A 288,358-nucleotide genomic window follows, 5' to 3' on the forward strand; every position below is an offset into this window, starting at 1 on the left:
CTTGGCAATACTTGAAAAGGGAGAGAACTACCAAAAAATCAAGTTAGGAGATTACACCTACTACTTGATACTAATTTCAATTCTGATTAAATGGCAAGCCCAAAAATCAAGAAGGGACAAGCATCTAAAAATAATCAACATAAACTAGTAATCACTCAAAAATACAAAGGACTAATCAGAAAAATCCTTAAATTTAATAACTGAGCTGTAAGAGCGTTTCATGCACTGGGCATGTGCTGATTCTGATTCAGGGTTTTTTGGGGGGGCTTTTTTGGTGGTTTTTTGTTTGTTTGTTTTTAAATGGGAAGGCCCCCTTTACTTTTACTGGGGACATTTATATATTATATAAATCCAATAATAAAGAAATCTGTCTGCATTCCCAAGGATGGACAGTGAGCAAGAAATAATACAGATGAGTATACAGGTCTGAACAGGAGGATCAAAAATCAGAGCCATTTTTATTTATCCAGGGAAGCCAGGTTTGTAGTATCTATTACACATCATTAAAACTGTTCATAGGACAAGACATGAGATGCCCTGCTGTTTCTGATTATTAGGACAAGGCTGAGAGCAATCTTCCTCTTCTGTTGCTCACCTGGATGCTACAATTATCCTGGCCAACAGGACTTGAAAAAAGATACCCATTCTTTCAGAAATCTGAAGCATAGTCTAGTAGTCTGGGTAAGTACACTGCTTAAAAATTGACAGATCCAACCATAATTGTTCAATTTGCTGAGCAACAAAAAGATCTGAAGCTGAAAATAAACATTTGACTCCTGTGTCGCTATCTTTTGTACACTCTAGCAAGGAACACAATAACGGATTGTGTGCCCTCAACCTAAGCTTATGTGTTTTCCCGTAGTTACTCTCTAATTTTAATCCTTCACTTTTACCTGTTTTTCCACTGAGATCTCAAGACATTTGTCAGTTGGGCTTTAAAATGAGATTGCTCAGATTTCTAATGAACAAATAAGAGAAATAAAGGTTAAGAGATAAAAAATAAATTTCAGACTGCTTCCCAATGTTGATGCGTTAAAAATCAACCTACCTATAAAATCCAAAACATCTTTTTCCTAAAGATATCATCCAGATACTGGATAAATGACCCACCCTGGTCACCTCGTAAGAGGTAGCAAAACCTCTTATGATTTTCAACTAAGTAAAATTTTTAGCACTAAATATTTGATGATAGCTAACTAAATTAAGTGTGACACTGTTTTCTCGAATATAAACTGATAGTTGAGAGAAATATTGAAAAAAGCACCAAAAAGTGGCTTTAACGATGCTATTTTTAACTCAGCGTTTTCTAAATACAGTCTGTTCTATACAGTTGATTTGACTGCAATTTGTATTAATGAAACATTTCAACAACATACTGCTTTTTGATTAAAAAGCTTGCAGTTAAGAGCATAAAAGTGATTAAAATGAAGTTTCTGATGGTGGCCTGAAGAAAGCTTTGCTGGGCTGCGCCCAGGAACAACACTAAGTGGTTTTGTGCTTCTTTCCCCCCTTACACTGCAATAGAAGTAACCTGTCATAGTCAAAAATGGTCTTAGATTCTAAGTATTGCAATTTTTTTTCCCCCTGCTAAAGAAAGATAATTCTCATCCATAGCAGTAAAAAAAAATCCCTCCATAAATTATGGGCAGCCTCAAGCTAACTTGAAAATACCAAAGGAGAATACTAACTGTCAAGTACTAGATGTCTCCATGTCTTAATCTGTGGTCATTTGCCTTCCGGTTTTATGGTCCAATAAGTGATTTAAAATCAATTTTATAAGGCTGCAATAGCGGTTTTGTACACTACAGGCCTTCAGTTCTTGATGGTAAGTTGAATTTAGAAGCAATTGCTATTCTCTTGTCATGCAAATCCAAGTAATATTGAAAGCCAGGGTTTATGGGTATCATCATTCTGACTGTGTATTTAGGCAGCTGAATTAAATAATATTTTTATTTTTGAGGATTTGGTGTTTAATTAGCACATTCCTTTTACTCAATTTAATTATAGGGCCATGCCATGTCTGTCTGCCTTTCAGAAATTGAGACTTGAAATGCCACTCCAGTAAATAAGTTAAGCTAAAGGTGCAGCAAAAAATTAAGCAAACTTGCTTTCTGGGGACCTTGCCAGTAAACTATTTTTCTTTATTGATAAAATACTATTAATGAAAAAATGACCCAACTTTATTCTCTTGATCAACTTTTACCTCCTAATAGCTTCAGATATAGTTTAGTCATTATGAGACCCCTTACCCTTCCTTGCTGACAGCAGGACAGTTAGTATAATCAATTCTTGTTTCTTTACACAAAAGACAGCTACCTTATGATGAACAAGGCATAGGTTTTTCTCTCTTATAAAAAAAGAAAAACAAACCACATTCCTGACTCAAGCTTTTCACTCTTCATATAGGCTCCACAGCAATGGTATCAGAAGCAACGGCATAAAGTTAGACTGGAAACATTAATTTCCCACAGTGGGTACTAATAAATGAAAGTATACGATTAAATCATATTATAACTAAAAAAAAATAGCAGTGACAGAACAGAACTTGCAGGCAATAATTCCAATACCTAACCCATTATTTTAGTCTTCACTATATGTCGCTTTCTTCGCTTCTTTCATCCTGTACTTTAATTCCCTTACCTGACTGCTTTCCAACAATACAGTGCAATTAGAGATATTGCATCGTGCTCTGTTTCATTTCTACTAACACGACAGCTGCAGTCACCTTCTGTGAAGTCAACTTGATCATCTTCTTGGATTCCCCAAATCACTGAACATTACCAGAAAAGGTTGGACTGTAATTAAGGCATTTTAGCGTTATTGTCTTACATTTCCCTTTTCACAACTCTGAAATCTTGCACATCTACAACTATTTCATGCTTTCTTGCTCCTGGTTTGTTAACCAATATTCTAAACCCAACTGCTTTCTCAGGTAAGCCTATTTTTTCTGTGTATATGATACACTTGAACAGTTATAAACAAACCATTACAACTACGTGCATAGAGTGCTATGCCGCAGTATCTCTTACTGATAAAACATTTAACTTCAAATGGCAGAATCGTGAAAGAGTTATGCAGGACATCTCAAATCAGTTTTCAGTACTTTCTATGTGAACTGAAAGGTCTAAAAATAATTTCAAAAACATAGTTAGGTAGTGACTACTTAAGGGTAGTCACTAAAAAGTATTTTTTTAAAAGTCTGTTGCATTTTTGAGTAATTACCTCAAATTTATTCTTTTATATATCATTTTAAGTATATGAGGCTCTTACTGTATATGGCTATGGTTGTGCCATTTATTTTAGCTACACCATTTGGCACAATCTCTGTTTTTCTGTTCTGTTATCAACTACACAGAAATTCTTCTTCCTCTATTTTAATTCGTGATTTTATTTCTTTGCAAGACAAAGACAGCGTTGACCCTGTATGATTATAATTTACCCAGAATGAGAAAAATGGAGGTAGTGATGATGAATCATGACATCTGCTGTTCTTTCACTTATTAAGAGAAAACCTTTAGAAGCATAATTGGGCAATCCTTAGACAGAAGGATCAGTGATCCATCAGTATGTCTAATTAAATGTTTACTAAGCCCATCAATAAGAATTTGGATGCACAACAAACTGAAAAGAAGCAACACATTGAGGTATCTGTAGAAAATAACATTAGTAATCTTTTCTTGCTATCCTTCATAAAATAGGTGAGCTGCTGAGATAAACACAGGAATTTCATTGAAAGTGGGAAGAAATTTAATCTTCTATCTGGGTTTCATTGAATCTGTTTTATGTATGCAGGAAAATGGGAGTCACTGTCTGCAGGGTAAGCAGACTGGTTGCTGCTGACAACAGCACACTACAGCTGCTGTTAGCAGAAGCCAGGGTCCATGAATCCAGTTATTCAGCTGTACTTGAACAGCTGACAACTGTCTGTGTAAGACCTTAAAGAACTTTTCATATTTGATAAAGATATTCCACCTTTACTTCTGTCTGGAACCATGTGTAACTGTTACAAACTTAACCTAGGCAGACCTAACTTCAGTTTCAAAGGTAGTTCTCAGGAATTTCTATGTGAATTTGGAAGCAAAGTGATGTTTGTTCTTCTATTTTGGTGCCCAAAAAGTTATAGTTCAGAACTGGGGATAGGAAAGAGAAGAGGAGAGTAGGAAAGATAGGAGGTCTGAGGTTTGGATTAACTAAATTACCTGCAACTTGTATAAAGCTGCTTTTAGTCACCAAGTCCTTTAATTTAAAGATAATCTGAACTGTGTTACTGTTTGAATTAACATATTTAGATTACTCACAACTATTTTGAAATTATTTTGGATGCATCTCTATTTCAATTTTTCTGCTTTGCAAAGCAGAAAATTATAATTGCTTTAGTAGGACCCTTTCAGCTAACAGAAGGACAAACTTGGCTTCATTAAGATTAATGGGGTGGGGAAACAAAGAGCAATGACCAGGGAGTTGTAGTAGCCCTCCTCCACATTAGCACCAAAAGAGTTGCTTATCTGTGGTCTTGTAATTGGGGAGTGCCCTACAGCTGCATATATTACTCAAGGTTTTCCTCAACTATACTGTTTATCAGTGCAAGTTTCCCACTGTCTCAGATACAGTATATGCCTCCTGGAGAGGGAGCTCGAAGCCCCAGCTTTGAGAAGGTACATTCTAATGTTATTTGAATGTGAAGGAAATGACAAAAGGAAGAAATTGTTTTTCATTATTTGCTCTCTACTATAGCAAGAACTCATTTTTAGTAATCTCAAGAGTCGTTATTCAAAGTGAAGCATTTGCCTTATACTTCCATAAATACTTTTAACACCTATAATTTGCTTTAGTCAAATAAAAGTTGTAATAAATACTGTTTAAAATTTATCTACTCTACTTTCCTACAACTGTATAATGTTGAAAAGTTCAGGTAAGGAACTGAGAATACATAATTCTGATCTAAGTGAGTCTTGTGAAAACACTGGGGAAGGTACTTCAGGAAGTACTTTAATAGTCATCATGTAGCAAAGATTAGAATAATTATCAAACAGCAGTATGCATTCCACAGACTTTATTTACACTGTGATCAAGTTCGTACGCTGGTGGCATATAATGTAGTATCAGACCAGGCGTCCATTACAACACAAATGTGATAGTACTTTAAATCCAAAAATCACTGTGCAACATGTAATATCAGAGTCACCGTCAACTTCTTACCTTTTTAGAACAGCTGCAGAAGTGAACTTGCTCAGTAGGGTGTGGCTGTGTGATCCAGTTGCTATCAAGGAAACCTGTTACATTTAAGAACTATCCAAGAAAGCACCTGAAAGGGGATGAGAAATCATTATAGTATCTACCCATGGCGGGGGGGGAAGGGGAAGCAGTAACAACTTCTGCATCACCAGTTTAGATTAAACCACACAGGGATGAAAACAACCCAAAGGAAGGTTTGGCTAACATAGTGTAAATAAAACATACTGCTTAGTTGAATTTGGTTATCCTAGTTTTCTGTCATATTCTTGCTAGCTTGCAGTACAGTTGCTAAAAACTTTCTCCTAGATAAGGGCAACGGTTGGACATCAGGGTTTCGAAGCAGCAATAGCAGGGGCATGCATGCAACCCTAACATACAGGATTCTATGTGCAAGTTTCCAGCACCTTTCAGTACCCCATAATTCAGGGTGAGAGATAAGCTAGTGCTCAAATTTCTAAATTAACTCATTAACCTTAACTGCCTTTTTAAATAACACTTGAAAGATTCATCTATTGTGGTCATTACCAAAAGTGTAAAATAACTTATAATTAAAACTACACAGAATAATTACTTTTTCTTTTGATAAGCAAGTAAATACAAAATCTGTTTGGAAATACTCTATCAGTTCATTTTTAAGTTAACTAATAACACACCCTGCTTCATAAAATGCTTCAGATTATCTGAAGAGCTCTGTTATAAACATTGGTATTAGAAATGCCTTTCTGAAAGCCAGCTGCAATTGGGTTATAGTATTTTTTGCTATATTTTGTTTCTTGGCAATGCTTTGTTTAGCTGCTTACGTGCACCTTCTAAATCTTGGTGGAAAGGAGGGAGGGAGCACAGCTTTCGGGACTTTCTCAAAGACCGTAAGAACTATACTACCTTTTTTTTTTCCTCCTCCCCTAGAAAAGCCCCTAATACAGCAGAACTGTAGCTTCCTAGACTTGTTTAAAAAAAAAAAAAGTAAAGGAACAAAGATGAACACAGTCAAAGACTTCGAAAATCCTCCACAAAAAGCGCAGCTACCCACTGACAACGTACCAGCGAGGGGCAGCCGCGGAGCGCCAGGCGGGAGGAGCTCTGCCGCTCTGAGGGAGCGGAAAACCGGCGGTTCGGCCGCGCGCCCCGCCCTGAGGCGGCAGGCGCGAGCGCCTCCCTCCCGCGCGCACGGGCCCACACCGAGGGAGGTCCGGAGGGCTGCAAGGCTGCCGGCTCCCAAGCAGGCCGGCAGTCAGTCCCCCTCACGGCGCCCGGCAGGAAGCACCACCCAACCGAGCCCCTGACGCCGGTACTTTCGGTGCTCCACAAGCGACGAGACTACAGCTCCCGGCTGCCCCGGGAGTAAAGCCATCTCCTCCCGCCGCGGGGGCGGCTGGGAAGTGTGGTCATTCCCGCCCTTTCTGCTCGGCCACCGCCCGCGGGCCGGGTCCCCGCCTGCGGCGCGAGCGGGGCGGAGCGGCCGCAGCGCCGCGCAGCGAGGAGGGAGGCGGCGCGGCCCTCCCGCGCCCAGGGGCGGGGAGCGCGGCGGCGGCCCCGCCTGTGGCGCTCCGTGGAGCTGTTCAGCACCCAGGTGCTGAGTCTCCCCCCGGCTTACGGAGACTCCGGCGGCGCTCCCTTCCCACCGCTCCCCGGCGCGGCGATGGCTCCGGCGCTCAGCCGCCTCTGCCAAGCACTCTGAGCGTCCGCCCGCCGCGCCCCGGCGTGGATGCAGCAGCTCCAGGCGCCCCCAGCTCCGCGAGGGAACGCGGCAGGTAAAGCCTCTCCCTTCCCGCCCATCCGCATTGCATCCCCGCCCGCCCCTCTGCTCCGAGCTGCCTGCGGGGCCCGGCTCGAGGGGCTTTTGCCGACTCAAGAGCCGGAGGCTGATGGAGACGCGAGTTGTCTGGCAGGGAGCGAGCGAGCACCGCGAGGTGGACCACGGGGAACAAAGCGGTGCAGTGCATATGCTTTTTAAGTAGTTTCATTATTTTAATTTCCAGGGGGGGTGGGGAAGAGAAGAGAGGGATGGCTGGTTAACTGCGAATATCTGTGCTTAGTTATACGTAGGAAAAAAACCCACCTAAATATGTTAATTTGCTCTTGGAATCATGTTCCTATTCTCATGGTTCTGCAGTGGAAAAAATAAAGGCAGTGTTTGTCATACAGGTAAGGTAGTACTATAGTCAAGACTGCAAAATGGTTTCCTTGAGTAGCCTCCTTAGCTGTAGTGCTTGTATAGATTTTGCACAGTGATAATTTCTTACTTCTTTCTGTGTGGATTACTAGCCCCACCAAATAGCTAGGACAAGCAGCAGAAGGTTAGGGACAGCCTAGCGTACACAGTGTTTCTATGAATAGGTGTCAGAAAAGGGAGGAAAAAAGAGATTTAAGGCCAAATGACAAGTTACATCCTACATGAAGTCATTTACAGCCAAGCATTGTGCTGCTATGCCTGATGCTTCAGGCTTCCTCTCAGTGCTGGGTGATGAATAGCAAATTGAGCAAGCATATTAAACATGCATAATCAAGCAGCAAGTGTTCTTAACTGCTTGTATCTGTAGTAGCTTCTGTTAAAGGATTGGTGGGTATTCCTTAGCTATTAAAAGACCGTATGTTTTACCCTAGAGCAGGCTGCAGCTATACTTTTTTTATTATTGGTAATACAGGTTGACTTAGAATTTCTCAGAGTGGCATGGGAAGGGGGAGGCTGGCAACATGGAAACTCAGCACTTTTCTTGGGTATAGATAGTGACAAAAGTTTAATCTAGGAGACTGCATGCAGCCAGACCAGGAACTTGCACAGTATCTAAGCTAATTTTGACAAGAAACTGAAGAACCAAACTAAGATTAAAAAAATTGCTTCCTTTAGAAAACCAAATGCAGTTTAATTAGCTTACTCTTAACACTTTACTTATGCCCTGTACCAAGAAAGAATTTCTTTGTGTAGAAGGCATCCCCCACTCCCCATGTTACTATATCATGTATTAAACCTGAAAGAGAGCCTGAAAGGCAATTCCTGGGAGCAGTAAGGCAGGTGTTTAAAAGCAAGTTGATGGGAACTCACATCATGTTCCCATGTTATTAAGGATTCTCCAGTCTGGACAGAAACTTAGTACTTCTCATCTTTCATTGACTTTTTTTTGTACTAATGATTTTAAGGTTCATTTATGTAACTCATTTCCAGGATAGCATACATTCAATTTGTCTTGTATAGGCTGCAGTTTAACAGTTTTTGTGCTTCACTGCAATAAAAAGAAGTTGAACAGATTGGGTACCATCTCAGTCATCGCACATCCAAAAACTCTCCTTCCGATGGGCACCTTGGACATGCAGGAGCATAACATCAGGCCCTTAAAAGTAGCCTTTTAGGAATCGAGTTAACAATTATAATAGCACATTACTGTAAAATTAAAAATCAATTTGTGCATATGGCTGTATGCAATGCAAGCTTCACCCCTGTCAGTAGAATTAAAAGATTTCCTGACACAGCTCCTCCCTACCTCTGCCTTTTAGTCTCAGCACCATAGAAGCCTCAGAGCATGTGATCGGCTATGTGTGATTTAAGCTATGCTATTGAATTTTTTTTTCCACAGGGAACAATTATTATAGAGTGACAAGTCAACCATTTTGATCTTAACAGATCTAGCTCTGTTTAGTGATGGTAACCATAGCATACACTGCCTAACCCAGTCTGAATATCTCACTGTGGCAGTTTGCTTCTAATTTAAAAGGACATTGTTAAACCTTAAAATAGGTTCTCATTTTTGAGTAGGAATGAAAGAGGCTTAATACCAGAAGGGCACTGTAGACATTTCAGTTGTATATTTTCAGCCGCTGCTGCCTGCAACAGCCCTTGAGAAGCCACTAAAATATCAGAGGAGCTAAGCAGCATGCTCTGACCACACCCCTACATTGCCATAATTCATAAACCGAGACTCTGTGCTTGCTGCCACATTCATATTTTTACCTGGTCAGTTAGGACAAAGACAAAGCTGTTTTGTGCTAATGAAGCTAGTACAGAATGCTTTTAACAGAGGCAACGATCTGGTCTTCCCAAAATATTTTAAAAAGGACACTTCTGTTACCCTGACACTGTTTACGCTAAAGGCTATTGCAAATAGAACATTTATGCTAATTACTTACATGTCAGTTTGGGCAATACACAATCAATATTTTTCTGATGTAGGATCCACTGCAACTTTCCCTGTCCAGTTATTATTCATTCAGCACAGTACAATAAATCTCAAGTTGCAATCTCTTTGCGGAAATGTTTATTTTAACTTCTATAGTAGACTGCTGAAGTAATGGAAATGTTTTCATTACACTTAAATAAAAGTCTATTTTTCAAAAAGACTTGCACAAAAACCTGACCTGGAAATATTTTTAACATTAGAGCCACTGTTATGATCACACTATATAGCAACGCAGAAATGTTTGGGGCTTTTTTTTTAAAGATTAAAAAAATCTGTATAAGCACGATCTGTACAAAAATGCTATCGTTAAAAATCAACATGTGCTATTGAAAAGCAAAGACTAGTACTTTGTAACTGCTAGCTGTATTAGGGAGAGTGTCAAGACATACATTTATGTAAAAGAACTGAAGTACCCTGTATTTAAAAATAATAATCTTTTAATATGCTGTTCTGTTCCCTGGATTGTGGCTGGGATGGCCTATGTATTTTGTACAATTCTAAAAAGAAAACAATAATTTATGTATTATACAGTACCATTTTTCTGCTTGAATTTTAGCAATGCTTGGCATTAAACATAACTAGATTTTACTCTTCCCCATAAATGTCTTTAAATTGTTAGTATGGTACTCCCAAGTCTACCCCTCAAATAAGATTTTTTTTAAATGCACAATGCAATAAGCAGCTACTGAACTGTTTCCTCTTACAAGAGAGGGCATGCTAACTTAAAAGGAGTAATCCCAGTGACTTGCTTCAAGTAGCTAGTAATATTCTCAGTAATTTTTGAAGGTATAGCTCCTAACTTGCAAATATTTAACTGTAGATTTTAAGCATTTGTAGTAAGTTCTCCAGAACACTCAGGAGTAAACAGACATGTAGCCAATCTGCAAGCATGATTGCTATAATCATGTACTTTTATGTATCGCAGGTCAAACTCACTGTAAAACCTCGAAAACTGTTAGACTACAGTTGAATTGTGCCATTGTTGTAAAAAGGAACAGTCTATAATTTGAGCTGACAATACAACGCTGACAAAGACTTGTGCAGAAATACTCACTTCCATTTTGTCTTGAACAACTAGTTTCTGAGAAATGTGTAGTCTGGGGACAATATCTATGTAGAATTGCAACGAATACAAGATTTTCCTTCTTGACTAAGTTCTACTCGACTTTGTTTCTAGTACTTGGGATGGGGGTAGGAAGAGGAAGATAAGACAGAGGGCAAGCCCTGCCATAAGGTTGTATTTACCCACTGGGAAGTCATCAGATTTTGGTGATTCCTGACTCAGTCATGTAAATACTGCCCTTTGACGGCTACACTGTCAATGTCATTCAGCTTTTGCTCTAAAAGCAGGCAGAATGCTGCCGTACCTTAATGAAGCAACCAGCAAACATCCTCTTAAGTCAAAGCAGGAGCAAGCAACTTCATGGTTATAGAAAATCTCAGTGAAGGTGGGGGAGACTGAGAAATCTCTCAGTCTTGAATCTTGTGCTACAAGTCTGTGGTTTAACAAGTATATTTAAAGAACATAGAGAAAGCACTCTGTGTGTGAGCTGACCCTAGTCTCCTCAATGGGAGAAGATGCCTGGGCAGCATGCCTGCTGTTCTGTCTGTGTGATGATTATTCCCTCTGGCTGCTGGCCTACTAGGCTTCAGGTTAAATGCTACTTTTGTAATTCTTTACTCACCTGCTATTCCACAGATAGCATAGACAATGTGCATGGACTAGCACCTGTTCATGAGAACTGCACAAAACAGCTTATTCTGTCATTCTTCAGGTTTCTTTTTTGCTTTTTTTTTTTGAGACTCCTCTGAGGCTGCTATCAAAAAGTTACACGGTTTGTTTTTTTTTTTTAAACCTCTTGCTACTTGTCCTCAATAAATGCAACTTGACAAAATTTGCAAATACAGCCATCTTAGGTATTCCATATGAAACAGACAGGACCAAATTCTTTAAAACTTCTGAAACAGCCAGAATTTCCATTAGCTTCATTTTATGATAGTTATACAGTCTTTGGATTTGGACCCAAGACATCTCAGATATTATAACAGAAGAGTCATCTACGCACAACCAATATTCCACTCATAAGAAGTTTAGCCTCTGCCTGTCCACTCAGCTTTATGCCTGCAGATAGGGACTATTTTTGCTTACATGTGCAAGTAGAAAGCAGCTCTGGTGACATTGTTTGGTATCTTTGCTTTGGAAGTGCGTTGAAATTGCAGCATCACAAAAACAGAGCAGATAAACATTAAATTGGCATCCTAAAAATATGGGAAATGATTCTTAAAGGTGCCCTTTGTTAACATTGCCACAGCATCTGTTGAAACTTGCACTTTGGAAACTAGCATGTGACCTATGATACAGCTCAACTACAGAATTAGGACAAGATTTAACAACTCTGTTCAGTTTTGAGATCATTCAAAATGTATGTTCTTCAGATAATCAAGAGGATGCCTACTCCAGAAATATGTTACCAGAGAATGGGTTACAATTAGACAACATAAGCTGAGAAGTTCTGATTTAAACATGAAGTACATCAAGGCTTAGACTTTTACCACTGTCTCAGGGGAAAATTACCACAAGATGCACTATGAGTTCAGCGCAAACTGCAGAGAGCACGTCCCAGGCACTGTTCTGGGTAGCTGAATGCTGTCTTAAACAATACACTCGAAGAAAAAGTCTACCATGTGTTTACTGTACAATCACACCACCCCCTACTCCCTTCCTTGCTAAAAGGCAGCTAAAAGGCACTTGAACAGGATTCTATTACTGTTACATTATTTCAAAGTTTAACAACATACAGCTCCTTAAATCTGAAAGCTGAGATAATAAATGCAAGACTTTTTTTTTTCTTTGGTACTTAAGATTTCTGTCAACTACTGTAACTCAAGCACAATCTATTTCAGTATTAACAATAGCAAAAATAACCTCTAAAGTGACAAGCCATAATTGCCACTCAAAAGTACACAAGCTTTTAATATATTTTAAAAACTGACTCAAGGAGAAGAGAGAGAATCACAGGATTCCATCTGTCCCTCTTGACTATTTCTAAACAAGTTAACATTTGATTAACAGTTTTGCTTCAACACAGGTTTTGGGTTGGGTTTTTTTTGTTCTTTCCCACCTACGCTGTGCTTCAAGTACAATAGAAGCTATTCACTTTTAAGCAGGATGTCTTGGTTCAATCTCCTCTGTGCCAAAAGAGGAGTTAAATAGTCTCTTTACTCCCTTCACTTACTCAAACATTGACAAAGCCATGTTGGGGAAAGGGGTAAAAATCCATAGACTCCTCTGGGGTAACTGCAAAGAGGCTAGCACAAAGATTCATGATCACTCGCTTCAGGAAGCTGTGCAACTTTGTTTTCTTTCTTTTCTAAAAAGTTACTGGATGGAGAAAAAGCAGAGTTTAACTCTGCCTGGGAAGAGATAGTATTATTTCAAAAAAATTAGCAGCTATCAGTTGAGGGGCTGTAGCTTTCTATACAGGCTACTCCACCCTTCCCATGTTGCTAAGCAGAACTGTGTCACCAATATTGAAAACAATGAGAAATGCCGTCTCAGTGAGAAATGACAAGTGAAGTGAAGATACGTTAAAATAGAGTGTGCCTTGAAACACTTCTAATATCACAGACTGGAAGAAAAACTTACCAGTTCCTGACTCCTCAGCACAGTTACTTCTCTGAAATCAATACTGCTGTACAAATGAGAGATCAGAGTTTCATAGCTTTTTCTATAGAAGTGCTTCATCCAGCTCAAAGCTGAACTCCACTGGTGACCCTACAAGCAGAAGGAAAAGACAGGGAGAGTCTAGAACACAACATAGACAGGAGTCTCTTATCCACGCTAAAGAACCGGCAGACAGCAATGAAGACAGATAAGAATCTTGTTAATTTTATTATTTCTGTGGGGGCTGGGATATGGTAGTAAATCTATTCAGAGGGTAGAGAGAAGTCTGTGTTCTCTTATCCCCATGAGCGAGAGGAAAGAAGGATAAAATCCATGTTGGAATCTCATAGTGCCTCTTACAGCGAAAGAGAGGGAGGAAGACACCATGACAATTAGTGCCCATAATTAATTCCTGAGCATAAGGATGCACATTTTGCTGACACACACAGGGGATGAGGATTCTTGCTAGTCATAGAGGATGCACATACCATCACTTTTTCATGATGAAAGTTAAAGCTCTATAGGGCTTTAACTTCAAGCTGCATGTATCCTTCAAAGATGGCAAGACAATGCAAAAGTAAAGATGACTGTATAGTCTAAAAATAGCATTGTATTGTTTCTAGTCCTGGGGAAACTTTCCTTACTCCCACACCAAAGGTGAAAAAATTACTGAAAAAAGCCTGTTCTGATAAGGTGCAATTATGTAGATTAATCTAGTTGCTGCCAGGATATCAGCCATATGATAAGCATTCCTTTGAAAGAACAATGTACAATGGAAATGAAGCACAAAAAGTTGGCTACCACAGACTGGCAGACCTAATTCTAGTTGTATACTGCTGTAAATGGAAGGGCATATCTTGGATATAAAATTATATTTATTCACTGAGAGAAGGTCCTGAATTTGTCATTTCAGCTTCCTTGTTAAACTATTAATTTTCAAATAACATGAGTGACAGAAATAGAAAACTGCAACTTTTTAAAAGCCAGCTTTCTGATCACTTCTCAGAACCTGCAGCTTTAGCCCAATATTCTCCTCTTTATGTCTTTCAAACCAAAAAAGTAAAACATATCCAAGGTACATAAGGTGAAAAAGGTACAGGCACAGCTAAATCTTTATTGAACATAGAAACCTTTACTGAAAGTTTCTCTGACACACAGCACATAGGCTGCTAACGCACACATGTAATTGCACTAGTCTGCATGTTGGTCCTGGAAAAAAAAGCTATGGAACACAAGTGTCAACCTATAAATGCAGAACACTACCTTACCAGATCACTAGGTCAGGAGAAAACAAGTATTCCTTCATACGTTCACTGTTTTGACTTTCCAAGACAGTCTGCGAAAGTAACTTGCAACAAATATGAAGAGTTCATCTTTGCCAGCTGATATGATGCTCGATTTCATAATTTCACAATGGTAGGGGCCTTCAAGTTTAGTTGCAGATTTTGCACACTAAACTTTCTCAGAAAGAAAAAGCTAAGACCAGTCCTAAAATAAGCAAACAAACACAAACCACGTAGGCTTCCATTCAGGTCAATCATTCTCCTCAGGTCTTAATGCTTTTGATTATTATTTTTCCCCACTATTTTCTCTCACACAAGTTTCAAGTATCACACCAAAGAGGGGAAAAGGATTTTTAATTTGTTTAGTCATTGTAAATAACTACTTCCATTACACCCATTCACTCTTCACCTGGTGGTCTGCCAGCAGCTACCTACAGTTCTTAGAAAGGGTTCCATAACATATACACAAAGAAACCTTTCCTGTAAGCAATTCCAGTTTCAAATGTATGTATTTCTTTCCCATAGAAGCTAGGAAAATCATGACAGATGGAAGAACCAGTAAACAGCTTCAGCCCTGGAAATGCTGCATATTAACCCTATGTCAAGCAGAGATTACAGCTCCAATTTCATAATCTGCCTCTGAAGAGCTACTTCTGACAATGCTGCAGGGCCTTGCTCCAGATTTCTCTGTTCAGAACTTACCTATACGCAGACTTCGTGTCTGCGCCATGATACAAGTTGTATCATATCATTTTTACAGAATATGGAAAGTTACTTAATATAACTTCTTATTGAACCCATTATAAGTGAATGGACCAGCCCGCCTTGTTTTAGAAAATATGAAAAAAATTATTAAGCTCTACACAGTGATGTTTCTATTACTTTAGGATGTTACAGATGAGCATGTGTTGGCAACCGGAAGTGTGACTTATTCAGATAGTTTTAATAAAATGTAAATCCATTTAATTAGAATACAATGTTAAAACTATTATAAAGTTACAGCCTCTGTATTGCCCGTGACAAAAAGATTTTATTAATCTAATGCAAAAGTTAAGTTTTTATTTGCTTCACACTTTCTTAACTATATTTGTACAAATTTTGATTAGTTTGCTAACAGGAATTCTCTTTGGTAACTGAGATTACTTAAAGCTCAAAATTTTGAAATCTTGTGATGCCTGATGATTTTTTTCTTTTTGCAAGGGGAATTAATTGAGAGATTCCTTTTAGTTAATAGGATGCTAAATAGCAGCTAGCTCCTTCTAGCCTAGCATGTAAGTGGATTTTGTCTGCTCTTAACCAATCACATTCTGGTGAATAGTTTTATTCTTCTGTAGTGAGTTTACTTGTTTTTTCCAGCACAGTAAATTAACATAGGCAGTGTGTTTACCTAACAATGATGACATTCCTTAATGTCATCTTAGTAACAAGGAAGGAAGACAAGTTGTAGCTCACCAGCTTCCGTTTGCAAATTTCTTGGGTTTGACTACTTGTTCTTTTTTGCATAAAATATCTGCAGCTTCACTTAATGAGAAGAAAAGTTTATTAGTTACCAGTTCACAGTTGTAGACTTCTAGACATATTTAAATTAATCTGCCTCTCATGATCATACATAATCTTAAGGCTTGTCATGGCCACACTTGAGAACCTCACTTAATAGGGTTTTGGAGACAACTTCTGCAGCCTCAAACACTAGGCACTATGCCACCTTCCTATTGGGAATCACATCCTGGGAGCAGGATGTTGAGTTGCCTGAGAGAAAGACAGAAAATAAATTAATTTACACTCTCACACTTTTCCAAGTTGCTGTCTTACTTGACTGTTTTCACTTTATGTGCACAAAGACTGCACAAAAAATGCCTGAGTAATACCAGAAAGACACTGTGTAACTTTTAGTAAGACTACAAGCATTGCTGTACCACTAGAATTATTATATTAGCATAAATTCTGTTACGAATATAGTAATACAGCTTTAACTTCCTAGCCCAGAACAGACCAATCTACTATGAACACCACCTTTACCAATGTAACAGCATCACAATGGGAGAAGTCCTGTTTCAGGCGCAATGGTTTAGTTTGGAAATGAACCTTCCTTGCATAGACAGGCCCTCACTAGAGGTATTAAATGACATGTCGAAATTTACCCTGGCGGTCATAAATACAGTGGGGAAATAAAATCCAGCTTACTAATTATTAGTTACCACTGTAAGCATGCACAGTTTTCTTTATCATTAAGAAACAACACATATGAAAGACCCTTAGAAGATGACAAACAGTAACATCTAACGTGCAAATCAGTGTTCCAGGAATTTTAATCTTTTGGGGCCTTCTTCATGAGGACGGCTGCCAGCTACAGATGCCGGGCTGACTAATTGGCACTAGCAATAAACAGTATTTGAATTTGTCCAGAAAAGGAGCAGAGGGTCTGAGAAAGGCTTATCAATGCACATTAAAAAAAAAAAAATCTGGTACGCCTCTATCTTTATTCATACTATCTGTGTGACTAATTTCTACCTCTGAAAATTACACTAACACCTAACAGTGGTTTATAAAGCTCTAGACGCTATCTAAATGAACCTTAGCTATTGGCAGATTATAAAGCAGGTATAGTGTACAAAAATAAAACAAACTGCTACTATAATAAGGGATACTATACACTTGGGGCTTCATAAAGCAATTTTGCATCCAGGCCTGACCAGCTTACAAGTAAATAGAACTTTTCATCAGAAAGATTGCTAGATTGTTTAGCAATATGCCAGCCCCTGAACTACAAGACAATCTATCCTATCTGTAACACTGACACTGCTACAAAGAAGTTGTTCTCTCACTTCTTGACAAAAGATATCAATCTTACATTTCTCAGGAGCTATTACCTGACTTATCTGAAAGTATCGATATGCCTCTTTCAGAGATTTTAAAGAACAGAGTTACTGGGAAACAACAAACAAAACTGGCTTAGACGTTCCTTGCATTTAGCCATGCACTTTCGAGAAGGATTCAGGGGCAAGCTAGGTTGTCAAATTGAAGAAAATTACTCTAAAAATTTCAGGAAAAGAAATGAAGTGATAGACAAACAAGTTGCAAAAGAACCTGGAAAAAGGAGGAGGCTGAAGAAAGCAACAAGAAGTGCCAAGGATTGAATACAGAGGATTGAAATATAGGATATGCGTGTGCAACAGCAATTGTTTTAAAAGCTTCTGAATAAAAAATTAACAGCTGATAGTGCACTCACTAGGACTCGCAACTAGACTAAAAAGGAGAGCTGTTAAGATAGTGAGTGAGCCAGTAAGACAGATGGCTGGTGAAGGAACTGACACTGCAAGAGCTAGAACATTCAGTAGAGAGGAAAAACAACAGCTATACCCATGAAGGAACTGCTGCCAAGCACCTAAGTGAAGTGAGAGGAATCATGCAATTTCAACAGTTCCTATAAAAATGTGGATGATGTGCTGAACTGCAGGCAAGGTATAAGGAAGGCCTCAAGCCTGACAGTTCAGCATCAGTGCAGAAGCAGAGAGACAATGGAATGATTAAAAGGTCAAGTATGACCTAAAAAACCAACAGCAAATAGTTCAGACATGTATAAGTGATTTCACAAGCGAATACAGAAAATGCTCAATAGACATAAGCACTGAAAAGATAAATCTATTATCTAGAATTCATTTGCAAAAAGCTAAATCTTAGTATTCAATATGAAAAACAGTGTCAGAAGCTAAGAATTGTGAAACACCGCCACCCTCCCCCAGATTTAAAGTCTGTCTACTAAGAAGAAAATAGTTTCTGCAAAGCTTGCATTTCTCACAGCTACGGATTTACTATCAGTAAGATTCCAGACATTCGTAACAGTCAAGTGCAATACCTGTATCTTGAGACCCTTACTTAATATTTGCAATCAAGTTTCCACATGCTTTCCAATAGTTTTAGTACAATCCACTTCACATTTACAGAAACACCCTGGAAAATTTGGCCATAACATATTCTTGGAAATAGAGTGACTTAAATGTACAGGGGGTGGGGGTTGCAGGAAGAACAAGTTTGAGAATAGAACAGTTTTGCATGCACAGAGGGAGGTGTCCTGAGGTTTCATGAAAATTGATCTCAAATTTTATTAGCACTTAATACCATCATAAGAAGTAATAGTTCTGACAAAAAAGGAGATGCGTAATAATATCCAAAATGGGAACCTAAATAAAAAAATAGTTTCTACATTGACAACCGATTAGCCAATTTGCTTTTTCTTACTACTTTTCCAGCCCATTACTGCTGCCAATCATTGAGAACAAGAGGAAAACTGCATCCTTCTTTTGATTTCTGTGCCGGTGTTTATGTATTTAGGGTTGCATTACTACACAGATATAAACTTCAGTACAGGCTGTTTTCATGAGACATGTATTGTGTAATATTAAGAGTGTTTAAGCTGTACAGCTCAAGTAGAAGAGCTCATTGTTGAAGACAGCTCTTCCAAAATTCTAAGCTGTCCTGATACTTTTACCACTACTACAGAAGAAAAATGGCTGTAGCATGGACAAGTAAAGTATTAAAAATCCTGTCAAATTTCTTACAGAATAAGATTATCTTTCTGGTATTCAGAAAATCAAATTACTTTCCAAGATGCAGAAAGATTTTTAATACACAGGCCAGGCAACCTAATTAAATAAACAGTATGGGATGGCTCCAAAACATTATAGATCACACGTTAATGCAAAAAGCCAACATAATTATGAAGTACCCATTCCAGACTTTTGGGTACATAAAATAGATTTAAACAAACCACTAATGTAATAATCAGTATAAAAATGATCATCAGAATGACAAAAATAAGTCAGCGCAACTGACAAAAACTAATTAATATACTTGCGGTTCAGAGAAAAAAAAACAGTTTTAGAGTCATCATCGGCAAGACTACCTAAATCTACTATTAATCAAGCTACTTTAAAGAGGCAGGTAGTACACGTCTTAGATGAAACCATTCTCTCTGAAAACTATAGGGAACTCGTATATCAATTGGAAGCCTCTCCCATGAAGTGGAAGCAGGCTCACAGAGAGACAACAGAGCTCAAACAACCCCACTCCCACCCACCAACCTCACTTTCTACAGATAGATCAGAAATTAAAACACACTTTAACGGTATTTCCCTTCTTCAGGCCAGCTCAAGTTTCCCTTTCCTAGCTTTTTGTTGTATTCCAGCTCTGCTAGAAGGCAGCAGCAACGTGAAGCAACAGTGAGAGAGCAGGAAAGCCATTGCTGCTGCAAGGAGTTGCCAGGAGGGACTAAGTAACAAGAATGCCGGAAGGCCAAACAGGTCACACGAGCAGCTCTTCTACATCCCAGAGAGGATTACTATCTCTCCCACGTAGCGCTCATTTAATGCAGTCAACTTCTGCCAGGCTTACATTCAATCCTCTGATTCCATACATTAGCCACTTCCCAGTTTAGGAACTGGTAGAAGTGGACTAATAGTCAGCAAGCCAGCCAGGCAGTTTGGCACCAAGATAACAGGACTTATTCATCATAATCAGTTAAGACATCAGTTAGGGCACCTTTTTCCTGGTTTAAAAATTGACTATGGTACTAAAAGTTTGTGACGTAGTATTGGAAAGACATAAGTAAGGTAAAGCAAAGCTGTTCCTCAAGAGGGCACTGACACTTTACTTCAGAAGCTAACATTAGATACCTCCAAACAAATATAACATTGAGAAGAATAACATACAGATTACACTTCATCTGGAGAACACCAGCTGATGTTTCACGCTTCACTAAAACTAGACACCTGGCTCCCAAGGACAGGAGTCCTTCTTTTATCAAACCGCCCCACGGTACCAACCGCTGCCATCTTGTACTCTCCTCAGCCTCACAGCTGCCACGCAGCGCTGCCCTCGTCTCTGGTTGGTGCTTTCCCGCCGTGTCTCCGCCTCTGCTGTCGAACAGCCAATCAGAGCGAGGGTGGCGGGAAAGCGGGTTCTCCGCTACCGCGTTTGTTGGAGGGTGAGAGCGTCATTACAGCTTCCTCACAGCAGGCGACGACCCGTTCGGTTTCTGAACATCCAATCTCCTCAGGGGAGGTAAGCCTTCCGTTCTTCATCTTTTTCTTCGCCTTATCACGCTAGCCTTGCAGAAGAAGAAAGAAAAAAAGGCTTGGACGAGTGCAGGAATAGTGGCAGCTGAGGGAGAGACTGAGGAGGAGTGGGAGGTGTGAGGAGGGTCAGTGAGTGGGAAGGCGTGGCCTACCGTTGCCGGGTTTCCTGGGTCACTCTGCTCCTCAGTGTGGCTTTCTGTTCGTAAAGTTCTGTTAGTTCTGTTTCTCCAGTGGTGTTGGAAGTTAACCCTGCTAGACAGAGTAGAGCAAAGGTGTTTCAATGGCAGTAGCTTTTTTAAAATAATTAAATGTTTTACTAAATAAGCAATGTTTTTAATAGGGAGATTGTGTAAAACACAAAGGCTTTGGTTTTTTGTTGGTGTGCAGATCCTTACCCATACTGTATCAAACTGAGATCAAAGCAACCTGGTTACTGGTGGGTTTTTTTTTTTGAAAGGAGAGGCCTGAGGCAAGAATCGGGGCAGATGTGCCCATTTGCAGTGCACCTCATGAATGACCAGCCAATCTCACAAAACATGGAGTTAGTCAAAAGGAGCAACAGATGATAAGTAAGCCATACAGGGCATTTTCTTCCTGCTGAATTTACTGAAAAATAAAGGAAGCACAGTCTGTCTGCCATCCTCCCCCCTTAAGTGGGTAAACCTGTAAGTTGGGTAACCACTCTTGAGCCTTGAGGGTAGGCTGGTGTAGAGCTCTTTCATGAGTCTCTGTATCAAATTTTATTGAGACAGTGGGTTTTAGGAACTTGGGATCGAATTGATTAAGTATTCTGTGTTGTGTTTGCTCAAGGGGCAGGAAGGAAACATTAAATTACACCCACTTGAAGTTACTTGCTAATGAATAATGTAATTATACGCTAGGGTATTAGAAGGTTTTTACATTAAGTCCCTGATGTTTTTGTTGTCTCATAAGAATCATCTATGTTTAGATAAGCTAGAATTAACATTGCCTCTTTAAAAAGTCTATATTTGTAACTGGTGTAAAGCGAGTTTGTGTTAAGAAAATAACATGTTTAAATTATCAGGGCAGGTGGTAGCAGTAAAAAGCCAAACACTTCTACATTAGATGTCAAGCACATCTTTTAAAGGCAAGAGTTCCTTAACAGATGCTTGGAGACTTCTCCATATAGTTCTGATCACAGCATGCAAAAAAGTCTGATGATTCTACTTTTTCTGTATGGCAGTTCAGGGAACTAATGGAAACTGACTTTCTGGTGTAATAACTGTATGAATTGGCCAAAGCTGTCATTTTGGTTTTATGTTTGAACACAAAAGTGTAAGCAACTACTGTACTGCTAAATTCAAATATCCTCAAAGAAACTCTAATAACAAAACAACTTTTATTCACGTCTTTGGGACAAAGAATTGTGCTGAAGGGAGAATTTTGGCCTCGGTATTCCGTATTTTATATTAAAGTTCAAAGTTGCGAGCACTTCAAAATGTATAATTCAATTTCATTTGGCACAGCAGTTTCTTTTAGGAAGTGATTCCTGCAGCTTATGTTAAAGCAAAGTGATACCATGCTAGTCCACTTAAATAACAAATGGCTATGTTCTCTTTTGCAGTTGTACAAATTATCAGTTGGATGCATGTTCTATTGTTGTCTTTTTTGCCCATGTCGCGTTAGCTCAATTCATTTACATAGATTCAACCTGATTTGGTTACAGGAAAAGAAAGGTGTGAGGGATTGCTGCATTTTCTTTCAGGCCAGCTCATTGTTCTGGCTCTCATCTACTGTCACTAGCAACACCCTAGGCTGACATCAGTAAGGAACTACCAAGGAACTGCTCAGTTCTGGCTCGGAAAGACTAATATAGAAATAAAAGAGGGGCTAAAGCCCAAACTGGCCCATGGACAGTGCCAGTAAATGTAGTAGAGGTAAGCTTTGTCATTTAAAGTAGATTTCTTCCGTAGATTTCTTCATTCTAAGTTACCTCTTGCCTTGCTCCTCCCCTGGTAGAAATACATAGTGTGAAGAGTCCCAAAACCTTTAGCGGCTGTAGTGTTGGTTCTGAGCATATGAAAACAGATTTTTAATAGTTTGGAGCCAGGTTTTCAAGTGCTTGGCAGCTATAATTGGGGACAGATTTTCAAAAGAGGTTAGCACTGACTGTTCTGAGCTCTTGTGAAGATTTGTCCATTTTGATTTTGTGCCTAACTGAACTGATCTGTTGAAAATAATGTCCCTATAGCTATACATGATATTCTTAGAATGCCATAAGGGCAATAATAACATGTACCAAAACAAAAAAAAAAGCAAGCTACACAGCAGCCCCCCAAAGCTGCAACCTAGCACAGAGTGAGATAGAGTTGAGCTCTCTGGTGTGTGCAGGCAAATAAATGTCGAAGTTGAGACCAAACTTAATAGTGAAAGTAACTGTTGTTTTGCTATCTCTATTCTGGCTGTGTGTTTATCTAAAGTATAAGCTTTTGTGAAAGGGGGGCTGCTAGTTATCAGTGCAAAATGTCATGTGTGTTTGGGAAAGTACAGGAGTGAAAGACTTTAATTAAAATTTATGTTTAATAATATTGTGAGTTCTGAGATACCACCGCTGCTTCTAGAGTTGTCCTGCCTTCTGGCCTAGAGTCTGGGATAAACGTTGTGATTCCCTTTCACTGTAATCAATGGTGCAATTCTCATTGAGTTTGATTTAGCAGTGGTGAGTCCTGTATTAAAATAGTTGCAGTACAAACAAAATGGATGTTTTGTGTTGAAATAAGTTTTTTCCAATTGGCCATCTTTTTTACTGGCAGAGCTATTATTGATTCATGTGGTCTTTCTGGCTAGTTACGTAACTTATTATTGCAGATTCAGGCACTGTAGAAGAGTTTTAGTTATGTTTTTGAATAATTCCTTTAATTTGAAATTAATTTAGTTGTCCATTCTTGCAATGTTTTGGCCTTGTCTTTGGTCTCTTAAAAATAACTATGATTAGCTATTGAATAGTTAAATAAATTTTACATGGTTGGAGATTAGTTTGCATTTATGAAAAGTACTTACTGTAGTTATGTGGATTCTGTATAAGTATTTAATATTTTACTTGTATTATCAGGACACAAATGATAATTAAGAATTTGCAAAGTTCTTGTAAATGGATTTGGAAGTAACTTCTGTGCCAAGTCAAGCCAAACAAAGATAGTTTCCGTATATATTTTTTTCTTATTTAGTTTGTAATCCCACAAACTTTGCAATGCTCCATTAGTGAATAGAACCTGTGCATTATGTGCCTGTTTTGCCAAGTGGGAATGTAGTGTGAGATTCCTTGCAAAATTTTCTAGTCCTTCTTCTGTAGAAGCAGAAAAACAAATATAGATCAACTTTATTTGATAGAAAATTATTTGTTAGGGAAAACGTAAATCCTCTGTTTTAAATGCAGGAGATATTAACACGATGGTTTTATAATAGTATGCCTTTGGACAAAACTTCTTTTATAGTCAGTCTCCATCACTTGATGCCAGCATAAACCCTGGCAAAATGAGTTATTAATTGTTGCAACTGAAGAAACAAACCAATAATTTTCTGTAGACTTTTGAGGGGAAAAGACAAAACAAATCAGGGCTGTATTTTTGCATGCATTATGCTTCTTTTGTGCTGTGCTTGCACAGTTTAAATACGGGCTTTAAATAATCCAGATTAAGCAGACTATAATACTGTAATTCTTATGTAGGAAGCATGAGACACCTGTCTATATGTTAGTGTTGCACTTACAGAATAGCTGAGTGAACCTCAGGTAAACAAATGAAAATAAGCTCAAAATGGCTAAATTTAAGTCAATAACTCTCAGAGCAGTAAGATTCAGAAACATTCAAATAAAGGTGATAAGGGAAAAGAGATGAATTGTTACGATAACTGCTTTACAGACCTTTCATAAAATTGAACTGGAGACTTAAGGAATCAGGCTGTTTCTAGGCTGCCAGTGTTAGCTGGAACAAATTCTAGGCTTTAAAAAAGCTAAGTAAGTTAGAATAGTAAGGTGATTGTACAGATTGAAAAAACTTGCATGAAGAGAACCGCACGTAAACAGTGTGACCACTGTGTGAGCTCCAGGTACAGGTCCTTCCATTTTGCTTCAGAGCCTATGTGGTTGAATGGAGACTGTGTTTTACGTGCAACAGCTGTGATGATATGACATTCTGTTTTGTTCGTGTCAAGTGCAAGCAAGTTTAATTTAAAAGATTTTGATTGGACTTTGAGAAATGTTCATTGTTAGTATGGACACGAAGTTCTGGAGTTTCACTTATCCTTCTAGTGATGCCTACATGTATGCTAATAAACACATGTAATATGTGGTCTGAAATCAGAGTGCCATATAGATTCTAAAATTTATCAATATCAATTTCATGTAGCAGTTGCTAATGTTTCATCTTGTGGGGTTTTTTTTGTTGTTGGGTTTTTTTTTTAAATGTAGAACTGGAACACTACAATTGCAACACATAGCCTGTATGTACTCTGTAGATCAGTGAAAGCTGTTTTCCCAGACAAATCACTGGGTGACTGTGCTTTCTCTCTGTCTTTTATCGTATGTACTCAGTTGTCATAGTGGTAAATACTTAAGGTTGAGAAGGGGTATGTTTTATAAATCTTTCCTCTTTCATCACAAAGACTGAAGATATTCAAAATGTGTAAAAAAATCTGTCATAGAAGGCTAGAGAGATCTCAGCAGTCACAAGCCTCGTTTTGGACAAAAAATATTTGATATGCTTATGATGAGACTCAGCTTCCTTTGTCATGCTTTCAGGAGGGATAACTTAGCTCTGGCTTACTTCTGTATCCCTTGAATGTCCTTCTGCAAATGAAGATTTAATTTGGTGAGGTTAGTATAGTGAATCTGATTCAGCTTGCACCTCACTGACATTGCGAGCCTATTATGGCATTATTACTCTCCAATTACAATTACAGGCATGAAGGTAAGAAGTGGCCTAGTAATGAAGGGTACACACCCAGAGCAGTGTGGCAAGAATTTTAAATGAGGTAAAATGGCAAAAAAAAAATACTACACTGATATCTATCAAAAGGCCATTTTTCATAAGTGGCTACTTTGAAAGAGTCCCCAAGAAGCGTTAGTGTTAAACGTTACTGTGGCATCACCTATTTATCCAGGCTACAGACTGGAATTTGTCTCATATGCAGATATCTCCAATTTCTATAGTTCTGTGTACTGCATAGCACTTGTACTGAAACAAGGTCAAGCAGTTTGGTATCACAATGTTTATTTAATTTGTGAGAATAATGTGTAAGCTACACTTCAAAAAAAATCTTATATGGAAACATATCCTCTGTTTTAGTGTTTAATGTGCTTTCAGTTTTGAAAATCAAATATTTAGTGTCAAATGATTTATTTGTGCTCTAGAAAACACAAATATTTACTAGCATTGGTATAAAAATCAACGTAACTCTCTTCTGTGGTTTAAGGTATTAGAAACTAACTTTGAGTGCCTTTCCAAAATGTCCTTCCTCTTGTGTGAGTAAAATTCTGTAAGACTGACTGTTATGGGATCCTACAGGATACGTTTTTAGAGAAATTCCTGCCTGCTTTAGGATCACTTCACGGAGACTATTCTTAATGTGCCACAGTAAACTAAAAGGATTAGACGAAGTAGAGAGATAGTAACCGTCAACAGGGGGCAGAGTCCATATAGATTACATATGCAGTCTCCAGTGATTTAATACTGCTTCAAAAGTATGAGTATTTCCATTCTGAAGAAAAACCAGACCCACAGAGGACTGGTGGCCAGAGAAAATGGAATAAACGTGAGCAGCAAGGAAATATGTACAGTAAAGAGTGAAATCTAAGAAAAATGGCAGAAGCAGAGGCAAAAGCTGCACACTCTTTTCAGAGAAGGTATATCAAACCTGAGGTACTTCTAACAAAGGAAGGCATCCAATGGAATATAAATAGTAAGACTGCCAACTGGCAGAATAGCAAGTAATAGCAAGTTTCATTTAGATGATTCAAGATGATGCAAATCAGTGCTGCTACATACAGGTTTTAGCTGCATCAGTTCCTTGCTTTAGCTGACTCTGCAGGGCTGCTTGAGGTGCTAGTACCAGTGGAAAGGATATGGTGAAAATGCATATAGCAGGAGGGAAGAAGTGCGAAACAGTCCTGTACAGGTTCACACTGGCCGAGTCAGAATTTCTGTGAACACATGAAAAATGTGGACTTGCACATAGTTTAGTTATTCTTGCCATTTGGTGTAGTTTATTAAATTATTAAATGTCATCTTGCATTTAAATCTGCCCAGTTTTCTGCTCTGGTTTGCTTTAAAACCAGAAAAATTCACTTAAGTGTTCTAGGTGCTATGGAGACAGTGCTGATGTCAGAAATGTTTCCAGTGGAGGCCTGGAAAAGGGAAACAGATGGCTGCAGTTACTGTTGAACATGGTTGGTTGTTGGTGCATAACATGGAGCAATGGAGTGCAGTACAGAATTGCTGAGCTAGCAGAGGATGTGGTAGACTGTTGGGAAGGCAGTATAGCTTGTGGAGAGGCAGAGGCTGTTTACCCCCAGCACTGTGTTAATGAAACTCAGTTTCTTTGTGTGCCATTGTGTCCACATGGGGCTGAGCCACGCCATATGGCTGCATTAGCTTGAAGAGATGCCAGCTCGGGTGTCTGTATTATTTGCAAATTTGGTCCAGATTACACTGCCTGTTCAACTCTGGCTTTTCTTCTGTCCCGAGTATATGATGAAGCATCCTTCTGGTACTTGGGTTGTCTTGATCTTTATAGACCTTTATTTTCTAGGTGGCTTCTCAACTCATGGGGCTTTTATAAGAACTGAGGAGACAGGGGTGAAGATATGATGTAGGTGTGGCTTGAAGTGCCACTGTTAAATAAATAAATGCTTGGTTTTTCTTAAGCATTTAACTCTTGGGTGATGTTAAATGCTGTTGCCATTAATAACTTGCCACAGTATCTTGCACTGAACTGGAGCAAAACCAGAAACAGAACCCCCAAAAAAGCTTTCCAAATTCCAGACTTCTCCCTCACTGTGAGGAAAAATCCCCTCATCTATGCACCTTGAATCCAATTTTGTGCAGTTAACATCAATGCAGAACTCTGCTGCTAAGGTCATTTGTTTGATTCTTGAGTTGGCCACCCTCTGTGGTTTCCCTACCTGCCGCTTAACTATACTTGTGACAGGACCTTTCTAGCTACTTCCAAATGAAGCTGCTTAGTTATGGTCTGCTCTGCCTTATCTATTGCCTCACTTGCTGTTAGTTTTTATTCTGAACTACAAATGAGCGATCAAAGTGTCTTGATCGTTTATTTATCAAGCTTTCTAACAAGCCCCTTTTGTTTTACCATCCCTTGTGTTTAGAAGAAGCTGCCTCTAAATATCCCTTAAGGTCAACTTCCTTCAAGTCCATCCTTTTGAAACTTTCATTTGCTGTGATATCTATAAAGCCTTTACAGTGATTAAACAGTGCTTATCATGATGTTCAAAATCATCATGTTATTTGTACTTTCCAGTCACTCTGTGCTGTTTAAAAATAAAAAGAAAGATTCTGTGAACTCTTCAGTGCAGATATTGTCTTTTTATACAAGTGTTTAACACAGCAGGACCCAGGAATCCAGGCAGGGGCCTATAATACCAGCTTGAGAGAGAAGAAAAAAATGTTTCCAGGTATAAATTGGTTTTTTGATAGGAAAGTAAGTGTAAGGTGCCATCAGGGATCATTTCTTCATAATGAAATGTGCATTAATGCTAACAATATGCAATCATTTTTAATCAGACTGACATGTCTACAATGCAGAGAACAGGGGGTTTTTTTATTAATGATATTTAGGGCACCAGTAGCGTTTACCCAAGCTAGAATGGGCTATGTGACACAATGATTCTGTGCTCAAAAGCTACAATTATTCTGTAAACTTCAAAATCCAGAATTCAAAATTAGAAGAGGCCGAGAATTTCTGCATTTGATTGGCTCAGGCTGAAAGCTGGAGAAGAACCAGTTTGCCTTTTATGCGTTCTGTCAGCTACAACAATGCTAACCAAGGAAAGTGTCATCTCCCTAGAGTCTCTTTTCAGACAAAAGTACTATAGGGCAATAATGAATCTCAAAAGAAATTCACGATTGGAAAAAGGAGTGTTTTGCATATAAATGTTTCTCATGGAGCTATGAGCTTCAGTCTTGTACTTTATTTGAAAAATACCATGTGAATCCCTGTAGCTTTTAGTGATTCAAGACATGAAAGGTGTTGTTTATTTTAATTTGTATTACGTTCCTTATAAAATATTAAATAATCCTTTGACAACAAAAAGTACTATTAGGTCTTTAAGACTGTACAGAAATATTGTTCATAACTTCAAAAGCTTAAGTTGCTAATGGATGACATATAAACCATGATCAGCAGAGAACAATTCCTACTGGTCTTCTAGATAGAAGTATCTACAGGTATGTAGAATAAAATTTGTATGAAGTACATACTTCTACCAGTATTGTTCACCTGATTAAATTTTTAAAAACAAAGTCATACTTCACAGGCCCAAATAAGTGGCTTAGTTTTTTAAAAATTTTCTCTTAATTTTTCTCTCTGTATCATCTGTCACTATCATTTGGGCCTATACAGCACAGATTTCCAGCTCACCTCTTCGGGCATGGGGAGTAGACTCCCTGACTGTTTTTTTTTTTTTTTTATTTTAAGAGAATTAAGATTCATATAATTTGCTGGAACCTTAGAAGAAAAAAGTATGTTAGGGGTTGTTAATCTTAAGTCTGTTAGATCAGTGTTATATTAAAAAGAGTATTAGACCGTTTTTCTCCTGTATTGCAGAATTGTATTTGATTGTATATCTTGATGCCATAGCCATCCCCAAACTCTGCCCACCAAGTTTACCCTCACAAAAATGAAGCAGTGCTGAGATTACACTGCCACGTGCGCTTGACACAAAATGTTGACGTTCTTGGAAATCTCCTAAGTGTGTATACAAGCTGAGATTTGTGCATAGATTTTTCAAACCGAGGAAATATTTGAATGTTTGTATTAGCTTTTTCAAATTCTGCTGTTACAAAAAAGCACTCTAATACTTTGTTTAGTAAAGCAGGAATAAATGATAACCTGCACTTGGGTGTTTTTGTTTATTGTAACCACCCCCACCCCCCCCCCCCCCAAAAAAAAAGTAGCCTGTGTAATACATGTTAAGGATTGCTATATGCTAGAGGGAAGGACCCCTGAGACTAAAACAAGAACTGACGCTGGAAGAATCTGTTGTGTTCCATTAGCACTTTGGTAGAAGTAGCAAGCCAGCCTATTTTGCAAACAGAAACTTCATCCCAGTGTCTTGTCTTTGTGTTCCAGTAGTGTTGCCTGAATAACTTATGACAAAATACAGTGGGTTTTGGGTCCTAATAAATGGGCATACTGTCTATAGGTTGTTTTCTGTGGTTCTGGAAAATATTGACAACAAGTAGTTTCATTTCTTCTTGGGCATAACTGAACTGGTTGCATTGTGCATAATAGGTTTTTTTTTTCTCAGTTAGTTTTTCATTGGAAATAAGCCTATAACATTTAACACTCAGGAGTCCATGGCACTTCTTAGAACAGCAAGGGGTTGAGGAACTCAAATGAAAAGCATTAATTCCTTTCTGCAGTATATTTTTGTTTGCTATTAGAAATTACTGTAGTGATGTCTGCATTTTTCTAAGGATTGTACTCCGCTATTCTCTTTTCCTGAGATAACTGGGCTCTTCCAATGGAGACTGCAGATTTGTTTGCCTGAAGATAGAGCAGATTTTGACATGGTTTACATTAGTTAGCGCTTATTTTCCTAGTGTTTGGCAGCAAACAGTACGTAGTTACTAGTTAAAAAATAGTGTACAATCCTTTGGGATGATAGTACTGCTTTAAAAGTAGGAAGATTCTGATTTCAAGGTTTAATGCAAGTCTGAAACTGGAGAAAGTGCATCTGACGGATAAGATGAGCAGGTAGTTCTGAATTACTTCAGTGTGAAGGTATCGTGTGCTTTGCCACATGCAACTTGTTTATCAGAGATCTGGATTCCTAAATAGAGTTTGTTTTGACTGGGTTTCTTTCCTGCACTGTTTTGATGATTTCTTTATATGAAGTTTTAAATAAAGGAAATAATAAATTAGCATCTGACCTAAATCTGCCTTTTGCTTTCAAAGTCGAGTAGTCAGCCAATGAAAACCTGCATATAACCTGGCATTGCACTCCACCTTTCAGAACCACAATTTACTTGTAAAAGTGTTTGTTGCTAGACTATATTTGTGGCCTCTAAGACTTAAGTGTTCTTTGAGATGACTGTGGTTCTCCTGTATAATTGGGAGCTACCCTTTGTATGATGAATCTCTTTCATGTTTTTATCAGAAAAATTGAGAGACAATACCAAACACTCTTAGAGAGGGGGAAGAGAATGCATGGGGAAATAAGACACGTTTAGTTTGTAGTAGAGACTTTTTTTCTTTTTTTCTTCTGGAGTATTAGGAGTTTAATTATGGCTTTGTCTGAAACATTACCAATATTTCACATTCCTCAATTTTTTTGCCACTGATAATCACTATTGTATCCTTCATTCTTTACTGCTGAACATTGAAAGAGATACAAATGAGATAGTATTAAAACTGTTCTTACTGGTTCTAATGTCTTCAGTGTACTGGTTTAGAATCAGAAGTTCAAGTATTTTCAAGTGTTAAATCACCAGAGGAGTACTTTTCCCTAAGACATATTATACCTTTTCTCACTAATGGTGACATCTCATGGAACTGGCAGATTTCTAGTTATTGTTTGATCTGTCTCTATAGAAAAGTAGAATTTTCATGAGAGCTTCCTATTTCTAATCCCTATTCTGTGTAGCATGCTTTCTTTTCCTTAGTAAATCCTGTTTGAAGGATTTTCTGGTTTCAGAAGTTAGTTCTGCTCTACTGTTCACTTAAGAATTCTCATTTTCCTTTGCTATAAATCTGACTTCTGAAATAATCTGTTGTTTTTCAGATGGAAAATAACTAATAATTTCAGCTTTTTTTCTCTGATTTCTGTATGGCACGTTCATTCTTACTCTTAGTCCTTGGTGTAAGAAATGGTGAAATTTAATTTTAATTAGGTTTTGGGGGGTGAAATTCACGTAACTTAGACTTTGTATTTAACTGTGCTTCCTGAAAAAAAACTGAAGAGGTTTAATGGACTGAACTTAAGATTTAGGAACTGGGAGATCTGGATTCTTTCCCTGATGTTACTGCATGTTTTCTGTGTGTGACATTTTGAAATCTTATTCTCTCCTGCCTTTAGAAGTGCTGAAGAATTATCTGTGGAAAATGTACCAATTTATAGATGATAGTTAGAAAGTATATGCATTGTTCAGCTTTATTTTTAAGTGTTTGAGTTGTATAAGCCATTGTGCTGTCCCATTACATGAAAATTGTTAACTTTGAATATTCTTAGCTACCAGTACTTTCTGTAAATCTAAAGTCATTCTTTAAATACTCAGGTGTTTGTTCATGATAGTGGTTTTTTACAGTTTAATTACAGTTAAAATTTTAAAACTGGCATGGATTTATTAGTACAAGTGACCTTTTCTGCTAGTTATCTTCAAAAGAACAAGGACAAAGAAACAGGTATTCTGGCAAAAAAGTTCAGAATAAAACAGTTCAAACTAGTTTCAAAGGCTAAGGAAAACATACAGGTTACACTTCTGTGAGGGGTATTCAACTTGTCTAACTTTGTGCAACTATAGTATAAACACATTGTCTACACAATGTCTGAGCTAGTCATCTGCACAGCCTTTATGGTCAGTGGAAAGACATAAGCATTTCAGTATACAGTTCATTTCAGCTTTGTAAATCTGTGTAAAAATAGCTGCTTTACAGAGATCAGAGCAGTCTGCCCTGTTACGCCCATAAAACTTCTTGGATGTATTTGTAGGGGAAGAAAAGCACAACACATTTGGCTGTGGCTTATATCATTTCAGATGATGTTTAAACTATGTATTTCTGTCCCGAGTATGCTTAAACATAGAACAGAATTGCTTCGAATAGGTTTTGTCCAGAAACTAATCACTTGTAACAGACTGTAAGACTGCAGTTACTAACGTATAGCACAGCTAAACGACTGTTACCTCTTCACAAAGAGTTGTGGCGCCAGCAAGACATGCTTGCTCTATAAAGTGTGTAACATAATTCTTTCATTTTTAAAGGGAAGCATTTGGTTATTAACCATCTGTATTTACTTCTTGTTGATGTCAGGTGGATGTTGATGCATTGTTAATTCTAATGCTTGTACTAAAGGTAACAAATCAGATGTAAAAGAAAATAAGAATAAACAACGTGTCTAGGGAAAGAGAGCATTGGAGTGTTACTTAAAAGCTAAAGCAGACATATATCTGGTATAAATAATAAGAAAAGTTGCTGTTCCCAAACAGTTAGTTACTCTCATTTGCACAGGTGAACTGTGATAGGAAATATAAAATACTACAGAAAGCAGTGGTTTTTGAATCCATAAAGACTGATACCTGTTCAGTTAGGAATACTGAAATTTTGTGGATCACTAGTAAGAAATAATCAGTTTGCCATTCCTGCATCCTGCTTATGTGTCTACAGTAGATGTCTTACCATGGGTTTCTTTAGCCTTGATCCAAAAACACTGCATAGGTCTCTCAGATGGCTGTTGGCCCCCAACAAAGCACGTTTGCTTTTGCTGTAAATGACCATGGGCACCCTTTATTTGTTACAGTCACTCCTCCACAAGCAGTTGTTAAGCCTGTTATGTGAATAATGTCCAGTGATAGTGAAACCTGAAGACGTGAATCTCATACCTTTATTTTTCAGTTAACGTGATGTTAAGATCTTTCTCTAAAAATAAATACTTACTGCTCTATATTTTCTGCTTGATAATTATTGAGAAAGTAAAATGACTTAATAAATAATGCAGGTTGGGTAAGTACTGAAAATGTTAAATGCTTAGTTAGAACTTAAACCTTTTTTTTTAAATGTAATTAACATTACTGTGGCCCTACAAAAGAGGACACACTGAAGGGTAAGTGAAACTCAAAATTTTGTGTTGGATAGGATGAAGGGAAAATATTCTCTAAAGGGTATACATGTAATTTGAGTTACAGAGAAGTACATAGATAGGCAAAGAACACCATCCCATTAATTGTAATACGATGCTGATTTTGACTGTTTGGATCCAAAGACTGGGATTTCCCGCTGTAAACCTTCCTTTTTGTAAGAATCAACAAGTACGATGGTATGTTGTTGCAATTTGTTTTCTCTTTTCAGAGGTGTGGGAGATGTGGGAGATTTGCACATTCTGTGTAAGTAGTGTGTGTGAGACTGATTTATGCATACTTATATGGATTATGCATATGCAGTTAGATACATAACATAGATTAAAATTTCGATGTGGTTGGGTTTTTTTTCCAGAAGATCTGTTCATGTAAGTTGCATAGAACTTGCTGAGAATATATATCTCTGTGTGTGTGTGTGTGTATATATATATGCCAGTGCATTGGTTATATTGTACGATTCTTATTTGGACACTTATGTGTATTCATCTTATAAATATTGTTGTCAGTAGCAATAGAGTTAGGTCCCAGTTTTCCTTCAGATATAAGGACCAAGGAGCCAGTATTTCTTTTGTCTTTCTCCAAAAATTAAAATGAGTTGTTATTTTAAGACTTTTAAGTTGGCTGACCTGCACACTGTAATTTCCATGACCAGGGATGATGAGCTTTCAGAGGTAGGATATTTGAAAGAAGTGTACTTAACTTTCTGTGTGAAGATTGTTCTTAATTAAAGATTTAGGAATCTTAGGTTGAGAGAATATAGTCATTTTGTGCTTAGACTTTTCTACAGCTTCCAGTCTAGGCTTCTGAGAACTTGCGAATCAAGTGTTTGCTGGGACGTTTCAGGCCAGAAATACTTTTCAGTGCGGGTATCTTTTGTGTGGGAGCATTCACTGGATGTTTTCAATTTTGAAGCTAGACTCTAGCAGATGATAGGACTAGAAGCTGCTTTAGCAAGTCCATTTAAAACAAACAAAAAGGTGTAGTCTAGCTAAGATTGTGGACTTGTGCTTTCACGTTCAAAATGATGACTCTGTGATACTACAGTGTACTCTGGAAATGTGCTCTGACACATGGTCATCCATCACTATGAGTCTGTGATGCCATAATAAGAAGTACAGAAATTAATGTTTTATTATAGCAAGGTAGCTTTTACAATTACATATGTAATGAGAGAGCAAGCAGGGGAATTGTAAAGCCTCCATCTTTCTATAATTAATATGGAACTCAAATGACCTAAAAATGAAGAACATTATCATCCTGGAAAAATTAGCTGTCTTAAGTTTCATTCTTCCCCCCATCACGGTTCATTAATGAGGAGAATCCTTTCCATGGCTATTTTGTACAAAATGATATTCAGTAAGAACAGAGAGTGCTCATTATCTCCTAGATGATACTTAACCCTACCAACAACCATACAGAACAATTTCATCTCTGCAGTGAAATGTATGAGGTTATACTATGGTTCTTTCACTATGGTTCATAATAGTGAGATAGCTCCTTTAAATAGCTGTTTGGCTGGGTCTTTGTATTATGCTACTGAGAAATGACTTGCAAGGTAGGAAGAATAGCTCTAGGTCTGCTCGATTCTGCTTTCTATCCTGCTCTTGCCCTTTCCAAAATTCATTTTGAGAAAGGTACAAATTTACAAGCATGGTCTGGTATAGAAGATGATTACTCCACAGGTCCATACTGTTTTCCTTAGTAATTTGCAGTCAAGAATGGTGGAAAGTTGTATTGTCATCTGTTCATTCCCTCAAATTGATTACAGTAAAAGCAGGTTTGGCCTGAAAATTGGGGAAGAGTAAGGTAAGAAAATCTACCCATAGTGACCAGAGACATTCTGTTGTCTTGTCCGCTTCTAATCCAACACCGTTTCTTGATGTGATTTGGAAACCGAGCCACTAATTTAACTGTGTAGCCTTTACAATGTGGTAATGGTTACTTAAAGCTACAAGATGAAATTATATATCTGATTGTGTTTGATTTAGACAGTGACAGAATCATCAATTTCTTAAGATGCAATAAGACAACTAGTAGCCTGCTACACATTCTACAGCTGTCTCCTGAAATGTTAAAAGATCAATAGGTCTGTAAGGTCAGGGAGTGGGGCAGTTGAAAAAAGACAAGAACAACTTGTATTGAAGATGGGTGATGGAAAGGAGGGAGAAGTTGATTAGCTACCTAGCATCACAGCTTATCAGGGACACAACACTAATGTAGCTAATCCATATAAACCTATTATAGCTAGCAACTAACAATAGGGGAAAAGCCATGCTCATGAAATCTGGGAGTAAGGAGATATCCACCTAGTTGTGGATTCATTATGAATGGTACTTGTGGATGTGGATTGAAGGCAAATCTTACGTTTTTGATGACTTGAGGAAGCTGTTTAAAGCCCTTTAAAAGGTTGGGACAGAATAAGAAACAGAAAATAAAGTAAATCCTAAAAATGCTTTACTGGCTAAAAATACTTCATACATAGGTCACTATGAGTAAAGAAAATATGGCATGATTGAACCACAAATAAAATGTTAAATACCGTTGTGAAAGACCTTTAATATTTATAGCCAATATTTACCAATCCAAAGAGAAAACAATGATTAACTTCTGGCAGGAAAAAACAAACAAAACCTTTTTGTTTTTCTAAGAGTCTTTTTTTATTACATTCTTTCCTTTTGCCTTGCTTTGCAGCTTTACTAGAAGAATGCCTTCTGTAGACTTTTTCATGCTACAAAACAGAATCTATGTCTGTTGGATAACTCAGTGGGTACCTCGCTGATTTTATAGTTAACCTTTAGGAGGCAGGCATAGTGGCAGTAACGCTCCTAATGTCTGTCATGTGTAATTTGTTCAGTAAAGGTGCTGACCTCTTCCCATAAAGTATTGTCATTGTGCAGTGTAATAGGAGTATGATTTAGGGAACAGTCCTAAACTTACCAAAATTGGTAGGTATTTTGTCCGTGTGCTACTTCGCACTCAAAAAGCTACATGTGTAGCGTCCCATTTTGTAAAGCAATTAAACGTTCTTGAGCTGTCTTCAAGTTTCTTGCCTTCCCCCATTGAAGTGTTGTCAGGAAAAAAAACATAGCATCTGTTTCTCATTGACAGAATTAATAAAATAGAATGCTGACAGGATACAGAACAAGCATAATTTCAGAACTGCTGTTATGCATCATTCTTCACCGGCAATATCCTGCAACAACCCTCAAGGTGAATTCCTTTGAGTAAAGCTGTCAATTTGTTAATTATATCTCAAGTTTATATTGGAAGTTCTAACAGACATAGATGTAGCTTTTGTTAACTATTCTCTTACTTGAAGGAAAAAAAAAAGTTTTACGTCAGAGTTGCTAGATTGATGTCAAAGTTACCTGTTTCAGTTCAGAGACTTGCTTACTTGGTCGCCCACCTGCTGGTAAACTTAACTGAGAACTGCAAAGGTGTGTTAAATTCTGTGGATGTACTTGCAGGATCTATAGCATCATTTTCTTCATTTCACTGCTTTGCTCTGTGATGATGGGTAAAACACTTAGGAGCCTTGTTTGAACCATCTGTTAAATAGGCTTAATGTTAAATTATAGAACTGAGTAGATGCTCAAACCAGCAGATGATCTTTTGAATGGACATGGAAGCATGTTCAGGCCAAGAAGAAAGAAGTGCAGTGTAGAGGGGTTAGAGACTGCTGAGAGTCTCTTTTAATTAAACAAACCCAAAAAAATACAAAATGCAGAGTTGAAAATTAAACCAGCTCAGATTAGTGTCTTACCATTAAATCAGTTTTCTGGAGTCAGAACTAAACACTGTGGGAGCTAGATATGAAGCAATTTCCACTAGGAATTTTATTTGGGTAGAGACTTAGAGGTAATTATTATAAAATGACTGGAGATGTTTAGGGGAATATGTCCATAAAAGTGTAACTTTGGATTTACTGCTTTCTTATTAATAAAAAAGTATTCGCTGTCTTGCTATAATAAAATATATTAAAATATTACTTAAAATATATCTTGGTAACCTCTCAGCAATCCTAAATATTTTTTAGCAGAGAAATTAAGATTTGTTGAGAGCAAATATAATTTTCAAGTTAGAAAGAGCTTATACAGAGTTAAAGCTGTGCAGGATCATTTTTCATCCATTTTTGTTTTTTACCACAGCAATTAGGCACATTGCCAGGCAGCACAATGGAAAAGAAATTTTCTTTAATAGAATACTTTTTTACAAGCACTGCTGGTCACATATGGACATCTTCTGTATTTTTCTTCCTTGTGAAGCTCTCTTCACGGTCATATCTTCTTAATTAATTTTTTTCTGAGGTATCTACATGCTGTTTGAGGTTTGAGGCATTTCAGTTAGAAAGGCGATTGCTCACACTGGCCATCATGTTTTTGGGGGTTTTTGTACTCAAAATACCTTGAGGGTATTTGATATGGACCAGTGTTGACTAATATCATGCACAAAGAACATTTTGGAAGTAACGTCAGTCTGTCCTGCATGTTTTTAGTAGAGTAGAAAACAGGAAAAAATGTTTTCAATCCCTTACATCACTAAAAGAGTGCTTCTGCTGCTCAGATACTTAGCTGTAGGTTCTTCTCATTTCCAGCATGATTCTGTGTAAAGAAAAATGTGCTCTACTGCAGTAGTTCCTTAAGTTTGTGTTTTACAGTGCTTTTTGTATCTTTGTAGGACTGGCTGTGTTTGCAAGAATATTTTACTTGGCTGCAATCTCAAGAACTATTTGCAGACAACCAAGCTGTGTAGAGAAGGGGGTTTTTTTGTGTTCTGTCTGGTTTAAAAGACTGTAACATTATTTCATTCCTGTTACTGGCTTGTGGTACACAAGATTTCTAAAACCTTCAGTTTGATTTTTATGGTATTTCTGATTTTACTGAAATCTAGTCTATATGTTGTGTGGATCTGGTGTCCATTTTTCATTTTGCTGCTGTAGTTCAATTATTAGAATACAAATAATCAAGTTTGGAGTTGATTTTTTTTTAAAAAAGCCACTGACTCTCAGCCTTAGAAATTCACTCAAGAATTTGAGATGTCTTTATTTTCCTTTAAATACTATTTAAGGCCTAAGTTAAAGCTTTCCGATGTTAGATTTGAGTTGTTTGGAACTAAGATGGTAGTAAACAGATAATTGAGTTTAACCAGATTGCTTTTCATGCATGACCTTGAAAAGATTTTATACTATGGTGTAGGCTTTAATCAATCCTAGTAAGCTGTACAACAAGAAGTGACCTCTTCTCTTTCAAAGTCTGTTGTGAAGTTAGAAGTCCTCTTTTCAGAGCTGTAAAATTTTTTACTATAGTTCAGTGAGTTACTTAGCAAAAATATACCTTTTTTTATTGCCAAGGCAGCTATCTTTTAAAGTTTATTGTGTTTGTGAATTTAGACTCCAGTCTGTTTGTGTTAATTTAGCCTTTTTTAGGAGACTAAAATACTGAATGTAAAAATTAGTGTGTTAGGTTTTAAGACTTTACAGCCTTATTTTGGATTGAGCGAATTTTGTAGCTGCCTTGAGATACTAATTGCATCCATAGAAATTGTGAGAGTGCTAGTTACCTAGAGAGCTCCTTCTTTACTTCCTGTTTCTACCAGTAAAAAAGCAAAATTTTGCATGATTACTGCCATCTTCCAGAGAATCTGTGCTCCTTTTTGTTTGTGGGATGAGTTGAGTGGTTTTGAACATTTTATATAAGCTCTAAAGCACTTCAAATCTTTTAGGCATAGCACAGTAATAACTGCGTGTTGTAGACTTGATTTCCGTAGTCTTTCTGAATCAACTTGCATAATTGGAGCCTGAACAATGTAGGGAGTGCATATATAATGTTATGCAATAATACAATAAGTAATAATAATAAATGTTATGCAACTTGGTGCATAACTTGGTCTCTCTAAACTAAAGGGAACTAACTTGAGTATAGGGGGGACCGCTTTCTCATGCCTTTTAATTGTATATTAAGTTGATACCTTAACTAATATGCTTTCATTGCTTTACTGTGGGAGGGGCATAGCCTGATAAAAGATCCACAAAATTACAATAACAAAATGTAATGGTAGGGACACGAATGCCTCCAATACAGAGATGGTGCTGCTTCTGCCCAGTGCTTCCAAGAGAGTCTCAACCCTTTTGCGAGTTGCATCAGTAAATGCTTCTGGGAGAGGATGGAATCTGTAATCCCAGACTGCTTTCAGTCTGTTCCTTTCTAGTTATTTGCCAATTTCAGCTGGTAGACTTAGACCTGGGAGAGTGCAGTTAAATACAGTTTTTTCACAATTATCTAATTCCATAATTTGTATTCTAGATTTGTTTTTCTGTGCATGAATTTTTGATACATATTAGAATTCAAAGAGACTGAGTGGAGAAATTTAGGACATTTTTGTATGCTAAGGGAAGTGACTTTAGTATTGTTTCTAAGAGGAGGGAAAAAGATCAACAGTCCAAAATGAATTGCATATAGAAAACTACATTTGAAGTTGCAAGTAAAGAAGATAGTTAAGGTTTTGTTCATGGAAAATATAGTATATCTTCCACTACTTAGCTTCATGTGTATAATATACAGTCTTACTTGAAGGTCTCTGTTGGGTGGAACAATTTCTCCTAGAGTATACAAAGCTTAATATTATTGTCTGGCACACATCCTGCTGAAGGATCTGGGAAGTGTCAGAAGTTTGGTTTCTCAGGCTGAAATTTCTTCTGTTTCTTGCTTTGTGTGTATGAGGGATCATGTAACACATGCTATACAGGCATTTTTGGTGTATGTTATATACCTGCAGACATCATTCTTTATTGCAGTGTTTCTGCACTTTCTTTAATCTAAAGTGATCTTACTGATTTCAGAAAAGTAAAAAAAAAAAAGAAAAAAGAAAAAAAAGCCATGAGTCATGTTACTTGATTGAAAGAAAAATCCCGAAGTGCTATTCTGCAATCTAATCACAAAGGCTTTTCTTTACTAATACTTGAATACTTCTTACAGCTTTGTTCCTCCCTCCCATTTTATCATGATTATGAATGTGTGTGTTGCAGGGAAAGTGTTTTTTAATCAAGTTTTGGGATCCTTTCATGGACCCCATTCTGTTCTCATAGATTGCAGCTAGCAAATGGGTGACAGCAGGGGAAAGCTGTTCATAGGCCTCAGATATCTAAGTTGTATTTGTCTGGTTTGTAATTGATTAGAAGCCAGTGCGGTAGTAAACTTGAGCAGAAAATACATACTTTTTTCTTCAATGATTTCTTCTAAGGAGCAGGCCAAGAACTGAGCACTGAAGAGATATAACAACAATAGCAGCAGCTGTTGTTCTTGCATCCGTTAACACTGATGGAAGTTGTTTGCTGCTCCCTTCAATGAGAAAAAGATTGTGGCTAGTAACTTGTGGTAATAACTTTTTAGCTTGTAGTGACAGGATGTGTGTAGATGGTTAGTCTAAAAATTAATCAGAAATTGAAATTAAAGAGAGTGGAGAGTGCTTAGTCCCTGTCATGCAGCCAATGCTCTATTTCTTTGCTGATTCTTTTCTCCTCTGCCACTGGTTTTAAAATGCTGCAGGGAAGGTTCAGAGTCTTGGTAGTTTTCCAGCCAGTAGGCTGAAGTAGTAGCTGCACTGATGCAATTCCTTAGCTGTTGTTTCTGAGTTCAGGATTGGTGGATTCTCTTATTTTATTATGTTAGGTGGAAGTTTGTTGTTCAGCCTTAGTACAAGCGGGAAGACTTTACCTATGTAGTGAAGGTGTTTTCATTATGTAACTTCTTTTATAACTCTCCTCTATCTATATGAAATGTAATCACTTTTCAAAATTGGCAGTCACCTAAAAAAATTCTATACAAAGGAACTTTGTTATTCTAGCTATGTAATATACAGTTGGATTATTTCTGACACATACGAACCAATTTAAAGTAGAAAACTAATAAATGCTTTCCCTTAAATCTATTGATATTTATTGACTGATAGCTATGTGTGAATTCTTACATTTTTAAGGAGAAAAAAAATCTTTCATGCTTTCAGTTATTAAAAAAAATGTTTAATAATCTTCATTTGTTTGACTCAAAGTTGGCTCTTTTTATCAGAGATTTGCTGTCTTATTTTTCAAAAGCCCATTGTTTGCCTCTGAAAGGTTCTTAATAGAGCTTTAACAGGAGACTAAATTTGAACAGCCAGAAATATTTGAATATAAAGTTTGCTCATTCTCACTCTGGATTGCTGAAACTTTAATCTTGTGAGCTGCAGCAAGAAACACGAAGATTTATCCCCTCTCCCTCTTCTGCAGCTTTAGCCCTTCAATTTATTCCCTACTAGCAAAATCCTGTATGTGCTACTGATTCTCTATCAGCATCGTTATTTGGGTACTATACACATCAAAATTTACCTCTGCATCTATTTTAGGAATTCTAATTTCTTTTGACCTGTAGGGAGAAAAAGTTATATACTTAGATGTTTTGCACACAGACTGTTCTAAAAATGTTTCAAATATTAGATTGTTACAATTCTTGTATTAACTTCTATTTGATAAAAATTATGTTTACTTATTCCTCAGTAATTTTGAGTTATATAAATCTAATTTCTGGTTAAGAAACAGTAGTCTTATGCAGAAACAAGAGAAGATTGAAAGAAAGTTTGAAACATCAAGCACTAACCTTACATCTTGTTTAGGCATGAGTGTTTTTGCTCTGTTTCATGGTCTTTTTGTGTGACTGTGCATGAAGAACCAGGCCTTGGAAGCAGGCTGAGTTAACTGGGTATTTTTTCCTGAAGAAATTGTACTTTTGTTTTATGCATAAATTTGAAAAATTACTTTTCTTGATGGCCCTAGCTAATAGTTTAAAGGAAGAGGACCAAATGCCCAAGTTCTATGCATGCTTCCTAGTTTGGGGACCAGAAATACTGTAGACATTTCATTGTGAACTGTGCTGAAACTGATCAGCTCAACCTACAGAGGGTTTTCTGAATCAACCTGGGTCATGTGGATCCAGCTCAGATTTCTCTGCACTATGTTCCTGGTACTGAGATTTGCTTCTACTGTGCTAGCTCAAAGAGTGTTTGTATGGATGGGCTAAATACACTTACATGTATCCTTGCTCTCACTAATGAAAGGACTCGAGACTGGATAAACCCCTGAATAACCTGGTCTGACCTCATAGCTGACCCTACATTGAGCCAGAGGTTGGACTACAGGTCTCCTGAGGTCCCTCCTGAGCTGAATTTCCCATGATCCTAAGAGTATGGAGAGTCCAGTAAGGACTTTGACATTCTAATGTGTGGTGAAACCTGTCTAGGAGACAATTCCTTCTTTAATCTGAAAATGAAGTAAGTGGTTTTTTTGACTGAATAATTCTTAGGCGAGTTATGCAAAGTAAAAAGGTTACTCAATTCAGGCAGGTACAGTGTCTTCTGAACAGAGTTGGAGCTGAACAATCCTGATGCTCAACCTAAATGAAAGTGATTGTGAATAATCAAATTCTGAGAACAGCCAGTTGTAATGTGGCTCATTACTATGCCACGATCGTCATTTTATGGTAGTAGTTTGACACATGTACAGTAAAACCTGAGTTCCCATTCATTAAAATGATGATGTGTCAACTGTTTACTACTAGTCCAAGTGGTTGGCAGCTGTAATAACACCAACTAATAAGACGACTGCGTAGGGTATAGGTCATTGAATAAACAAAATTTATTCTTGCTTAGTAAGGCAAATTTAATATGTAGGGAACTTGTATGTAGTAAAGCAAACTGTATGACTACAATTGTAATGATGTTATTAATATCCATGTAGTATAAAAATGGAATTGTACGGCTAATTGTATATGTGAAATGGAAATCCAAACTAGGTCTGTCGGTCCAAATATTTGACTATTCACCTGCTGCTGCTGATCAGCTACTTGATAACTGTGTCTTCCCAGCCTTTGCCCAGTTGAGAGAAGTAGCAGTTACCATTTTTCCCTAAATCCAGCTCTTTGCCTTGGCCCCAAGCGTTGAAATCAAATTAACAGAGAGGGAGTGGGGAAAGTGCAGTTGAATGACTTTGAGAGTAAGCCAGATATCAATATAGCATGCTTAGCTAGGAGCACTGTTTGGTTATCCCTGAGAGTGGTTTCATGATACACTCTAGCCAGTCTAGTATCACACTGCTGCCGTCTGTTGCAGGCTTGCCTTCCCTCTGCACTGATCCAACTTACTGTTAGCACCGGCACAAAGTAGATAGCAGGGATGCAATGCATGGAGAGGAGATTGCCTTTTCAGCTGCAGCACTGAGTTGTACCTTCACAGAAGTTAGGTTCAGCTGAATGTGGTAATAAAAACTCTGTAGTTTCCTTCTGATGTGCTTCCTACTCAGGACTCTCTGCTTTGAAAGAGGACAGGATGTTCTCTCCTTAATACCTCACAAAAACGCAAACCTCCACAATCTGCCATGCCATACTTCTGTATTTGGAAATGTTGCAAATGATCATATAACTCTGTTGGTTTGAGGGAAGGTGGAACCTCGGCTGGTGGCCCATTTGTACCCAAAAGCCAGGCATTAGGCCTGGTGCCATGGTAGGCTGCTAAATAATACCAGAGAATGGGTTTAGTCCATTGACCTCTGGCTTATTGGCCCTGCATGTGTCTTCTGCACCAAATTCTATTGTGCATTTAAAAATCCAGTGGGATTTTTTTCCAGTGACCTTCCTCTTCTACCATTTTGAGGCAAGTACCACAGGATAAGCAGCACTGGGGCCTTTGTATCCCTTTTGTATTCCAGGCAAATAATCTTTATTTCCCCGCGCCCCCCCCCCCCAGAGGCTGAAACCTCTGTGTAAATTTAAAATCTGATTATGCAAACTCTGAATCATCAGCAGTTCCTACTGAAGAATATTGTAGACAAAGGAAATAGACTTTCCTGATGGTTTTTTCTGCATGACCCACGTATGTCAAAATAGGGATTGAGAATAAAATAATTTACCAAATAGGATTGTTTTCCATTAATCTCTCACCTTAAGAAAAAACAATTTTGAACCAAAATTAATGTAACTTTACATTTTTATATTTTTAAAATGAAATATTTAGGGTTTTCATTAAAATCCATTTTTTCAGTTATTTTCTGGAGAAGTGCTAAAAATCAAAATAAAATTATTTAAAATTAAGCTAATGACTTTGAACCAAAATGAAGATGGAGGTGGCAGACATTCAGTTTTCCACTTTTGAGGAAATATTTCAGTATTTTAGACCTTTACCTGACCTGAGAAAAAAATATTATACAGAGCTTTTCACAGGAGTTCACGGAAGACAGAATCTTGCATGTTTTAGACTTCTTTTAAAACCTAACCCCAAACGTATTTTCAGATGACTGCGTAGCCATTATAAACGTGAATCAATCTCTACTGCAATACTGAATCATGCCAAAATCTTGGTTCTGGACACTTGATTAGTAGTTAGATCTTTTAGAGACTAGTAATTTTGACCAGCATTGTACAAAAACACAAGAAGGCAGTGTCTGCTCCAAAAAAAGTCTGTCTTGTCCGCTTAGGTTGCCAAGAACACGTGACAAGGCAGTGGGATGGAGAGGGGAAAAATGACATGTCAAAATCTCAGAGAGGGCTGTGAGCAAGAGCCACAGACAGAACCAGAATCTAAACATTAGTCTAGGGATGTAACCAAGCAGTTCTGTCTGAGTAATTGCAAGACTTGCAGTGGGGAGGGGGGAACAGATCTGCTCTTTCCCACAGGCTCTACACTGCATGTTTTAGCTCTTCTGTCACTTACGTGGAGAATTGTCTCATCTTCCTTGCATCACTTTCTTTGTGCTTTTTTTTTTAGTGCAGACTGTCTTTCAAATTCTGTAGCGTGGTGGGGTTTTTGGGGGGGAAGGATATGTGTGTTTGCTTTCTTTGGGAAATGCAGTCTTTTTACAAATTTCTAATTACTTTTTTACATTTAATTTCTCTTATAGTTTGCTTCATTCTGTATTGGGTACTTTCTTTTGTTGTTCTTTTTTCTATTTTTTTTCTTGTTTTTTTTTCTATTTTTCTTTATTTCTCATTTTTCCTCTTTCCTTTTTTCTTTTTTTCCCCTTGTCTTTTTTTTCAATAATTTCTAGCTGCTACTGGGCCAGAATAATTCCTGATAACTTTTATAAGGATGTATGAAAGACAAGGTGTGTCCCAAAGACTTCAGAGTTTGAATAGGGGCATTCCAAGGGAAAGAGATCAGAATGATGCAAATACTGAACTTTGAAGCCAAAAATTGATCTTACATCAGTGTGGAGGCCCAGCAGCTGTACCAAGCAGGCAGAGGAAAAGCAAGAAAAGGACTAGAGGCACACCTTGCACTGAATAGAGTGCTTAGAGGTTAGGTTGCCTAGAGGCTATTTGGCCAGAGAGAAGAGGTTGCATAATGAGGATCAGGCTCTAGACAAGTCTGATCCCTTCTGAAATAAAACCTGGAAAGGAAATTTGTCCTTCATAACGTGAAGGGCTTTGATAATGCTTTTAGGACTACAATAACATATTGTTACTACTGCTTGCTTTACTAACATGAAAGGGACAGAAATTTGAAGCCTGTTTCCTGAACATACAGAGAAAGATGAAAAACATTTCTATATATATTTTTGTAAACAACATAATCCACTTAGCTTGTTTATTTCTTTTATATTGTTTGGGGAGGTTACTACTAGGTTGCTTGCTTTTCTGTTGAAGTTTTCCAGAGATCTTCATAATAGGCTCACAATTTTTAAAGAATTGTGTTTGGAAACCATAACATTTGTGTATATAGGGTTTTTTTAATCTCACAAGAATTCACAGACATTGTGAGTTCAAGTTAAAATAATCAGCTCAGCCATACTCACAGTCAAACTGTAAAATTGTACATGTAGGTGTTGCTTGTATAAAGCCAAATAAAATTGCTAGAGAAGTCAGCAAGAAATTGGATTCACTTGTATGTGACCCAAGTTCACCAATGGCTGCAGTGATTAGCAGCATGACTTTCGTATGTCCAACTGTTGGCATGCAGAAAGTCTTAGAATGGTTCTAGAACCTGTCATCAAAAATTTGTCCTATTATTGCAAAGGTTGAACTTGTCCCATGTAGAATAGTACTTAAGTCACAGTCAGTAGTCCCAAGCTTCTTATTTTCTTTAAAGTCAGATTTGACCAAAATATTAGCAACCAGCATGGCTTTTTCCTTTGCTTAACCACAGGGTACAGATCTCAGGTTTTTAACTGCTGCTAATCTGTTGTTGAATCCACTGAGGAGAAAAGGCTGCTGCAGAATGATTTCCAAATAGATCTTTAAAATTAGAAAGCAATATGTTTATGAGGAAATATACAAAGTTCTTGTCTGGTATTAAATTTGAAAGTTTTGCATTAGAAATAGTTTGTGGAGCATTAGGTTGTCTATGCTGCAGTACTCTTTAGAATTGGAAATTACTATTTTCAGGAACTGACAGCATAGTCATGGTTTTGTGAGGAAACACCAAACTACCAGCGTTAGGAATGTAATTTGATTTTTTGTTTTTCAAATCTTCTCAAGAATTTGATAACGGAATGTGTTCTGGAATGGTTACACATACAAGTAGCTGTGAAATCTTTATAAAAGTAGGCTGCTGGGAGGGCTGCTTTTTTTTGTTTTCAAGAAAGCTGCTTATAGCTCTTGAATTTACAGATTTGTGTGTGTAAATTGACATGCTGAAGCAGAGATGGATATTTATAAAATAAAAATCTGTATTAGTAGCATTGCAGAAACTTTTTCTTCCTTAAAGCCTTATTTGGATAGCCAAATTATTTTTACGTATTCGTAATCATTTATATATGATTTTTCTCCCTCTATTTTCTCCCAGACTAGAGAACTATTCTTAACCTTTGGTATGCTGACATTAGCTGTTAAAATCAGAAATGTATGTATGCAGGACCTGATGTGAATATTCACCTGTGTGATTCCTATTGATGTTAACAGAATAATGTAGCAAACTTCTTTAGGAGCCAGATCTTAGTCCAGGGAAGCCAATAGATACGTTCCCTGATACATCTTGGAAGATTCTTGTCTTCTGATGCAGTCAGCATTCATAGAGAGTTGCATGTACTCTCTCTCCATCAGTACAGCGGAACTGGTTGCAGTCAAGATCTCTCTAAAACTACAGTAATTATCTGCAATGTCAGTAAGATAATGCAATGTGCTGAACACTGCTGCCAAGAGAAGAGGGTGCTGAGCACATTGCTGCAAATATTTATAGCTGGCTGCTAAAACTTCTGATCAGTTGTAGAAGTTTAACATTGTTTAGGGATATTCAAATTGAATAAACTTTGGAAACATAGCTGAGGTATTAATATTGCAAATAAATGAATTTTTGGAAGCCTTTGGGAAGTTATTGCATTCTACTGATACCTGCAGATGGAAGATGCATCTGCACAGTTAACTTTTTTCTGTGTTCTTACACAAACCGTTGAATCAGTGCCTCTGAAAACTAACAAGGAGAAGAGTATGTCTGTCTTTCTGGCTGGCTGCTTCAGAACAAAGTAGTTCGGAGGCACAGTGAAAAGCAGTCATTGTTTCGTCTTATCACCTTTGTGCCATATGTTCATTTACACAATTCAAATGGTGACTGTATAAGACTATCCAGTCTTCTGTAGAGGATGGTGTGGAACTGTGTAAAGGGTTTCTGACAGGTGTTTGTGGTAACTGTTGAACTTAGAGAGTTGTACATTCCATTCTGCTTATGCCACTTTTTTTTTTTTTACAAGAAGTTTCTAAAGTAATTAGAGCACATTTTGTTTCGGAAATATGAATTGTAAAGCCCTGATTACTACGGACTGTGCATGAGGTACTCAGTAATTCCATCTAGGATTTGTGGAACTTGATGGTAGAACAAAACCACACAGCTAAATGTCAAGAATGATGCATTAGTATAAAGTAAAACCTTTGATTACCTGATTACTGAAACCTGCTTTAATGACAGTGCTTTGCCACATGCCTTTCTCATGCTTTGCTTAGCAAAGGTAAATACCTACGACTCTGAAAATGTCATTGTTTGCTGCATAGTTCTTTTCCAGCAGAAATGTGCTGTTTCTTTCGCAGCTTTCCTCTTCAACAGGCGTTGCTGAAATTTATGTAATAATAGTAAATGTCTCATATGAATGATAGCAAGGCAAACATATTGGTGGTAAAAATGTATTTTTTGGTTGTGTTTTGATTTTTTTATTATTATTATTTTGTGCATTTGTTTGTTGTAAGAATATTATAACTGGAAAATGTTGAAGTGTGGAATGTCTCAGTCGTGGCAGAAACAAATGGCAGGGTTGAGTGATGCAGCTGGAAGTACAAAACAAATGTAGTGCAATTTATTTGGCTTGTGTGACTTAACGCTCATCAGGAAAATCTAAGGCGTCTATTATGTATGACAAAAGTGCTGGTGAATCCAGGCTTGGAAACATAACTTTTGATTACTATTGGGAATACTGTGCTTGATTTGATGGAAAAGATTTGCCAAGAGTATAATGAGAATTGCTATGTCATTTAATAGATGCTTAAAAGATGCAGTGGGATAGGATGAGATATGGGGGAACTCTATTAGGGAAGTGGTTACTCTGAGCCCCAGTGATGCTGGACTGCTAATACCATCTGTCTCTCTATCTTCTGATTGTCTTACTTGCAAGATTTCTGTTTACATAGTTTTAGAAGCTGCAATGCTTGAATGTGCAGGACCATGTAGCAATAATAGATTTTTACAATATGGATGGGAAAATTATCCATGTACCATTAGCCAGCTGACTTTAAAGCATCATAAAAAGTGATTATTTTCTAGTGCAGATGGTAGTAGAACTCTATTATGGTACATTTGATGTATATTTACCAACTGGTATGCCTAAATCAATGACAGCATTTTCGGATTATATGCATCCCTTCTGAGGGTTGTATGATTACAAGGCTTAGGGTGTTTGAGCACCTGGTGAGACGTATATGCAGGGGATATTTATTAACTTTTGTATGTAAAATTCTGACTGGATTTCTTTTAAATATCATTGCTTATTCTTATTTACAGTACACTCTGTGTATGGCAGTTACCTGTGTTTTTTCTATAGCATCTGATATACTGTCGTGAAGACACAGCCTCTGGTCATGAGTTCAAATCAGGAGTGCAAAACCAACATTTTGGATCCCTAAGAAATCACCTCTGTTTCTTTACCTGAATCTCTGTAATATTTAGTGGCTTTGTAGAAGGGAATTGTCTCTCTCATTGCAATGTCAAAATAAAGTAAAATTTGAATATTGGTTTCAGTTTAAAAGGGAAGAGTAACATTAGAAGGAAGGAGGGCATTTTCTGAAGTGGAAGTAACTGTCAATGAAGACAACTGGCAAATTACCGAAAGAATGGCATGCAGACACGTCAAAAATAATAAATAAAAAGACTTAATAAAAGATATAATTAAGCAAGATTAAAGGGATAAAATATCTAATGTGAAGGACTGGTGGTTTCTTTTAGCCATGTTGGCAATAATAACAACGAATTTCTCATGGGAAGTCGCAGTCAAATTTAGACATTGACAAGTAGTGCTGTTCTTTAAGTAGAATTTGCTAGGTACAGAGAACAAATTATTATTGTAAACCTAGAGGTCTACTAATATGTAAATCAGGTGATTTACGTATTCTGAGTGATTTGTACATCTAAGATGCTGTAGGTCTCAGAATTCTCCAGTGTGAAGAATGAACAAATAAAGTCAACATTTGTTCATGAGTGAAAAGCATTCTCTTTGTTCTCAAAGTCGTTCATGGGCTGACTAAAACTGATACAGCCTGTCAACTTTCACAACTCTTTGGAGCAGAAAGATGAGGGTGCCAGCTGCAAGAGAAAATCGGTTTTCTTTTCTTGCTGTGGCCATTTAGTAATGAATGATGACAGACATATACAAAACTGACATCATGCCTGTTGCTCCGCTGCTACGGTATTTTGACAGTAGAAATGCCATCTCCTTAAGGTATTTGAGAATAATTTTGGAACCATATATTTAGCTTGCTATCTCAGTATCCCACTCTTTTTACTGTGACACTTTGTTACCCACTTATGAGGATGGACTTCCTGGTAATTTTGTTTGAGGCAAAGAAATAAGTTCTGGAAAAGTGCAGCCCTTTCCAGCTTGTTGCATCTGACCTTTCAGAAGTTGAGGTTCCAATTTCCTGATCCAGATGGTTGAGGAAATCTTTCTAATAGAGTAAATCTCTACAGATGCAAACAGTTCATTAATAATTCAAATTGCCTGAATTAAGACAGTCATTCCATTCTTTATTCAGTGTTTGAATTAGTGTAATCTTATTTCCTTTATTTCCTGTACTGCGTTTACCAAATCTTATTTTGATATAGCATATGATTAGGCCATGCTATGAAATAACATGTTGTAAGAGGTTCTATTGAATGACTTTGGTCATAATAATTTAGACAGTGAAGACTAGCATGTATATTAAAAGAAATCTTTACATATAAAACCCAGAAATGCTTATAAATAGCTTGTGGTATTTGCAGTCAAATCTCAGTGTGATAATCAATGTGGTCTAACAGTAATTTGGGTAAGAAACTTCCAGACATAAGTAGGTTTTCTATTCAGTATTTTCTGTATATCTAGTTTTATATAATTTGAGCACTCCTTAAATGTGAGCTGTTCTAGCATTGAATTTTAAAACTGAACATAGTGATTCACCTTAAAAATGAAGTTGTTGTTACAGTTGGGTTTTTCTTAATTGTATAAAGAAATGATTTTGTGTGAGAAAGATAAGAACACGCTGCTCAGTTCACTACTAAGATATAGATGTGTAACTCCCATGTGACAAATACATCTAGATTTCCTAATGATTTAGGAAAACAACACCCCAAAAAAAGCACGAAACAAAAAGCAATGCAGGTAACAGAACCAGTGATAAGCTGAACAGGAATCTTTGTTCTCAGTTTTAAAAGGATGTGGTTATATAATACAATCTTCATTACTTGAGTGGTCCCAGCCTTCCTAGATAACAAGACAATGTCTTAGCTTTTAGTCTGAGTCTTAGCATGGAAAATAACTGATGAATGTGCCTGAGCAAGGTTTGAGCTTTTTTGTAACAGTTTCTAGAGGCTTACAGATCATCTTGCATTCAAATGTGGATACTGGACTTACTTGGCCTTCTGTCATTCAAATGTTTCATAGACTGTTTCAAAATGATTTTGAAGAAATTGTGTCTTATTTATGATTCATTTTCACTTGCCACTGTATCCTTTTTATTAACTCTGAAATACATTGATTTTTAAACTTACACTATGTAGAACTAGAGTAGCTATGGAAGCAAGTGAACACTGTTGCCTACAGTTCTAACCTTTATTAAAAAGAAGTTGGTAATAGAAAAAGGCATAAATTTGCACCCAGTATTGCTTCAAGTTCTAAACTTGATATTTGCAAATGAACAACTCTTTCACCACTAGGTTTTTTGATGTTAATCTTGCACTTCCATTTTGTGTACCAAAGATGTCTTCTCCCTCACCGAAATTGGAATGGCCCCATCTGGTAGAGAGTTATTAAAAATGCTAAATTACAAAAAGAAGTAGATGATCATATTAATTTCTGTAATAATATTTAAGGAAAGTGTTTCTAGCCAATGGAAACAATATGGAATTGAGTGGTATCACTTAAACTTTATGGGAAAGTAATTCTGATTTTTTTTTAATCTCAATGTCCATGTAAGAAATTAGATGTTTAGAAGGCAAATTCATTTCAAAGCTATACAATACAGCTACTGTACAAAAACCGGTGTCAGTGAGTCAGAAATACTGGCTAACCCACTCTGAACAAGCCTGGGCTCTTACACTACAAGAAACAGCAGAGCCCTGCAGAGTGCGGATTATGAAGCTGAACTGAGCTGAAGTGGAGGTGAAGTACCCTATTGTTCAATCAAGAAGAGAAGCTTGTAAATACTTATCGGGTTCCTGATTGGCTTTTGGCCATACCTGCTTGATCAGTATGTTGCCAATAACCTTTACTAGTAAGAGTTGGGCTTTCCAGAAAAGGGGATTGTAGGTACCACTCAGAAAAATTTTGGGGTTTGTTTTTTGTTTGGGTTTTTTTTTTCTTTCTGGTAGTAAAAGTGTAAACGCACCAGGCCACTTCATTTCTTCTTCTCACAGCCATTTATTTGAAATACAGATAATATCGTCCTCTTTTTTTAGTTTCTTGTTTTTGATAAAAGGATTTTCTTTGGAAGGCATGGAATTGTTTGTTTTAAAGTATTTGTCTTTCTAACAGACAGAAAGTGTAATTCTCTGCTCTAGCATTGTCTTACAATTGGTTGCACTTACTTTGAGTTCTACAAAATTGAACGGTAAAGTAACAGTATAGCATGAAACCCACAGATCACCCCCCTCTGGCACACCTGCAGTCATCATAAATGCTATTTCTGCAAGCATTAGGCCCATAGCACTATGAATGGCCAGGCATTATGGCTTCTCTTTGTCAAATAGCAATTGTTAGATTATGTGAACATGAACACGGAAGTATTTCCACATCCACTTGTCCACACTGACGTGGCAAAAGCACTTTGAATGTTTCTGACGGTCAGCTTTATTGGTGGGTAGCAAGGAAGAACAGTGGTTTTAGTGATCTAATGTTTTAGAGAATGGAGGAGGTGAAGTTGAAGAACTGAGACATGGGAGAGATCTTACAAGCAGCCAAGACACTTCTGTTGATTATATTGCGCTTTTTTTTTTTTTAAAGCTGTAAGGAACTGGGAAAGAATGAAGTTGAGATTTGATTAATGGTTGCCTAGACTGCAGTATGAAAGACATGGATAAAATGCTTTTGAAATAATTTGACTTTTAAAGAAAGAGAATGTGGTGTTGCGTTCTCTTTTTTTTTTTTTTTTACATCATCATCCGGCAAATGAGATAGACTTTGGAAGAACAAAATGTAGTTGAGATACCAGTGTGAAAGCATGTCTAATTCACAGTCACAGAAATTTCCAGAAGGTATCAGAATCATGTTGTCTATTTGTTTCTGCGAGAAGAGATGGCAATATTACTACATGGTGGTGTAAAGAGGCATCACACATTATAGGTGCCTGGAACATCTAGAGTATAATTTTATTCAGTGCATTTTGTAACTACCGAGTAATAACCCTTGCATGTATAAAAGAGAAAGCTACATAAAACTTTAGAATTGCAAGATTACTTAATTCACTCAGCACTTGTCATGGGGATATATTATAGCCCCTTACCATCTCCACTGCATGTCCAGTACAAGCATTGTCTAATGAATTGTTATATCATTCGTTATGTACCACGTGACTGACTGGGTCAAATTAGCGTGTATTGTGCAAATGGAGTATAGAAAAGGGCAACACTAATAGAAAAGCATTCACTTGGTCATTGAGGGAATCCGTGAGGCACTGTTACGGATAAGGTTAAACTGTATGCACTGTGACTTCCAGACCTTTTTTCTGATAGTCTTCTAATATGTAGTGTTTCATTAGTCTGCAAGTTAATCTTTGGTGATAAAAATAATGGAAGCATGGTATGAGGCACTCTTGTCTTTGTTTTAAAAATGTTTAAACTGACTTGTATACATTTTTCCTGTATATAAAATTGGATCTACAAATATGATAGCTATTTAGGTAACTTAGGGTCGAACCTATTTGAAAAACATCCTCTTTTACAAAAATAATTTTAAAATGAACTGAACTATCTTTTATAGGCTTTATCTAATTCTGACCACCCTTCTGCTTTTCTACTGAAATTGATTATAAAGTTGCCAGAGTAAAACTGAGGTTTAGCCCATTCTGTCCTTAATGTGACTTTGGTCAGATTGACAAAGTTTTTGATACATATTCTTTCTTGATGCTGTTTTGAGGAGTACAGTCACATGTAACTTTTCCTTATGGTTTTGGGGTGTGTGTGGTTTTTGGTTTGTGGGTTTTGGTTTTTTTTTTTTTTTAAATCTAAGCTGTGCTCCTGCTTCTCCCTTTTGCAGTATTGGTTGTGTTTTCAGACAAACCCCCTCTTCTCCTTTTTGCCCCAAATAAACAGTGCTATCAGTCTAAATTTACTTGATCCTGAAGCTAACAAAAAACTCATATGACTGCTAATAGGAAAAAAAAGAAAGGCATAGAGCCTGCAGTTACCATGCCAACACTGTTCTCTGGGGTGTAGCCACACAGAGATAGATGCTGTGAAATTAAGCTCTGTGTGATAGGTAGGGAGGTACCTTTCCATACAGCTATGCACTGTTTGAAGCATTCATGTACATTATATTTTACTATTTGTATGTTTAATGTTACGCGTTAATCTGGTCTTTCTGTTCTTACCTTCTCCTTCCGCGTGGACGCTTCCATTTCCTATTGTTGTGGAGCGTGAAAGAACTTGGCATTTCAAAACATACAGCGTATACAGTAAGCTTAATAAAAAATGAATTATAAAATGGATGCAATATGATGAAGAAAGAGTGGCTTCTGACTCCAATTCTGCCTGCCATCTAGTTGTCTCTGTAAAGTTGTTGGGGTTGTGCTCTGCTCTCATTTAGTTTGGACATGCACAGACTATTTGTGGTGGCAGTAAGGGGATAAGCAAAATGTTTCACAATAGGACCACTAGCAAAACTAACACATGAGAGTGTGGTGCAGGACAAAGTTTACTTCAAGTGTGCTTCTGTGCTTACGTGTGATTTTTCTACATTTGCCTACAGGTGATCTTTAGGTGTTTGTCAAATATCAGATACAAACCTCCTTTTTATTAATATTCTAGCCATATTTACCTAATGCTGCATCCTCCTTTGGAGTCATAGCTTACTCATCGCTACACAAGTAGTCCGTCCTTAGATTCAAGAAAAGAGCAGTGATCCGTGTTCTCCGTGCTTTCTTTTGTGCTTTCGGGGTTGGGGGAGATCACAGGAGATTAGGGAGTATCATTCTCAGTAAGGTTTTAAGCAGGTCATAACAATGCTGGCCTATTTGAATGTTTTGATTTAGTGACTGCGTTGGAAAGTACCTGTTAATACCTTCACAAACTTACCTTTTGAAGCCTTTCTATGAGTTAAACAGCTCGGGTTTTGGTTTGTTGGGTTTTGGTTTTTTCTTTTTTTTTTTTTCCCCTGCTGTTTTATTTGTTTCTCAATCCTCCACTCACAAATACATGCAAAGTACAGACAGAGCTGTTTATAACATGGTGAGCTTGCCAGGTTGACTTAAACTTTCTTGGAAGACCATGGATTGGTTATATAAGTGGAAATTCTGTGGGATATTTTACTAACACTTTTTCAAGTCTCTGAGAGGTTACTTTGTGCAGTAGAAATGCCAGTCTCAGAGATTTAGACTGAAAGCATCATAAAGCCATGCAGCTCCAAAATTTAGTAGTCTGTTTAGATTTTATTTGGGTCATACTAAAGAAAACAGTCTTTAACTCAATAGTCGTTAATTAAAAATATCTAAATTGCAATGGTTTTGTGTACTCATTTTTGCTGAAGGCATAAAGCAACAGAGTGAAATAAATGGTAACTGTACTTGTATAGTGTCCCAATGAGGTTTCCTTCCTTCCGTCCTTCCAGACGACAGTTACACTGAGAAATGTTCAAGCAGCAAGTGTGCTTGGCCAGTGTTTATTATTAAACATTGAAAATGCAACTAAAGCATAACATCCAGAAAAGTAACTAAATCTATTACTGTTAGTTATGTGGAATTAGAAAAGGGATTAATATATATTGCAACCAAGTTTAAAAAGCTGGTCTGCTAGTAGATAGAAGCTTATCAAACAAAACGTGGATTGTGGTTTAGATCTACTGGCTGCAGCTGTGTATACTGGAGAATTACGAGTTAAAGTTTAAAGATAACTAAGATACTAATGCATCTGACTCTTTCCTGTCAACCAGTGATTTCTTCTGGGAGAGTTTTTCTGAGATGGCAGCCAGAGGTTCGTGTATTGAAGTCTTGCACTATGCTCAATGAAGTTATTCTTGACATCTGCAAGCATCTATAGAAAGGGGGATGAGTGCAGAAGATCTGATTAGGAGCTGCTGTATAACAGCTATTACATTGACACATAGTACAGACATAGAAACAATACACAGATGATGGACTCATATTTTGTATGATATATGTATATTTTATGTTATGTACATAATTGCCTGTCTTGGATAGATACAGTCTGTCTTGGACTGCCTCATTTGCACAGTGAACTACCTTCTTGTGACTCCATAGGATGTATGAATTCCGTGAGCAGTTGAGGCCGGCTCCTTACTGTCTGCAAAATTTGACTGTGAAAGCACAGGAGTTGTAATTCTGACTTAACAAAGATAGCCCCAATCCTTTCCTATAAAAAGTATGTATTAATTAAGCTGAGGAGAAGGATCTGGAGCTGTAAGTTACTAAAACTTACCTGTTTTGTATTTTTATAGAATTCCCTTGAACAGATTATATTTTTAAGGTTGTAGCCTGTAGGGATTGCGTATTGATCAACTGTATAAATGTAATAAACTTTTCACTTGACGAAAACATCCATAAGCACATATCAACTTTGCAGAATTTTTCTCATAAGCAAAGAAGCCTTTGGCTCTGATTTTATATAATGAACTTTAGATTTCTGTTGGTTTTTTAACAACTGGATCGTGTAAGGCCAAATTCTGCAGCTGAAACTGCTGTTACGCAGTGGAATGACTGCATGACATTATTCTTGAATGCCCGCTGCTTGTATATTAAAAAGAACTCTGCTATTACATTTGTGACCCAGCTTAGAGGAAAACTGTTTTTGAAAAACTTTAATTTGGTCATATTAGGTAATGAACTGAGCAGGCCTCAAATGTAATAACTTTGTAAAACAATATGTATAAATTTACTTTCTGTAGAGAGTAAGGCACCTTTTGCGGCTATTTTAATGGGAAGAAGCCAAGCAACAGCAGGACATGACAGCTAGATGAGTCGTGTGTACCTGAAATTAATCTGAAATTTTTAGCCCCAACTAGTGGCTCCTGCAAAGCTTTTAACTGTGAGTCACAGGAAGTCAGCTCACAGAGGATACTTTAATCTTTATATCATCCATTGTCAGGCAGAACACCTGGAAACATGATTTAAGTGGTAACTCTATGCACTACATCTATCTACCTTCCACTAAACAGGAAATGAGTTTGGTATTCTGATGCATAAGTGAAGTCATGGCTCTGAATTAAAACACATCAGATTGTCTGAATGCGGAAATTAACCACCTGATTGAAAGTGTGCCTCATAAATATTAACTCTAACTACACTGTAAAAATAGAAAGCATATGACAACATCTAGTTAATAAACAGATGCTGTCTCTTCAGCATGTGTTTATTACTCTTTATCCACTCCCATTTTCTTCAGGAATGTTTTCAGAAGATTGTCACTTGACTTTTCCTGTAGTGAAATTGTATTTTTCAAATAAAGACCAGAGCCTTGGAGTTTGCAGCTTGATCCTAGCGTGTGTGTTCATGTGCTAATCTTTATGTGCTGAGCTGCTTTCAGGCTTAAATCCTGAAAGATGTACTTAAAATGGAGATTGTATGTTACTAAATAAGCCTTGATTTGCAAAGGAAGAGTGAAGGAGAAAATCACAGTCAAAGAATGGGCTAAAAAGGAGCTGGACACAGTTGATCATAATCCAGTGCTGGCAGTAGGGATTATAGTAAAAATGTTACCAGTCATATTAAACTGGTAATGGGTTGCTCTCATAGGAATCTCTTTGAATATTTAAAGCCAGTGGAGCAGAGTTATGTGATTACGACTTCCCAAGATGATAGTAAAGTCTGTAGAGTATCCCTGTGCAATTCTAAAATCTACGAATAAAACTTACCTCACTTAATTACTGCCCAAGCAAAAAAGCTGGAGTTGACCTACATGTCTGAGAAAATAATTAAGAACTCTATAATGTGCTTGTAATTTCTGGTATCAGAGGAAGGTATTTCTGAGTTTTCCTATGATGCTGCCTGACAGGTGTCAGTGCCGCTTGATTCTTTGCTTTTGCTGTTAGGAAAGCAGGTTGAGCCTTGCTAGCAGATCTTGCTAGCTGTTAACAAAACAAAAAACCCTAAACTGTCTGAATGTCTTATGTTGATGCTGGTACTGGTAATGAGGTAGCTGTATTTAATGAAGCATTCTTCAAATTAATTATTTATTGCTTCTTTTTGAGAGGTCTTGTCTTAATGCCAGTACTTAAAATTTCGTTTTAGTAATGCTAGTTGTCAGAGTACTTGGAAATTGTATGTAATTGTCACTCTTCAATGTTGTTTTACAATAATGCTGTTGAACTTGTTTAGCTATGAAGAGTGTATTCACAGTATTCAAGAATTAAAATAACGTTAATGCAGCTTATCTTGAAAAAATTGTTATACAACAATATCAACATAATTCATTGACACATTGGGTAGGGTTGGCCCTAACATACAAGTAATTTCAGTGTGTTTCTTATTCACAATACGTTTATATAATAAACTTATTAAACTGGAGCTTTATGTAACAGTCCATCAAAATATACAGCAATAGCTAAATTAAATATGAGTGATAGTAATAGGGAAAAAGAGAAGGAAATAAATAATGGAAAAAATAGTGGTAGTAAAAGTAATATTAAATTTGGATGGGAGAGCTGATGAGATAAAAGTATGCAGAGTAGAAGGTGGTCAGTGTAAGGAAATGAGCAGTTCAAGTGCGATCACATATGGTGTCTTCATCTTAAAAAGACTAACAGATACATAAGAGATCTTATTAGACATTCTCTGTTTTTTTTAGGGATTCTCTACTCTAAAATACTTGAACATGAATGTGTAGAAAGTGAATGTCTATGCTGGTGACCTTTTAAAGAAGAGACAACATTTGACCTGAAAACTCTATGCCGGGGTTCATTGTCTATTATATTGTAAAATGCCAACCAGAGCTTATGCTGTGGGATTTTTGTTATTTATTTATTTGTTTATGCCTTCATACTACAGTTTTTTGCTTATGCTTATACTCTTTTAGTTTTATTTTCCTTACAGCTTATGCTGTGCAAGTGTTTGCATGCACAAATGGGCATCCAGGCATGCAGGGTTTAGTAATAACCAATAATAATAGCATTGCACCTCTTTTGTCTGTACTGTAATGGCAGTGTGTGTTCCATTAGCGCTCTGATTGCAGTGCTCTTCTCAAGATTCCTGTTTTTTGCTGCTGGATTCTGAAAGCACTTGATCAATTGATCTTGGAAATGGGCTGAGGTTTTTCCCAAAGCCTTTCGTACTCACTATCAGCAGGTGACATTTTTAACGCTTATCCTATCTGTAAATCACTGAAATAGAGGTGGAGGAATCAACAAGTGTTTGATGATTTTTATTGAACCACAGAATCAGGAGTCTATATGTAAACAGAAATTTCCTCTTTCTGCAGTATTTGTTTATAAAGCTAGGTGAATAATACAAGGATCTCAGTAGGACACTGAGTGCTTTTCCTTGCAGTCAGTAAATAAAAGTATCTTTTTCTGCTTTCTGGAAAACTCCCTGTAACATATGCCTTCAACCTACCTAATTTTTTAAACTATTTTGTGTGGTATATTTTACCAGTATTGCTTCTCCATTCTGTGATGACTATAGCCATATAAATTGATTCTGATGGGCATTATTATTATCAGAGGATTCTAGACAGTTTGTGGCTTGTCTTGAATGATGTGTATAAGCAGGACACTGTGTCATACAAAGACATTTTTTGTCAACCCCTAAGTTTAAGAATGCAAATCCAGGTTCTTTTGTTAAGGAAAGCAGCAAATTGTAAACTCAAGATGTGCTTGCGACTGATGTCTGAGAGCGTTGATAAAGTGAGAAACCAAAGAAGTTTGTAAGGGAGTAAGAAGCTCTAGAATTGTTAGCCTCTGGTAAGTCAGCTTCTGGCAAGACAGGAAAGATTATGATAACTAGAAAAGAAGAATGATCTTTTCCCCTCTTGTCTCTCCGCTCCTCAAGAAAATAAATGCTACTTCAAAGGTAAAAGATAAAAGATAAATCTTGAAAATTTCTAAATGAGGATTTTAAAATGAAAATATATTGGGTTAAGATGAGAGTAACTCAGAAAAATAACAGGACTATTGCTGTTTGAGTTAGGATTATGTGTATGTGTCTGGAAATACGTGCTCCCGTGTAAGAGAACTGATTACAATATTGCAGCATTATAGGACTGAGATTTGGGGATCTTTTTGTGACATGAGAAGACACAAGTCTCAGAGTCATTATTTGGTATTATACTTGGCATGACTGTATGTCAAGGCACTCTGAGTCTAATTGCACAAAATACCAGACAAGGTTTGATCACTTATCGTGGTTTAACCCCAGCCAGCAACTAAGCCCCACACAGCCATTCGCTCACTCCCCCCCGGCAGGATGGAGGAGAGAATCGAAAGGGTTAAAGTGAGAGAACTTGTGGGTTAAGATAAAGACAGTTTAATAGGTAAAGCAAAAGCTGTGCATGCAAGCAAAGCAAAACAAGGAATTCATTCCCTGCTTCCTGTTGGCAGGCAGGTGTTCAGCCATCTCCAGGAAAGCAGGGCTTCATCACACATAATGGTTATTTGGGAAGACAAACACCATCACCCCCAACGTCCTCCCCTTCAGTCTTCTCCCTGCAATTTTATATGCTGAGCATGATGTCATATGGTATGGAATATCCCTTTGGTCAGTTGGGGTCAGCTGTCCCGGCTGTGTTCCCTCCCAACTCCTTGTGTACCCCTAGCCTACTTGCTGGTGGGGTGGGGTGAGAAGCAGAAAAGGCCTTGACACTGTATAAGCACTGCTCAGCAATAACAAAAACATCCCTGTGCTATCAACACTGTTTTCAGCACAAATCCAAAACATCGCCTCATACTAGCTTCTATCACGAAAATTAACTCTATCCTAGCCAAAATCAACACATCACTAAGTAAGACAATATTAAGACTGGTGGATAGAACCCACATAAGAAGGGAGAGAGGTACTTACAGCCTATTTCTGTAGATTCACAGATTATGGAATATAACTAGAAGATATTTACAAATGTCTTCTGTGAAAGACTTTTATATAAAGATCTGTGATCATATAACATCCCCAGTTGGGGCATATTTTTATTTGGGAATGGTAAAGGGAAAAAGCATAAAGAGTTACTTAGTATATAAAAAGAAAGGATGATGTGGTAAGTAGGTGACCATATGAAGAATATCTGTTAGGAGAAAAATTCTTGAAGTTGATATTTTTCCTACTGCTTTTTCCTCAACCCTTCACAAATACATCCATTTTCTTTCTAAGTATGTGTATGGATAAGAGGCTTGTACTAAGTGAATCACCTTTTTGGTTGGTGGGGGTTTTTTTTATATTTTAATAGTTCATATTTTAAAGATGTTTGCAAAAGCACAGTTTTCTTTCGATATAACCTAATTCTATTTATAACACCAGCTTGATATAAAAATATTTAAAAAGGACAACAAATACGATAAGAAAAGATAGTGAATTTTTGAAAGTTTCAACTAAGAATGCAAAAGGCTAGTAGTAAGGAGTGTTAGACCCAAGTTCAAATCTGGAGTTGCAATGTGACAGTTCCAAACTTAGCAGCTGGTGCTTATCTGTATGTCTGACAGAGCAAAGCTTTCACTTCAATAACACATACCCTAATCATTCAAATGTTATTTACTTTATATATGCATTAGGAAAGACCCTTTGCAGTTGAAGTCATTATTTTGTAATCCTTTTAAGGCGAACTGTGTGCTTGCTGGTCCTCTGACCTTTATCCTAGCCTGTTAGGGTAAGCGCAGTTGGGTAAATGACAGCAAAGACTTGCTGGCAGCCTTAAATAAGAATCCCTCCATAATACAAACAGATGAAAGGTGATGCAGGTGTATTTTGGAGAACCCTACTGTTATACTTTTGTTCCTGTTGTTTAGTGATATTCAAGCGTATTTGAGTGCTGCTGCTTTCAAAAACTGCTACTCTTTCAAAAATTGGAGATTTTGCTTCCTCCTTGCATATTTCTCTGAGTGATTTTACTGTCTTCTGCTGTATTTTGGAGGTGTTTAGACTAATATTTGCTATGGGCAGTGCTGTATGCTGGAGCAGTTTGTGCTAATATTTCTTAGACAGTGGGGAGAAAACCCACCTTCTAACTGGCATGTTGGTCATTGATCCTATCAAGGACAAAAAGCTAACTGACCAGGTTGATAAATCAATGGAGAAAGTGGGGAAAGTGAACAGATCATTAGTTAAATGACTGTTGTGGGCTGATACTGGAGAATTTAAACAAGAGATGCTTTGAAGAGATTGTTTGAAAAGATAATGGTGAAAACTAGCTGAGGTTGCTTGAAGAAACTAAATGTTGTACATCAACAGCTTACTGGTATTGTAGCCCCGACCATTGCTATGAGAACTTTTTGGGTGGTGTTTCCACCCTGTCATTTTCTCCCTGTGATTCTTCAGAGAGTGTTTAAGGAATGAACAACACAGTGTCTTAAGGACAAAGAGAAGGACTTCAGTCTGTGTTCTACTGTCTACTTCAAGGACCGTTTCATGTAGTTACCTTGTCCAGAAACTGTATGGTTGAGAATATCCCCACTAGGTGAGCGCTCTTGATAAGCCTTTAACTGAGCTCTGCCAGTTCCTTTGAAAGTGTACCAATGCCTGTCTACAATGGATGAACAAGCCTGTGGGGTCAACAAGGTGGCACAATTTTCTGCAGCCTTGTGAAGTGATTGTCAGAGTATCTTTAAACATCCAAGTCCAGCTAGTTTCTTGCTCATGTTATCAGTTGTTTTGAATTCTAAACTCTAAAGTTAGGTTTTGGTATGAACTGTCTGGCAAAGGTAGGTGTCTAGTTCAGAGGTTTCCTCTCTGAAGTCTAGGTGCCTAAAGGCTAAGGAATGAAATGGCTTTCAGGTATCTGTAAGAATAGAAGTTTTCTGTTAGATCACAGCCAGCTTCTTCACCTGTCCAGGACATCCTTAGAAATGATTCCTTCATCTGTCTGTTTTTCCCCATACTCCCTTCCAATGCAATGCTTTAGGTGATAGGATAATATAGCTTTAAAGCACCTGAGATTAGATACCCTTCTGTGACCACATGTAGGAGACTAAGATATGAAAATGAATTGCAACTCATTGCACTCCTATAACTAGGTAAAAGAGAGCACAATATGTCTCAGAACACAGAAAGAAGGGTGAAATAAGATTGATTATTTTTTTTTTAAGGAAAGATGTGGCAGCAGTATGATAATGATCTTGTACTCAGATTCTTCATCACTCAGATATGCTGCAAGAACTGCCATTGTGAAGCAGATTAATGTCACAAAAAGGTAGTGTCAAACACATTACCTCTTTCTTTTCATACAGTTTTAAAAACACTATTTCACCCAAGCTTGTGTACTTTTTGTGTAATTATTATTATTCTGTACAAACTTTATTTTAGTGAAACATAAATTTGAGGAATAGTTCACACTTTCATTTAGTGAAAGCTGATCTTTAAGGCAGCTGGAATACCCATTTTAAAAGCAGTGCCTATATTTGGAATATGTATTCTTTGGTTGTTGGGAATTAAATACTCCTTTGAAAGATACGATTCTCTGCAGAGTCCTCATTAGGCTTTACCTGAACAGTTGAGCAAGGTTTATTTATTTTTTTAGAGTCCTACTTGAAAAATCATCTGCCTGAGAATAAATTTAAGCTATACAAAAGGGTTGAGTTAAAAGGCTTAGATCAAAAGAAAATAAAAAAGGGAAAAGCATCTTTCTGGATCAGTCTTCTAAATTGTTTTTGGGGGTCTACAAATGAAAAGATAGGGAAAGTATGTGTATATAGATAAATATACGTGTGTGTGTGTAAGTATATGTATTATATAAATGTATTGCATAAATATAGATACATATGTATTTTTACATATTCCATGTAAAAAGTAAAAGCATACATGTACAACTTTGTACATTTTTAGGGAATGATGGACTGACCTAGTGTTTTCTTTAGATTTTTTTTTTCAGTACAGATGTTGCAAGTGCTGCTCCTGACTCTTAAAGCCTTCTGAGATTCAAAATAACCTGTTAGCTATGCTTGCATTTGTATCACATGGTAGTTAACTGTGTTAGCAGCAACTGTATTCCAAGCACCCTGTGAGGATCCACTTCTGCCTCTAGAAACTGATTTAAGCAAATAATTTTGAAAATGGTCTCACTTAACATAGCTCTGCTGGCAAGTGATGCCTGGTAAGAATGGAACAGATTTTTTCATTTTTAATAGAAGTGATTACTGTAAAATATTTCAGTAGTGACCTTGAAGAGTGAAGTGGATCAGTTTTCAAAGGCTGACATTGGCAATGGATTTTGGGATACAGTCCATATCTATTGCAAATTACATTTGGTCTCAGTCCAAAAGTGATACTAAACCTTGAAAATAAATTCCCCTCTAGTAACTCAGTTCATACAAAATTTGTATTTCCTTTTTATATACATTTTCTCCCAAAGATAGAACCTACATCCAGTAACATAAACTTTGATGTCTACATGTACACACTTCTCTAGTAGGAAGTCCGTAGCTGAGTTAAGATCCTTAAGGCTTGCATGTCATTGCCTGTCACCCTAGTTAGATACACTTACCTTAAAATTGAATATTTTGCAAATTAATGATTCTACTGAAAATCTCTTGAAAGTGGTGAAATGCTTGGGAATTTCGTAGAATTATTTTTCACAAGAGATTTCTTTCAGAAAGGTTAGGGGTTTTTTTAATGACAGCTTTCATTTTAAAATGTCAAGCTAACTGGACAGTAATACTAATTTGCAAAAATCAAACCAGTATGTTTCTACAAAACTCTGCTAGTTTGATTCTTCATTGTTATACTGTTTACTCATTCAGTCATAGCCAGTGGATTCAAGACCATGAAAAAGGACTTATATTCCTAAATACTTTTTTCAGGCACATGTCTTTTTGTCACATCTTGGATTATTTGGCTTTTAATCATAATTCTCCAGGACTTGTGCTTTTGTTCTGATGATATCATAATTCTCCAGAACTTGCGCTTTTGTTCTGATGATGACAGAAATCTTACTGCACCCTGTAAAATGATTCAGTGGATTGTTTTACACATTTGTTGCATGCATATGATGCACGCTTCTTCCAGATCTTCCTTTAGTTAGCAGAAGCTGTACAAATGCTTTTTTTGTCAATGTTATCAGGGGCTTGCATAGTGGTAACATTTCAATTTGTAAAGTGTTGATTGATTGTTTTACCATATGTTGCTGGGTTATAGGAAGGCAACCTAATTATTCTTTTGCAAATCCCATCATCGACCAGTCACTGAACTTCACATCAATCAGCATTGTAGTGAGCAAACTTGGGGGGGAAAAGTGAACCAACAGTGTGTAAGTATTCTTTAGCAGCTGCTCACAGTGGGTATGATAGCTTGGTACTTTCTTGCCCATGTAAGCTTGTGAAGAGTTTTTTTACTGGTGCAAAGTTTGCTTTTCTTCTTTGTTGTTGTGGTTTCTCCTTCCACTACCATTTGTTTTCAAGAAGTTGTCATGTTCCGTTTGATTTTTTTTTTACTTTATTTTTAATTTTTAAAAAATGTATTTCTGTTGGCCTTGCTGGAATAGGTCAGCCTGCATCTGGAAGGCATGGATAGGGTTGTTACCACCGCTACAAACTGGCATAGAGTTGTCAGAGCCCTGTAAGGTAAGATGGAGTCTTATTTGTGCTACTGACTTCTAAGGAGACCAGAAAATCCCAGCTTGGATGCTTGGTGTGTGAGGAGGGGTACATTTCATTCTTACTTCCAAGAAACTGTACATCTATGTTGCTGTTTTTGTAGAGGAGGAAGGAAGCACTGATTTGTAATGTTGGAAAAAGTCAGAGCTGTAACACAGAATGACTGCCCTGGTGGCTTTCTGTCAGACATTTTTAGAGGCATTTGAGCACCAAACTGTTCTTTGTGCCTTTTAAAAATCCCTCCTGTGAAAACAAAGGTGGTTCAGAAAAGCTTTTCAGTTGGAAAGCCTTTGATAATACTTCATACTGTTTTCACAATTTCAGGACAAACATTCTTAATCTAATAGCTGCTTGCTTACAAATAAACTCATGCTTTCCCAAATACATTCTTAATAATGAGGAGGCCATAATGACCGTTTGGATACCTGATCAGGATCTCTGAAAAGGATGACTTGTACCCTGAAAGAGATGCCTGACAGAGACTAGTGCTTTAGTTCCTTGTTGGCTGCTACATAAATGTGTATTAAATTTTCTAGCGTGCATCTCCATATTTATTGCAAACTGGATTTGGTGCTTTTCTTCAAATGCTTCCTTACTAGCTTATTCCTAGCTTCTAAACCATTTGGCTTGATCTATGTTTTGTTGGCATCATGTCTTAATGGTGTTTTTATGTAGTCATGGTTATCTATCTGAAAGTTCTTATCAGTCTTGAACTACACATTACCAGCATAACTTCCATGAATGATTATAATATGTACAGGAACAAATGCTACTCTTGGGCTATGAACTCAGTTTCTTAATACAAAATCTGTTCTGTTGTTTGCTTATATTGCATGTCATGTAAGGGGGTCCTATGAGGTCAGGACCTCACTATGCTTGCTGGCCTATTGACGTGTCATTAAAAGACAGTTGTTCCTGCAAAAAGGCATAAAACCTTTGAGGACAAGATATAGATCATAATAATAGTGATGAAGGGTTGTTCTTCCTGTATTTGTCAAATACTCCTCTCCACACAAAAATACATCTTGGTGGCCACTTTTAAGATCATCATGTCCAAATAATGTTGCTTTTTTGTATTGTCAGGATTGCACGTAGTTTCAATAATCATTTTACTTCTGGGAGAGAGATATGTTGCATTTATGCCTTTGTTGTTTAATAGTTAGAGCTAGCTTAATTTTCTGATTTTAGAGCTTGTTAGCAAAAACTGCATTTGAAAATGGTATTTTTCATTTAGTGAAATTGTATTAATGGGGCTAAAACTTGCTCAATAACTGCATGACATTTTGCAGAATTTTATAATTTTTATATGCCATGTGGCATCAGTTTACAGTACTTGGTGTCCTTTTTAAGGAGTGTAAGATTAGAAGGGACCATCTGGGTTATCAAATACAAAGCCCTCACAATTGCAGGCAACAGGGAGAGAAACGGAGCTGGTGCAGAAAGGCCCACAGAGTATTTTTCTTCATGTACCCTCATGTATTGTCTTGCCAAAGACAATAAAGATAAAGCACTTCCCAAAACGTTAAAACAAAGTAAAAAAAATATTTTTAATTAAGAAGAAAGTGAACTACTGTTTCAGGTTTTATTATGGCCAAGAAGAAAAGCTAAAGTGTAATGAATTGCATATAAATTGTGGGAAAAAAGAAAGCACTTACAATTAACTGAGAACAGGATTCAGAAGACTTGAGAATTTTTGCACTTATTGCCAACTACATTTCTGAAAGCAAAAATGAGCCACTACTTGGCACACAGGCTGCGTATAAACCTCTTACCAGTTTGGAAGGGACATCAAGGCTATTGAAGAATGGCTAGCCAAAGCACAACTCTATCATTCATACCTACAAGGAACATGTCATTTCATAGTATAAATTATCTTCAAGATGAATATAAGCTAACAGTTATGAAAACATGGTCTAGTAATGCAGCTATTCATTGTAAGCAATTTTTAGTGGGTTGATTTCAAGTTAATTTGGAAAAACAGCATCTTTTGTTCAGAGAAAGAAACTGCATGTGTTACCATAACATTATGCAGATCAGCACCCATTACATTAGCATTTAAGTTGATTTTAATAGGAGGAGGTTTTCAGAGCCATAAAGGGGGCAGTCAGTTGTTTAGTTCCTTAATGAGTTCAAAAGAGTGAGATTCTTGTTTCTGTCTTAGCGTCTTTTGAAAGACATGCCTTTTTTCCATATTGGGAGAAAATGAACAGGTGAGTGTATACTCCATGTCTTTGGAGTTTCTTAATCCACAGGGACACATATTATATTGAATTCATCTCCACAAGAGATTTACATATGAGGGAATTTTCTCTTCCCCAGCCTTTTCTCCCTTGGGATCTCTATACACTGTAGAGAGAGATATTCCTGCTGAATTTTAGGTATTTTCTATTCTTATTATCCGTGATTATTTTTAATTCTTTTCTGTTGTTTTTAGGAAGATTTTATATCATAAACTAAAAATACATTGCCCTTGTCTGAATGAAAGAAATAATTTAAAACTATGGAGAAGGATGGACTGGCAGTATTAAACATGCATATACGCACTACAATAAATCTACCAGCTCATTCCTACAGCTCTTACATGAGCGATTATAAAACAGCTTAACAGTTCTGCTAGTCAGTGTTAGTATATGCAAATACATACATGAAAGTTCATGCACACCTACACACTAATCATTTCATACAGATGAAGTCTTAGGTGAGGAAAGTCATGAGCATGGTTAGCATGGTACAGAATAAATAACTTGACGAAAAGTTTTATAACACTACTACTTATTTTTTGACATGCCTCCCAGCTCCTGCCTTTTGGCTTCGTTACTGTCGTGCTTAAGTGTCATGATCTGCTCCTATGGGACATGTAACACAGTTAGGACTGGTGGACAAATTCTGTCTTTGGATCTGTACAGCTCCTACTTGCTCAGAATTGAGCTGCTCGGAGAAATGCAAGGATAAAAGCTGTCCTACAAGAGTAAAATATGCAAGGAAAGACTGAAAATGTGGCTGTTGGTCTGCTGTTGCCTGCAACTGTGTATTACCATTGAGGGTGCCTGATCTATTGAGGTGTTAGAAGCAAATTGTGCTTGAGTAATAGAAATTCTAAAAGTCAGGATAGGTTATCATAACTATATTCTTAAACTGCACATGCTTATAGATTTTAAGTTATTACATTTCTGGCTGTCTGTACAGATGATTCAGGTCACTTTGGTGTATCTTGAAAGGATTTTCAGTGTTACCTTCAGATGATTTTCAGTGATACCTAGAAAAGAAGTTAGTTGATCTTGGAAAAAATAAGTATATGCATTAAAATGATTTTTTTTGTTGTTGTTTTTTAATTATTGTTTATTATTAAGAGTCAGTAACTAAGATCATCTCCTCTAGCTCTTATTTACGTATAGCTCAGGTAAAGCTTTATTAATTTGATTAGGGATTTTGCCTAGCAGAGATAGTAAGATTTGTTTCCAAGTGTCATGATTAATTTATATAGTACCCATACTTATTTAATTTAGGTAATAACAGAAATTATCTAAAGACATTTAAAATGCTTTTTAAAATTATAGTAATATACAGTTAGAACAGTAGGATAGAAAGTTATTTAATAACTTCGTAGATGCAAACAGAAATTTTAATTAAAATAATTTAGGTTACCTCATGCTTCCATAAAGTCAGCACACAAAACAGGAAGTACAGAACACTAGATAATAAATTCCAGAATGTTAAAACAGGTGGCAATTAAAAAATAAAGCAGAATAAATAACAAAAATGCCAAAAAAAAATTAAAAAAATCGCTGTGTATTTCTTCAGTGATTGTAGAGCTCTGTCTTTTCCTTCTTTATGCAGAACATTTCCGTCAAGGCCAGTTCTTTCCTAACCCTTGCAAAGAAATATACCACTACGGAAATAGAAGCAGATAGTTTCATCTCTCATACACTGCGTAACCTCAATATTGGTAGAGGGGTTTTGCCTGTTACTATCTACATCTGTTGTAAAAACTGTACTGTTGGAGAAAAAATTCTGCTTAGCATTTCCAGTGCAAGCACGTACAACAACAAATCTGACAAACAATGCACACTACTGAACAATTTAAAAAATGCGAAATAGCATTTAGTACAGAATTTTCAAGTGATATTTTAACAGCATTGCTCTTGTGAAAGATAGGCATCAATCATGCTGGTTAAGCAAGCAGTGTTTTTTCCTTTGTTGGGAGTTTCTTGCATTATTTTTATGAATATAATATTGGTTGTCTCTTTATTGTTGTTTATTGTTTCATGTTGCTTTGCTATTTGCATTCAAAGTGTTATCTCTTGCTAAGTTCACATCTTATGTCTTCAGGAGACAAGGAGTAGCTTTAAATAATCCTTTTGACAATATTTAGTAGACTGTGCTGAGTGCTAACAGTGCTTTGAATTTTATCTCCAGTATCTCAGGGTGTGATACCAGATATGAGTTGAGGAGTTTCAGCAGACTTAGAGTGAACAAACCTTCTTTGGTTAAAAATAAAATACCCAGAAATTATTGAGAGGGACACTGCAGCAGACAGAACCCTTTTCCTTAGAAGATAATGAGACTAGGATAAGTTGGCCCTAACATTTATGTTTTCCCTCAGTAATATATAGGAAAAATTTGGAAAAATTCCTTTCTTTTAATTCTTTCTTCTGTTTGCTATATTCCCACGTGCAATTAGACAGTATTAATTTCAAAAGAGTCGTTCTGAGTCTCTGCACTACACAATGGTCTTAGTTCTTGTTGTAGCTGAAATGCTAGCTGGTTGCCTTTGCTGAGAAACTGTTGAATGAGGGTTCAGTTACCTGGGGCATTATGACTCAGGGAATGATGCAATTCTACCTCAAGGGTCTGATCATTCTGGAGATGCATTTCTAAGAGCCCTCTAAAGATTTTTAGACTGCAAAGGTGAAGATTACCTTACAAGAGACATAAAGCCTAGCTGAAGAAATATGAAAGATAATTGTAGCTTTTGTGTAGCAGCAGATAGGCTGCCTGGATGAACCTGTTCTTTCCCTTAGTCTTTAGGTCTTTGGAACTGATGCTTTTTGATCCGTTTGTAATGACAATTCATTGGAGGACTCCAATGTGGGTCTTTACAGTAAATAATATATTAATATGCTGAATGCTTCCAAATGGATGTTTGGGGTGTGTGTATGTATTTATTTTGTCAGAAAATTCTTTTGGTGGGTGGCCAAATTGATGTAAAATTAAGTAGATAACAGTACAACTTTAAATAGTTATGACTGCTATGAGCTACTCTTGGTATGAGCTTTCTCTGTGAACCAAGTATAGCATCTATCTTTCGTGTATTTTGCATTTGTACTGACGTAATGATTCTGAACTTAGAATCAATAAGCTGAGAGTGAATTAGTCATTATACATGAGTATTGTGTTCTTTCCCAGGGAATTTAATCGGTAACACCATACGCAATTAATTTGAACAAATCTAAGCATGTTACAACAGGAACAGGAGCAGGCATATATTCGTAACAATCAGGCAACACCTATATTAACTGTTCAGATTATAATTTGAATTAAAATTCAAGTGAGGCCCATTTGCCTTTAACCAGTTTCTTGGAAATAATCACTGCTGAAGTACATATTGAGCCATTTCATTAACCTTTAAAAGAATGCCTCTAAGTGTTGCTCCTTGGCTGAGATGTTAATATGCTAGTCATGCTGATGACCTGCTCACAAAAGCTGAATTACCAGCTGCATTTGCATTGATCTACAGATGAAGAGTGCTATTTTAGGGCTGAGTGTTGTTCTCGAACCACAACTGTATATACTTATTGGAGTGATAATACAACAAACATTAATTATGTTGATGAAAATGTGTCCATTTTTAATTTGGTGAGTATGAAATATATCTTTTTATATATATGATGGCAAATCTTATACAATGAATAATAATTTGTCCATCAAAGACACCAAGACAGACAGTTACTGCACTCCTAAAGCTTGTGGTGTGAAGGTGTAAGACACAGGGCAAGAAATTAAGTGATGTCAGTGGGGAAAGTTGCTTGACTAGCATTACACAGTTGATTGTTGCCTCAAAGAATAAAATTCTTGTCTATTTTCAGAGGCCAGCTTGTCTTCTGATATGCTGACTGGCTGCAGGCTCACTAGCTCATTGGTCTCCTGATTAGTGAGGTGCCTCCCTAACAAGCTGTGCCTAAATTCAAGGTCTAACACAGCACGGAGCTCAGGCAGGTAAGTCAGCTTGGACTGGGAAATTGAACAGTGAATGAGGAGGTGCACACAGAGGTCCAAGAGCTCGCCTAGGGGCAGGTGACAGGAGCATGAACGTGCTTTGCTTTGTGTCGCTGTCCCAGCTCCTGCTGCTCTGCTGCTTATGTTGTGCATGGGCAAGGAGACGGTCAGGGCACATTTGAATTGGGATCACGGATGATTCAGAGATGTCAGAAAGGGTGAAGCATATCTAGAAGTTTGTGAATCAGCACTTTGTCCTATATTGGCTGCCATAACCTGGTCTTTACTCTAGTCATCAAGTTTTTCCTACCAGTGCAATAAAGAAAGTAATACAAGTTATTTTGAATTACAGTGTTAGGCTGTTCTGTAGGTCACCCTTTAGTCCTGGCATGACAGTTCAGTTAGTGGTAATGACAGAATTAAAAACTGTCTCTTTGAGATGAAAGCTAGTGACACGAGACACATCTATGGTTCATTCTTGTAATATTTCTCTTTAATTTAGCATGTATTGAAGGTAGGGTTTTAAATCTAAAAGTAGGTAAAAGTGCTACCTTGAAAGCAGTCATATGCTGTATAACTACGAATGAGTAGAAACAAGATGTATTAGCAGTACTTACATATCTGTGTGCATTAAAAGAAAACTGTGAAATAGAAAATGTTAGGCAGAGGGAAAAACAAGGCACATTGTAAGATTCAGGTTTCTTACTGTGTGAATGGCAAAGTCTTTTGTTGATGATGATCTGTTTTTTGTGTAGGAGTACCTAACCTGTTCCTGTTTTGGGAATTTCCATAAAGAAGTAGTAGTAGTAATAATAATAATAATACAGTTATACTCCCATCAAATAAGAAGACATAGAAGTGATTCGAAGGATTTTTTCAAGGGAAAGAAAGATGTGGTCACAGACCATAGGGAAAAAGAAATGGGGACATATATGTCCAATAGCTAGTAAATCACTAAAAAGTAGGGCTAACAGATTTGTATCGTAAAGCAAAACAGAAAGTTGTCACGTATCCTGCATTATGATTACTTTGAGTATTTGATAGGAACATTGCTTAGATTATCCTTTTATAAATAAGAGATTTTTTTTTCATTGAATTAAAGCATAAAGTCTGTCCTAGCCTCACCGTGTGAATCTGAAATTACAGTAGTTAAACCTCATCAGCTTGCAGCCTCCTCATGTGAGGCACAATATCAAATACTCCTCCTCAACTGTTTTCCCTGTGGTTGCTAGAGTTACAGCTGATGACTGCTACTGTATGTTGTACTTTCTGGGAAGTCTCAAGTGTGTTGCTTCAGACAGAGACCAGCTCTTTTATAGGTAACTGGAGAGTTCAGGCTGAGGGTATTCAGAATATAAATGTAATTTGTTTTTAAGAATCAGTGTGTATGCTGATGACAGGGATAGTTTGATGTGTGAGGGTTTGACTGCTCAGTACCTGTCTGGGAAACATGCTGCAGTCTGTAGTTTATGAGATTGCTTGTAAGGGGATACGATTTTTACATATCATAAAAATTACTTAATGGTGATAGCATTCTGTTTTGATTCTTCTGCTGACAGTATTTTAAAATGAAGCATTGTGTATTTTGTAGAAGCAAGCAAAGATATAGTTAGAGGAAAACTAACCGAAGCTTTCTTTACGTTGCAATTTGGAGAGATGACTGAATTAAAAAAAGCTAGTCCACTGAAGTACCAAACTACCAATATATAAGTACAGTTGGTAACCAAAGTATGCATGCTTTGTTGATTATTCTGATTATCCCAGAGATTATTCTTTTTCAAAAAAATGCAGTTTCTCTGATAATTACTTAAAGCATTTGGACACTGAAATCTTAGACTTACACAGCAAGCTGACACAATGTGATCAGTGGCATTCTAAGCTTTCACAATTTAAAAAGTGCCGTCACGCTGCTCTCCAAATAAAGCCAGAGGTTTATACGTTTGTAGTGATCAAAAGTGGTTCTTTGAGCCAAATGTATGCATGCAGAAGTCATTTGTTTTCAAATGTCCCATTCCCAGTCAGGAGTACGTCCAGAATGGTAAACATGATGTCCAGTCTTTGGATCAGTATACTTTAAAATCTAACACTGAGATCTGGTAGTGTCAGCAAGGGTCCATGTGGATGATTGCTGCAGAGATGGGATTTAAGAAAGGGTCATTTCATACAGTGGAATATAATCACTAAATTAATTTATAAAGCCTACCATATGCTTTGTTGAGGGCAACTTTTTATTTCTATTTGTAGTACTGCAAATTAAAACCTAGGTTTTTTATAGGTGAATTCTTTTTTTCAGATTCATGAGTCATCCATATCCATTTAAACTTCAAAACCCCAGTGGAGTAAGGATTGAGTTGTTCACCTCAGTGCTTCCTTTGGTTTGGGCTTGCAGGTGATATGTACACGCTGTCTTAATTCTATCTGAATTCTCTGCTCTGTTAGCATTTCTAATGTTGTTTTTAACACGCCATTTTTTGAATTGCAATCAAATTAAGGGAAAAAAGGTAACAGCAGATCTCCCTTGGAGGATTTTGTGGCATCTGACACCCACATCCAAGTCGCTTATGTCCTGGTGACAGAAGCTGGTATTCAACTGCTGTGGTATTAATTTAGTTTGCAGGTGGCATCACCTTTTGTGTATAGTAATAAAAGGGAAAGTGAGCATTTTTCATTCAATATTATTCAAGTCCTTTACTCTGGCATTTATTTTAAAATATAACACTGGTACTGTTGAGTATTAATCTGCATTTTCAAGCATATTGCTCGAAGCATATCCCAAGATTACAAAAGAAGGTTTTGTTCTGAGCGCCAACAGGAGGTTGCTTAGGAGGTCAGAAAAAAATTTTTTTATTTCTAGAGGCTTCCCCTCAGAAAGCCCATAAACCTTTCTGTTATTTCAACTTTTCTACTGAGAGCAACACAGTAGAGAAATATTTTGGCTTGAACTCTGTCCTATAGGGTAATCAGGATCTATGCTGTTAGAATAATACAAAGTTTGAGGTTCCTGATCTTTTTTCCTCTACCAAGTCAAGTTTTGCTTCAAAGTACTTTTTTCACATCGATGTTGCCACAAGTAGATGATGTGAGTTTCTTCAGAGACTGACACTGATTGTAGCTGACTGGAGAGTTAGTGTTTAGAACAGCATGGTTGAAAAGCCACAGCTAGTCTGAAAAAGGTTAAGACCTAGCTAAGTTACTTGTTGCAGATCAGTTGTGTAGATTTGTGGGTATGAGCTATTGTAGATGGACTTGGTGAAGAACTTTCAAAAGTGGGTCCTAACTTAAAAGAAATATTCAGTTTCCAGTGCATACTTGTTATATAAATATGTGTTATGTAACTATAGCAAGTAGCTGTAGTGTAGCTCGGTGAATGTAAATAGCTTACTAGAGGCCTAAGACAGTGAACAGCCAATACATGTTTTCCTGCACAGATCAATGTTGATTCCAGAAGCAGCTGTTTCCTTAAAACTTAATTGTCTGAGTTCTTTGCAATTGAAGAGAGGGATGAATGTGGTAAAACAAGGCAGCTGTTTGGCTTCCGAGAAATATTCACAAACATAGAATTGGGGCTTTTATTTGTTATTGTTCTGCTTTGTTTGTTTTTAGATAATGTTGCAGTACAGAAAATCCTGGGATGTAGAAGACGACTAATCAGTAAACCTGCATTTAAATAACAGTTGACTTCAAAGAGTGTCTTTTATACTGGAGAACTGTTTTTGGAACTTAAATGAATTTGCTTTGAATTTACTTAGCTTGTATTCATACCTTCCTTCTGTCAGTTCCTTGTAATTTCATTGATATATATATATATCAACTGTGTATTTAAAAACATAGTATAATGATGACATAATTAATATGCCAAGCAGCATGTGATGGAACCTTGACAGGTTTGTGGTTTACCAACAATAGCTTTACTAGATTAGGCTGGAGTTCTCAAACTGACCTACGTGAGTTGTTTACTTAATTTCTCATAATGCTGAAAATCAAGTTGCGTTATCAGCTGAGTGAGCAGCAAAGTCTTACTGTCTTCACTGCTTACCAGTTGGGCTTCTTTGCCTTAGTGGAGCCAGTCATAATTCTCAATTAGTTTCAGGATAATAACTTCAGAGAGTAATTTTGATCTCAGCTGCAAAGTTACTTCTTTAAATGCATAAGACAGTCTGAGATACAAAGGAAAAATTCTTCATTAGGAAAAATGGAACACAGAACAAAAAACCAGTACACAATCTTTTTTTTATTTTAGTACAAGAAGTTTTGTCTTTGGAAGGATGAAATGACTTAGTCTTGCATGTTCCAGTCTTAAGGCTTTTGCCCTGTGGTATTTCCCATCAAAACATATCAATAATCCTGTTAACCAGAACAAATAGTGTAACCAGCTGGTAGTACCTGCTTTCAGTGTCCTTTGCGAGTTCGGTGATCTCAGCCTGGACCCTGACCAGCTTGACACCACTTACTATGAAATACATCAGAAGTACTTAGGAACTTTGTGGTCGTTTTGGCTGTAGGGCTCAAGAGTGAATGAACATGGCTTGTAGATAAATGCCTTCTCTTCCCTCAGAAAAGGTCATTCATTTTAGGTTAACCGTATAGCTACCTTGTGGATTATTGCTGGTCCATGGATATCTCTGTGATAGCAGTCTGCAACTCATAGCTAAGGAAGTTATTTCTTTCGATTGTATTACAATGAGCTGTCCTTTTGGTTTGGAAAGTTTGGCATTTAATTGCATAGGTGCAAGTGGTTTCTTGTTACCTGTAGCCAAGAAGCACTGGAATTTGAAGTTCTACTTTGTGTGCTGTACTGTATAGCTCTATATCCATCCATGAGACTTCTGGTCTCTTGATTTGTCGTTTTAGCACATGTCAGAGTTATATAACAAATTAAGAATAAAAATTAAAGTTCTCTTTGGTGAGTTCCCTTCGCTAGAGGTAATCCAAAGGCTTTATTTCTTCAGTTTTGCTGGTACGTTTACTGCACATAGCAATAATTATCTGAGACAAAAATCTACTGTACTTTGACTCCCGTTGATAGTGAAGCTCATTACACCCCCATTATAATTATTACCCTCTTTATGTATACCTCGTTAACCACTTCAAAAGCAGGCATCCAGGGGATGCTGTTTTAAGAAACTATTTAAGTGATCAGGATGAATTATGTAAGATACTAACAGTATGTTCCCTCTACATCACTTCAAATCTTACAAAATTTGGGATGCATAATAATCAGAATTATATAAATAATGTTATTCTGTCTAACAGTGCTCTGATACTTTCCCAGTATGCATTTGCTCCACTAATGTGAATTTACCTCTGGGAATAGTCCTATTAAAAGCAATATGGGAGTACAAGCCATGGCCAACAAGCAAATGTCATCTCTACCTGCAATACTCAAGCAAAGTATGTCCTGCAAAGTGTAGCATAGGCAAGGGGCAGTTAGCAGAGGTAGAAATGCAACTAAGAGCTAATAAAGATCGCTTTTAAAAAAAAAAAAAAAAAAGACAAGACAGTTGCTGTTTCATCACTGAAGCTGTACCATTCACAACACAGACTCTTAGATATTGGAATGTGACAACTTCAGGTTTGTAGTGGGGATGAGATAACCCAAAGCCAAGGAGATGAAAAGTACCAGAAATTTTCTTTGACAACTGTCCTGTTAAATGCAGGAGATTAATGCAAACTTATACCAGAATATGAATTTCATTTCAGTGCTGATGAGCTTTACTTCCAAGATCATAACATTCAACATACAAAGCCCTGCTTTTCTAGTAAAGACAATTGGATTTTTCAGGAATGTATTTCTGCTCTACAAAATTACTCTTAAAAATTGAATTCTGAAGTGAATCACAGTGCAAAGTGAGTTTATGTAATGCCAGGACAAGACTATGTTGGTTTGGAAGATGTAACAAAAGTCTTTCCAGCTTTAGGCATTGCTATTAACAGTTCTGCTGTGTGAATGCTGTACTTCTTAGCGCTTTTATAACCCTAATAATTGATACAAGTATTGTACATGTCTGAGGATGCTCTTTGAAAATAATGGACTGCACAGTTATTCCAGGGAATGGAACAAACTTGACAAATGGATGAAGGCCTTGTAAAACCAAAACCCCATTTAACTTGCCAGGTAGAACTGGCTGTGTAGAGGCTAGTTATATGTAAATAAACAACCTTTTTGAAGGTAAAATGAGTTGCTTGCACTGTGAATATGCATCAGAGATCTGGTAAAATAATGCCACTTTTAAATTTTTCTGATCGTGTTTTGACCAAGTTTTAATGTACTCGGGGTGATTTTTTTTCTTTTTTTTTTTTTTCCTCTTTTTTTCCTCCTGGAATAACAGTATTTATGTGTAGTATCTTGTCTTCTTGCTAAACAGTTGCAACAGTGAAGCTTATCTGACAGAGTAAAAGCAGCAGTGAGGATCTAGGATGCTTGCTTTGCATCCTAAATGTAATACTGAAATCATGTTTATATTGGAGATAGGCCCAGGTCTATTTTGGAGTCAACGCTTCTGGTTCTCTAAAGTTTTGTTCTTTGGATTGAGATCTTATTTTGACTTGCCTTATATTCTAGTGATGGAAAATACCATGCATGAAATATCGTGCATGAAAATCTAATCTGGAAATACCATGCATTCGTGCGCTCAGCTTCTGGTTATTTGTTAAGGAACAGCTGTTTCAATTAAACATTTTACTTTCAGTCACAATGAAAAAACTGGTAATAGTTTGACTCAGTAGAAATATTTAAAAGCGTATTAAATATTTAAACTATTTTTTTCTGCTGATGGCTGAGAGGCATCTAGTGTGCATCATCTGTTGGTGATCACACAAGAACACTGCAGGGATTCCTTTTAAATATGTAAATAAACTACCCTGTCCCTCCTGCTTGTTCTGGGTGTAGAAAACTTGCTGATTTCATTGTTGTTGCAAGAGTAATTAAAAAAGGGGGGTCAGGGGTGTAAAATGAAATATCTGTAGATTGTCCTTATCTTTACAAGTGCATATAATAACAGAATAAACAAACAATTACTGTATTTTTAAGGAAAATAAAAGTCCACAGAATAGTAAGGTGAACTTTGTATGCAGATAGCATGCTCAAAGTAGCTGCTCACTTTCAGTTGTTCATTGTTTTTTTCCTTTTAAATTCTTGTCAGGTTCTTCTACTGGCTTATGCTGCTCTCTGCTTTAGTGGTAAAAGTGTTAGAATGTTCTGTATTTAGCATAGCTTCTCTTTTTTTCTTTTCTAAATATGGACTAATTTGAGTAACAACAAAATTTTCATATTTTAGGGTATGTTATGGATTAAGTATCATTTTGTCCATACTACAAAAGTGAGATTTCTCTTTATTCTTGTTTTTCAAAGCAATATAACATCTTTTGGCTTATAAATAACATTCCCCTCTCCCTACCCCCTCAAATTTTGCATTCACTTTGTTCTATGCAAATCCCCCCCCCCCCAATTCAAGCACAAAATCACAGTGATATATGTGGAGCAGGAGTCTCTGAAACATGGAACCTGAAAGGTTGGAAGCATCCAGACGTGAGCCAGAATCTATTCTGCTAGCAGAAAATATGGAGACTCTTAGGCAGTGTAGTGGCGAGTGCCAGAAACCTGGTTCTTACCAGGCAGTGTTAGTAGACTTCAAAGGATGCTTTGTGACTGAACATTGCTTCCTGTGCTGTAACAGTAAGGCGTCCAGAACATACTGAGCATATTTCCAAGTTTGTCAGGAAGGGAAAGAGGAAGGATCAGCATTTTCTGTATAACCTAATGCTTAATGAAAAGTGAAATAAGTTTTAGGATGAATGGGAAACATATTGCAGCCCTTCTGTTTTGCATTCTTGTGAGAGTCTAGAAGATTTTTTTCAAGAACGCTATTTTAGTAGAAAACACAGTTAAAAAAATGGTGCAGGGTGTCTCTACAAACATGTAGAAGTGGAGTTGTGTAGTTAGATAGTAAGTGGATTCTTGGCATGGGTCTTATTAGGTATAACTTACCGTTCTTCCAGAGGTACCCAGTGTAACTGAGAGTGGCATATTACTCCACTGTAGACAATGAAGAGTTCAAATAGGTCTGTACCACTGTTCCGTGATGTGTTTTGTAGCTGTAACATGGCACGAGGCTTCCTAGAATAAATCTGCACAAAATCTTCTCTCTGCTTTCTTAGGAGTGGTTTTAAGGCAAATCACCAGACAGATTTTGTGGTTTTAAATACTTCATTCACGAATATTTGAGATGAATAGCTTTGTAAGATAGGAGCAAAATTCAGCCATGCTTTATGTGAAGATGGCAACAAATGTTCTCTTAGACAAAGCACAAACTGATTGGATGGGATGTTTTAAAAAAATCATATATTGCTACCTGTCTTTTTATGTCTTACTCTTTAAGAAGAAATAAAAGTATGAGAGGATTGGTGTACTTTAGTCTACCAGTGTATTACAGTGAAATGGATTTACAAATAAGTAAACAAAATATTTTTGCTTAAATTTATTACCACATTCAAAAAGTCAAAAGTGTAGAGTGCTCTGGGGTTTTGGTTTGTGGTTTGTTGTTTTTTTTTTTTTTTTTTTTAACCAGAATTTTAATAGACTTACTTTATTTAACTGTTTGAAAAAGGTTGAGTATTTTTGTCACATATATCTCAGAACAATTTAATCTTAAAAAAAAAAAAAAATTGAGCTTGAATTCTTGCATTTTTGTCAGAGAGGCTGATATGATAACAAGTTTTGGGGGTAAGATTCAGTATTTATGTGCTGAGTTTTGAGGAATGCTGATTCTTTTATGATTATCCATCACATGATTAGATATCTGTGAATCCTGGGGAAATATGGCTTTATCAGTAGAGCAGGAAATTGTGAGTTAAGGGGTCTAATCTCGGGGTTTCCATGAAAACTTACTTAAGTTACAAATGCTCCATTTTTCCAGTTTTCCATATGTAGAACATGAATAAATGTACTTTAATTTCCTTTGTAGAGGTAACTGTGTCTTTAATTCAGTTGTGCTGTATTTTAATTTCCTTTATAAAGTATTTTGAGGATTGTAGGTGAGCTTTTTTATAGAAGAACAGATATTTATTGGCAGGGATTTGTGTTGGATTTACTGTAGGCTAAGATAACTTTTCTTTGCCAGCTGTTAAGAACAACTTAAACAGTACAAAAATACCCACTCTGGGGAAAATTGATTACTTTATAATTCTATCTCATGAGCCGTATTGGACTAACCAGAAGCCTGAAGGCCTAAAGTGCTGCTTGAGAAAGTACAGCTTTTCATTTTACAGGGAGCTTATGCCCCCTGACAATTTATGGACTAGGCATGGCTGTAGTCAGGCCTCTGTAGATTTTAGATGGTGAAAAATGAGTAGCAAAAATTTATCTCCAATTCTGTCTTGGGCACCCAAAGCTAATATTGTTCCATCTCTAAGATTTGTTAAACAAAACATCTACAAAGATCAGATTTATTTAGCCATTATTGAATTACTTCAGCTCCTGTAAAATACGAGGCTAAAGCACACTAAAAGGTGATTTTGTAAATAGACCCCATTCCATTTCTATTGTATAAACAGAGCTTAGTGTCACAGATTCATGCATTTGTATGCTGCAGTTGTCTCACTACTGAAGTACACCAAATAAGGTCTCAAAATAGAGAGTGTTTAGCTTTCCAGGTACTGAGTGAGATCACCAAGTGGTCAGATGAATTTTTTTTGTCTAAATCTTGCCTGATAGCAAAACTTTTCTGAAAACTTAAAGCTGTATGAAGTATTTGCTGTTATTTTCAGCCATTAAAGGATATGCTGTTGATTCTACTTCTTACCAGTTCCTAAGGCCATAAATAAGAATTGAGAATTTGGAAATACGTGATTGTGTCTCCTGTACAAGAAGAGACAGTTTTTTTGTTTAGGATTTTTTTTTGTCTGAATTCTTGAAGAAGTTACTAAAATGATGCACTTTAAATTTATGTTTTAAAGTAACGTCCTTGCTGATCATAACTGCTGTGGGTTGTTGTGTTACTTAGTTTGCTTAACCGTGATATTTTTAGAGGCATTTGTGGTATTGGCCCCTTTAAAATACAACAGAAACTGTCAGTCTGCTTCTATTTGCACTGAAATAAAAATAATTGATGAAAGTTTCTGGAGTCCAGATTTTCAGATGAGTCTTTGTGCCCTATGGTGAAGAAGAACTAAATGCCCTATTAAAAAGTTCCCACATGGGATGCATCTGACTAGTCAGCTTGTGTTTACAGGCTGGTATTGGTGCACTCACATTCAAATAACAGAATGCACAAAGCATTGGAGGTGTATTTTAGAATTTGGAATTGGATTGGTGATGTTTTCTGGGTTTGGGTCAGGCCTGCTGAGAGCTATTAGTACAGTTGGTGTGTAGCTTGGGGTACACACACCAATTGTCTGTTCATTGTTGGGATTGCAGTTTATATGTGTAAAGTAAAGAATAAATATCATCTAGGCTTGAAAGATCAGATGTGTCCCTTCTGCATTTATTATTCCAGCTATAAGTTTTGAGCAAGTAATATCTATTGTGTCAGGGTGGAATCGAGGTTGCTTGCAAGAATATAAAAGCTGGTTGTTTTCTGCAATAATGAATTCAGCTTCAATTTTTCATCCATTTTAAAAGACTAAAAGGAACAAAACTGACATGTTTTTCAATTGGTTGTAATTGTTTAGATAGATTTTTAATGTGTGTTTCAATACATTAACATAATTGAATTTATATTTTAATATTAAGTTTAAAATGTAATCCAATTTAATTTAGGTAGCAGAAGGTGTGTGGGTATGGTTTTTGGCCTAGGAATATGATCTGGGACTACCAAACTGAGATGATTTGCTTTTGGAAATGAGAATCTGTTGCCATGCCACGCTTAACTGTAAAGCACAGAGCAGGTTTTATAGTCTGTTCATAAGCAAATTTTCAGCTTTGTGATAGAAAAACTCCCATTTGGGGTGAGGAGGTATACAGGATACCATGACAGCATGGAGCTTAGTTTCTCTGCTAAGGTGACTAAGTAGGAGATCAGCTACAGCCAATCTTTTGTCAAATGAACAGGATTGCTACCTCCCATTCATTGTGGGCAATGTCATATAGGTGGCATGAGCTACTTTTGTCACTACTGATCCCGCTCCAGTAGGGTGGGTGCTGACACAGAAGGGCTGATTTGCTCTGAGTACTTGATGGACCTGACAGCCCTGTTTCGGGTCCCTTAAGCTACCAAGGCTGTGGTTAATAACAGCACTGTATCTGCTTAAATGTACAACTTCTACAGAAATTTAGTGAGGCATCACTGAGGTTCTGAAGACTCTTTTTGAAAATTTAGCCCAAGTGCTTGATACCTCTATTTTTAATAGAGATTGCATCATCATAACTCTACTCCTTACTAAATATGCCAGAGCTTGAGCAGGCTCTGTGAACTTTTGGGGATGGTGCTTTTTTTTTTTCCTGCAGACACGTTCTTAACTGCTGACATCACTGGTATGCAGTGAGACTTGTAAATTCACACTTCTTAATATTTTATTTTTTATAGGTTAGTTAATTAAGCTAGACATCTTGTTTATAATGGCTTCTTGCCTGATGACAGCCTATGGACATAAAAGAGACAAGCTGCAGAGTAGCTAGGCAGTGTCTGATTACCTTCTTTAGAAAGAAGGAAGAAAGTTTAGTGAGAAACTGGTAAATGCACATCTCAATGGCAAGTCTGCAAAAACGCTTTCCTCCTTCCCTTCTCCTTCTGACAAATCCTTAGTTGGAATGGGTACTGCTTTATTCATCACTAATACATCTAATTCAGCTTCTCATATCATAGTGTATCCGCATTTTTACTTAGTTTTTACAAGATTTTCATAAGCTGTAAATTGTTACTGACATAGGTGGAAATTAAGCTGAGCCATAAGTGCTGCTTATATTCCCTTACTTTACATCTTGAATGGCTTCATGGAATGAGTCCTATACAGGATGACAGGATTTGAGTTAAAACATCAGGCTGCGAAGTGATCACAAGGGAACAAGAAAGCATCTCTGTTAGAGCCGCTGACACCTTGAGATGGCTGTGTCTCTGTAATTAAAGTCATGTAATCAAGCATGGAAAACAATTCACGTGTATTTTGCCTTTTGGAGTAAGTTTTTTTCCAGAAGGGTAGTTAGTTGTTGAACTAGACTCTAATTAAAAGCATGTATAGGAATAATCAGGGGAATGAGACTGAATGAAGGAAGGGAGAATTTATGAAGTATATGTGGGAGCAAAACCAGAGGAGACTGTGGAGGAAAGCAGAGATTTAAGTTGTGGTTTGTCTAATAAGCCAGGATGAGAGCCTGAGTGGGAATTCACTCGGTTCTCTCAGATCTTCATTTCACCTTTTCTCAAACATTAATTTTTGCTGATTTGCATGGTGTAGTGGTAACGTTGTTGTAAGCTGTATTCCTGTGCTTCAAATTACAATGACAATAATGAAATAAAGCTAACAAAAAGTCAACACAGTGTAGATAAACTGCTTTTCTAGGTACATATTACTACGACTTTCACTGAAGACCAAGCAATTGTCAGGATTCAAGAAAAACTGGTTTTAATGAATGTATGTGAATTATTATGTGAAGTTACCCATAGAGTAACTTTCCAAATCAGTTAATCACTTCAGCAGTTTTATTCTGGTTTAAAAAATAACTCTTCTTGCAGAGATTTACATGTATTTTAAAAATATAATTGAGATGTTAATAGCAAATTTGAAGAAATTTGAGTTACCTAAATTTGAAAGTGTATTTTGGTTTTCTAAGAAAAAGGAAGTTAAAATTTTTCTGACCATTTTTAGATTATATGCGTAACCTTATTATTGCAACATTTGTTGTTTTTCTTCTGTTTCTCTATTATTTGTTGACTTGTATTATCCTTTATTTAGTTTGCAAGCTATGTTGGAACTAGGAACATCTCTTTTGATCTATGATGTCTCTAGCATACTTCTGGGCATAATTATAATCATAAAAATCTTTGAAACCTTTCCACCTGATGTCTTGTTATCACTAAAGTTGAGATGTTCTATACTGGCACCATAAAAAAAAACTAAAGTCTTTTTTTAGCCTTCAAACACTTAGAAAATAATAAACAACTGAACAAGACTGCAGTTTACATCTTTGTAGAATACAAAAATATCTGTTTCATTGCAATATCTTAAATTCTCCCTTAATCTCTCAAGTCCCTATGAATAAAGCATTGGATTACCAAGTAATACCCTTCATCACAAGGAATTAGGAACTTTAGCTTTAGGCTCTATCTAAACCCTTGCATTAGGAGTGATGCTACTGATGTCATGTTTTCCAAGTTGCAGTTCGCTCATGTGGTGCCTTCCCTCACCCTTTAAGATCTTGCTGAGATAAAATGTGTGTCTCATGAGTCTCTTAATTCTCTTTTTTTTGGATGGCTTTGAGGCACTAGCATGCATATGGTTTTGTAGTGAAGAGAGAAGAGTAGGAAACTTAGTTCCTGTTTGTGTGTGCGCGCAAGTGAGTCTGTAACAGAGCTTTGGCAAATTGTGTTATTTCCTTGATCTGTAAGATTAATAACTTAGAATAATATTTTACTTGCAAGAAGAGTGGTTTTAATTAGGGCCTTGATGTGCCAATGTCTTCTACCTGCAATATGCAAAAATTTAAAGGACATCCAGCTCATGATTCCCTCCTCCCTTTTCTGCAGCTGTCATATTTTAAAACTTGCTGTGGTACCAGCGTTGGTTTTGTACTTCTGTATCATTAGTTTTGAGAATTCTATTACAATTCATAGAATAAAATGGATGGAATGCATCTCTGTACTCAAACCCCTGTTGCCTCCCCACTTCAGCTGGCTAGCAGTGAGGAATGCAGCTGGCACCTGGTCAAAAACTGTCCAGCAAATCCCTGATTTTCAAAGGTACTATCCCTCTTTTTAAGGCAGAGGAAGTGTAGGAGTCACCAATGCGGCCTTGAACCATCATTCAGTCCTTAGTGTTTACAAAGCATTACATTCTTGCTAAATGCTGTTGAAACAGACCTCAGTCTGACCCAATTTGCTTTATGACACTTGGTGTGTAGTCTTATCCCATGAAAGGATTTCTGATTGCATTAATTTTTCTTCCTTTTTTACTAATACACATGATAGTATGTTGTATCTACAGGAAGCATGAATTCCTTAGATTTAATATGTCTCCATAGTCTGGATAATTGCTTTTGTGAAGCCATTTTAGTTGAGCATTTTATGGTTTGCTGGACAGCTGTTTATCTTGTAGCTTATTGATGCTGCAGTCCATAACACAACTGGCATGAGTTATGTTGAATTGATTTTTTTTTTTTTACTTCATCACATCATTGAGCAGGCATTGACTACTCTATTTACAAAATTGTCACTTGATGTCATGTTTCCCTATGAATCGTTAACACCTTGTCATCATATACTTAAGAAAATATCTATAGAAGACCTAGCTAGACAAATTATGGTTCCCTTGTGGTTCTGCATTTTTTTCTGCTCTATTATTTTAAAATAGTAAAAGTCAAACTGACCTTATAGTCTGCAACACAACTGCAGCTTTCACTAGAAAGGTCATTAGCCTGAAAGTTGCAATATAAGGTTTGCAGTCCATCCTCACTTCACATACCCCAAACAACAGTGTTCTGTTTTTCCATGGTGCTGTTGTAAACAAGAACCTTTCTGGTCTGCTGACTGATCATGTAAATAGGCAGGGCTTTTATAAAGCATTTTAAGCATCTAATAGAACAGAATAACTTCTTTACAGTTTTTTCTTGTATAATGGTAATTACATAATTGGACAGGTTTTAAGTTATTTTTTTCTATCTGATATGTAGATGCCAGAGTCTCTTTTGAGCATTCTTACTAAAGAGTCCTAAAAATCATTCAGGAAAACAAATCTGCTAGGCTTCCCCCTATTATCAACATCCCAAAATGCCTTTGGCAATGAGTAAATGCCAAGCGTTTGTTATTTGGCACTTGACTAGTCACTCATTTATTTAAACTCAAACATGTTGCATAAGATTGTGAAAGTTATGCTAAGCTAATAGTTGAAAACAAAAAAACCAACCTCCCTTGATCTAACCTTTCCAATTTCCATCTAAACAGTACCATCAGGGCAAAAATACACAGAACCATATACCCTATTAAAAGTAATTGACTGCCTGGTGTTGCCAAAACGTGCAATGGGCTGTGAGCAATTGCAGGGGTGTTATTCTTACACTGGGAAGGCTAGGTGTGTGTTGCCGCAGTAACACAGCTCCTTTCTCTTCTGTCCTTCCCCCCCCCCCGCCCTTTTTATTTTTAGTCAGGTTTTGGCAATCTTTTGCTGATATCAGTACATGCATGTTTATTAAGCATCATTTGCTATCTTGAAGATTCTACATAAGACCTGTAAGTTACAGCCTTCCTTGCACGCCCAGGACACAGTAGTTAAAAGCAGTTTTCTATTGTAATACTGCCATCCTTTTTAATGCATGCGCTTCCTGACTATTCCTTCTCTATAGTATTTGGGTACCAACTACTTGGTTTTGCTTTTGAAGGTCTTTATAATCTTGTCCCCACCCAACCTGATTTTTCTCATTCTATTTTAGAATTTGGTTCCTATCTCCAGTCAGTTTTTGTTACTAGCCTCTGTCACCATCTTACGAGATTTTTCAGTGTGACACTTGCTCACCCCAGGGAAGAAATATCTGCAAAACTCTCTCGTCTTCATCTGGTCCTTTATTAAAATTCTTCTTTGCCATGGTGCCTACCAAAAATGTATGGCTGCAAATCTGACGTACTATGACTACTCTTAGTCCTGCCAATTTGGAATTTGGACTGAGGGAAGAATTTTCTTATCATTAATAAACAAAAAGTACGTGTAGTAAAATGAGAGCTAGTTAAGCCATGTATTTTAATGCCTTACTTATCACTTCTGACCTGTACAGTATACTCTGTGTTGGCAGTCTGATACTGCATGTGTACCACAATTAAAAATATGTTGACAGTAGGAACATAAATCAGTTGTAAGTGCTTGGTTTGAAGAAGGAAGATATCTAAAAGGTGAGAGAAAATTGAAGAATTGCATTTTTATTCTGACTCTAAGACAGCGTTGCTTTATAAAACTGTATTTCTCACTTCTGTGTCCCATATCATTGTTTTATTGGCTAGTAAATAGAAATACTCTTCTGTCTCTGGGTGCCCTGCAGAATGTTTAAAATACACATCAAAGTACCGTTTCCTTAATTTTGGCTTCCTGAGAGCCCCAAACTTTAATTGAACTTATACCAATAAATATTCATATGTAATTTTCATCTCTCCAAGATGTTAAAAATAAAGATGAGTTTTGAAGCGTGGTCCAGTGTACATCCTTTCTTTTGCTTATATGGTGAATGGTTTTTATCCAGTGCTGCTTAATATTATTTACATTCTAGGTTTGAAACTTGAAACATTATAAATGGGAATTCTGCCTTCATCAGTCATCTAGCTTTGTTCCTCTTACTGAGTAATGTCACAGTTTAAGTTTATGGAGAGTGGCATTACATTTATTGGTGATACCATTCTCAAGGCTGATAAAGTTTGATTAATATGTGTACTTGCCTTTTTTTAAAAATAATTTACATTTTATATTATCAAAACCTGTGTTAAAACCTCAAATTACTACAAGTTGTTAAGATGATTTAAATTACTTTTTAAAAGTAAGCAAGCTGTATGTATACTACCAAGCTTTTTTTACAAGATCAGGCCTCTAATTTAATGTCTTTGGTTAATCATGACATTTGCTAAATACCTCGGGTCAGAATTTCCCAACTGGTAAGACAACTTTTGAAAGACATCATCTGTCTTCAGAGGAAAGATGTGAAACTGTTTTTCTTATTTGATATATTCAATTAGTATTGTTTCCTTCAAAGCTGAAAATTGGAATTTAAAAAGGATGTTAATTATGATTAATTCATATTTTGCTTAAGTATTCCCTATATATAAGAAACCTTTAATAGGAAGTCATATCAAGAGTTTTTGTGGGCTGTAGCTGAATGAAGTTGAACCACGGCTTGAAATAAATAATGAGTATTAAATACCTAAATATTAAAGCAAAGTAGTTTGACTTACTATTTTTAATAAACTGAAAATTAAAAATTTGCAACCATATGAAAAGTATTTTAATTGCTTTAAATTAACCCATCTTGTTTTAAATTGCAGCAAAGTAAATAATATTTTATAGCAAACAAATGTTTTCTGCTCTTAAATACAAGGTGCCTTTGTCATTGTATCTCTATCACAACATCACTTTTTTTTTTTTTAAGGACTTTGGCAATTCAAGCAAATTTAACTTCAGTGTTAAAATACTCAATGTAATAGTCTTTTAGAGCAGCCTAGAGATAACTGCTAAACACCATTTGCAAGTTTCTGAAAACGGTAATATAAATAAATATAAGTGTGAATGGATTTAAAATAAAGGAAACTCCAAACTATATTTCTCAATTTAAGGCCTAAAATTCATAACAGAAATATGTTTCATGATAACATTAGTCATGTGCATGAAACGGTCACTGGTCAAATGTTTTCATTTGCATAAATACCAGTCCCTTGTTCCTGAGAGTTGCCTTAGATCCATAGTTTTAACAGACTATGAAAAATGCTAAATTAAACAAAACAAAACAAAAAAAGGAAATAATTTAGACTGTAAGGCAAAATTGGTATGAGAAAAATCTGCTTTAAACTTTTAATAACTGTTACATATGTTTTGCATCTTTTGTTTTTACAGATTTCCTTTTTGCCTCCAGAGTGTTTCGTTATGGCAGCCTCCAGTGAACAATGACATCCTTTGACAAATATAGATGCCAAAAAGCCAGACGAAAACAGTGGCCTTGTTTCATTTTTACTCCAAGACAGTGAAATGGTGCTCTTCAAGTTTTGTTACTGACTCTCACTGGAAAAAACCCAAACCCCTGACTGGAACTTTTTTCCCCAGCCCTCTGCCAGTGTTCTTATGGATGCGTGACACAGTGACATCATGTAGTAGGCCCTGAAGTGTTGTCATAATTGAGTTGCAATGGTTTTATACACTTCCCCATTTCCCAACAGCTTTCTGTCAGTTCTGCATTCTTTTTCCTGGGGCCTGATTTTCCCATGTTACTGGTTAGCAGATAGGCTTGTGGCCTCTTTTGTTCCGACCACCTATGAAAAACGTCAAAGAGCAGATGATCCATGCTATTTCCATGCACTCTGTATCATTATTACCACTCCCATCTACTTGGCACTGTTGGTAGCCTCTCTTCCTTTTGCTCTGATTGGCTTCTTGTTATGGTCCCCACTCCAGTCAGCTAGAAGGCCATATATCTACTCCAGACTAGAAGACAAGAACCATGCCAATGGAGCCACGCTGCTCACTGAATGGAAGGCTGCAGGGAATGGGAAAAGCTTCTGCTTTGGCAGTGCCAATGTTTGCCTGCTGCCAGATTCTCTGGCAAGATTTAATAATGTTTTCAATACACAGGCTAGGGCTAAAGAGATTGGCCGGAGGATCCGAAATGGGGCAAGCAGACCACAGATCAAAATATATATAGATTCTCCTACCAACACGTCCATCAGTGCAGCAAGTTTTAGTAGCTTGGTTTCCCCCCAGGGTGGAGATAACAGTAATCGTACTGTTAACGCTGGCATCAAAAGGACAACATCAATGGAGTATAAAGGAGACAATTCTGGCTCAAACAACAGTGAGGATATTAGAGAAGATAAAGGTGGACCTGGAGAGCCAAATGAGGGAGAAGAAAACACTTGCATCGTCCGCATAAATGGAGAGGATAATGGCCACATGTCAGACACAGAAACAGACACCGTCAATGGCCAGGCTCATGCCAGTGGCCCAGCAGAGCCCTCACTGGAAGGTGACACAGAGATCTCAAAAACGCCTAACCATAAACAGAAGGAAGGAGATTCTGGGAGTTTAGACAGCTACTCTGCCTCACGAGAGTCCTTAGTTAAAGTTCGTGTTGGAGATGGTACAGTGGACCAAAGCACTGTCAACAACAAGCTCCTCTACAAAGCTTCAATCATGAAGAAGACTTCGGTGCGGAAAAAGAAACATACAGATGAGACCTTTGACCATGAGATCTCTGCTTTCTTCCCTGCCAACTTGGACTTTCTGTGTTTGCAGGAAGTGTTTGACAAAAGAGCTGCAGAGAAATTGAAAGAGCAGCTTCATCACTATTTTGAATACATTGTCTATGATGTTGGGGTCTACAGTTGCCATGGCTGCTGTAGCTTTAAGTTTGTGAACAGTGGTCTACTTTTTGCCAGCCGCTATCCTGTTATGGATGCTGCCTATCACTGTTACCCCAATGGAAGAGGAACGGACTCCTTGGCTTCCAAGGGAGCCTTGTTTCTCAAGGTAAGAGTCTTTTTGAAACCATAAATATTGACTCTATATATGTGACAAGTTATAAAGTTGCACTATTTTCTCTCAGTCGTTTCTGTTAAGAGTTCAAAGAGGCAACATTCAGATCTAGATTACCCGATACAACCTATATATAGGTTTTGTGGCCTGGATACTGGGTTAAAGTGATGGATGTGCATGAAATAATGAGGGATTTTTGGAGGAAGAACTTGAGTATAATTTCAAGTGTCAAAATTTGAAGTAGTTTTCATGTAATTTTGGTTTCTATTTTACAGAAATCTCTTTAATAAAACGCACAAATTCTAAGCTTCATAACATGAGTATAGTATGATGGGCATTACTGTTGGACACCAGCTTCTAAGTGTTGTGTGTTTATGTAGGAAGGAAAACTCTAAATGCCAGTAGAATAAAACTGAAAGAATTGCAATGAAATGCATGGCTGTCCCTATCTCTTGGTTGCAAAAGAATTGTTAAGGAGACATATGAGGAAGAGTAAACAAAAAATAATGCCTGGGACACTGGGGAGCACAGAGGTTTTTCATTTTATTAACACAGTTTACTTAACTAATGGTAGTGACAACAGGAAGCCTGGGGTTATACTTCTGTAAATCATGAAAAGCAGAAGTAAAAGTCTGTGTGCAGTGATTTGCGTTTCCAAGACTAGTGGCTGTTCATGCTTAATTCTTGGGAGAATCTGGCTGTGCTCTTCATAAACTGGAAAGCGAGCTCTTCTAATTTGTGATTAATCAAGAACCAAAACTGTATGCAGAGATCCAAATCTGTAGACCCAAACCTAGACAGATCTGAAAATCTCCTAGGATACTAGATTTCAGATTTTGTCAGTTTGGAATGGGTTTCACTAATTAAAACCTGAACTTTTTTCCTAATGCTAGCAAAATACATTAGGTGCTCAAATTTATATGTACTTTCCAGTGCATGTGCTCATGAGTCCTCAACAAAAGCCATTAATAGCCATTAAGAATATGGATTGTTAATAAGGATCAGTGAGGTTTTTTTGTACCCACTGTTTGTAATTTGTAAACAAAGCAAAAACTTTTGGTATTGTGGCTTGCATAAAAAAAGCAAATATTAGAATTTGCAGTCTGATAATAGTCCAGTATTTCATATACATTTGATGTAAAAGCCTATCTATATCTTAATACAGGTTTCCAAAACTTTAGTCTAAGCTTTCTGTACTGTACTCTGACATGTTTATAAACAGTTAAAGTTTTTTTTTTTCACCATAAAATACTACATGCAAAAAATGAACATACATGTTTTGCAGTATAAATATTACCAGGGCCACAAAGACTACCCTTCAACATATGCATATATTAGGGATTAAAAGATTAAAAACAATCTGCTTTCAACTGCCCATTGCTGAGTCACTGATTTGCTACCCAGCTAGGCAGGCCGCAATGGCTCCATTTCTCTTGCAGAAAATTAAGCCTCTTTTCAAAATTCTACTGGGATGATGAACTTAATTATGGATTCAAGTTGTTAAATAATGTTACAGTTGAGCAGGGAATAGGGACCAATTATTATGAAGATTCAAAGACAACTACATTCTTTTAAAATGTACAGAATTCTGTCCCAGCTAAAAGACCATTTTTCCTCATGTCTGTGGCATTCTGACATACTGTACTTTATACCTAAAATACTTTTCATTCTGAGTTAAGTCTATCCTGATATGAAATTACTTTCTGTCTGAATCGTACATTAAGTGATCATTGGTCACTTCTTTCTTTGACAAAAAAAAGTAGGAATGATCTATTTAATTTTAGTTTCAAAACAAAGTAGGTTTGAAGGAGTTTTTTCTTGATGTAGTGCTTAATCAGCAACTGAGTGTGTGTGGACTCCGGAGACAAAAAGCTACAGTAAGTAAAAATCCTGGTTTATTTTTGAAGTCAGTGAGAGTCAATCTATTACCTTCAGAAGTCTTGCGGTCTTACACTGGGATAGCAGCAAGCTAACAACAGCGTATAGTAACTATGGTTGGAAGGTGTCCCTTTCGCCAGTACTCTGCCGTTCAGAACGAACAGCTTATACCACTGCTTTTAGATAATTCTTCTGCTGGCTCTTACAATATTTGGTATGTACACAATGCAATCTAGGTGTACATTAGACTTTATCTCAGTGGGGTTTCAAAGATGGTAAGCTAGCCTTAGGGTCTCCTAATTGCTTTCCATTCAGTAGCGGCATGGAGTTAAGAGTCTCTGTCCTGTGCAAACTCTGTTTTTAAGCTCCTGACTCCTGTTGAAAGCACAGTGCTCCCATTTCTGAAGTAGGAAAGACATGAACTGAGTTTTGTTTTGGAAGTATACTTCCAAAGACTGTTCCCCTTGCATAGCTTCCAGCTCTGAGTAAAGGAGTAATTGCTCCCTGTGTTGTTGTAAAAAAAAAAAAAAAAAAAAAAAAAAAAAAAAAAAGTTAGTTGTGAAAAGCAAGTGAGGGGAGAAGAATTGCGAATTTCGAAAATACTGGATAAAATCACTTAATGTTTCCACTCACTGGGAGGATGACGCCTTTATTCAAATCTTTCTGAACCTCAGGAAAGACCCAACATCCACTTTTACAAGAGTGTTCAGAGAAAGAAACTGGTTCTCATTTAATCAGTATGGTTTGTCTCCTTACTACAAATACAACTGTTAAGGACATAAACTAAAGGTCTCAGAACTAAACATGTAATGAAAGCTGAATTATTTTGAACAAAAAGGCAAAACTGTTTTGGGGGAGTTGTGTTACGAAACAGATCTCTACTGCTAAGGTACACGTGTTTCATGCATTTTTTCCTTTCGGAATAGGTTCTTTTTCCAGTGAAGAGGAAATGATTTTCCATTGCCCCCCTCTTCCCTGCCCTGCCTTCACCATCTAGACTGTAAAGTTCAGGTGGAGATTTGGAAGGATTTGAGAGATTTGCTTAGTCATACAGAATTATTTTACCTGAGAGACTTACACAGCTCAAGGGTTATTATTAGTAGCTATAATAACAATCAGCTTTTACATACTGCTTTTCATTCATATGTCTCAGAGTGCATAATAGAGAAAGGTCAATACCTGCTTAATAGAAGGAGAAACTAAAGCACAGGAAAGTTAAGTGATTTGATTGTGTCTTAACACCTGGGGTGTCACAACCAAGGAAAGAATTTGGAAGTAAATCACTGAGGCTTTTAACACTGTTTTATGCTACTGACTTCACGCTACCTAACAGCTATCTGGAGACCTGTGCGAAGGAATTTTGCTAGCTTTGGTCCCAAAGATGCCTGCCACAGTGGTGCTGCTGCTGGCATTTTCCTGACATCACAGACTGGTTTTTCCATCTGTGTAGGCATCTGATGCTTTCCAGGTCAGGATGAAGGCATGAGGATCACATAGTTGTGAGTAGCTATTGTGTAAAGCCCATTTTCTGCGTAACTGGAGGACTAATTTACATTCAGCTCTTTGAACTCTTCAGACTCTAGCAGTGTTTCTGTCTCCGATCTGAGGGTCTCATTGGGACATAAGAGGGACACAATCACAGAAAAAATAGCATATAAGAAGGGGGGAAATGTCACTTGCATCTAAGTGACAGCTTCATGTCTGAAGTGTTAAACCACTGTTCCTAGTTGCCGCTAAAGACTCGGAGGAGAAGTTAGCAAATATATAAATCAGCCAATCCATTTTCATACTTTGACAGTCTGGGCCCTTGGGAGACTCTGCCGTGACTCTCTGTTCTAGCTTTGCATTTCACATTAATTTAAAATGCCTAAGACAAGAACCCTTGAGTCTGCTTTGTAGGTTTTATAATTCCAATTGTCTCTTACTGCTGCTCTGCTACAGATAGAGGAGGGAAGTGGGACTGACACAGATGCTGTCCTGTGCTGGTGATTCCAACTAAATGCTAGCTTTTTACGTAACTGCATATAACATGATGCAGATTGCAGTGTTCTTGGTTACTCTGCAGCTGTTGGTTTGACACACACATAATTTTAATTCACAGTGGTTTTGATGAACTTAAAGGGAGTTTTAAAATACATGTCCCTTTTAGAAACTGGACGATGATTTTGCAGTCAAATCAAGTTTAAAAGGTATCAATGACTGCTGAGCAGACATTGTATAATGCACACCAGTTTGTAATTTACTAGAAGATTTCAAAATATCAACATTCATCTTTAGCTAGAGGGATTAGTATGTAGCCTTAGGTATAGTGTTTCAGGGATGCTGCGTAAGTTTTGGACAGTTGCGTAATAAAACCAGAAAACATCCTTAACTTACCTGATGAGTTACTGAACTGGAGAGCTTGTCTGTATTTTTCCAGACAAATCAATCTAATAAAAAACCTGTCCTTTTTGCTGACAAATTTTGCCTCTATCTTATCCTTAAATTGCAATAGCTAAACTGCAACGTAAATCTAAGCCATATGAGACCTGTAAATACATGTTTGGGGTAGGGAGGTGAATGACAGAGGTACCATGCTGAAAATGGCCATTAACTGAGGAGAGGTTTTGGAGTGGTTTTCCTCCCACTGAGACTGGGAGATATGGAAGTACGCTGCATAGAAGGCTGTTCTTCCTACCATTCTTAGTAGGAAATTATTCTGGTTTTGGCATCTGCCAAGAGAGAATTTTAGCAAAAATAAGAGTTCCTGCTTCAAACAGTATGTGAACACAGAGCAAAAGCAAAACCGCAGTTGTCTGGGGGTAATTTGAACAGCTAATAGTATTCCAACAAAATCAAAAGGAAAAAAATGTCTTGTGGTTTTTGCTAAATTTCTGAAAGAACTTGTGTTTAATTAATATTAATTCCTAAGCTTATTAAGAGATTTACTTTTCAAATTCTCTGAAAATCACTGCTGTTCTCAGGAAGTACAGTAATTGTGCAGAGAACATGTTATTATTCATTGCTTAAAGGACACCTAGCAACCTTTGCTTTATGTGCAAAGCTGAGCTTGTTTTCAAAAGAGCTGATATGGTGTAACAGATGGTATAAGGAGCAGTAGCTTTGATTGCAGAACTGCTTGGAAGCACAGTTTTTACTCTTTGCTACTCTCGAGGTGCCTGCTTGGTAGGAGAAAATGAGGGTTCCCTGAATTAACCTTTGTGGTTCTCCTTTGTGATATTACTGATGCAGATATATTTTGCTTGGGTAATTTAAGCTGTCTTTACTATCCAATGCCGACTTGCGTGTGTTGTGGCTGGGAATGAAGGGGCAACTTCTGCTACGCAGTTGCACAACGTATCCAGGGGAAGCTTTTCTACCTGAGGATTACACAGAAAAAGGGAATGGCTGTTTTCTGACTCCAGTAAAAGATCATTTCAGTGGTTAGAATTTCTTGTCCTTCATCAGTTGTCCAGTATCTACAGTTCTCTCAAGATGTATAAAAGAAACGTCTAGAGCTGTTCACGAATTTGTTTAGATAACTCTAAAGCTGTGCCATTTAAGTCAGGAGGGTAACCTAAACATTTTCCCCGTGTTCAGTTTCTGCTGTAAAATGTCAATGCAGGAATTGGATAGAGTCCAATAAACTGCCTGAGACTTTTTTTAAAAAAGAAAAAAAAGACCCTACCATGGCACTGTACCATGTTCCTTCACTTTGATATAATTAATGTTATTAATCATGGGGTTTTTTTCCCCTTCATTGATGGGGACAAATTAAAACTGTTGTGCAGGACAAAATACAGGCTTGAGAGAATGTGAGTTGAGGGTTTTATCCTCTTCAGAACAGGAAGAGTCCTTCATTCGTGGCACCAATTTGCAGCCACTTTCCCTCACATATAAGCTTAATGAAGCTTTGCCAAATAACTAATTTTCTGAGTTCATGAACAGTAATTGTCGTCACATGGTAGGTGGGGAGAAATAGGATTCTGCAATAATCAAGAGCAAATGTGGCTAGGAAGAATTGCAAAGCACCAAACAGAATTTTGAGCTGACCTCTATACCATTTTAATTTAATATGCTTAAATAATATATTTATAATAATAAATCAGTCATTTAACTAATGCATCTTCTTTAGAAGCTGCTACATATCCCTGAAGGCAAAAGACAGGGCTGTCAAAGTACTAAAAATAAGATCTTTTTACACTATGTCTAAACTAACCAAAAAAACTACTAGAAAGAACACAAAGTACAGGAATAAAATGCATCTTTCTTGGAAGTTACCGCTAATCTAAGTAATCTCTGTGGGACAGGGATGTTTGAATTATGAATGTGCAAGTTTTCCTTGGCATCTTTTCTTAACAGTACCAGGAATGAGGACTTGGGCACACGGTTTGACTGGCTAGTCCAGTTAGTTTCTTGGTGCCAACTCTCCTGTTTGCCTTGGAAAATTGCTGAAATGGAGGAAAGAAAGCATCCAGGAGGGGTCGATACAATTTGGGAGATTACAGAAAAGTACTGAAAAGAAAGAGAAACCATATTTTTCATTCCTTTCTTTTCCTTCACTGCATTGTTTGCCTGGTATCCATAGGATATCGGTAGTGATATTCCCACAGTAGCTGAAATAGGGTGGTACAAACAGCGCACTGCCACCAGCACGTCTCAGAGCATCAAACCCGGGAGGTCTGAACCACCAGTGTATGTGGAGATAGCGCTACTTGTGCAGACGCAGTTGCTTTATATGCAGTAATTCAGTTGAATCTCATGCTCCTGTATTTTTAATGCAACTTCCCTTGAACTTAAACAATATTGGCTACATATGGTAAGATGAATATTTCTGTCACATCTACTGTAAAGTCTGTTTCTGTGCCCTGCTCTTATTTTCTGGCTGGAATGTTTTATTTCTACAACAAACACTAACTCTAGGCGCCTGCTTAGATGATGTTCTTTACAAATGCAGTGTTCATGCTTTTGTTTTTAAGGAGAGAGAGGTTTTTTCCACAGGTGTGCTTTTCAGCCTGGCTAGTTTTTCTTCACAGTACGAATATCATTAGCTTGGTTCTTGTCATGACCGTAAATTTGTTTGCCGTAGAGCTATACGCTTTGGAGACATACCCTCTTCAAAAGAGTAACACAGGAATCACTACTACAGTTCACATTTATTCCAATGGCAAAATTAACACCTTCATGGGCAACTAAGCTGATGAAATGAATGGGTTTGCTCATTTACAGTCCAAGATGTCCTTAAACTATCATGGCTGAAACTGGAGCTATTCTGTGTAGCATCCCATCTCCCTAAAGGATTCTTAACGTTGGATGCAGATTATTTACCTTTCCCAGCTTGGGGTTTATTGGCCGCATGTAGACTGTGGGGTGATAAACTCTGTGGAGCTCTTTTTCCAGTACGCCAAAATTTTAGCTCTCTTCTGGTTTGCACACCTGGGTTTGCTTCCCATGAAGGAAGAGGCGATGGCACGTGCTTGGAACTTGTCTGTATATATACACCCTTTCTATTGGTGGGTGCACATTTAAGAAACTACTTTATTTAGGATTTTTTTGAATGGCTACCTCCTGGCAATGTGAAGCTTCTAGAAAATGTCACTAATGGTTAAGTTCTCTTCATAACAAACGTTTTGGTTTTGGCCACATGTTATTGGTCAGGGTTTGGGAATCTAGTTTGATTCTTTAGTTGAGTGAGATTTCTCACGGATGGCGCAGCCCAAATTTTTAAGCATTAAAGAACATTTCCTTCCAAGTAGCTGATGATTTATTAACACAGCAATGACATGTTTGAAGCTGGTTTTTAAGCTGGCATTGAAATACCCCTGGTATTTGGTATTTAAGTAGCATTTCCCTGTTTTTTGTTTAAGTACCTGTTGATGCTTTTCTTGACATCCAGGTGTAATAGAACTGTTTTGCACTGCTGGGACGGATGTGTGTAAATATAAACTGTTACAGGCAAGATATCTGTCATGTTTGCAGCTTTGTATACTTATTATACTGGAGTATGGTAAACATGAGATGTGCAAGGTTTTCCAGTTAGCTCAGAAAATTCCCATGATAGTAAGTACTGTGATTGAATTTAAAGTTACCACCTTCACTCTAGCTCTGAAGTTTCAACTGTTGCTACTCGTTCCTTTTTTTTCTTCTTGTCAACAAGGATCTTTCTGCCATAGCCTTGTTGGATTGATTTCTTTCATGACCACTATTTGTTACCTGATACCAGTCTAACTGGAGGACATACTACTCATTAGTCCATATAGGATAAGCTTTTGACACACAATTATAGGAATACACACAATTTTGCATAGTACAGCACAGTCTCCAACAGACTGTACTAATGTGCTATGGCACAGAGAGGAAATTTTTTAATAAAAAGCATTTGAAGTCAAGTACTGACAGAGTCAGTACTCTGACAGAAAATAAAAATTCAGAGCTGTCAGTTTTGCACTTATTTATTTCATTTACAGGCAGGGACAAATGTAAATACATAGCAGTAGAAACTGGCATTTTGAATTCCGAACACAACCTCAGAAGGCTTTTCCCTTTACAGAAAAAAAGCCTCCTTCTCATCTGTAATGAGCTTTTTATGCCCCCCCTCAAGAGCTAACCAAATGTAATGTTCAGTGGTGTCACAGGGATCAGAATCCACTCCTGGCTTCCAAATGTTTCACTAGGTTGATTACTTAACGTTTGCAAATGTACTGAGAATTGGATTATATTTTGCATATTTCAGCATAATATTGAAAAACAGTAATTTTTTCTGTGAAAATTATATAATTGAGACACTTTATTTTAAACCATGAATGTGTTCTCTCAGTTTTAATTTTACCTCTAGGTTACATCAGAGTTTAACAGGGTATCACATACAACTTTTTCCTCTTGTAAAAATTAACCTATTTTAAAACACTGGGAACTTACAAATATATTTAGATATTACCTTCTTATAAATTCCCACAGACATAGAAGAGTGGTCCATGACACACCCAAGACTATACAATGATTTTTAGAAAGCACTATCTGAAGTAGTTCCCTGCAGAAGGGTAATTCAATGAATGTATTGTTGATACAGAGCTACTAATGCAGAACAGTTGAACTTAAGTGAGGCTTATGGTGAAGGATCCACTCTGGCTTATTTGCTTACATATATTTTCTTTGTAAATGTGAATTTAGAAGTTTCTTCTGTATTAAGCAGCAAAAATGGTATTTGTGAAGTGCTGGTAGCAGTGGAACCTTTCTGCCACGACCCACGTTACAGGCTGAAATGAACGCTCAGCGTTGTCCTCCTGCAGGACTGCCACGTAGCTGCTCAGGCCAAGACACCACAATCTAATATACCCTTGAAAATGGAACAGTCTAAAAGTAGCTGCAGTATTTGGCCACACAAAGGAATGTTTTTATGCAGAATTATAGGGCTTGTAATATTCCAGAGGTCCAGTAGTTTTCCTGTCTGCACATCCCATAGTCCTTGTCCATCTCTGAAATACCAAATTAGACTGAATAACCTGATTTTCCTTACTATTTTATTTCAGACCATATTTAATATCCTAGTGCTTCTAGTGAAGCTGGGAATTGACTAGGAGGCTCCAAGGATATTTATTTTCTCTCCTAGTAGTTGTCACAAATATTTGCCCCCATTATGATTATACTCAAAATGACTCTGCTTGGCAGTTTACATCACTACTGCCACTCAAAAAAACCGCCCCCAAAAGTCAAAAAAGTTGGAGGAAATGTGAAATCTGGGAGACAAGCTGCTTTGGATGTACTTCCATGCTGGCACTTTCCAAGGAAATTCTAATTATGTTAATGTCTTCAGCTCTTGCTTTGGTGCTTTTCTTTTTTTAATTAGCAGAGCGTTTATGAAAGCCCCTTTCCTTTTCCCCTCAGGGAGGTGTGTAAAGCAGCCCTTGTTCCTAGCAAGTGCAGAGCCCTGGGGCACTGTCCCCCTGAGGTGGCCGCCCCGGGGGGTGCTTGTTGTGCTCCCCTACTGTGTGTAGCAGCAGTCTTTCTTCTTGGCTGTTTCTTGTCACTCTTCTGGGAGCAAAAGATCCCAAGTCCATTTCAGCATAGATCTGTGCACACAGGGACACTGTACAATACATATTTATTTATGATTAATGGAAATGAGTGTGATCCTATGCATAAATTGGTTGATGAGTACGAAGCCTTGTCAGGCACTCCATTAAGGCTGCACAGGAAGTTCTAAAGCCAATTTGAGTTGACTTCTTTTTCTCAACTGACTATAATTTATGTTTGGATGTTCAGCTTTTAGACTTAAATCTTTTATGCTTTTTGGATAGAGACACTGAAAATTATTCCATCTGCTTTAGTCAATAAGAGGATTGTAAGCAGCACATTCTTGCTAGAAGGCAGAAAACCTGACGTGCAGTATTTTCTTTTCGGTGTGGTTACAGTAGACGGCATTGGAAGACGTACAACATGCACGCCTCTTCTCTGCAGCAGGAGACACTGCAAATTTGTAAACTAGTAAAGACTTTACTATATATAGATCTCAGTGTTGAAGTGAAAATCTGATTTTGAGTTATTAAGTTTGGAAAATATAATTCATACACCTGCATGCCCTAGATAATAGAGGATATAAACTAATGGTTTCCCACTTTTCTATTGGAATGGCTTATGTTGCATAAAAAATCAGAGAGCACTCCTTTTAATTCACCTGTGACACTGTGATATATTCAGACGAAGGCAGCCTGAGGGAGAAAGAAAGAGGTCTGCATGGCCAGGCTTCTGCAGTAGTCACTACTAGCCATCCAGCAGACCGGAATATCCTTTGAGACTCTGCTACAGTCTTGTGAGTTTAGAAGAATCCTCTGGCTTAGGGGCAGGTCCACCAGTGATTGCATGTATTCTTCTTGTCTTCCTCTGCCTTCGCCCTCCCTGAGGTAGGTTAACTGGGAACAGCAATAAGAACACCATCAATATCTATTTGGAAAACTGTCTAAAAGAGGACCGAGCAGAGTGAGGACAGAATAATACAAGTTGTTTATTACATACTCTTCTAGCTGGAGCAAAACCTGAAAGTTAACAAGGCATTGTTGAGTACAAATGACTTCTAAATTCACTTACTGCAAAGCGGATTTTCCAGTTATAAAATGAATCAGATGGTTCTTGGATAGCTGAAAAACAAGAAAACCAACCAAGGTGACAAAATTGTGTCTGTATGAAATGGAGCTCTGCTTGTTATTTAGAGGTGTCAGATGAAATTTGAGCCAAGCCTTGTGAAGGAGAGTCATCTGTGGGTTTTTCTGAGCCCTGAGTACAGCTTTCCTCTGTGGGCATTTTCTTTAGTAGTCCATGCAGTGTTGCCACCTTAACTGTCAACAGGAAAACCATACACTCAAACTAGTTTCTTGCCTCAGTCCAAATCTTGATCCTCAAATCATTGGGAATTTTGATTTGCAGCCGTGTAAGTCCTGAACTGCCAAAACCTTCAATAGAGTTGAAAACCCAAACCAGTACTTGATTCTAATTTGCTCGTGTGTCCACCAGCAAATATATTTTTAAAAGATCGAAGCATATGATATAGACGAGGAATTACGCTACATTCCAGCTTCCCTGGAAGCCCTGCCTCTTGTGTGTGTAAGAGCAGGGGTGCACGTTCTGTGTTCATCCGGTTGACAGATACGGGGGGCTGAGCTGAAGAATGTAAACAGTTTGCTGAGACGTAGCAAAAGTCCCCAACACCTTTGCAGAAGAATGTAAAAAATCCATCAAAATCCAAAACTTGCTATGGAATGGAGAACACATGGTCAAACCAGTATTTATTTCCCGTTTCCTCATTTTCCCCAGACTCCCTCGGCATTTTTTCCTTCGGCATTCTAGTCTTACACAGATACCAAGAATTTAGACTGCAGATAATACTGGTATTATTATATAGCACTTCAGGGGAGAGGCTGAATCTTGCATGTGAACAAGAGCTGGGATGCAACAGGAGGGCAACGCAGCTGAGACAGAGAACCAATGGGACTGTGAAGAGCAGGAGAAAGACAAATTTTGGCATGTGTCGCAGATGAAAATTGAAACATTGAAGTATGGTGATCAGGAAACAGTCCCTGTGCCAGCAGCAGGTGGGACCCCAGTAAGCCCCAGTGTGTCTCTGGTGGGTTTTTGTGTGTGTTTGTCTTCAAAATGGAGCTAGATGGAAAGTGGTGAAAAAGGCCAATACCGTGTACAATGGCTGCACAGCTGGGACTGGAAGTGCAGTCGCGTGAGCCTTTCCATTAATCCCCTTTTTATTTCTTCCTTCCCTTCCAGGTGCAAGTGGGAAGTACACCTCAGGACCAAAGAATTGTGGGATACATTTCCTGCACTCACTTGCAAGCTATTGCAGGTACTGTCCTGATTTGTGTATCTTTGTTACTGTTTCTAGGCCTGTGGTGGTGGTCTTGTGCCAGAGTAGCAAGCATTGCTCCTCCAGTATTTCTGACAAAGTGCAGTCAGTGTGCATTGCAAATAGCAGTGAAATAGTGAAGAAAGAAGGGTAGATAAATACATCCCCAAACCTTCACATTTTTAGTCTCAGAGTAATTAAGTACTATAGGACACAAACAAAAAATAGCCCTTGAGAGCTTTTCTTCTCTTTGCTCCCTCTTAAACAAATACTGCTGTTTCAGCAAATATGTTACTATCATCATTAGTCAACAGCATTTAACAACCCATATTGAGTATCAGCATATAAACTAAAATTTCTTTGTACATAACTAGGGGATTATCAGAAGATACAAGTTCAGTTTTTTCTATTGGAAATCAGTGGCTGGAATAAGGCCAAATTCTCTGTGTTGTTGACCTGCAAATTTCATACATAAATGGCTAGCAAGTTAATACACTCACTGAAAATTCCTACTCAACCATTTTATGACCTTTTTTATGATAGTATCTCAACACTCAGCTGTCCTTCTAATATTAACATTAATCAGAACAAGACTGAGGTAGATGGGTGGCCTTATCTCCATTTTACAGCCCAAGTCCAGAAGGCGAGGGGAAGAAAAGTTAGTAACTTCAGGTTGTTTTATTCCATTTTCAGTGTTTTGATGCACACACTTTGAAATCAAGATACTTCTCCATTTTAGCTGTTTGCCTGAACACTCATCAATTAAAATTGACAAATACTTGAAATTCTTGGAGATGTCTATGGAAAGTTTTCCATGTATCTCTGCCATATTTTGCATCAAAACCATCAGCTCTATACTTAGAGTAGATGTAGTAATAAAAGCCAAATCTACAAACCTTTACTTTGCGTAAGATCAGAATTTAATTTAGCCAGAGGGGGTGGATATCCTTAATGCAACTGCGATTCTTGTGCTCCTGAGAGCTGGAGAGCACGACATAGCCCTCCTAGACTGCTTGAAGACAGCATGTAGGCTGCAGACTGAGGCAAGACAGTGATGTATTATAAATGGTAGAACTTTGAACCTACGTGCTACAGCACGTCTACGTTAACCCAGTCAGGCAGCTAGCGTTCATTTTTTGTCAGTGCTTCAGCTGCAGAGACAGACTTGGGAACAAAACTGCCAGTCCCTGAAGTACATTAGAGAGACTGGATAGTTCTAAAGAAGAGTCATGAATTTTTCAGCTACATTTTAACAGTGTAACATCCTTCCCTGGTTTTCTATTTTTAACTCTGGAGTTATGGTAATGTACTGTGAGATTGCTGTTGTGGAGCTGAGATTTGTTGCTGTTCTAGTTTAGGTTATAAACCTCCATTTTTAGTCCTGTTCCTTTCTACTACCTAGTTATGTATTCTCTATTAGTCTTTGATAACCACATTGCTAATTCCCTGAAATATTAAAGAGGGAGAGGGAGGAGGGAAGAAGAATGGGGAAGTAATGTTCTATTTTCAAAGTCAGCCTAAAGCTTCTCCAAGGGTAAAACACAACCCTTCATTTTCCCACTTATGTTCTTGCTTCGTATTTTTATCTGGTTCAAGCTACATTCAAATAGAGTAGTCAGTGATTTAAGAGTTTAATTGTCCTTTGATATATCATATTAGTTTATGTAATGAAATGGAAAACTCGAGTTCATAAGTTTGGCAGAGCTGTGCTGATTTGTATCATCTGATTCATAACATTTCACACATTTAAAAAATTGTCCAAAAACCAGTTCGACGATGTAAAGATGTGGTATCTATAAAAACAAGTGCTGTTTAAAAGGTTAGCCATTTAAATCATCTTGTCACACATAGCTGAGTGCAATTTGGCTTCTTTTCTAGGATATATAAACTTACACTTGACAGTTTCAGTACTTACATGAGTATAAAATGAAAGGATCCAACTGCTATGGTCAGTGATGAACTACTAATGCTTTTCTCAAGAGATGTGCTGGCTCAACTCTGTTCTGAGCAGTTACTATTTTTTCAGACCTGACATTTGCCTTTTTCAATAAAATTTTAGAATTAAATGTAGCTCTACCTATTACTGAATGGTGCGTGAAGCAGTCTTTCATTTCCACTGTGGAAATAGCTGCATTTCAGTGACAAATGAAGGGATCCTTTAATGAGAATCGAATGTAATTATTTTCCAAGGGGCAGTTAAGTTTACATGGTTCTTTTATGTCTTTCAATTAGTCAGTGATTAATGTTCTGGACAGTTTGGCTGCCTAGAATCCACCCACCTCCCAAGTCCCTTGGAGACATGCCTTTCAGACACCCCACCAAGCCATTAAACAGAGTAAGCCTCAAGCTATTCCAGGCCAGACCCAGATGATGTAGTATGCTGGATGCTCTCTCATAACCTCGTTCATGTCACCGTTTTGCATTCAGTGTGAATCTAGTTGTTAGCGGTACAGGTACTGCCAACTCGGGCTTCTTTAGTACTGGTTTCAGGTTCCACAAGCCTACACACAGCTCAAGCGGAACTCAGCTCAGGACTGAGAGATCCCTCAGTGTTTGATTGTGACTGTGCACTGAGGAGTACCTTCAGTGCTAAGCGTCCTTAGGCAGCGATTCCCCATGGTTCTGAAATAGCAAAGCTGGCGTATCCATGCCGTGACAGCTGGCCCTTGCCCCTCCTCTCAGTTGTGCTAACACAGCTGTTGTAGGCTGTGTTGCACTTGACTGGGGACCTGACCTAGCTGAGAAGTAACCCAACAGGATAAAAGGATTTTTTTTGTTGTTTTGGATTTTTTGGGTGGTTTGGTTTTATTTTGTTTTCTCAGCCTATCCTGGAGTAAGTATGGTACAAGTATAGCAGTCTGCCTAATCTGTCATACAGTCAAGTGTGACAGCCTGGCTCATGGCTAAACTGAAGCCTTGGAAACAATTTTTCCTTTTGACTAGGCTTTACATCCTACACTTCACAAGCTTTTTTTGCATATCTTCCCCAGGTTCCCTGCCAATGTATCCCATAGCGCTCATCTGTGCTGAGAACTCTGGTTTTAAAAACCTCCACTGGATCTTTTAATTTCCTCTGGCTGGGCCTGTCAGCTGCTTTGTGCAGCCACCATAGTGCTCCTTCTAATGTCTTTCAGAGTAGGACAAAACAGCCATCCTCAGTGTATAGTACCTGCCTGCAGTTCTAACTAAAGCCAGGATTTCAGTTAAGCATTTCCAGAGTGAATGGAAAGGGCAACTATGATTATCCTATAATGAACAAAGGTGAAGTATTTATGCTGGCTGAGGTTTCCCACCCAACCCTTTCATCTTTCCACAAAACTTGAAGCCGAAGGGAACTTGCAAAGAATTCAGAAATGCTGACGGCAGGAACCAGTCACAACACAATTATTTGCATTTTTCCAGGCCAGTTACTGAGGAAAAGAGTGTAGAGCAATTAGCACGAATCTGTATTCTCTGGTTAATCACTGGTGGCAGCCAATCAGATCAGTGATTCTATCTGAACATTTAATTGGAGCTGAAGGCTGAAAGTAGTAGTTGAATGTTATAATGTTAGGAGTTACTACCTAGTTCTCCTCTGTTAGTATTTACTGATGCTATTTCATTTCAACAGCAGTTTCTGAAATGTCTGCTCCACTGATTGTTCTGGATTTAGGTTTGGCTTCTCTACTTAGGTGTCTGATTAGTTCAGTTATCTTCATCTCCACAGCTATTGATCACTGGGAGCTGCTAAGAGTGAGTTTCTCTTCTGCATACAGATACATGCAGTACCTCTGTGTAGCTTCCATAAGTTGGATACCATTAGTTTAATATTAATCTCAGAAAACAGTTATATTCAAGGATCCCATCTTTTGTCAGAGAAACGTAGCTCACTTCATTGCACACACTCCACATAGTGTACTGATGTGCAATTACTGCTATGACCTCTAGTGGGGATAATCAGTGATGCTAGACTATGCCAAGTTCTACACTTTTTCTAAAAAGAAATGAAAGTCGTCTGTTTCTAGAGTTCCAAGGCTGCTGTTTTTCTGTAGAGCCCTGAGGTTATCTGGAGTACAGTGCTGCTACAAAGGCTCAGCATTCTTACTGAGGTCTCCTTATGTCACTATGTAGTTAATGATTTTTAGTAATAGCAATGCACGTTACCAGACTCCTTTCACCATATCCTCCTAAAATGTTTTTGCCTGTGTATCTTTTGTTTTTTTCAAGAGTTTTCTGTTTTGGAGAATTTTACCTTTGTGTGTCTCAGTTAAGTGGCTTTGCTACTTTTCACACTGGTCCGTGACAGGTTGCTGCCCAAGTTCTATGCCCATAATGGCCGCATTATTTATCACTCATCCTAGTGAAGCCGTGCTGGATGGATAATTCACAGCAAATGTAAAAAAACCCAACTTGACAGTTCGGGGATGTAAAAGCCTGTCTTTTAGTTAAGCAATTTATATAATCGGGACTTGGTGTGGAGCAAGACAAGTTACTGCATTCTTGTCAACAAGCACCATGCTTAAAAGTTATGAGGAAACAAAGGTGTGCCAGAAGAAAGTACTTCATCTCTAAGGAGATGAGATAGGATAGAAAGATTCAGATGCTGCAAAAGGAGAACAGTCCATGAATTTGAGTAAGCTTCACCGAGACTGAGAAAGCTGGGACTGTTCAGCTTCCGAAGAAGGCTCAGGAAGGATCTCCCCAAAGTGTGTAGGGACCTGACGGGAGGATGTAAGGAAGATGGAGGCAGAGTCTCCTCAGTTGTGCCCAGTGACAGGACGAGAGGCAATGGGCACAAACTGAAATGCAAGAAAGGCCATTTAAACAAAGCAAAACATTTTTTATTGCAAGGGTGACTGAGCCCTGGAACAGGTTACCAACCATGGAGATATTCAAAGCCTGACTGGTCACAGTCCTGAGCAACCTGTTGTAGGTGACCCTGCTGAGCAGAGGGGTTGGACTAGGTGATCTCCAGCCATCCCTGTCAAGCTCCTGCTTTCTGTGAATCTGTAATTTCATCTGTATCTTTAATTAAGCAGAATGTATATGTTAGTCATGCACACCTTTTGTCATTAGTGTCACCTGCTCCAGGCTGTGTTTATTCCACATGACCTATTTCTTGTGCTTTTGTCTAGCTACATCTTAACTGTAGGGCTTGTTTGTGCTGCTGTAGCAAGGGGTTTTCCCAAGAATACATTGGTCTGGATTTGTGTCAAGCTGTGTGATTAGAACACTATGTGAACTTGAGGTACCAGCAGCTAGAAACTGCAGGTTAGGGAGTAGATCCAGGAAACACTTGTGCTTGCTTTTATATTACAGCCCAACTGGTAAAGATTTGTTGGGAATAATACATGAGTGGAAGAAAAAAAATTGGATTATTTGCTGTTGGAATTACCAATCTGAAGAGATGAGTCAGTGTCAGAACCTTCTTAAAGCGCTCTCTTTGCCTGGTCCTGTTCTTTTCAGTATTTCTTTTAATTATTTAGGATTGTATCAAATCATGCTCAGCTGAACATTTCTGATTCAGTTTGTATTTAAATGTTGTTTTAACACCTTCCCCCACCCTGAAATGTTCATAAAAATCAAACCCTTCACAGGTTAATAGTGGTAGGAAAGTGAAGTCCTAATGCCTGAAGTTTGTCTGTATGTTAACGCAGTGACGGTGTGCTGTGGAGTTCACATCTTAAAAGTCTATAAAGAGTGCTGGTGACGGCTGCAGTTGAGATGAGCAATTAATACACTGTGAGGATGTAGACCTAAATATTCACTGTCTCCATAGTGGCCACTGAAAGCAGCTTTGGACATAGATAACTGATGGTTCTAATTGTGTTTTACACCTTTTTAGTAGCTAGCACAAAGTAGTAAATTAGGTTAAAATTAAACTGTAGTCAGAATAAGTCATTCTGGGTTTGCTGCTTTTCCTTCCAATTGTAGCATTTGAAAACGAATCTTTTATTTTGAAGAAAAGTAATGTTGGTCTGACTTGACATATCATTTCAAGTCTGAAACAAGCAGAATTATAACTGTTAACTATAGGTACAGTGAAAAGGAAAGGCAATATGGTAAACAACTATGTCTAGAATGTGTCTCTTCCTGCTCCCTTCCCCACATCAAGCTTTTGCTGTAATCATTTTAAGAGAGCCAGTAATTAATTTTTTCTTAGACTTTATGTCACCTGATGTGCTTGAAATAGTGTGGTTAGTTGCTATAATTAAAGAGCTGTTTTGTGCATCGGATGGTTTCACAAACAAGTATTTGGCAATCAATCCATCTCAACCCTTTCATATCACTCTGATAAAATGGGGGCACATCCTCAGCACTTGTAGCCTGGTGCAACTTCCCTGCAACTGGTAAAAAGGATTTGATTCTTCATTTCTGAAGCACTGCCTACCTAAACCTGTACCTACACATACTTATAAAATATTAAAAAATACTTCCAGTACAGACATTCTTACTTGAACACAAACAGAACCCTTCCTTGGATGGATTACTACAGTATGAGTAAGTTGAATTTACTATTGGTATATATTTCCTATTAACACTTGCAAATTAAATTTTACATTTCTAAAAATTAGAAAGCAAAGCAAGAACAAGTGGTTTACCCCAGTTTTGTCTCAAGTAGGATTTTAACTCTGAACTCCTGATTATAAAAGTAGTGCATCAGATCATCCTCCTCCTGTGACTAGAAAGACCATCATTTTGGCTAGTTGGCTGCAACACAGATGCCTTATTTCTTCAGACGTGCCTAGTATGACTGATTCCAGAAGGAGATAGTTAAATCATCAAAAAGTGTGGTTCCTAATGAACTGCATAATGGGCTAAGCACTATGTACCAAGTATACTATTATCCCACACCATTTTTTTTTTCAAGATGTCTACAATAGCTTAGCAACTAATATGTAGCTGAGTAACCTGCTAAAAGGAGGTCTTATTTCTTGGTTGGTTTGTTTGTTTGTTTGCTACAGGAGATACTACTGTTCGATGTGAGCAACTGGATATGCTTCAAGATTGGCTGTCTGAATTCAGAAAATCTACCTCCTCCTCCAGTACAGCCAATCCAGAGGAGCTGGTGGCATTTGATGTAATCTGTGGAGATCTCAACTTTGATAACTGCTCCTCTGGTGAGACAAGCTTCTTCCTGTTGTGTCTACCTGTTCCAAAGAGGAATAGGAAAGTTCTCGATTCTTGTGGGTTATAGCAGTATACCAATTGTCACTGAGGTTTGCAAGGAAAGACTTAATTGCTACAGGTACTTCTCAAAGAAGTAGTAGCCTTGAGGTGAGCCAAGAAGATAGTAGCTCACACTTACGAGCTCTGCTGAGTTATTAAGCATGATGTTTTTTAAGGCACAAAGGGCAATAATTTGTGACTTGTGGTAGCAACGAGGACAGAACCAGTGGTTTTACTTTACTTGAATTAGGTAGACACCTGTTGTCCTAGAAATTTAGTTACTAATGAAAGACATGTATGTTATGGGATTTTTATAGAGAAAAAGTAGTAAATTCATGCAGTTAATAATTTGATAGTGCGTATACACAGACACAGGAGATTAATGCTGCAGAGAGAGAACTAAAAAATGCTGAATCACTCTTGGAAAAAATTAAGTGATGCCGTGTACTTCTGTGAGTTTTTTTTTTTTTAAATAAATTTTATTTTTTTTTCTCTATGCTTGTGGATGCTGGGGGTACTAGAAAAAGAACTCTGCAAAACAGTAATTAATGGGTGGTGAGTTTACAGAGAGGGTAGCCTTTTCCAAACATAAATATTATGCTCTGTTAACAGTTAAATTGCCAATACCGAGAGCAGAGCATTTTGTGTCCTCTCTGCCTCCCCGTTGGTACAGCTCAGGCGTCCAGCAGAGCTCCTTGCTGGCTTTATATGATGGCAATTGACTCTGCTGCTTTGGAGCTGGCAAATGCATCAGCAGTGCCCAGCGGCCACCATCCCGCAAAGCCGATGGCTAAAAGGCCTATTGCGTGACCGGCCCAAAAGTGAAGCACTGAGATAAAGAGCACAAGGCAGGTACAGGACGGGGGGGGGGGGGTTCATCATAGGGATTTCATCTGTGCTGTGTGTTACCAAGGAGATGTGCAGCATACACGCAAGCTCAGGCTGCAGCAAAGCGGGAGGCAGCAATTCGGACCAGAGTTTGTGGATTAACGGGTGAATTTGAGAACAGCATCTGGTGTGAATTCTGTAGTCTTCCTAAGCAGCCTAGGTAGCTGAGGCTGAGAGTAACAACTGTACCAAAAATAATTTTAAGAAACAAAAAGCAAGCATTGTGTGATCTCAAAAGAAACATTTAATTGGGTAGAAAAGACCATCAACCCAAAACACAGCCCTTCTGTTGTTCACTTCTAGCTCATATGTACAAAAAAATAAATCAGTCACAGCTACGTGACCCAAAGTAAACTCAGAATGGTCTGAGAAGGTGCTGGCAAGTGCTCTGAGAGGTAGAAGAATCTGTAAGTGGTAATGGCTACAGATTATTGTAGTTAAACACGTATCAGGATAAAGTCTAACAGTAGCAGTGGTAGTGAGTTTTTAGGGAAGGAAGGAAGGAGGGAAGGAAGAAGTGTGGTCAATAACAGCTTGGCTAGCTGAAGACCTGTTACACAGACAGGCTGAGGTGGCAGTTGCAGCAGGCCAGATGAAGGGAGACAGAAGCAGGGGGATACAAATTAACACATCTGCTGTGGTTTGGCTGTTTCACTTGCAATATTGTTGGATGGCTGGAGCAGCCTGGAGACAAAGATGTCCATCAACAAAATAAACAAATCTGCTGCATACCAAAGGGGAGACTGCCCAGTCAGATCATGAATCAGAAGTGAGTGGGGCTGTTGCAGCACGAGGAGAGAGACGGGAGTGAAGCTGTGAGGCAGAGCTGCCTACCTGAGAAGTCTTGGCACTCCAACCAAGATCTTGCACAAGAAGCACAGAGTACAGTTAATGCTGTTGTGACCTGTCTTGTGAAAGCAAAAGTAAAAACAACTATTTGCTTTTGCAAATAATAATTGTACACATTGAGACTACTACTGAAGAGGACTGAAAAGTAGCTTATAAAAATCCGTTTTATTTTTGCTATCTCTGCTGCTTATTTACATCCCCCTCCCCCTTTAAAATTCAGTCAGCCTGGAAACTGAATTTAAGCTGGCTATTTCATTTTTTATTTTTAGATTGCTTTCTTTCCTTATGCACTAAGGAAGATTAATGCAATGTTTTAAAGTTTTCTCCATTTTTACATCACTCATTCTTTTAGGGATATTTGTTAGCATTACAGAGAATTGAACATCTTAAGATTATTTTTTTTTAAAAGCAGTAATCAGCTTCCTGTAATTCTGTATATGATTTTCTGTATTCTTTCCCACTCCACAGACTGATACGGCAAGTAATTAATGTTTCAGTGAATATCAAGGTTCTATTCTTAGATGTATTGACAGTACAGTTTTCAAAGATCTCTAGGTCCATGAGTTATGCTTATGACAAATTTTCTGCAGCTCAGTTTTCCCCTCCAGCTTTAGAGAACATTATGACAACATTCATACAGTGAATTCACACTTAGTGGTAGCATTATTAGAAAGTAACTTACTGTCAGGTTGCTTTGAACTGACTTGTGTAAAAGTCCATTATGTTTTTAAATGTTTTAGCATAAGATAAAGTCTTCCAGTCAGATGGGTTAAATTTGCCTCACCAGCTCTCACTTGTCACTGTCAGTGCTACAGTTGCAAATTAATCATGACAAAATTTTAATCCATCTTGGTTTTCTGGGATATTTTTTAGGCATATGACAAGGGAAAACTTGGAGAAATGAACAGTTGCTCAGAATTCATCTTTTACTTTTCCATAAACAGGAAACAAACCAATTGGCTGTTCAGACAGGAAGAGCAATTCTCTGCATTGCACACCAGGCAAATCTTAGGGAGGCTCCGATCTTCTGCCACAACTCCAGGATACCCCAGCAAATTCACTTTCCAATCTCCCTGCAACTATGAGGATGTTCTCAAGATCAAGAGCTAGCTTGCACAGGGGAGGTGGGGGAAGCTAGACAGATGTGGTGAGACACATCAGCTGGTGTGGATGCAGGAGCTGAAGGAGAGTCAGCTGTATTAACGAGTATTAATAACCAAATGGCAAAAGTGCCTACAGCTATGAACACAGCACTACTGTACTGCATGTTTGTGTTCTGCTTCCCTCTTAATAGGGAGAGGTCAACAGCTTCCTCACTTGGCAAGAACAGCATGTTACACAAGGAGATCTAATGTGATTCCTACAGTCTGTGAGATACACAGCTCACAGTGTAAAGTTTTGTTTCTGACTTTAGAGGAATCCATTTTCATGCATACTTACGTATTCTGTTGTCTTGGCAATAGACAGTGACAAATACGTTACAGCAGCAGCTCCAAACACAGGTGAATATTCCGTTGAACAGAGAGCCTTCAAGTGTTGCTAAGAAGTTTTAACCTTGTAAAAGGTGTAAGTCTTGCAAGAAAGTAAGTTATCAGGAGCTGTTGCCAGTTTCTTTGCCATTCAACAAAAATGGAATTGTGGCAGCTGGTATTTTCAAGTTCTGGTTGTGCTTGTTTCCCAGGTATAATGATTGCTATGTTAAACAGCATGCACAGAACTAGAACTTGCTTATTTATTTGTTCAGTGTCTGAAATTGATGTATACATTTTTGTAGGATATCTTACTGAATAATCCTCAATGCACTGTATGCTTTAAATGCAAGAAGCACAGTAGCTATTAGGAAGAAATTACTTTAAAGTTGATAGGTCATGCTGATTATGCTTAGAATGGCTTTAATACTGTAGATAATATCCCAAGCAAATTATCAATTGCTTGTCCTTTCTTTTATCTATTAGAGCTTGGAAAACATTCCTTCAGTGAACTCCTCTGAAGCAAATAAAAGCACAAGCTTTTATCTTCAAACTTACTGAGATGTGTATACACACCCATGCACAGCCGTTTACATTGCCAGTGTGAAGTCAGTCCAATTCTCCATTGTGCGATCTATCTCAACAAAGGTTTTGTACTGGTGTAAGCAATGCAATGTCAATGGCAGGGTAAGGAAATAACTTGGAAAACCTTTAGTTTACAACTGGAAACTACCAAAAAATGTCTTTCATAGAAAGACTTTGTAGGAAAGCACTGTTATTAGCAAACATTTGTGGAAATTTCTGATCAAGACAAGATAGTGCTGTGCAGTAAAGCTGCTACTGAACTGGTTCAAAGCCACCCTGTATATATGTACACCGAGTAGGAGGGAGGACTTGCCTTCTGTGTTGTGGCAGAACACACAGTTGCCCAAAGGTTTACAACACGTAGCTGATGAGCTGATGCGCCTTTTCTTGGACTTGTTCTTTCTCTGCAGAGGACAAGCTGGAGCAACAGCATTCTCTGTTTACACACTACAAAGACCCGTGTCGAATTGGTCCTGGGGAGGATAAACCATGGGCAATTGGTAAGACCTTCTCTAGCTATCAGTCTGCAACATTTACTTCTCTCTCACGTGACATCTGTAAGCAGCAAGTACTTCAGCTACCTGGCAGTAAAAATTTGGTGGAGACCAAATATTTACAAGGAGTATTTCTGTAACATATATTTCATAAACCTTAGCAGTGTCTTGTTGAATTATAACCAGAAATCTCAAATGTCAGTCCACATTCTAGAACTTATGCATCAAGCTACCTGAATGCCTTCCCACACCTATTCTACTTTTAAAATAATCTCTAGATTGCTTTGGGGGGAGGGGGCAGGAGGGAGGAAAGCCAAATTATTGTTTCTGTACTTTCTGCATGCAGTGAAAGCCTGCAGCTTTTGATCAGAATGTTCCATCTGATGTTCTATAAATCCTGTAAGTGAGGATGTAACAAAGCAATTCAACAACACAATGAACTTGTGGTGTTCATCTTTTATAAGATTTCATGGAACTCAGAGATATTCATACTTGGTGAATCTCAGTTGAACTTGGTGAAGTTTTAGATCAGGAATTAGACTTTCTCTAGAGAAGCAATTATGACTGTGAAGATACTAAAGGTAAGAATGTGGAACTGTTTAATAACGTGGCTTTACTCTGTGGTAGCAGGAAAAAAAAATTTCAGAGACATTGACGCTGAGAAACTGGAGGCAACATTTTGAAAGGTAGCAGGCAGTAGGGAGGTCTGGATAGAGGAGCTGCTTGTAAAGACTAGGGAAAGGCTGCTCATCTAGACCGTAGGTAACAAACAGGTCAGTTCGCTGCCACTAGAACCTACGAACTTTTGCTAATCTCTTGTGCGTATAGATTGAAAGTGGGATGCAGGGAAGAGACGTTGGTGCAAGAATGATTATAAGGAACAAGAAACTAAGCATACGGAGTACAGGAAGCAGCAGAAAATAGTGAAGGTCAAGTTATGATTGGAATGTCTGCCAGGAAAACATAAGAGGCTTAGGCAGAGACTATGCTGTAGTTAAAATGGAACAGATGTATGGAGGGAAACAGCAAAACAAAAGCTGAGGTACTAAGGCCAAGTATCCCCATCCTCACTGTTACAAGAAATTGTTTTCCTATATTTATTCTGAAAATAAAGAATCAGACTAAAAGCATCCTTCAGTCAGGTGTGAGATGCAGTCACTGTCAAAAGTGTAACTAACTGCTATGTAGGGCTGTGACTTGTGCTCAGAAGCAAACACAAGGCACTCTCAGAGTGGTCCCCTCTCCCCCACGTGGATGCTGTCTTCACAAACCTGCGCCTCTGGGGCTTCCTGAGAGGACATCACAGCAGGTACGCTGGGACAGTCACATCTCCCTTTCTGTTCGCAGGTACCTTGTTGGATCCTGAAGGATTATATGATGATGAAGTGTGCACTCCAGATAACCTACAGAAGTATGCAATTCCTAATCCTCCCACATACTTCAGACAATTCCTTAAAAAGCCAGTTTGTTGCTTGCTATTTAACATTGCACAAATTGAGGGGTGTTTCATGGACTGTAAAAAAACAAACGTAACTTTTTTTTACTCAGGGGTACTTGGGGAAGAGGAAAAAAAGAGAAGGAGAAGTAGCTGCTTCTCAGAGTCTAACAGAATTGGTTTCAATGGGTGAAAAGATGAGAGCAACTGCAGTCAGTGTTTTTATGTATCAAGTTGGTCCTACCTGGACAGGCCCATAGGACAAGAAACTCCGAGCACTGCAGAAAAGGGCACGTGGACAGCTTCTCTGAAAGTCTTTATACAGGCAGCCAGTTCTGTGGTCACAGCACGGTAAAGGACAGCAACAAAAGGAAATGGAGTTTTCCTCTAATAAAAAACCCATCAAGTTTAAAACATCACTGCCAACCCAACAACTAACCACCCATTCTAGAAGGCTTGCAGAATCTGATACACCTAAAAAAGCAAGCTCACAAATATAGAAAGGAGTTAAATAGCACATCAGACATAACTAGGAATATGGCTTAATATCTACCAGTGATACTAGTGCAGCATTACTTTTAATGAGCGTTTGATATTAAGAAACAGGTATCTTTTGGTCTGAGATAGTGGACTTGTGAGAATTTAAAAACAACAAACAACAAACCAAACCAGCTTAATTTGCAGAAGTCTTAAGATAAATTTCTTGATTACCTGTACTGTTTGTTAAATAATATGCCAGGGGAGAGATATGAATAAGCTTTGTACATTTTAGAGCAGCATTTAATGAATGTGATGATAATCCTTTTGTACCTTCTCTACCTTGAAGGCAAGTTTAATGGACTAAATATATTATCATGACTAACTATGAAAGATGTTTTAGCTGTTCAGTACCAAAATATACTAAAGAGGTGATGTTATTTGAATCAATGAGTCTGTGCAGATGCTTCAGTTAACACCCATAATGGAAATGGTACATTATATAGGCACAGTATAAACCGCTGGCATTTTTACTCACTGGGTACAGTACATATATAGATGGACACTTAGTTGAATGTATTAGGTGAGGCTACCTCTTGAGGTCTTCTTTGTATGAGTTTTGAACAAAGAAATTGACTTCTAGACATAAGGTCTGGGGTTACTTTATATTCAAAATAAGGATTTGTTACACAAGTCATGCTTCACACATTCAAAACCTTGCAAAATTTCCAGGCATTTCTCTTCACGTGTTGGAAACATGAATTTGGTTCATGTGAAGGGATCTCTGGAAAGCAAAAGTAAGGTAATTTGGCCCTAAAATCGACTTTGTTATGCCCACATATAGATTTGCATTTGCGTTCTCTTTTACGCTTCCAAAACTGTAAAAAAAAAACCCAAAAAACCTAAACCAAAAAACCAAACCAAACACAACCTCACCCCATGTTTTCAAGCAGTCTTTTGTGACAATCTGTCACCAAATTATTTTTGGAGTATCTTGTTTTATTCCCTGAAGCGTTACTTGTATTCAGCAGTTAAATTCCACTGACAAATACATAACTGATAGATAAAGAGCCATCAAATGATCAATAAAGATTTAAGAGCATTACTTCTGCTACCTATGTGTATGTACAGCACCTCAGTGTAACTGGAAAATATTCTTGAATGTTGGTTAACAGAATATACATGCAAGACTTTTTGCCTACTAAAGTGGCTTTCAGTTTTCTGCAATACATTGTAATTCTCTTAAACTGATGAAACCCCCCTGTATTAGACAGGACTTTCCACTAGCTTTTTACACAGATCTGCAGGCAAACAGGGATCTGCATCTGTACATTATGTAGACATGCCTATGTATTAGAGAAACTGTCACTTCCATGAGAGGCCAAGAGAGCCTGTCCTCACATCTATCTCTGTGAGGGACTAGTAAACATAAAAATTACCAATAAATTCAGTAAAATTTAAAGACATTAATGGAATCTTCTGGACTTTAAAGACATTGAAAACATTTTTATAAGTGTCTTTCCTAACATGTATCAATGAAGTACCTAGACACTATCAACAGCACAGCAGCTGTGGAGCACTGTTTAACTAACAAGTATCCTTCATATACACAGCAAAACAGAGTACAGCTTAAAATTGATCCATTCTCTTCTTTTAAATAATAAACCTTGATCAAGCTTTACAGACATTTAAAGTGGCAGTGTAAGCTATCCTGAGAATTACTTCTTCATCAGCACCCTTCTCCATTTATAAATAAAATGAAGTAGTTCACATTACTAAACTAATTAGGTGATAAAAGCAGCAGAACAACTACTCATAAATATCTCTTTCATGTTAAGTACAGCATACGTAAAACATCAGACTAGAACATACTTTGTACAAATAATTTATAATTATAGAACAATTAGTAAGCTACGTGTAACAATCTGGACACTGCCATAGTGCTGGAAGCCACACAAGCTTCTGCTCAGAACAGCTTCATGAAATGCACACAAATAATCTCAAAGATGATTGTCACCTTCAAGCAAAGCACTGGAATAAGCTAAGCCCATTTTTGTCTGTAAACCCCGAGTAGTCTGGCACAGGAGAGCACATTACAGCACAGCAAAGAAACAAGATTTAAATGCAATTTTTTCCAGACTCTACGACTGCCAGTTTTCACTGCTGGACAGTGACTCACAATTCTAGGCGATGGGCTGCACCACCAGTAAGTGTCCCTTCACTCAGGTGCTTCTCACTTGAATGAGAGATGGTCCCTTGAGCTTTATGATGAGGGAGTAAGGCTTGCTTTATGGCGCCCTTATACATACTGCTCTTCATGCTGCTTTATTCATTGCAGCTACGGTCAGCACTACAAACAAACCATCCGCCAGAGAGCTGCGTGACAGAATTTCCATACTTAAACCTTGGAGTTATTTGGGACTGAAAATCTTTCAAGGAAAAACAAAGTTCCAGTTACTTTTTATCCTCCCTTTCTTTGCATCCTATGAATTAAGACAATTATTCTGACAAAATTCAGGTTTAGTTGTGCAACTCTGTCATAAGTAGTTATGTTCACTTAAATTATTAGTTTAACTGTTAGCAAACCATTGCCTATAAAGTGGTACAGGTTTTAGTCCGAAGCAGACGCATGCGCATTTCAATTTGTTTTCCTCATGTATTTGAAATTAACATTTCCCTTCCACAAGCAGTTGTGCAGGTCAAGTGAATACCCAGCATTCAAAGACTTTTAAAAGGACATAATTGAAGCTAAACCAAATTCATCTTTTAAATTAATGCAAATAAGATTTTTTTTTTTTTGCAGTAGTACTGCAGGGCTAATCAGCAGTTTCTTCTACTTCGTCACGTAATTAGCTTTGCCAAATATAAATATCATTTTTGAAAGAGGTCAGTTCCATCAAAGAGCTTGCTTTCTTGAACCTAGAAAAAGAATTTCAGGAAGTGAACCACTTGCAGTAGCTCTTTGTAGAATCAGCTTGCAAATGGGGTGTAGACAGTAAGCTAATTTAACACGAGTTATTAGATGACAGTCTAAAACTGAGTAATACATAAAAGGAAGCTTACTTTTATAAACTGGTTACAATAAACTCTAAGAACCTTCAATACCTCACTGAGTCCACAGGGGGTAAAGAAGAATTCTGATTAAGTAACTGTACGACCATAATTTTGTCACTGTTATCTTTTGAAGGCACATCAAGGACTTCTTGTATGTACCAACTGACCCAAACTTACAGATTATAACACTAATGAGACCTAAACAACTGTAGCAAATGCTGTGTCCTCTCTGCCTCCATTCAGATCCTTCCAAAGAGACAAAATTTAACAAAGGAACCATCTGAATCTCAAACATTAACACACATCACAAGAGTCTGGTGTTTGTCTCTTGTTTTTCCTTCGTTCTGTACTCTCACATGCATGCATAAAAAAAAATCCTAAACCCATCCAAAGTCAAGACTTAAAAACTGGGTGATCAAAAATATCTTATTTTTTTCCAAGGTGAAATTAAAGGCTTTGTACCTGCTAGGACCCAAGTTCATGGCTCAGTGTTTCTCCTGCGACAGTTGATGATGTAGCTTAATGGCGTAATCAACTCTTACAAGGGAAACCACAGAACCTTGAGCTCAGGTTTTGGCAGGTAAGTAAAGGAAAATGATTTTCAGAGGTGGTTTTGAAAGTAGTTTGTTTCTGTGTTTTGAGCCAGATAGCAAAACCACAACCTAAGCTGTCCCTCTCTCACACAGTTATCATGCAAAACAACTGTGATTGTACTTGCTGTTAACTGTCTGCATAGTACCCCCACACATGTAGTTACCACGTGCAGCTCCTGCTTGTGCATGCACAGTTGTGTGTGTTGCCTTTAGCGCTTCTTTGGTGGATCTTTTAAGCAGAATACAAGGTAAAGTTTCCTTTTAAATCCAACACAACAGCAAAACAGCACAGTAATGTACAATTATTGTAAAAATAGAGTGACAGGGACCTTTGTGGATTATCTAGTCCAAAATGATGTTCAAAGCAGGGCTAACTTCGAAGTTAGATCAAGGTGCTTGGGGCCTTAATAGTCTTCTATATAAAATCTATTTTTAAGGTTTAAACACTCAAACTAAAAATTTTAATGGGAGATTCTTAATTTTGACCGCTTCTGTATATAGCATTGGGCTGGGTAATCTCTGTGCAAGATGGGGGCAGTACTAACACACCCACTAATTAAGTCCATCTCTGTAGAGGAGTTTGAAGAATCTCACATACAGGAATCAAATAAACGAGGCTGTCGTTACTAGTCAAGTAAGAGCTTGGGGTCCGAGACACAGTAATCTGATGCAGAGGCTTGCTCAAAACCAACTACTACATGCCCAAATGCATGCTCCTGAAAACCTCACTCATACCCTGTCTGTAAAGCTGGTTGTCTTAATTTCAAAAGGAGTTGCTCTTATCAGAATGGAGATGTTTGTATCAAAGTACTCAGGTTTGTTCTAAAGCAATCCATGAAACAGTTTCCTCCTCGGCTAGATTCAGCAACACTGAGGGGCTGTGGGCTGCAACATACTACAGACAGCAAGCAGGCAAGGTCCTCCTCTCAGATGTCTCTTCTCCTGGCTACAAGGGTAGGTCCACAGGCCCACTGTACTGCACCTGTGATGCCAAACCTGCCATGAGGCTTTAAGAGCACTGTCAGCAGTTAGTACAGCCTCATATGGGAAAACACATTTGGAAGAATACATGCTTTACAAGTTTAACAGTCCTTTTGGACAGGCATTACCCTTATTGGGGATTTGGAGAGCATCTAGCATAATGCACGAAGGGACAGAACGAGCAAACATTTAAAGCACTTGTTTTGTTTTTTAATGAAATAGGGTGCTGGAAAGTGAAGAAGGAAGGAAAGGATACTTAGTCTATCCCACCAGCAAGAACCACAGTTCCAGTCAAAAGGGGAGGAAGGCATCACTGAAAGGAAACGGGAGGAGGATTGACTATATGCTCTATACAGAAGAAGGTCTCTACCTGGAATGGAAAGTGGTGAGTTTCATAGCGCCAAAACTCACAAAACAAACTTGTCTGGATGGCACTGCAGCCCATTCTGCTTGGGTTCAAATTCATACTCCAAGGAGAACCTGCTGCTTTGTTATATTCTATTTTTGCACACAAGTACCCAGTTTGTAAACCTATTACATAAATAAATCAGGGATTCTGATAGCAAGACTGGTATATACACTGCTCTTCAAAAACAAACAACAAACCTTGTTTCCGTTCTTTAAACTTTTGCCAGAGTGTTTTGACTGATGCTTTCCATGCCAGCAGTCTGAATTTTTAGTCCATTTCAAATGTCTGGATATGCTTTTATTATGCCTATGAAAACCTACCTAAGTTACAAGTCTGTGATATGCAGGCAAAAGTTGATACGGGCTAACCAGAATTAAAATCTGTAGTGCATTGTTTCCTGGTGTAGGACATCGCCTTATACAGAATTCCATGATGAAAATGAGAAACTAGCTCACACTTACTTACCACACACCATTGCAGTTGCTGCAGAAGAGCAGGCAATAGAGCAGTTCCGCATAGCTTAGCACATACCTCGATCTGTAGATGCAGCAGCTTAGCAGATAAATTCTTTTAAGGCTTCCTGTTTCAGATGCACAAATGTCCATGGTGCATCTGTATAGTAAACCCATCTTGCATTTTGCACAAACAGCAACAAAACCAGTATTTTGATAGTTTTTACCTAGATTAGGTCTTTGATTAAGGCTCATGCTGGCAGCATAAAGAAAACTAAAATATCTATGCTTCCTGCAAGCAATTCCCAAAGTACTAGTAAAGTAAGTAAGTACCGGGCCCTAGGAGGGGACAACTACATTGTATCCAGTGAGCATTAAGGCTGCTCCATCCAGCTTTCAGAAGCTGGGAAGCACACAGTATTTCCTGCAGAACTTTTAAGTTGTTCTTATGAAACGTTGCCAGAACAAAGGCTGGAATTCAGAGACATGAGGAGCAGCGTTCTTGATCACCTTAAGTTCCCACAAAAAGTTTAACACCTCAATCTAATGAGGACACACCTCCTTTTATGCTGCATGCCATATCTCACACAGTACAACCACCACCTCCTCCCAGGCGAATGCCTCCTTCACACATGGATTACCTATTGCAGCACTACAGATAAGTCTGTCTGGAGCAACACAGATGTTACTGTAAGTAGAAAGAAAAGTACAACAGATTTCATCCAGCCTAATTCAACTGTGTGTTGTATAAATGGTTCACCTCATCAGCTGCGCCACACTGACATGCTCTGGCATGGTATGGCAGATAGTTCACCATTAGCCCAGCCAAGCTAGACTGGTCCCATGCATCTGCTAATACAGTAAAGTAGTTCAAAGTAAACTAAAAAGAGGCATAAAAGCTGAGTCCTGGTGTGTGGTACAACAGATCAGTTTTCAGATTCCTTCTTTCTTACTTTTGTTTTCCTTCTGCAGGAAGTGGAAGAGTTCAGCTTTATTACCCAGTTAGCAGGCTTGACAGACCACCTACCAGTAGCAATGCGTCTCATGGTGTCTACAGGAGATGACGACCCTTAAAACTGACCAGCTTTGAGAGATTAGAAGAGGGAAACGTTAATGATATTAAGAAAATATCAGAGGATAAGAACGAACTATTCTGGTGCCACGTTAGGAAAGATGACCAGACCTGACCCGGGCTACTCCCAGAATGTACCAACAATGGAGAATTATAAAAAGGGAAGAAATGGAAGGGGTTGTGGCCAAAAGCCACTGTCACAAGTTGCTCAGGCAACAGGGCAGGCCTGTACTACAATGCTTTCACTGTGGACCGAACGGAACCAAGATGGAAATCCTAATTCCTTCTGAACCAGTGCCATTCTTACTAAAACATGTTTTTATACTAATATATAGCACAATTTAGTTTGTAATTAGTCTGTGAGTTAGTGCTGCTCAATGGTTTTTTGCATCATTTCTTTGTATAACTAAGAAGCTAAAGCTTTTTTTCTTTTTTTTAGCCTGTTAAAGTTGTAGTAGCGTGCTTGCATCAGTAGCATGCGCCCGCACTGCATGCCACTCTGACGTAAAATAGTCAGTAAGATACCATGGGGAATATCAGAATGGAAGTGAGTTAAAAAATCAGATACCAGCCAAAGCAAGGCATTCTGGGACTGGCAAACCTTCTGTCATTACAGATAGACCTTAAAAATAAACAAACAATAACTCTATTCAATCTGCAGACCAATATCCTCCTGTCCGATTTAAGGACACTTAAAAGATTTGGAAATAAGACTTCAAGAACACAGTTCTACCCTTATTCCAACTGTGTTGCCACTGAAATTATGAAGTGTTTTGTCTGAATAATGACTCCAGAATTGGGCCTTTAGCTTTCTAAAGTGCAACTTATTCCCTTAAGAAATATAGTTCCCCTGTAATGTCTTTTCTTTCTTTCCCATATACGTGGGGCAGTTCTGAATTATGGTATGGGATGATATGTATGTTACAGTAGAGTGACTAGATTCCTGTAGTACCATTGGTAACACCAGAGCCAACATTCTGCCTTAGCTAGAAAGAATAAGTGGGAAATAGCTTGTAAAATGCATGCTAGATATAGAGTTAAAATAAACTTAAGTGACATTTTGGGAGAAAAAGTGTAGAACAGCGTATGATTGATAAGGCAGGATAACCTAGCAATTTTCCAAAGGAATCGGTACACTTAAAGGGAAAGTGTATCATGGCTGGCTACTAGAGAATAGACCTGTGACTCTCAGCCTTGGGTAACTACTTCCTATGAGCAGAGGGTTTCTTTATGTCTGTGAGACAATTCTCCATTTGTTACACAGACTTTAATAGGAGTCCTGCCATCTTATTCATATGTTCTTTCCACTGCAGCTCTTTAAATGGGAGGGTCCCCTCTGCCATCTTATCCCTGTGACCTGACCTACTCCAGCCTCTGTAACCTTAACAAAAATAATGAAAAGCTGAGAATCAGGTCCATAACAAGAATTGGTGGGTTTTTTTAGGGATTTAAATTCAGAAAGGTTTGTGTTGCTGTGAGAACAACGAGACCCCTTGCGTTTTAACCGAGACTTAAGTTTCTTCTGCTTACTTTCTGTTCAATTTTAGTGTTATTTCCTTTTACATTACAAATTCCCTGTGTTAACAAGAAAAACAGTTAATCTCATAGTTATACTTACTCCATTAAGTAAATTGTTAGTTATGCTGGCCACAAACTCCTGAAGATGCTCTTGTTTTGGTTTAGGTTACACCTGCTAGGAATCAGCTTGAGCTAAATCAGAATATATTTAAATTAGAAATCCCAGTCTGCACAGCCTCTGGTACTGGCCTAATCAGCTACAGTAAACAGAACTTTTGCTTAGATCAGCCTGATTTTGCAAGTAGAGAAACTCATAAAAAGTACTGGACTAACAGTATTGGCTAATTCCAAGTAGGTAGTGGGCCACTGCTCACACTCTCCCACTGTACCTGCTCTTGACACGTTTTATGCCTCATTTTCCAGTCCTGGCATCCCTTCAGCAGAGACTGCCTCTTACAAGTGTACTGTGCCAAACCAAGGGGTAGTCTGCAAGTATAACCCATGGGGACTCAAAAATGGAACCAGACTCAATTCCCCTTTTTGATAAAATTAGGAATTCAAGTTTACAGCATCAGAGACTTTAGTGTACTATCCCAGTGCACCACCACTTTCCCACTTTGTATGTTTCTCTTTATACAGAGGGTGCACGTACGTGCAATGTGTTTTTCTGGTTTCTTATCTCTCCACCCAATTCAGAAAGACTTGTACCTGAAACAATGCTTTTAATCCTATTTTCTACCTTGCTTGTATTTTATTAACCTTTTTAAAAAAAAAAAAGACAGTATCAGTAGCAATTTGTGTGCTGTCCAGCAGCTATTTCTCAGTAGTAAGATTAAATATAAGGTACAGTATTTTTAATAGCTTTCCTAACAATGTAAATTACAATTTGATATCAACTTCACTAAGTATCAGTTGCAGGAGCTGAATCTGACGCTGTGTGGGATATAATCATAAAACTACTGCCAAACAATGTTACATTTACAGTAAAACTAACATGGTCTAAATTACTTTTAAATTAGTTCTGTGGCTTTGTGCTGACTAAAAACCAGGCACTTTTGTCAACTTTTTGAGATACGTTGAGAAATATTTTTCAAATTTGAAGTAAACTGTTTTAGATTTTGATGTTCTTAGTTTCTCTGTGATCGAGAAATGGATAGTTGTAAAATGTTCTCTTTAAACAATACACATACATTTAACCAGTCTAGGTAGTTCTTACTAATTTACTGTCTTAAGGATCTAACTTTGCAAGAGAGTGATGCTGGGAGGTACAGCATTGTGGCACCACTGTACAGATGCCCCTTGCTTTTTTGCATTGATCCTGTGCCTTCTGATGCCTTGGTACACTTGCAGGAGTCAGAGCACGTATGCACCGGTAAACTGTAACGAACAAGCTTTCCTTTCCACAAGGGTAACATCCTGGAGAAAAATTAGTTTTGACTACACCACTACTACAGTTCCGTATACTATCTCACAGAGGCTCATTCAGACAACACCTGTACCAACAGGATATCAATCATTACAAGCCTTAGACAGATACTATGTAATAGAGTATTTGCATTAAAAAAAAAAATTTTAAAAAATCAAACCCTGGATTGCTTTTTCAGATGTCAAACCCACTTTGCTTAAGGATAGCATGTCCCAATTTATTAGTAAAAATTTAAGTTAGGCTTACTCTACTATGCTTACCCCACTTTGTACAGGAATTTCAGGTATCTTCAAGAAGTGGGTGGTAACGCTATTCTTGGTTTAGTAACTCTCACTTAACAGGGATGTTGTAGATGAAGCGTCATCTGTTTTTATAAAAGCTAGATAGCATCTTCTGTTTCTCACATTCAGTTTGCATTTTACAACAGCACTTCTAGAACAAGTGAAAAGACACAAATGAGGACAGCCAAAAACTAAGAACTTCCAGAAGTTTCAAGGATGTCAGGTCCTTACAAAGTTACTACATTTAGATCACTTCAAAAACACAACCTACAGAAAACAGCATTTAGCCTCTCAGGCCCACAGAGATCCCATTAATCTGTGCGCTGTTTGAGGGATATGTGATCCACCCGCTTTGCACCACAGCTCAGCCACTGAGGACCAGGGCAGTAATGCCTAGTGTACAGCTTCATGCTGCGTGAAAGTGTTTAATTCAAGTGGCAGCCAGCTAGTTTTGCTCCATCACAAACTGGATGTTTACTATAAACTGTACCACAGACTGGCTCCAAGAGAAGCCTGCAGCCCGCTGAGGTGTGGCCTGCTGTAGAGAAACCCTTGTGAAAGCTGCCTGGTGTAACAAGTTTACCTATCTTGTGCTAGTATTACGATAAGGTTTTATCCCAGAAGCACTCTTGGCTAGTCTGGCTAGACCCTCAGTCCTACTTGTTGGATAAGACAGTAAGATTTAAGGAACTTACAATTTTTTTTTAATTGTCTTTGTTTGGTGGTCCACATTAAGCAGATCTGACTGTCCTCAGTTTGGTCTCTGAGCTCCCTGGGATCACACAGCAGCACGTCAGCGTCAGCACATATCATCAGCTCAGAAATGAAGCATTTTTACCTCCTCCTGACACTATAGGATGAGAACAGAAATACAATTCAGGCACTTTGAAAAAACCCAGTATTATCATCCATTACAATGGGGGTCAAATTGTTACTGAAGGTCTCATTTTTCCATGCCATCTTGTTTTCAATATAATCTTGATGCTTTTAAAGACTTGTATTATTGCTGAGGTTTAGAAATCCTATAATAAGAATAACCTTTTTTATTTCAATGATTTTTCGGTATTGTATCCTTCTGGAACCTAATGTTTTTATATGGTAAGCACACACCTTCTGACATTTTGTTATAAATGTATTAAAAAAATAAAAATTTAAATATTTTCATTGGTTTCTTTGCCTGCAAGAAAACCACAATCTCAGACCTGATAAAACCACGGTATTTTGAACAATAGGGAGGGTTTTTTGTCTTTTATTGGTGCTGAAAGGAATAACTGGTTGATGCAAACAAGATAATAAAATTTCAAGGCTCAATGATTCTGTGGAGTCCACTTTTTCTGGTTTTGTGATGTGGAGTCTGACGGCACTAACAGAAATCTGACTCTAAGATGCAGTCCGGTGGGTGGGTCAAGTATGGTCTCACTGTGCTATGCCTGTTCTAGTGAACCTGCAGAAAATAAAGGGTGAAAGAAATGACTCCTTTTAACTGACTCTTCACCTTGGCCTCTACTGCTCAGACATCCCCCTGGACAGACACAACCTGCTCAGTTTTCAGGGTGTGCAACCTTCACACAAGCATTCACAGTGCCCGCTGTAGGCTGCAAACCTGAACCCCACATCTTGTGCCAAGTCCCCACTTTAACTACGAGGATATCCACTCTGCGTTGCATTCTGCTAGCATTTAATATAAGACCACTTCACAAGAACAATTCCTTGCAGTTGTACATCTTGACATCTCAACAGTTATCTAATCCCTGAACTGAGAGCAGGTTTTGATCTATAGACTGTCCAAAGTTTATTTAAAACCCAAACAAACCCATGTACTTACGTCCTTAAGAAATCCAGTAATTTAACAAAACAATGTCAATAGAAAAGAATCCACTTTACTGGTTCAGTCTTTCTGAACGGCCCTCAAAGTCCTTTGTAAAAGTGTTAGATAAAACACAATCATTTCTTGGACAGTTGGCATCTTCCAGACATTTAACTAAGAACAGCAAGTACAGAAAATTGTAACTCCTTCCTGCTCCCTCTGGCCCAGGGCTTGTAACGTAGTTTATTATGAACTCATGCCCACAGCTGCCTGTCAGTCAGCACTGTAACTGCAATGCCATCTGCCTCTTTGGCTAGTGTACAGATTCTCTTGGCAAAGCACCTATTAAAATACAAACCTCCCTATCCCACTGAATTTCCTGCTCAGATTGCTGCAGAAACCATTATTCTAGCCCTTTTCTTTGACTAATACTTTGATATACTAATTCTCCTTGTTGCAGCAAATTTAAGTTGCTCAACTACATTTTCACGGCCTTTTGAAAGACACGCTCTTACCCTCTACCACTGTTTTTTGACTAATCCATATTCCCCACCCACCACTCCTAAATCTGTAAGCCCTTCATATTTTCTGCCATACTTTCCCTGACATTTAGGGAAGGCTCCAAGCAGACATTTGTGAAATCAGTGAACGGGGCTTGCTAGGAAGTCTGGCAGAAAAAAAAACAATCGTCTTTTACATAATGGCACATTTAACAATTGCTCCTTGCGACCATTAGATGTGGATGGGAAGAAGCACGTATTAATCATGGAGAAGATGGGGAGAAGTGTGCATTAATCATGGGTAAGATTAGAAGAAAATGGGAGGAGAAAAAAAAGTATCTGAGGATAATTACACATTGGGTATGGGTACCCAAGAAGATCATGGAATCTCCTTCAACATTTAACCTAGGCTGTATATTGATTCCCTTTCCCTCCCCCCTTGATCCCCCAAGTCTCCTTGATAGGTCTGACGAACATTTTGTACCATGGCAAATTGTATGAGCTGCTAAGGCTGTGCTCAGCCCTACACATGCCGCAGTGCCCATGCTGATACCATTGCCTCTCACACCGATAGAGGCTTTTCCAACCTGTGAAGCCAATTCATCTGCCTTCACCTTTGTTATATCCTCTCCCCCTCTTCCCGTCTGATGTATAGACTCTCTGGGGCAGAAGACTACGTCACTGCCATCTTTATTATAGAGCACACAGCACTACATCACCAAGGCAAATGTTTCCTAGGCACCAAGAACCATCAAAACAGCAAATGGAAATCAGAAGAGGAGATTAACTGTAGCAGAAAAATGCTACAGCCTTCCTGTGTGCTTTAAAGGATGAGATAATTGAATATAATCACATAAAATAAAGGGACATTTTCCCCATGTTCCTATTAACATACTAGCTTTCAGCTAGCTTTCCTGTAATTTGCATAATTCCTAGAAAACAGCACCTGCTTACTCTGTCCCCCTGGAAATGTCCATAAGCTGATGCTTTACCTTCCCTCACTTCCCACATGAGCATCTCATACTCACCAACACACGCTTGCACAGTTTCCCCCACTGCCAAGCCCTCTCTTGCCTTTTGTAAGTAAACATTTGATGTCTCCAAAGCCAAACTCAGCAGAACAACTCCAAACTGCTTCAAGTGCCACAATACAGTTGGTGAGCCAGGTGTGCCAGAATATCCTTTATCTATATAAACACTGCAACAAAAACCCAGAGATTCACTGTTAAACTACATCTGTCACAACAGGGTTTTTTTTGCAAAACTGTGCTAAAGCTCCTCAAGTCATGGCAGCGTGTCCAAAGCAGCCAGAAGCCTTAAAAGTCCCACTCCTATTTGCAAATGTTTGACTCTTCCAAATTCCATCAACAAGATACGTCAGCCTGATGAGCTCAGTGGAGACCTTAATGGGATCCTGAATGCCATACTGTCATTAGTATATTGAATATTGATATCTGACTGCTTTCCACCCCGCTAAAATGGAATTTGCCTCACAGATACACACATTAAACACTGTATTAGCTAGTAACTGATATAAATCCTTCTGCCTTAACGACACAAAAATGGAGGATGATGGCTAAAACATTGCAGTGTTACACCAGAGAAACAGAGCTGCCTGTAGAAAGGCTAGTAACGTGTTTGTAAAGTGGGGAGACGTACCCTACACATTTAACCTGAGAGCTGCAATTCCACAAATGCCTAGTGGAAAGACTCACACAGAGTTCAGGATGCAACTATGGTAAGAACTTCTGTAATTTTAAGATTCTGGATGATGCAGTAAAAGCAACTGAAGTGATTTCCAATGCTACTATAGCATTGCATGCTACAGCACCTGCACGGGCAGCTTCCAAATAACACTTCAGTATTTGAAAGAAGCGACGTGGGAGTTCAGAACCTGAAATCACGCAACGGCAGTATATTCTGAATGGATCCCACTGCAATGAATGGAAAGAGATGAGCATGAGGAGGGGATGACGATGTCTTTCCACATCAAATGTAATTAGGTACCTTTGTTCTCATTAAAGAGGTTCATGAACTTCTAAATTAGCAGAAGATTATTAGCTTGAACACCCAGGCTCTGCTATAATTTGGGTAACATCCTCACTATTTTTTCTAGTCTAACTAGATATAATATTGTTACATTTGTGTTTGGCTGCAACAGGTTCAAAAATACCTTTCAAATGCCAATCCAGAATTAGGAATACCCAGAAAAATACAGGCAGATCTTTCTCTGCAATTAAAAATTGTCACCAGCTCCACCAAAGCCAACATTTAATGTTATATATTGGTTAGTAAGGACCTTCAGGATATCAAGGAACAAAAGGCAGTTGCAAGGTCTGCAAGACATCAACTGAAAAGAAATCCTAGGCCTAGCGTGGTGCCAAGCACTATGCTAAATATATTTCTAATGAAAGGTGTATCACACAAGACAAACTAATTCTCAGTATGCAGCCTGGTCCATTATCTCAGCCCCAAAATAACAGTTATGAAACAGGTATTTAAATTCTATTTGCTGTTACTCTTTGGTTACATATAATTTCCCTTTTCCACATTTGCCGAGAAAGCTATTTATAGTCACAGCAAACTCAGACTTTTAACAAAATGTGTCTTGTATCTTACAATAAGCTCATAAGGAGGACTTCATGCTGTAGTTACTTCATTAATTATTAGATTGGTGTTCTTGGAACTCTGTGGCATATATGAACTAACGGTGCTTATGCTGGTGAGATCCCTCTTGCCCGCAGCTGACCTTGTGTGCCCTTCCACCTCACTGCAAAAACCTCAGCCTCACCATTCTGCAGCTGTGTGTTCCAATGTTCGAGCAAATTAGAAACTGTAAATGTAGCATTTATTATATACTGACAGAAAGAAATGCTGAGTCTGGTTAAATACTGGGCAGTGGCTCTGTAACCAGTATAAGAGGTCCTTGTCCAGGCCTGGATTCCCAGGGGCTGATAATTAGAAGGAGGTTACTGACCACAAGACCAGACAAGTTCAAAACCAGCTTCCCAATGACCACAACAGAATGCAAAACAACCCCAACCAAACAAAAATTCCTCTCCAAAGCCTCACTGCTTTTAAAACAGAGTTCAATATATTTTAAAAACCAGATAATATGCATGAGCCCTACTACAGGAAAGGACTATACAGAGCAACCTGTATGATCCCACTCAGTCCTGTGTTTGGTTTGAGGACAGGAGAAAAGTACAGAATTTCTTCTGCTTCTATGTAATGATTATTTATAAGTGCAAGCATAATTATCTGTTTGGGACCTTCGGTTTATTCTTTTTAAAAAATAATTGATATTTTTATTCATGTTTTAAACATGGACAGAACTGGCGCTTATTAGCAGAAACTCTTCAAGTATGAATAGCTCCTGCTGGGTCTAGGTAAGATGACTGTACTTCAAGCGTGGGCAGCAGCAGAGGAGAATGGAAAAAAAAGGAATAGGAGATACTTGATTTACTGACATACTATAAAGATACAAGAGCATGTAAAAAGGAAAAAAACAACAAAACCAAAAAAAAGTTAAGAACATTAATAAAGTTGAAATGACTTTTAGTTATTCGGGAAACATTCCACGGTATGTACATTGCTGACTAATTTTGTTACCAAGAAGCATGACTACACCTTGCCTTTTGTTGTAGAGATACTTTTTTATTAAATCTTATTTTAAATATAATTTTTTGATTAGATGTTGCCCAGCCAACCCAGGCAATGAAAATACAGACTGTCTCAAAATAAGAAAACCCACAAAACCAAAACACACAACCAAAAAACTCATAGCGCTCAGCTTTTAAGGGGAGGTAAACAATGGAGCAGTGTATCTAGTTCCCAGCTAGAGGCAGAGACACAAGTGGAATATTCTCCCTGTAAGCAAAGGGATACAGGCAGCAACATCCAGGAAAGCAGCAGGAAGCTGGCAGTGGATATAAGGCACTGCATTGATCTGAATAGATGATCTCCTGTGAGAAAATACCTTTATTTTTTCAGGCAGACTACACAGCTGACTGGCACCGTGACAAATACAAAAATGGCAGCATTCTAAATGGGGACATGTTCTGCCATCGAGGGAGGCTTCAAAGAAAGAGAACAAGCTAAACAGCACCTAAAAGGGCCACGTCACATCCTTATTGCAAAGCGCCTGCTGATACCTGATGACTGCCACTGTGGAGCAAGGAACATGCTGCCAACCGCATCTGTATATTAGCATATCGACAACAGATAATCAGAGGAGTTCAACTCTCCATAACACAACCCTGACACTAACCTGTTTAGATGATCCGAGGTGCTGGTGCCCCTTTTGGAATGGAAATGCTACTTATACCTCTACCCCACTGTTTCATTCATATGATCTATAAACATCAAATACAAACTATAGCCTAGCAGTACAGGCATTGCACATGAATACAGTAAGAGACTGGCCTTGAAGGGATTCCTGTCTGTAACAAGCACAAAAGAAAACACATAAATTAAATGTTTTGTCAGGTATACGCCCATAAAACCTGTGCAATGGAGCATCCTGGCACAACAGGCATAAAGCCTGTTTTGTACTGAAATACGAAGACGTAGTCTTTCCTAGATTTTTCTCCTCCTTCTTTCCTTTTTGGAGACTTTTTTGAAGTATAGTGCAGATTATGTGCCAAGATAATGCAAAAGAGGGTGAAAACATAACATTTAACATGGAAGTTGCCCTTATGGTTCATTGATTCTGCTGTGCAACATAGAGGGAACTGCTAGTTTTTGTTGAGCATTAGCCAGTATTATGCAAAAAAAGAAGGGGGGAAGGAAAATCTAAAAACCGCATAAATTTATTAAACACATGAAGGAGAAGAGATGCAACTTCCCTGACACTTTCATACAAAACAAAAATACACAATAAGCCATCATAATGCAATATACTAGCACAGTTTTCACACAAGGCTGTTATATATTAACCTGCTGCCTCCACCAAGATCTTCATCCTTTGGCATGCTATGCCTAGAGAATTAGGATTAGTGCTCTCTAACTACACACAGGCTGCACGAGGTAGCTTTCTTGTAATCTTACCACACTTTTCCCATGCCTCATCAGTCCCATCTGATAAAGTTCTGGTTTTATGCTTCTGAAAGAGAAGCATAAACTTTAAATTAAACATTTTTGTAGGCAGAAACACCTTTTACTGAAGAGAAGTGCAAGCGTCTGCCTAGTTCTGGGAGAGTTCCTGGCTTGCGTTTCCTCTGAAACCTCTGCTTTGCTCTCAGAATACACTGCCTGGTCAACTGGGCACAAGGGAGCTTGGAGCCATGAAAGAGATAGCCATCGATTTTAAGCAAGGCCAAGCCTTAATGAGGAGCAATACCAACAGGGTTGCTTAAGGCACCATCACTTAAACTCTCTGAACTGAAACTGCTAGATTTACCATTTTAATCACTCGGATGAGAACACACTACTGGAGACACACAGTAACAGAGATAGATGTATACGGAGGCAGCTGAGGCTAATCCCTGTCACTTAACACAGGAGGTATGATAACGCTGCTGTGACTGTTTTTAAAATAAGGGAAAAAATATTTTAAAATTAACCAGGGATGACTAGATTTTAACATAAACAACCCTCCCTTGAGTCTTCAGCCTTGCCTATACAGATTACAACAGAATTAACACTAAATTTAACCCAAAACTGGCATCTGCAATTAGTATTTTCCTTTTGTCCCCCGCTGCCCCCTCCGTTCTTCCCCCTAGGGCAAGAAAAGCTAATAAAACTAATAACGCTACCCATAACACAGAAAGGTATCTTACATGGGGGGCAGAACCCGCAAAAAACCCCTTACATGCTGCTTGCCTTTTCATCAGTCAGCATGGCTTGAAAAATAGCCGTTTAGTCTTATTTTATTATTTGTAAAGGCATATCTAGAAGAAAAAAATAACGTTCTACAGCAAATTAGACCTAACAGCAACTAAATTTCAGTGATACTAAAAACAACAAAAAAATTAAGCCTTTTGTTTTATACCTCTACAGAATGAGGCTAAGTACATTCAAAACATTTTTCTTCCTCTTCATAAGCTTGCCACTAAAAGGCCATAGGCTTCCTTCACCAGAAACTGGCTATAAGAACTCTTAAACTGGCTATGGAAAACTCTTAAACAACATCAGCTGAGGAGGCAAGAGACCCTAAATGCTACTGTTTTAAAACACCAGGGGCATGAACATTCAATACTAAAGCCGCCGTCTTGGTCCTTAGCTTACTCACTACTTGGTACAACATCCCAGGATACACACATGCCAAAATAGCAGACAAAATTATATGGTTTGAATATTCTTTTCATACCAGTTCATTACTCATGCGTGTGCTTGGTTTCCTCAGCCTGCAAATCACACAGACATACTCAACACACAAACTTTTGTTTCTGAAGCCCCACTATTACTTCTAAAACAAAGTGGGCCTCTAAGCCGGACAAAGTTTGCTCCCTCATGCAAACCTGCGGACTGGAAGCAGGTGCCAACACAACTTATTTGATGTCGGAAACAACAGGGCTCACTGGGAGGTGCAGACCCACCAAGGCTGCAGCAAGGCCAGCTACAGCCTAGTGGGAAGGGCCACCACGGCCAGACGGGTGAGGGCCCGCCCGGCGCGCCCCGCGACAGAAACCGCTCGACAACTTGACGCCCAGGGCCGCCCGCCGCGGCGCAAACGGCTCAGCCAGACCAGCGTCCCCACTCCCACAGCAAAACGCCTCCCCAGCCCGGCTTACGGCTGCCTTCCTGCGGCGCAGAGGCGAACCGCTACCCCCACCAGCTGCTCCCCCTCGCCGCCGCCTCCACGGCAAAGGGGAGGACGGGGGGTATAAAAACATGTCTCCCCTCGCCTGAGGCAGCAGGCGGCCAAAATGGCGCGCAGCCGGGCTGAGGAGGGGGCTCGGCCAATCAGGAGCGGGGCTCGCGCCCCGGGCAGGTGTGGGCCAGCGCGCTCCCAAGAGAAGGGGCGTCGGGGGCACGCGGCCGTGGCGGGCAGAGCCGTGCGCTCCAGCCCCCCGGACCGGCGGCCCCGGGAAGCGCTGGCAGAGCCGGGAGGCATCCCGGGGCACGCAGCCGCTCCGCCGCCCGCCTCTGGAGGCTCCAGCAGAGTCGGTTTATTATTGATTGGGGATGCACCCACGGCCCTTTCCACCTAAAGGCAGGGGATGTGATCGTCAGCCCTTCGCCATAAATGACTTTGCAGTTGCCCATGAGGTAGGCAGGGGATTGTGTATCCAGACCTGCAGTGCAGTCACTTCAACCGTTCCTAGAAATACTGCAGTTGAGAAGAATTACAACATTTTAAAGTGCTGCAGCAAAGGCTGTTTGTCTCTCCCTCCCACCCCATTCATCACTACAGCTTGATTTATTTGCCGATTCTCAGCGTTGTGAATAATTGGTTTCTTGGATACTCTCTAACATGAAGCAAGCAGCCACTTTATGGGAGTACAGACTCCATCAGCCTTGAGAAGCAGGAGCCCGCTCAGTAAACTGCAGCACCCATTCTTTCTTCCAAAGCACGAGTGCAATGCTTCACCTAGAGTGATGTGCAAGGCAAGAAGGAGCAGAGGCTGCAGAAAGTACCAGTAGAGACAAATCCACAGTAAACAGGCGGCTGCTGCAGTACGTCATGTAGCTGCCCTTCAGCAAAACCCTGAGGAAGAAGAAGAGGTTATGTGGCCGGTCTCTAGCATGTAACATTAGCCAAGATATCCTGGGACTGTGCCCACACCACTGCGAAGAGCACCATCAGACCTGCAGTTGCAGGGCTTTCCCTCTGCGTAGAGGAAGATAATCAGCTACCGTTCTTTCATTAGAGCCCTTGCCCACAAGAGAGCCATCTTTAGGGCTCTCAAATCCTAGACAGAATCCTGCTGGGGGGAGTGGGTCATCTTCATGACAGCCTTTCGAAACAAAACCAAAGCCCTACAGCCTTGTAAATATATATGTATTATTTATATATAAAAATATAACTTTTATATTTTTTTTTTATATATATATATAAAAACCATATAAATAAACCCCATGGTTTTAATTACTGAAGTATCCAAGGATTTGCTGCCTCTGAGCCTTTATCTTCTGTATCTCGGTCAAACCTCATAAGGCTGCATTTGAAATCACACTGCACTAAGAAAACAAATGATTAAAGCAGACCAAGGGAGTCAGGGGATTAGTTTATTCTGCGTGGCCTTGAGCAAGTAATTTTTAGCTCTGAGGCCCTGATCTTATAGTGAGCCTGAGGCAGATGAAACACTTGAACACCCACACAGAGCACACTTAGTTTTTTCCTCATCTGAAAAATGGGGATAACAACACATACCTCTCTCCGAGAAAAGTCTTAATCATTAATCTGCATTAAATGCTTGGAAATGTGAAGTTTTAAAATGATTAAGTACCAAAGCAAATTAACATTTTGCAATGCCATAAGAGTCAGTAAGGCAGAATGACAACACAAGCACCCATTGTATTCAGCCCACAATCGTCACTGGAAAAATCTAACACTAGGAAGCTGTAATAGTCTTCTCCATCCTAACAACCAGCTGTAACTACAAATAGAATACAAAAGATGAGTGACTAAATGAATTAGTCCTGAACTACACACTTTATCTTGTTAAATGCAGGAAGCCTACACAGAGCAGTTTCAAAGGGTCTAATGAAGGAGAAAAGCAAGCTCCGGGATCTCAGTCCTCGAATTGCCCAGCCTCCAGACAAAAGATACCCAGTTTCCAAATGATGGAACAAATCTTGCAGCTGTCACGACTCAGAAAGCACCCTTTAAATTAAATGCAAGACTTGTCCTTCATTATGGCTGTGACAACTTTACTGTCCTAAAAGCATTATTCATACTGTGTATTTGGCATGAGAAACTTTGCTGCCTGCTTGTTTTTTTACGGTAGGTGCAAATCCCTATTAGTCCTACTAGCAGTTGTCACTTTTTGTGCTAGCTTTCCATTTCAGTGCATGTATTTACAGTGTATCTTATAACATCACAAGCATTTTATTTGCACATGAGATAGCTGCACTGCAAGTCCTTACTAGAAGTAAACATGATCTGAAAGTGCACTAAAAATTTAAAAGTGGATTCTCAGCACCCTCTTGTGGATTTATGCTGTGGTAACTACCTAGTAAAACTTTCACTACAGTTCAGAGCTACAGATAAGTTATTTTTGCAGCAAAACTACACAAGGGAAGTTAAATGTGCATGGCAAAACTCTGTAGTTTACGATTATTTTTAATACCTGAATAAAACCTGCATCTTTAGTGCAAGTGTCTCTTGGACCACATTAAAAAATCTGCCAGTTGTACACTGGCTCTCATGCAATATATGAACTCTAATACTATTAGTTCAGTGGTGGCAGGGGATCCTGTTTCTATTAAAACATGCATCTATGCCTGCAGGCCTAGTCAGGATCAAATCTGTTGTCATTTAGAAAAAAAATGCCTGTGGTGGCTGCACAGAATAAGTTCCTTCCAAGAGAAAATAGGATTCTTGCTCAGCTTATTAAGATGCCAGTAGCCAGAAGCTCTTACAACTCGGCACATCATCGCAACGCTTCTGACAGGTCTGGGAACAAACAGGAGTCTGAATGCTGCCACTGGGTAGAGATGTGTTTTTCTGATAAAGTGGCTTTCCTCCCCCATGTGTGTGCTTGCAGTAAAATGCCCTGTGGGAGAGGACAGAGATAAAAGTACCTTTGGTTTGGTTTTGCATGTGTGTAAGGATTGGCCAGTATCCCCATAAGCAGCTGGTTTCCACACAATTTACAGATCACACTAGGTTTTTAAATCCAACCTGAAGAATTCATAGAAGCCAAGAAAGACTGATGCCTACACTAAATACTCCTAGTCACATGTGAACAAATCTTTCCCCAAGTCACCCAGATTTGTATCAACACAGCCATGTTTTGTATGTACCAGAATTTAATAAGTGGTGTGACTTACGTGAAAACATTCAAACTATACGCATGGTAAGGATTTGCTTCAACACAATGGCTTCTAGCATGTTTTAACCAAATCCTGAAAGCAGTTTCCATGCCTGTCTAAATACATAAGCATAACCAGCAACTACTAGCAATGTTGATCACACTTACAGTGAATTAAAACATGCACAAGGTTTCCTGAGCACATCCATCAGATTTTGTTCCTCTAAGGAACCCACAGACGCTAAAATATGGTCTGCGTTCCAGCGTTCCAGTCTTTTTATTTTTCTGGATAGCAGCAATACAATTACCACTCCAGGTATATTGCAATTTAAGATGTTTTTCCTCACATGCAGATAATATGATTCATATTAATTGCCACAGTTCGGTTCTAGCAGCACAGTTCTGCAGATAAGCTAGCGACTACATCTATCCTTCGCCCTTCACTTTCACTACACTCCTCTGAGATATTCAATAGTCCCAAGTCTCACAATACCCAAAGGGTTCAAAAAGGATACCTCTCAGTCACTGTGCCTAATAACTACCACAGTGCCCATGTATCATCAACATACATAATACTGATAACAAAATACAAATTCCCATCAATGTGGATTTCTTCCCTTTGGCATTCTAGCAAATTTATCCCATTTTATTTTTTCTTAGGAAGTACAATTCAGGCACATGCATATACATTTACATTAAAATACTGTAAATTCAGGTGTGGTTTTGTTCTATCTTACTTTTATTTTTCAAGCATATAAATTCTCATATATTGCTGTTAGTTCTGTGTTCCCTTTGGAACACTGTGTGCTTCCATAAGATCCAGAATCATTTGTGCAAAGCTATTCCTACTACAGAACAAGAACAGCAGCTCATGCTTTCTGTGTCCAGCCACGAACAAACACAGCATCTGTTTTTCTGCTGCGTTATCTCCTCCAGAAGAGAAGCTATACAATACAAGTCTTATGCGTTCAGATTTGCACAACTGTCTCTGTGCCTTTATTTAAAAAAAAAAAAAAAAAAAAAAAAAAAAAAGGGCCAAGCCTTTACCATTTAAAAGGCTCGGCCATATTACTGTTCCCTTGACAATTGCACAGCTTATGCTCCCAACATAAAACAGACAGATTTGTGTCAGCATACTTTCTGTGGGCTAGGAGCTGTGTATCAAAATTAGAAACAATTGTTTAATGAACAGCAACCTATATATTCCAGTGAAGTATCTAAGAAATGAGAGTCTGAAGTTAAGCATCTTAGAAGTAGAGTTTTGAAAAGTGAAATCCACAGATCTCAGTAGGAGCTGCAGGGTTTCTGTTCTAGTGAAAAACATTAGTCATGTATTTCATTGCTTCCTTACATCTATTAAGTGTTAAGACGTTGGTCAGGAAAATAGTTTTGAAAAATTCTGGACTATTTCAGATGTCTTCCAGGTCTATAAATACGATCACACTCTTAGGAAGAAAAAGAGGAAAAATTCCTACTCACCAGAATTATACATCATGGTGACCAAGAAAGCAAAGCAGAGTAGGCTCCTGCTCCCTCATGGCTTCTTTATGGCATTCATTTCACTTTGCTGAAGTTGCTGCTCAGAGGAAATAGGGGTAGCTTTGGTAAGCAGAGTTATCCCTGCGGCTGGCTGACATAATTTAGGACAGGCAGTACATTGATTTTCTATTTCCCTTAATAGGTCACACATACAAAACGGATACACCAATTGATTGTTCATCTAAAGCAGAATTAATTGCACACACGTGGTCACGCACTACAATTTTTGCCAATGAGATTTGGAATGCAACTAAGAAAACCTCAGTTATGGACATGTGCTACTGCAGACCAACATACAACTTAGCTAAACTGGCAGAGCTCTGACGGAATGAGTATAAGGTCACATTTTTGATCATGTAATGTATATTATATATCTCCTACAGATTTGCAAGTTTTTTAGACTACAGCTCTTTTTGTTGTTTCCGGTCAGACTGCCATGAGTTTGTCACTTCCAATTAACCTGAAGACATACATTTCCTAATTTCCAGTTACGCGTTTCCAGACTTTGGTCACTGTTTGGCAAATGTCTTTTCAGAAATATCGCATCTCAGACTCCAGCAGAACGTCAGTGCATCATGCTTTAATTCACTGACCATTTCAGTTAATACTAGCCACAACTCACACAAGTCTGCAAGAAGCTAAACTGTTTCCTTCTCCCTATTAAGTGTACCAATACACGTATGTAGCTTGACTTGGGATTTCTTTTTGTGCACTCTGAACATTATTTTCCATTTTACAGTGACAAGAGCAAAGCCTACAAATAGATGAGTTTAACTCACTTTTATCTAATGTTAGTGTAAGGTTTAGTGTCTTGATCCACTATGTGCCATGCAATAACCAGTTAAGTCAACTGTTTTGTAGCTCCATAACATTATTCAAAACCCCCAAATCCCAGAGTTTCACACTGAAACAGATGATAACAAGTATGTGTATATATGTATATAAACCCTGTCAGGAATACCTGTCCTTAAGAAAAGGTTCCTCTCTACCTCCCCAACTATGTATTTCGAAAACAAAACCAAAAAGGTTTGAAGTATATTTCAGAACAGTCAGTTTACTCTCTGAGCACAATAAAAAAAACCCCTCTGCTGTACAAAAAACCCAACCTATATAAGTTTATTATAATTTAGGAACAGTAGTAAAAGGAAAGTATTTTACAATAGCTTAAAATCCATGGCAATCTCTCCTGTTTTTGTGTCGAAATTTATAGCATATGTGACAGCACTAGGAAGGTCTGACAGAGTTTCTGATTCAATAACAGAACTGAAGAAATAGACAGCTTGCTTGCAGTGGGGATTCCATTCACAGTTTCCCTACAGGAGAGAGTTAAAAGTGAAAGCAGTCAAAACTCTGCAGTATAATTGCTAGACAGTAATAATGCAGTAAGAGCACAAGAGTTCTTGTTCCCAGTTCAGTATACAGTGATCAGATAGTTATCGCTTCCATTGCCATCTATTCCATGATAGGATACATAGCTTGAAGTACCATATGCTACACTGCACAGTGAAGTTGTGGAAGACAAAAATTGATTTGGTCAAAGAATATTTAGATAGAATACCAAAAATACTTATTTTCCTTCAATATTTTTGCTTTTGTTAAAGTGAGAAAAGGGATTTGTATGAATAAATTCTACTTGGAGCTAGCATCACATGTAAGTTCTGAATGTGGTTCCAAACTCTGGGAGCATCTGGAACCAACTCAGACTTTCCCATTTTAAGGTACATCTCCTGCTCCCCCAAAAAATATGAACAGATAGTTCTACTAGCTCTGTCCAAATAGTTGTCAAACAGTGTAACAATGAGCACTACATAAACCAAGCATGGCCAACAGAGACCCATTTTTCAGCACTGTAATCGTATAGACATTGACATAATAAATTAGGTTGAAGAAATACCTTTTCATTTGAAATCTGCATCAGTCCTGTATTAACAGAGATATCAGCAGCAAGATGATATTCCATCCACAGAACTGCTCCATGGCTCTTTCCTTTCCTGGGGAGAGGTAGAGGATCAAAATATTGCTTTATACCACACTGACAGCTTAAAAGCTGCACCTCACATAGTTAGGTGAGAGCTGTAAAAGCACGAATAACTTGTTTCCTTCGAAAAAAGTTGGAATAGCTGAATGATTTGGTAAATGGGTAGCAACTTTTAAAACATTTGCAGAAATGAAATCTAAAAAAGACAAGGAAGAGGAGAATATGTCATAACTAAATCTGCGCAGAACCAGAGTCATTTTACAGGCACTTGATAACATAGCATAAATTATATGGCATATTTGGAGAGTACTTCCTTCAGAGACCCCAGCTTCCATTGTTTCTGAATTTTGAGGACATATTTACCATACATACCATCTCACTTCAAGTGTCTGCTCGACAAGGAGCAGAGGTCATGCTAGCGTGTTGCCTGTAAATACAACGACTGGTGCAAAAGCACAGAGACCCCACACAGATGGTCCTGGATTTTGTAAAACCATGAATTTGGTTTCACAAAGAGAAACATATAATTACAGCAGTGTTTGAGTTACATAAACTCTAGACAGTTTTATTCTAGATAGTTTTAAGTTTTATTCTAGACAGAATTTCCCATTTTTAATTCCTAACAGCATTTCAGGTTTGAACAGAATTAAGTACAATCTGTAGTTAGATCTCAGAAGACGTGACAAATATCAAGACTGTCAGAATTATAGTTAAAAGGAAGAACAGCGTACACTTTAAAGCTATTAAATAGAATAATTTGGAAAGCTAAATACGAGCTTTTTCTGCAAGAACTCACCGACAGGGAACAAACAGAAAGATTAAAAATATCCAGACAATGGTTTATTTTCTCTAAACTATAAATTAATCTGGTTAAGTTTTAAATCATGGTAACATCTAATAAATGTTATTTTTGAAATACAGGCATATTATCTAAGAAACTACCCTTATTGTGAATAGCCACATTCAAATTCATGTCAGGGTAACTTCCGCAATGTTAGGTCACATTTCTAAAAACTGTCCAGTATGTTCCCACTAGTTCAGCATTATAGTTAACTATACATTATATTTTATATATATCTATGTATATGCACACACACACAAAGAGCTTGAGTATGAGGTAAAAAAATGGATTATGACAAGAATATTTATTGCAATGAGAAAACTCACCGTAAAAGATTTACAGAACCCTCTGTGCTGAGACAGTGTTGCGGTACAGTCTTTCTGAAGTCAAATGTCAAAACTTTCTGGGGGTCAGAGAGTGACTTGCAAGGATATTCCCACAGAGGGTGGGGTTCTGCTTCCTTGGATTCCCTAAAATTCAGAGAATTCTGAAGAAAGAAAGAAATATAACTATCTGAAAACAATCCAAAGGTAAACAGTCCTTGTTTTCAAGTTAATTATGTGTCCTGAACCCAGAACATTTAAGCAACAAAGCTGCAAGATGACAGGGCTGCACTTCTTAGGCACATGTACTACAACACATGAACTAATTGCTATGACTACAGTCCTCGGTAGTCAAACAGAAATGGGCACTTTTAAAATACAATGCATTTAACTTTTCTTCTCCCTTGAGATGAATTCTACTCTAGAACTGCCTGTACTCCTCCACAATGACTATAAAGGCAATCTAAATGGCTAACTCAAACATGGATATCGACAATACAGCTCTGGAAATGGATACAGACAAATCTCCCCCTTCATATTTGTTTCTCAGCGGTCAAAAAACCTTTTTCTCTTTCAAAAGTACCTGCTAGGGCAAGTAAAGGCAGCAGGACTCATCTATGAACAACTCCCAGATGATTTGATTTCAAGCTCAGAATAAAATTTCGGTTAACAGTATTTTTCTTTTTGAATGAACAGAATTATTTTCAAAATGTTACGAAGTACTGAAGAGCTTGACAAATAAGAAGCACACAACCCCGAAATCCATGCCACAGAAGTTACTGTTTTGCCAGTAAGCTAAATAGCCACCATATTTATAAAAAACTAAAATGATGGTGTTCTGCCTAACATACAAGTTTTTCAACAGTCACTAAATACTTTTTTAAGCCAAAGTGAGTTGCTCTGTTTCGCTGAGACTTGTGCTGAAACTATTTTCAGTCTTCTTACATTAATCATATCATCCATAGTCTGGACATCAAAACCTTCACAGGTGCCACATGGACTCCGGATTCTCCATAAGTCCTAAAAAAGAAAACAGGATTTTGTTTGGATTTATTAAAGGAAATAGGAAATCTTAAAATAGTTTTAGCAGTAGATTAGACATTTGATAAGAAGTCAGAAAAAGACTCTTTACTATCTATACATTCCTAAACCATTAGAACTACCGCAAGAATCAGAAGTGTATTCTGGGAAAATGTTTTGCAAGTCAGTTAATTCTTTAACCACTGATTTCAACTCCTCTAAAGAATCTGCCACATTTCCCACTATCTCTATGCATAGTGTACTTCAGAGTAGGTATGGATTTGCCAAGATTAAACCCTTACAGTGCCCCCCATTTCCACTACCCAGCACAAGTAAGTACTCCCAGTTGCAACAAACATCTTACAGCCTATTGGACTACCATACTTCCCTGTAGCACCCCAAAGATTAGTAAAATTATTTTGGGTGCCTCTCATTGACTTTAGCAATCCACTGGACAGACAATGATTCAGTTCAACTTTTGCCTTTTCTCAGACTGCATTAACGGTCTCTTAATAGAACGAGAATGTTCACAAGCTGTGGACACATACATTTTATTAACCGTTCATTGTTGCACTTAACCTCAAATGTTCCTGCTTTACAAGATGGCAGCAGGACTACTAAGAATTTAAATAAATGCTGTTAGAATTTATGCCTGAATACAGCATGAACTAGAGTGACTATTAAAAAAAAAATCAGAATGGCATACCTGATAGAAATATCAAATCAGATAGGTAGCATCCTGCTCCCTAAATGCAATTATAGACTAAACAAGTTTATAACTGAAGTAATTTCATCAAATTCTTTCTCCTGGATCCAGTTTTTGCTAATTGCTTAACTGTAATGACATATCCCTATTCTGACAAGGCAGAACAGCCTACAGAACCAGTTCTGCAGAATACATTATAACACGCAGGAAAGTCTGTTCCTTCGTTCTAACCAAGAACTGGTAAATGCAGAGGTTATTTTAAAAAACCCACAGACTCTAGTCTTTGAGTTTAGATTCACCACTGAACAAAGAGGAAAAGGTAAAATTAAAGCAACAGTTTTTGGAATAGTTTAATGAAATGAAACACAAGTTAAATATTCTACCAAAATAGCTATGTGGAATCATCTCTGAACACAGCCTGGTACATAAAAGTGTAAAACTGAGGTTTAGGTGACATTAATGTTACTCTACATCCTGCTACTAGATTGCTGAATAATCTTAAGTCATCACTCTGCATGCTTCCATTTCCTCATCCAGAACATGAAGAAAACAATGCTTACTTCTTTATGAAATGCTTTTGAGGTCTAGTGAAGTAAATCCCCTAGATAAGAGAGCACGGAACTAAATTATCTGCTTATTTGAATCTGATTACTGTTGATTAGTCTTAAACATCTGCTTCCTATTACAAGACTGAGATTTACATTATTTACTCAGTATATATTTAAATTCTCTACATTTTTGCAGAAAACTGAAAGGTATGTAAAAACATGCAGCGTAGTTGCTTAGTCCCAGCGGGCAAAAGAATGTACATATTTTCACACGTACAAATCAAAGGTGGAAGTAAGAGAACAAGAGCATTCCAATCAGGAAACTGTTAAGGGAGAGAAGGCTCAGACACAAAACTACACAGCTGGTGAACCAGACAGAGGGAAGAAAAGAGAGAGAAAAGAGTGGGCATTTTTAACAGATAAACTGAAGGTTATGTTTATATGAAAATACATTAGATTATAGGCATGGTTTTTATTTATAGATATGTATATTTTAGTTACATGATTTCAGATTAAAGAGTTCCCTTACTTAAGCTACTGGACAAAAACTTTGCATATTAATTATAAAAGTACTGATTTAATTTCGTCATTGTAGGTGAACTCTTCACAATCTTTACTGACCAAGTCCTTAATAACTGCAAAAAAGTTTATACCTTTGTACAATTTCTGAAAGATGACTTTTCCAAGTATTTTTAAGATGTGACCCTTATTATGCTCAAATTTGGAGCTCTGCATAGCCTCAAGTGGTTAAAAAAAAGAGCATACAATTATGAATCCTGCCTACAGTCTTATACTCATAAAGCATCATTTTAAAACCTGTTATTTTGCAGAATATATCATTTTATAAATACCCATAATTCTCATATGCTTCAGCAATATCTCTCTAATCTAAAGAAATATTTTAAAACATTCAGCCCTTTCATTTAAAATGGTAAAATTATTTGAGTTCATTTTCTGACAAGAGATGGCTGAAATCAGAAAAACTCATTTTCAAGATGTCAAATGTTCTTTTCTCAGGTGGTAAGTGCAAAACATATCAAAGTGGACAGTATTGAGATGTGAGAAAGTTGTTAAAAAAGTCCTGGAAGAGTACTCAATTCTAAGTTAATTTGTGTAAATATCAAATGATAGTTCTACACAATCTCACCTGAAACTCCACAATCATCATGTGCAAAGAAGCGGACTGAGGTAGGACAGTGACATTGCTGGTAAGGTGACTGGTCACAGCTGTCCTCGCGTACCAGAAATACAGGTTATGCCACGGCAACAAACTTGTAGTAAAAAACGGCTCTCCCACAAGAACAGAAATCTTGGCAAAGAAAGGAGATAAAAAGTGTTATAATAAAGAACAACAACTCAATAACACAGGCTGTTTATATCTTCAATAGCTGACAATGCAATATAGCAAGTGAAGACATCTAGATAAAAACTTCTACTGCTCCATAAGGATTTAATTACTGCATATACTGCACAACAGACATCTTTTTGTGTTTTTAGTTAGCAAATTTTAAAATGAAGTTGCCTGCAACAAAGTTTGAGAGAAAATATTGCAGTGTTAGTTTGGAAGGCTTTGTAATAAGAGACATAGAATTTTGACATTTTTCATTTAGGGATGTTAGTACTTCCAAATAGACTGCAATCTTCTGAGTGGCTTGAGAAAGAAGAGATGCAGCCTAGCAGCACATATGCAGTTAAACTAGTTTAACTGCCATTACAACTAGTGTAGATTACATAGGAAGTGAAAGTCATACCCCTTCAAAAACAAAGCAAAAACCCTCCCACAGTCTAATGAGTCTAAGCCTCATTTAGTTTCAGCGGGACAAGGTCTGAACCATCTACTCATTACACTGTATTTGTGCTTATATGAACTAGGATACAATGGGATTCATTGTGGTTACAGCAGCACAGTAGGAAAGCAAGATTCATTTTCAGCTTCTGCTCCCCACCACCCCACTGAAATTCAGTATTGGACAACTGTAACATACCTTTTTATCTTCCAAATGAGAAGATGTCAGCAACTCAGGACGTGCTTCTATTATTTTAATTTTATCTTCAAGATGATTTGCTTTAAAAAACTAAAAAAAAAAAAAGTTGTCATTATCAAAAGCGACAGTTGAGACTCAAACCTACACCAGAGTAATAACTGTATTAAAAATAAACAAAAAAACCCCCAATAGCCAGAAGAAATTTTTAAAAAACTGCCTACCATAACTCACCAGGATAATACAAGTCTATTCTTGCAGGGTGCATGCACTTAAAGCCAACATGTCACACCTACTGAACTAAAGCACATGCCTTACATATTCCTTCAATTAAGTATATAAAAAGGCAGATAACACAAAAGTTGCCTCACCTTCAGTCATTTGTACTTTGAAACATAAAGGTGCCTCACCTTCAGTCATTTGTACTTTGAAACATATGGGAAGGACAGTCAAGAAAGATAAAAATTACTTCAACTATGAATATGCTGCACATTTGGCTTCTGTTTGAGACCAGGTTTGCACCCCAATTTGCCTACCGTTCTTGTTTTAGTACTCCTAAGCCACATGCTGAGATAGACCTCTTTTAAATATATAGCACCAACTAAACCAGACACAGCCGAACGATGACTTCAGGAAGCTGCTTCCAATCACTTCTTAGACATTAACTGCCTCTCCTGAATAGCCTCCACTCCACTGGCAGGGCCTTCTCTGCTCTACCCGAAGGAAGCAGCTGAAACGCCGCTTGCAGTTGAGACCCACTGCCTACTGTCTCCTAAGAGCCAAACAGCAGAGCAAGCATTCCCAACTTGTCTCAGCTGGAAGACAGACAGCTAGATGCCACTTTCCAGGTAAGACTGGTGCAAGCTATGGGATGCTCTTACATTCCACTAATCCTCAGAAACAAATAGCTTGGCTCTTATCACCAATGCGATGAGGGCAAGCAGAGCAGCAGCTCAAACAGATAAGCAAATGGGCATCTACAAGGAGAGATCAAGCACTGGCAATCATAATTTCCTCTGCTCAGCTCAACTGTCCCAGTGACCTATTCAGCTTGTGGCTAAAGCTATGACATTGGAGGTATCTCCGCTGGGATGAATTCCTCCAAGTATTTGCATGAAGCTCTGTACAATCACCAGGAAAAAATAAGAACATCTCCCTCAATCTTGTCAAACTATATGATCAAATACATTCATTAAACTGAATTTAATCTCCAAGCAATTGATGCAAGGACAATCAAAGGCATCAGCACTGGCCTCAGAAATGCCATGAGTTCATTTACTACTTTAACAGAAAATGGAATACTCACTTTTTCCATGACAGAACAGGACAGAGCAGAGTTTTCTAACGTAAACACCTAAAGAAAACACACAACAGTTAGTCAACTAGCTTTATAATTTTTAATTATAAGAATACCTAAACTTACAATGAAGGAACTATTTTGATGCCCCAGCAAACACAGTTCATAAGAACCATGCATCAATTCCACAGGCCCACTGTCATGTAACTTTTAAACAACAAAAACATCCCCAATAACTACAGGCTAAATAAAGCTGTTTTCACAGCCACACAAGAAAAAAACCAACAGAATGCAAACACTTATTTTCATTTTTAAGATGCACATAGAATATTAACATTTGCTCTAGGCATAAATTTACTTCTGAACAAATGCTAGCATATTGCCAGTGTACTGAATCAAGCTCCAGTAGTGCTTACTCTTTGTAAGCATTGTTTAATATGATCTGACTGTATCAATTGGAAAGAGCTCACGTGTGCAATGCAGCCTACCAGCCTTTTGAAGTAAGAAAAAAAAAATAGGGTTTATTCAAAACTGGTGAATAGTTAAGAATATGCTGTTACAGGACTAGGAAAATATTATGGAAATCTCTGTGTCTGCCCTGGTCATCTGTGATACTAAAGACCAAAATACTGGTTTAACTCAGCATGTTTCTTTATTTCTATGAATTGCCTAGCATCTTCCTCATGAATATATTACATTACACATTCCCATATATTCAGTTGAACTACAATAGATTTTAGTTTGAAGAGCCCCATGAGAGAACACATCAAGTAAGGTATACACATAAGTGAGACAGCCAAGCAGCTTTCAGATCTCATTTACACACAGACTCAGTATTCTTAATGCTTCCTATCTTGCTGTTACAGACCTTCCATTTCAGACTAGGTAATAAATGTAATTATGGAAGTTCCAATACCAAAAAAAAAGAAAAAAAAATAGGTCAGTAAAAAGAGTATTTCCAAAAGCATCAGGATACAAGATGGCAAACAGGAATCGGTGAGGGGTGAAGAACAACACTTTCATTCAAGTCTACACAGTGGTAAACATCAAAACTGGTAATTGTTATCTCCCCAGACTTCAGGTTGATCAGAGATGAATTTAACGTCCATTTCAACACAATGGGAGCCTCTTTCTCACTTGTCACTGAAGAGGAATTGGAAATAATAATGGGCTGGGAATGCTGAACTATATAAGAGAACTAAAAACACTAAGGTAAAACGCAAAGATCGGAAAACCAGGAAGAAGTACTGTACCTGCTTTGCTCCAAGATAGTGAGCCAGTACAGGCAGCAGACTGCCATCACTGATACAGAGACAAACACTATCTGTTTTCAGAACCTACAGAAAATAAATAGTCATTGTTATCCCTATTCCAGATGAAAAAGTTTTCAAATTCTAAACATTTTGATGGTGTTTTTCCCCTCTTTATACATTACCATATCAAATAAGGACTGGGAGATACACTGATTGATATAACCACTTCAAGCAGAACAGAATAGTGTAAGAACTGTTCATGTAATCCCCTTGTTTTAAATCAGAAAAACTTTGCACAAACATGTCATGGGCATCTTTATTCAACTATCGATACTCCTAACAAATATGCAGAGCTGCTACAAATTCCTATGCAAAAATGGCTGCTTACAATTTAAAAAAGTAATACCAAAATTTTCATGACAAAATATAACTTACATCTGCTGATATAAATAAAATATACTTTGTGAGCAAAGTCCTTTAGCAAGGGAGAAACAAATTCCATAAATAATTACTGCAAATAAAAGAATACATGCATCTATCATGGAAGCCAAAAAACCTACAGGCAAAAATGCACTCACTTTCATCAAAGACTTGACATATTGCTGTGTTCGGTTCTGATCATTTAATTCCCCGAAGCGCGGTCTATTCCAAAGAAGATGAGCCTGACATCTACAAACAGGACTCTCAACATGAACATCTGCTTTATTCTCCTCTTCTCCTCTGGAAAAAATTTCAATGAAGTATTAACTACAGCATCAGTAACATGTTTTCACAAACAGGTACATTTATCCATTTTAGCTAGTACGTACATTAATGCAAATGGACTCCACTGTTACTTGTTCAAATTTACTAGCTCTCCAGGGATGTTTTTGTAGCTTTGCATTTCCAAATGAAAAGAAGAGAAAGAGCCTATTTTCACCTTTTTTAAAAAACAAAACCAAGAAGTCCCCAAACTTTCCCACTGACAGTGATGTTTAGGTATTTTAGGCTTTGATCTTTTAGACAAAAGTTACTTGTTAGGATTCCTAAGTAAAAAACTCACATAAAATTCAAGTATTAACTTCTAAAGTTGGTGCTGATTTTTAAAAATGTTGGCTGCTATTGTCATCACAACCAACATGATTAAGCTCCTTTTAATTTGAGTAAAAGGCATTAATCTCAAAAAGACAGTGCTAAGAAAACAGAAAATGAAGAGAGGCAGAATGGCAATTATTTCACTCCACCTATATGCCAGCTCAGCTGAGCTCTATCTTAGGATTTCCAGGAACCAACCATGAGTGTTTTTTGTTTCTCTGTCACAGAATGCCACCAGGTATAAGACGGGAGCCTGCAGTCCAAAGCTCAACTGTGGTTTTATGCATCACCTGTTTTTTTCACCTGTACACTGTCCATGAAGTAGCTTCTAATAATCTGCTAGTCTTCAGGTTCTTATCTTACTCTTCCACAAAATAGCTGCTCTAAGAGCAGCAAATACTCGAGCTTGGAGTAAAACACCACCCTTCTTCACACACATATATTATTACCTGGCTTTCTCCAGCTTATACCACACAGAGTACTGATCACGACAGGCAGTCAGGTACACCTTCTCACCTTGGAGAACTGGCTCCTCATTTGGAAGAAAATAAACACACTGCATCCAGTGATCTCTCCACTGAAAAGAGTTGATAAACAAAACCTTAAGAATTAACTCATAAATAGTAAATGGAAAGTAAACAAATAGCAGGAAATCAATTAAGAATGGGCACAACTTTGAAACACTGATGTACGACTAGTTGAAAGAATCTTGCTCATGTCAGCAAGGCTGAGTGAGGACTAATTCAGTATGTTGAATAAATGTACTTAATGTAGATTCTTACAACAGAATAAGCCTGACACCACTGGCTTGCTGAACGAAAAACAAAATCAAAATAACACTTTGCATTGATTAATGTTGTTTTGCCTTTATGGTTCACTTACATTAGAAACCTGTATTGAATCGCTCACAGTGACCAGTATTTGGAGCCTCACACATTAAATGAGGTCACTTAGCGTCATTTTATTCTCAAACATGGTAAGTGCAAACAATCATTTTGTAGCTTCCTTTTGACTAAGTTCATCCTATCAGTAAATACATTCATACAAAACCATAGGAATCTGTTTTAATAGCGATCTCCTGTTCGTCTAAATATCCAGTATCAACCCAGCATTTTCCCACACCAGCCTTTTTATGGGAGTATAAATATATTACCATAAACTTAACACTTATTTGGGAATGTAATAGAAGAACTACAGGGAAGCAAACCACAGACTAGTATTTTCACCATGGATGGAGACTAGTTAAGGAAAAATATGTGGAAATATTTGGTTTATTTCAATAAAATAAAAAAAAATAAAATAAAATTAAAATGTCTGGAAGACAGCTTCAGTTTTTAAGCTTTACATTAATGTAAAGCTTACATTTCAGTTTTACATTAAAGAAAACCTAAAATGGGTGCATACTAAAGTTAACATTTATATGATTTGCTTATTTAGCATCTTCCAATACATAAAACATTAGCGAAGTTCCCATACAGTTTAAGGGACAGCAGCTTAAAACACCCAGTACGGCCTTTGCTCAAAATAATTACTGGCAGTGATCTGATGATTGTATCTGAAGGCTCAGTATTTTACCTGGAAAGCAGAGGTGGATTTTACCCAGTACGGAGCCATTGTGCAACTTATCATCCCAGAGGGGTCCATGTCAATATCCCACCAGGAAAGAACAATTTGTGCCTTGCCGGATTTTATAGGCTCCAGCTGCACTCTGTAGTAGGTCGAAGCACTCCTTACTGGCTTACTGAAATCCACACTGCAGAGAAGCATTGAAATTGCAAAAAGAAATAGTTCAGCATTCTTCAGAAATTCTCACTAGCTTCCTAAGCTGAATACACAACTTAAATAAAAGGCATAACAGGAAAATTTTGTTTTGAACAAACAACGCCACGCCTACCTTACCTGAACATTGTCACCACATCACTAAGGATAGTGAAGTCACTTGAAGGCATCTGGTTCAGCTGGATATCACAAACAGAAGGAACACCTGGACAGTTCTCCATTTCTGAAGGGGAGACAATCATTTTTTCACCATCCTCTGCTTCGACATGAACAGGAAACAGTTTGTTCCACGACCACATTCTTTTGGATTCCACTAATTGGACATACACTGTAGCTCTGTGAGGCACTGCCTCACATCCTTCCTGAGTGTTCAAAACAAAGGGTAAGTGCATTCAACAAATCTGACTTATTAACATGCGTGACAATTAAATCAATTGAAATGTGAACCAATTTAAAGAAAAGTTGGACTGGGATTTTTGAGATCTTAAACACAGATTATTTCAGAGACTTCTGTAACATCAGAACGCTTTCTCTTTGTCTCTATCTGTGAAATACAAACACATATCTATCGTGTTCAGTGTGGTTCAGCAAGGCCAGATTACTTTATTAACCATGCTACATTATCAGTTTACTAGCCTCAGTTAAACTTGCATTTCCATTCTCATTCTGAAAGAAGAGATCTACTACTAAGCTATCAACATTAAAACAGAGTTTGTGATTGCAATGAGTAAATAAGAAAAATAATGCCTCAAGTATTTATGCAACGACTTTGTATCCATGTTTAAAGTGTAGAAAACATAAAAGTTGTTCTAAAAAACCACTGTGAACTAAGAGGTAACTGTCCAACAACAATGCTTTTACAAAAAGGACTAATTACAATTTAGAGCTATATATGGAGAGCAGTAAAAAGTTATGGAGCGCTCTTGTCTTTGTATGTACAACTGGTGAAATGAAACCTAGAAACCTAAACCAGGTTTGGCCACTCACATTAAAGGAAAAAAAAATTAGAAAGGGTACAAGAGAAAGCCCTAAAATTATACCTATAGATTATATGTTAATAAAACTGGGTATTAATTTGTTTACAGTGTTTAAAGTATTTCCACAGGCAAAATGTGGAGTAGCAAGAGCTCCTTAAGAAAACAAACAAACAAACAACAATCAGTGCCTGGGAGGTGAAGCCCATCAAATTTAGCAGGAGAATTTCATTTCTGAAAACATCTTGGGACCTATTTACTATTGGAACAAAGAACTAAGGAAAGCTCCAAATCAGAACTGCATGCCCTTCTGAAAAGACATTTGTTAACCAGCAAGTTATTGGTTTTAACACAAGGCAACTAAGTGCAATTTCAGAGCCTGTGATTTACATTATGTACTCCAATAGCTTTATTCTAGGAATGAATCTAGTAAATTATGCACTGAATACGAAAATAGCATAGCTGATGGTGTATTTATAAAGGATAAAAAAGCCTAAATATAATCTCTATCCTACTCCAAAAAAGACGAAGAGAGTTTTTCTAGGAATAAATCTGACACACTGTCAATTTCTATTTTCTTACCTGCACAAGATATTTGTGTGCATGCTCATAGGTTGGTAAAGCTCCTTCTCCTATCAGCTCTGTATCAAATAATTCTGTTACCAGGATGTTTGCACGACATTGCATATCTCCATCTATAAGACACAATTTAATATTGTAATATTAAGACTTTGTATCAGTCTTTCAAGAAGATGCTATCTTGAAAACACAAGTAATTAAAAAAACTTATTCCTGTTGGAGAACCTGCTGAAGACTGCAAATTATTTTTCTTTACAATTTTACTACAAAATACAAATGACTACTGACATACTATTATGAAACTTCTTTTTGAAGTGAATTTCCAATGTCTACAGAGTAAAGGATTTGCTTGTTTAAAAAATCTGCAAATATTCACAGAACAAGAAAAAGACATATTCCTTCGTAGTTTTGAGGTACTTGCCAATTTTTTTAACCCTAGTATATTTTTCTCACCTGGGCCAACTGTGACTTCAGTGGAGTGCTTGTTGATTACCTTGATCTTGTCACGAAAACCATTTTTCTCCACTATCTTCACAGCAGCATTAGCCATGGGCTTGAAAACCTTTAAACAACAAGAGTGGAACAAACTAGTAAGCTAACATTTTCTTTCAAAAATGAAAGGACACCAACACAAAAGGAAGCATATTTAGTCCTGCAAAAATTTTACCATCTACTGTATTTCTTGCAATGTTTAAAGTTCATTACCATGAAACAAGACAGCAAACCTCACTTCAAAAGTTCATAGAGCTCCAATGCCATTGTTACAAACTATCAGCTGTCTCCAAAAGCTACTCCAATTTAACTTTTGAAAGACAAGAATACACATCAAGAATATTTTAACATTTACATTAAACAAATGTTATTTTTAAAAATAAAGATATATATGCATCAAGATAGGCCCCAAGACACTTAAATGTGCTCAAGCTATAAAACACATACATAAAACAAAAGAACCAGCACTGAAATGGTCACTTAAGTATGCCAGAAATCTGCTTTTATTAACAGTGTAACTGTGAAGAGAATTTTTATTTAGAACAAAGAGAAGAACAGAGAAAGTATACAGGTTGAAAATAGCAGAACGATGAAGAACGTGTTGAAAGGGGTTAACATCCATATCCAGTTTTTAAACTAAAAAAATTTAAATATTCTACTCAGCCACACAACCTGACATACTTAAGAAAAGAAATTTGTGGCCACTTTGGAATGTAGCCCAAGTTCCAGAACTGGGACAATGTATTGCTATTAGAACACCTATATTAGTAGCTCTCAGACTTTTCAGATGAGGCTTTTATTTTCCATCACGGGACCTTCCTCCCACAAGGTAGTGATCCTCCTCTGCCAGACTTGTCAATAAACTACTAAGCATAAGACAAAAGACCCCTCCTACCACATCACTTCTGATACTGTCTCTTCCCTACGACTGGCTGTGAACAGATTTATTCCAGAGCTTATTGCTTCCTGTGCCTATATAAAAGACAACTGTCCCTGAAAAATGATCATAGGATAAAATCCTAGATTAAAAAAAAGGTAGATTTTTACGTGGATAAAAATCACAGCACATCCTTTCAGCTATGACCTACAGACAAGTGAATCTTCTCTTTGTTCCTTCAAATGTGTAAAAAAAAATTAAACTGGTCAAAATGTTCGTGCTGGTATTTTTAATATAAGGAATGATTGCTAATGACCATCACGATGTTTATTAAACTGCCAATAAAACAGGAGATGCTCTATCTAGTCTCAAAGAGGTGAAAAAATAAGTTTATGAGACAGTCTCTTTATTAAGATGGGGTCCATGTTATGATTAAGTGGGTCTGAGAACCCACCTCCAAGAGCTGAAACTTAGGAAGATCGGTAGCATAGTTTGAGAATACTCACGTTTCAAAAACATTAATCAAGTTTTCCATATTACACTTAAGTTCTGATAAGTAGAGAAGACAGAAGACTATAAAACGTGACTTAGTACTGTTAATCTGTACATTCACAGAAGCTATCCCAAGAATGAAAACTGTACTATGTCTTCAAACAATTTCTTGTGAGATCTTTTTCACGCACATGAAAGCATCAAACTTACACTGCAGAAATCACAATACAAAACAGCAGATGCATCCACAGCACTGATCATTCAGACAGAACAACTGCACCAAAGCTCTAAAAAGAGGTTATGAACACGCACACAAAAGTATGTGCAACCCCTAACAAATGCTCACCTCAATGGCATAGCAGAAATCTGCACCTGCTGAAGCTGCCATCATAGACAGGAGTCCCGTGCCAGTCCCTATGTCTAGGACAATTGCTTTTTCACCTCTCTCTTTTACTCTGCTCACTGCAGCACGAATACCTTGGTAATACTTCGTGTTCTGTGGAAAGGAAGGAAAAAGGAAAAAAAAAGAAAAAAAGAAGGTATCAGCGATCTTTTACCTATTTATATTTCTAACTTTTGTGCAGAAGTCTTGCATTCTCAGACTATGAGTTTCTAATTAGAAAAAAGCCTACGGACATTCTTTATGCTACATGTCATACCAAAGCCATGTTCAGCAAAACCAAATGTTTTTGGAGAGATCAGTCCATTTAAAGCACATCAATTTTTATCACACTATTCACTCATCATTGATCAATCAGCTATTTACAGTGCACACGTAACTTACAAATGCAATACATTTTCTAGATATAAAAATAGTAGTAAGATCCATGTGAGATACCACTGTTTTTCTCATTGTTTTTCCCCTGTAGCACCACTCAAATAGTCATATAGCGCCTATGACAGCACAGGAGCTGAAGTATCTTGGATTTAGATTTCTCTCTTCATCTACTGGAAAACATTCATACATGAGAAGCAACATCTGTAAATAAAAAGTGGGGCTACATGCATACCAGCAATAACAACAAGGAAAAAACCAAATCCTGCCATCTGTCAGCTACAGTATACATACAGTATACATGCTGAAATCTATGCTTATATTTACTCCATAATAGTCTACATTAAGACATCCCTTTCTGAATGATTTATCAAATAACACACTATCTTTGGACATGATAAAGTTAGAAGGTCTGCAGGATCCCTTTCCAAACAATTCTAGTTAACACTTTTGATACATAATTTCAGTAGACTTGTTTTAATTACTTAGACACAACTTGCAGTCTCTACATGGTTTATTAAATGCCTGATCCCTCTCTGGCACATTTCAATTCAGTATGAATTCAAGAGTCATAGTACAGGCACTATACTAAATGGCTACAGCAGCAAGAACATTTAAACCATTCACTCCAGACTTCAGCATGCCTGTAGATATGGTATCTCAATTTTCTTCTCAATCCTAAGGAATAAATAAGAGCTAAAAATACCACAAAGCAATAAAGACAGACTTTACTTATATTCCTATAAAAACTAAGAAGCCCAGATTCACATTTACAACCTTTGAAATTTCATCTAATGAGCGCACTCTGTCAAAAATGTCAAACACATAACAGCGAAATCAGCTACTGAATGTAAATATCACAGTCCGCAGTCAACAACAGAACACTAGAGTCAGATGTAAGAAGGCATCTGTTGATCTAAGAGCAGGTCTGGTATCTTAAAGGGTACCAATCTGAACGTTTCATCTTTCAGAGAAACCTGTATAATCATGCAATGAGAAAGGAAACGAGTATTTTCTCACCACTCAAAAGTTTTTTTTCTTCTATACTTACTCTGTCTTTATCGTGAAGCATGTCTGCGTAGCGTGATCTACAATAAAAAAATTTCAGACAAAATACTATATACTGCAAAGCACTAAAAAGCTGCAAGATCTTATATAACCTCCTTCATTTTCTCTAAGGCAACTGGTCCCCATGGCCCATAAATGCATAGATAACTGACACGTTCTTTGAGGCTCTGAACTGTTCCCCAAATCTAAGGAACAATGTCATTTCAGTGATCTGGTCATCTGTATATAAATGAACTCATTAACTGCTGGCACATATCCTCTTCTCAGCAATGGACCCGATACATAGACCTATGGACAATCAGCTGTGAAGTAACAGCTGGGACAGACAGAGGTCTGAACAATACAAGGCAATGAATGACAGCTTAGTAATGGTCTATCATTTGTTACCAAGATTTAAATTTCTTTGGTCCCCATTTCTTCATGGGTTGCACTACTTAAAAATACCCCAAAAATCTAATCTTCCCAACTTCTCTGACTGTTACATTAAGCTCTTAAAACAAAGTTACTACAGGAACAGACAACAGGCAATTATTTGTTGCAACTGGGATTTAAAAGCAATTTAGTGAATACATTTTGCTGCAACTCAGTAACTGTCAGCATTAAGATAAGCACCTCAGAAAATGTTTAAAAACTTTAGAAGGAAACTACTTGGAGAATACAAAATTCTAAATTTACAGTTCTTCCCTGTACAATGCTGGGCACTGTAACATTTAGACTGTCCTAGAGTCTGTTCATCTCGTGCCCTTGGAACCTCTACAGAGATAAACCCCAAAAATGTCATAAAAACAAGTCAGGTTTGCTCTTTTTTGCAGCTTTAGTGGAGTAACAAACTATTTTTTCCAGCATACCTTGCGATTTCCTGGTGGTAGTCATAGTTCTCATCCTCTTCTAACCACTCCATTGCACCAGTGGTTGGATTAGCTCTTCCACAAAAAGTCTTCATGATCAATCTCAATTTGTGTTATTTATGTATTATGTGTGGTTTTGCTGCTTTGGCTTCTGTATAATACCGGCTGTGGAAAAAAAAAACCCACACAAAACGTCAAATGAAAACAACAGACATCAGTTCAGCTATGGAAACATGTACATACCTTCCCTTTTACACCTGCCTTGGCCAGAAACATTGGTCACCACCTTGCACTTTTTCTATAAGAACGTTTTAAGCTCAAATCTGTCACCCAGCCCTGTTCAGGTACTCAGCCCAGGAAAAAAAAAAAAAAATCACCAGTAAATTTCTGTCCTCAAGGCGATGCAGGACGGGCCGGGGTAGGCCAACCACCCTCTCTAGGGGTTCCCCGCACCCTGCCTGAGGAGGGACCTGCAAACTCTGGACAGAGCCAGAGCCGAGGGGGCCGACGGCCGCAGTGCCCTCCCCGGCAGTGACACTGGGCCGCGGTGGGGAGGCGGAGGCCGGAGCAAAGCACTTGCTCGACGCGCCCCGGCCGCGAGCAGAGCAGCCTCAGCCCGCACCTCAGGAAGGAACTACGACGGGAGACAGCGAAAAGGTTCTTCGCTATCCCTTGCCCGAGACCAGCGCAGCGGCCCCGAGAAGCCGCAGCCTCATCTGCCCCTCAGGCCCCCGAGCCGGCGCGGTGACACCTCCACACCTCCCCGACATGGCGGCGGCCACCACCTACCCCTCAGCCCGCCTCACCGTGCGTGGACCACCACCTGCCCGGCATGCACCGCGCGGCGGGGGCGGCCTGCGGGGGGGGTGGCGAGCCGCCGGCCGTGCCCGCCCCTTCCCGTCGTGCTTGCGCGGGCGCCATGGAGCGGGCGGCGGTGCTGCGCGTCAAGCGGAAGCGCGGCGGGACGGAGCCGGCCGAGGCGCTGCTCCTCGCCTGCAAGCGGCTGCGCACGGAGTGTGGCGGTGCCCAGCCGGTGGAGAGGAGCCTCTTCAAGCTTGTGGCGACCGTGTCCTCCAAGGTACCGCGGCCCTGCCGCCGGGACCGGTGTAGGCCGGGGCCGCGCCGCGGGCGGGCGGGGGCGGTTTGATGCAGCCGGGACATTTCGTTGTACCCCTGACGGGGCTTTTGAAAGCAGCAAGCTTTCTCCAGGTGTACAGCGCTGCCCCACGGGGGCCTTTCAGGATGTTTTGTGGATGCGAAGTTCTTGCTAGTAGCCTGGAGAGTGGCGTCTCGCTGCGAGGTGCCGTCCTGGTGCTGATACACACGGGTACGCGGCCTTCTCGTCATTACTGCCCGCTTGCGCAGCAGCAGCATCATACCTGCGTGCAGAGCTGGCTGTTAGTTTAGGTCGTTAGTTAAGGAACACAGCGCAGTGACCACCATGAAAAGCTGCGTTCAGCACCTGACTTTTCTACACTTGCATACTGTTCCTCACTTCTAGGCTACAGAATAGTCACTAAGCGAAGCCTGAATTTCTGCGGTTTGAGGTGCTGAAGCTCAGCCCTACAAGCTTAACAACTTTCATCTGCTGTACAGCCTTTTATGTTGAATAAAACTGGTCTTTCTTGGGAACTGGTCTTTGTAGGAGACTGTAAAGAATATCATGCCTTAAACTTAGGACCATCGCAGTCTTCTAAAGGCATGTATTTTTGTTTGGAGGGTTATTCCATGCCACAAAGTATATTGTGGAAAAATCAAATTGAAGCAGTCATACAACTTACAAATATCTTATCCTTTTTTTCCCCATATCGTGAGAATATTATGGCAGTTTTGTTGCTTAAAGCAGTAGTAGAAGTTAACTCGAACATTGGTACCGCAGTTCTCAAAAAAGAAGCACCAGTAATAGTAGTTATTAATCATTTCTAGGAAGGAATATGACTTACTATGTCGATGGTGTCTTTTTATTCCCCCTCCTTTTTGTTCCTTTACTCAGAACGAACCAGTTCAGAAATACATTCAAGGAGCGATCACTCAAGACAAAGCAGCTCAAAGTCTGCGACCCTCTTTAGGAAGCACTCAGCGAATCATTCAGGAACTCCGTTCTTACAAGCAAGTGAAAAGGAAGGAAAACCGTTATCGTGTAATAGCCAGCCATCGACCTAACTGTACTGAAACAGTTGCACCTGGCATAAATGGCGAGGCATCGATTGATGGTGACGGATCAGACTCTGAAGCAATGGAAAATGCTTCACAAAAGGAGAGCGGTGCTGTCGATAAGAGTTCGGACTGCTGTGGGAAATTCCAGTTGTTTGATATTGAACAAGAGGAGGAGGTGGAAGACTCCAGCGTAACTGCTGCAAACCCACAGGTCAGCAAACGAACTTAGTGCACATGAAGTACTTTTATATCACTGTTGACTAGTATGTGTGGGCAAACTGACTGCTATAGAAGTTTTTTTGCATTGTAAGTATTCCACTATTTAATAGGAGCTTTAACTAGATATTTGCAAGTTGGAACATTGTACAGGGAGTAACTTTCACGAGGATCCTGAAGTGCACTAATACTGTTGAGACAGACAGCCGTGTGGAGTTGGCTGCTACAGGAAGGGCTTGTACCACTGTTTTTTCTGTACCCTGTTCTGATGTATAAATTCTCATATTCATCTGTCAGGTGGATCTCTGAGGATTTTGATTAGCTTCTCTACTTGGAAAAGAGTCACTTGTAGGCAAGATTCACTAAAGCAAAATACACTTTTGAGCCTCTCCTTCTCAGAATTCCCATATATAGTTTTATTGTGTATTTTATTTTTAGCAGACCTGTAGGTGTCTGACAGGCTGCTTAAGCCCCTACATCCTGTTTTCATTGGCGTTATGGGTTAAGTTTGTTTTCAGTTGGAGGGGATATCTGCTGAATATCTAGAATGGTTTTAAGTATGAAGAAGCTCTGCCTTCTGTATAGGGTTACCCTGCATGCAGAGTGTTACGAAGTTTTTGTATTGAAGAGACTTGTAACCAAATGGAAAAGAAGGTAAGAGGGCTGTGTGTGCCTGCTTTAGTAGTTCCTTCACTGTATGTAAGTACCTGTGGATGCTTTATATGCAGCCCATCACAGCTCTGAGGAAAACTTAAATGCTTAATGTAAAAGATACTCAGGTAAGGAAGAGCCCAACCAGCTGCCATCCTTCAGCGTTTCTTACAGGTTATTTCAGGGCTTTGCCATCAAACTTCAGTATGAACTCTCGCTTCCTATTAAGCAAGTAGTTCAAGCAGACATTTGAGATCTGTTAGTTAACTGTTACCTGTCACTGCTGATTAGAAGAACAACTGAAACTGAGGTAGCACCAGAATTTTCCTCTTAACTCTTTTAGAGCTAGCAGTAGGTGTTGAAAGCGAGAAGTAAGCTTCCTTTTTCATTCTGTAAGTATTTTGAACTGAAAAAAAAGGGTGGTCTGTAGCCTTTCTTTAGAATTAAGTAGTTCAGGACACACCACTGTGAATTGGAAAAGATACTCTGAAAAGCTCTAGCAGAGAAAAATGGGCAGCAAAACCTGCTCATGTAGACCTTCAAGTACAGGTCACTAAAGCAAATACATTGCAAATAATTTATTAGGAAGGAGAAAGCATGAAGAAACTTCTGTCTTAATGTTGAAGTGAGGAATAAAGGAAATAAAAATCTTATCTGTAGGGCCTGTCAGCCTTTTCCTGATAATCTGTCACATTTTCATTGTTTGTCACACTTTGTATACTGTAATCTGCTTCCATGTTAGCAGTGCTACTGTACACGCATCTTTCCTGCAGTGTTGCAAGTTTGCTCTACAAAGCACAGGCTGTCTTAAAACGTGTCTATTCAACCAATGCGTCATCAGAAACAGATGAACAGTTCTATGGAATTAGTCATATCCCCACCAGTAGTTTGTTGAACTTGTCCCAGAAGTTTTCTCCTGTTATCTGAAACAGGGACGGGTGCACACTAGTACGGTAATTGGAAGATTCTTCGGTGTCTTTGTGCTCTAGGTTGCTAATGGTCTGAGTATCAGCATTCCAGTGGGAAAGTGTTACAGTCTAAGATTTCAGAATGTCATCCTTAGCTAGCTGTTGGCTACTGTCTACAAAGAAAACTGTTGGCTGTAACTAAGACTTTGCATACATGGCTTCAGTGGATTTCTTTTAAAATTTTTTCTCAGCAGACAACTGATCCAGATGTGATTCTTTGCAATGCAGTAGAGATGATCCGTGAGCGTTTAAATGTTTCTGAAGATGGTAAAAAAGTAGAACACTGTGAGAAAGAAGATGACTATGTTTATGACATCTACTATATGGAAACATCAGCCCCTGGTTGGATCCAAAATATCCTTTATGTACAGCCCTATAGAGAAGAATATGAACTGGTAAGGATGTGGGAAAACAGATCTTTCTGAAATAGAAAGGACACAAAAAAACATGCTTCAAGTCCTATCATTAAAAATTACCATGCTAAGAAAGATCTTTTAAGATACTACACATATACTCAGTGACTTCTGTGTTAGGCTTTTTGTAACTGCCAGTGCTGTGTTCCTCCAGGTTACTGTTGATTCAAACAAATTCTGATATAACAATGAAAACTGAAGGGATAGTGCTCACGTACTCAGAAGAATTTGGCTTCAAATTGCCAAATAAATTTTGGCACACAAATGTAAACTTAAGTAATTCACATCTCATTTGTGACTAGGAGGTAGCAATTAAAATGTAGTTGTAAATACAGTTGGGTAAAAAAAAGGAGCAAGGGGACACACACAACTTTTTCAGTGTTTGAGGACTTGACTTTAATCTTAATACAAGATACTTTCTTGTAATGGAATTGCCCTTCAGTGAGTGTGGAGTTAGGAAGTTAAATGTAAGCTCCAGTCTTTTATTGTATAGGTACTGCGATCAATAGACTTGCACATCAGGAACCTGAAGCTTTTTCTTTTCCTTGATCTATTACACTACTGCTGAAGTGAGTAGGATTAATTTAGATATTAACCTTGGCATTTAAATGCTGAAGCGGAACATGTAAATGCATGACTTACCTGCTTTAGGTGCAAAATCAGTTTGCTGTTATGGTGAATATACTGACAAGACAAATTATTCTGCTTTGTGCAACTGTTGAATAACTTATGCTTGCAGTGATAAGTATCCTATGTTGGAGCGAGTCCAGAGGAGGGCCACGATGTTGATCAGAGGGCTGGAGCACCTCTCCTATGAGGACAGGCTGAGAGAGTTGGGATTGTTCAGCCTGGAGAAAAGGCGGCTCCGGGGAGATCTAATTGTGGCCTTCCAGTACCTGAAGGGGCCTACAGGAAAGATGGTGAGGGACTGTTTATCAGGGAGTGTAGTGACAGGACAAGGGGTAATGGGTTTAAGCCGAAGGAGGGTCGATTTAGATTAGGTGTTAGAAAGAAATTCTTTACTGTTAAGAGTGGTGAGGTACTGGAACAGGTTGCCCAGAGAGGTTGTGGAGGCCCCATCCCTGGAAGTGTTTAAGACCAGGTTGGATGAGGCTTTGGGCAACGTGGTCTAGTGGAGGCTGTCCCTGACCACGGCAGGGGGGTTGGAACTAGATGATCTTTAAGGTCCCTTCCAACCCAAACCGTTCTATGATCCCTTGGCTCTTGATGATTATATAGTATTGTATAGGTGGATGAAAAACTGCATAATGCTGAGTGTCTGTATTTGTAATGAATGTTATGTTTTGTGTTGACATGCAGGTAGATGATGATCATGTTCCAGGGGAAATATATGAAGATGAAGATGATGAAAATGATGAGAATAACTGGCGTAATGATTATCCCGATGAAGATGAATTCTTACCTGAGGAAGATGGTGATGGAGAAAAAGGTATGCCTGTCAAATATTGTTTGCTTTCATGCTGTGCACATATAAATCCCATTCATTTTTACATGCCATTTTTCTAAAAAGATGACTAACTGAACACTGCTGGGGTAGTGTTCTGCTCTTAGAAGGGGTTAAATCTGCTTCAAGAAGCATCATCTTTCTTGGAACTACAATGGATCTTAATGTTTTTGCAAAGCCAAAATTAAGAACTTCATTTCAGGCTGATGCACTTGCAAAGGATTACTTGTTTTGAGAAGGGATAGATGACTTGGTTCTATATGCTTGTGAAACACTGCCTCTGCTTTCTTAACTCCCCATCCCAGTGCACTCCAAGCACAACTGAAACCTCACCCAATACAGAAGTTGTTCAGACTTTCTTAATGTGAGATATTCAAAAAGCCGAAAATAAGTCTGATTAACCTAATTGTTTAACTAAAAAGAAGGGATAATCTAAAAGTGTCAATGCTCTTCCTTTAGACTCTGAAGAGAGCTTCAGCGATGAGGACCAATGTTACAGGAGAAGAACATGGAACAAATACCGACAGGAGGTTCTACAAGAATTTGGATACGATGAGATCCAGGATTTGGATTCTGACTGACAGCCCTTTTTTGAAGATGAAATGCATACTGAAGATGAAATTCTACTCTTGCAGTAGAACTGCAAATCCAGACAGCTGCTGATGGCTGCTGCACTTAAAACAAAAACCCACGAAAAACACACCACACCAAAACCCTGGAAAACCACTTTCCGGTAAAAGTTGGGACATTGGGACAGTAGGAAACTGATCTACACATGAATGAGCTTTAAGCTAAATTCTTGCCAGTCTGGCCTTCTGAAACTGATGGTGACTAGCATGATTCACCCTCATGCTTACTGACTAGGCTTGACTATTAGATACTAGATTGGAATTCCAGTAAATGCTAAAACGTTTTGCTATCTGAGCAGCCAACTTCAGCTGGTAGACAGTAAACAGATTAGTGTGAATATGGCCACTTGGCGCTACAAATTTTTGTTCCAAGCAAAAGATACTGTATGCTTTAAAATAAATTTTTCTGCCTGTTCTGTGATGCTGAGGTTCCAAAGGAAGTTGTTTTTTTTTTTAAAGCTGCATGCCCAAGCATTTGTACCTGTACTGACAATACCTCCACAGTATACATGGAGGTAGTTGGCAGCAGCCCTTCTTGTCATGACTAATGTGTTGGGTTTCACAAGAAGATCAACATGTCTGCTGTGATGGCAAGTGGAAGTCCTGGAAGAAGACACTCTGTCCTAGTGCTTTATGCTGTATTTGTTCTTAAGCTTGAAGTTACCTTCATACGTGTTTGAGCATATGAAATGCCTTGACCTGTCCATTTTATTGCTGGATCTTTATCCAGTAATTTTACTCTGGTAAAAATTAAATTGTAAATAAAGAATTTTTGACTAAGTTTTCTTTACTCATTTAAAGACCATAGGAGTTGATACAGCTGAAGCCATGTCAGCATTTTAACTTGCATTTATCTTTAAAATGATTTAGTCTTGCCTATTTGGACACACAAAGTGTTTTAGCTAACAGGATGTTAGATCTAGGTCAGTCATGAGCTGTAGATTGCAGCAGTGATTTTAAGTCAATTAGTTCTAGCATGACTAGATGTCAAGGTAGTGGGGGTAAAATATTTTTTTCCTTGGTTTCACAGAAAGGTTAATATGGCTGTTCACCTATGCCACAATCCTAGCCTGTTAAAGCTATGCTACTCACTGGACAAATGTCTCAACTTAGGTACTGAATTCATTCTAATAATATGCAAAAGCTGGATTATAATAGATAAATGCTATTTTTCATTAAATACTGAGAAGACCCTACATGTTTGTGTGTCAACTATGCACAAAGTTCCTCAGCTAGAATTTAACTATCTTAAGTCCCACCGCTGCTTCGTAAAGGTAGCCCAAGACTCCATTTATATGTTAGTTTTCACCATCGACTACTACTTGCCATTATCTGTAGCTTTTTAAGATCACCTCAGTCAGAGGCTCAGTACAAGAATCCACATATTCTCACTATTATTCAAGTGGCTGATGCAAATGTGATGCAGCATTTGAAGTGTGCATTGCTTCAGCCATATTCTGGTGATTACTAGATTTAGTTAAATGCACAAAAAAATGCACATATGGACAAACTGAGGTAAACATTCTGAACTAAGATAAAAGTTCCACGTATGTTTTCAAAGTATATCTCACTCTACTAGCCAAACAGGCTGGCTTCACATTACCTTTTGCTGCCCCAAAATTCAGTATCAAAGTGTGCTGATGTTAGGTTTACAGCTTATGGCGCTGGAGTTACAAACAGTACTAATTAGCATCAGTCTGTAGCGTAGTATTACCTTTTACTTCTGTTTTTATTCCTGTTTTCTTTTCCTGCTATTTAGCTTTCAAGATACAGTTCCTGCCACAGAACTTCTGCTATAGAAGAAAAAAAGAAAGTGGTTTGTTTTGTCATTTTCTAGTCAACAGCACTGAAATTCAGAAGGAATGTTCTGATTGCTGAGGTAACACTACTAATGTGTGTTCACTAAAACAGTTCAGAAACAAATGCTTACAAGCTTCAAACTGAATGTTTTAATTCTGGAAGTTTCATAAAGCCTGTCAGTTGACCAAGTATTAACAAGCTAAAAGGAAAAAATCATCAAATGATAATCAAATCTTCAGTTCCAAGGTGCTTTGTTGATTAAATCCCTGTCACAGTCAGATACCACATTTCCACGTACCATAGAGAATAAAATACTTATCTTTAAGGGAGAAAGGTTGGTTCTGTCTTTAAATAATGTAGCTCAACTTTATTCATTTTTCTGCTAATAATGACAAATTAGGTAGGTGGTTGTGACCAGTTGTCTTCTGGGATAAGAACTGAGATAGCACAGCAAATCACTTCATGCAAACATCCATCAGAATTAAGCTGGGAATGACTTCTGGTCGTTCAGTTTAACTTAAAAATGCATTACTTCGCTGCCTGGTTCTGCAGAAATCTAATTTGATCCATTAGCTCCTACCATTTTAATACCAATTCTGAAGAAGGAACAGTATTGACGCATAGCTTGCGTGCCTGAAAAGAGCAGGTAATCATTATCCAATGAAAACATGCCCTAAAAATATGCCACAGTTTAGGAGGGTGACGCGAGGGCACAATCTATGTGAGAATCCAACTGCAAGTAAGTACATTTTCAGTATTTCTGAAAGACCACTGGAAACAGTTTTCTCCATTTTTCCCAGTTCCATCTCTTCCCTTTTGTTGTCATAATTGCTTTATCCTCCCTCCTGTTTCTTATAATGGCTTTGAAATTTTAGTTAGATTTGATTTCTAACTTCTTTTCTTCATTTGTGTCCATCTCCGTTAAAACACAGTAACAGAGCAGCTGCATGTTTCGTGTGACTGCACCTGCACAGGAAATTGGAGATAAATCAGAAGAATAGCCACCTATCTCAACTCTAATTACACAACATGCATCTGACTAATGAAAGTTAGTTCTAAGAACGCCGCGTCACTTCTCTTAAGGGAAATAAACGATAAATTCAAAAAGTGTCTTCCACTTAATTTTTAAATAGATGTTTAATACTGTTCTGTTGATATCCTAGGGTGTTTTTCTTCTTAGGCACCCCACCAACTTACTGAAGTACAATCTTTCTTCTCTATAAGTAAAAGTGTAAAATTGGTAGAATAAAAAAAAAAAACCACAACCAAAACATGAACTTCAAGTAGCACACAGGAATGTGACAAGATTACTGAGTATTTACATATTCAGTAGCTGCTGCAGCACCACATCCTGTTGCATTCTAAGATTATGCTATAAACCTTCCTTTCCACATCCCTCATCATGTTTTTCTCTCATAGTTAACAATAACAACAGTGCACTGCTGGAGAGAAACGTGTAATTTATCTGCAGCAATTCAACTCAAGGCAAAATTCCATCTGTGACTGACATAAAATCTATCCAAACAGCTGATTCGGCAAGCAAGACAGCTTGCATTACCAAGAACGTCCAACCCTTTTACAGTCATCAGTCTTGCTTAAGAAAGAGAAATGTGTAAAACCTGAGGACAAAATCTGTAGAATGTGGATGGTCTTTCACATATACAGCAAATAAAATCTGGGTGTAAAAACAAATACAGAATCAGTATACCCCTTTACTGGGTCTGGCTGGGATGCAGTTAACATCCTTCATAGCAGCCCATGTGGTGCTGTGTTTTGGATTTGTGGCTCAAACAGGGTTGGTAACACACTTACTTTGGCTATTGCCGAACAGCGTTTGCACAGTATCAAATTTTTTTTTCCTTCCACTCTGCCCTCCCTGCAACCAGATGAGCAGGAAGTTTGGAGGGGATGTGGCCAGAACAACTGACCCAAACTAAGCAAAGGTTATTTCATGCCATATAATGTCATGCTCAGCAATAAAAACTGGGGTAGAGGAAGAAGTGCATGCATGTGGGAGGATGTCTTCTAAGGTGGCCGTTGCTTGAAGACTGGCTGTGCAACGGTCTGCTTGTGGGAGGTGGTGATTGCCTTTGCATCACTTGTTTTCCCCCCCCCCCTCTGTCTTTCACTTACTAAACTGTCTTTATCTTGACCAGTAAGTTTTCTTGCCTTTGTTCTTCCTACTCTCTCCACCATCCTGCTGGGGGGTGCTGGTGAGTGAGCGGCTCTGTGGGTGCTTAGCTACTGACTGGGGTCAACTGACCACAACAACCAAGATTCACTTATTTAATTTTAATCTTTCCTAACAACGTCTCCACAAACAAAGAAACTTACATAAAATCTTGTTGATAAACTGAGGTCTCCTCGATGCAGGTAAATAGACTCCCAGGAAAAAGACTGGAATTCCAGATAAAGCAATGGCAATTCCAATCAATGAATTTATGGTGTCACTATAGAGTGGCACTACCACCAGAAATACTGTGCATATACAGAATATTATTGGGAAAGCCACGCTCAGCTGCAGACAGAAAAAATAGAACAGAATGTTACTGAAATACTCCTTGTCTACAGTTACAAACATTTTGGTGAGAATTACAGACTTTTCCCTCTCAACCCCACTTTATGAAATTATCTGCTTTTCATCTTACACATCTGGCTATTTGGAACCGTAAGCAAATTACAGAATTTTTCTTGAATAGAACTGCTGCTAAAAGTAATCAAGTATGGTAACTCTGCTGTGTTGAAAGAAACTGTGTAACAGCATAAAATATTTTTAGACAAATCCGATAAAACTCAGGATAAATATAATAAACATAATAATAACAACTTGGGATAAATATAATAAACATAACAAATATAATAAACAGAAACATACAATAAAAGAGCATACTATTACCACAATCACTTCTTATCTAGCAGACAAGCTAGTTGTCATGGTACAATATAAAATGGAAGCCATGTTTTATGTCCTAATCAATTTGTAACCTTTAGACATAACATGTATGGTCCAGATTTTAGACATTACTTTTACATTATGTGGAAGAGAGGGATTTTAAACAATTCTATAATAAGTAAATACTACCTTAAGAGGCCTGGGTCGATCTGGTTCCTTCCAACGTAAATATAATTGCCCAGCAATAGACAGACCAACAAAAAACCAGTAACTGAAACTGAAGTAATTAATAAGCTTGAAGACATCTTCCACAGCCAGGTAAATAAGGGTCATAGCACACTGTCAGAAAAGAACAGGACTGGGATGAAGAGAAGTCTGAAAGTTATTGCTTATGCTGCTTTTTGTATGAAAATAACACCTCTTACTCCTTGGCGTTTGGCATGATTTTATGCCTCTCAAAATTCACTCTCTCAAATCACCTCAATGACAGTAAATCTGAAGTTCTCTCTGTTATAAAGTCTTCCTTTAAATAATTCATATAGTCACATCTGAACAGTTGAAAAGAAAAGCAATAATAACTTACATTGAAGAGCAGTGCTGGCACAGGTGTGAACCTCCCAATGTGGATCATAGACAACAGATCAGGAAGGTGACCTTCTCGAGATCCTACAAAAAATAGCCTGAAAAACACAAATCAGAAAACAGAAGTTAAGGCCACAGATGACAGAATGTATTACAGAAAATAAAAATCAAACAACAATACCAGTCAAAATAAGTATTTACACCACTGAATTTACATCCTTTAAACTGAAATATGGATTCAACCCTTCTGGTAAAGATGTACTATACAACAACCATTAAAAGATATATAAGCTTTTAGAAACATGCTGTTAACACCCATTTTTAGAAAACAGTCCTACAGGTAAAATAGAAAACATCTACAGTAACTGAAATAAATTTCTATTATTTTAAAAAATTCCAAATGCTAGCACTGAAAACACTCCAGCTTATAGCAGAATAGTTTTCAATGCTAACCAGAAGAGATCGCCAGGCCTCTAACAATAGCTCAACCAACTACGTGCTCAAAAAACAAACACACTTAAGTTTATTATCAACTGCAAATTGTTCTGTATTGACTGCTTCACCAGATCACATTTGTATTTGTTCTCAGTACAGAGGCATTGTGCATACATTCAATGGACAGGAAGGATGTTAAAATGCCTGAATAAATCTATTGAAAACTTTCACTAGTCACATGCATAATCAGTGCTCAGAGGAAAGCTTCTGTATTTTATCCTAAGCTTTTTGACTGCAAGTTAATAGCAGTAGCAACTGTTAAAACTTTTTACTTGGAAAAAACCTTAAAGATACTGATTTTTAAAAGTAAGTAAGTTTTAAGTAAATACTTCTGAAAACAAGAACTTGCTAGAATTATTGTATCAAGTAAAATGGAAGATAACTCAGTCCAAATAATCAGAAGGCCTGAGGACTTACCACACAGACAACATTCATTTGATCTTTAATTGTACTCTGCACACAGCTAGGAACGCTTTGGGGAAGCAAGGCAGTGTTAAGGGTGTACATACGCACGCACAGAGGTTTATTTAGGTCTGTTATTTTATTGTGGCTGTTCATTATAGGTTCGGTTACAAAAGTATTTTTGCCACTCTTGTAACAGATGAGCATAACAGTAACATATAAAAATACATATGAACATTTGTCAAACAGAGACATGCACTACCTTGACGATGCTAGAATTGAAGCATTAAGTCCGCCAAAACAAGAAAAGGCTACAGCAATGGGAATTGTCCAGCTGAAGATACCAAATACTTGGTCAGCAAATGTCTAATGAAAGGGAAGAGAAAAAGGAAGCATGAAAATATCTCCAAAGCAGCATATTTCAAGCAATGACATGAAAGCTTTTGTAGTAAGTTTGTATGGAAAAAACAGTAATATAGTAAGGACAATCCATAATGCAGCACAAAGAAGCAAACAGCTTTTTTATTTATTTATGGATTCTAAACAAGCACAAACTTCTTTAGCCAAGCACCTGAACTCACATTTTCTGGTCACAAAGGAAAACAAAATGTTTTTAGAATTTTCTCACCAATTCTAATATATTTTATTATCTAACTGAACTTCAGAATTCAAGTGTAACATATTGACTACAGAGAATAAAGGAAAAAAAAAAATTACTACATATCCAAAACGGAAAGCGCCATATTGCAGATGATAAACATAGACACCATCACACCTACTGTTTATAGACACTATTCTAGAAATCTAATTTTCCTTCTTTTTTTTCAATTTCCTAAGCAACCTCTTCTTTTCCTTTAGCACCACCAGCAGGGGTCTCTGGGCTCTACTCTCACAACATAGCAAATCACAGAGCAAGTATCTTATTAGCAATCATTTGTTAATGTTGCTAGACAATACGGCAGGCCAGCTGTGGTGACCTTCCATGATAGAGTTCTGGAACCAAGAGGCCAGGAGCATCAAAGTTTCATAGCAAGTGATAACAGTCATCGATTGCCAGTGATCTGGGACCTATAATGAAAATCAGTAATAATTTGCAAGACACTGTCCTGCTCAATTCTGTTCAGCCTCTCAGATGGAGAAAGAAAGAAAGAAAAGAGTGAGACTTAGAACATCAGACAAAATGTTTGAAGAAAATCAAGAAATTTAATACATGAAGACTGACAGCTATTCTAAATCCCATCTTGGTATAAGCATTGTGTATGTCTGAACATTAGCATGTTCAGACTTAAGCAGAAAACTGCTCATGCTGTGTTCAGAGGACATGGGTGGAAGCTTTCTTATCCCAATTCTACCTACCGACAGCTAAATTACTTTTGTGATTTCTTTTACTGAAGCAAACTAACAGTCATGGTAGCAAAAGGATCATGTCTACATTAGACAGCAAGAAATCACTATTTATAGAAACAGAAAGGTACATACTTACGTGTAAGTGATATTCAAACAAACCTCAAGGATTTTGTGGGTATTAGAACATTTTACATCTCAGCAGGTAGCAGTAATCTAAACCTTTTTATGAACCTTTGTCTAAATCAATTTCTTAGCGCTCTCTTGCTTTATCAGTTTCAAGATCCTCAGACATAAAAAGCGTGTATACTAGTTCAGCTTTCTGCAGGTCTGTCTTTTCTATTACAAAAAATGTCTTCAGTTTTTAATATTTCAGTATTTTAAAACACCTCCCCCCTGACTTCCCCTTTAAACTACTGGTCTTCATCATAAAATTTATGAGCTAAGAAGTTCAGTCAAAGTGAACTGACATTCATAACTGGCCTTTGTTTGTAGCATATAATGCTATCTGGATTTAACAGCAGTCAAATTTTTATTTAATTACTCCAGCAACAACAGAACTAAAAGCAGTTCATTATGATCTGTTTTCTGAATGGTTTTGTAGGTTTTGACTTAATATAGATTATTTTTTCCAGGTTAAGGTTTAGAATCCAACTCTGCTTAGCTGTAAACCATCATTTACACTAAAAAGCAAAATTTATTCCATCCCTTTGTGTAACTTAGTTGAGCCTCAGCAGAAGCAGATAGGATTTCCTGCTGCAAAGGGACAATGTAAAAGCATATAATCACTTCAATGGCAACCTTGCCAAAAGGTTCAAAGTTAATGCATCAACTGTGTTAGTCATCCTGATTCTTACTGAAGCGCTCTCTTCCTGAGTTCTTTTAGTTTATACATATTAGTATAGCTTCCCTCAAATGGAGCTTCAACAAAGGGGTGGAAAAATGCACACACAGATTCCCACAGAAATTATAAAAATTAACATGAGAAAAATAGAAAAGAACTAATCCATGTATGAATTCTATTTCATGCTGAAATCAGAACATCGATTTAGCAAAAGACCATGCCGTAAGAAATGTGTTCTGTATACCATGGATTACCCATTTTCAGTCAATTGAAACTGAACAAGCAACTAATAATTTACATTATTGTACATACAAGATTTCTGCTGCTCAAGAATAAATAATTACTAGAACACACAGCACTTCTCTCAGATCCTTAATGGATCTAAATGCGGCTCTGAGAAAGCTGGTCTCCCAAAGCAGAATGTAATTCATAATGATCCAGTACATGAATTAAGACAACTCCTCCAGAACAAGTAAGAATGAGGGCAAGAAGAAAAATCTAATAGGTAATTGTAGTATTTTAAAGGATGATTTAAACCTGGACTGCTGACTTCCAAAGCAAAACAGCAAGTGAAATTACTAGACATCAAACTTAAAACTACTAGAGGGTTTTTTTTTTTTAAATATACAAGCTAAGATACAGAACTCACTCAGTAAGATGTTAGAGAATTAAGATGTTTAGTAAGGTTGCCTAAAGGATAAGCATTTAGGTAAGTAATATTAACAGCTAAGGTTAAAGAAGAGAGAGAAAACATATGAATGTAATCCAATGCTGCTGGATGCAAATCAGCTAATACGTCATTTGGAGAAACTTCTTCCCCCAAAAGGCAGGTTGGCATTTGCTCTTTGCAATTTCCCATTTCCTTCTGAAACATCTAGTAATGGGCCGGTGTGGAATGCCAGACGTGGGACTAACTCAAAGGCTGTTTTCATTCTATAATGTATATCCAATCTTTCTAAGATATGCTAATGTTGTTTCACACATCCTAGAAAACAGCACTCACTCATATGAGCAGTAAAAACCACAAAGAGTTAAAGTAAAGCTATGGTATCGCTGCCACAAATTATATACAGATCAAGATGTTACAGATTCAATGTATTCTGGATGCAAGCTATATGATGTATAACAACTGTTGATCTAGCTCTAAATTAATTAATTTTCCTAGATCTGTACAAGTCAGACTCTTCAAAAGAAAGAATAACCTAGTGACAGCCTTTACCAAACACTGTCATTTCCAATGTACTTTCTAATGTTGTCGTTGGGATTCCTGAGAGAGTAAAGGATGGAGCATTAACTTCAAGAGCTTAACTTTTCCCCCAGTGAGGTAAGGCAAAAAGAGTATTTTAATTGAGAATGACCTAAAAAGTTCAGCTTGGTTTGCCAAGTAGATCTGCTTGCAAAATGATCTTTTAGCAAAACAAAGTTGAAAGGTACCTGAAGTTTGGCTAAACTGTCTAGTGATATTAATTGGCTTAATGTGACAAGTATAGACCCATCTGCCTTTATGTAGGTGTTTTCTGACAGGGTTTCACCCTCATTTCTAACATAAAAATCAGCCAAGTTCATGTATTACTACTCAGACAATAAACACACTTTTATACTTCAGAGTACACATTTATAAATCCTTCAACACTCATTTTAACAGATGCCAAGAAACGTCTTCTCCAAAGCTGAGCTATACTCTCTTGTGAACAATGACAAAACCAAAGATCTCTACAGTGTTTCTTGCAGAAAGCGTTACTGAAGTGTAAGTCAAAGTGGCCACAATAAGCATTCAACTGTGTGCATATGTCAGAGGGTTATTTTGCATAAGAAACAAGGGCAGAGAAAAGTACAAAAAGCCATCAAGTTATCAAGCACATACACCACGTGCACTGTATCAAGAGAAAAAAAAAAGGGGGGAGGGAGAAGAGTTAGTGGCTGCTTTCTGCTAAAACTGCAATTGTACAATCATGGATCCTCCACAAATGAGCTAGACCTGGGCACCTGACCAATTCCACTTTAACTACCACTACTTCTGGGAGTAGTGAAGTGCATTTATAAAAACAAATGAGCTGGCAACAGGGGAAGAATGGAGCATTCGCAAGGGTATGCGGAGGATGACAGAGGAGCCTACCTGGAGGCAGCTATAGCAGAAGCATTTAGTCCACCATAACAGGAGAAAGCCACCACTATGGGGATGGATTTCTTCTCAGGTTTCTTCTGAGAAAGTCTAAAGAGCAAGAAGGATTAAGAGATTAAATTGTCATCTCTGCTACAGTCTGACAAGTCCTGTAGTCCAGACTTGAACTATAACTGCTTCTAACAGCTAGGAAACAGTAAGAGAATTCAGTGGCTGATAACAGCACTTGCAATTACAGATAAAGTCCTTTTATGCCCTCCCATCCATTGGACACGTAAGATATACATATATACACGCACACTGTAGAAAGACATGCACCTGGAATTGTTCTCCTGAGCTCTGATTACTTTTTTTTTTTCCAAACCATCAACAGGGGATAATAATGAAGGAAGAAGCTTCCAGCCATGCACTTCTCAGCTGAACTGCCCTCATTTTGTTCATGACTAAAATGTTACATTACTCCCAGAAGAATGGTCAAAAACTGAATTACAGCTTTGTTTCAAGACATGAATGACTGATTTAACTACATTTTATTTTTATCTTGAGTTAGTTTGATCTCATGGTCATCAGCAGTTAATTTGTGAATGGTTTGCAAGAACACTTTTTTCCCCCCTTTTAAAGGTCCAAGCAACAGTTCTATACAAACAGGTTGAACTAAAAGAAGCAGGAATTGCCCCACATAAAGAGCTGCCACAACAAAATACACAGGATACTGCCTCACACCCAGTAATTCAGGCATACAGATAATTAGAAAGACCCACATTTATGTCACAAATCACAAGATGAGAACCGTTTCTTCACACTGAGCTGCACACAAAAAGTGCACCGAGAGGCACACAAAAAAATGTCAAGACTACACTGAGAGCATATGGAGCTGCGAGCACATGCTAGGCTGGCAAAGGACTAAACAGCATTGATCAGATGGATAAATGCAAAGAGAATGTAGTCTAACACGAATAAGAAACTTATACAAAACTATACCCAAAGATTATGAGGTGTTTCTATTAGGAAGGCTTAAAAGGCATCTACAGAGCCTCTTTATGTAGCTCATTTCAAGATCCTATTGCACATGTGAGCTTTTCCAGGCTCAGCTCTATAACATTCTTACCCTGAAAGTCATATATAGCAGTAATGAGAGTAATATACATGAGCAATCCGACTAGTATCTTGGAAGTGCAATTAATTCTGCTTTGACTTTTCTCTTGTGGCAGAGTATAAATACATTCCCACACTACATGAAGATTTGGCAGTCAGAACTACAGTCTGTTTTCTCAATTTTTAGCTTCTCAGGCCTTTAAGGAAGGCCTAAAGGAAACAAAAAAACTATGATTTATTGCAATCAGGAAGCCGCACATGCAAAAAAGCCACCGAGAGGATGAAGTTTTCTTCCACTACCATAGATTACATTTGGCGAGATACTGTATGACATATGTTCAGTTTGACCAAATTACATTTAATGTCACATAAATTAAAGAAAGGGAGTGCACATCAACTGAAAACAGAGTCAGAAAATTGTAAAGGTGCAAAAGAAAGCAATTCAAATGTTCAGGTTTCTTGTAATTCTTGTTTCAATCACCATTCTGTTGACTGATTCTACTCAAACAGACATAATTCTCTCCTTGTGTTATCAGCAACACCTTTTCTTGGAGAAAAAGGTACCAGTGCAGTGCGAGATCCAGCATGAAACTCTCTTCATCTTTAGGTCACTCTATACAATCTTATGGTAAGAGAAACCAGCACTACTCTACTGCATTAATATATTGCATGTCTACTGCATATAACACGTCTCTTCTGCATGGCCCACATTAAGATTACAGATGCCAGCTCCAACAGTAGAACAGTTTTGTTTATGTCTTCATGGAGGTGCTAAAGATACTTTACCTAAATCTTCTCAGGTGTTTATCCTGTTCTTAGCATTTTTAATAGCTAGCTGTAGAATAAGGGTTCAATGTTTTCCAAAGTCTCTTACCTTTCTCATATTGAAAATATTATATAGCACTCTTTCAAGTTCTGGCTCAACTTTTCAGCTTGGCCTCCAAAGCCAGAGAACTTCTACATAATTGGCAACAGGAGTGCTGCATTGATAATGCATTACAGCTAGCTCTGAGAAAGAAAGGCAAACGACTTATTAAACAGCTCTCTTCTAAAAGCAACCGCCTGTCTCTAATGAAGAGTTCTTCCATTATAAGGTACCAAATATACACTTCATCCAAAGGAATCTGAGTAGGAGGTGCCAGTGCAAGCAAAGAAGGTGGACGTGACACTGGTAGCTGAAGACAAGCAGATTTTCCTCTTCAGAAAAGAAGCCAGTGACTGGCCAAATGAAGGAAGAGAAATAATACCCAAAAGGTCTAAGAGTAACTTAAGAATTTCTGGCTGAATTCAGTTAGAAGAAAGAGATTCAGCATTTGCTGAACTATATACCAAAGCAGAATAAAACGGCTAAAACACACAGCCTCCCACATTCCTGTTTCATTGAGGGAGAGGACATGTCAAAGCAAAGCAAGTCTGCTCTAGAATACGAGTACACCAGGGTAAATTGGATTGATCAATGCTGGACTCACAAGATGGTATTTAAAGATGCAATTGAAGTCAACATTCATCATCTTTATCCCCGATCTACCAATAAAGCTGTACAGCTCCAAGAAAGATGACAGCCGGCTATGCAAGACAACCAACTGTTTGCTTCAACCAGGAATCATTTTTAGCTTTTCCAAGTAAAAGAGGTAAGCTGCCAAATATCACCTATCATATGAACTCAGTCAAAAAACCCCAGACATGACCAAACACAGGAAGCAGGTAACAAGCTATGCACTGGCAGTCATCATGTTCTTTCCTGTTAGAAGATAAAGCAGCCCAAAAAGTGCTTGTGGAGCCAGCTGCGTGCTTCACAAACAAAAAATACAATGGCACTCTCAGATGCAAAAATATAGTTGTTCAGTGATAGAGGAAGATGAGATTAAATAAATAAAGGCAAAAATTTTAAGTGTGTTTGTGCTACAGACTAACTCCTTCATATGCATAAAACATAAGAGTAAGGGTTGTGATGGTTTGCATAAGGACGTAAAACAGAAGTCAACTGTGAAACTCTGACAGGAATCTTTGAAAAAGGAAGTGATTTTTACATGATCAGCAACTGTCTGAAGAGCATTTGCAGAACTTCTAAGCTAGCTGTTGCTATATTACTTAAAATTACTTAAACAAAAGAGAGCTTAAAAACCCAAGTTTCTTAGCCCTGACACTGGGACAAAGAAGCTAATGCTGAAGTAAAAGAAGGACATTTTATCATTTTCTTCCGTATCACCCCTTGGTAAGACTTCTTTCACCTCCCAACCACCAAGAAAAACAGTATGCAAAATGATGTGCAAAGATGCATTAATACAAGTATTTCTTTCACTTATAACTTTTACGCTCATCCCTTAGAAACTGGAAATAGCTTTCCCCCCCCATTTCCAGCTCAAAGCCTCTTGATGAAAATGAAGAGGAGAAAGCTACTCCATTCCTTCCCAAAATAGGATCAAGGAAAGACTAAATTTAACTGCTGCTTTACTACACAAAAGGCTCTAAAATGCAGCAATATTACTACCATGTTTCTTTAAAAAATCATTATGGTAATTTTCATCCTACAACTACATAGAGGGCAATAAGGAAACTACAGCAATCTGTATTATATATCACGTGCAGAATATGTGAGCAGACCAAAGTGGCTCATTTTCATCAGATTAGTTTTTAGACTGGCTTAATTCTCGTGTCCTTCATTCATACCACAATGCCTTAAGTCTTTTTCAAGATTCCATTGTGGATAAAATTCTCTTCCACCACCCAGAGGAATTTCACCATGAAGATTTTTACATTTCTGTATTTGAAAACTCTCCTATAATACAGGCCATTACAGTCATTAGGTCTTTTTTTCCCCTATTCACTAGAAAACTATGACTGCATTATGAGTGTTATAATTTGGACCGCAAGTGCACTTTTGAAGAAAACTCTCCCAATTATTGCTACTTACTGCGTTTTGGTTCACACTGTTCAGCATCAGAGCTAAAGGGAGCTTCCCTTTTAGACCAGGCTAAATTGGAAGATGCACTTCAAGAGCATTCCTACTGCACTTCCCTACTGCAATCCAACCACACACAAGCATTCAGTCCACAGGACCTCATTAGAGGTACTCCAAAGTAAAACACCCCTGAAGCAGGTATAGTGTGTGTGTGTGTCAGGTCCTCAGTGTCAACTGTTCCACTCCACAGACATTCTTCCAGAGGTCCACACTACTTGCTAATGTATTAGTAGATCAAGCTTAAAGTTGATTTCATAGAACTGGGCAATTAAACTCATATCAGCAATGAAAAGGAGTCGTGTTAAGCATTAAACTTCAGCTACACTTTCACCTCGTCAATCTAAAAGGGATATAGGTAGTGGTAATCAGAAGACCATTGTTCACCAGCTGATAAGACATCTCAGCAAAAATGCCTTTAGATAGAACATTAGTTAAGTGAAAGTATTTGGCAATCCTGAGATCTAGTGAAAAAGCACAGCTCTAGACTTCCAAATTCATTCATTCAGTTGTTTCATTAAAACTAGCACAAGTAGTAAATCACCTGATAACTTTGGAATTCACAAACATATTTCTTCATTCTTATCCTGGTTGCCCAATATTTATGCATGCAATTAGACTGACTAAGGATTTATATCATTCTTAAGTCTTCCTTTTTTCTCTTCCATGTCCGGATGCATCCCATACTAGAAAGGAAGGCCTGATCCGTCCAGTTCTGAGTATTACAATTTCATGTAAAATTACACAGCATGTGTATATACATAAAAGTATACACACATGAAAATAAATATATACTCACTTTTGGTCAAGAACAATGCCAAAGAACAACTAAATGAAGTGTATATAAAATCATAAAAATTTAGGCCTGGATTTCACATGTGTAGCAAGGTTCAGGTATCTGTCATCCCTCCTTTATCTGGCTACCCACTGCTGCTGCAGTGCTACCACTTGCTGTGTACAACAACACAGACTGGACAGGCTGGCAGTGAATCATTCCCCCATCTCCCAGGATGGATCAGTTTTCCTGATTCCGTTCACCAAATGGCTGTATAAACCTCTGTGATGATAAAGGCCAGGAGCAGTGGAGTAGGCACAGAATACTCTTAGGGGATAGGCTGGATTGCAGAACTTAATTGCTGTCAAAGGAGTGTATTTTCCAAGTCTTTGTTAGAAAAAAACAATAGTGTATTGCTTTAGAGAAGTCAAGACAGAGAGTGGACTGTGTATTGGTTTTTAATTTTGTCTGGATTAATTAATTCTAGACAAGAATTAAAATTCCATTATGAGTCACTGGAAGGTACATTATATGGGATACCATAGCCTACAACTGAAACAAATATTTCTGGAGATTTTATTACCCCTTCGCATATGCTGATTCAAAATTAAGTATTTTCTGTCCTTGTCTTGTTTGGTTTCATTCTGAAGTGTTTTACCAAGTTTTTCATGATATATTTTATGACAACTTTGTATTGCAGCTAAAGGAGGCAAAGAATTAAATTTTATTTACTTTCAATACATTTTGAAATAAACATCTGCATAATTACATTTGAAATAACAAGTTACAGCCCATATTTACCATAAACTATTTTGAAAGCTTACATTAAATATAAATATTTCTCAAGTTTGAAAGAAAGTCTAGTAAGTGCTTTTGTGGAACCATCTGCCTAAATACCTGAAATAAGAATTTGCTGATTTGCTAAGCCAGTTTTTAATCATAGTAATCCTCTGTGGGAACAGAGTGAATACTTCCTTCATTTTGACGTATTTAAAACTCTCTGTCCATTGTCTAACTATTTAAATTTTAGAAGCCAATTGGGAATCTAAATCGGGAAGAAAGCTGTTTCTTTTCCTCCAATTTAAATGACCAAAAAGAAGATTAAATTTTCCAAGTCTCACATCTAAAGGATATAGTAACCAGAACTATCCAATTAATTTTCTAGCTACAGGGCAAAAAAAACCCTTCACTTTCGTTTCATGATTAGCTTTAAGTATAAAACATGTTTTGACCAGCTTTTACTTTAAGGAGCTTATATATTTTAATTGGATTCAAACTTCCATCCATATACAAAAATAAGGAATTTCAAAATATTAAAAGTCGTTGGAATTAATACAATGCTGGGAAGACAGTAATCCGAGTTATTAAAAAGGAGATACAAACCTAAAATTTTTCAAAGCTGCAACACATCCATTTACAGATATGCATTGCACCAATTATTAGCTCAATAGAACGTAGCTCAGTGCAACGCTGTTCTGCATACTGCTCCAGCTTTCTAAATACTGCAGCATGAAGGAACAGAGAAGAATTATGTACTAATGAGTCTACTTTACAATCAGCTCAAAGTGCACAAGTCTAATTCATGTCTTCACAAAATACATTAACAAGATGCATCTGTGCCTGTTTGAATAAGTCTGATAATATATTTTTATTATTATACATGATTTCATTAACTACTTTTCTATTTAAGATTAAATTATTCATAAACTAGAGATTTTTCCTGTTTTGTTCCTCAAAATGAAATCCATCCCTAAATGGTGAAAAGTGAATAATATAGCAAAATACCACATGGTCAACTTACCACTGCCACAGCATCACTGGAAAGAACAGCTTCGACATCCAGCACTGTATAGTAAGCTATATTGGTCATAATATAGATAACAGTCACAATTGGCATAGACACTGCAATAGCCAGTGGCAAGTTCCTGTAAGACAAAAAAACCCCAAAATCCACAACCCAGGAAAAAAAAAATGCCATTAATAACAGAATAAACTTATTTATTTGCATCCTTTACCTTAGAGATAAAAGGTATGAAGACAGAATAAAGATTTCAAAATAGGTATCTCTGGAAGAGTTTGGTTTCTTTTAAAACTAGAAATTCTAAAATAAAATACTGGAAAAAACTGAATTTCTTGCAGTAACTTAAACCCCAAATTATGTGTAAAAAAGGATTCTAATGCAACTGCTCTACTAATACCCTAACTTCAGGGTTTCCAGATCAGTAATAACAGCCTTCAAATTTACATGCTTTAAATTACTGCCTACTGGCCATGTTAATTACCACAACTAGAACCCAAAGGGGCAGAGCTCTGAGTCACTGCACTCATTCTCCCATGGGGAATGCTGCTGTTCTAGCACCTACTTCTAGAACGGACACATGGAGACCACTAAACGAAACAAAACCCCTGATCATCTCATCTGCACTCATCACTGCAGGGAACAAACTAATTGGGCTGTGTAACTGCAGAAAGCAGAGATGCAGAGGGCAGATCCAAAATTGCTACACAGCCGTGAACCTCGGGATGTGGTGTATCTTACATGTCTAGAAAGTAACACAAAAATAGCCTAGAGAAACATGAAAACACTGCAAACCTGTAGATATAAACTGATAAGACTTAATTTAAAGCTGAGATAAATCCAGAGCCCTGAGTCTGCAGCTCCACAGGGAGAAACTCTGCAGAGCAGAACCAGAAACAAACTTTTAATTTTAGGCTCTAGCTTTTCTCAGCCGCCTTCTTTCCCCAAAGCTTGCAGGGATATTCAAATGTCTCAAAAGGGAAAGCAGAACTGAGAGTGTTACTCTCGTATTTGCCCAGTTTGAAATCAAACATGACACGGTGACATGGATGAGTATTTGCCATGAACGTGTTTTCCAATAACAAAAAAAACCCCCACAAAAACGCCACAAAAACCAACAAAACAAAATCCAAACAACAAAAACCCAAAAATGCAGAAAAATGAAATACACTTTGGAAGTTTCCTCAAAAATTTCCTGAAGCCCGGAACTCCAGCTGAGTCTGTCAGATGCCATGGAAGCAGAAAAACAAACACACACCACACCCCCTCCATATAAATCAGTGAATTAGTAACTGGGAGTTATGACTGCTTCCAGGTTGTACACTCACAGTAAGAGATCTGTAAACCTCAGTGCACAGAAGAAACATAATTAGAAAACCACTTAGAAATTAATTCAGAAATCTTACATAAGGTAACAAAAAGCTGAAATGGCATTTTAAGGACTTTGCATCACCCAAGATTAAAGCCAAGTTTAACTTGTGGACTGCAACTTTTGACTGGACAAGCATGTGGGCACTATGAATCAAATGAATATGAAAAGTATGTAATCCATGGAGTAATTTTATTGAAGTCTGGAACATCTCATTATTCCCAATTGTCAATGTAGAAAGCTGAAATTTGAACTTCACTTTATCAGCTACAATTGTAACCAAGAACAAAGCTTGTGTTGGGCACTGATGCCCATAATAGCAAATGAATCTACAGAAGTTTTCATCAGCTAATTATCCTGTGAGAAAAAATATTTTTCAAAATAATGCATCTAATACAAGAGTCATCCAACAGATAACACAGAACAATACATTAACTTTAAAAAGATGAAAAGGCATTGCAACAGCACTCAAAAGGGGAGCTTTTTCAGGGGGAAAAAAAAACAATATGAAGGACCAAATGACTGTTGGGACCAATCAGTTGGGAGAATTGAAAAAAAATCTCTTCCATTCTTTATCTTTCAGTTGTAGCAATCTGAGCTGTTGCTTATAATAGGAAGTAAAAATGATCAAATGGGATTCTATTTTTAACATAAAAGGCATCTGCTTACAGACTCACAACTGAACAAGATTAATCAGTCACACTTTTAGAGCACAAATTCATGGAAAAGATAACATACTTAAATATGAAATCAGAATTATGGCACAGATAAGCACAACACAGACAATACTTATGTAACTGTTTCACTGCAATATTAACACCTATTATAATTAACAGTAGCAACATCTTGAACTGAAAGTTTATCAAGCACCGGATACAGCATCCTGGAATTGTCTAGACTTACTTATTCTTACCTTTTTTTTTCCCTTTTTTTCATTTTTAATGTAGTTTAAAACTAGTAAATATTTGCCAGTGGTTGTTCACAGCCTCACCATCTAAGTATAAAGCAGCTCTACTCATTTCTGTATAAGTTCAGAGATCTTCAGTGAAAGACAGCCACAAAATGAGCAAGTTGGGAACTATTCTGGTTTAGCAAGCTCAAATTGTTTACCTTTCTGGGTTTTTGATCTCTTCCGTTACAAAATTGAGCGTATCCCAACCAGAGTAAGAGAACAAGGCAGAATAGAGTGCAAGGGAAATGTCTCCGATATCAAAAGAGGATCCCTCAAAAGAGTTCTCAAAGTGGGATGAATGTCCTGTAGGTGGAAGATACACAATGAAGTACAATATAATAAAATACCGTATTTTTTTCAATTTGCATACAAATACCAAAAAAACCCTCAGAAACCTAATTCTTTCAAAGCTGCTTATTAAGCCCTTTTTCCAATTCTACTCTGTGCTTCAGCCATGACAATAAGCATGGCAAAAATTATGCTATGTGGATGATACTGTTCTATAATTAAACACCTAGTTTGTCTACAATGGCACAAAAAGTTCAGGAACATTAAGTTCAGACTAAGCTAAAACGCAATGACAGCACTCAGGCTGAGGGTATCTTTTATAACATACATATTTATAAAATAATCCACTCTATCCTTCTATAGCCTTTTAAATTTTCAATTAGCTTATACAGAAAACAAAGATTACAGTTGATTTTAGATGACTATGACCAAAAAAAACCCCCAAACACCTAAATGGATGTTTAAGTTTTAGCTATTAAAAATAGAAAATTGAGAACAATTAACAGAACATATCATTGTTACTTGAGATAAAATTTTCCCAAGCTAAAAGTGTATGGTTTTCTGCACCAGTATTTGTAAGAACTTGTGCCATCTTTTGACTTCAAGCAAGTCAAGACAAACTCATCAATGGCAGTTTTATATATTCAGACTATTTTACATATACAGACACATACACAAACACACCAAATAAAGGTAACTATAAAACTCCAAAATGTGCCCTGTACTATGCATCCTGAAACATTTAGACTTCATCAGAACTGGCCAGGCAAATTTTTGGGGCCTCTAAAATATCTTCACTTCTTTCTCTTTTTTTTACCCTAGTCAGACATTGCTATTCCCTTCGCACAGACATAGGCAGAGCTGGCAGGTTTGAAAGCAGGATAATTTTTTTAAGCTAACACACCAATAAATCCTCCCCAAAAGGAAGGGATAAGAACAAAACTAAGTTCAGAATTCCTCTAACTTGACAACACAATGCCCAACACACACATATATTAAAAAAAAAAAAAAAAATCCAAAATGCCAGCAACTTTCTAATTCTCAACAGCTATAAAAGAACTCAGGATTTGAGCAAAAATAGAGCTGCTGTTTCACAAGTCTACTTAGATGTTCTTACAAATCTATTTTTACTTTAAATGCAGTCAGTTTCAGACATTCACAAAATTCGTTTTGTAAAAAAATATTCAGTTGATCTCATTGTAAAGTCATATGTTCCTTAGACAAATTTACAGCTTTCTCCGCTCCCATTTTATTTTGCTAGCTCTGTATTTTGCTGTTTTCATTTCCTTTATTATTCCATATTGCAGGCTGTAAATTGCACAACATTGCTGAGCAATGAGTTACCTTCTTTTACTCAGTTCAAAGTCAACTGAGATAGGACAGCTTCTCATGATATAATATCATGATAATGCCTAACATTGGTATTATTGGTGTTTTCAGAGTAGCTACATTATGCTTGTATTGAGGCATTTGATAACACATAGAAAGGTATTTTACAGTCTTTAGACCAGTCAATCAGTTACCTGATAAATACAAACCTTTGCTTTAATTTTAGAAGCTTACCCTGGCATATTTTAACAAGTCCAGTTATGATGATGACAATAAGAGCAGTAACTTTAGCATAAGTAAATATATCCTGCACCCGTGTTCCCCATTTAACATAGGCACAATTTATAAAAGTTAGAAGACCTAGGGGGAAAAAAAAAAAAGAAAAAAAAGAAAAAAAGAAAAATGAAAAGACTATTCAAACAATATTCAGTTTAACGCATTTTCCAAAGATCTTATAAATATGCACTTAGCTGTTATACTAATACTTTAGGTTAAACTAAGCAAAATACACTAGTACTGAAAACACACTGGTTGAAACAAAACAGTAGGAAACAGATGTTCTAAAGATTCATAATACACAGTTTCAAAAGATGGAAGGAAAGACCTTTCCGTTCGCTGATTATATGCCCATTTTCATAATGTTACCCCTCATCAGCAGCACTCTGCAACTATCCTGAAGCTAAAGAAAACCATTACATGAAATAATTCATTTCAATTTATCATTGTTGTTCTGAAAAATACAAGATTATCTAGAAACTCCTTTAGGCAAACCTATTAAAAAAGTGTTTTAAAAAGTTTTTCCTCTTCCTTGTTAGTCTGAGGATGAGCTTACAATACTGAATATGGTCACAAGCGATTCCATATTATTTTCCAGCTGTATTAAACTGTATTACTAAGTGAGGTTAGAACAGATCTGACCAAATAACATACACTTTACAGAACAGTAGGGATTGGAAGGGACCTCTGGGGATCATCTACATCATTTACAGCTAATGCAACATTAATCTGGATTTTTAAGAATTGGTAGTAAGCAATGAGTGTTCTGAATATATTCCTCCCTCTATCCCAAAATAAATCAGTGTCACACCTATTTCACAAGACTGTAATGGAACTTGAAGTGCGACTTTCAGATTTCACAAATATTCCAGTAACAGTAGCTGACTAAACCTACTCATATGATTAACTTCCCCAATAAACACTTTCCAAGCTATTGTTGAAATACATTGTTCTCGTGGCTTTCAACATTTTGCTTTTGCATTATCACTTTTTCCTCAAGTGGAGAGCCAGACAACTTCTGCCTGAACTCAAATGCTGAATATTGAATAGGATTCGGTATCTTCAGTATTCTTTATTTAACAAAATACTAATTCGGTGCATGTTTTTTCTTATCCAGATTATCATTAAACTATTGATTCCAACATAGAAGTTTAAGTATTTTCCCAAAATATCTTTTTTTCCTTTAGCTAGCAAAAAAGTAGTTATATTCTACTGTACTTTTTATCTCCAAACAATTTTCTTGTACTATGTATTTTAAATATGCATATAAATAAAAACTAGACTTGATTGTTTAAGGCGTAAGGTAGTAGCAAATCAAAATTAGAAGAAAAGATGTGATAAATTATTTCCTTTCCCATAATTCAAGATAAAATAAGATCGTTTATTAAGATAAAAATGTACTTAGCACAGTTACCAAATACAAAAATAATAATTTTAAAAAGATAACAAAAGAAAGGTAATGATCTTAAAAGCATGGCACTAGTATACTAGACAGTCTGGCCAAGTGGAATAGCTGAATGCGATTCCACTGAGCTTGGCAAAATGAGGGGAAAAAAACAGTTGTATCAAATTTCAAAAGTCAGGACTGCTGCAGCTCCCAAAGAGCCCTCAGGAAAAAAACAACTCTGCTTGGTCTCTGCTCTTCAGTATTAATGATCGGTATTATCTATGGAGTATTTGCTCACAGGGTTTATTTCGGCCATTAATTTCTTTTTTTTTTTTTAAGCAACTTTCATTGGGAATAATTATTAACTCCTTATTTTAGTGAGTCAGGGCTTGGTCTGTACTTCAGATGAAATGCTACTCTGTCTCTGATATCTTAAAAGAAAAAAAAGAAATATAATCAGGAATCTTAATAGGCCATATCCCCTCCCTCCTTCTTTTACTAAAATTATTCTCTCATGTATTCTTTCATGGTTTCTTCAACTTAATTATTGCTTAGCTACTTAAAGTTCCTGAGAATTGTGAAGTTTAGTTCTGTAGCACCAGATGCCACCCCCATTGCCAAAATGATTGACAAAGTAATGCTGTATAACACTAAGACTGATCTCACACTAGATCTAGCATCGTTACTACTACAGTTAAAAAAAAAAAAGAACAAAAAGAAACCCCACAACTAACCCACCCATTCTCACATACAATCTCTACCTAATCAATGCTCAGACCTCCACTCCCAGCAACTTCATTAATGAAGTACTAATCGTACCCAGAGCTAAGGATTTGACACACATCATCATCCCTGCCAGGACAAAGAAAAGCATAGGCTTTAACAGGAACAGTTAAATTAAGTTGTAGAGCACGGGTGAGACTCTCAGCACTGACACATAGAACAGGGCAGAACAAGCATTTAAATCGTAAAATGGACTGTTAAAGTAATCTGTTCCACCTAAATGAAAGTGACCTTGCTGTCACATGTCTCCACTAAAGAAAAAGGTGCTAAATCTCCTCTCTTAGCAGCAAGTGTAGAGGACACCATGTTGTCTTTCTACATCTACTGTATAATCGTTTTCATTGAACCACTTTGTCTTAATTTCTTGCTTTTTGATAAACTGCTTTTTATAAGGGCTAACGCCCCTCAGATGTGAGATATTTTAAATGGAAGAGCAGATTCTCCCACACACCTGAATATGTGCCAGGATACCTTGGGGCAGTATCTGTTTAAGGAGTGTGAACATGACATCACAGGTCCTTCATTTCTTTCCTGAAGTTGTCACAACAAAGTGTAGACACACATTTGGAAGGGAGGAGGGAGACAGAGGGAAGCTGACAGATTTTATGGAAGAGGTTTGTGATTATTCTTCCCACTACCTGGATCAGCTTATCAGTGCTTTCCCAACAGTAACAAATTAACTTACAAAAGTGAAGGGGGAAGCTGTAATGTTCACAACTAGTTATAGAGATCAAGTATTTGAAGCACACACTACTGCTGTCTGTGTCTTTCCCCTCTTCTAGTCCTACATAGGTAACTGTAATAAGGAACATTAGAGCTATTTCAACAGACTCCCTGTTGTCTCAAAAAGGAACCATCTAGAAGTAGCACATCTCCTCCTGGTAGCATACTGTTGGCAGTAAAAAAAAAGCCCAAGTTCTGTATTAGCTGTATGATAAAAGCATCACGTCAATAGGGATGCCACGCTCCACAGCACATGGTGACTGATCAATACATGACAAAGGATTGCCATACAGACTTTCTGAAATACATTTTTCACTGTTTACTAGAAATGTAAAATATGTATATAAACACTTTTAATAGGAAATACCTAAAATTAAATAAGACATACATAGTACAATCACACAGTTTCATTCTCTTGATACAGCAGAACAGTCATGATTTGAAGCATATGGACAGTTGTTCCTCTATATTGACTAACAGAGCTGGCTATCTCATTACAAACATTTCAATGTTTTATGTGCACACAAAATTTCCGCTTTTAAAAACAGCTTTACCACAGGTACTGTTATACTGATGTTACAGTTATCATGAGCATACAGAATAATCTTGAATGATCTTTTGAAACCCTACCAGAGTAATTACTTAAGCATGTCTACATTGAGAAGCTATTGTAAAATAAATTACACCAGAATTTATAGCATAAGAGCTATTCTGCAACAACTCTTAGACCACACCAAGAGTATCTTGAGGTCTGATTTAATAATATACCTCTCTGAGGGAAAACAAATTTTTCCCCCTTTTTGCCATGTAAGTAAACTTGCAAGAGTTAAATACCTTGTTCTGCTTCTGAATGAAAAAATGGTAACTCACTGACTGAATACCTGCAAATTACTCATGTGCTGGAAATTGTTATTTTTCCCCACTGCAACACAAACCAATACAGATTCAGTATGCAACAACTCTGGGACTTGGTAGGATTTATTTTAATAAAACTTAACCCTTGATAAAAAATTACCATAGTAAATTTCAAGAAATACTTACATTCACAAGCAGCTGCTATGAGACGGCAAGCCAAATATGGAGGATCACAAGAAGGGAAGAAAGGTTGAACTATATAGTTAGCAAAGGTGATGGCAATAATCGCCTGACTAGTTGGCTCAACAATTAGGAGTGAGGTCCACAAACGAATAAAAGCAATGAAGCTCCCAAAAGACTCCAAGATATATGCATAGCTGGCTCCTGACTTTGTAATAGTGGTTCCAAGTTCAGCGTAGCAGAGAGCTCCAAAGACTGAAAAAATCCCTCCAATTGCCCAAATTATTAGAGACAATCCATAAGACTTGCTATAGATGAGAACTCCTTTGGGAGAGACAAAGATACCCGAACCAATCATGTTGCCTACTATAAGGCTTATCCCATTTATCAAAGATATTTCTTTCTTCAGTTGCATTGTATTTTGGTTTCCATCCTGCATTTCACAGCGGTCATTTGGATCTGTCCTGTCTGATTTATTGACAGGGCTGTATTCAGCCAGTGAACTATGCGACTTCGTACAATCTGTCCTTTCTCCCATTGTGGAAAGACTGCGAATTCTCCACGACTCCAAATCACAATCTAAAACAAAATATAGACAGCTAAAATCATTATAAAATTTTTTATCCCACAACTTTCTTGTTATATCTTCTGTCCACCTTTTTTACCCTATGATTTACAAAAGTAAATTGAGAAATTCTGTTTTGTTGCTTCTTACGCAAAGGTAAATTCATGCATAGTTAAAATAAACAGAAAAACGAACACATACAGAGCAAGAGACAAGTTCCAAAGTAACTTAAGCTGAGAAAGGAACTTCTGCCTTTAGGGGGGGGGAAAAACCAACAATGAACCAACCAAAACTGTAGGAAGGACAGAATTAAGGGATTCCAATGTTGAAAAGGAAGAACGAACAGACAGAAGCAAAGTGAGGTGATATAGGAAAGCAAACACTAAGACCAAGCTGGAAGTTCTAAGCATGAACACAGATGTATTGCAGTACTAAAAAAATTAACCAAATGATTATACTTACACATGTAAGTTATGAATGAACAGTGTTACACGTTATTAATGCAGTTTGGGCTCTTGCTAAGGGCAACATGAAGAGATACTTAGTCCAGAATCCTCTGGATCCAACTCTTGACTTTTAGCTGATCCTATAGTTTGCTCCCTCCCTGCAACTGTGCCCAGTTCCCACTGCCTCATTTCTTAGTGTTATCTAAGAGTGCAGGATGTACATGAAAAAACCCACAGTAGTTTCAATCCAAACTCCTCTGTTAGCAACTGTATTTAACAGTACCTAAGAACACAGCAGTGAAATAAACTTTTTCCTCTGCTTCAGAATTGACCATCTGGAAAAGAGTCACCTTCTTCTCAATCTCCAGGAAATTCTCCCATGCCTTCCAAAAACAAGTTACTGCTAATAACATTTATTAGCACAAGAACATACTGGTAAATAGCAGCAGTTCTGAATAAGGCCCATTTTATAGAAATTCAAGTAAGAAATAATCTATTCAAGGAACAGTCTTGCATAGAAAACAGCTTAAATTGCAAATGTACCTTTGATTACTAGGTTATCAGCTGCATAAAGAATAGGCCCCACATAATTACCACAATGCACTACTATTCATTTGTCCTGCCCCTCATTAAACCCTCAGTGTATACTTCAGCCATTTACTACAGAACAGAAAAATTACAAAGTCTGGGTCAATTAAAATAAAGAACCTGATCTAGCGGGGGAAAAAAATTGTGCTTTTGGGGGTAAGACTAATTTTACAGAAGTTTTTCTTATTCCAACAATAAACTTGTCATCTAAGAGAACAAAAACCCTGAGTATGGGGATTTTGAAAGGTCAGTATGCAATCACTGAAACGTATATATCTATGCATCTAGTAACATATGAACATACAAGGTTTTGCTCATGCAGTTAGAGGCACATCTTTCAGGAGGGGAAACTTAATAATCATACTCTTCCTTTATTATAAAGCCAACACCTGTATACTAAAGTACAGAAAATGTGAGTTGACATCCCTGAACTAGAATAGGTCTAAAGATGTGAAAATGATGAAGATTATTTTCAATCAATAAAAAAGTAACTTCTACTGAAATGGAGTACACATAATTTACTGAAACACATCACATCATTCATCTCCAACTCATGAATCATCTAGCTTTTTACACATTAAAATAGAGACTGTGTTCTTTTAAATAATGCAAAATGAGATCCTCAATCTGTTTACTCAGATGCCTTCTGATTTATTTTCTCCTCAATATTTCGAAGAAACACTTTAAAGATCGTTAATTACTAAATACATACTTTATCATTTATACGAGTCAACATCTTATCTAGTGTCATAGGTACATCACAAGCTATCAAATTTCACACTTTTTATTAGATTAAAAATATTCAACCTTCCAGAAACTAAGCTCTAGTATTTCAGAACTTAAAAGCTTGAGTGATTATAATGAGGCATCTCCAATAAAATTAAACTAATTACGAGAGAGGAATCTGCAGTTTCTACAGATGAGTGTGCCCAGAACTGCAAAGGAAAATGAAAGCAAATTCATCTCACCAGTTGTTACCGGTTCTCCTTGTTATTTACTCTTACATCTATCTTGTGCCAAACTCATTTGCAACCACATACTGGCTGATTTTTTTTTATTGGTGTATTAGAGCTAAGTCGTCAAAAAGACATGTGGCCTAAGATTATTTAGTTTGCTTTACAAGAGAAAGTTCAGTTATTACTGTGTAAATGAATATAAATCCTTAGAATAATAAATTGCAAATATGATGCAATCATCAGAAAGCATAACTGTGTAAAACAGCAGGACAAATAATCAAAGCAGATGTCTTCATGTCTCATTTGACCGTAAGAAGTAGATTTAAAGAACACTTGAGAATCATAAAAATAACATCCAACTCCATTGAATCTTTTCATTTATATTTTGACTCAGGATACCAGTTGTAAATGTATTTCAGAAGGCAAATCACTCTGCGTAAGTGTCAGTGGAAAAAATAAGAATACTACAGCTATTATTATGACATCCAGCTACTGCTTTGAAAATATGCCACATTCATTTTCAGCCCTTCCAGCTAAAGGTTAAAGCTGAGTAATGTGTTAAGAATTGACTCACAGATGTAAAACATCATCTCAGTGATAACTACACAGCTTTATGATTTCTTACTCCACATATCCTAATCATCATTCCCATTTCTTCCTGGAACACCTTTCAAAGTACAACTTGTTCAGAAGCATAAACATTACTTTGAATACTCAGGCATTTTGATGATTTGATTTGATTCAAATCAATTGAATCATTCAAATCAAATCAAATCTGATGTGTTCACACAGAGGCAGTTTTACACTAAGAGTCACCATGATTTACCTCATGGTCTGAAATTCAGAAGGACATTTAATTACCTGTAACTACAGACTCTGTTCAAATGCCTCCACCTCAATTAGCAGCACGAGACTGCAGTTCTATACTATTTTGTTACTGATGACCTTGACTGTTTCTTACCCTACTCTGCCCAGGAAAGAGCAACCACAGTATCTCTCAACCTAGCTTGTTTTGTCCCCCAATACTCTTTCTTCCTCTCTGAGTCTGCTTTTGTTATTCCCAACTTCAGGTATCTGCTGACAACTAGGATTTGCATGAAGGTGTGCGCAACAGCTCACTCAACACTTGGCATTTCATTGTCTTCTCTAAGCTTATTTGTTTTATATCCTTAAAGCTTTCAGGGCAAGAATTGCTTATTTGCCTGAGTCGCATGTCTTATTACACCACCTCTATGACAGAAACAAAACTATTGGCAGGCTTTTTTCCTACAAGCACTTCACTTAATCTTAACCGGAACTAAACTCAGTAGCTTTGACCAACTGAAAAAAAACCCATCCATCAAAAAAAACCCCAACAAACCCACAAAGAGGGAGAGCAGATATTAGAGAAAACTGAAGCTACGTCAAGATTAGCAATATAGAGAATACATATATTAAAATCCCTGATTCTGTCACAAGACCATTACTTCTGCAGAAAGAGAAGACAGGCTTGGAAGAGAAGAACTAGAGAGGAATAGTATATATTTTCTAACATACAACAATCCTGTAATACTGCAGCTAAAAATACTGTTAGAATGATCTCTAATGCTGCCAAAGTCTTGCCACAGGACTGCTATGGCTAATGCAGGCTTATGCCTTCACGCAAGCTAACACATGGATTTCCTCATTGCTCACCCTTGTGCAATACAGTCTTAAACTCTTTTTTTTTTGCTGATCACTGCAGCTGTGAGGAATCTTTTTGCTGATATGCATAAGATTTTTTCCCTGAAATGACACTGCCATTGACATAGAAAGCTTTGATACGAAACCAGGACATAATGACCTGAAACTAGGATCGCTTCATTGTTTCACCAAAAATATATATTCTGATAAGGCCTATCACACTTTGGCCATGTACCAAAGGAGCTAATGAAGGTTAACATGCAGTTAGCAAAGTACTACCACTGCATTACAGGGTGGCCCTCCTTTAAAGGGGAAGGAAAGAGGAACTATCCGCCAAGATCCCCTCTCTCCCAGTGAGGACAACAGCAGCTGATCTGTCATTTGTTCAACTTGGGGTGAACCTGCAAGCGGGCTAGTGACCTATGTGAAATATCAAACTGCTAAAAGTTTGCTATGTTTTGCTATACTCTTAGAAAATACCAGCTCATTAGCAAAGATTTCTTGTGTTCTTGCCTCTGTCTTCTGCAGTTCTCTTGATTGCATAAACCAGCTCTTGTTGTAGCATAGCTTTACATATATACTTTGACTATTCACATATACCAGCTGTAAAACTCCTATTTCTGAACACAAGGATTAGCCCTTCGGGTAAGAGTCAAGATTGCCCTACACAAGCAAACAGCATGAAAGTCTTCAGGGAGTTAAGCACCAACAGAGCAAAGGTTCTAAGTCCCAGAAATGCCTATTCCTTGCAATGTATATATTTAGGCACCTCATAGTCTGAACATTCAAGTGGTAAAGGCTTAGAGTTTTTCTAGTACGCATTTTTCTTGTTTCTGGTGACAGAAAAATCACCTCCCTGCCATACATACAGTAAGCAGACAGGAAGCCCTTGCAACAAAAGTATTTCCCAATGTAAAGATTTAGTCTGTTCAACCAAGTCTTTTATGCTTACATATGCAAACACACCATCTTTAGCGTTATAAAATACAACATAAACCTTTGAACAAACAGAATTGGCTGTAACATCCATTTTTAAAAAAAGGATAGGGTGTGTTTATCATGTGAAAAGGTATGGAAGAGAAGTTACTGTGCCAATTATTCACTTGAGAGCGTATCAGTGATGGCAGTTAAGTCCTGACTATACCGACCTGTGACACAGCTGTACTAGAGATGTTCAGCAAATACACGTACTACCCACATGTTCTGACAAATCCTGAATAATACTATGAACATTAAGTGAGGGAAAGACCTATAATCAGCTCACAAACAGATATTCAGTTGCAACATCTCAGAAACTTTTCAAAATTTCAAGTACCAATCCTAGACAAATCCACCTCAGCAATATTAATCTAAATTTTAAACCAAGACACTTTAAATTTAGGGAACTGCACTAGCTACAAGTGGAAAATAATGTGCCACTATAACCTTCTCATTTATTTTTGTATTTCCAAGGGAAAAAAATAGAAGCAAGCTCACAACAAGGGACTTTGTGGTACACAGTCTTATTTAGATAGAAGTAAGGTTGGGAGTGCACAAAACAGCTGCAATGAGAGGAACATCTGGTGAAATTTATACAATAACCCCCAGGTAAAGACAGAAGGGACAATAATAGAGTTTGTTAAAATAATTGATCTTATATTTTAGGCTGGTGCACAGAAGTAGAAACCTCTCAAAAAGGGGAAAAGTAATGTCAGAAGGCACACACTTACCTACAAATCTATACCCATGTGTACTCTGTAGTCATAACTTACAGTCGTGCCTAATGAGATTTCATTTAATACACATCACTTAACACATAAACAATCAAAAATCACTACCAAATGCCAGTAAATAAAGATACGCTCCCCTGAGGGTATTACTAAAACTGCTTCAGTTCCCTGCAACAACAGACCAGTTACAATTACATGCACCCACCACCAAAAAACATCCTGTTATAACCCGAACAGAGCACTAACCCTCATACCTAAAGAAAACCCGTGGCTCTAGAAAAAAACACCCTTAAGCCAGGATGTGCACCTCATGACGCGCTGGCGCCGGCGGGAGCAGCGTGAGGAGACCGGCCGGCCCTCAGGGTCCCGCCGTCGCGCCGCAGGAAGGAGGATTTGGGGTCATTTCGCCCCTCGGTGGCCGCTCCTGCCTCCCCAAACGGTGGTTACCCTGTTTTTCTTATAAAATAAGCGACGTTCTGACACATTTCATGCCCTCCAGACATCCCTGGGACGGAAGCGGCTGCTACCCGCCTCAGCCCTGAGGTCTGTCAGGGCTCAGGCACCCGCAGGTGCTGCCGCTGAGGCGGCCTTTAAAAAAAAAAAAATTAAATACACGGCATTTGTCGCGCTGCCACTCCACACACTCGCAGCCGGCCCGGGGCACCGAGGCCGCCCGCCCCGAACGCTGCAGGGGAGGCAACGGCACGGAGAGGCGCCGGAAAGCTGCGCCGCCGGTAGCCCCTGCGCCGAGCCGGGTTGCCCACCACCGCGGCAGCCTCCCCAAGGTCGGAGGGAGACCGCGCCTCTCCGCGGCGCCGGCCCGCGGGAATCCCGCGGAACCTCCCCGCCGGCTATGGCGGTGCGGCCTCCCGCGTTACCTCCGCTCCTGCCGCCGCACCGTTGCGTGTCCCGGGGATGCTCGCTCGTTGCCACACGACATGTGATGGCGGAAGCCCCGGGCCCGCCGCCGTCGCCTCACGTCCCCGGCAGGAAACTGCTGCCTCCCGCCTTGTCTGCTTGAGGCACACGCCGCAGGGGCCGGCCTCCCACCCGATCCTGCCGGGTTTACCTCAGCGTTGCCGCGCCCTGTGAGGCCGGCCGTCTGTCGCTTCTGCGCGGAATGGGCGGTCGCTTTCCCCGCTCTTGCCGGCCCGGGAACCATCCTTCCCCTTTTCCTCAGGCACAAGATGGAGAAGAGGCTTAGCGCTGACGGTACGAAAACGGCGCCTTTTCCCACCCCGGACTCAGTGGAGGAGCCGGGGGCCCGCGGCCTGCCCCCCAGGGATGCCGCAGGTGGAGGTGGGCCCAGCCCTCGCCCTGAGGGGAGGTAAGGGCCTCGGGGACGTGGAACTCCTGTGAAACCCTGGGGCAGAAAGTTACACGCACATGAGTTTGCTCGAAAATGAGGGGCCTAAGAGGGTCAAAGCCCTTAAATCTGGTGCTATTTTGGGGTATGACTACTAGGTGGTAAGTGCTAGCCATAGTGGGATATGGAAACCAAAAGGGAACCCCTAAAATACTACCATTAGTGCGTTCCTGCCCTCGAGAGGGGCGCAGCCACACCCAACATTTGGCTCCAATAAAATGCATGTAATAGATTTATCAAAATCCTGATTAAATGTGCCCACAGTGTCTGGAAATAATAGTAAGCAATTTGCTGTTCAGCAGACTTATCTGGGGTAGCTAGCATAAGGAGGGCTTTCTTGTTGGCCTTCCTCTACCAGGTTAATAGTTTTAGCTTGTCTAAGCCAGTGAACTCCAGGCTACAGCCCCCTCTCAATGTTCTTTTACTGCCCTTCTTGCTGTTCCCTGCTAGGTAAAGAGGTCAGTGTCTGGAAAGACCACACGGGGGGGGGGAAAGACAACGGGGCTCAGGAGGCATGATAGTCTTTGTCTCACTCAAAACAATCTAATTATCCCTCCCCTCAGCCCATGATTATTATCTACAGTCTCAGATGAATCAGAGGTAGATTTTTCCAATAGGGTATACCGGAGCAAAAACCTTAAGGGCAAATAAAAATTACAAGGCTGTAAAAGAACAGGGAAAGGCGAACTATGCACTGTAATACCTTTAAATGTGCCAGTAAGTGCGATGCTGGAGTCCACTTCTATTGCCACGAGGTTTACATTTCTAATTCCCATACTACTTCCTCTCTCAAAGCTTGCTTGATTTATCAAGGAGGTTTTTTTTTCCTTCGTTGTCAGAGACAATCAGCATACCAAGCAACTGCTGCCCTCCTCTATATCTCCAGATATTCCTTACATTGTGTTTGGACAACAATGAATGAAGAAAGTATTTTTTGTTACAATTGGATTTTTAAGTGCACACACAGGGAGAGAGCTACCTTAGACTTAATTTCCAAACTATACAGCACCACAGCAAAACAAACTGTCATTTGCAGGTCATAATCTGAAGGAGCCTGATCATCTCAGCTCTTTAATTATCTTTGTTTCAGCTCTTTGTTTGGCTTTTGTCGGGTTTAGGTCTTGCGCAAGTACATGTAGAGGTAACTACACTAAATCTATTACCGCCTGAAACCACTGACAATGTTGCAAAGCAGCAAACAAAACCAGTCTGCCTTTTGGGAGCTTAACAGCCCTGATACAGGACTTCTTTGTTTTTAAGCCACTTATACAGAACTGATAGAAGATAAAAAACCGTAGAAGATATTCCCAGAATATAACTCAAATTTCTACAATATGAAACTAATCGATTGCTGTTATAAAGATAACATGAACTAAAAAGCAGTTATTATATGGTAATAGTGTTTAGTCGTTGTTACAAATATTGGTAGTGCTCTATTTTCTGTAATCCTAACACAGCATCTTTCAGGTAGACAGATACTTGCAACGGTCGTCTCACACATTAATCAAAAAATTGATTGAGTGTGAATGTAAAAGATGCAGCTGATTTCAGTTGTTGCTAGACTGCCTTTTAAGCGCTTTCATAAATTGAATCTACCGGAGACAACATTCATTCCTCAAAAAAATCGACTCGCAAAATGTGAGCTAATTATAAAATTGCCTTGAGGAACAAGGTATAGGTAAGAGCTGAAAAGACATAAGAAACAAATTATTAGGCATATGCTGACATTTTATTTTAGAACCTTGAAAAAGATTTATTGGCAAAAATGCCCAATTGGAGATTTCAAAATAGAAGTTCACCCTTTTGACTTCTGAAAACTTACAACACTGTAGAGGTTGGTTTGAGAGACCCAAGTTAGGACATCATCGTAAGGCTAGATGATGCTTCTAAAGTGTTTGCAAGTGACTTCAGAATAATCATCCAAATAAATATTTTTGTCCATTTTAGCGAGGTTCATAACTTTATAAATTACTTCTTCAATTTTACTGTGGCAGCCAAATCTAAGTCTGGACTCCTTACTTTACTTCTTCTCTTCTTACTACAGATTACCTCTAAAAACTGTATGCCTCATCCCTGATCCTTCATAAATGGCCACTGCTAACTTATGTTTATACAGGACTGTGCATTCTCTAAGCGCTAGCAGAGAAAACCTTAAAAAAAAAAAAAGACTTTGTTTCCGCTAGGATTTTATCTGATACTAATTTAATCAAGTTAAGATCACATCTCTTTTAGCTAGTGAGAACAAAGTCAAACTGAGTTTTGATAGGTCTGTGAGTTTTGCCCTATCTGCTTTTTTTTTGTCTGATTAATTTTTCCACTTAAATGGAAATGTAATTCAACTCAAAAAACTTGAAGAAAAAACAGATTAAATACCCCTAAACAAACCAAAATTGAGCTTGCATCAGACTAAAAGAAACTAAATCCACAGGATATTCATTAAATGGTTTTAGAACGCGACAGAGCCAAGGTAAAAATTGCCGTTAAATCTAAGTGAATCTGAAGCCCAGCCATCAGCTTTGTGCTTGTTAGCAAGTTCATCCTGGTGTGCAGGGTGAGTTTAAGCATATCCTTACTGCATAAGTCCCCCAAGAATGTGTTGCTCATGCACTTAATTCATGGAAGAATAAGCATGTAATGAGCTCCTTAAAGGTCAACATTGAAGGTGTGTTCTGTGTATGTAAGTAGTACTCATTGCTACATGGAACTTAGCTATTAACTATCACGGAGATGTTGCTTCCAGCCATGTGTTTGAAGGTTTATGTTGGTTCCTTTTGAAATTTTACCATACAGAGTGAGTCTTGGGACCACTTTCATGCTTCTTTTGAAATGTACATTCTGTGGACACGGGAATTTTATTTGTAGGGATCATAAAATGATTCAGGACAGTAAATCTGTGGCTTCAGCCAGATCCCAGAAAATGACAATTTTTGTAAGTACTTAAAAGCAGAGATTATTTTTTGTAGTTTTGAACTTTCTTCATCTCAAACAACACAGTGTCAACCACGTACGCTGTAGTCTTTCAGGACAGCAACAGAAACAGTTCAAAAATGTAAGTGCCTCTGTTTCTTTTCTTTGGTTAAGGCTGAGTGATTTTGTTTACAGCAACAAATTAGCTGACCCTGTGCCCCTTCCTTTTACCTTCTTCCCATCATACGAACTTCCGCTGTAGGTGCTTTAAGCAGAGTAAGTATTACTTACAAATGAGAGTGACTACAAGCACCAAAATGCTAGGCAATTAAAAAAAAAGTCTAAATTTAGGCTTCTAAATTTATCTTCCCCTGCTTCTGGCTGCATATCTCCTCCTACTCCACTGACTTTCAGCATTTGACTGGCACTGGCACTTGCCTGGCCCCCCTCTGTGAGGCAATTCTGCTCACTAAGCTGGCAGAAAACAATACTTTTGTGGAGCTTAGTTTTTTACTGTCATAATCACAAAAGTACAAATGTGGAGTAAGCTAGGAGCAGAGAGAAAAGGAAGAGGAGGAGGTAGTGGAAAATGTCACTTTAAGGAACAGAAACTGTGGGATGGCTCTGTTTTGTCCAACTGCACTGTCACTTAAATACTCTGAGGATTAACATTACGCCTTCTTTTATAGAAAACTTAGCTTCTCTATATTGCAAGGTTTTTAAAAACAGACTGTAAAATAAGCATAACATCCCATCTTTTAATTTTATTTTTCCTATCTGGTTCTGTTGCCTTTGAGGTACCTTTTCCTTTTCATTGCCTCATCTACTCTCATCAAAGTGTATTTGCTTTTACATATCTTTGTTGCACATGATTACAAGCTATTTTTGTTCAGTGCTGTCCATGCTGCAGAGCTGAAGTGGGAATAGATATCTTCTAAAGTATGGACAAATTTTCAAATGTTATCAATAAAACTTTGCTAGGAGAGCAAAAGCAACAGCAAAAAATTCCAATCTTTGGATAAAATTCAGGTAAATTCAAAGGAGTTCAGAATGTTTTCAGCATTATCTTGATTAATGGAAAATATGCCCCAAACTTTCTATTTTCGTTTTACTTTTTTTTTTTTTTTTTGCTACTGTAATCTTCTCTGTTGTAGGTGGAATGTGCAATACATCATGGTTTTCCCAGTAAATTTTGGGGGTTTATTTGGAAAAAATAATCCGTTCTAGTTATTTTTAAAGAAATGGTTTGACTTCATTTTTTAGACAACTAAATCATTCAACTCTGAGACCCTACCCTTTGATGATACAAATTGTCTTATCTATGTTGAATTGTCCTCATAAGGATCTGGCTATTAATGAGAGTGGGTGAATCATGGTCTTCATTTTCTTGGAAAACAACATAGAGTTAGAATCGTTGTTTCACCAAGATGTAAAAAGCTGTAGGGGTTTTTAAAGATAATGCTCTTTGTCCATGTCTGTTTTGAAGGCTAATAAAAGTGATTATGTATAAAAACAAGCTAAAGAGGATTTCTAGCTGTAAAAAATAGCTTCTTAAGAACAAATTTTTTGTTGTTGTTTCAGGTCACAAATCAGTATGTGGGTATGCATAGATTTTAGTATGTGGGTGTGCATAGATTATGAAGTCCTTAGTGGTAGCATTTGTAATGCAGTTTCACAGTATTTAGATAAATTTCTTTTGGATGAGACAGAAGACAACTGTTGTTTGGGGTTTCTTTATATTTTGCAACTCTCAGCCTTCTAATACAACTGCTCAGGCTTTCTTCAAAACGGCAAACTTTGACTTTCTGTTACAGATTCCGCTATATTATTGTCAGTCCTTTTTCGATATGCTTACTTCACTTGTGGTACCTGTCTCTCTCCCTGATTAAAAGCAGGAGTATGGAAACTTAGAAGATTCTAATAATACTCAGCAGTAGTTTGCCTGTTTGCAAGCAACTAGTTACTAGAGGCTGAAGCCAATGTCATCATTTTGTTTGTGTTATCATGCGGAGTCCAAACTTTGCAATTTAAATTCCACCAGATGTTCCTTAGCAGAGCTGCTTTGAATTCAGCATGCTACAACTCCATCAGTTCTGACCCACTGATGCATCTGTGGTTTCAGTGCATTCCTGTTACTTTTCTCCTAATTACTGAATTTCCCTGAAATGTTTGTGCAATACAAATAAATTTGTACCTTTTATAAGAGGAGGGAACCCATTTTATTTAGAGAACTTACAATAGCACAATACAGCGGTGGGAACAGTTGTTGGGTGAAATGATGATAAAGACAGCCTTTTTTGCCAAAACTTTCAGACTTCTGCAGGACTTTGTAATTTTATTTGCTCCATATTTAGGCTGTCTTTAAAAGTAAAGGTTTCCAAAACATAAACCCAAAGACCTTTCTGTATAGATTCCCACACAATGTATGCAAATCAAATATGCCTATGCATGTTGACCTGAATCAATATATTTTGCCTATAAAGTGAACAGACTTATGTATACTCCTTTAAACACGTGGAAATAGCGATGATTAAACAAGTTCTAATTCTTAAGTTCATATAGCATAGGCATTCTTTGTAAAATAAACAAAACCATGTTGTTTCACAAATATGAGATCAGAACCCCCTTGATGTTTTTGCTATTACTTGCCCAAGACTGCATATTCCATGAGTAAGATTTTCAGAATGTCTCAATATTTAAAAGTACACTTTACAAATTGAGGTGTAAAAGATTTTAATGTTAATAGAGTCTTTAAGATTAGGGAAATTGCATTTTATTGAAACACAGGAGGATTTATTGCCAGTCCATTTGCCTTTGCAATACATAGGATAGCCCTATTAATGGATTTGGTGTTTTGTCTGCCTGCACTGTTGTTCCAATTTCTAATCCATTCTTTGCTATTAGAAGGTATTCAGCCCTAAAATTAAAATGATGGTTGGCTTTGCTAACTTTTCAGAAATGGTTTCTCAGCAGTCTATTTGTGTGTGTTTTGCACTTTTGCTTCTTTCTTCCACACTTGGCTCTTGATTACTTGGTGCATAGCGTCCCACAGAGCAAATCGTAGTGGACTAATTAAGAGCTACCAAAAGTTTCCCAAGTTATGCAAGATCCCCACAACTATGAAAAGCCTTTTCAGCCTCCCAATCACATACTGTGAAATGCCAGAAATCAAACTTCTGAAAACACTCAAAGCTGTGCTGTGTGTACTTACAGGTATATATTAGTTCCAGAAGGAAGTAGTTACTTTTGTTAAAGTTTACTGCTGGGGTTTTTTCAGTGCTATTTTTATTAGCTTAAATCGCACAAGCTAAGAGCATTTTTCATACCAGTAACATTGATTTAATGAGACGTGATCACTTATGCAACATTGGTGACATTTTTGTCTTTACTTTCACATGAATCTGGAAGGGTAAGTGAAGTGAGAACAAGCACTCAGGCTTCTATGTCAGAGCTCAGGCAGTATGATAAAGGAAACTAAACCTCATGGCTCTGGGTGTCACATTACTGCTTGTGGAGGTCAGGGAGATATTTTTACCTCAGTGTCACTAGTATGGGAAAACTTGGAAGACCTCAGTTTATTTTGAAACTATTAGAGATGGCCAGGTTAATTGTTAAGATAGGTCATCAGTGTCATCTCGTGCAACAAACTTTATGGTTGGAGTCCTGTAAGTGTCCTCACCTCACACTTTAATCAGTTGACTGTGTAGGGTGCTCAGTGGCACACTACATCGGCAACTCTGTATTTGTCCTTATTGCAAAGGATGAATTTTATTACTAAAGTGTTGTATCACTGGAGAAGTTGTTCTTTTAGATAATTCTATGTTGGAATAACATACAATATAGTGGCTCATAATGTTTTGTCATTAAAACAAAGATTTACATTAGGTGGTTGTACTGAAACAATCAGGAGACAGCTACATTGCATGCTGTCGGAGTTAAATCCAGTATATACTGTAAAATTACAACTGTGAAATCCTGATTATTTTATTTTGTTCTTTAAAAAGGCTTCCTTTGTCCAAGAAAAAAATAATCTGTGATTAAATAGTCAGCTGTAAAACCAGACAAGAAAAATCCTCTCTACATGCCCAAGCATAGCTTAACATAACAAATCCGTAGTCAACCCTTACCTCTGCAGTTCTTACTGTGGAGAGTCATTGGTACAGTTAATTGGCACTGTTCTAAGGAGAAGAGGCCTGGCCACAGCATGCATCCACCTTCTCTTGCTATCAAAGATAACATAAGGAACACCAAACAAGATACGACAGCTTTCACTGCTGAGAGTTGCCATCAATTTAAAAAAAAATAATTGTTTCAGACCAGCTAAGAATATGGTGGACTTGGCAGTATTAGGTTTATGGTTGGACTTTATCTTAAAGGTCTTTTCCAACCTAAGTGATTCTATGAACAAATTAAATTGCTATAGTGATATACTAGTAATGGAATAGCAGAAAACATTCCTACTAAACACATTAAAATAAAATGCAACAGCTGAGGAGTTCAAACCCTATTATTTATTTCATACAGAAAATGAAACTAAAGACTATCCAATTTTGGTTTTGAAAGACATGATAATATAAAAAAATTAATTCTGTACCTGAGAGATTTCTGTAAAACAAGTCTGCAGCTTTGAATACCAGCATACAATTGATTTTAGTGGAGAGCACATTTTAGCCAGATATGCCAGATTGTGTTTGAACCAGCTCTGCAGGAATCAGGGCAAAAGGGAGGAGGCAGGAGTACTGGCTTGTTTTGCAGAAAGCTTCCCTGAGTTGAAATATTTCTTTGGCTGTAAATCTTCGTCTCATACCAGGTTTAGTAAAACTTGTCTGAGACATGCAGTCTATCAGAAAAACAATCAAATTTTTGTGTGAGGTCATACCAATTCAGTACAAATAACATTCTGGGTTTTTTTCTGATTTTGTTTACATTTTAACATTGTATGTCATATGTTTTTATTTATGTTCCTGTGGTTTTATGCAAAAAGAGGGAGGAAAAATATATTAACGTGAAGGAAATCCCATTGTAAAAAAATAGATAAAGGAGAGAAGGTTCAGGGTAATAATCTTAATTAGTTTTAATTTTTCTAAATGAAAAAGATTACATGTTTTAGTAGCACTCTCAGCAAACATTTAAGTGATTGACAGAAATCTTGCTTGATAAAGATTGCCTTTTAATAAAGATAGAAAAGATTTTCGTTGTATTTGAGAGAAGATGACCAACCATGATCTGCAGAAAAGCAAAAATATATTGACTTGCTAACAGGAACATGACTTCACATGTAGATTTTAGTGAAATAAATAGTGATAGCAAATCACTGTTGTTTATATTAATTTTGTCAACTAAAGAGCTCTTGTTCAGGTAAAAAAAAAAGTTCCATGAATATTGCTAATTGCTCTGGATGTAGGAAAGGAGCCTGTCTTCATAACAGTCTTTAAATCTTTTTTGAGCACCTGCTTGAAAGCTACTCCAGAATCATTAAGCCATAAGAACAGCCAACTGGTTGGTACCAGGTCCTCTGTTTCATCACTGGATGTTCGCTACCTCTGCCCCAGACTTATTACCTTCCCTTCACTGTCTGTTTGCTAGACCAAACAAACACAATTTTATCAACTTGCCCTTACATGTCAGGTTTCCTCACTGCTTATCAGCCTTCCTCTCTCTTCTAGGCTCTCCTCAGTCCGTGCTTAGAGCTGAATACAGTTTTCCAGCTAAAACATTGCAGCATGGAATGGAAAACTGGTTACTTTGGCACCTTGCACACACACAAGTGAATGTGGCAGGCACTCACTTCACAGTGTTTTCTTTCTAGTTTCCTGTTTGTTTGTGACAGGATGCTATCACAGCACAAGTGGCATACAGACAATTCTGTTTGGAACATATTTTGCAACTATTCCAAGGTCAATAGCCTCAAACATTTGTGGGCTTTTTTGGCTTTTTTTTTTGTTTTCCAGATGTATTCCTTAGTCACTTCTCTCAGCTTTTTTTCCCCCAGGTAACGTTCTAATGAGCTAAAAAAAAGCTTTGAGTCCTTTTTGGTCAACAAAGAAAAATAAATATAAAGTTGAGAGTCATTCTGTTACCTAATATGAACACTTTTCCTTGAAATCTAAAGAGAGGACTAAATGTACAGAACATTCTGGAGTACAGCCAAGTGACTTCAGAAAGGGTGAAATTCAGCTGTGCTTTCTGCTTGTATGGATATTGCTGCTATGTGGAAAGTTGAAGACCAACAGTTGGAAATAGGTGTTTAAATACTTTGTAATGTTATCACAATTCAAGGGATGAAGAAGTTTTAGTTCTAAATCACTAACTGCCATTTAATTTAGCCTGGTTGAAGGAGTCCACAGTTTCTTCAGCTGATGCATCTCTTACTTCTGTGGAATAGGAAAGGTCAACCTTAAAGCCCAGCAAAAGTGTCAGTTTGAGGCTATAGATCTCTAACGCTTACTTGAGATGTATTCTTGGCAAAGGGAAATAAAGGCAGGAAATAACAAAATACCGATCACAAATTTCTGTCATATCAGCACAAGAGCTGTAAATAGTACATCTGAGCTTCTTCTCTACCATTTTTGTCATGTTGGGATTAAGCAAAATGCAGTGCTGCAATACCAGCAGCCTGCCTTTATTACATGCTGAATTTAACTGTACAACTAAAGTATTCTTGCAGCTATGCTAACTTTAATGTAACACAAATAACTCATTAAATATGTTCTTTACAGACCTTGTCAGGTAGTTAAATTTATGGTGGACTTACCTTCAAAATCCAGGAGTTTTGTTTAACTCAGCTGACATACCAGCTGTCAAGTCAACTGTGAGCTCAGTAAAGGGAATGTAGTACCAGGCAAGGCAAGCGATTACTTCCTTTGATGAAGAATGAAATCAAAACTATACTAAGGCCTTTTGAGCTCCAGTATATTTTGCAAAGGGGACAGGAAAAGAATGAAAGGGAATATTTCCAGCATAAGATGAGATTTCTTGATGCATAAAACCCCCGGTCTTACAGACAATGTATAGTACTGGGGGAGAGCATAGTTAATAGCTGTATAGCACTATAATCAATAAATAGCAGTAAAGAAACATAAATTCTCTGTGCCCACCTTAATTGAGGTTGGGTCCTTCCCTAACATACCAGTCCCACAAGTATTTATGTATGCACTTGACCTTCCTTACAAATCTTCATATGAATAGCTCAAGTGCCTAAAGTTGTGCACGCATGAAAGCGTTTACAAGATTTTATTAAATTCAGACTTGAAACAATAAAAAAATCCTTAAGGTTTAGTATGTTTTGGGTAATGCTTTAGTTTTTCTACATTTTAGACTACCTACCTGGTATAAAATTCTTCTGTGTATATTAGCAGTCCATTAATGCATTTTAAAATTTTTTGTAGATTAGTATTTTATGAATATGCATTTGTTGTCTTCCCCTGTTCTCTGGAACTCTGTTTTTAACAGGCACTGGTGGCAACTATTGAGTAGTATTTATGGCTTTGTTTGTTTTGCTCTCTACTGGAAGGACTAATCTTAGACATTTCATTCCAGTACCTCAGATTAATTTTCCACAAATTAACCTCAAACAAATTCTAGTGCAGATATTCTTACATTACAGGAATATCCCAGCTAAGATAAAAGTGTTGTATAGATAAGAAAAAGGGCAAGGGACAGTCATCTTTTTACAAGTCAGCAAAAGATAGCTGCAGCCAGCATCAAAAAGATATTCCAGTCAAGACAGAAAAATAACCACCTGCCTATTCCACTTACTGTTCCTTTAATAAATCTAAATAGCTTCATAGAATTTGAATATGTCTTATTTTTAAACATCTATTAATTCTAGTTTTGTCTATTCTGAGTAACTGCAAGAGAGTTTTACTAATCACTTTGTATAGTCAGTCCTGAAGTGATTTTTTATTATCCTCTTATGCTGTTTTCTAGTATTAGCTATGTTTTATATTTCCTTCCTGGGATTGTAGACCTTCTTCAGATTCAAGCCTTTTTTCTCCCCATAGATACTAAACAACAGTTTGATTCTCTCCTATCTTTACTCTTGCTCAGTGTCATTTATTCTATATGGCTTTGTGATAAAGAACTGCAGAACACAGAGGGCAAGGACAATAGAAATCTTAGCTGATGAACTAGTTGGGTACAAGCAGAATACCATAAGCTTTGAGCAGTTTGATATTTCACATCAGTGATTAACACATTACGTTAAAGTCTTTGTTACATTGCCAAAACATTATAGGCCTTATAAGAGTATGTCTTTTTGGTAAGACAAAATGAAATTATGCTAATTTCAGGTCACTGTGTTCTAGTTCTGTATCAAAAGTTTTTATATCAACAGCAGTTTCATTTCAATAAACTAGTAGCATCCCTTCAAAATACCACAATTCCCAACAGCTGCAACATCAATGAACCACAAAATTTAAATATTTATATTATACAAGGGAGAATTTTGAGGAAATTATGCATGTGGCTAGATCAACTTAAGTGTGTTTATAGCAAGACTTTGGCAGTAGAATAGCTAGTTATGACAATGCTTTTAGCCAAAATATCAATTAAAAAAGGTCAAACTTATGCATTGATTTCATTTGAGCAAGGTGGCAAAAATCTGACTGTGGATAGAGTTAATTGTTAAATAACAAAGGGTCTTTTGAACATGAAGTAACAAATTGGACTTTGTTTTGTAATTGGTTACAAGTTTTTTTGGGTTATTCTTTTAAAATTTGGATAAGCATGATAGTAATTAACTCTAACGTCACATCCTATTACAAATACTTAAATTGGAAAGCTAAATACAAGGAGAACAAAAATCTGTCTGGAAAAAACAGATAACTTGTGCTCCCACTGATTTCATGCCAGTTCTGCAATTAACAGTTAAGACTGGGATTAGGTCTGGCATCAGATTATATTCTCAAGGAGGCAACTGTTTCAAGAAAAGGGCCAAAACTGTGTCTATGTCAAAAACATGACAAAAATCAGCATAGCCTGCCAGCTGGCACATCTTTCATAGAAGTATAAACCGTCCAGCAGAACAACTGAATGGAATAATTTTTGAAAGCTGATAATTAAGTTTCAACAATATTGCCAGTTTCCCCTCTTAGAAGTCTGTAAATATTTCTCACAGGTGAATGATTATCTTACTCTCATCATTTTATGCCTTCTAAACAGGCAAAACACCATGACAGCAGTTCTGTTCCTCACAAGCAAGACATCCTTTTTTAGCAGAGGCTGATCTACTCTGTTGAAAGTTTCCATTTAAAGTGTAGATTAAAAAAAAAAAAATCAACAGTGAAGTAGATGTTTAGCTCCTTTAATAGGCAGAACTATTTTCAACACATTCTGATAGACATTGCTTTTAATTGTGACAATATACTATTTCAAGGCAGTCTTAAAGCTTAATGAATTTACGTAAAAAATATATTTGTGGTTCCAGCAGCATTGTAGTATGTGATAACAAATTTCTTCTATGTTAGATGTGCCTAGAAGACACATCATCACTGTATTTAAAATTGCAATCTGCCAAACTGCTGAATTCAACAAGCAGTTTGAAACTGCAGAGAGAACAAATGCAACATAGGGAAACAGAGTAACATGGGTTTACATTTGAAATACTTGTAGATTGTCAACAAGTTATGTTAATCCAGTGCCATGAAGCTTGAAGGAATCCCACTGTGCCTTCAAAAAACCAGCATCTTATATAGCCTCATTTTAATTATAACTAAAATAATCTTACTACTTTCCTTCACAGTTCAGCAGAACCGTCATTTCAAAATGATCAGCTTGGTACCTCTACTTCCTGGTTTAATTTTACATTTGAACTGCAGACATACTTGGAGAACTACATGGATGTAAGGTATTAACATTTTTGCATTTAGTAAATACTTTAAGCCCCACCTCTCCAAAATGATGCTATTAGTGCCCTGTTTTGAGAGCATATGACCATTTGTGAGTGAAAATAAAATAATTTATATGTGTAATATAAAATTTCCAAGTCTTACTGAAGGCCCTGTTAAAGAAATATTTCTTGATTCTCTTAAGCCTTTCACTCTAACAGCTGGCTCAGATATGAGCTCAGTGAAAAGCAGTAATTTTTTTTCTCCTCATCCAGTACCCTGTTGTTTGCTATCCTTATTTGGAAGGATTTAGTAACAGCTGTTCTTCCATAGTGTGACCTCCAAAAAGTCATGGTCTATTTTCCTCCCTTCTAGAAAAAAGAATCAAGGAAATAAAGTGTCATCTGACTTGAACTACATTTGCTCTGGCACACATTGCACTCCTCCCATCTCTGAGGTCCAAAGTAGGATGTGTTACACTAGTCTTGGTAATTTCTGCAGGCAGTGGTTGATTTGACCTTTTAATCCAGTTAGCTTTTTCCTCTGGAGAACTAAAATCATAGGCTGTAGGAAGGAGTGACTACAGTCAATTGGTTATGTGGAATTAACATGATTCATTGCCCTTCCAAGTTACTGGTGATCTGATCCATGTAACAAACTGCAAAATATAAGTCACAGCAGCCTATTTACCTTGGAAGGACAGTCTGGGCAGTGGCTGCCTCGTCCCAGAGGACTACATTTGGTCATTGAAAGTACAGTCACTACAACTTGTGCTGCTCTCTCTCCAAGGCAAAGGCAAGTGTCCAACAATGCCCGAGCACGGCCAGTCACTGTGGGGTAAGAAGTAATTGTTTCATAATCCATTCGGGACAATATTTGCTGTGAACGAAGGACATCTAGGATGTGGTTGAGGCGTCCTTCTGTCATGCAGCTCAGTATAGTCTGTCTCTGGCAGGCTAGTACTTGACAACAGTTTCCTTTGCAGCAAGGATCTTGAGTGAAAAGGAAACAAAATTATATAAACTAAGTGCTCTTTTCTTCCAGAAGTTGTTAGCAAGTGATAGTATCAACATCAGAAATATAAACTCAGTAAAAGAGTAGGAAGAGTTAGTTTGTTTGCATTCTTTGTTCAAAACTAGTCCAATGCATTTTCATCTTTTGTTTAAAACTCACGAAGATCAGATTACAGAAAATAAGTGTTTCTAAACATTATTAAGTGCTCAGATTGTGTAAGGGGAGGAGAATTTAAGGTCTCACTTTGTTCATCTAGCACCTGTATCAAAATTTATGCAAAGCAGCTTGGCTCAACATAGAGGAGAAAACTTTGTCCTATAGAAAGTGAAGAACAGATAACAGGTAGTTCAGGGTAGTAGGCCTGTTTGAAATATGTATTGTGAAACTGGGAGTTTGGGTATATGTCAAAGCCAAACTAGTAACAAAAGTAATACTCTTGGAAAAATGATCAAGAGCTTTGGGTTCTGACTCTTTTCACAAACTTATTAGAAAACTTAGTACTGACATTAAGGTTTTTAGTGTGCAGTAAATACCATACACTGAGAGAAAATTAATAACCAAAAGCCATTGTTGCTTTGGAGAATATGCCTCTCTCATTCTGATTTCTGATTGTTGCCAGTAGAGTTCTGTGATGAACTCTTCCTGCACGAACTAGCCTGTTGATTTATCCAGAAATTACATCATCACTTGGAAGTAAATTGAAGTGGAGAAGGATGGCTAGCTAGATGTGAGAACTGTCATAGGCCAGCTTGCAGAAAGTTAGCAAAAAAGCTCAAAGTTTCACCTACAGGCAGAGGCAGGCTTCAAAATCAGAAGCTAGCCTTTTCTGCCTCTGTCCAGTAGGAAGAACTGAGGCTATGTAAGGAAATGAATGGTCCCCCCTCCTCCTAATCACCTGTTTCTGTAGTCAATAGCTACTTTTGTAGAGGTCTAAAATACACAGCTTAAAATAATAAAAAAATTTCCAGACTTAAACAGCTAATGTCTATCACATTCAATGTGTGCTATATTTTCTGTATTTTTATTACAGTCTTTTCAGAACTGTTCTCAGGCTGAGTATGACCCTGGAAAAGATCAAGCCATGTTCTCAATGACCAGTGCCTGAATATCTGAGAACACAGGAGTAACTATACACAAATAGACTCATGAGACATTTGTATCAAGTTTGGAGGAGTTATTACACTAAATACCTAAAAGTGTGCACAAAATTTAGAGAGATCTTTGTCCTTCAAACTTTAAACAATTTAATCACTAAGATTTGGCCAAGGAGATTATTGCCACCTCAAACTGGAAATGGGGTATTACCTGTCACTGCTTGTTCAAGGTACACAGGTTGTGGTCTGTGCTTAAAAGCCAGTGGTGGGTCCTTAGGCTGACTGCTTTCTTTGCCTCCAGTTGAACCAGGTAAAGGAATTGTGCAAAAGGAATTTGATTTTCTACTGTCAGAGCCTGGGTAACCTAGAAAAAATTTAAGATAAGATGAGACCCTTAAATTGAACAACAGAGCATTATATGTATGTCAGCCACTGCAGAAGACTGGAACTAAAGTGAAAACTAACTCAAGCGCGCTTACTTATTACCAGCAGTTCTTTAGGCCCTTGTTAATACATCATTATTCCTAGGAAGATTTTGGCATATATTACTTCACACTTCTGACTTTTTCAAACTGTCTGTAGGAATTTGTTTCTGAACTTATGGAACATTCTATGCTGTCCTTAAGTCTGACAGCTATTGATCAGAACTAAAATGCTTGGAAATGCAGATGTTGGTATAAGTGAATTGATTTCCTGTCTTTTATATCCACAGGCATAAGGAGCATAGAAAAAGCTTTTAAGGAAATACATCACTTCTTGACACAAGTTTAAACACTTTGACAGAACAAATCCCCATTGGAAAGGCAAAGGAAGTTATTTATATAGGAATGGTGATTACCAGGAATCATTCCCATGTTCCTGGAGATACAGGACATATGGAGACACATTTTTGAAAATGTATTTCCTTTTTTCATTAGCAGATGACAGAAAAATAGTTATTCATGGTGTCACATGGCAATAGAAACTGCAGTAGTGGTTTCCAGGAAGGACTTGTTCTGTCAAAAGCAACCGGCAATATTTGATGTGCAAGGGAAAGAGCTGTATATTACAGGTCAGGGTTCTAAAATGTATTATTTTTAGCCAAAAAAATCTATACACTTAATCAGAAGATATATCATGGCATCTCTGGTTTTCTGCAGTGAACTTGCACTTCAGATGGTACCAGTAGAGGACACAGCTGTACCCTGAGAACAGATAGTTTCACTTTCAAAATAACATGTGGATATGGAACAACTGGTAATATTTATCCTTTCTTTAGATTAGGTGGAACTGATAGAGACCTTTCTTTGTTGTTGTGTTCTGTAGGATAGTATTTGACAGATCCGTCTCAAGAACATTTTCTGTTCCTGCATTATTTGCAGTGCTATCAAGTAGAATAGTTGACAAGCTTGGCACTACAAAAGGAATTTTCTTGCTGATTACACGGTTGGGTTTTGGTGGACAGATGATCTGAAAAGAAGATCAAAATAGAGAAGAATTATCTTCTTGGAAACTTTTATTCCAAAACCTTTTATAAGCAGTTTTCTCTTGGAATATAAGGCAGTAGTGCAGGGCAGGTATGCAGCTGTTTAGCCTACAGACATAGTTAACTCAATGTTAGGTAGTTACCTTGGGTCACTGTGGCAGCACAGATCCATAGGTTAACTGTCCTAGGGTTTACTGCAGTCCTAGCTTGCTTCTGCAGCCTGGGCTGCCAGCAGCTGTGGTATCACTAGAACTTGAGCTGTTTAAAGCTCATGCTGACCCAGGCATGTGAGCTTCAGTTCTATCTCTATCTTTCAGTATTGGCAGGCCTGCCACAAATGCCAAAATCACTTTGAAAGTGGCAGTTAACTGTATTTTGGAGTTATCACAAAGCAGTTGGCCTTGCTCTAAGAAAATTGGTTGCAAATGCTAGAATTCAGCCTAGGACTTTTTCTAGCCACCATATTGTAAACACTACAAGAAAGGTTAGATTTTTGCCATTTCATTAGGACCTCTTCAAGGAGGAGAGGTTCAAAGCAACTCTTGTGTGGAGAAGATTGTTTTTGCAAGAGCAACATCAGAGTCAGCTGCTTGGAAGAAGGTAAAACTGGTTTTGTTGGTTAACTGGATGGAGTTATCATTAGGGACAAAAGGGGTTAGGGACATTTTGCCCTGCGGCGTTACTATGCATTGTCAGGGCTGGCAGGAGAAACAAGCAGCTTATGAAGTATTCTTGTAAGACTCTTAGATGTGTGCCATGTACTCACCTCCGAATTGCATATGCCTGTCTGCAGTGTGTATATTTCTGAACCTTTGCATGCATTAAGTGCTGCCTCCTGGAAAAAATAGCACAGTAACTCTAGTAAGTATACATATGGTTTGTTCAATTCAGTTGTCAGGAGCAAGAATTTGTACTGACAATATATATTATACTATCAGGTAAGCTGATATACAGTGATATTGAATGGCACAGAGTAATTCTGCATTTTAGCACATGTTAGTAGCATAGAATCCGACAACTCTACCTTGGTACTGTTTCTGCTGTTTCAAATATATTTTTTAATCCAGTTTTGAATCATGCAGGGGAAGGTGAGAATAGCCCTGTGTTGAGAGATACTGGGCTAGCTATAGCATGTTTTCCTTCAAGTATCCAAACAGCAGGGCTGTCCTGTTTTTAGTATGCCAAACTGCTTGCAATAAGGATGTGTCAATACTTGTAACTTTTTCCATTTTGTACATCTGTAGCAGATTTTTTCAACTATTTTTTTAAATTTATATACTTCAACACTTATTAATCAATCCATTTTCAGGAATCTCCAGTAGCATTTTCACAGTCATTCTGGACATATTATCAGTTCAGTTTTTTGAATAATAAATAGTGCTCTTTGCTAATCTAGCAAATAGAAAAATAAAAAACTTTGCTCAAGGGAGATCAGAGCATTAGATTATGGAATATTTGGCCGTACAATCCTAAATAAACCTCAGTAGTAGTAAAATTACTTGGACTATAACTATGCCACCTATTAAAACATTGATCAAGTCTGGGTTTTAATCCCAGAATGTGATTAAAACTTGTAGAAATAATCCAGCATCCATTAACGTAAACCCAGCAATAAAACCAACACCACCGCATGGATTGTGTAAATCCAGATGGAGTCAGAATACTTGTTCAAAGACTGAGGCATGTGTCACTAGTTTCCCCACTCTGACTATCCAAGTTAGCTAGATAGGATATAGTTATATTTGTGGCAGTCAGCTTTGTGCCAGATTTCCCATGGCAACGCAGACATATATGGAGTTAGCTGTATGCCTCAGCTGTTGGCTGATCCCCATCCATTCCTGTGGTATCAGAGAACCCTCTCAGACCCTAGGACAAGCAGTGTCTTCTGTCTGAAGCACATCAATTTAGAAGCAGTGAAGCATACAAAAAAAAGCGCTGATACTAGTATTGCTGCAGCAGGTACTAGCGGTGTCCAGGTCTTGGAATAAATTTCTTACCAGTACGAACAACAAAAATTGGCCTTGGTTCTAGCCCTAATCTGATCCACTTGAAGCTGCTACTTGTTCTCACTCACGTGGGTTTATCAGACTGACTACAGCTGGTGACTAGAAAGAAGCTATCATTTTTATAATCGCAGGTAGCAGTTGACATGGTTTCTAGAGAACCTCACAATATCTATTTTCTACAATTCCTGAATTAACTCAAAGTGCCAAAGGGTACCCTCGAGCTCTCTGGCATGTCCAATAAAAGTGAAGACAAAACCTGTCTCGGTTTTGAGCCACACTTCAATTGAAAGATTACAATTGAAAGAATCAGGTAATGTCCTTGTAGGAGAACAAAACTTAATTTTGCACTAACCTTTGCATCCATCAGATTGTAGATTGCAGTGGAAATTGCCTCCTTATTTATAGTAGTCAAAATTCCATTTAGAAGGTCTACGCATTCTGTAGGGAGAATAAAGCATTTTAAATACCACATTGCATATGAAAGTGTGTGTATATTTAGGCTTCAATGTATTGCAACTAACTTTACTGTTATGTTGAATAGCTAGATGAACTATACAAAATTGGTGTAGTACAACTTCCACTTCATATCTCCACTTGGTTTCCTTATTGAACTGATTTTAAAGAATGGTTACAGTCATATTAAAGTCACATTTTCTTAAATATTTGTACAGGTGTAGTGGACTTATTTGCAAAAGCTTCATACATGACTGTATAAATCTATCACAATAAAGCAATATGCAAATTGCTTCCTCAGCACTTGCAAATTTCAACTCTGCAAATTTGCTCAAGAGTGCTCAAATATCACAATTTTAACATTTCTTGGCTATCTTTTTAGAAACAGAGGATAAACATAACAGTTCCACTAAAGTAAACAATGATTACACACTTCAAAAGGGAGCTGGTTACACATTGCAATCAAGACAGGTTGATATGGTGTATATATAGCTGACAATATCCCTTCCTTTATTGGTACTCACTTTTACTTTATACCAAACACAATTTTGGAGATAAGTATGTCACCTCTGGTAGGCAGCTTCAGTTAGAAAAACCATCTACAGTACTCTGATAATCTGAAGATGACTTTGCTTTCCACATCAGATGTTCTGTCATTGATTTAGAGTGCTGGAGCAATGTTCCCAGCAAGAGTATCTCCATTACAAATCCTGCAAAGAAAGCAAATCCTGAATGTTACCTGCAGTATGTGGTCTGCAGTCTGGTTCTTGATGCCAGCACAGAGCAATAAGGTGCAACAGTCTGTTCCTTTCAGGCAAATTGCTTGGTATAAACTTTTCTGAAATGCCAGGCCGCAAACTGCTGCAGATGCCTGTCAAAACTTCCAGCAGGGTTGTCTGACCTACAATTTATAGGAAGATGTCACTGCAAAAAACATTAAATACCTCAGAACTCTCTTAAAATTATATTCAGCACAAGTTATTTTGTATATTTTAACATAAAGAGTGCTTTTAAAAGCAAAAATAAGAACAGCCTTGTAAATAGATGTGCTAACCTTTAACAATAACCATAGCTATTTATTGCAACAGGCCATATCAGAATGAAGAACTTTTCCCAAATAATAGGTCAGAAATAGCTATGTATATATGCATTGTAAACTACACTCAGATATCTCAGGTGTACATGTAATTTTTATGGGTATATTCTAGAGCAGAGTTTTATATAAAGCCTTACACCTTCATTATAAGAATGTAATTCCTGTTGTGCAAAAAAAAAAATCTACTTTGGGCAGCCAGAAGATGGCAGCCATAAGCTGTATGAACATTAAGATACTATTCTATGCAGTATTTCTAAAAGGTCCTCAGCCTGTAAAATGCAGGAGTCCTTCTGTTTTGCCATGCAGAACAGAGCCAATAGCAAAGAAGCCTTTCAGTGATCTCCACCTCCATGAAAAATTGATTGTTCCTAGACTGTGACAATTATTATACAACACTTTGCAAACTAAGTTCTTTAAAACTGTTTATACTTTCATCTAAGAAAGTAAGATTCCCTGCTTGCTTAAGAGAATTCAGGATCAACTGGCATTTCTTGATCAGGATTTGAAACTCATGGCAACTTTAAAAATGAGCATTCTGCTCATCCAATTAACTGCTTGCTTGTTCCCTGATTTTATATTTTACAGTTGTAATTCTAAAGTGGTATTCTTTTTCACTAAAGGTAAGCTAAAAACCCAACTTGGTAACAGAGTGCTTCAGCAAGCACAGAGATGATACAAGCGGGTTAAGAAGCTACACCTTTCCCCTGCAGAAAGATCAGCTTCTTTGGAAACACTGAGGATTTGTTGAGGGATTCTAGTCTGTACATCCCATAGAGCTATGTGCTTTAACAAGTAACAAAAGGCAAAGGGACATCTGAAAAGACAGTGCTGTTTGCATCATAATTTTCCTACAATAAGGGAATTTGTGAAAAAGACTAGGGCAACACAAAGTCTGCCATGAACAACAGAGATAAATACCTTCAAAAGGTTTCCGTCTGCTTAGGCTCTCCCAACACAGTATTCCAAAACTGGGGAAAAGCAAAGAACAGCAAAAGACCATTCATTAGTTTGTAATCTGTATCTATGTTCTCATTTCCAAAAGCAAGTTTATTGGTTTAAGAGAGAGGTTTTTTCCAAGACAAAGTCTATGCAAGTTTTTTCTTAATTTGATGAGGTCCTTTTTCCTGCATTATTAAGTTTCAGTTTTCAAATCAGTTAGAATTAAATTTAAGGTTTTTTAAAAACATAGGATCAATTAGAATTACATTTCAGGTTACCACCTTTATCTCTGTTTGCTCTCATGAATTTCAGAAACTTCTGTTCTATCATTTTTTGTTTGTATTCAAGTAACTTAAATAGCAACTGAGAGCTGGACTTTTCAGCAGGTACTGACAAGCACATCAGTTAACCTACCCAAAACTTGTTTCTGACCCACTGCATGTCTGTTTTTTTCCAGCAAATTTTGATGGCACTCCAAATACCTTTTTCCTTTTCTAACATCCTAGGAAGTATTCCAGTGATAGTTCTACATACATAACCCACAACTCAGATGGTATAAAATACAGGTTTTTGATAGAAATCTCAATCTGCAAAACCAGAGGCAGAAGCAAGGAGGGTGCTGGAAGAGAGAAAGCAGGCTATGGATGAGTCAGAAGGCGATCAAAAGGGGAAGAAGCAGTTCTAGGATAAACTTATCTGCTGACTTATATCTTACTGTAGTGCTGAGTCACAGTGTTTAAAAGAACCCCTCTTCTGCCTTATTTCCACATAAAATCTGAAAGTGCTTGTACTTTAATACCTTCTAGGAAAGCATTAATGTAATGTGGACATACATGTCACATGTACTTCAGTAATATCTCATATGACACTTGTTTTCTGTTGCACCACTGTCTAGTCATGCATCTAACATGCACCAAGTCACAGCTGAGCACCTAAAATTATGTAAGAATAACATGGTGGAAGATGAATTATGCCCCCTGAAAGTAAGTCGCTGCTCTTCCTGCGCAAAAATCTTGTGTTTGTGAACAATATCAGATTAGTCACATCATTTATAGGTCTTCTCAAGTGTATGCATTAATTGACTTGTTTTAGAGCCTGTCTCTGTGACAATAAAGCAGGAGTTTAAATTTGTTGCCTCCATAAAAGCTCTGAGCACAGGAAAGTGGCCATGCTTAAAATTTATTTATAATGTTAGTCCACAGGCTCTGTATGCTGATTGTAAAGATGAATGTCCATACAGACAACAGTTGCAATTTGAGGTTGTCTCATTTATTGCAATAACTACAAAGCATGTAATATATCCAAAAGGGACGTGTGGCAGTAGGTAATCTTCCTCCTTTGTATAAATCACCTTAGTTAAAGTATGAATGCTTGAGTGGCTCAGTGAGTTATTCCAGCAGAGATTCCATAGGACAATGTTGAGAGAAAGGTCTTATTTTTACCTGGGCCTCATCTAGGCATCAATAGTTCTTCCTGATACTAAAGCTATAGAAACTATGTGAATTGTAGTTACTAGGTTTCTAAATGTACATGAAAAAGTTTTGACTGCTATGTTACACTTTCAAAACATTTAGGTCCATTATTTAAATATTTATATAACAAACTGACAACAATTCTTAACCTTGGTATATTATTCACCAAATATGTGGTATTTCAAATTTAATTCACTGCTATAATTGGCCTTGTGGAATACTATCCTACTGCATTATGTAGGTCTGGCATTTTTACTTTGAAATAAGTATTTTGGCAACATTGTAGAATGTAGCAAGGACTAGGTATGACATGCCCTTAGAAATCCCATTCACCTGTAAATATCACCTTCCTGGGAAGGAAGGCCTCCTTCAAGTATTTCAGGAGGGAGGTACACTAAATCCTGGCAGTTTCTCTGATTGCAGTTCTGCAGGTCTGACCGCAGTTGTTGTTTCCTCCAGTTGGGTAGACCATAATCTGATATCTGCAGAGATAGAAGAAATAGTAAATTTTAGTAATAATACCTCAAGACTTGGTATTAAATGTTGACTATTAGGATAAATATATGCACAACAGGACAATCACTGGATTTTACATTAATAGGCTAAGAGTAGAAGCTCCTACCTTGGCTCTGTACTGCATATCCAAAAGCACATTGGAAGGTTTCAGGCTGCAGTGGCAGAAAGCAGGTTCGAGGCTGTGAAGGTGATGCAGCCCTTCAGCCACATCCAACAGGATCCTTATGAGTAAGGGAAATGGAAGTTCTGGGTACAGTTGATGCTAAGTAACACAAAACACAGGTTTTAGTAGTGTGAAATTGTTACCATTCACATATTCACTTGACAGTAAACAGAAGTACAATACAGAAGCTAAAGAACAGATTGACTGTGACTGCTCTCCATAATTTACATGCTGATTGTTCTCTTTTGACTGACCTTGTAATTTTGTCACATAAAAGATGACTTTTTACATACCTCATGGATGAACGAGTGGAGGGATCCATTGTTCATCCATTCAGTCACTATCCCCACGAGTCCATGGTACTGGTAAATCCCAAGAGAAGGCAGGAGACGTTCAGACTCACAGTGTCTGACATTTGCTATATCCTGAAGTAGCAACTTCCATTCCCTGTAAAAACCAGCAAGGGTTAGAGGGAATTTTAGCTAGAGGTGAGATAGTGTAGGATATGGAAGTGAGAGATAACCATATGGTTGAACACAAGCTCATATAATTCTATCAATAAAACCAATTATCATAGAATCATGGAATAGTTTGGGCTGGAAGGGACCTTAAAGATCATCTAGTTCCAACCCGCCTGCTGCAGGTTGGTTATATCAGCTTCCAAACAATTCTAAGAAAATAAAGCAATCCCTTGTGTAGGGTTTTTTTTCTAATATAACATGAAAGACCTCTGGATGCTTTAGTATGAACCTAAGAGCACAGTTTAAAGCAGGATTAAAGTGCAAAGGCAGGAGAAAGCTGAATTATATGAAATGCTAGATTAAGAAAAATCAAGTTTTCCCCCCCCCCTCACTGTTCCAAAGAACTTGTATTGTACACTTTTGCTATTAGTGAGATCCACATTTACTACAAATTATGATCTTCCATGCTTATCTAATGGGACCATGTTATATAAGTAATATATGATGTCATAGCATGATAAAAAAGTGAAGCCAAATTCAGATTTGATGTAACTAGTACCACTCTAGTGACTTTGTCAAATTTGATTCAAGCTCGACTGTGGCTGGATTGTAGACCTGAATCCAAACAGTTTATTTACAGAGAATAACAAAGCTTTGCTTTGATCATCATCATCAGAATAAAGTTTTCTCATCTAAAGACTTCAGACAGTTACTTCTTCATGCACAGAAAACACTGAACTGTCAATTCAATTGTGCATTTTCATGGAAATAACTTCTGCTAGAGGTTCATTAATTGGATGTTTGATTTTAAAGATCTGATTATTTCCACTCTTGTGAGCTGAAAATTCATTGAAATTCATTCAAAATTCAGTTGATTTCAACAGACCTGGAGCTCATTCTCATTATTCTAACCAGCCTTTACATGGATACTTCAGTTTCTCATATTTACTGTGTTGACTCACAAGCCTGTAAACTAATCACTAGAAGTAATTCACAGCCTCACCTGTTTTAACACTTACTTCCACAAATATAAGTATTTATCATCATCACACAGTTAAACACTTTGCAGCTGGAGTAAAACACAGTATTTTCCCATCTTTCCTATACACCATGTAGTGTAAACAAGACATGAGAACAGTAGAAAGAGAAAAGCAGAACAGCAGCTTTCGTTTTAGGGAGCAAGTTTGAGTGAGAAGATGCCAAATCAGGATAGCATGTTAAATTCAAAACAAAGTAAAATGTTAGTTTCTGTAACTTCAGCTATTTTGGTTTGGGGTTTAATTTAAATAATGTGTGGACAGGGAACAGAGGAAACTTTTTTCTTTAAACAAGCTACCAAACAATGTTGGTTCCGATTACAAAACTGCTGGACTTCTATTGTCTAAAAAACAAGCCCCTCGCCCCTTCGAAAAATCCTTAAAATTTTTAAGTGTTCCCAAATTCTGGCAGCATTTGGTGGTTAAAGTATCACTGACAATTTAAACTGTCAATTTAAAAATATTTGTATGAAATACTGGGTTTTTTCCTCCCCTGCCTTCATAATGGAAGAAATTAAACACTATGTATTAGAGTGGGACACTTTTGTATTTGACTTTTAACAAAAGCCACTTGAATGGCAGTGTTCTCTGTTAACAAGAGTAACTAGTCTGTAGATGCACATCAGACTTCTTTTTGATAAACAGTCAGGTCAATGCATTCCCCAAAATGCTTTGGTCTTGCTTCACCAGAAGTAGCTTGTGTTTATTCTTGAAAACTTTCCGTGTTTTTGTCACACACTGGAATTTTATGGTCAGTAGGCTGATGCTCAGTTACAGCTCATTTATTTTTATAATTAGGACATGTACACATCTCACTGCCCTGTAACCCTGACCATTATCCCTCCCTCTCTACTCCCTCACCTGTACATGCTGGTTTAGACTAAATTGAACTGAGATCTCTTCAGGGACCTCCAGAAACATGTAATACCAGAGCATGCTGAGTACTGCTGATCAGGGTTTGTAGACCTTACTGTAGTAGAGATAATTAATGACTTCAGGATTAAGCTCTACTTCATAAAAATTTGTAAAAAATGTAGAGCTTGTTTCTCAGTATAAGTGCCTCCAAGTTGCCTCTTGGCTCGTTGGGATTTCTAGGAATGGAGATGTGTTTAGGGATCAGATGATCCTGGGCAGGCCACCATTCATTCTGGTGCCATCGCTGCGGGTCTGTGCTGCCCACCTGCATGGTTAGTAGGCCAAATAAGACACATACCTCTCTGTAGTGTCCTGGCTTGTCAGCAGCTTCACCGAGATGTGAGTGTTCCAAGAAGCATGAAAGGCTTTGAGTGCAAAGCCTGAGCCTGTCCTGATCAAGGCAAAGCTATCCAAATCTTTCTGGGCTACTACAGGTAATGGTTTGGCCATTTCTTGATGGCTGGCTTGGGGGGAAAAAATGGCAGAAAAGAAAAAAGTTTTAAGGACTACTTTTTGTCACTACTACCAAAGCACAGTGAAGTTGCACCACTCCTTACTTCCCAAATAACTATTAACCTAATCCAACAGGCTTCCTTTTACCGCTCTGTGTCAGACTTTCCTTATAAAGACTGGGAAAAATGCACTAATTGCAAAGGAGTGTCTGGACCATAACTTGCCATCTGAGGCTGCAAGGTACTAATTAATTGCTCATTATTATTTCCATCCGATGACTTTGAAATGTGAGGCCATTATTTAGAATACAAGATACGATTTTTAAAGTGATACTGTACTATGTAGACAAACTAGTATCTTACAGTTACATGCTAGACAAATACAATGTCCCAGCTTCTCATTAAAAAAGGCAATTCAATAACTCATGCAAATCTGTTCTGCATCATTCTTGCATATCTTTAACACAACACCACACATCAATGCAAAAACAAGGTAAAAGACAAATTTCTTGCTGCTGTAAGCTGGCAGAACTCTGCTAAATAGAGCTATACCTTTATAGCAGCCACTAATTTGGCCAAAACTCTGTCCATATGTAACTCTATAGGGCTGTCTGAATGCTTCAGACACATTACATGGCAATACACATGGATTAGAGATAACCTCTGCAAAGCATCACTGTGTTACTACATGACTAACATTTTTAATTACATCTGTGAAGCTACATTAAACTAGAGAATAACCAGAAGTCAGTGGTGAAAGAGGAGAATGAGCAAGCAAAGAAAACAGATGGGATAACACCATTGGTAAGAATTACTACAAGATCAGTGGTCAGTGAGTCAGAACAACTCAAACTGGAATACTCCCTTCAGGGTCCAGTAGACCAGGGCTAGAAAAGAAAACATGAGGGAACTGAAGTAACAGGGCCAAAAATTTGAAGTAACCAGTAAGAACTATTGAGTGTGAATTGTGTCCTTCCAGAAGATGGACTCTACAAAAAGAGCTCCTTGGATGCAGAAGGCCTGAAGGTCTTCTGACTGAGCAGATCACTTGTTCTCCATGACTAAAATAGAAACAAAAACCTGTAGATAAATTAGCCTGTGCTCATGGCTGAACTTCTAGTTTATGGCCAACTTATTTGCAGTTAATCTCAGTATCTAAGCTGTGCCATGCAGGCACGTTGACAATCATAGAGGGGTACTAAGCTCAGTTTTGCATCTAACCACAATCAAAATGCAAATAAAAATTCAGCAGCTTATTTACCAGTTCAGCTTCAACAGTATTTGATTTTGATAAGAAAGCACAGTTGAATTTTTTTTGCTTTTGTTAGAGTATTGTAGTTTGAAAGCAATAGCTGCCTTAGGTACCTCATTTAGAGTTCCCTTGAAGAATAAATCCAATATGGTATGAGGCTGACAGGTTAAGAGTTTCATCAAATTTGAAAAGATTGCTCTGAATGAAGATAGATTTCCAGAGTGAGCCATTTATTCTTTAAAGTTGCAAAGACAGACCACACAGATCTACAAATCCTAAACATAAAGGAGGTAATCAGAAGGCTGGCAGGAGCAAGATTATGTCTCATTTTTATTATATACTAAATAATCATTTAAATAGCCAAAATAACTTACTCAACTCCAAACATAGTACAAGGAAGATCAAACACTGAATATAGGATCTAAACCTTTCCTGAAAGTACCTGTTTCTATTTAAAATTGAATAAAGCTGTAACAGTTTTTTAAATTCTTGCTAACTGGCTACTTAGATAAAAATAAAACCTAGCCATCAGCTCCTATTTTAGATTTGCAAAACCTAATTTAACTAGAGATTTTCTAAAAACAAAATGAAATCCACTTCAGTCTTTCCCTGTTACAAACCATGACATGCCAAGCACCATTGCCCCTGTGTCTGAGTTTGTACACCTGTTTCCGCACCTAGACTTAGAGTGGTTTGCTGATAATCCTCAAAAGAGTTTAATCCTAAAATGAGAGATCTTTTATCTATCCAGGGTGCTACCCAGATTCCTAAAACAGTTGGAGGGACTAATCATGGCATATGGTACTATCATGGAATTACAGATAACAAAGTCTCTCTACCCCCTAGATTGCAAGTTTGGTACCAAAGCCATTTTTTCAATAGTTCTGCTCTTCTGAATACTTTTTCTTGTAGACCCTTTTAAAAAAACTCAGTATCAAACCACAAAACCAGGATTTCTAAGGTGACCTTTGCAACAGAGGGTTTGGTATTATCTTTAGTAAGACACTAAAAGTCTTGGGCAACTTTGTCATCTTCCCCTAGTTGGGCAGGCAGGGCCAGGTGGGAGACTGCTATAAAAACATTTATTTCAAGTTTCTAATTTTAAAGGCAATTTTAAAAAGTAATTAATAACAAAGATGTTTCCTTAGTACAAGAGAAACTCTACATTATGTTAATGTTCAGATGTCTCAGTAACAGAAATTGGAAACAAATATCAACTTACCTCAGAAATACGGGCATAAAAACTATGGAACAATGGAGTGAAACTGCTGCGGATACCAAACGCGAGTCAGTTTTGAACTGCATTCAAACACAGCTCAAGTTTTCCTGCGTGAGTCAGCTGCATTGTTGATCTCTCCTTTTATTGGCTGCCTGCAAACATCTACAGTTTCCTGGTCGGATATATAAACTGTAACTCTTTAGTAACAGCACATGCGTTTTCACAGGCTAATTTGTTTACTGCCTGTAGTTAGCGAGAGCAATTACAGAAAAAGAGGTTGGATAGCTACTTTTTGCCACAATGAGGAATGCCAAGAGGGAAAGTGGGAAAGCTATAGAAGAGTGTAAAACACCACACTGCATACAGCCCAGATACCCAAGCACGTAGAACTGCTCGCAGATTGTGCAACTGATGCTTATCTCTGTAGTAGATCCAGCTAACAAGTACACAAGTACAAAATCCCTCTAAACTTTTTAAGTCAAGTTGATCTTAAAACAGGATGAAAGTTGCTGGGTTTTCTGGTTACAGGGTGGGTAAGCATAGGGGTAACATGTTGCAAAGAAGAAATAAGGATCAACTGGCTGTCAAGTAGCCCTGCTGAAAAGGACGTAGTGGTTATGATGGAAGTTAAGTTGATCATGAGCCAACAGTGTGCTCCCATCACAAAGGGGGAAAATTGCATACTGGGCTACGTTAGAAATGCAGTCAGCAAAGTGAAAGAAGTCATTCTGCCTTAGTTCTCAGAAATGGTGAGGCTGCATCAGAAATACTGCAGTCAACTTTAGGGGCCTCAGTTCAAAGAAATTGTTGAGAAACTGGAGAGGATGCAGTAGACAGCTACCAAGATGGTGCCCTAGAGCACATACCTTACAAGGAGAGGCTGAGGGAGCCAGTCTTGTTTGGTTAGGTGAATGAAGCTGGGGGGAGCTCTACTAGAGGCCTACAGCAACTTGAAGGTCAGTTGTGAAGACAGAGTCATGTTCTTCTCCATAGTGGCAGATAATGACCAGTGGCATGGGCAGATGTCTGCACTTCAGAAGTTCAAGCCAGATGTGAGAAACTTTTTCACCATGTGGGTAGTGCAGTACTGGAACAGGCCACTCAGGTTGCAGAGTCTCCATCCTTTAAGGTTTTCTAGACTCAGCTAGGCAAAGACGTGGCTGACCTGATCCAGCACTGCTGGTAGTACTGCTTTGAGCAGGAGGCTGGGCTAGAAAATGCCAAAAGTCCAGAATATCTTTAATTTGGTGAAAAATCTGTAAGGCCTGTGTTCTTGCTAGGCCCCCAGCATATACATTCACATTGAAGGTTGATGGGACTGCTGGATGCAGGGTGGAGACTTTAGGAAAAAGCAGTCATTTCAGTTGATCACATTTATTCAAATTTTCTACTCCATGAAGACTGTCTTTATAGAGTCTGACTTTAAAAACCAGTGTCAGTCAGTGAGATTCTGTCCAGATTTCTGTTGGGTTTGGATCAAATCCTAAACCCCCAGCAGGGAGGCAACAAGCAGTAGGGCAGTTACCTAATCCTCCTATGATCACAGGAAAGTCCCTGGTATCTAAAAATCATGTGGCTAGGGCTCCGTGGCCTGAGAGGAAGCACACTGCAAGTAGGAAGTGTGGAATAAGCCTTCATGTACAATGAGTTATTTCCTGACAGCAGTAGCTATCTGACCAGCATCAGCTTTCTCTGCCCAGCACACCCCTCCAAAAGTGAAATTAGTATGAGGGAGCTGAAGTAGCAAAGGTAAAATAAGTGGGCTGTAACAGTCCTGGAGAAGGTTGGAAGCATGTCAAGTTGCTGTGGCCAAAGGATCCTCCTCCCCTTTGATTTATCAACAATGCATTCATTTGTGTCCATAGTCTACACTTCTGTAAAAAGGACATGAAAAATGTTCTCCCCCGTTTACAATTTTAGGCTGTCAGACTCAGACTGTAGTGCAGCAGAATCATAGCTGTTCAAAATCCGTACAACTAATTAAAGAAACTTCTGAGGGGGAGCTTTGTAGACAGTTTGAAGGACTTAATTTTGCAGAAATTCTTTGACACTTAAAGTGGTCTTAGGTACTTCTATATTTTTAGAATATCACATGCTGGGGAAGCAGAGTACTGGAACAATCCTGCATTTGTTTACTCCTTTTGACTATTGTTTTCAGCTTAAAAAGCTCAGTATAAAACTATAAAGCTTAATTTTAATCCATATTTGGAGAAAGAAACATACAGGCCAATTTGCAGTGCAGGTCTGTCTGAACTAATTAAACATCATTATTAATGAACATGTTAATTAAAAAGAATCAATATTTTACCGACACATAATTTATCCAGAGAAATTTAAAGCCTCTCACATAATATGAAAGCTTATAAATAACAGGCAAGGCAAAAGTTCCTATAGGCTTACACAAGGGCTGTCTTGTGCCATAATTAGACAAAATTAAGAAAACTATAGTTTAGTTTGACTGTCGGTAAGTTGTTGGGGTTTTTTTGGGGGGAGGGGATTTTTTTTGTGTTTGAGTTTTATTTGTAGGTTTGGGGTTTTTTTAATTATTGGAATAATATTGAATAAAACCTTCCAGCAAGGAATAATTGGTAAGATAGACATTGAATCTTTCTAATCTCCTATACATTGGAGCTTTCATTCATTGCCATACAGTTACCTAAATACATAGATACTGGAGAGGTACAGACAACTCTTGCTAAAAACAGGAGCTGTCTGATGCCTAGAGACTGCACGCTACCATCAAGGACAGGGAAAGACTGAGATTTTAGCAGAAATACCACCTAGTGCACTTCCAACCACATGCAAGGGGAAACAACAACCAATTAGAAAGGTAATCTGAGGAGCACTTATGGTGACCATTATGTGAGTGTCTGCAGGTTTCCTGATTGATTGAGCAAATCCAGCCATCACAGCAGGATTGAAGTGCAGGTAGAACTGCAGGAAGAATTCGGAGACAGTATGTTATTATTCATATGTACATTTGTTCATGCTAAATGACAGCTCAAGTCTTTCAGAAGAGTCATGGATCTCAAAAAACCCAAAGACCAGTTGTTATTTCATTCAGAAGACAAACAAAACTGAGGCTCTGAGTGTCAAAGAACAAACTGTAAAAACCCATCATATTTAAAATTTTCAAAGTGTCCAAAGACAGTCTTAAAACCTGACCATAACAAAGCAAGAACTAGTACATTTGCTTTTTCAATCCAAACTTGTTTTTGTGGCTCACTCACAAGCTAAGACAGTATATAGAGAACACAAACATGTTCTTAAGATCTTAACATCCTGAGAGTAATAGTGATGCCTAAAGGATAACACGGTTTAAGACACGATGGGTTTATAGGTCTCCCCCTCATAGTCACACAGGGTGAACCCAGTTACAATCAAATTTTAAACAAAATGGGAGCTTTACAAGAAGCAGCATTAAAGGACCACAGCATAAGACAAAGCATTAATAGAGTGAGTATGCGCAATAAAAAAATGACACAGTACCAGAAGATGGAAGCATTAAGATGACCCACATACCAAAGCCTCTGATGCATGTTCAGTAAATACTACACTTTGATATTTCAGAAGAGTTCCCATCATCATTTCTCAATCTGGTTATTCCAGTCGAGCATCTGTACAGGATAACTTTTGGCAAAGAGGTAGGTTCTAAGGTGCTGTTTCTTTGACACCCTGAGTATTTCAGGAGGTCTTGCAAGAAGTTTAATGTTAAAGTGTTGTTAGGCTTCAAATTTGTGGGATTCAAATGCTCTGTATTTCACCTTTATAAAACCTGAGCTACAGTGCATGAGTGCAGCCAATGATGTATCATCTTGCTCTAAAAGGCAGGACTCCAAACAGGCACAACATTTCCCCACTGTAATGGGATACTTCAAGATACAAAATTATGGTGTCCATTTCATGGATTTGCAGTTGAACTAAGGCTCCTTTTTTTGTAAGAAAATTGTTTCCTCAAACACCTCTACCATGCTATTTGGGAAAACAGTTGTAACATTCACTTTGTCATTAATGAGGTGACTAAACAAGAGTATCACAGCTGCTCGGCTTAGGCAGTTTCTGTAAAATGAACAGTGCCAAGCACCTCTGCTAATTAAATTGTACCACAGAAATTTATTTATCCAACTGTTTAAAATAGTGGAGTCTTAAACAAGTATCACACAATTCATAATTCATGTAAATATGAACAACAAGATGAAGAACTCCTAGACTGCAGAGAGCTTAGGGTATCATACCTCAGCTTGTTAAATGGTTTGTAAGAAGTGCCCTAGTCCACATCCCAGGCATTTGCGATCTGTTTTGGAACACGATGTACTAAACAGCATTAAGACAGGGTGGAGAAATGCTAAACCTCCAGGTCCATCAATTACGTACCAGCAGATAAATAGTTCCAGTAAGCTAATGGTGAAATGACAGAGGCCTAGATTGGATGACCTTGCTGTGAATGTATAGCATAGGTATGTAAGAAAATATAAGTAGGCTTTCAAAGCCTTTACACATACCAAGCAAAACTCAAGCTCTTCTAGGCAAGATGAGCACTCCCTCCTTGCTCCCCTAAGGATACCTGTTACAAAGAGAGAGAACGTACAGCCATCTTCACCAAATCCCCCAAAGAAGGCCATCTTATAGAAGAGCACAGCACTGACACCTTTACCAACACCACGCCTGCCTCCTGGATTTTCCACGGGAAAGTGGGCAAGATTTTTAATTGGCTTGATCCTAAGTGTTGTGGTTTTTCTACATGACAATTCTGAAATACGAAAATATGCAAGTGGGCACAAATAATCAACAAAGAACTTTAAAAATTCTAAACTAAATGTTGTTTTTCTGTTGTGGGGCTGGTTTGAGTTGCTTTGTTTGGGGATTTTTTTTTTCTTCCCCAAAGTTGTAACAAGTAGTATATTAAAGGCATCTGAAAGATACAGATTGCTACTGACTTCCTTTTAAGTGTTGGTATAATGAAGTCACTTGTAGGTCACTTGCATTCACTGACATGGAGAAAGAATTCTGAATTGCTGCAATAAACATCAGTGGACTTTCAGTCATCTAGGAAAATACTGAGCTCTACTAAAATTCACTTCTATTGAGTTCATAGTCTTTGAACTTGGTTATTAACACACTAAACTGGAATTAAATCCAACACTGCTGGTGATGAGTACTTCCTCCTCTTCTGTGGAAAGCTGCCAGCTAACACAAAGGACGTAAAAAAGGAGAATTTACCTTGGTTTCCCAACAGTCTTTCCAACCACAAGTGTCATTGCCCCTTGCAGATTGAAGAAGCCTTTGTCAACCTGAGAAATTTCAGCTGGGCTAGAACCCATGAATTGTGCATGAGCAATGTGAAGAGATAACACCTAAAAAAGAGAAAGCACATCTTTTTATACCAAAAAAATCTACTTATGGAACTTCAATCCTGTTCAACATTTAATAAAATAGTTTTAACAGCTCTTGCAATAATCAAGGGGCTAAGTACAAGTTTCAGCTTCCATTTGGAGGCTGCCAAATCAAACCCTTCTGAATCTCTAGTCATTACAGACCCAAGAGTTTGGAAGACAACTAAAAAGAACACAAAACACTGCTTTTATTACACAGTCTCATTGAAAACATATTCGTTTGAGAGGCTGAATTTTTGATTGTTTGAGATGGCAGCTTTGCATACAAACTCCTCAAAGGAGGCTAAACATTGCAATCTTTGCCTTTAGCGTTGTACTTTCTTCCAATAAATTTTTAATCGCTTAGCCCATGGAGATCACTGTCATGTCTTCTGTGAAAGCGATGAGAGAACAGGGACACACAGCAAGACACACACGTAGGCAGTGTCCAAACAGGCGAGAGACCCCAAGCGCTGTCTGCCCTCGGTAGCGTTGTCTGTTTAGCTATCTTGCTAGCTTTCTTCGGAAGCCAGCATTTCATCTGTAGCAAAGACACTTGAGCTAAAAATATAATAGTCACAATGTTTAAGAAAATGTTGCAATAAAGCAACATAATCTTTTGTGAGTGATGTTCTGACTTTTTAACTTCTCAGTTATCTAACTATCCATTTTAATACAGGCAAATTGAACTTAACTGAAAATTGCTCTTCTAATAATATCACCCTACATACTTTTTTGCCTTTTGCTTTTTAAAGCTGAAAATAGCACTGTGGCACAAGTAAAAACAGACTGTACAGGGTGGACTTTGTTCTATTGTGTTCTTTCCAGGAAGTAACAACAAAAAGAAATGACGTGTTGCAAATTCCCCCTTTACTGTGAGAGACAGAAAGCTTATCCATGTCCCTAAGTGACATATACACCCACTTCCTCTTGGCTTCAGCAGCAGAGGAAAACAGGTAGCAAAACACAGCTGTGTGGAAAACATTAAAAAGGAAACATTCAGAAATTGTGCAAGAGAAGCTGATGACCCCTAACACCAGCAGACTTAGGGAAAAGCCATGGTCTTTCCAGCTTATGTAGATGCTGGATGTAGGCTCAGGTTCATGATTGTGAGAAGCAACTGGCATTAAGTATATTTGCACAGTGGCATGCACATCTCCAGAAAATATTTTCCTCTTAAAGCAAAATACAGCAGCATACATTTGGCAGTGTGTACACCAAATTTAGTGACTCTCTGGATTAATAGGCAGTGGTTGTGCTGCCACTCGGGAGCAATGAACAAACAGGGTTTTTTAGGAAAAACTCTACTAAGAAAAGTAAACGTCGGGGTTTTTTTAGCTCTTTTGCTAGGGCTGCCACACAGAGCTGTCATATTTCAAATCTTGGTGTGGAAGACACTTGCTACAATCTGGTGCATTTTATTATACAAGATGAGGGACTTCTAGTGAGTCCGGTTAGCTGTGTACACATTCAGGTAAGAAAGTTGGCGGAGATGAAGTTTATCTCAAGAGGAGGGAAAGTCCGTTTGAGATTATTTCTCTACGGGTAATTTTATATGTGTAACATTTAAATCTAATGAAGAAAAATAGTACCGCTTAAATTGCTTGCTTTTGCTCAGACTGCCTGTTTCCAGAAACTTGTCTCTTGTTACTTCACAAGTGAAAAGTGATACCTGCAAACAACATTATAATACAAATAATGAAATAAATACAGGCATATTCATGGTTAAGCAACTAAGAGTTTGGGGGTTTGTGTGTTGTTTTTCCTTTTAAATATCTTTGCCTTCAATCTTGATTCTAAAGACTATTAATATCATCTAAAATGGGGATTTCCATGGTTGGCTCAGGCTTGTTTATGCACTTGCATCACTAGCTGCTGTCTTGCTCAAACAAGATCAGAAAGATCAAACTCAAAAATAATTTATTAGGTGCTAAATGTTATATATTACGGTCATACATGTATTTTTAAAGTATTATACTAGCATCCTAAATTTTATCTAGTCTTGTGCTTTGACTTTCCCACGATATGGTATTGTCTAAAAATATATATCTTTCTGTGCTTGTTTTCTCTATAGAGTAGAATACAGACAGTTAGGTTGGAAAGGTTCAGCTAAATTTTATCAGTTTCTAAATGTTTAAGTTTTAAATTACATATAATACCTGTTGTCATTAATACATAATAAATAGTTAAATTGGGCCTATTAACCCAATTTGAGTTGTTACACTTCCTCAGATAACCAAAATTAAGGTTAGCTAAGGGGTTTTTTTATAGGGTTTTTTTTCCCCCGTCCCCACAATGTCATGAGGAAGTTGGGGTCAGAGGTTCATACAAATTTCACTACTGCCTTTTCTTGCTTGCCTGGAGAGAGCAGTTGCTTAATTTTCCTGTCCTACATCTTTAATAGAGTCAAAAATTATTGGAACTGCTTGTTAAATCAGATCAGGTATAGCACAACTAGCAACTTCACTATGCTCCCATAACTGTAAAAGCTCAATTCCCGACACTTTCAAAAAGTGCAGTAGTCTCTCCCTGCAGTGTCACATTGTGATATGTGCGTTATAAGCATACCATAGATGGAAATAAAAGGGAATGAAGCAATCAGAAAGGCTGACAACAATGATAGACAGAAATATTAAGTCCTACCATTATATCACAATTTATTAATAGCAATTCAAAGTATAATTGAATTCCCAGAATTCACAAGCAAGAGTTCATGAAATTTCTAAAGCTTGGTCTACAAGGAACACAATGCTAAAGCCACATCTCAATCTGTACCATTTCCATAGTATTGTAATAATTTAACAAGTCTGAACTATGTTTTTACTCAGGAAGAAGATTCTCAAAGATACTGACTTCCCAACATTGTCTGAAAATAAGGAGCTTGATAAAAGAAAAAAAAAAAGAGCAAGCATGTGTGAAGATGAATCAGCAATACTACAGCAGAGGTAAGTTCCTATGAGAGTCTAAAGACTCTACTTGTCACTAGGTTCATGCTACAGCTTCAATATAGCTGAATTAAAAAAAAATTATTAACCACAGGATGCAAGTCTTCAGAAAATCATGCTATATTAGTTTTAACACTAACACAACTACTTATAATTCAAATAAGTTTTTAATTCTGTCCATCCCAGCTGCTCTTTGTCTCACCTAACTTCATAGGGGCTTGGTTCTACTTCTTTTGTTCATAGAGAAACAAAAATAAACTGTAAGGGAAAGGCTACCAGAACAATTTATCTTATATTGATGTTATTCTATATCCATTAGAATGCTTGTTTAACAAAAAGAAAATTACAGTGTTACTCCTTTTAGTCAATACTTACGATTATTAGTATCGGAGAGCTGCGAGAGTAGGCTGCTCTGCAAGGCGAGCAGGAGCCACAGGGGACAGGCAGGGACCAGGTCCTTACCAGCACAGGCTGCAGTACCCAAGCAAGTGGCATGGAAGAGAGCAGACCTGGTAGCCAACATGCAAGTCCTGAGCGAAGAGGCAGGTCTGAGGCCAAATCCCAGTACAGCACAACACCAGGCTGAACCCAAACATACCAACAAGGTAGCTCAGAAGAGAAATACCAGTGAGGGCCTGGGCTTAAATGCAGTTCCTGGGCCAACAGGCAGACAGCACCTGGGTGGAGGTCCCAGATGATGCTGATGAGGACACTTAGGGACTGTTGGTGCTCTCAGGGCCCTGACAGAAGATAAATTCCAGTAGTCATAGCCTATCTTCCCTTATAGGTAGGGCCTTTAAAAGTACTGAGTTTCTGTTAAGGGGTTTAATGTGTATTTATTAGGCTATAATGATTTTTGAGCCTGTTCAGTAGGCTTTGGTAGGATCTGTTTCTAATCTTAAAAAGAATAATTTTAGTAGTAGTATAGGCTATACTGTTATTTTCATGCAGTTCTGATTAGCTATTGGCCAAAGCTACAGAACTTAATATTGTTATCTCTTCTGAAAATATCTCTACATTCAGTGTTTTCTCCCTTTTCTTTTTGGTGATACTCCACAAAAAAAACATGTTTTGATAGACTGGTGAATAAGTTTTGTTTCTTTTAGCACAGGGACTGTTTCACAGACATTGCAAGTTTCATGTCTGTGGTATTCTAGAGGAAACAGTCATGATTTATTTAGAGGAGCTTCATCAATGGGTGGAAAGCTATGAGGGAAGTATCAGAACAAAACCAGTTTCTCTAAATAGTTTCTAATCAGCCTCATATTAGCTAGCTTCTTCCTAAACTGGGAGTTAATGCATTGCAGTCTGCTAGAGATTTTAGAAGACTGAGGCTTTGCTCTTCTGCATGATAGTAGGTCTGGTCAGTATGTAAAATCACAAAAGTCATGGCTAGAATCAGGTTTGAGGTGAGAATGGTGTTCAGAAAACGCTGCATGTGACTTTTTACAAAAGCTGTTTTCAGGCCTCAATGCTGCCTGGCAGATGGAGAAGGATTAACCCTGTTCATGAAGCTTTCTATGCAATCATACAGTGACCACACACAAGTGTCTACTGACTGCCACTGGACTTGCGGCAGTAGAAGCTAAGTACTCCATGTACAGAATGAGTATGATGAAATGAGAAGAAATACTTAAAGGTAAATAAAGATGTTAAAAACTAAATTATCCTTGTCATATGAATATACTATATTGATGTTGAGACACATCACGTACTGTTTGAAAGGTTGCTGCTCTGTTTTGTCTTCCAAGAAAATACTGTGCATACTTTGAGAAATCAGTGTATATGCTGAATCCCTGGTTTCATGAGGTCACATGTGCTAGTTTAAGCATTCAAATCTAAGAATTGAAAAACTTGGCTTATTTTGAAACATGCTGAGTTCACAACACTGTATCCACAAGAATAAAAAAGTATTAAAGAAAATCTATTTTTATTTTACCTTCTTGCACCCTGACATAATTTAGTTTTGTTCAGCCACCACATTACCACTACTTTTCTCTCTTATCCTTTCAGTATTGGGAAAAATGTGGTTGAGTTTTTTTCCTGCTGTTTCATCAGTGGGGTTTTCTGGTAAATTTTTGTAGCCTTACTTGCAGAACATCCACTTTCATTCTGAGAATCTGGGAGCTATTTTTAGATTCACTTTAGAGGGAAAACTGTCCCTTTCAGTAACGTAATTGCTTTTCTTTTTTATAGGTTCTGCTTGCAAGTTTAATCTCAAGATGCTTAGCAGTGTTGCATGAGAATATTACAGTTTTAAAAAAAAGGGAGGAGAACTGTTGGTTTGTTTCTGAGCCTGAAACAGTTCATATTTTGAGAATATTGTCATCCTTGCTGGGCTGTATTGTGTAGGCTGCTATTTTCTCTTGCTGTCTTTTCCACAAGTTTGCTTTCTCTCTCCTTGTTTTACCTCATTGCTTGGGAGGCTTGTAAGCTGTGGCTGAAGCAAGGCTGATGTGCATTTATAGTGCTTAGCACAAAAAAGTTCTGATCATAGATCAGAGACTTGCTGTAGCAGTGCTGAACAAATAGATATAAGGTGAAATGATATATACAAATGTTTGAGGTGGAAGGTGCTACCAAAAATAGTGGTAACAACAGTGAGATTTGTGGAGGATTACGATGAGAGTGTTTCTTTTCCTTCTCTGAATGTTACAACAAGCTTTTAATGTTCTCTCCAGCTTTCTGTCAGACATAGTTTTTGCTTCTGTATTTACACACATCTCACAAATGAAGTGCACTGTTCAGCGTAAGGTTGGAAATTATCCCAGTGTGCCCACAACAGAGGTGATGATTGTCTTGAGGACTCAGCCATGCCTTGCACTGAAAGGACTACATTCAGGTTGGTTAAAATAAACCCAATGTGCTAGAGTGTTGGATGGGACTGCTGGAGAGGGCAGTTTGAACGTGAATGGCTATGATGGAAATTGAGGATGAAAGTGGTGTATTACTTTCTATGGTCCAGGGTATAAAACTAAAAAAAAATAAATAAAATGTTAGGAGGAAAAGAACAGGCCTGTTTCATTTTAGCAATGGCAATGGCTCATTCTTAGATAATGATGGTAAAATTATTTGTAATTCAGAAATCAGTACTAAAAACTCTGTATAAATCAATTATTGCATATTGATAACAAAAGCAAGAATCTGATTGTTTGTATAAGCTGAGGATTAAAAACCACTTTAATTCTGAAGTAACCATAGAGACTATTAAACAACACCAGCTGTAAGAAATATTTTTAATTTGACTATGAATCATTTGCAACCAAAAGTTCTCAAAAAAAGCCGCTGAAGAGATCTCTTGTCTCCAGATACTTAGTTTTGCCAAAACTTAGAGTACTGGTGATAATCCATTCGTTATCTCCAGAAAGATTTAGCATATTTTTTTAGTTGTTTCAAAAAGTCAAGCAGATAAAACTTAACCAAGTTCATAGATGAAAGATAAAATAAGCTGAAAAGCCACCAATTTACATGTTACTGCTGGAGGAGGGGTGGTATCACATTTGCTGCTATGAACACCATGCTGACACCAGTGATGACAGGAGATCATTCCATGGATCTAGCAGGCACATTTGAATGTCATTTAGAGGACAACATTCAGGAATGCTAAGTGAATATATGTACTTACTGGTCCAGAGTATGTATTTGCTTAGTATCCTTAAGATAATCTATTTATCCCAGCTTTCTGGGATATTTTTACACTTAGGTCCAAGGAATGTTACAACTGTAGTGCCAAGATGGCAGAAGTACAAAGCATTCTAAACCCATGAATCTGACTATTACTTGGCTCAAACATGAAATATGTTGCAGGCATTAAATGTTTTGTAAAACTTGCAGAATTTTGTGAAACCAGAAGAATGTTGGTGCCAGGATTTACAAAAGGTGAATCCTGGTTGCCAGGATTCAAAAAGGAAATGAAGTAGTAACTGCAGATGAGTTTGCTTAACATAAGTTTTGAACGAAATCATAGGAAAGCAAGGAAGAGATTCAGCTGATAAGTAATCAGAATATAATATCAGCTAACATAATTTGATGGGAAATACTTATTTCTGAGAAAACTAACTTTATTCTTTGAGATTTCTGCATAGATCTAACAAACAGTTTTGTTAAAAGCTTTAGTATGCAATGACATTTCAAGTAAAAAGTTTTACAAAAGTAAACAGGCATTTTACAAATGTTAAGCAGATGTGAAGTTGATGATGACCTAATTTACAGGAAAACTTAAGAAAGTAGTTGTTGGAGAGAACTGCTATTTATTAGATTTATCACTAGTACGGCTTCATAGTGGTTTGTAGAAGACCTAATACACTTATCTAATCTGAGAGTAAATGTGAAATATGATAAACTTTTGTGATCGATGCAAAAAGTGGTAGAATATTAAAAAGCAATACAGAAGAGAACTAGATTGTTTGCTGGGCTTATTCCAGAAAAATGCATTTTTCATAAAGGTAGGGCTGAAGCTAATGCATCGTGGAGCAAAAAAAAGTGAGCTAGCCTAGACAATAAGACTTATCCTGGAAAGCAGTACCTCCAAAACTGAACTGGAGGCAAGGGAGATAGAAACAGGGTGGTGATGTTTGTGTAGAGAGCACCAGCAGGGTGGAAATCCGCACACTGCTCCAGCAGTCTCTGAAAAGAATGTTGAAAAACTGGAAAGAGCAAAGAATGATTTGCCAGAAAACCTGAGGGTCAGCAAAAAAACCTCACAGCAAGACACTGGAGAATGTTGTATGTTTCATTTATCAAAAAGAGACTGAGAAATAACTTGTTTATGGGTTTTAAGTTCTTCCATGAGGAAGGAAGATGGGACAGATAAGCTTTTATGGAAGAAGCAAGGCCAGCAATGCACAAATGGCTGGAGACAGAAGCAGATGGTGTTAAATAGAGGCACACCTTTTTAACACTGGGTGTGATTGACCACAGGAATAAAACCAGACAGGCAGAGTATAGTGTCTGCCATTTGATTTATTCAGATAATCACTAGATACCTTTTAGAAGAGGTATGTTACTCAGGTAAAGTTTTCACTGGCAATACTGGAGTTAGGGGATTAAACTGAATGATACAGTCATTCAATCTGAAACAGTGTGGACATGGGTGTATGCATAGTGCTAACAAAAATGCAGCCAGATTATCCAAAAACAAGTTACTGGGATAGATCAGGGTTCATCTGCTTCTTTTTAAATTGTCATCACTGTGGCTGTTGCCTGTAGTCAAGCCCATAAGATTAAACGCATCTACGTAACTTTTGCCTCTGGGCAGGAAGACAGGGGTCTTTTAGCGTGTTGCTCAGTATATTCTCTGGAAGAGCTGTGGGTTTTCTTTCTTTCAGCAAAGCCTGATTTGAGAGTCAAACAGTTTGCCATATTCTTCTCAGCAGAACTTCTGGAATTTGTGTTAAGTATTTTCAGAACAGCTGCATTTGGTCAGCAGTACAGTATATTGTGCTAGCTTTCATATTATATTCTTTAAAAATCCTTGTATTTTCTCCATTATTTCCTGCTACTGATGTATAAATAGCAGTCCTGGATGCTCAGTAGTCTTAAGTTGAGAAGTCAGAGCCCTCATACTTGATAAATCCTACCCTCCAATGCTCTCCTGAGGAAATCCATAGGTGCAATCTTAATCCACAGCAAGCCAGCTTGCCACACTTGCTCACTGTCCTTTGCCTTTGCACATCTGAGATTCAAATTTTGAAAACTCTTTTTCACTCCTATTATCAGCTGAATTGGATGTTACTGGCAGTGATAAATGAGTAATAACTTCACAATGCTGCCAGGAAGCTTTCTGCTTATGGCTGGGAGGTTTGAGTGAAAGTTTCCTGCTTGCTCCAGCCTTGTTTCACCACACAGAGGCAGCATGGGATCACATAGCTTTGCTCCGTGCCAGCTTTAACTTTTTTGGACTGGGCAGTGCACAGTAATGCTGGACTGTTGCAGGAGCCAGACTCAAATTCGTCATGTATGCAATATAGGGAGAGGTCCTGGTCCCTTGGAGGGCTTAGTGGAGAGAGAAGATTTAGGAGGAAAGGGGAAGAACAGTGTTTTACGTGTTGCTCCTGCTGACTTAGCAGAATTTATGGTCACTCAGTACTTCATTAAGATCAAATCAAGAGGCTTATGACTGCTATACAGTATTTGTGCTCTCATGACATCAAGTAGAGTCAAGAACTGAAAACAAGCATCCTGTCTTTTTTCCAGTTTGTATTGCTTTTCCTTGTCACATGGATGGTGTGGAGCATAATGAACAGACGTGACATATGCCATTTACAGTTGGTTGATATTCTGCTGATCCAGCACAGGAAAGGGAAGGATGATCTTGTGATTAAAGGACAGGGCTTGAAATCATTCTTTTCCCTGAACTTAATGCCTCTGCTATAGATTTTGGGTGTGTCTGTGGGCATGTCACCCAGTGGCTTGTGCCTTAGGTTTCTTCCCAGTAAAATTAACAGGAATATTTTTATAAGGGTAGTTCAAGGTTCATTTAATGCTAATACTATTCTTGATAACTGGTGCAAGCATTCAAAATAAGTTGTGGTATCTTCATGCCAGTAACTTGAAAAGTAATCTACAGTTTGAAGCCTTCCTCTTTATTAGTAAAAAGAAGAATGCTCTTACCTTCAAGCAAGTATACTTGCTTTTGAAAAAATTGTTGGTTTAACTTACCTGAAGGAGTATTAACAGCAGGCTTGATTTAGCAGACCAAGTATGAAATAGCATCAGGTGTACGGCAGAGGTCACTGCTGCATTATTTGGATAAATGTTGCCATGTGGCTGATGGGCCTGACCAAAAGGATTTCTAATCCACAATAAATATTGGGGTTTCAATGAAATAAACATTTCCCTGAAATTTTTGTTTCTTAGATACAGAGAAAAAGCACCAGATTAGCTATACATACAGAACTTGTACTACTGGGATTCTGCAGCTATTTGGAAAAACCTGATCTTCACAGTTTTGCAGACAGATATAACACAGGCAGCTATTTTCACATCATGTCTTTCACTCTCAACACCCACAGAATTAACAAGAATCAGTTTTACAGAGAAGTCAGCCCAGGGTTGTGTCTCACTGGAAACAGGGCACCCAAAAGGCTCGGGCTCCCTGTTCCATGGTGGAGATCCTCAAGCACATGCCCTGTGGGGCTGGTGGTGTGCCCATGGCTGGTCTGCCCATGCTGCACAGGGCAAAGTCCTAGGGCTGCTTGGCTTGCTGAGGAACCAGGGGAGTCATGCACGTACCTGGTGCCTGATCCTGGAGCAGTTCAGGTCTCAATGTTGGGGTGAGTCCACTTGGCCATTTTAGAGATGCTGATTTGGAGCATATCTAGAAGTCTACCACAGAGGTGAACAGTTTGGAGGGGAAAAGATGGGAAAGAGACCCAATCCTGGAGTAGTGGACCAGGACTGTAGGCAGGAGTTCAGGCAGACCTGTCTTAGATTTGGTGGAAATTCATCATACCTCAGAAGCTTGAATCATTTTAGGCTTAATCCATTGGCATTTTCAGATGTAGCCAAACTACATCTGCTACATAGAAAACTATATTTTCTGCAGAGAAAATATTAGGCCTAAAGTACTTGTGCAAAATAGCAAGTGTAACCTGAAAGAGCATCAGTCTTATTTGCCAATGTTTCAGGCAAGTATCACAAGTGGGTCCTTTTCACATACAAATTATTTGCTCTATCCTATTTATAAATGCACAACAGCAGTAAATAGGACAAATGAAGCAGTTCAGGACAAACTGGTGATATTCCTTTGAGCAATGTAAAAATATTAAAGAAAAACTATTCACACAATATTTTACCTTTCAAATTGAGTGATTCTGAATATTAAAATTATTTATTATAATGCAAAAGGACCTCTTTCTCAATGTACACATTGTGTTAAATAACGTGTTAATAAAGAATAGCTCATGTGCCATCAATTTGCAATTCAGTTACTCATTATGCATTATGCCTTAATAATACTTACTCATTTAAGAATATTTACCCATTTCACACCATTGATCAGCTTATAGATCCCTGCCACATTTCAGCACCATTGTGAAGTGGGGTGGGATAGAAGAGTCTAAGATACGGTGTCAGATCTGGTGATGTTGACTCAATAGCATCAGGCATCTGAAGGTTTTTTCAGGATGCTTGTCAAGATGAGAAGTAATTCAACGTACGACTGGAGACTGTGCAGACTATTGAACCTGGAAGAAAGATGAAGAAATGTAGTATTCTGCCAGGACTTTGTTTTTCCTTATTTAAGCAGAAAGATTCATTAGTAACTTCAAACTCAAATCTGTGAATCAGCATGTTTATGCAATCCTAAAAAAATGTGAGCCTGTTGTGCTTCAATAATTTTTGGAGTGTTATCGGGGTTATTTATCAATTTAATCATGGGTTTAGAGAGTGTTTGGAAATGGGGTGAACTTCTTTAATAGAAAATGGCCTTTGTCCATTAAAAGGAACAATAATTAAGCACAGCACCAGATCTCTGTTCCCAGGCATAATCCTGTAAGAACAGTGATCAAAGGATAAGCAAAGAAAAAGAACAGAGACCCAGCAATTATGATTTTCAAAATGTTAAAGACCGCATTGAGGTCAGTCAGGATGCACAGACCTAGGGGAGACAGAGAGGAGGGGGCAGTGCAAGACCCCCCTGTTCTGAAGAAGCCTGCCAAAAACATAGCACAGGTGCAAGGAAGAAGAGTTTTGTTACCTTCCTTTGTTCCCAGAGAGCAATGTGAAAAGGATTTAAAACCAGAATTTGAGTTATGGGAGACATAAGTGGCAAAGCCTTACTTAAACGAAAGGGGTTGTGTAGAAAAAAAAGAGTTGCACCTCTGGGCAAACAGCTAGCAGGGTCAGTGTCTAAACCGTTTCTGAATAGTATTTACACAGAGATTATTTCCAATCACAACTGATCCAGGTTAGTATTAAATTACTGGGCTTGACTACACAGTGCTGTACATTCTGGCTCCAGTCTGATACAATATTTAAGTGTGTCCCTAATCTGGCTAAGGAGGGCTGTAGAATTCAGGAGGTGCGTTGTGAGATCAGGACCTGAGCTCCCAAGACTAGGCAAAACCAAAGCTACTCTGGGCCTTTCTGCACCCCATGCTCAGTCCACCAAGCAAGACTTTCTTCATGTGACTGATTATATTAACCGCTGCTTCACATCTTTAGGCCGTATTTTTCAACAGGAACTTCTGGATTATTGTATCCTTAGCTGTTCTCTTCAAGAGAAGTCACAAGCTCTCTCTTCTTTGTAGTTAACAGTTAGCAGTTGTTTGGTGGTTTTAGTCCACAGGCTCTCTGAAAAGCCAGTCCAAGCTATTTATCAAACAGCTCCTGGCACAAATAGAGAAAAGTATAAACATAAACCTCTAACAAACGTGGATCTGCCCAGACTAGTTGCAGTTCTGCAGTGGATATGGAGGGTAAACCCCTAGTCATTATGGATCCCGCTGAATTTAGTGCTAGCTGAAATTTTTAAAGCAGGACTGAATATTTCCATCATCACTTTATACATGGAGCTTGTATAACTCTTTCCTGGAACTTTATCAGATTTTAGATAGTAGATTTTTACAAATTATGATCACACGTCAGTGTTGGCATGAGGAAAAAAAATTCCTACAGTTAATAAATAAAACCAAACTGTCCGAGGATATCTTAACATGAGCACTCTTTTCCAGAGTGATTTTGGCACTTGTCCCTGGCATTAAAAGTCCTTTATATTGTTCCATTATAGTCTGTTCTGTTCCTAATTATTTAAGAATCTAAGCACCTTGGATAAATTCCCACCTGATACTGTCATGCAAGAGCAGTGGAGACCTTTATGTAACTGTCCTTCAGCTATGAAAGACAGCAAACCATTAGCAGCACAGGCTGGAGAGCAGCAGTAACAGAGTAAGATTTAGTCAAGAATGGGAACAAGTGCAAAAACTTGTTGGTGTCTTCAAGCGGGTTGCACCAGAGATGTGCTACAATCATGCTTTCAGTCAGCCAGGAATGTCTGGACCAGATTATGTGTCCGGCTGTCTGCAATACTGACAGCACAAAGCAATGGAGATGAGTTTTTTTAGAAGCATCCAAGGGACTTACGTGCTTTCAGATACTTTACCTGAAACTTTTCTGTGTAGGAACTTGAGCTATAAAAGATGATTAGTGATGTAAAACCCAACAAAAAAACCCAACAAAAAAACCCAACAAAGACCACAAAACCAAACAACAAAGCATTGCTTTAGTATTTTAGTTAGTGCTTAAGTAAAGCAAAAAATGTGAGCTATTTCCTGAGTCGATAGTTGTTCTTGCCAAAGTCTACAATGAACACTCGGTCAAGACTAGTACTGCATCCTCACAATCCCTGACCATGCTGAAACACAGTTTTGAAACCTCCTGGTCCCCTGACTCCAGTGTTTTCCTGGTTGACTGCCCTCCCTCTGATCATTCCCCTTGGAAGTTTTTCCAAATCCTCTCTCCAGTTTTCTGTATGTGGGAGGCTCAAATACCTCTTTTCTGCCACATTTTTTGCTATGATTCATATACAAAATTATTCACTATTGCTTGTTGAGGACTAAGAAATCTATCTGTTTATTTCTGTCTTTAATCCAGAAGAGAGCCACTCAACATAAAGCATGATCACAAGGGTGAGATGATGGTTTCTTTGTAGAGGGGTACCAGGATACTGATGCCACTGTCACCAGTGTAAAGGACAATACCTTGACTGCAAGTCTGAGAAGTTCAGAACAGCAGGTCTGCTATTAAAGTAGCAATATAGTCAAATAGCAAAATCAGAAAATATCTGTTCCTCATTATTTGATCCTGGCACCTCACATTTCCCCCCCCAAAGTAGGCTTTAGAGCAGCAGTCTGAAGGTTGATCCATCCACATATTCCAAGACAGCTGAATAGATCTGTCTTCCACTGAAGATGTTTATACAACCTGTTTTCAAAAATGCCCCCTCTGTGACAGGGATTTCAAGGCCTCCTCAGGCAGCTTGTTCCAGGCCATCTATTACATGACTGACTCTGCTTTCTAAGGAAGTTCTCCCAAATGCCTCGCTTAGATCTTCTTTGCTGTAATTTTACAGCACTGCATCCTGCCCTATCTGGTCTGCACAGAGCTCTGCAGCAGCCTTTTATGTTTACAAATTCATTATCATGGCTCAGCCCCATCGTCTGGAATGAGCAATCCTAATTCTTTCAGTCATTGTGTGTTCTCAGTTTCTCTGCTTTTCTCTATTTTCTCTACTTTATACACTGTATATTCATTACCTAGAAGCAGTATGTGGGTTGCTTCTTGGAACTGGGAATGAATCACTGATTCCTCTTCTGGTTTCTGGGTAGACTCTGGACAGGATCTGGAGGCAACTTGCAGAAACCATAAGAAATTATGGTACAGAAGTTCTTGGGCTGACATTTGGTACATCATTACATTATTCTTCAGTCTGCAATAAGCATACTGTGACTATTATAGTTTATCACTGATGTTATTTAGAGTAGGACTGACCTTTTTATTCCTGTTGGGAGTTTGTGGTGTTTTACTTTGAAACTAGCGTATACTTAAGTCTTTGTGGTATCCTGTGCACATCATATCGGATGGAAAAAGCTTGCACTGGCATGTGACTGAGATCACTTGAATATTTAACATGCTCAATTCATGCCATGAGCTGTAAGCTCCAGTAACGATGTGCATCTATGGGCAGGATTATTTAACATTCTTTGGACAGGTTTGATTTGAGTTTGCCTGTTGTCTGCAAGATTATACATACTTAAAATATAAGCTAGAAGGATTTTTTTTTTAAGCCCACGTAATGAATCTATGGCTTCTAGAGCACATATCCCTAATCTGTTTCTGGACCAAAGATCAGAGTGTAGGAGTTACTTGGATTACAGAACACTATCCCTTTATATCCTTTAGGTTCTCACTCACAGAAAGCAATTGAATTCTGATAAAACTTTAAGTGCTGGAAGGTGAATTTTTGAGAAAGCCCATAAGGATGGAAGTTAATAATGTATGCAATGAAAGATTGCGTCTTTCCTGTTTGTAAGGGACATTTTAGACATGATTTGAGACACAGACTGTTAGTTCCATACATATTACAAATATATAATACAGTAACACTTAGAAAAAAACTTAAAAGCTTACATTGTATATGAATGGAAAAGGGCAAAACTGAGCAACATAGACCAATAGCAAAATAAAGGTTTCCCAAAGGATCTGCAAACTCCGGTCTACTGTTTAGATTCAACTTCTTTATTAAGCAACTCCTTCCTCTCACAAGCCATCAGCAGGCATGCACCTTGGGTTGCTGAAAATGTCATTACATAGAGCAGAGCCCACTGAAGGATTCCAGCTATGGCTTTAGCTCCAGCAACGAGCAAATGGGAGCCCCTGACTAGATCCTTCCTTGTCTGAGTGCTCAGGTTCCCTGGAAAGATCTGTGGTTACATCTTTCCTCAGCCCCCTTGCCTTTAAGAGGGTTTCATTGTTTTTTCAGCTTGATCCCTTTACAACAACTTGCTTTTCTTATACATTACTCACCAAGCGTGCTGTCAGGGAGAAGCAAGAAAGGGATGCTCGGCGAGGGAAGGTGAGCAGGCAGGGACAATAATGTCCTTCCCAGCAAAGGCTGCAGTGCTCCTGTGCCTGAACAAGAGAGAAGAACAGGGCTGGTGGCCATTGCACAAGCCCCAAGCAGTAAGATAGGTCTGAGGGCAAGACTGGAGTAGTTAGGCACTAGGCTGTGCACAGCTCGGACAAGGACTAAGAGCAAGGCCTTGATCAACTTTAGATGCAGTTCCTGGGCCAGTGGGACGACGGTGCGTGGTGGAGGCCCCAGATTAGGCTGATGAGGGCAATTAGGACCTGTTGGTGCTCTCAGGGCCCTGACGCCATCTGGCAGGTAGAAAAAAATTGCGCGAATAAGCTTTTGCTTTTGTAAACGTATATTGTATGTTTAGCAATGTGAGGGGCAGCATTATGTGAGTGCAGCATTAGCTGAGAGAGCAGGAGCAGATCTGGACCAGGGTGCCAGAAAAGCTTTGTACAAGGGGGATTTGTTATTTGGACTGTTCCAAGGAGGCATGGGTTTGGAATGCCTTGTAACAAGAAAAGCAAGTTATTCTTCTTTCCTTGCCTCCAGTTACCTAACACTGTCTTGGGTAGGTGGACTTAAGTTACCTTTTTCACTATCTAAATTTCTGCAGGAAGTTTTTTTTTCTCTACATTTCCTTCTTCCACATAGCTGTGTTGTTAAAAGTATGTCTTCAACTTAACTCTGCAGTACACTGGTCTTTGAAAATAATGAGGACATTGACCGTTGTTTAGCACAGCACACTAATCTGGGTGTATTTTAGCTTCCAGTACAGTAAATATTTATTGGACAGTAAATAAAATTCCTAAATAAATGAATCCTTGCAATGAGGAGGGCAGAGAGGGATAGTGGATCCAATCTGAGCTGAGACAAGAATGTCAGTTAAAGTTCGCTAAATGTTTGCATGCTGTGGGAAAACAGCTCCTTCATCTAATGGATTTTATTTCTCCAAATATCTTTGCATGCTCCTATCTAATTTTGAATTAATATAAAAATTATTCTATATAAAAAATCCGTTATTTCATCAGTTACTGGAAGGTACAAATACACCTCCATATAGTACTGTGCTTGAGTTAGCACACTAGAAGTTAAAGAAGATGGCTACCCATTTCTGCAAAACAAAAGGCAGAGATCACTTTAAAGCTACTCTGTGAAGAAAAGTCACTTAAACTTATTTGAAGCCAGAACAGACATGGCCATTCTCAGACTAACTTGATTTCCATTTGTCTTAAAACATGTGTCTGGCAGCAGTACTGTCCTATGAATCATGATTAAAAAAATCCAATGGAAAGAAGTTATCTACTTGAACCCCTTTCTGCCTGTAGCACTGGCATTGGGATATAAATGATAGAGTGAAACTTTTTTCCTTTCTATTGAGATAAAGTGAATGTATAAATCTTGACTAACAAATCTTTTCGATGTCCTGTAAATACAAATCAATAAAGTCTTTGGGTTCTCTAGGAATATGGACTTTCTTATTCTCTTCCATTTCCTTTTTGAAGGTAGGCAGAGATCTTAGCTCTCTGAGGATGTTCTGGGGGACCTGGAGGAGTATTCTCCAGCGTGGATACATGCTGCAGCTGAGAGCAGAGAATTAATGAACCAGTATTACATTGTATGTCTTCACAAATAGTCACTAAGTTTTTACTCTGGCAGCTGACAGACACAGGATATAAACCCATTACTGAAGTAGAAGCTAGGAAAGGTTGGGTAAAGTTCACGTATGTTAAAAGATCTTTCAGTTGGGAAGGTTTTGCTTGATTTTTTCAAGTTAATTAAATTAAAGGCAAATAATAACAGCAAGTAATCGCATATATCTTGCTGTTAGATATGGAAGCAAATGATGAGGTTAGAAGGAAACAAATTCACACCAAATTGAAGTAGGAAGCATTTATAGTGTATTTAAGGCTTCAGAAGAGCAAAAGATAGTTTAAACGGGCAGAAAATTGCCAGAAGGAAGAAAAATTCATCTGGGACATTTTGAAACATTTGGGTTTGAGAGTCAATGCCTGTGAGACTTGCCTGGGACTCGAGGCTGTGCAAGCTGCTGACCACAATTTGCTTCCCATGGCACCTGGGCAATATCCACTGCTGCTGCCACCCCTAATTTTTGCACCCTGCGTATCGCAACTGGAAGAAAGGGGATTATCAGAGGCGCCAGTGGGATGAAGGAGCCTTAGGAATTCATGGTGCCAGAGAGGTGCAGAGGGTCAGACAAGGTGACAGGGAACAGCTCATCCTCACATGAGGCTTCAGGCATTTTCTCTCTCTTGAGAAAGATTAAGATCCTCTTAGTGTTTGATAGCCTTGTCATGTGCTCTCTGCAACTGCTTTGCCTAAAGGACATATCAGTGAGAAACTTGTGGGAATTTAATTTTGTATGTTTTATTACAGGAAGCTACGCAGCTGAATTCAGTCTCCTCTTGCCCAGAGAATGATAAAATGTTCTGCCATGCCAAACAGGCTAGTTTTCTGCTTTTCTATTAGGAGACTGATGTGATGAGGTAACGAATGTTAACCTGCTCCTGTGATTCAGGTAACTGGCTTACCTGTCCCCAGAATCCAGATTTCAGAACTGCCAGTGTGGAGTTTCTGTTTTAAGTTTTTTAAACGCGAAATAACAGCGATTACATTGGTCAGAGCACTGGCAGGAGAGCAGAAAGGACCGAATAGAGATCCTCTTTCATGCAGAAGAAAATTGGCCTTATGTTTGAGTGACATGAGATGAACATGGGGTAAACTGATCTTTATGCATACTGTCATAGACAAATTTTTCCATTAGATCCAAAACTGTTCTGGAGACGGTTCAATCTGGTTGAGTTGAATAAAATGTTAAAAATCATAAGTTGTTCTTGAACTCACCTCCAGCATGCTCTAGTCTCTGCTGTAGTTACTCCTTTAATAACTCCTATTACTCCTGAGAACCATGGTGTATGTGTGGCTTTCAAGGGACAACAAGCAATATTCAATTCCACTTTAAAAACCCGATTTTTTATTCATCTCACGCTAGGAAATTTTCAAGGACTGTTCCTCAAGAACATCCTACACAGTGTATCTTCCCTTTCTTCTATTCTTCCTTTTAGCTTCATTTCGTATATTGAGGCATGATTCAGACTATTGAAGTGAATAAAAAGACTTTTGCTGATTTTGCCAGCCCTTCAGTTAGGGCCTGAGAACCTAAGTTAGATGCCAGCCATTTCATATGCATATATATATATATATGTGCATACCAAAAGCTTAGGAGAACAGTAGTGCTTATGAGCCATTCAGATTAATAACCATGGAGATGGAAATCGCCTATTTATCCATACAGCAAGCACTTTGAGGAGGAAAGGTTAGCCGTGTTCTCCTGAATATGCTTATTTTTGATGCGGAAAGATGAGTTTCAGTGTATTAGGGTGCTCTTACATGATTTATTTCTTTGCCTTCCTGGACTGACTGAGAGGAGACTTGATGGGGCTTAATTTTATAATTGTGAGAACCCGAGGGCAGGCTTTAATGGCCCTGGGCAGCCTCACCTGGCATCTCCATCCCACACCCGTGGGCCCAGGAGCCCATTTAAGCTCAGTCCCAGGCCTCTGGTCCCTGCTTAAGCTGTGGATGTGTTAGTCTCTGTGCTTAGAACTGGTGTTCCTGACCTGTGGACTGACTTCTGACCCTGATCTTGTCACTGTGGACCTGTTTAGCAATCACTGGCCTGCATCTGACCTTGGTTATCCTCACTGGAGCTGGTTTGTAGTTTGAATTCCTAGCTTGATCTTGGACCTGTGCTGTTACCATGAGCCTTTCTCTGGACTCTCAGCTGGCCCTGGCTGTCCTCCCTGGTAATAGGAGCCTTCAGACAAAGTTTCAAGGCCATTTTTCCAGGTAGATTTTCAAGAACTACCTTGATCTTTCACTATTTTAATCACCTTGGAAGCAATGAAATATTAATCATGAGATAAAAAGCAAAGCAAGAACCTAGCTTGTGTTATGATTACAAATAGAGTAGTTGGAGCCACAAGGCATAGTGGATTGGTGTTTACTGGCTTAGAGAAGATGCAGTCAAATTTTTCTTTTTAAACAGGAGTTTGTTCCTTGTTCTAATTGACTGTCACAACAAACAGTATCTTGATACAACTGAGGGCAGAGAGTGGGCAGGATGAGAAAGCACTGACAGGAAAGGTGGACAAATGGGATGACTTAGCAGTTTCTCTTCCTGATGGCTTGTATCATCAAACCATGCCCCGAGAGTCTTTTTCTTAATTACAACATGTTTTGGGGGGGTTACAGTGGAAAACAGTTTATAGAAGTGATTTTTTTGTGTTGAGATTTTAAGGTCGTTCCAAGTGGGTATGAACCTGTGCAATGAGATAAAATTCACTGAACAAGTACAAGGGGGTTGTTAAGATTACTTTCCCCCTGTGCCAAAGCTTCTTAATTTTATTTTTAAATATAAGCATTAATTAAAAGCAAATTACTTGAATATTTCTTTAATTTGTTTTTGATTGGATTATACTACAAGATCAAATATGGGGTTAAATAGTTCTTGAAACTCATCTGGAACTGTGTAGTAGTAATATCATCTGTGACAGCTTAATTGGATCCGAATCTTCTGCTGAGTGCTCCTCTCTAAATATGTTTTTATTTCAGTTGTATGGCTAGTGGTGGGTATCTTGCATATGTAACTGCTTTCTGTGGAGCTGCCAGGGTGGGAACTCACAGGAGCTGCAATCAAGCCTTAGGTAACCATTTGTGTTGCAATAACATCTAGTTGTCAGTTGCCCTAAATATAGTGCTAATGACACTAGTAGTGTGTGAGACAAACCCTTCCTTTCTATGTTAACACTTCAGTTAATCTTTAAAGCAATGTTAAGCACCTGTTGTGAACAAAGTATTTATTTTCTTGGTATTATCTTCCTGATTAAAAAAAATCTGGCAGCGTGAAGTGTTAGCAACTTCAAACTCTTGCCCATGTTTTTGACTGAGAATGCCTAGTGACAGGCATTTAAGTTTGCTTTTAGGTCATTTCTAAACTATTTTTTCAGTGGCTCTCAGAGATTCTACTAAAATCAGTGATATCTGTCAGTGTAATCTCTGAAAAGAAGGCTTTGTGATTTTTTTAAAGTCACACAGTTGAGAAAATACTGGTCTTTAATTGTCTTTATGCACTTACTAATGATAGAAAGCAAAGCTTTTTTTGGTAGCTGAGAAGTGAAAGGAGGAGCTAATATAAAGATGCTATAATGTAAAACACACTGATCTTTCTAATATTGCCTTAGTATCTGTAGTAAACTAGTTGTCTTTGGAGTGGTGTGTATGTGCATATTTGGAAATCAGAACAGTATACTGCTGTGCATAAACAATATTGATACCACTTAAAAATGAACACTTCTGATATTGGAGTGGAATGTTAAAAGTTTCTGTAAGCTTAGTCTTGCAGTAGAGAAAAGCAGATGTGGTAAATACAATGGAAATAGTTTTTCTGGAACACTGTTGTCTTTGTATAGCTTTTAAATTGTAAACTTAATTGCTAATGTCCTCTTAAGATGAGTAGTTAAAGGTTTCTCTTCCTCATCTTAAAGTACATTTTATTAAATGTATGAAAGTCTAAGCCTAGATAAAGTTGCAGCTATTCCATGCCTATTAGTATTTATTAGCTGCATAGTAATCTGCATAGTGTACCTTCCTTTCTACCTTCTGCAGGAGCAGCTGTGTTGGTTCAATGCAGGCAGTGGTTAGAGGCACAGTGTATTGTCTTAAAGAATTCACGGGTGTTTTCTTGCCTCCTTTTATTGAAAAGAAAATACTTAATCTTAAAATATACATTTTTCTCTTCTTGGAGTTTCATGAGGCAGACTTTATCCTAGCTTTTCTTGGCTTACACTTATGCTGTATGGACTGGAGTTGAGTGTGTTACTCACTTTGCAGTTATGGAGCCAGAACCCATGTTGTTACTCTTAGGAACTTGGTGTATGGTGTTGGCACAAGACTTGTGACAGCAAAGTGTCCTACATAGTCCCTTTCCTCCAGGAAGCACCTCATACCTGTCTAGAATGCCCATCTTCTCTTTTCACACCAGCTATTGTTTGTTTAGCTCTTCAGGCTGCAATGGGATGGCTTCTGATTGAGCTGGGCTAAGTAGACTGTCTTTGCAATATTTATGTATCTGTAATGCAAATAATATTGAACTGGGAGCCAGTAGCTTGTTGAATGTTACTGTTTTGCTAATTCTTCAGGCTGTAATGATAAAATCTGAATTTGACCATAATACTACACTGGAATTTCTCTTGTAACTGGACTTAAAATGTCTTTGGAGTTTTTGGTTTGTTTTTTTCAGTTGCTAATGTTGCTAAGTAGCTCAGACTGACCTTCCACAAGATGGCACTTGAAGTATCCTGAATCTGTTCAGTGCTGACATACAGGAAAGCATACTGTGTTATATATCTCAATTTGCAATGTGATTTGCCTTTGATTTTTTTTTTTTTGTGTCTTAGGGCTGGAATCAGAATGGACACCTGTATCCCCAGGTACAGACCCTCTGAATGCAGTCGCATTGTGTATTCTCATTCAGGCTATCGTGCTCTGCTTTTATGCTTGTTAAGCTGTTTTCCTTGGAAATCTCCATCTAAATATGGCTCAAGGTATGGCTGCAGGCCACTCAACACAGATACGTGGCCAGAAGTTTTCTGAGGGTGTCAGCTGGAGTTCACAAGGACCATGCTGGGTTTAGAGACATGACAATGAAATACCACAGGAAGAGAGGCGGTATTTTTGTGAAGAGTAATATATCTTATTAATTCAATACAAATGTAACTGTATATAACTTTAAAAGCTCTCAAGAAACCATGAAAATGTAATACTGGAATATGTTCAGGTCTTATTGTGGTGTTAATATACCAAGTGCTGGGTTTTTCAGATTACTCATCCAGTGGCATGAAAAAGTATATGTGCATATTTGGAAAAGGCCTCTAATTATATGGTAAAAATCAGATGTTCATCATTATAGGTCTGTAGAAATGACCCATTTAAACTGTTTGTATTAGCTTTTGAAACTGTAAAAGGGATCGTGATCTAATTTTTCCTCAATGCTGTACAAACATGCTTTGAAAAATATTCCCTGCCCATGCAATATAACTACAATCAAAGGCTAGGAAGTTCAGAGAGCTCAAGTGACTTATCAAATGTCACTCAGGTCTGGAGATAACAAAGGCATTACCTGATAGATAAAACAACCCAGATATTAAGGTTAACTGACAAGGTAAAAATCGTGGTTTCACAGACGTCTTCTGTTATTGCTATGTCTCTTTCCCACTTTCCATAGAAAGACATCAGGAAATAACTCTTTATGCTAGAGTGATTGCATCGAAACACAGGACTTGTAAATCTTTCTACCCATTGCTTTTAAAAATCATATTCTGAGTTTAACAGTTTTAATATCTAGGCATAGCTGAAGTGCTCTAAGGCACAGGACAGACAGAAGTAAAGCCCCTTATGCTACTGTATGTGGTACTGTCACATCTTCCAACAATTTGAGTGTTGCACGGTGAATAGAGAACATCCAGGGAGCTATAACAGGCTGCATAACTGAGTTAATCCTTGACAAGGATAAAAACCTTTTTATCTCTCATAGGACTCTTAGTTTACTGTTGATCTCCCTGGGGATGCACAGGTCAATAAGATCGTGTTCCTGGGCAGACCGGGTGCCAATGCTTTCTGCTCTAATATAGTTTGCTGTCTTAGGGAGCTGAACGCCTTTGCAAAGTAACAGGCTTCTGGTTTCTCTGGGTGTGAGTCTTTCACAGCATCTCAGACTTGTTCAGATTGAGTACTTCTAGTTCAACAAAACATGGGAACCCTTTCCACTTTTGAATTCTCAGATCTGAGTCTTTTTTTTCTTTGATTGTATACTAAAACTGAACTTGGAAGTGAGGGGAATGTGACTGCAAAACTATTGGTACTGTTGTCCTGATTGAGTTCAGTACTACCTGCAGCTGAGCTTCATGTGAGTTTTCTTCAGCAAGCTTTTTCTGCCAACTGAATTGTAGGAAATAGCTGGTTGTTAATCACTGATGATGAGGATTCTATCTGCCCATTCCTTGTTTGATCAGTGTGTGAGATGCAGGTAAAATCCAGCTTATTAAAAACAGGCCTTTTCAGACACAACTTGATTTTTTTAAAATTTTTTAGCTCTAATAAAACACCTTGAATGAGGCAGTTAGAATAAGGGCAAAGGTAAAGTGAACTTGCTCGCAGACATTTAATAAAATGAGTCAGGGTGAAGGAAGCTAAGAGACAAGAGATCAGTATGGTCTCCTCAGTGTGGGTGAGGGGAGCATCCTGGCATTGTCAGCATGAATAAAACCCTGGAGCTGAAAAGTTAAAAACCAGTCAGTCTCAAACTGGCACTTCAGGAGTTGCCTGCCCAGCTTTTGTAGGGGGCTAAAAGTGTCCAGATGTTAGACTGGAGAAACTAGAGCCCATCTGTGCTGCTTTCAGCAGCAGCTAGAGGATGGAAAGAGCAGCTGAAGATGTTTTGAAAACAAAAAAGGGATCTCTGAACTCCTGTTTTCACATAAATGGAAGCAGTGTGTGGTGGACTGCAGCAGGCTTGTGTTCAGTTCAACTCTGAATTATTTGCACAAGCTGCTGCTGCGAGTCAGGGGAAGAAAAGACTTGCAGATATAACTTAAAGAAGCTGCTACTATAAACACAATTGCAAGCAAGTTAAGGTTTCTATAATCTGTGTGGTTTTATTTATTAAGTCAGTGTTTTGCACAAACATTTAATACTCTTGCATCATGTACAGCTGGATATTTACTTTGCGAGTAGTCGTGCACCTTCTTTCAGTTCAGTTGTCTTCTGAGACGAGTCTGGCTTTGGTAGAAGTTGCCCCAGAGACAGGTGAGGAGCCCACCCCAGGAAATGGAAAGGGTCTGGCAGCCCTCAGAGCCGTAGGCTGTTAGTGTTACTGTGTCTTACCTATGTGCATGAACTGGAAAACATGTTTCTGGGCTTTCCTTTGATAGATGGAGGAAGACTAGTCTAGCTCAAAGCTCTGGAAAAGACCTATGCTCACTTTTCATATTCATTTGTCTTTTTTCATGCTTAGAAATGCAAATGTGTTTTCCAGGAAAATGCAAAGCCCTACTAGAAAAGGAGCAATCTGCTCCTAGTTTAATTGATCTTCTCTTTGCTAGGCTTCTTCCTAAAACTTTGAGATTACTGCCTTGGTATAGGGAAAAACATTGTACCTTTTCCTGTATTAAAAAAACCATAATATATCAATTATATAGGAAGGCTGTTCCAAATGCCCTTGAAACTAATTGAAGCTTACCTCTGCTTCAACAGGCCTTTCTATTTAATGTGGTGTGAATTGGCTCAGACCCCTCTTAAAAACAAAACACACAAGATGTTCCAAAAAGTAAGTTTTCAGGAATGTTGACAGGCACCTTCCCCCCAAACAGCCTCATTCTTGTTAATATTTCAAATGAGGAGATTGAAGTGGGTAATTAACATGTGTGAGCTGCATTTACAAGCTGAAAAAATGTTTATTGTTTTATCCCTTAAAGACTGACTGCCTTGCTCAATGCTAAACTGAGGAAAACCAGGAGAGAAATGACCCTAGTTTTTATGAAAAATATACTTCTGAAAGTAAGGAACTAAGATTGTATGCAGTTCTGGCAGCTATTTTATGGTACCTCAGCTAACAAGTTCCCTTTCTGGCTAAGTAGCAGTGATGGATGAAAAAACTCCTTTGTGATGCCTGATAATTAGGCTGTTTTAATGAAACTCTATGAACTTGAAATTCAGGCTCCTTTTAATGTGTTGCTCAAACACTTTTTGTATGTCTTGGACTTCTTTCAAATCAGCTTTATGTTTAGGAGTTTAAACAAACAAACCAGCAAGGTTTTGGGTTTGAGTTAGAGGGATGTAGGGTACCTGCTGGCTTCCCAACAAGTGACTTCCTCAGTAGACAAGGCATCTCTGGAGACGTGGGCTTTTATCATTCAAATGCAATACACTATGATCTGTATTTCCCATTTTTTAGAGGGATTCTGTAGTGAGCAATGTCCTGTGGAATAGGGTGTATTGTGTGATACCTCTCTCAACTGGTGGAAGCTGGTTGCTGCTTAAACTAGCAAGTTTCCTCCAAGGAGTAGTTGCACCTAATTAGCTAGAGATGGGTTTATTTCCCTTAAGGCTCTTTTTCTCCCTCTGCCAGCTCTAACTAGTGAACCTGCCTTCCTGTGCCAGGCACGTTCTTTTGATGCACCAAGCAGTACTTTAGCAAGCTGCTGAACTATCTGCTCTGCTCCAGTGAGTATGCCAGTATTATTCCCAAAGTGGTATTGGGCAACTGATTTCCAAAGACTTTGGCAGAATCTTTAAAGGACTGGGGTCGATATTAGGCAGAAGAGGTTTGGCACGGAGTTCTGCCTGACTCAATTGTTTCATTTCCCAAGAGAGCCTCAAACACAAGCTTTCTGCTTTGTGGTGTGTTGCTTTGGATGAGCTTATACCTGCACCAGGGCATGAAGTCATCTTTTGCGAGTTTTAGAAAAGCTTGTTGCTGCTTTGCTGAAGAAATAAGGAACAGGGGAAAAAAAAAATATCACTTGGTAAGTTTCAATAAGGAATTTTTGTGAGGAAAAACCCTTGGAGGCAACATAGGTGGAGTATATGAGTCATCTGAAATACATAACATGAATTGGGTAGAAAAGCCACCATCCCCTTCTCAGAAAATTAAGTTAATTATTATTTCTAGAAGATTAGGAACAGTGGAGGAGAGTGGATAGATGTTTAACAAGTTGACCTTCCAAAGTTCATGGAAGCAATTTCTCAGTACAGGCTAAAGATAAGATCAGAACCTGTAGGACAAACATACCTCCAGAATAAATGCAGCTTACAAATAGTTTTAACACAAAGTTCCACAAACTTGCTGTAACAGACTGGGGGTTTTTGTTGCTTATTTATGTATAAGGAAATAAATGCTTACATATTGGAAAATATGCAAAGTTTCTGTAGAAAATTGCAACATCTTGGAGAGATGTGAAACAAATAACGTAGCTATACAGATGCAGGAATATAAGTCATAGACTGTTCTTACAGTGGCCTATTAGACAGGGATTCTTGAGGGTTTTAACAAGAATGACTGAAATAAAATGTACTCTATCCTGATGATGCTGAAAGGTTTAGCAACTGTAGCAGAAGATGCCTGTTCACAGCAGAACTTGCCTGAACAGTGCTTGGGTATGTTACAGGATGCTGCACAGCTGAGGAGACTGCACAAGCCAAAAAAAACCCACGTACTTGCAGCATGCAAATGTGAATTCATTCCTGGGGGATCATATTCTATAGTTAAAAATGAATTATTATAAATAACTACTACAAATCACTTCATCTATTGTATTAGAAAGTTTTAGCACTTTTTAATGAGATGCTCAGTATTTGTGATCAGGCACAAAAAGGTGTGACACAGGTCGTTGTCTTATAGCACAGCAAGAAATCTGGATAATTTTTGTGCTAGAGTAGCCCTGTGGCTGAAGCACAGGCCAGGAGATCTGGGTTCACTCCTTGGTTCTGTTATGGCAATTACTAGCAGACACTTTAATCTCTGTGAACTGTTTCTGTGTCCTTAAATGATTGAAAGCTTTTATTTGACACCCAGTCACACCTATGTGAGACTCATATGACGTACTGACATCCTGTTAAGATTAAGATAATTTTGTCATATAAAGAAAACATCTATTGTTTTATAAGAAGATTTCTGCTCTATATTTGTGTGCCACTCAGCTATTTGCTTGGACTTCTTTCTTTTCTACTACACTTTTGGGTATTTGTGATGAACTGTGCAATCTTTGAGTACACTCTCAGGACACAGCTTAGTAATGACACTCCAGCTTGGTGTTCCAAGGCTAACAGCAGTACTGTGACCACAGGACAAGTTTGCTCACCCTTTCCCAAATGACAGAACAGGGAGAAAACCACCAAGACTTTATACTGGATGCACTTCACTTTCAGGATATGCAAGCATCCCAAAGCTAATTGGTACTCAAAATCCTGTAGCAAGGTTTTATGGGAAACCAAAAATAATTGCATATTTTCTAAAATTATGTTCCATTGTAATAGTTTGTATTAATAACCCAGGTGAAAAACTTCATAAAAATCAGAGGGATATATGGCAAGCTGGCATAATTCTATAGTTGCATGTAACTAAAATTATTTTGCTAAAGCTTCTTTTGTCTCATTCTATGTTAAGATCAATGACTGCCATAACATTTGACCTGAAGAAGAAATCTTTGATTCAGCAAGGAACTTGAGGCTACTAAGCATTGTAACAAATCCTTTCCTCAGCAAAAGTGCTTAATCACATGTCTACCCTTAACTGTGAGTGCAGCTGCTCTTTTGTAGTCACATGTATGCTTAAATTCAAATTAAAATGCATGAAACAGGAAAGTAATTCAAGATAATTGTTTTGACCATGGTAGTTTTTTACCTTGCAAAATTTGTACAAAGTTTTATTTCTTCCCCAATACAGTTGTGCTCATAGCTGATATTTTTATTCACAGGCTGAATTGAGGAGTTGAATGAAGTGTCAGGTGTAATCATGTGTACTGATGGTAGTGATTTTGGTAAGTGATGTGAGAAACTGAAAATTCTTTTTAGAATGAAGCATATTACTTTCTTTGGATTTTTAATCTTAAGCTTAAATTTTTAGAATTTTTTAAAATCATGTAAGTAACGTGCTTTCTTGGTGCTAAAATTTCATAATATTTAGATGCAACTGAAATTATTACATGTTTTTCACTGAACTTAAATTCTCTCAACAGTACTTTCAGTGAAAACATCTGTTCAGAAACTCTGTTCTCAACCCTGGAGTCTTGATCCTTTGCAGTGCATTTAGCAGTGCCAGTCAGCGTGCTGGAGTGATTCTGAGCCAGGAGCTGAATTCCTCAGTGCCACAAAACATGCCCATGGCAGGGTGTGCAACTTGATTTCTTTTTTTCAGAGGCACTGACTTAGCAATGCACTGAACACCAAAAATCTTGGAACTGATGTTTCCATTACAGCTTAGCAGAGTGGGGACATCAAACACGAGCAAATTGACAACTGGCACATGGCTTATTGTTGCTGCTAAGACGCTTATGAATGCCTAGCTGGCTTTCTCTACAGTCACTAACAGAAAAGCTTGTAACATAACTCAGTGGGCTCAGGGGTGAGAAAAAGTTAGGGAAAGACTGCAGGGAGGGAAGAATGAAGATCATAAGGTCAGCCACAGCGGAAGATGGAGTAAGAGACAATAGATGGAGAATTATGTTATGTAGTACAACAGTGACTTAGGTGTATGCTGGGATTTTTGGCCTGAAGTGGAGAAGCAAAACTCAAAGGAAGGCTAACAGAATGGGCTGCTTTTCTAGCAAGCCTGCAAGCAAAAGGGGGTTTAACATTGCAATGTGGGTAGCAGACACACAGAAGATCTGGCTCTCCCAGGCTCAACAGCCTTGCATGTTTCCTGGTTGCAGTAAGGGTACGGAGTACTTCAGAAGTCCTGCATGTTACCTTGGTGCTGCTTAGTATCCACTCTGTCTAATCCAGGTTAGCTAAGGGTTCTGTACATTCACTGGCAGTGCATGTACTTTGTCTTTCAAATACGCATGAATAACAGCCACTCCTGAGGCAAACCTAGGAGTGACTTTGCATAAGCTCTTCATGTATGCTTTTCTTCCAGGTGAGAGAATAAGAGCAGATCAAGATCAGGCCAGGGAAGAGAGGGCAATATGAGCTCTTCGTGCTTCTCTGCTATGTTTACCTAAGGCCACCTCCCTCCTGAGTACAAGGTGAGAACGTGCTTCCTCCCACACACACAGATTGCCCTTCAGTTATTTTGTTGAGGTTTCTTTGTGAACAAGAAGTATCCAGAAAGTCTCCAAGGCTCTCCGCTTTGCTTTTTATCAGGCATGTGGGTGACTGTATTGGTTTGAAGAACAATCTGTGCGATGCTTCTGTACTGTCATATTACTTCACACTTTTGCACAATTGCTATGTGTTGTGTCACTCTGGCACAGGTCCAGGCAAGGAAGCTCAGAGTAGAGACTAGCTTGAACTTGAATCTAAGGTCATGATAAATAGTCCTGTGGAAATGTCTGCTTTTACTGGTCCTTACTGGTACTGAAGCAAATAAAGTGCTAGTAAAGGATGAAGGCCAAACCAGAAAGTTGCTACATAATCCTATGATTTATCTGTGCTTAGATTACCAGGTGATGTGCTGTTTTTCCTCATCTCAACATGTGAGAGATCTGGAGAAGGTCTAGAGGAGGCAAACCAGGTTGATAGAAGGTATAGAACAGTTTCTGTATCAGAAATAAGTCATAAGACCAAGATGAATATAATAGAAGTCTATAGAGCTGAGTGGTGTGGAAGGGGAGTGGTTGTGTACTCTCCCTCCCAATGCAAGAGCTAGAGGCCACATGTGAAATTAATAGGAACTAGCTGAAAGTAAGTGGAAGGAAGGTGCTAGCAAATTAATAAACCTTATCAGATTTCAGCCAGTTTGAATGCAAATACCTGGAGGTAGGGGAAGATACAAGATGAGCATCTCATGTTTGTCCTGTTCTCTTCTGTGACTGCTAATGCCCACTGCTGAGGATGGGATACCAGGTTGGGTGGACCCTCTGAGTCAGTCTGGCCTGTCTTGTGTTTGTGCCCCTACAGACAGCGCAAATAGTGAGCTCTAGTTACCTAGTGTGACAACCTGGGCATGTGTTCAGGCACAGCAAGCTGCAACAGCAGAGACCAGGACGTAAGCTCCCAAGACATGGCAGGATAGCTCTGATCTGCAGTTAGTGCTGATAGCCTCAAATGTTAACCTTCAGAGTGTCAGGAGTACAAAAGAAGGCTTTAGATAACACTGTGGTCAGAGCTCCCAGGGAACTGATATCAAAGATAACCTGTGCTTCTGGTCACCTCGGTGCCACGCTATCCTGCCCTGTTGAGCATGTATCAGTCTGGACTGACAAACAGAGCAAGTTGGGTACTTTGCTGTCACAGCTCTGCTGCGTGGCTTCAGCCTTGAGGTAAAGGGTCACTTTAATATTACAGTCCTTGGGCTCTTTGGTAGAGGTTTTGCTTGATGATTCAAACTTAGCATTTTCACAATAAAGACAAATATTGACTAGTGACCCAGAAACACCACCTCCTTTTCATCCCTGCCTGGCACAAGTTCTCTATGGAAGAACAGAAAAATTGAGACATGCTGCAGCTGGTCTGACAGCTGTCAAAAATGAGAGCGAATTATAGATAAGTTATTTCTCTCTGTAGAATAATTATTGGCAAGGGCATAGGACTAGTGTCTCATCTCATTAGAAATATCTGCTTGATAGACAAAAAATAAAACACACTGAGGGGGAAAAAAAAAACCCCAAACAACCTAAAGTCAGTCAAGCAAAAAAAAAATACACTTGAAATAGGAATAGTAAGCTTTTGGTACAACAGCTGGGGAGGAGAAGCAAGGAGGACACCTTTAGTGAAATTTCTCCCCAAAAAGGCAACTTGAACAAGATCTTCAGGGGATTTTGGTTCTTACTCTGTTAAATGCTGAATACATATATTGAAAGATAATTCTTGCTACAGCAGCATTGCACACTTGTTTCATTGACCTATGCTCAGCTTTAAGCTTTGACATGTGGGGAAAAAAAAAAAGGATGACTGTCAGCTAGATGTGGAATCACACAAATTGCTAGGTATTTCTAAAACAAATGCATTGGGGAATTAGTTACTGAATGGCTTTATTCTTGTGCAGAAACCCTGCCTCTTTCTTTCCTGCAAGTTCACTGTGCCAAATCTTTTCAGAGTTCATAGAGGATATTCTGTATGTTCCTAAACCACAGAAATGACCCCGGAATATATGGATGTTTTTCAAAATAGCACATCCTGTTTTACAGCAAGTGGCAGCTCCTTTCATGTTCCAGCCTCCTTAAACTAGTCTAAAAACAGAGCTGTCAATTACAGGTGAGAAACCTTGACCTATGAAATAATTTTGTTACACTTTAATGCATTACTGTTATACTGTGACTAAGTGATAAGATTGTCTTTGAAAAAGATACTGGTTTATCCAGTTTTATGTGGAACAGTTCAAGGGACTTTAAATTTTGCTCCTGGCAGTCAGTGGTGCAGTACATAGTGCTACTGTGAGGGGAAATTGGGGTCTAAGAAAAATGTAGCTTGAATATAATCACATCAGCTAATCTTTCAATGTGCATGAAAGCCCTGTTAAGAGAAAGGGACTTGCATGCTAAAATCTTTTAGAATTTCCCAGACACTCCTAAATTTACAGCAGAAAGAAAACATTGCAAGTCAGGAACATCAGAATTGGTGACCTGGATGTAGCAATCAACCTCTGATAGTCAGTGTCAGCTGCTTCAGACAATGGTGAAAATAAACTCTGAGGGTGGGAAGCTGCAGGATAACCCTAGCACAGTCCTTTGTAAACGCTCACAGCTAAACACTATTGTGCTCTGCTGCAGAAATGCTTATTTTTCTTTAAGGAAGTCAATTTTATATTGGCTGTATTAGCTCTGGGTGCCCTTAGCTGTACATGTTTCTAAGCCTTTCAGGAATGCTATTAAATTCTTTATCTTAAGTGATTCTTGATCTTGATAAAGTGAAGGAAGTAAAACTTAAAGTTAGGCTAAAGAGCTGCAGAATGGCTTAAGGTGTAGCAAGGAAATGAATCCAAGAATCTCCAAAGGCTTTCTGCAGCCCACTTTAGGAAATTTTGTGTGACTGAGTTAAGCTCATTGCATTACATGCTCTTTTTCCAGTTTTGAATTACCCACTTGTATTTGAAATCACTGTTTTTCCTTGAGGGAAAACATGTATAGAAAAGATGCCCAGTGCTCACAGTTCGGCTGTACCTACTACTTCAAAGTTTCTTCTCTATTGGTTATTCCAGTCAAGAAACCATGGGTATTAGTTTTTGTGGGATATTTTCTGCTTTTGGGCATATGCTTGCCAAGTTTCTCAGTCTGGCACATCATAATATAATATGGCAGTTTATTAAATTAAGCTATCAGTTGCCAAATGCCAGTATAAATTAAAAGAACATAATTTAACACCGATGGTAAGATTGTAGAAACTAAAGGCTGTGTCTTCAAATGATCCTGCTATCCTGAACTCATGTAAATATTTATGAATATATTGACATTAAGATAAGAAGAGGAAAATTCCCTACTGGCTTCATGTGCAGTTTAATCTTTCACTAGGTCATAGCTGCTGTTTGTTTGAAATGAAAGTGCATGTGTTTACTTTTTCCCCCCAAACCACATCAATGTTGAGATCACAATGGAGGTCTGAGTGCAGTGCGTGTGAGCCGAGCTTTCCTCTGCATCTTGCACTTGGGGAACAAGGAATCTGCGAGGCCCAGTCTTTCTGGGAAAGAAGCATGGCTGTAGTCCCTTGAGCCTAAGGACTCGTAACTCTTTGCATCCTACCAGTTCGTGAAAGGAAGCATATGTGCTGGGAAGTAGAAAGCACACTAGATTTGGCTATCATCCCTGTACACTCTCATCTGAGAGAACAGTTATCCTGGCCCGTTTTCAAAGGGGGACCAGGGGAAATGCATGCACAGCCACCCAGCACTCTACATGGATGCTTCACCTGTGTACTCAAGAGTGACTGTATTTTTGCAAGATATCCATTGCCATCTCACAGTATAGCAGGCTACTTTGTACTTAGGAACATCTTTTCAGAGTGTGTTTATGCAGACTAGCTAGATCTCTGCTAATGCTCTCCATTATTGTTTCTTTAGCCTGGATAGAAAAGATGAGACCTCCCAATAAGGCATTCTTAGTACACACTAGAGTGCCCACACAAGTCTTTACTGCAGAGTAGCCAAAAAGATGACTGCATGAATGCAGACAGTAGAGCTTCACAGCCCTCCTGGGTAGTATGATTGATTCTCACCATCCCAAGTTTATTTTTTAGCAGATGTTTTCAAGACATAGTGGTAGAAGGGGGTGGTGCCTCTGGACAATGAAGGCTGATGAAAATCTTTAGTTTGGCCTCATTGATTTAGGAGCACAAACCTCTTAAAACCGACAGAGAACGATTTCAAGGTAAGGAGTTGAGAGTGAGGAAAAGCAAAATTCACTGTTTTAAAATAGTTCCAGCAAAATGTAAGGTTTTGCTTTTTACTTAAATCTTCAGGTTACTGGGACAAAACTGTTTCAATCATTTATCTGACTGGGAGGTCAATATTCTTTTGAATAACAAATGGGTACAGTGAACCTTTACTTCTCTCTGTTGGATCCAGCTGCCTAAACACTGCAAAAAGAAGTGTGAACGCAGGACAGGACTGGCCTTGGCAGAGACAGGGGAAACTCGGACACGTGCTCTGGCCAGAATCTTTCTTTAGAGGAAGCCATGTGAAAGCACAAACACATGTAAGAAGTCACAAGTAGAACTGGGTCTCACTATTGTCAAAGTTGCCTAAGCTGCTTTTTTTTTCTGTCAAGCCTAGCAATTATCTGGGCTTTCCCATGGTTTTTTTTACCTCTGTCACTTAGCAAAGCAAGTGATGTACTTCAGAGATCCAGCTGCTGTCAGAGGTGGCCTGGCCACAGCTTGCATCTTCTGATTCAAAGGGTGCTAGGACATCTACAGGGAATATCTTGCTGATATGGGTCCAGGTTATGGTGTTGGCGACAAATGTGGATTTTTTTAGTTGAAGCAAAAAGAAACTGGGTAGAATGTTACAGTATTGATGTCAAACTATTTATTATCATTAAATATGCAGGTTCTGGTTTTAGTGGATAAGCTAACGTAGAGTTTAAGTGGAAGTTTTCCTTTGTGAAAAAGGTGGAGATGCTTTTGGCAGTAGCAGAGTGAAGCTGGGTTTCAGGTACTGCATGGAGATCATATAGAACCAAAATACTTGGTCAGGCCTTGTAATGTTTGAATTTGAGATTCTGCCTTAGGATAAATGATCTGCACTGGAGGGGTGGGTGAAGCACTTAGTGTTCCCTTAGATGCAGAATTTTATATTTGTGTTTTACCATAGTTGAAAGAAACACCAAAGCATCAAAGCACTACTGCGGCCCATGGAGGATCACACTGGGAGTGTTCCTCTAATTATGAAAAACTAGCAGATCATGAAGGTCTAATGTGTGAAACGGTGTGGTATGTCACGATGATTTGGCACAGAGTGATGGTGCACCTTAAGTCTGGCTAGAGGGGAGGGTGGATGCTTGAGAGGTACTATAATAAGTGTTCTGCCATGAGTTGTCAGCAGCAGAGGTAGCAGCAATGGACTCTGACACCAGAGGAATGTTACTCCTTAAGCTGTGGAGTGCTATGGCTCTGTACATGTTTTCTGGTATATTCTTCAAATTTTTACCTTTGTAAAACAGCCTCAACTTGTTGGAGTTCTGAGTACTATATTGTGGCTGACCTGAAGGGAAATTAACTGACCTTGGCAACAAATGCACCCAGGAGTGTTGATACTGTGAACTGCAGAGTATGACCTGAAGGTGGAATGAATAACTACTGGTGAAGTCTGCCCCCTCTTCTGCAGGCCACAACCTTATCAAGTGGGGACTGATGAGTGGTGCGGTATTTTGAATTCCTCCCTACACACTGATGAGGGATGACTTGCCTAGCTACCGTTATATTATGGACAAGACTCATTCATATAAAAGTAAATGTAGTGCTCTACCACTGTGACAAGTGGTTTTGCAAGTACAAAGATAGAATTGATCCTTCATATTATGTGAAGGCAGTCCTTAATGTTATGGGTCTCATGTAAAAAAAAAAAAAAAAACCAAAACCCAGGCTCTTTAAAGAAAGAAGCTTTTCACAAGCTGCTACGTAAGTATTATTTTGCTTTTGCTAGGTCATTTGGTGGTGTCTTGCTAATCTTGCTTAGTATCTGTTTTCTGGATAATGTTCATTAGAGGCTAAGCTTTAGTATTTTATTTCTAAAAGGGAAAAGTTTAAAGAACAGAGGAGAAACCCTTGCAAATAATTCCTTTTATTGACAGTTTCCACTTAGGGTACAAATAGATTTGTCAGACTTGTGTGATAGGGATGTGAGTTCCTCAGATCTCAGCTGGAGTGTAGTGCAATACACCTCCATGAATGAGCCTACAGACTAGTGGTTTAGAGACCTTCAGATTTTTACAGAAAAACCTCCTCTAAAGACCCTTAAATCTGTGCACCGATAAAATATTTTTGTCAGTTTGTGCGAAGAAAAAAGTATTGGTAGTCAACTGCACACTCTGACAGCTATGAAAAGAGATGATTTCCAGCATGACTTTGCACTTTTATATAAGCTTTTTACTTGAGCACTTAACTAATCTGAATGATACTGCTTGTAATAAATCAGGAAGAAAATGTAAGTGAATTGCATAAATTTGTAGGTCAAAGGGTGACTGCCAGGCCAAGTGCTGATTGCACAATTACTTCTTCTTCTGGAAAGTTTGTGCAGACAATGTTGGGCTGAATTATATCTTTCCAGATAAGGTACACAAGGAGAAACAGTAATATTGATATATATTCCATGGGATGTGTTTGTTGGGATATCTATAAAACAAGAAGCCCCCGAATTGCTGTATTCAATGGTCTTATTGTACAAGCAAATAAAGGACAGTGGGTTATTGTTGTACACGAATATTTTCCTGTGAAGAACTGTACTATGTGCAAAAACATAATAGAGCTCGTGGTTTTGGAAGGACACCCTGGCTTTATTTGCAGAGGTAATGGAGATTCTAGTTTTCCAATTTCTAGTGTGAAATGGAGAGGATCTCCTTTTCCTGTAGATAGAGGACATCTTTATTTCTGCAGGTTTGCACCCATAGGAAGTATTCCTGATTTTACTGCTTATAAAGCCTGCCAAACTGTCATACGATTTGCTCTTGTATCTATGCCATGAGCAAGTATGGACTTGAACATCTTTGTTCTAAAATGTTTGACATGCAACACTGCAATATATTGAAGAAAGTTTTTTAAAAACCTAGTAACAGGACAGCCTTAAATCACCTAACCAAACAAATGCCTTAATTTCTCTGGAAGCTTAATTTATCCTTGACTGATACAGATACATTTGTTACCTGCCAATAAATATCTGGATAATGCATATAAAAGCCTTTGCTCCTGTCAAAAAATCAGTATGAGTTATTTAAGAGCTCTGTGCAAGTGCTACCTTAGATAAAGGCCCAGATAACTCGAAAGAGACCTTAAAAAACCACCCCTCAGTCTGACAAGTATTTACTGAGTCAGATTTTTAGAGGGATCACTGTTAGTTAAGTGAAACAATGGCTTCATATTTATTAAAACAACTTAGTCTGGTGGAATTAAAATAGATTATAAGTTTCTTACTTTGATGTGGGTCTTGAGAGTTCATGAGAAGGAATTCTATACTGGTTTTTTTCTTTTATATCATGTGGTTGGAAGTATGCATCTTAACTGGGTATCAGCAGTCCTCCTGATTCCCTGGAGACTGTAGCTTTAAAACAGATGGCCTCAGAGATAAAAATACACAGCACTTACTACTTGAACTGAACACTCTGGCACAAACTATTTTATTTGTTAATGGCACTTTAAATTTAGCAAGCTTGATCGATTATTCCACTGAATTGAAGTAAGATACCTTGGATGAACATCCTGATATGTTGTTTTATGGGAAGCAGTCTGATTCATTTTACTGCTACTATGCAACAGGTTTCTAACACTTAATCTCACTGAAGAAAAAAAATCTGTATTTTCAGACCCACTACAGCTATGCTATAATAATAAGGTTAAACTAAAACTACAGACTGTCCAAAGTAGGAAGAAAGTAATCACATTTTCTTGTTATTTTGTGGCCAAAAAGATCACTGGCTTTAAAACAAGCGAACAGTGTTATCCTATTGCTCTAATTCCCACCTGTAATTATAACTAGCAGTTTTTCTTTTAAATACAGAGGAAAAACCTAGTTCTGCCACAGGAAGTATTGCATTTTATGAAGTCTCAGGTTTTAATTTGCCCTGAGGGTTAAAAATGAAGATATTTGTTCAATGCAGGACTTCTGTGATGCATGGCTCCTATAAGGCATGCTTTCACTGTAGTCATCTAGTCAGCTGAACGTTACTAAGGAAGATCACTACATCATTCATTCACAAGCTGGGAAGGGAAATATTCTTGCTGACTCATGCTTATAAGAATTTTCCTTGCTCCGCCTCCATTCATTTCAGCTCCTCCTCTCCTCTTTTAGTGCTGGTAACGTACTATATTTAAACAGCTGTCTTAGAGCAGAGGCAGGATTCAAGGCTTGTAGTTTGGTTGGCTTTCCTGACTGTACAGGCATTTTCATAAAGATCTCACTTCTCATCAGACCTGCTGGTAAAGGTAAGAGGGCTGTAAGTAAATGTAGAGAGCTTGGTCTAGCATACTGTAACATTGCTTTATGAATATCACAGGGGTGTTTTTAGAAAGGTATTATTTTTGTGTACTATAGAGATTAATTTTTTCCACATACTTTGTGGAATAACTGGCCTGGCATGTAAGAGTGATAATGCAAGTGGAGGGGGAAGAATAAACTTCTGAAACTTGTAGGCAAGTATAAAATGTAAAAGCTATTGAGATTTCTGGTTTTTAAAAGCATTAATGAGTTGAATTTTAAAAACTGCTGATTAAATGAATGGGTTGATGAAGAAAAGCTGAAGAAAACTGTTGCATTTGTGTTAGTATTGTTCTTGTTTAAACCTGAGTGTCATGGTAGCTCTTTCAGTCTTTTCCATTATTTATATATACTGACTGCGCTGTTCTTCTGAACTCTCCCCATGTGCTGTAGAGGCCACACTTGGTGGTCCTTACTTGAGCAAAAGTCTCATTGATGTTATAGGGAGAGCTACTTGATGTGGCTGATGTAACTTGGCTTTTTATTTCTGCTAAAGATCATTCAGTGTCATTGTTTTGCTAAATGCATTTTTGCTTTTTCTTTTACTCACTTAAAACCTGTTTCAATTGTGCAGCCTGCAACTACTAGGGGCCACGCTGACCGACTTTGTGAGCTATAGTCCCTCTAGGCTTCAGACTGTGTCAGGAAGGTATGCAGAGTTTGGCCCAGAAAGAGCTGGGTGCTTTTCCAAGCCAGAACAATTATGTAACATCACATACACTGAAATACTTTGGAAGCAGCAAGGAGATAAATTGTGGAGCTTGCAGCATGCTCCCAAATGAAGAGGAGAGAGACACCCATTTAAAGTAGGAAGCCTAAAGCAGGAGCCAAAACAGGGATCGGTGTCACTTAAGTCGACTAAGCGTGAGTGCCTAGCAGCCTACTCTACGTAAAAGGAGGGTGAGAAGTGCAGTCTTGGGTTTCTTTCTAGCTCAGGCTTTCTCTTGCTGCTAAGTAGTTCTGTATAGACTCAAAATGAACTTCAATGTCCTGTATGCTTTCCAATAGTCTCTGCAAGAACAGGCTTTCATCTGCTACACTGTATTAGCTGTACAGGTTATCAAGGTATATGTGGTCCCTTGATTCTAAGATTGCAAAAAAAAAAAAAAATCCAACTTCTAATAGCAGGAAAAGTGAACATTTGGCCTGCAACTGAAATGCCTGAGGTGCTCTGAGCTCAGTTTTACCCCTAGAAGTCAAACATTTAGCCTACAGGATGGGAGTAGCTATAAACAGGTTCAGCATCTGGTTCACTTTTTACTTAAAGAATTATTAACTGTGAATTAAAGATGGCAGCTATAGGATGTGGAAGGGACTTCTTCCATTTGTAGACACATGCTAGGATAAACAGAAGCATCTCTGATGGTTAATCTTGTGTTGATAGAATTGTCCAGTGCCAAAACTTCAGGAAACAAAGCGTGTAGCACGAAAATGGTCATTATGGGGTTTTGTGAACCCGGATCCTGAATAAAACCATGGCTAAAAATGGCCATGAATGTGCATGGATATATTTCATCAGAATATCAGTTGCGTTCCTCTAGCCATTAAGGTTTGGTTTAATTCAAACAAAGGCTCCTTTTTCATGTGTCAAAGTAGAGCAGTGGAGGAGAGTGTTATCACTGAGCCCTTGGCTGCTGGCTTTGTTCTGTATCAGGGTGGGGTAGGGTGGCATAGTGCAATGGCCAGGAGCCAAGGCAACCTTCCTCTAAAGCAAACAAGACTGCCAGGCTAACTTCTACTGTCTTGTGCCTTTTTGTCCCCTTCAGGCTCCCCCAGCAAAATGCTGGCACACGATGGCATGACTTTGCGCCCAAGTCTTACAAACAGGCTTCCAGGATTGTTATTTATATGCTCTCCTGGAACTGTTGCCATGTGCTGTGCTGGGTTGGTTCAGTAGTCCTTGCTTCCAGCAAAAATGCCACGGATGTTGCTGGGTTACCACTGTCTACAGAGTGCATACAGTCTTTCTGTGCATGCTGCTGCAAGAGTGCTATGGAGCAGAAACCTGGAAGACTGCTTCCAGAGATCTTGCTTCCCTCTTCCAGACTCTCAGTAGTTTCACAGAAATAAGATGTGCACTCTGCTAGGAAAACTTCATGTGAACTTGTCGTCTTGCATATTTACAGCCATGGAGAGGGATTTGTTTGTTACTGTTTGTTACCATGGAGAAGAAATCTCTGCAGATAGGTACTGTGGTTTAAGTGGTTTGAGGGGAATACCTTAGTGGTCACACCAGTGTCCTGTTCCCTTGGAGTCTCTGGCCATGCCAGGTGCTGGTGCTGACTTCTACCAATTGCAACTCTGGAGCTTTGTGGTAGGGAATTATTTGGGGATAAATTCACACAACAATCTGCTGAAGGTGGTGCAGGCTTTGGTTCCTGTGGTAGAAGCTACCCAAAAAGCTGGGGAAATACTTGGGCAGTTAAGCTGTGCTCCTGCAGCTACCAGGGTTGGGTTAAATAAACCTTAAGGGGTGTTCATCTTCTGTTGTGTATGCATCTACCTTTGAGTCTCAAATAAACTGGGAGCCTAAGGTTCCTTGAAATCAGCGCCCTTCAAAGCTAGATGCTTGAAATTACTTAAATTAGAAAGCATGACTCTTATGTCTTTTAAGTGGTTCTTGCCCTCTCTGGCAAAATGCATGAGAGTCTTAGGCTAATGCTCAGTTAAGTGGTAATAGGGAACCAGTGTTACTAAACCGTGATCTAAAAATATGGACAGAGCTGCTAGTTTTCAATACAACTTGTAAGCCTTATGTGCCTCTATTTGGATGAACCCAGTCCTCTTGGAATAGCTCTGTCTAGCACAACGATGGCTGTATATTGGTGTATACGAACTGTCACATCCTTGCAGGCAAATGCATTTGCAAGACTCCTCCTGAAGCCTGGGATTCTGCAAATCCTAAACTCACATGTGGTTTTCTGGCCGTTCATTCATTCACCACAGTCTTGCTGCATTACTGTAGTTGCTGGTGATGTAAATGTCAGGCTTAAAGTGGAGCATTACACTTGTAGGATGACATTTGCTGCAATATCTGTGTCAAAGGCAGTGATGTGCCAGACCTTATGGGAGCGTGCAGTGTGCTTGCCAAAGGTCTTTCTGTGCTTGAAAAGGGTGTGGAAAGCATGCCCTACTGAACAAAGTCATGCCATTCAGTAGATTTTTACTTAGCTTTCCAAAATGAGAGTAATCTTTCTAAAAAGGACTGTGTTCTCTGTAGAATACCTTAAAAGCTTATACTGAATTTTGAAAATTTCACTTGTACTGTGGTAAAAATAACTTTTTAACTTCTCCAGATTAGTGACAGTATAGTTGAATTCCCTGGAAAACTAAAGTAGTCATTATTTGATATACTAGGATTCCTGCAGGAATGGCAAAAAACTTTGATTTGCTGTTCATTGAATATCTGTGCAACAATCAAATGAGTTTTGTAGATACCACTCTGACACTTTAGTCTCCAAGATAATAAATTTGTTATATATTTTGTTTAAAGACTTGTTACTTACTTATTCAGACCTAAAACTCTCTGTTTTCTGGAAAATTAAGAAAGAAGGTTCAAGGCACTAAACTAGCATTTATCAAAACCCCTTTAGTGATGGAATGGCACGTATTTGAAAATGCAGCCAAGAGATTTCCAATCTTTGGACAGGAGTCTTGAGTGAGGTTTGCTCTAATTATTATTAAATGCACAAGTCTATTTAAAAAGTACAAGGTGTTCATGACAATTATGGCAATAATATTTTTCTACACAGTATGGGCAGAATTGAAGTTTTCTTTAACAAGCTGCAACACATCAGTTATTATAGGCACAGGTTACTGAAGTTGCCAGCTGTTCTGGAGGGCCTGGAATTTGTGTGTGGAAGAGAAAGATAAGGGTCCTCTCCCTGTTTAATGGTGTAATCAGGGAATCATCCTTTGGTTTTGTGGGCAGGAGGAGAAAAAGATAAGCAGGCTTGTCCTGAGTGTGGAAGTATAATGTGATGGTCTGCAATGCAAGGATAATACTCTAGGTCAGCCTGGGTTTGTGGGCTATAAGGTCATGCTTTTTGTCAAAAAAGCAAATAATTCAAAACTTGCTTGTTTTTACAGGCAGACTCCAGGACATAAATGCTTCCGGACAGGAAGATGTATGCATTATTGAACAGACCCCAAAATAAGAGTGGGTTCAAATCACTGCCTGTAGTGATCATAGGTAAGTTTTTTGGGTTTTTTATCCCCTTGCCAGCATTGCTGTTTTCTCTAGTGCTGTTGTTGCTTTGGACTTGCCGTCCTCAGCTCTTGTTCCATGTGTTCTTACTCAAACCAGAAATGCAAGACCACTGTTTCTACCTCCTTTCCCTGACAGCCGAACTCTTTCTAGTACTGAGAGAAAGACCGCTAAAAGTCGTGGGAGGTAGGGAACCAGGTGTTTGACAAACTAAAACACATACCCCTCTTTCAACAGAAAAATTGGTAAACTTTTGGGCATCAGTTCAGCTGGGCCTGTCTTTGTTTTCTGTTGGATATTTAGAAGGATTTGAAACCTTTTCACTACAGATAGTTAATCAAGTTGCTGTGAAGTGATTCTCTGTAGAGCTTGAGTTGGAGGTGGGTTTGTGTGATCTCTTTTCCCACTGTGTGTGTTTAGAAAGTGCTTCAAATGCTATTAAAGTTTCTCAATTTCTCACATATTTATTTTAAAATGCAAGTCAGCTACACTGATTTTATACAGATTTAATAGATTTAATAGAATTTAATAGAATGGTAAAAAGCTGTGGGTTTTCTACCAGTTTAGAAAGCAGGTTATGTAGTAACCATCTTGTCTTGCAAGAGCTTTGTAATGTGAGGGGATTCTTGGAGCAAAGCACCAGTGATGTCAGTGCCTTCCGCTCTGTGACCTATCATGAGCTGTGCCTGAGTGCAGGTGTTGCACCCTTTTCATCTGAGCATGTGTTTAAATGCCTTGTAGAGCTGGGTTCCTTCCTTATCTGTCATCTAACTTATAGCCCCCATGAGAGCTAGTCCATTTATGTGCACCACATAAATCACGCTTAATCCTTGCTAACAGAAAGTTTGACAAGGACATTACTACCAGCAGGTTCTAGTCTGAGAGTGACTTTGTACTGCCCAGCTGTACAAGTATTCAGGTGGGAGAGAGGATATTTTGGTACATCCCTAGTACACCTACACAGGGATCCAGTGTGGATATATCACTAAAGCCTCACAGAAGCACCGGGGTGAAGATGCGTACTCTGAGGAGGCTGTTGGACTGAAGCAGCTCAGCCATTTCACTGCAGCTGCACATTGCACGCAGGTTCCAGCACTTCCCCAGGCTCTGCTCGGAGAAGGCTGTGGACTCCCTCTGCTGTGCTGGCAACCTCATGAAAGCAGTTGCCTTCTAGAATAGTCTGAGCCCTGGAGGAAGCTGTGACCATCCATATTGAACTTAGGTGTGGTTCAGAGTAAGTCGTCTGTGTTGCTGAGTGTTGTACACTCAAATGATTAAGTTTGCCTTGGGTACCTCCTTGTACTTCCTAAAGCGAAGGAGTAAGTTGAAAGGTGTTAAGCCTTAGTATAGCTGTGGTCTAGTTAGCTTTTAATTGCTGTTGCTTTTAGATAACTTTCCTGCAAGTGGAATATTCCAAACACTGCCCTGCAGCTGCTGGTCCTTGCTCAGCACAGGGGACTTTGGCCCCAGCTGTGGCATATACTGCCCTCCACATAGCTCTGCTAGCTATTAGCTTTACAGCCTGAGCCTCCCTCTATCTCACATCGCTAAGCAGCCACCTTTGCTCCAGTTGCTTACGCAGACAGCACGGGCACTGTGCCATCACAGCCTGCTGCAGGCTGCTGTGTCACTTCAGCTCTCCTCCCCTACATCATCACTGCATTATGTAATGGTTAGTCACATACTAGTGAGCGGCAAAGCCTGAGCAGCCAGAGAGGCTGACACCTAGTTATGCAGACACTGTAGAATATTAAACATCCTGGAGAACAGCCATGTGAAAACTTTCCATGGCCAACTGTCACTGGGCTTCGGAGACACATATATCAAGTTTTTCCACGGGCTGTTGGGTGGTCAGCAGGAGGAGTTCAGTCATCCAGCAATCTGTTCAAAGTGCTATATTCTGTGTGGGGTGCCTTGGCATGGCAGAGAGACTTTTTTCCTTAACACACTGCCTGCCATACCACGGTAGGACTGGTTCCCATTTGCAAGTGTCCTCAAGAACCATTAGTCAAAACAGCTATTGCCGGATATCCCTTGTTAGATGGGATTTCTTACTGAGCAGAGCTGTTTCCCCTTCACTTGAATAGTTGCTCTCATTTCTGAACTTATTCTGTATCCTGTGTACAATGAACTATTCTGCATTGGTGTGAAATGTGCATCCAGGAGAGGTGAGAACCCCCCCCAAGTCAGTATGTGACCAGTTTCTAAACCTTTAAAGAAATTAATGAGCCATAACTCAATTCATCAGTGTGATAGAGACTTCAAGCTTAAGGCGAAGTTAAGCTCTGGCTTAACTCAATGTCTCTTCAGCAAGTTCTGAAGACCTTGCAATGCAAATAGATGCAGCTGAGGAGGAGATGGGGACATAAATGGGTAAAACAACTTCCCCAACTCCATCCAATAGGTCAGTGGTCAACCTAGAATAGAAAGTCCCCTGTATCTGCAGCAGTGTATTATCCTTTGAATTGATCTGGATATTAGAAATGCTTCTCAAAAGGCTGCTCTATCTGCAGGAGTATAAATTCTTCTCTATTGTCTCTTTTTAGGGAATGGACCTTCAGGAATCTGTCTCTCATATTTGCTGTCAGGCTACATCCCTTACTTCAAAAGAGAATCTCTTCATCCTCATCCCATTCTTCAGAGGAAACTGGAAGAGGCACCAGGTGTCTCCATTTTGGACCAGGTTTGTGTAAAGAGAAACAGTATAACATCATAGTAAAGCATCCTAGGGGTATATTAAAGTGATAATCCCACACGAATTTTCAAAGTGCACAGATAGAATGAGCCTTAAGCAAAGTACTTCTAGTTGTCCAGATGTCCCTTCTATGAAATGTCAGCATTGCTGCTAAGATCCTTGAGATAGTCGTTGGGTAATAACAGGGTCTGTGTGCCAGTAAATCAGCTTCACAACGCCAAAACCACTGATTGGAAATACTGGAGTGACAAGCAGTCTGCTGCCTGGCAGGGCCATACATTTTGAGCATCTGATCTGCCTTTCTTTAGGATTTGGAGTATCTGTCTGAAGGCTTGGAGGGACGATCCCACAGCCCTGTGGCTCTTCTGTTTGATACTCTTCAGCGTCCAGACACAGACTTTGGTGGAACAGCAGAATCTGTCCTCACTTGGTGGCATGAGACTGACAGAGCCATCCCCCATCTGGTCCTTGGCAGAAATGCTCCTGGAGGTGCCTGGCATGTATGTGAACTGAAGTGTAACCGCTTAGGTCTGTGTGGTGTAAGATTGCCTCTCTGGTCAAGGCATTTGGCTAAAGTTCCTCTGTCAGTCAGCCACTTCTGATTTTATGTATATAGACAAGGAAAAGTTTAAAGGGGGGCGGGGCAAAGCACAAGACATATTTCCAGTCTGTTGCTCTCTTTGGGCAGCATGGATGGTTTCATCTGTGAAAGCAGATCAGAGAAAATCACTGATTTCATGATCTGTGCCCTATTGAAATATGACAAAACTGCATTTCACTTCTTACGTTAAATAACTAAGTAATTTTACTGTGTTTCTTGTTCCAGTCTATTGAGGGCTCTATGGTTACCCTGAGCAGAGGGGAATGGATGGGACTCCCAGATCTCCCATTTAAGGACTGGCTAAAGCAAAAGAGAAGGTAAGAATATCTATGATGTGATTACTTGCAAACATCTGGAGGTTATTTGGGAACTTGGAGTGGACTTCTTGAATGTAGCTACACATCCGTTATGGATGATTCTAGTGAAAGAAAGGACGGTCTCCTACCCCCAGTAAAAGTCTATTCTGCATTTAGTGATTCAGGTAAAGTTGCAGTGCTGCTTGGAATGTATCCTTCTCAACACCCATTGGAGAGATGGATCACAGTGACCATGAGTTCTGAATAGGCATGGTCATCTGACTTCTGTGTCTACTGCTGCCGTCCCTAAAGACAAGTATAATCAGCTCAGCTACTGTGCAGTCTCTGAGGTACTTCTGCTTTTGAGATGTGTAACAGTTAAAGTGCAGGAGTTAAAAATGGATTAGAAGCAAGATGTGAGAGGAAGGCATAAATCAGCAAGCATGTTCTTAGGGACGAGATTCATGCTAGAGAAAGCTGCCTCTGTCCAACAGCTTGTGGACCTGAGTGTTAGCTCTATATACCAGGAATAACTTTGCTGGAGTCAGGTGAAACTAGATAAGTCTTCTCTGGTAGTGCCAAGATAGATGGCTCTAGGATACATTCAGTGGAAGAGGGGAGAAATTCCAGCCTCTTACTTAACTGCTGCTTGACCTTTGTACTCTATTACAGAGGCCTCAGAAACAACAGAGCCACAGCAGAAGACATTGCTCAATATTACCAACACTATGTGATGAAGAAAGGACTGCAGAAGAATTTCAGATGTGGTACTGTTGTGACCTCTGTGAGGAAAGTGAGTGCAGAGAGCATCTCCAACCATGCACAGAAAGATCTGCAGGAGAATTGTGACTCACTCTGGAGCCTCAATGAGAAAAGTATGGAGGTCTTCCAGGTGGATGGATTTTTCAAAACTGTGAAAGGTGATAAAGAGCCCTTTTCCATCTATGCAGAGAATGTGGTCTTAGCTACAGGAACATATGATAGTCCTACTTGGCTTGGGGTCAAGGGAGAGAACCTTTCCTATGTCCATCACAAGCTGTCTGCCTTAGAGGAAGCAGTGAAGAACAACAGCATTGGCATCATGTCGGATCCAGTCTTGATTGTAGGTGCTGGTCTGACAGCTGCTGATGCAATTCTCTTTGCTCACCATTGCAATATTCCAGTAATCCATGTTTTTCGGAGACGAGTCAGTGATCCAGGTCTTATTTTTAACCAGCTCCCCAAAATGATGTACCCTGAATACCACAAAGTCCATCAGATGATGAAAGAACAGTCAGCTGCTTGTGCTGGGCCCTATGAGTGTTATATTAGCCTTCCTGAACATCATGTGCTATCCTTCGGCAAGGACAAGAAATGTGTTTTTCAAGACAAGAATGGCTACCAGAAAGTTTATAAAATTTCCATGGCTCTTGTTCTAACTGGCTCAAACCCCAACCTCTCCTTTCTGCCAAATAATGGCGTTGACCTGGCAATGGATGGTGACCAACCAGTCAATCCAAAGAGGAATCCCATAGATGTTGACCCATTCACCTATGAATGCACGCAGGAGAAAGGGCTTTATGCTCTAGGACCTCTAGCTGGAGATAACTTTGTACGCTTTGTACAGGGAGGGGCTCTGGCTGTTGCCAGCTCTCTGTTAAAGAAAGCGAACAAAAATCCCCCCTAACAAAAAAAAATCCCTATGCTATCTGTGTCCGAATGGGTAACTGCTGTTTTCTTAAAGAAGCAAATCATCTGATTTGTACAACCTCAAATGTAAAGCCCACTCCTGGTATTCTCCAAGGTTACGCAGAGAGTTACTAAGTTCTTGCTGAGTAATTTGGGAAGATTAAGTCACCAAATACAGAGTGGGTTTCACACATGGCAGTACCCTCAGTCCCTGGGGATTCACTCCTTTCCTGCATAGTTGTGTATGAAGGCTGCAGGGGCTTTGACTCTTTTGCCTGGAAAAGTTGGGGGCAAGATAGTGATTGCTCTTCTATGCAACACCTTCCAGGCTGCTGAAAACTGAATTAGGGAACAATCAATTATTTCCAGACAGCAGGCTCGCAACCCTGTGTCTGTTGGTGTCTTACTGTGGTTTTTCATGAAACAAAGTAAGCTGACGTGGTTTTATTTGCTCCTCCTGTGGCTCAGCTGTATGTTCTTATTAGACCAGAAATCACTGAAAGATGCTGCGGGTACCTCTGGCACACGAAGTGGTACTCTGCAAATAAAAACTGACATAGAAACAGTCAAAACTGTATTGTCTCACTGACACCAGCAACAAGTAATATCTAATATCTTTTAATCAAAAGATTCCTGTGATGGTTTTTTCTTCTTGGGAAGGGATGGTACTGATTTACAAACGCTTGGTTTGCCATCTTGCAGCTTTCTACTTTCTAAATCCTAAAACTGCGATGGCCAAATTTTTGGCAGCTGTTGTAGAGACAGCAGAACTAAAAGGGAGCTACTGGTCTGTCTAACTGCCCAGGTCCTGTATGGGGCTTCTGCTGCACAGAGTATTTCAGAGAGATGTAATGTGTTAATATTGTGTGAATTTCTAATGTAATGTGATTATTTTTTTAAAGAGTACTATTTGTGTAAAGGGGAAATATATATAGCATTTTTATAGTGGTTTTCTAAAAGATTTTTATTGGCAAAATATCTTGTTACAGGCATTCAGTCAGTGTTTTGAATGAGCTGGGGTGGGTGGCCTTACGTTGCAAACAGCATTCTCTACAGGGCCTTTCATACTTCTCTCAGGAAAAATCAGTCATAGCTAATCTTAGTTGATGTAAAGACAGACTCTGCTCCCTGCGCTGAAACTCACTGATGTGATGGGATGCAGCACGTGTCTCTGGAAAGCTGTGTGGAAACAGTGGCTGTTTGTAAATGAATTGGCCTCAAATTGAGATGTGTAAGGAGCTTGTCTATAATGTTGCTGTATCACACTTGAATATTTTTGCCACTAACTATTCTTGTATAAATTTTTTTCAATAAAGTGATTTCTGACTTAGTCTGTGGTTTTGGTTTGGTTTTTTTGTTAAACTCTGAATCTGACCCAGAGATGATCTAATGAACTGTTCATCAGCTTCCTGGCAAAAGCACCGGGGTATGGTTTGTGCCTGTGAAGTCCTGCATCTTCCCCTCCCTAGGAGCACAACACTATGGATTTGCTTTCTGTGTATCTTCTTCTTTCCGGTAGGATGGAAACCCCTTGTAGAGTGCTTTGGCAGTGTCTGCCTCTTGTGAGGCTAAAACACAATACCAGACCAAGGTATCTGCCAAACATTTTCTTGCCTAGGGCATCTTTGGTCTCTTTCCTGTTACCTCATGTCTTCTGTTTGGAAAAATCCCAAATTGGGACTTAGTTCAGTAAGGCAGTTTAGAGCAGAAGAGACATTTGAAGGTCTCTGGTCTAACCCCACTAAAACAGGGCAAACTTTAAAGTTAGTGACTTGTCATTTTCTTAACTAGTTGAAGTGTTCCTGTTGAGCTTATCTACTGCCTCTTGGTTGCATATGGCTTTCTTTTTTACTGTGCAGAGAAGTGTCTGGCTCAATGCGTTGAAACACCAATCCTTGTTCTTCTCTAAAGGCTGAAGGGCCTTCAGGATTTTGTGGGCACAGGTCTGTGGAATTGCTCACTGGCTGGAGGGGTGGCGATACCCTCAGGGCTCTCTGGCAGTGTTGCACTAACTGAGGTGGCAGTTGTTTCCCTGAATCTGTTCTCCTGGTGATACGGGGATTCCTGAGTATGGATAATGTGATCCTGTCCATCTTGTATGGTTTTGGTACTCCTCAGGAGGGATGAGCTGAGCTGGTACTCCTTTTGCCCCACTTTGTGTTCCTCTAGACCAGGTCCCAAGCAGTGCAGGATTGTGCTGTTGCTCTCCTGCAGCTGACCTTTGCTAGAAAAAGTATCAATGATCAATGTTCACCTTTCGAAAAATACCTGTTTTGGGCCACATCTCGAATTCCCAGCATCAAAAGCAAATGAAGTGGAGAACAAAGGCCAAAGGGGACCTTAAAAAAGGCAAGAGGCATAGGAGCATGCTGGGGACAAGGACGTAGGATTGGCATCAAGTGAAACGCTGCTCTTCCCATCACTAGGTCAAAGTCACAGCATTCATGCTGATCATTCCTGTACTCCATATTGTGTTACCATGATCTCATTTACCATGTGCTGGGGAGCTCCTAACAAGGGCAGCAGCCTCTGCTTGCGTCAGGAGAGCCTGGGTGACCGTGTGTTAAATAGCCAGCTTTCTTGCCCAAGAAGGATGAGCTGGTTGCTTGCCCTGTGTAGGACTGGAAAGGGAAGTGGGTTTTTTCACAAGTGATGCTTGGAAAGTATCCCACATTCTGCCCTGGAGGGATGTCAAAGCAGAGGACCTCAGTAGCAGAGGTGGTGGTTTATTCATCAGTGACGGCAAGTCCTCAGGGCAAGGCTGTGTGGTGCTAATCCAAGTTGTTATTCAGTTCTCTGTATCCAGGGAGACAAATATGAATTACTGTTCCAAAACATCAGCTGTGAGAGTCGAGATACCAGCTTTGTTACGTGGGGGATTCACCTGTGCATTATAACCTTGACTTACAGCATGCAATGGGACCAGGAAAAAAGAAATAGTCTCCTCCTTGGCCTTGTGCACGTCACATGCAACTGGTGGGAGTGACGCAGCTTTGTCAGGCGAGATATTAATGCTTTCACCACTGTTTCCATTGCTGCTTGTGAGGCCCAGCCAGGAGCTGACCTTGGCGAGTTACCTGGCTATTTGAAACTGGAGACCACTCTGCTTTCTCTGTCCCCTGCGAGTCCTTTGGTGCCCTCTCCATGCTGCCCAGTGGGAATCTTTGGTAGCCATGGTGGCCAGAGCAGGTCAGTCTGGGAAGCCTCAAGCAACTCCCCACTCTGCTCAGTTCAGATAGAGCCGCTTTATTTTTATTCAGACCTCTGGCTGCTGCGAAGAGGTGATGTTTGTCACTTCACAACAAGGGCTCCATGTCAGGCACCCGTTTTCCATCCTTCAGGGCTCCTCATCGTCCTTTAGTTTCCTCCCCGAACTGATCAGTCCCCAGTTTGTGTCTTTGCGGGACAAGCTCCTGAGATCCGCTGGCACTCACTGGGAATGGTGGAAAATTACGCACCCAGAACAGAAACAAGGATTTGAAGTTTACCAACAAGACAAAAAAAAAGAATTGTGTTGGGTTTATTTTATTGTGCTAACGAGTCCTTGTAGTCAAGGCTGATGTGATTTAAATAAACACGCTTGCGGGTGTGGCAGAACCGACAGTACAAGTCTAAACTCAGGTACCTTTTATTACACAATTAATGTACAAACTTACTGCTGCTACTTTTTGCTTTCATGAAGGGCTTACGAGATGTCAGAGCATGTTCGTCATGAGCTTTCGCTGCTTAAATGAAGGGAAGGGTACCCTCTTTTTAAAAAAAGCCATCTTTTACATATCATCTGGACTGAAATAATTTCAGTAAAATAGTCTCAGGAACCCCTTTGGTTGGTCAGCATTCACTTTTTTTGGCCACACTTCTCTTTTTTTGAGCACAGGAGTAAATCCAGCTGCATCTTGGCCAGACCGCTCTATTTAAAAGGTCTACAGAGCATTACAATATATTGCAAGTCCAACGGTTGCGTAAATCTTAGTTTTATAAGGACCCTGAGGGAGCTGTCAGACTATCGCAGGCTGTGATGGCTTAAATTGACCTGCTTTATTTGTGAAATCTAGATATTTGTGGGCCAGGCCAGCAGCTAGAGCATAGCTGCTAAGCGACAGCTCCTGAGGTTGGGCTCAGCTGCTTTGGGGGGAACTTGGGGGGTGGATGGGGGGGGTGGTCTCCTAGCAGAAGGGTTTTCAAGCTGGAACCAAGCCTGGAGGCTGTAGGGAAAACCATCTGACTTCCAGGGCTCTGAAGCAAGCCATGAGGGTCAAAGCAAGCTCCTGGCTAGAGAGAGGCTAAGTGGGGAGTAAGAAAAGGGGGCACAAATTTTGTTGCTGTCGTCGGTTGGATCTTGCCTTCTGCCAGAGCCTGGAAAGCTGCATGGATCTGCTGTCCAGGAGGAGTTTCTTTGTCCATCCCTGGGGACCGAGCCCTGAGGACCAGGACAAAACCTGGATCCTCTGCCGTGCAGCTCAGAGACAGAGAGATTCTGCTCTGGCGTGGGAAGGAAAAAGCCCCGTGGCATTTCTGCCTTTGGCTGGATGAACGTGCCCTTCTGCTCCGTATGGGCACCCACACACAGCCTGGCTCGGAGGAGCAGGACCTACTAATATATCGATTTACAGGAGCCCGCCTGAGGAAGGGCAGAGCAGGCAGCTCCCATGAACTTTCTGTGAAAAAAGCAGAATGGATTTTGTTTTCCAGCCCAATTTTTACTGATTGCATTCATTTCTTGGAAGCGCTGTTGACGGTTCTGCCCGATTTTACGGCTACACCACAGCAAGCTGGAGGGAAAGGAAGGGAATCCCGAGCCAGGCAGCGTGCATGCACGGGCGGCATGGTCCTGCTCCATAACCGGCATCGCTGCCAGCCGGGAAACCCTGTTGGGAAGGTGCAAGCACTATTTATTTAAGGTATTTACATCGCAGGTGAATTTCCACATCTCGGTCTCACTGGAAGCAGAGGGGCTTGTGAAATACTTGCAGGAATCACCTTGGTGAACTGGGACGCAGCTGCAAAGGGCTGCAGTCCCCACCGCGGCCGGCCGAGCCAGGGTGTTTGATTACAGCGCAGCTATCTCCGGGGGTAAACAGAGCTGGTTTGGCTGCGGTGTTAGACCGGAGCCAGGTCAGAGGGGGTTTGCTCGGTGAAATAGCGGCTAACTGCAAGCCAGGAATGAAGAGGCGGTTCAGCAGGGGTTGTGAGCGTGTAAAGTTACTGCTGATGACGAAGTGCGGATTTTGGGATATTATATTGGGTGAGTCTCCAGATTTGAGCTGCGCTTTTATAGGCCACTGAACCTTTTGCCAGGGAGGCAAACTTTAACCAGAGGACAAGCAAAGGGCAGGATGAAATAACTCCTTTAATGGCAAAGAAATGGAAAACCAGGAGAGCTATACTTTTTCATGAGACCACAGACACAGTTGCAGGCCTAAAACATTCATTCCTTTTGAGAGCTGGCCCAGCAGAGCAAACCTCATTTGCAACTTGGCATTAATACCCAAGTTATCCGGTATTACCGTAACTCCGAGTCAGCAGAGGTCTCAGAGGCATAGATAACTTTCAAAGCTAATAAACCGACCAGTAGATCTTCCAGCCGAAAAAGCCAGGGAATTTGTATGTCAGAAAAAAATTCCTTCGTGTTTTTCTGGGGTAATAAATGGACTTTTCAGTTTAATCATAAAGGTCTAGCAAAACCAAGCAAATGACAAAGTGGTGGGATGCTGAATGCGGATGCCCCGGTGGCTGCAGTGCTGGGAGCACCGTGGGCTGTGCCGCATTCAGCCCATCTTTCACAGGGCATCCTGCTCGGAGACCAAAGGGGACACAGGGGCTGTACGGCCTTCTCCAGCTGGGAGGAAAAGGGGATGTGTGTGATGGGCATCGTGACCTGGAAGTGGGGGAGAGGTTTGTCTTCCCAAGCTGCAACAGCAGCTGCAAAAAAGATGAGCAATGAGTCGAGTTGCACAAAGTTAACCTAGCAGTATCGTTTCTAAGCAAATTGGAACTGCTGGAAGGTTTATGCCCTGTGAATCCCTTGTGCTCTGCAGCTGAGTTTTCTTTTTCTTCTCCTGTTTTTTTTTTTTTTGTTTGGTTGGTTGGGTTTTTTTAATCCAGTTGCTGGGAAGCCAGTGCTGGATTTAGTGTTTTATCGAACCGCAGCCTGGGAAAAGAAGCAGCAGCAGCAGCAGATGCTGACATGTCGTGGCTCGAGGCTAGAGGGATTTCACAGCCGATGCTTCGGAACAGCTTTGTGGGTGGGATGTGCTGCGAGCTCGCTCCCACGAGGGTGGTGGGTGGCAGCCCTGCCCGGAGCTGGCAGCCCTCCCCAGCACACGTATGGGTGTCTGCGTGGGTCTGGGGGCTGTGCGGATGGGAGACATTCGGCAGGGTCTGACCCTGCATGTGGAAAATGCAAGGAGAGGGAAACTGGAGATACGGGGTATCCGCTCCCCAGCAATTCTCCCGCAGCTGGTTGGGAAGGACGGTGTCGGCACGGCCACGAAGGCGAGAGCCCGTCCTGGTGCTGCGGCGGGAGCACCGATTCCAAGCTCAGCTGTTGCAATCAAAGTTTTCCCGGAGCCCTTTCCAGCACCTGTTTGCCAAACTCCCTTTCACGGGGGTCGCTTTCCTGTAAATGCTGCTCTTGTCGTGGCGCCTCTGGCAGCTGCCCAGGAAATTGGGGCGATTAATGAGCAATAAGACACATGAGCAGTGAGAGGGAAGGGCGGTGTTTCATATGAATGAATTATATGTGATTGACGCTGCCTGAAGTAACCTATTTGCAAAAACATACCTCATCCCCCGTATTGCACTTTCACGAAGTTTAAAAAGAGATTTCTCAGGAGCTTGAATATCTGGCGATATTTTTGCTGGCTGGAGTATGGCTAAAATGGCTTAAGGCAGCGCGTTAAAGCAGGCAGCACGCAACCTCTGCGATATATTGACCTGATCACATGTGTAATAGTAAGAAGGCTTTCTCCCCTGAAAATGAAAGCTTTAAAATCCTCCCTCTGTTTTACATGGAGGTAGAAATAAGACCTTTGGGAATTTTTCATTAGGAACACAAACAGAAACCAGTGTTCGATCGGGGGTTTATAGCAGCGCTCTGACATTGTGGTGAACGCTGTAACCTCTGGGATTTTAGGGTGGGTTTCTGGTTCCCTTTTTGGCTAGCACTTCCATCTCAGGGCTGAGGACATTTTCAGGTTTGCGTTTCACCAGAACTGGTTTCTTCCCCTGCGTAACTCCGATTTTGGTGAACTGGTGTTTGTAAGAAGCAAAAAAAGTTCCCAGGCAATGCTGCAGAGGTCTGCAGCAACCACTTGTACTGTTTTACAGTTAAGGTGACTGTCATTCTGAGGTTGACGTAAATAAGTTCACATTCCTGAAAATATAAATGTTTCTGTAAATGTTTAGATAAATATTTATAAAAAGCTTATATAAATATTTTTCAGGAAGATGGAGAAGCAAGTGTCTGAGAAAATGATAAAGTTATATAAACAAACGTTATCTGTGTGATGTAATACTCCAAATACCTCATCCACTGAGTAATCTGGATATGACATAACGGGGGAGCTGGCCGAGAGCTGGCCAAGTGAAATGTTCTCACCCCGAAACAAAGGAAAGCAAATCAAAGGGAGCTGGAATCTCCCGTTCCCAGGCTGCCGGTCCCTTGCGACCTTCCTTGCGCTCTGTTACATCCATTTCCAACAAAAGGCTTTTTTTTTTTTCCGCCCCCCCTTCCTTTAAACAATGTAATGGATACCCCTCTGTCCGTGTGCTGGGAAACGGCTCGCTGCAGAGGAAACGATGCGGTTACACTGGAGCAGATCCCCGTTCGCAAGCGGAGCGTGCGGTGCTTTCCCAGCGTTAGGTGAAGAAAATTACAGGGCTTTGAAAGCAATCCCACAGCTGAAACAATAAAGTCTTACTCTGGTCGAATATCACTATGGATGAACCATCTTTCCCTCTTTCCTCATGTGAGCAGTCCCAGTAAGTCTTTGAATACTGCACTGATAAGGGAAGTGGAAATGCACGGGATAAAAATGTTTATTCTGTTAAGGGCTGAGTGACTGAGCCCCAAATTCTCACTTTTTCCGAGGCTAGAAGGTCCCAACGGCCCCTGCTTGGTGAAAGAACTACTACTAGGCATTTTCCATACGGAAATATAATTTCCATATTCCTCTGATTCAGATATGTCAGGATGCGTTCCATGAATTATTTACTACTTTGAAGTTTATATAACGCGGAACAAGCTCAGCAAGCAGGATGGTCCATTCGATCACACCTCGTACCTCCTGCCTGAATGTGGTTTTTTTCTTCTTTTCTCACAGCTCTGACAATAACAAATGGGAATTACATTCGCAATAAACGGGCCACCCTAGGAAATCTGACTGCCAGCCAAGTTTGGCTCCGTAATCCTTACAGTGGCTGCAGGCAGGCAGCCACCCTGCCCACGAGAAAGATTTGATGTGTCCTAGTGATGGGCAGTGCCCAGTTCAGCAGAGTTGTCCAGAAGGAAAGCCTTTAGCAGGGCAGCAAAGATGTA

General features: G+C 38.5%; 6 protein-coding genes and 2 long non-coding RNA genes across 26 annotated transcripts; 4 read left to right on the top strand and 4 right to left on the bottom strand.

Moving 5' to 3' along the window:
* The first annotated feature begins 6,657 nt into the window (after nt 1-6,657).
* SMPD3 (sphingomyelin phosphodiesterase 3) lies at nt 6,658-125,866 on the top strand. Of its 3 annotated transcripts, none has more exons than XM_054840524.1 (8): nt 6,658-6,986; nt 90,074-91,699; nt 103,835-103,910; nt 110,855-111,010; nt 115,261-115,350; nt 116,692-116,755; nt 122,107-122,269; nt 123,718-125,866. In XM_054840524.1, exons 2-8 carry the CDS (start codon nt 90,362-90,364, stop codon nt 123,817-123,819), a joined length of 1,989 nt encoding a protein of 662 aa, XP_054696499.1. In that variant the 5' UTR covers nt 6,658-6,986; nt 90,074-90,361; the 3' UTR covers nt 123,820-125,866. The 3 variants fall into 3 exon arrangements, with proteins under 3 accessions (XP_054696499.1, XP_054696500.1, XP_054696501.1); XM_054840525.1 differs by lacking the exon at nt 6,658-6,986 and adding an exon at nt 7,135-7,167; XM_054840526.1 differs by lacking the exon at nt 6,658-6,986 and adding an exon at nt 66,075-66,091.
* Nucleotides 125,867-127,777: 1,911 nt separating this feature from the next.
* On the bottom strand, nt 127,778-160,546 carry PRMT7 (protein arginine methyltransferase 7). Of its 9 annotated transcripts, none has more exons than XR_008579117.1 (20): nt 159,958-160,495; nt 159,715-159,879; nt 158,850-158,886; nt 157,370-157,519; nt 155,616-155,724; nt 155,166-155,278; nt 153,730-153,971; nt 153,406-153,583; nt 152,280-152,407; nt 151,335-151,476; nt 150,757-150,840; nt 149,513-149,560; nt 148,210-148,299; nt 147,372-147,533; nt 144,896-144,970; nt 143,954-144,114; nt 142,703-142,799; nt 141,967-142,121; nt 140,749-140,845; nt 127,778-127,892 (listed from the first exon to the last, which is right to left on the bottom strand). XR_008579117.1 is itself a non-coding variant. In XM_054840519.1 (20 exons), exons 3-20 carry the CDS (start codon nt 159,807-159,809, stop codon nt 140,824-140,826), a joined length of 2,088 nt encoding a protein of 695 aa, XP_054696494.1. In that variant the 5' UTR covers nt 159,810-159,879; nt 159,958-160,050; nt 160,337-160,495; the 3' UTR covers nt 137,539-140,823. The 9 variants fall into 9 exon arrangements, 7 of the variants coding, with proteins under 7 accessions (XP_054696494.1, XP_054696496.1, XP_054696495.1 ...); XM_054840519.1 differs by lacking the exon at nt 127,778-127,892 and having other exon boundaries at nt 137,539-140,845; nt 159,958-160,050; nt 160,337-160,495; XR_008579118.1 differs by lacking the exon at nt 127,778-127,892 and adding an exon at nt 137,548-139,011.
* A 46-nt stretch (nt 160,547-160,592) lies between these two features.
* Nucleotides 160,593-166,993, top strand: SLC7A6OS (solute carrier family 7 member 6 opposite strand). 2 transcript variants are annotated; one of them, XM_054840539.1, is made up of 5 exons: nt 160,593-160,792; nt 161,708-162,082; nt 163,898-164,101; nt 165,440-165,569; nt 166,044-166,993. In XM_054840539.1, the coding sequence occupies exons 1-5, from the start codon at nt 160,634-160,636 to the stop codon at nt 166,163-166,165; spliced, it is 990 nt and encodes a 329-aa protein (XP_054696514.1). In that variant the 5' UTR covers nt 160,593-160,633; the 3' UTR covers nt 166,166-166,993. The 2 variants fall into 2 exon arrangements, with proteins under 2 accessions (XP_054696514.1, XP_054696515.1); XM_054840540.1 differs by having other exon boundaries at nt 160,595-160,792; nt 163,901-164,101.
* A 1,146-nt stretch (nt 166,994-168,139) lies between these two features.
* Nucleotides 168,140-198,576, bottom strand: SLC7A6 (solute carrier family 7 member 6). Of its 2 annotated transcripts, none has more exons than XM_054840536.1 (10): nt 198,460-198,576; nt 191,471-192,043; nt 187,495-187,620; nt 185,802-185,946; nt 183,326-183,449; nt 172,648-172,751; nt 171,490-171,586; nt 171,096-171,245; nt 170,348-170,531; nt 168,140-168,979 (listed from the first exon to the last, which is right to left on the bottom strand). In XM_054840536.1, exons 2-10 carry the CDS (start codon nt 192,000-192,002, stop codon nt 168,885-168,887), a joined length of 1,557 nt encoding a protein of 518 aa, XP_054696511.1. In that variant the 5' UTR covers nt 192,003-192,043; nt 198,460-198,576; the 3' UTR covers nt 168,140-168,884. The 2 variants fall into 2 exon arrangements, with proteins under 2 accessions (XP_054696511.1, XP_054696510.1); XM_054840535.1 differs by lacking the exon at nt 198,460-198,576 and adding an exon at nt 198,269-198,453.
* Nucleotides 198,577-210,951: 12,375 nt separating this feature from the next.
* Nucleotides 210,952-227,229, bottom strand: LOC129212219 (receptor-interacting serine/threonine-protein kinase 2-like). Of its 6 annotated transcripts, none has more exons than XM_054840529.1 (13): nt 227,048-227,212; nt 225,939-226,023; nt 224,420-224,581; nt 222,002-222,155; nt 221,652-221,807; nt 221,363-221,511; nt 219,537-219,586; nt 218,262-218,423; nt 217,422-217,507; nt 215,830-215,898; nt 214,879-215,047; nt 213,810-213,962; nt 210,952-212,482 (listed from the first exon to the last, which is right to left on the bottom strand). In XM_054840529.1, exons 2-13 carry the CDS (start codon nt 225,941-225,943, stop codon nt 212,163-212,165), a joined length of 1,635 nt encoding a protein of 544 aa, XP_054696504.1. In that variant the 5' UTR covers nt 225,944-226,023; nt 227,048-227,212; the 3' UTR covers nt 210,952-212,162. The 6 variants fall into 6 exon arrangements, with proteins under 6 accessions (XP_054696504.1, XP_054696503.1, XP_054696506.1 ...); XM_054840528.1 differs by having other exon boundaries at nt 225,939-226,100; XM_054840531.1 differs by having other exon boundaries at nt 224,420-224,585; nt 225,939-226,100; nt 227,048-227,211.
* A 25-nt stretch (nt 227,230-227,254) lies between these two features.
* Nucleotides 227,255-242,930, bottom strand: LOC129212226 (uncharacterized). Its single transcript, XR_008579120.1, has 4 exons — nt 242,595-242,930; nt 234,009-234,088; nt 232,265-232,398; nt 227,255-231,608 (listed from the first exon to the last, which is right to left on the bottom strand). It is a non-coding gene; the product is annotated as an uncharacterized LOC129212226 (long non-coding RNA).
* LOC129212225 (uncharacterized) lies at nt 236,709-260,665 on the top strand. Its single transcript, XR_008579119.1, has 4 exons — nt 236,709-237,000; nt 254,415-254,447; nt 260,180-260,307; nt 260,490-260,665. It is a non-coding gene; the product is annotated as an uncharacterized LOC129212225 (long non-coding RNA).
* A 1,071-nt stretch (nt 260,666-261,736) lies between these two features.
* On the top strand, nt 261,737-281,149 carry OSGIN1 (oxidative stress induced growth inhibitor 1). 2 transcript variants are annotated; one of them, XM_054840538.1, is made up of 6 exons: nt 261,737-261,758; nt 274,442-274,544; nt 277,106-277,242; nt 277,563-277,754; nt 278,081-278,172; nt 278,824-281,149. In XM_054840538.1, exons 2-6 carry the CDS (start codon nt 274,460-274,462, stop codon nt 279,815-279,817), a joined length of 1,500 nt encoding a protein of 499 aa, XP_054696513.1. In that variant the 5' UTR covers nt 261,737-261,758; nt 274,442-274,459; the 3' UTR covers nt 279,818-281,149. The 2 variants fall into 2 exon arrangements, with proteins under 2 accessions (XP_054696513.1, XP_054696512.1); XM_054840537.1 differs by lacking the exon at nt 261,737-261,758 and adding an exon at nt 270,167-270,300.
* The last annotated feature ends 7,209 nt before the right edge of the window (nt 281,150-288,358 follow it).

This window comes from Grus americana, chromosome 13, assembly GCF_028858705.1.
Source record: "Grus americana isolate bGruAme1 chromosome 13, bGruAme1.mat, whole genome shotgun sequence".
Taxonomy (NCBI): domain Eukaryota; kingdom Metazoa; phylum Chordata; class Aves; order Gruiformes; family Gruidae; genus Grus; species Grus americana.

What these genes read in the sequence shown, in the direction of transcription:
- PRMT7 (XM_054840521.1), bottom strand. Translation starts at nt 159,809, where the DNA reads ATGAAGACTTTTTGTGGAAGAGCTAATCCAACCACTGGTGCAATGGAG. An exon ending in TGCTTCACGATAAAGACAGA is followed by an intron (nt 157,520 to 158,849) that starts GTAAGTATAGAA and finishes TCCTTTCCACAG; the next exon opens with AACACGAAGTATTACCAAGG. An exon ending in CCTGTTCTGTCATGGAAAAA is followed by an intron (nt 148,300 to 149,512) that starts GTGAGTATTCCA and finishes TTTTTTTTTTAG; the next exon opens with TTTTTTAAAGCAAATCATCT.
- SMPD3 (XM_054840524.1), top strand. Translation starts at nt 90,362, where the DNA reads ATGGTTTTATACACTTCCCCATTTCCCAACAGCTTTCTGTCAGTTCTG. An exon ending in GGATAAACCATGGGCAATTG is followed by an intron (nt 115,351 to 116,691) that starts GTAAGACCTTCT and finishes TTCTGTTCGCAG; the next exon opens with GTACCTTGTTGGATCCTGAA. An exon ending in ACTCCAGATAACCTACAGAA is followed by an intron (nt 116,756 to 122,106) that starts GTATGCAATTCC and finishes TTAATGAAATAG; the next exon opens with GGTGCTGGAAAGTGAAGAAG.
- LOC129212219 (XM_054840527.1), bottom strand. Translation starts at nt 227,130, where the DNA reads ATGCAGTTCAAAACTGACTCGCGTTTGGTATCCGCAGCAGTTTCACTC. An exon ending in AGCCAGGACACTACAGAGAG is followed by an intron (nt 222,156 to 224,419) that starts GTATGTGTCTTA and finishes TGGTTTTTACAG; the next exon opens with GGAATGGAAGTTGCTACTTC. An exon ending in ACAATCTGATGGATGCAAAG is followed by an intron (nt 215,899 to 217,421) that starts GTTAGTGCAAAA and finishes TATTTTTTCCAG; the next exon opens with GAGGCAGCACTTAATGCATG.
- OSGIN1 (XM_054840538.1), top strand. Translation starts at nt 274,460, where the DNA reads ATGCTTCCGGACAGGAAGATGTATGCATTATTGAACAGACCCCAAAAT. An exon ending in CTCCTGGAGGTGCCTGGCAT is followed by an intron (nt 277,755 to 278,080) that starts GTATGTGAACTG and finishes TTCTTGTTCCAG; the next exon opens with TCTATTGAGGGCTCTATGGT. An exon ending in TGGCTAAAGCAAAAGAGAAG is followed by an intron (nt 278,173 to 278,823) that starts GTAAGAATATCT and finishes ACTCTATTACAG; the next exon opens with AGGCCTCAGAAACAACAGAG.
- SLC7A6OS (XM_054840539.1), top strand. Translation starts at nt 160,634, where the DNA reads ATGGAGCGGGCGGCGGTGCTGCGCGTCAAGCGGAAGCGCGGCGGGACG. An exon ending in TAACTGCTGCAAACCCACAG is followed by an intron (nt 162,083 to 163,897) that starts GTCAGCAAACGA and finishes ATTTTTTCTCAG; the next exon opens with CAGACAACTGATCCAGATGT. An exon ending in ATAGAGAAGAATATGAACTG is followed by an intron (nt 164,102 to 165,439) that starts GTAAGGATGTGG and finishes GTTGACATGCAG; the next exon opens with GTAGATGATGATCATGTTCC.
- SLC7A6 (XM_054840536.1), bottom strand. Translation starts at nt 192,002, where the DNA reads ATGGGAGAAAGGACAGATTGTACGAAGTCGCATAGTTCACTGGCTGAA. An exon ending in ACTTGTTAAAATATGCCAGG is followed by an intron (nt 185,947 to 187,494) that starts GTAAGCTTCTAA and finishes TTCCACCTACAG; the next exon opens with GACATTCATCCCACTTTGAG. An exon ending in CCAGTGATGCTGTGGCAGTG is followed by an intron (nt 172,752 to 183,325) that starts GTAAGTTGACCA and finishes CCCTTTCATTAG; the next exon opens with ACATTTGCTGACCAAGTATT.